General features: G+C 41.6%; 9 protein-coding genes across 18 annotated transcripts; 4 read left to right on the forward strand and 5 right to left on the reverse strand.

Annotated features, from left to right (window-relative positions):
• Positions 1-11,066: 11,066 nt before the first annotated feature.
• On the forward strand, positions 11,067-15,621 carry LOC120794406 (heparan sulfate glucosamine 3-O-sulfotransferase 2-like). Its single transcript, XM_040135470.1, has 2 exons — positions 11,067-11,569; positions 14,274-15,621. The coding sequence occupies exons 1-2, from the start codon at positions 11,067-11,069 to the stop codon at positions 14,890-14,892; spliced, it is 1,122 nt and encodes a 373-aa protein (XP_039991404.1). The 3' UTR covers positions 14,893-15,621.
• Positions 15,622-29,369: 13,748 nt separating this feature from the next.
• LOC120794384 (ubiquitin carboxyl-terminal hydrolase 31-like) lies at positions 29,370-41,613 on the reverse strand. The gene is made up of 16 exons (XM_040135420.1): positions 41,080-41,613; positions 37,239-37,376; positions 36,886-36,974; positions 35,523-35,615; positions 35,127-35,262; positions 34,606-34,756; positions 34,196-34,376; positions 33,997-34,108; positions 33,785-33,879; positions 33,097-33,174; positions 32,797-32,926; positions 32,141-32,260; positions 31,755-31,980; positions 31,475-31,633; positions 31,222-31,374; positions 29,370-31,130 (listed from the first exon to the last, which is right to left on the reverse strand). Exons 1-16 carry the CDS (start codon positions 41,611-41,613, stop codon positions 29,587-29,589), a joined length of 3,939 nt encoding a protein of 1,312 aa, XP_039991354.1. The 3' UTR covers positions 29,370-29,586.
• A 2,217-nt stretch (positions 41,614-43,830) lies between these two features.
• Positions 43,831-50,976, reverse strand: cog7 (component of oligomeric golgi complex 7). 2 transcript variants are annotated; one of them, XM_040136165.1, is made up of 17 exons: positions 50,333-50,976; positions 49,184-49,332; positions 48,786-48,902; positions 48,198-48,366; positions 47,992-48,074; positions 47,724-47,846; positions 47,384-47,582; positions 47,158-47,285; positions 46,906-47,060; positions 46,649-46,765; positions 46,404-46,469; positions 46,072-46,258; positions 45,828-45,962; positions 45,588-45,671; positions 45,332-45,446; positions 44,932-45,075; positions 43,831-44,753 (listed from the first exon to the last, which is right to left on the reverse strand). In XM_040136165.1, the coding sequence occupies exons 1-17, from the start codon at positions 50,496-50,498 to the stop codon at positions 44,587-44,589; spliced, it is 2,304 nt and encodes a 767-aa protein (XP_039992099.1). In that variant the 5' UTR covers positions 50,499-50,976; the 3' UTR covers positions 43,831-44,586. The 2 variants fall into 2 exon arrangements, with proteins under 2 accessions (XP_039992099.1, XP_039992098.1); XM_040136164.1 differs by having other exon boundaries at positions 43,832-44,753; positions 45,822-45,962; positions 50,333-50,975.
• Positions 50,977-51,597: 621 nt separating this feature from the next.
• Positions 51,598-52,491, forward strand: LOC120794722 (myeloid-associated differentiation marker-like protein 2). Its single transcript, XM_040135977.1, has one exon. The coding sequence runs from the start codon at positions 51,598-51,600 to the stop codon at positions 52,489-52,491; it is 894 nt and encodes a 297-aa protein (XP_039991911.1).
• Positions 52,492-53,948: 1,457 nt separating this feature from the next.
• Positions 53,949-54,914, forward strand: LOC120794693 (myeloid-associated differentiation marker-like protein 2). Its single transcript, XM_040135947.1, has one exon. It carries the CDS (start codon positions 54,099-54,101, stop codon positions 54,912-54,914), a length of 816 nt encoding a protein of 271 aa, XP_039991881.1. The 5' UTR covers positions 53,949-54,098.
• Positions 54,915-55,238: 324 nt separating this feature from the next.
• mss51 (MSS51 mitochondrial translational activator) lies at positions 55,239-59,084 on the reverse strand. 2 transcript variants are annotated; one of them, XM_040134391.1, is made up of 6 exons: positions 58,664-59,083; positions 58,005-58,154; positions 57,740-57,864; positions 57,013-57,576; positions 56,713-56,806; positions 55,239-55,923 (listed from the first exon to the last, which is right to left on the reverse strand). In XM_040134391.1, the coding sequence occupies exons 1-6, from the start codon at positions 58,678-58,680 to the stop codon at positions 55,719-55,721; spliced, it is 1,155 nt and encodes a 384-aa protein (XP_039990325.1). In that variant the 5' UTR covers positions 58,681-59,083; the 3' UTR covers positions 55,239-55,718. The 2 variants fall into 2 exon arrangements, with proteins under 2 accessions (XP_039990325.1, XP_039990326.1); XM_040134392.1 differs by having other exon boundaries at positions 55,754-55,895; positions 58,664-59,084.
• An 884-nt stretch (positions 59,085-59,968) lies between these two features.
• LOC120794410 (putative protein MSS51 homolog, mitochondrial) lies at positions 59,969-68,957 on the reverse strand. 3 transcript variants are annotated; one of them, XM_040135478.1, is made up of 8 exons: positions 68,689-68,957; positions 66,496-66,673; positions 66,148-66,297; positions 64,344-64,468; positions 63,510-64,073; positions 60,858-60,951; positions 60,373-60,566; positions 59,969-60,197 (listed from the first exon to the last, which is right to left on the reverse strand). In XM_040135478.1, the coding sequence occupies exons 2-8, from the start codon at positions 66,651-66,653 to the stop codon at positions 60,181-60,183; spliced, it is 1,302 nt and encodes a 433-aa protein (XP_039991412.1). In that variant the 5' UTR covers positions 66,654-66,673; positions 68,689-68,957; the 3' UTR covers positions 59,969-60,180. The 3 variants fall into 3 exon arrangements, with proteins under 3 accessions (XP_039991412.1, XP_039991414.1, XP_039991413.1); XM_040135480.1 differs by having other exon boundaries at positions 60,316-60,566; XM_040135479.1 differs by lacking the exon at positions 68,689-68,957 and adding an exon at positions 66,801-66,849.
• Positions 68,958-69,611: 654 nt separating this feature from the next.
• On the reverse strand, positions 69,612-108,475 carry capn15 (calpain 15). Of its 5 annotated transcripts, XM_040135022.1 has the most exons (13): positions 108,365-108,475; positions 103,569-103,815; positions 91,073-92,738; positions 85,196-85,404; positions 83,032-83,215; positions 81,834-82,057; positions 80,938-81,063; positions 79,232-79,384; positions 76,960-77,121; positions 76,604-76,839; positions 76,272-76,441; positions 74,386-74,564; positions 69,612-73,038 (listed from the first exon to the last, which is right to left on the reverse strand). In XM_040135022.1, exons 2-13 carry the CDS (start codon positions 103,745-103,747, stop codon positions 72,861-72,863), a joined length of 3,666 nt encoding a protein of 1,221 aa, XP_039990956.1. In that variant the 5' UTR covers positions 103,748-103,815; positions 108,365-108,475; the 3' UTR covers positions 69,612-72,860. The 5 variants fall into 5 exon arrangements, with proteins under 5 accessions (XP_039990956.1, XP_039990958.1, XP_039990957.1 ...); XM_040135024.1 differs by lacking the exon at positions 103,569-103,815; XM_040135023.1 differs by lacking the exon at positions 103,569-103,815 and having other exon boundaries at positions 108,122-108,475.
• Positions 108,476-110,698: 2,223 nt separating this feature from the next.
• Positions 110,699-237,846, forward strand: LOC120794796 (ankyrin repeat and fibronectin type-III domain-containing protein 1). Of its 2 annotated transcripts, none has more exons than XM_040136141.1 (24): positions 110,699-111,065; positions 115,842-115,937; positions 137,433-137,614; positions 141,131-141,369; positions 188,773-188,813; positions 204,097-204,219; positions 216,889-217,108; positions 217,402-217,609; positions 221,093-221,290; positions 222,103-222,216; positions 222,451-222,548; positions 223,735-223,825; positions 227,274-227,381; positions 229,803-229,902; positions 230,225-230,357; positions 230,591-230,710; positions 230,924-231,139; positions 232,230-232,396; positions 232,621-232,771; positions 233,687-233,855; positions 234,029-234,195; positions 234,439-234,646; positions 234,823-235,556; positions 235,652-237,846. In XM_040136141.1, the coding sequence occupies exons 2-24, from the start codon at positions 115,921-115,923 to the stop codon at positions 235,958-235,960; spliced, it is 4,113 nt and encodes a 1,370-aa protein (XP_039992075.1). In that variant the 5' UTR covers positions 110,699-111,065; positions 115,842-115,920; the 3' UTR covers positions 235,961-237,846. The 2 variants fall into 2 exon arrangements, with proteins under 2 accessions (XP_039992075.1, XP_039992076.1); XM_040136142.1 differs by lacking the exon at positions 110,699-111,065 and adding an exon at positions 111,304-111,418.
• Positions 237,847-254,207: the final 16,361 nt, after the last annotated feature.

Raw genomic sequence — 254,207 nt, forward strand, 5'->3', positions numbered from 1 at the left:
ACATCCAATATACACGTACCTTGATGATTCGGCGGCTGCGGCGTTAGGTCGATGTTTTCTCTCCTCTCGTCCCTTCTCCCGGTCGTCAGTTTTCCAACCTCGCAATCTGTCTCTCCTTTTTCTCTTCCCTAAATTGATTCGCTTGTTTCCGCGGCTGTGAGCTGGCTCTTGTTCTTGTAGGCTAGATCCGCAGCGCCAACGCAACGCGGGGGGCTACAGTGATGGCAGGTTAAAGATGAACAGAATCCACACACACATACACAGACACAGACACGCGCGCGCGCGCGCGGGAGGGGGGGGGGGGGGGTAACAGAGATCAGATTAAGGGTCGTTGGAGAAAATGATGTTAGTATTATCACATTTAGGAACGAGCTCTGGGACGAGTGCATCCATGCGCCTTATCATCACTGGAGAGGAACGCAGGCAGCAAACGCGACGGCGCCCGCTGGACAGAGCATTTTGCGTCCAGCATCAGCGACTCTCTACGCACTTTCCGTATGTTTCAGTCTGAATCCCACTAAGGCAGCATTAGAAGAATAGATGGAGGACCAAGGACCCAGGGATGTACCTGCGTTCTTTAGATATTATAATGCGTTAAACTCTACACCAGAGCAGGCTGTTACTTAAATAAGATATTTTCTGTGGTTTTTAGTCTTCAGTTGTTGTTGTTTGTTTTCATTTCTCATATCACTGGTGCACCGTAAGCTCTTGACATGTAATGAGTATGTGGTCACATACATATTTATTCACATGACTCAGCAGCACTCCATGATCAGCAGAATAAATCGAGTCAGTGTGTTACTCCTGATAAAGTGAGATTTTTATCCATTATGGTCATTGTTCACTGATTATCACCATGTAATGGGCACCAGTGAATCACAAGCCACCAAACATCTGCAGAAAGATTTTGGGTCCATTGAGTCTTAAAGAATTTTGTAAGCCTTCTAATGTCCAATTTCATAATGAATGCTCAGTGCTTGCTCATGCATTTTGGTAATGGCCAGCTACATTTAAATCTAGCAAACTAATGAGGTCTGTTTTCTGCAGACTTTGCATATGAGTATTTATTTATTTTTTCCCCATAGCAGTTCTCAGTGGTGAACTCAAAGCTGTACGAAAGGAAGCCACCACTTTAACTTGCTGTCAGCATTCAGATAGCAAACACTCTGCAACCCTGTGAGGTTTGCACATTATAATACTCGGACCTCTGAATACTTGAGAACCCTGCTGATGTGAATATGAAGTATTCAGAGAGCAGGTTTCCAGAGTTTAGTGGGCTGCTGCATGTTTTTAATTAAAGAATGGAAAAGAACGTCAGCGAGTTATTAGCCAATAAAGAAAGCTTTAGTCAGTAAAGAGATGCCAATCTTTCTCCCTGCGTGGCCTGTCCATATCGACCTTTCTCGTGTGTGTCCACACATGTCAAGTGCTTCAGCTCCTCTATATCATCATTATCCCCCTCAGAAGGCGGGTAGCATTTATTTTAGTTCAAAGTTTGTGCAGAAGAAGAGAATCACCCCCTGTAGCTGTGGATCCACTACCAAGACTAGTTTGTGGGTAAAAATAAATCTCTGTACGTCTTTGCTCTGTCTCAGCTCACACTAAAGGTCAAAGGACAGAGAAGGCCAGTTATGCTTCAGAAAGACCCCCAAGATATATGCTCTCTCCCCCCCTCTCCGTCTCTCTCCTTCCTTCCCTTCCTCACCCTCTCCCTTGCTCCTCCCCTCCCTCTCTGTGAATGCCGTAGTGAGCATTGTTCACCACCACTAGCTTTTGCTGAAAGCCGCACAGCAATGAGGTCTCTGTGCCTTTTGCCTCTCTCTTCCTCTCCCCTCCCCCTCCTCTGTCTCTCTCTCTCTCTCTCTCTCTCTCTCTCTCTCCCACACATCTACCTCTCTCTTTCCCTCTCTTTCTCCCTCTATCTCTCTCCCTCTATTAAATTTCCAGTCACACAGTGGTGCAGAGGAGATTCCTCCTTTCCCTCTTTCTCCCTCTTCCCTCATTCCCTCTCACTCATGCTGAAACCTTAGCCCACATCCAGTCTCTCGCTCGACCCTGGCTGCCTTTCAGTGCTTTTCTGCCACTCTCGTCTCCTCTCTCTGTACATCTTTTTGCCTTCCAACCCCCGCGCCATTTAAAGTGATTCCACGCCACCCATGCCAAACCAACCCTGTGCCTCTGCTCTTCTTCCTTCCCCCTCTCTCCACTCTATGTCCTCACTGTGTCATTGCACATTGAATCTGATATTCCCCTTATGCATGTATGGTGCACTTGTGTGTGCGCGTGTGTCTTCCTGTGCAGGCACCCTTTAGCATATGTGTGTGTGTGGGAGCGATGGAGGGGAGGGAGGGAGAGGGACATGCATTTGTGCACAGTAAATGAACAAACACTCATCGCTGTATTGCTTGTATCATCAGTACAGAAAGGCTCTCGGAGTAGAAATACAGTTGAGAGAGCAAATCCCACTATCTAGAGGATGAGTGAATGGCATTTCCAATACAACCCAAACCCCATAAACTCTTAATGCTGTGTTAGGAGCCACAGGGGAGGAGAAGGGGAGGGCGATGAGGATTTGGCAGCAACATGCTAGTGCCAAGACATATGTGGCATGCTGATAGCAGCAGAGAGGTGCAGCTCACACTCTGAAGAAGCTTTGGAGGGGTACTGATACACATCCATCACTTCCATTGTTTTGAGATACTGGCTACAGGCCTCACCACTCTGGAAGTGGGTACTTTACTCCCAGTTCCAAGCAAAGACTAAGAATGTGAATAATTCTTATAACAGCAGCCCTGATGTGAGATTTGGGTGAAGAGCATTAGGGATCTACTCAATGGTTCCAAGTGTCCAATTGGGATTGTGAACAAAGTGATATTTTTGGTGGTTACTTTTAGGAATGTAACTGAAAAAGTTGGACTGGTGCTCATTGCCATCTGTGCAAGAGAATAAAAGAGATACAAGAGAGAGTTTCTAGTTATTCATGGTGACATCCCTGCGTGTATGTGCGAGTGCACATGTTAGAGAGACAGCAAGGGAGAGAAAATCGAGAGAAAAATCCTAGTGTCACAGTATCTTAGCAACTGCCTCTATCTCCTTGGAGACAAGAACTGACATCACTTCCTGTCTGTGAGAACTCACTTTTGGTTTGTACACAGTGTGTTTGTGCATTCGAGTGCGAGGCCATGTATGTGTGTGTCTGTTTGTTTGTGTGCTGGCGTGTGTCCATGCTCATATGCAGATGTGAGCCTGCAGTATGTGCACCGATTCAGATGGGATGTATTCTAGTGTTTCAGTCGGGAAGCGATCAAGAATGTCACTCAATTGGAAGTCAACAAAAAGAGGGAAAAAAAAAGTCATTTTCTGTGATAAAAAATATACTGGCACGGATTTCTACTTAAAAAGGCTTAAATGTTTGTTCTTGAACTATTATTTGGAAATTAGGATTTTAAATGAAGCGGTGAAATTGCAACATCAAGACAAAAGCTAATAGGATTTTCATTTCCGTTTTTTTTTTTTCTTCTAAACAATTTGAAAGCTATTTTCTTATAGCTTAAAGTTAAGCCCATAAACATAGTTTATACCATGTATTGGAGTTAGTATTGCTGTAGACATAGTGTTACCAGTTTGCAGTGTTTGTATGTTTTATTTTCCATTTGTACTTTCACAGCCAGGAGTCTGTGTCTGCACCATCAAGTTCGTCAGTATCCGGAGAGTCTTCCGTCCATGTAGGCCTACCAAGCAGCCTGTGTGTCTTAGCTAATGCAGAGTAAACGTCATCTTCAACTGCCATCTTGTGAGCAAAGCAGTGAAGTGCAATCAGAAATAAATTCTCTCTCACCGTTACGTTACTGTCATGTTGTATTAAATACAACACCTTTTTAGCTTAAATAACCATCAGATATTTCAAACGATAGTAATGTTACTATGTTCATTCTCTACAGAGGTTGTAAGGAAAATTCAACGTAGACTGTCCTTTATTTCAAATGGGAAGTGAAATCATATCACCAGCACCTTTTGACTGCTCAAGCCTTAGGAGAAAGGTTTGAACTTGCCAACGGGAATAAGATATAAAATCATATTTTAAGGAAGAATAATATTCTTTAAGTGACAATGAATACTCTCAAGACACAGGCTAACTGTTTTCCCCAGTTTACAATCTTTGTGCTAAACTAAGGTAACGGGCTGCTGGTGGCAGCTTCTAATTCAGCATGAAGATATGAGAGTGTAATCAATCTTCTCATCTAACTCTCGGCAAGAAAGTGTGTACTTCCCATAGACTATTTAATAAGGCGACAAGAGACTTGATGTTGTTAAAAAAAACTTTAAAAAAGCCTTATCCTGAAACCTGAGTAAGTTGAATGTCCTTTCGTCAAGTGTGCTACTATAACACGACAGCCTCCGAGCATTTCCCTCCAAAGTATTCCCTGGCATTGTTTCACATAGAAACTGACTACAAAGTATTTGAAGGTAATGATTTTTTTTTTTTTTTTTTTTGCAGATGCACTGAGAAGAAACTACCAAAAACACAGTGAGATTGATGACACCATTAAAATGTGTCTAATCTTGTGTTTGCCAACCACAGACACAGACAAGACTCTAACCTCAACTTTATACCCTGCAGAAAAAGAAAATTCTTTCATTATTGGTCATTATCAAAGACCAGCTTTAAGAGCAACAAAATCTTTCACAGGAAGGACGGCTCTACAGGGATTACAGTGAATGTACGGCCGAGATCAAAGATAACTGAATGTTAACTCCATACAGTCAGAGGCTTGATGTCAAAGAAAGTATATTCCAGTGACCACTCATCTAACGAGATATATCAGGACATCTTAGAACTGTGAATGTAAGATGCTGAAGATGCTAAATAGCACAGAATACACTGGCCAAGAAAGATTGTGACATACAGTACAGACCCTTGAAAAAATATGGGTCAGTGCATGAAAGAATACAGAGCTTCTCCTTTCTACACTATGATTATTATTCCAAGCTCATATATTTCAACACAGTCAGCAACACAAAGAGTCAGACCATCATTCAGATCAGCATACGATTTACAAGATGTCTCAGGGGAATCAGTGTCCAACATTGCCATGTTGATGCTTCAGCGGAATTTGAACACTTCAGCAAAGCGTTCTTATTCAAACACACAACTTCTTCATTAAAATGCCCTGAATCAAATGGAAGAGCTGAAGTAAAGTTACAGCAGCAAAGTCACTGCTGCAAAAACCAAAGGCAGACATCAGCTATTGCCCTGCAGAACTTATTTTACAGTCCAAACTGTATAAATGCTGGCATACAGAATACATACAGTACATTGGGGACATAAGTGACTTGATGTACTATCTGTACATATTGCTCTAAGGTGGTCATTTTCTGGATAAATAATAATATAATATGCACTATGTTAGGATCATGTACAAGTGCAGAAGAAATTTCAGTCATGCTAGCGATGTGGCTTTAGGGAAGGCAATGTGGGTCTGAGGATGAGGAGCAGAGGATGAATCTGTCTGACTTCATTGATCTCCTGACTGTTCATCTAATGTGACCATGAGGTTCACATTTGTGGTTTTGATTGAAATGTCAGATCTATTTGGTACAGATATTCACGTTCCCCTCAGAATGAATTTTTTATAACTAATCCAATTAGCCCCATTATCGGGTAACATTTTTAATTTGTCCAGTACTTTGGTTTAATACAAATTACCTGCAAAACTAATGAGAGTCCTATCAGCTTCTGCTGTACTTTGTGTTTAGTGCTAATTATTTAATGTTGGCATGCTAACATGCTACACAAAATGGTAAATATTACACCTGCTAAACATCAGCATTTGACATAGCCATGATGTTAGCATTTAGATCACAGCATCATTGTGCCTAAGTCTAGCCTCACAGAGCTGCTAACTTTCATCTTGTTACCACTTCTCTCTTGAAAGCATTTTACATGCATTGATAGCAGCTTTTTCTGCCAATCGCCACATTTGCAGAACATGGGCATTGTGAGCCACACACAGCCCCAAGCATGTAATGAGGAAGTGTCAGAGGAATGATAACGAGATCAATGTAACTGCAGGGGATTAGACTCTGCTGCAACACCTCTGTTCTCTTGGCTTCCTAGGGGCCATATTGCCAAAAAAAAAAAAAGATGATGATTATAGAATGTCTTCAGCAAGAAGGCGTTTATGCAAAGCAAACCTCTAGCCAAGAAATGAGCCCAGATCACAAAGACGAAAGTAGGTGTATATGCTAGGTTCTCTTTATTCTCTTCAGTCCAAACTGAAGGCCTCTGGGGAATCCCTCTTGATTTTTCATAGCTTTAAATGTTGATATCCCTAATCATTTAATTTGATTTAGTTGTTTGATTGCCTCCTATACTTTTTCTATTTTTTAAAAAGTTTTTTTTAAGACCCAGCTGCAAAATAGAAATGAAAAAAAATGTCAAACTGTATAATTAATCTATTATGCATAAAAGGATAGTAAATAAATATAGGGGGATGGGGGTGTTGGGTAGATCATTCCCGAGCAAAAAGATCAGGACAATGTAAAATGAATAAATGTATCATATTTTGTTGTCATAGTGCTCCATTGCTGGTGCAAATAAATTCATACTCCTGCTGTTCTTTTAACATAATCAAATGATAATTTTTGTTTTCATGTACATAAAAAACACAGGTGAGAGTGGGTCAAGTGATCCATGAACTTTAACTGAAATGCCACATTATATTCTCTGTAGGTAGGTTTGTATACTTTTGTACAGCTGCTGTGGGTGTACACATAATTACATTGTGTCTTTCTAATGGCTTTTGAATTGAAGTAAAACAACTGTGACAAATAAAACAAACCCCACAAATATCCCTTTCACATATGACAAAACTGTTGTCCGATTGCTTACTATAATCAATCAAATATTTTGTTCAGAGTAAATTAAAAAAATAATTCTGTAATAATAATGATATTTCTGTGTTGAAATCAGGGATACTCCCATTTTTTCCTCACTAACCAGAATTTGACAGAAACTATAGACACCTGTGTGCCTCACTGCCTCCAGTTCTTATCCTCCATTAACGAGACTAAACACTCTTCATTTCAACCTTAAGACTAAGGGCAAGCTTAAATAAGCATAATGTTATATGGATCAAGGTGATCAAGTTTCATATAATATACCAAGATAATACCACACCATATAATAACAAGCGTAACTTGTGTGATTACCTCTTTACGGACTGTCCTGTATGCATTTTTATTGCGAGGACAAACAAAAAGTCAAAAGTATGATGCATTGCCACCAGACTGACCTTCCTTAATCTCTGGTACAGACAGACAACACAGATCATAGTTCACAAAATGATTGAGTTTGCAGTTATTATCATTATTTTTACACATACAGCAGTGGTGTCCTTCAGATCCCCTAACAATGACAGGGTAAAGCCAATGTTAACTCACAAGGGTTAACTTTTATTGTCCACATCACCTGCACCTTTTCCAATAACCAATAATAAAAGGTTTTCAAAAGGTTTGGAATAATTAGACGCTTTTTTCTTTCGACGCACTGAAACCATTTATTAAAGACTTCAGTTGTTGCTTTGCAGCATTCAGCATATAGTTAAAGATTTACAAGAGACATGGCATTTAAAATTTAGAGTCAACTTACTGGTAATAGTGGAATTGTTCCACCTGAAATTTACAGGAAATACAGTGTTTAAGTCGTGAAATCTTTCGGTTTCACTTGAATATATTAGGGGGGACATAAGGTGGTGCAGCGTCGTAATATGATCAACAGAGGTCAGTATTGCGACATTATTGGATCATCAAAAGATCTACACAGTGGAAACTAAAAGTAGCTTTCCAAATCTATATACTATTCAGAAACCAAAGATCTAGGATATGTCAGATTTTCGTAGGTTGTTTTTTTTTTATACAAATATCCGCCAGGTGGCTGTGACATTCGTCTCACTTTAGTGGCCTACACAAAAAAAGAAAGGGAATCTGAAGTCACAGACTACATAGTTAAAGCTACAATGGTTGTCCGAGGAATCTGCTCAGGGTTATGCTGTATGTTAGAATAATTACGACCAAACTCCAATTACAGCAGCTCTTTGCCTCTGAGATTCTTAGAGGAGCTACAAAGTCAGTCTTCTTTCCAGTTAACAGTTTCCTGTTGCATGTCTTGTCATACTGTTAGCATCTGGACTGAGGGTCTGCTGGATTATCGGAGGCCCAGAGGCTGCATTTATATCCTAACGCTGTGTCAACTGACTGACTTTAACTGACACACTGACTAAAACAAACACTGCGATTGCATGTTTGTCACCGGACGAAACAGTCCTGTATGTGTGCTGTTTCACAAAGGGGCGTGAAGTGAACCCGTGGGACTGATTCCTCATCCATTTGTAATGTGAAAGCGTCTGGATCATCGGTATCTGCGCCCAGTGTCAGATCAGAGTCAGGACAGGCTGACAGCCCCCCCCCCACCCAGGTATCACCTACCTCTGACAAATGAGCAGTGCTGCTGATGGAGTACTCAATGGGCAAATTAGGGCCAAAAGACAAACAACAATATAAAGAAAAACACATTGTGTATTGCCAAACACATTATTTATTTATTTTTATTTGTTTCCCCTGAAAGTTAGATCACGATACAAGAAAAATCTGTTCATCTTGTATAATTTGCCTACTTTTAACTTTTCTCCTAGGGTATCCTTGCAGATAATCTTTTTTTTCTGTATAAAATGAGAAAAAAATGTTGTGGAATTAAATTGTTCCACATTGCTCTTCTGTTATAGTTTAAGTCAGTCTAAAAATGTAACCCCCTGCTCCCTCTATAATAAACAAAACCAAGACATATGATCTCTGAATTAAACTAAGGGTAAACGGATTTGGTATCCTTGATTGTGGCACTGCAAAAACAAAGCCACACACTCAGCAGAGACGATTATAACATTTAATCACCGAGCCCTATCGCCAAGTTTTGCAGGCTTCTTGCCCCAAGGTTTGATTTACCCGCCCTCTTCCTGAGGAAAAATCTCATTCACTAGACGAATTGCTAAGCGGGCCTCACCGACCAGCCCCTATAAATCATTCTTTAATCAGAAGCCTCTGAGATTGGGCGCAGACACCCACGGGAGCAACACTGTGACACCTCAACTCCTCCCCGTGCGTCTCTGCAGTCCTGGGAGTTTTTATCCTCTTCTGTTTCCACCTCGGGCTTGTCTGCATTTATATCAGTCATCAGGAAACTATGAGGGATGACCCACCAGACACACTCTGCTCACACCGGCACCAGAACACTTCCTCCGCGAAGAGGAGAGGGGTGCCAGCGACGAGATTACTGCTTTGAGGCTGCAAGAGAATACACACTCTCAGGGCTGGAATACCAGCCGCGCAAAGTGGGCAACTGCTCTGGGGCCTCAGAACTCCTGGGCCTCTAAAAGCTCCAGCCTTACAGAGAGTAAGATGGCCATGCTGTGGTCTCCAGAATGGGAAAGGGGGAAAATAGTTACTATATCACTAATAAAGGAAGATGACTGGCAACTCTGGTCAGACTGTCCAAACTCTAGACAGTCAGCACAGACAGTTACGTAACCGGGAAAGATGTGCTCCTGAAACAAAGCCTTGCTCAAGGGAAGTTCATCCATTTTTTGGGTCACTGACATGAACATGTCAGTGGAGATACTTGTATTAGATAATAAAGTCTATTATCACCAGCCGATCTGGTTGTGTTTGAGGATCGAGAGCAGTTCCTCTCTCAAGTCATAGGAGGGGACCATATGGAAATAGTAGTTAGTTACACTATTATGAAACAGAACTACATATAAATCAATTACTCAAATTAAAAGTTCTATCTTAGAGCTCAAGTCGACATGTCTAAATGCTTTTTTTATTTTGCCAATATTCACATTTGAGAATTTTTTTGTTGTTGCCATTTTTCTTAAAACAAAAAACAAAAAACTAATTAAGCAATTAATCAGTTATCAAAATAGTTATTTTTCTGTCTGCTAGTGGAGTATTAACATTGTACAACCTGAGTAATGTCCCGAGGAGCAAAGTTTACTCTTGAACTCCTTGAAAAAAGCAGCCGAGAAACCAAGCTGATCTTCAACAGCAGGAGCCGTTGAGCAGCTGATTCAAGTAAAACTCAGCTGGCAGCTAGTTGACGCCAGGTCACTTAAACAGAAAGGAGGCAACTAGTCCTGACTTGTGCAACAGGAGGAAAACAGCTCTGACACTGAATAACCCCGGGGCTGCAATGCTGCTGGCTAGGGTCATTGTAGTATTAAATTATGGATGCTGATGGATGCCTTCACTCGTATTTGCCGTGTGCTGCTGGTGTAAATGTGTCTGAACCCACCTTTAGGTGAACTGTCAGTCCTGTTTCACTCATGTGAACGTATTCAAATGCTTTACCGGACCTGGTCTGGCTGGGATAATCCTGACGTATGGGGGGGGCGTTCAACCTGGAGGGGTGCGTTCAAAATAGTCTATAGGCTAAGCTTCCGTGTTTACTACGCAGCAGCCGTATGGTGTGCCGAAGAGGAAACCCGCATAATGAGAAGTGAGTAAAGTCGGACGAGTGAGAGGAGAGAGCCGGATACTTTTTTTTTTTGAAATGCAAAGATGCTCCGACGTCTGCGTGTTGAAACATTTTTCTGTCGCTCAGCCCGCTTGGAGCTGACAGTCCGCGGAAGTTGCCACCGAGCGCCCCCCCCCATCCCATCCCCTCCTCACCCCACCCCACCCCCCACCCCCCGCTCCTCACTCGTGCGTGACGACCATGGAGACGTCCAGGAGTTTTGCAGGAGGATGTCGTTGCCGAACTCGGTGCGCAGCGACGGATGCCTTCTCAGCGAATGAACTGGGGAGACGGGGCACGGATGGATTGTGCTAATATGCCCAGTGATCGAGTGATGGAAGTGTTGACCACCAACTGACTGAAGTTTTCGATCTTTTTCTTTTTTCTTTTTTTTTTTCTTTCCCTCTTTGGAGCCACTTAAGCGACCAAAAGAACCAGAAAGGACGGATCGCAGAAATCCCTTAGAAAACCATGCACTGTTCATATCCATGGAGAGATGGCATGCGTGCTCCTCTTCAGTCGACTTTTCCCCCTCTCACACCGGCTCACAAGGACATCCATTTGCTTATTATCCCTTTTCCTTTCATATTTGTGCTACTGTGCACTATTCCCTGCCGATGCCATCATGCCAAAGTCAGGTGAGCCGACGCCGGGCTGTCAGCGCGTCCTGAGCGATGGAGCCAAAAGGCGCCTCCAGAAATCCCTCTCCTGCGTTCTGCCGTTGGAGGCGAGGCCGAGCAGCGTTGAGGCATCCCGGCCGAAAGCCGACCAAAGACCCTCTTCGACTCTCCACACCGTCAGGAACGACACGCCCAGCCCCCCGATGGGTAATTTAAAGTTTGGGAACAAAAAGTTACCCAACGCCATCATAGTTGGTGTGAAAAAGGGAGGGACGAGAGCTGTTCTGGAGTTCATCAGAATCCACCCTGATGTGCGCGCGGCTGGCACCGAGACACACTTCTTCGACAGGAACTATGACAGAGGCCTGGAGTGGTACAGGTAAGGGGGTAACTCACCTGCACAGGTGCGTGCCATCTGCTGTGCAATGCTACGTAATTTAATCCGTAAACAGAACCTGCCAGTGACTCCACGATTACGGTTTACGCACGGTTTGTGGCGAGAAATCAGAGATTGAGACTGCCGGCGTGGTAAATTGTAAGTGTCTAAATTGTGGACACTTACGGTGAATTATAGTGACTGTTCGTCGAATCTGTTAGTGGTTTCAGTAATTGTTTGTCTAGATTGGTTAAAGTGTAGCCTTTTCACTTGTCCGGGGGCCCTCAAGGACTCTTGGGAGTCTCTGGACATTTAGGGTCAGCTGCGCCTGCATTGATTCTAACATGCATGTATCTGCTTGCAGCTGAATAGTGAGGATATACAAAGTGTGCTGTCTTAGTACATTACATAACTGTTCTGCTTTGTAATCTACAAGATGACAATATTTGGCCAATATAAGTGTCTGATTTAATCTCAAATTTCCACAATTGGAATTTAAAGGGAATTCAGGTAAACCCCGGCTGATCATATGTACTTTTTTCCCTTTCTTTATTTTAAAGAATGTTCTCTCTGTAAGTCTGTCTACTCTTGGGGGTGTTACCTAATGACATAATATTTAAAATTCTAAAAAAAAGTGGGATAAAAATACTATTATTTACCCTAAAGCTGAGACAAATGGAGGCCTCCTGCCAGTTGGGGTAGATCCTTCTGAGAATTAAGATCACTCGTCATGTAAAATCAGCTTCTTACGGTCAAAAATGTGGCCTTGCTACAGTCCTCCTCCCTCTGCCGGGTGCCTCTCTGTGTACAGTGCACTCCGTTTTGGGGTGGGTAAACATGCTCGGTGGGTTTTCCGCAGTCTCTTGACTCATTTCAAGTCCTTATTGCCAGAGACTTTGGAGGCCTGCGCTCTGTTTACACCGTCAGAACAGTGGCCCTCTTTTTCTCTAGGTGTACTGTAGCAATTCATCAGATGTCCATAAAAACCAACCTCTGCAGGCAAACAGCGTAAACTGCGGCGTGCAGGCCTGCTGTAGCTGCCAGGCCTCTGAGCTATTGTCTTGTTTGTTTGTGACAGTTCTACTAATATCTCAAAAATGAATATTAAAAAATGTTAAATGAAGCATCTTTAACAAAGTGTATCCCCGTCAAATTTCTTTGGCTGAAAGATCATCAAGTGTCTATCTATATGTCCCATACACTAAGTATCCATATCATTTTTTAAACTCCTTATTTACATATTTAAAGCAGACATGTGTTATAGTTTAATCAGGAAGTATTGTGCACATATGCCCCACAAACAGACAATCATGCACAACACACTCACACAGAGACAGACTTCCAAATATATTTCATGGTAATGGCTGGCTTTCATGCACCCTCCAGGAGGTATGTGAATCAGTAGTATTGTAAAATAATTGTAGATTGAAAGTATTTCCACTAATTGGCACTCTTCAGGATGGTTGGAGGCTGAAGCCCTTTTATCTCAGAGATGTGTCTTAGAGACGTGAACCCTCGCCCTTTACCGTAATTTGACTGGCAGCTGTCAAAGCTGTCGAGTAAAGGTCAAATGACAAGTCACTGACTTTTGAGGAGTGCTTTCGAAATAAACAGTCACTTTTCTGAAACTCTCCGGATTATTGTGTGGAATAGTCATAGTCTCTTTCCCAATATGTATGTATCAAGGGGGCTGATGTTTTTGTTTCATGCAATATCTAAACAAAAGAATAAAGACAACAGAGAGGTGATCAAGAGCCCTGAAGTTAACTTGCAGAGCGCGGGTGCATCAGATGGTGACTGGACTGGCGAGAACAAATGAGAGGAAATGCAATAATGAGACGACAAGTCTGAGCAGCAGCAAAGGCTACATTGCAGAGCCAGGTGGGCCGGGGATGGCCACGACTGCGGAAAACGAATAAACATCGTTATTTCACAGATTGTTTTGGGCGCAACAAAATTTTTCAAGAATGTAGGCTTAAGTGTAAATTAATCCGAACCCTCTTGAACGGGCTGTGTCCGTTTTAAGGAAATTGTAATGGGCATTTTTATGAGTTTTCTGATGTTATGTAGACCAAATGATAAATTGATTAATCGAGAAAATAATCGACTATTTAATCAATTGTGAAAAATAATCTTTAGTTACAGCCCTGTCTACAGGCTCTTTTTAAAGTCTGACCTTGGTCTTTGATGGTTTCCAATTAAACTTGAAACTTTTACTTTTTAAAGGCATATCTGTTCAAATAATTTCTCTCAAAGATCACAATGGCCTAGTTGGAAGACCCAGATCTAAGCTAACAGAGTCACTCCGCTATATGTGCTCTGTTTGCATTCATAGTGATTTATTGCTCTTGAACCATGCAGGGTTGATGCGCAGGAGAGCTGTCTGCAAGACAAGTCTCCAGTGACAACAGACTACTGTGACTTTGCTTCAGTGCTCTTATTAGCATTTACATTGAGAAACTGGGTTCACAGCCAAACTGCAGCTTCTCAGTTAGTGGGGTTTTATGCCTTTGCAATTCACTAGTGAAATCTTGCCCTAAATAGACATCTAATATGCACTTTTTCCCTTTTGACAGCTTGAATGCGAGGAAATTATGTCCCCTGTTTCTGAGTCTTTTAGCTTAAAAACGCTTAAAGGGTTGTTATGGTAAATGAGAAACTTTTATGTTACTGGAACTTTCACTTTGTGTTTTCGTCTTTCATTCAGAGGTTTAATGCCAAGGACTCTCGAAGGCCAAATCACAATGGAGAAGACACCAAGCTACTTTGTGACAAAAGAAACACCGCACCGGATCTCTGCCATGTCCCAAAATACCAAACTCATTGTGGTGGTGCGAGACCCCGTCACTCGTGCAATATCAGATTACACTCAGACTTTATCCAAAACTCCCGACCTGCCGAGCTTCCAGGAGCTGGCCTTCAGAAACCAGTGCCTGGGCGTTGTGGACACGTCTTGGAACGCCATTCGGATCGGCCTGTACGCTCTGCACCTTGAGAACTGGCTCCGCTACTTCCCTCTGGCTCAGATCCACTTTGTGAGCGGAGAGCGTCTTATCACAGACCCAGCAGGGGAGCTGGCTCGGGTGCAAGACTTTCTGGGGTTAAAGCGCATTGTCACAGATAAACACTTCTATTTCAACCGCACCAAGGGGTTCCCTTGCCTTAAGAAGCCGGAGAGCAGCAGCTTGCCCCGCTGCCTGGGCAAGTCCAAAGGCAGAACTCATGCGCAGATAGACAGAGATGCTATTGAGCAATTGCGAGACTTCTATAGACCTTACAATGTCAAGTTTTATGAAATGGTGGGTCATGATTTTAAGTGGGAGTAAAGGTTTGAGACATATTTTTAAGTAGTATAAGAAAGATTTATGTATTCCACGAATGTTCTTGCAGAAGTGGTTTGCCTACAGTAATATTTCATGGTTAAGGCGGATCGCTAACTATCAGCAGTCTCCAATTTGTCTGAAAAAAAAAGCGAAAAAAAGGAAAAAGCAGTATTATTCTTTGATGTGACACTAATGAAAAGAGCAAAATCCAAGACCACATCGCTTTTGCACTTGTAATGATCAGTTACCGGCTGGCATCAGCATCCTGTTTGTTGCTAGATAGTCCTCATTTCAGTTTCAGGATCACATGATTTATGTTCCTGTTACTATATAATATTGCTGACTGGATTCCCCATTCGCTGACTGGTTTATAAAAAAGAAAAGAAAAAAAGGGAAAATTCCAGGGAATGGGATTAGTTTCTCTTAAAACCTGCTTCACTAATCAAGGCAGGGTTTGAAAGTAAGACCTTGGAAAATGTCAGTGAAGTCTTCAGGGAGAGTAGAATTAAGCTGCAGCACTGTGGTGGTAAATCCAAAATGTAAAGCCATAACACAAGTGTGAACTACCTAATGTTACTAACTGTTGGTCTCATCAGTTTCTATACAGAGTGATTTTTCTTTCATTCTTTCCAGCATGAATCAGATAAGTTCGTGGGCTCTAACATGCAGCACTTCACTTTGTACTTGCAAAATCCCTGTTTATATTTTTGTTACATATTTAATCACTGCTTTAGCCATACACCAATCTTGTCCATGAACATCATTAAATGAAAGGGATGCACAAATACATTTATGAAATCATTGATTCTGTCTCATCTGAAGCCTTGACCTTGATAAATTGTATTTAACAAAAAAGCGTGCTGAATCACTTTTTAAATCCCTTCTTAGTCCCTGCTTTTGCTTGATTAAAACCGCACAGCGAATCAAACAATGGTCCTTAAAACCGAAAACTGACGTCATGATTGAAATTTGAATCTCCGCACTTTTTCACATCTAGTTAGTAAAATTGTGGTTTTCAACTGACCGTTTAGACAGTTTCTACATTTGTTACCCGTGTTGTCACTACATCCTTTAAGGTTCATTGCATTCTGTAAGGTTTGTTGTGTGCCTCGGTTGTAGTAGGGTCGATGAGTGGTTGTAGGTGTAAGGAATTTCAATCACTTTTCAAAGACAAAGCAGGGAACACCTCGTCGTGGCAGGTTATCAAATAGATTCTGGGACTGCATGTCACATGATTGCAGTGAAAAGTTTGGATTTGGCTACACGGTATGAATACTAAAGCCAGACTCTCTGAGCTTCAGCCAGACTGATAAAGCACTGCAAAAACAACAGAAATACACTTTGTGATACACGAACAGGGATATTAGAGTGTATTTTATGAATTGAAGTGTGTATTGAGGGATGACGTTCTCAAATACCATATCACACAATATGACATTACGGGTAAGACTTTAGCTTACACTTTAGATGTTTATTAAATTTAGATGTTGTTATTTAGTGTATGGGCTACCATTACCTACATATAGGTATTGTTATATATGTAGTTAAGTACAAGGGTAGAAGACTATGAGTTAGGAAAAAAAGGGGTAATGTCTTTGTGTTTAAGAGGGGTTTGCAAGCATTTATTGAGTCACTACTATTTACTAAGTGGTAACTGAGTAACTATTTCATAACTATTTCATAATTACTGCATTAAAGTAATATATGGGTGACAAGGCAAGAACAATCAGGAAATGATAGCAGTTTTGAAATATGGAGTACTTATTATTAGTGTAGTGCCTTGATAGTTATAACTATAAAATTATGTGTATGTATGTTTTTTAAATGATAAAATGTGATCTGGTTTTGGATCCATCTGACCATCAAAACTGATATTAGAGAAGTACCACTCACAGCAAAACAAGGGTTTTTTTGTTTTTTGGGGGTGTTTTTTGGTTTTTTTGGGGTTTTTTGAGAAACAAGCGTTAGGGTTAGGATTACAACTGGGGTGATGGACATTAGTTTTTGGTGATGGTCCACTACAATCAGGACAAAGCACTAATATTAACAGTGTTAGTCCAGGGTATGTGGGCTGTAAAATAGAGTGGTCCAGTTTCACCACTTTTTGAGGGTAATTACAGTGTAGTGACAGAATATGTAGGCTGCAATGGGCTGCCCCTACCCTGTACTTATCCAATATGTACTGGGTAATTAAAAGAAACACTAAATATGGAGTATGATGTATATGGAACCTCTATGTTCAAAATATTTACACTGTAACTTGTGAGCTGCAATATAAAGTGTCACGTATATTCTTTGCATATGCAAAATAAAATAGTTGCTCATCACAAACAACTGCAAGCAAGGATTAAATAGACACAAGGACAATCAGACACATGGACAGTGCATAGAGACATCAAAGGTTCCCTGAAGGTCTCCGAAACAGAACACCACAGACTTACTCAGCATTTTCATGTGTATTTTTTCAGTATCACCATTAACAGATGTTGGAACATCGAACTGTGATCTGTTTTCTTAACTAATAACACTCATTAATAATGATTTCACTCCCGGTGAAATGTAGGACACGTTGCTCCTCTCTGTTATCTACATATCTTAGAAGTCTAGTACTTTTATCTGTTTGAATACTACTTCATCTGAAGCTCTCTTGAAATTTGGGCGTAACAGGGTATCCTTTGAACATTTCCTGGTGATTGACATAGCAGTACAGAAAGTTGAGCTCCGGAAGCCTAAAACGGGTTTGTATTTTTACTCTGCTATATGTTCAGCCTCTCAGTCTCCTCATTCTTCCCCTCTTCTGAAAATGGCTGCAGTGTACTTTTAAGAGGGAAAAATCATAGAAGATGCTCCACTCTGTGTGACCCTCTCTCAGCCCAGACGTCTGCCTTTTTTCCCCCTCTTCTACTCACCATATCTCTCCCTGTCCAAACATTCATTAAACTTATATGACCTCTAGGTGGGGGCGTAGGCAGTGTGGCTCCACCACCTCTGATGCCCCGCTTGTCATCACACTTGCCAGCAGCTCATTTCTGTGGCTTACTGAGCGCACACAGGTGAGCGTCTATCCAGTCGTCACTGCGAGCAGCAACTCTCTATATGGTACACATGGGTCCTAATTAGGCCTGGGGCTGGAGAGGAGCAATCCCCTAGAACAAGCATCAGCCAGAGTCTGATTAGACTCTGCGAGTGAACGGCTCTCCAGAGATTGCTTGCAGGTCAAATCTCTCTCTCGCTCGTTCCCACTCTCCCTCCCTCTCTCACATGCACACACCCAGCTTTCCTTTTCAAATATGAATTCCCTCAGGAACCAGCCCATGCAAATCAGGAAATCCTTTGCATTTCGGAGCATTATGACGTGACCTATTTGCACTCAAGCTAATGAGGTGTTTGGTAAGCTTAATGAGTATTTGTTAAAACTAACGTGTGAATGTTGTGTTTATTAATAGTTTTCCTTGTTGTTATGAAACGTTATGACTAAATGATTCCTTTCAAACAATCCCCTATACAAGGTTATGTTTAAAGTGCGGATTATATTTTTAATTAAAGGATTTTCATATATAGTACAATTTATGTTATTTCATCCCTATGGAGCTCCTTGGTAATTATTAAATGCTCAATATACCTGAAGGAGCTGAAGGGATCAGTTGATACTTTAGCGTACTGCTGATAAGCACTAGTTATTGCTGAGACTAATAACAGGACTTCAAGGACAAGAGCAGAGACATATTGTTCTTTTTATCTTTCACACTCCATAGAGAGTTTCAGAAAGAGGCTTACAGCATTCTTGATAGTAATTTTTGAACATTGTGATCTGATATTGATTAATGCTTAAAGCAGCATTTTTTTAAATTTTTTTTTTCACTGGAGGAGGTGAAAATCAAAACAGAAAAGGTCTAGTTTTCTCTAAAGCACCAAAAAGGAACTACATAAAGTCAAGTGCAGCGACTGAGGACAGACTTTAAGGGTTTAAATGTCACAGTGATGCTCTTCGTGCAGATAATGTAGTTCATCTCCTACAGAATCCCTGTTGGTTAATGTAGCTTCAAACATTCACGCTTTTGGATTTTTAATGAGTGTAGAAGTAAGATGGAAGCTGTGGCAAAGGATTATTTCAAAAGGAATTCTCCCCTTAAACACTAATATTGCAGTCATTTTACATACATTTATAGCCTCCTTTTATGATAATGCTATATCAATTATAAATGCAAGCCTATAGGAAAATGGATTTTACATGCATGCAGTAAATTGAAATAGTACACATTCACACAGCCTGCCTCGTCCTTTGCCCGAGATGTTCACATGAGATCGAATGAGGTTCCCTGGTATCCGAGCGAGACAGCAGCTGACACTGCAGAGACAGAGATTCAGCAGTGTACCTCATCCAGTCCAAATGCTTCAGAATAGTTAAACTTCTGCAGCCGACAGGATGTCCCAGTGGTCGAAATAACCAGTGGCTTAGGAGCCAAATTACAATGAAGTGCTGACAACGGTGGCACAGTCTCAAGTACATAATGATACATGTTCTACAACTATTTGCAGACCAATATTAGAACTGCAGTCTGTGAGGGATGACACTTAATAAGCGTGTGCATGTGATGTGCTCTATTAGGTTTATGGAGGCACCCGGGGAAGTGAAAGAGAGGTGAAGTGTAATAGACATAAGTTTCAAGTGAAATGTAATTTTAAATGTAGGCCATATTCTTGGTGCACATACTTTGTCTTTCTTCTTTCTTTTTTTTTTGACAAAATGATTTTAACATTGACGGCCTGTCTTAAAGCAGAAAAAAACATTTGCATCAGATCTTCGCATCTGTTTTACAAATCAACAGCCACCTGCCCGCCCCTTTTTAACTTGTCTCCAGCAGAGAGTGAGAGGAAGATGGCAAAGATGTGAGATTTTGTCGGGCGCATGCCCTTTCAAGGTTTAGATCTGTGATTTTCTGCAAAGTCCTCCAAATTACAAACAGTTGTTCAGTGCCATCTCCTTGTTGTTGTATCTGTTTGTCAGATGAGCAAGAGTCTGTTTTCTGTGGAGCAGCTAAAGTGAGGTAGAAAGCTGATTAGATTGGAGGAGTAGTCAGACCTCAGCATCTCTCTCACCAGGAGATGTGTTCTAATTAGAGTGTGTGCCTCATGTCTCGCTGAGGAGAATAACAAGCCTCCTCCCAAGGCTGCCTCCAGATGAAGCTCACATCCGCAGCAAACCAAAACACATCTGATGTATCAGCAGCCCCTGGACTCCAGACCACACCTGAGTCGGCATGCACTGCATTAGTATGTTGAGGGCGGTTTACATTGTGCGGCAGCGCTGTCTAAGCAGGGAGCCTTGCAAAGCTGCAGCGACAACGAGGGAAGCCAGGTAGAGTGGCTCTGCCTGCAGGTTTTAATGCCCAAACATTTCTTCCAGGTAATGAACACATTTCCAATCATTCGCAAATGGAAAATTGTATCAGTGGGGCAAGCATTTCTATACCGTATTGTTACCACTCAGGCGGGTGTGTTTTTTCAACATATGGAGCAGTCTAAAAGGAGGGGCAAACTGAACCTGGATGACATTGTTGGGGGCTGTGATTATGGGATTCAAGAAACAACGATGATCAAGCATAAGCCTGCTCTAATGTGTGAAGCTATTTTAAATTGTGTAAATGCATTGACACACCGGCTTTTATAAATACAAAATAAGGGTAGGACCAATTGACCAATGGGAAATTGTGAAAGCAGACAGAAGAATCAGATTTGAAAAGGAAGTTCTGTTTAAAATGCTACCCAACTTTGGTGAGAAAGACCAAATATTCTAATTTCAAACAGTTTTGGGGTCTTAAAACAGTTTTATTTATTTGATCTAGATTTAAATTATTCGTATTTTTCTACTCACCAATATATTAAATAAATACACATATTAGAGAAACATTTGATATCAATAGGCCTAAAATTGTTAATCCACTAATATTTTGATCAACAATTTATCTTTAACCAAAATTAATCCAGAAGAAAATTGCCTGTTCATTCAAATATTGAGGGTCATGTACTATTGATTTACCTATTAATTCGATCTCAGTTTCAACTATTATCAAGGCAACACAGTGCTCTCCTTCACTTGAATTAAAATTGTGCTCAATCAGACAAAAAATTCTTTGTTGTTCCCATAAACATCAGTGAACACATGCACACACACACTCACACAGTGGAGGACGGTCCAACCTCCCCATGCGGCTTGTCTCAGATTGGATGTCAGATGCTGGAGACAGCTGCACTCATCACAGCTTTTATGAATACATTACCTTTTATGTTCATCCCAACACTAATTCATCTTCCTCACAAAATCAAACAGGACAGACATTCACTCACCAGTCCTCTAGAAAATTGGAACTTTTCAGAAACGGTGCTGAGTGTCCGACAAATATCTACCGCCAAAATAACTGCAAATCTTTCAGCTGGAATGGTAATTCAAACCTCGTCTTTGACAGATTGTCTGTGCAGATGTGTGTGTGTGTGTATTTGTGCTGTCTGTTTGTGCCCACATGTTTTTTTTTCTTTTTTTTTAGCAGAGATGGCTTATGAAATATCAAAGTGTGTTATTTGCCTCCACGAAACTCCACAACATCAAAGACTTTCCCCCTCTCCCACAAGAACCCAGGAACCTCGAGTTTTTTACTCATGCAGCCTCATCTGTCTTCCATCTCAGCATTGCTCAAAAGGCAAAAGCCTCTAATGATACAAGATACAAGATGGAGAGACTGCTGCCAACAGAACGGGGTGGAAAAAAATGGATCAACAACTAAACAGACATGTTTTGGGTGATGATTGACATCCCTGCATCTTTTTATTATTCCTGTGATGTTCGTCCAGACACACTGATGCCAAAAACTGTGGCCTCACACTTTGGCTGATGCAGCAATCTGGTGATATGCGCCTCTCTGCCTGCCAACCACCTGGCTGGAAGAGGCATAATCAGCCTCTCAGTCAATCATTTCTCCCACAGCCAATGGTGTAGGATGAGTGTCAGAGGAAGCGTGGCGGACATGCACTGGCTGTATGTCCAACTCTGACACTTCACACCTTGCTCTCTAGCATCCTGATGAGTCCTCTGTATTGGCACGTTCTTGGGATTCTGGCTACGCACTACTGTGCATTGTGTAGGAGAAATGAATGTGCAGCGTGTGGGAGGAATGTGGTTGCTGGGTCTCAGACATTTAACAGGTGAAGATTTTAGCAAGTACAGTCCCCTCCAAAACCACTGGAACCGCAAGGCCAATTGCTTTGTTTTTGTTGTACACTGAAGACCTTTGAGTTTAAGATAAAAAGATGAATATGAGGCAAGAGTTCAGAATTTCAGCCTTTATTTCATGGTATTTACATCTGGATGTGTTAAACACTTTAGGACACAGCACCTTTTGTTTGAACCCACCCATTTTTCAAGTGAGCAAAATTATTGGAACATGTGACTGACAGATGTTTATTGTTGCCCAGGAGTTGCCTTTTAGCGTTTTTTACCGTTGCCGAGGAGGTTATGTTTTCACCCCTATCTGTTTCTTTGTTTGTCAGCAGGATTATGCAATAAGTACTGAATTGATTTGCACCAAACTTGGTGGAGGGATGGGGCATGGGCCAGGGAGGAACCCATTAAATTTAGCGGCAGTTCCATTTAAAAGGGAACCCAGATATTTTTTTATCACTTTCCTTTTCAGTGCCAAATAGGGCATAATTCAACAGGTCTGCTCTCTAGTGAATGGCATTCTAGTTTGAACATTTGTTGTTAAAAAGGATAAACCAACATGTAGACCAGAGAGCTTTCTGTGGGAGAAAAGCAAGCCATTTTGAAGCTGAGAAAAGAGGGGAAATCGATCATTGCACAAACATTGGGCATAGCCAATACAATAATTTGGAATGTCTTGACAAAGAAAGAAAAACCCCAAAACAACAGTCGATGACATCACCACCAACCTCCACGGGCCAGGGATGAAGGTATCACAATCAACCGTTCGAAGAATACTTTGAGAGCAGAAATAGAGAGGACATTCCACAGGATGCAAACCCCTCATCAGCAGTAAGAACCAGAAGACCAGACTGGAATTTGCAAAGAAGTACAGAGATGCGCTGAAAAAGTTATGGAACAAAGATTTACTGGACTGATGAGACTAAGATCAACCTCTACCAAAGTGATGGAAAGGCCAAAGATTGGAGAAAGACAGGATGAGCTCATGATCCAAAACATACAAGCTCACCTGTGAAGCACGGTGGAGGTGGTGTCATGGCTGCATCTGGAACAGGCTCAGTTATCTCTATTGATGATGTAACTCATGATGGTAGCAGCAGAATGAATTCAGAAGTCTACAGAATCATTTTGTCTGCCAATTTACAGTGAAATGCATCCAAACTAATCGGGAGGAACTTCACCATGGAGCAAGACAATGACCCAAAATACAATGCCAACACAACAAAGGACTTCATCAGGGGGGAAAAGTGGACGGTTGAAGACTGGCCAAGTCAATCACTAGACCTTTACCCAATTCAGCATTCATTTCACCTCCTGAAGAGGAGACTGAGGGGAGAAACGCCCCGAAACAAACAAGAACTGAAACCATCACGAATGAAGAATGCAACAGTTGGGTCACAGGCTTGATGCAGTTATTGCAGGCAAGGGTTATGCAACCAAACATTAAATGTTATTAACTTTAAGACTATCTGTACCTTTACTTTTACTCACCTAAAAATGGAGCAGTCTCATACAAAAGGTGGTATGTCCTAAGTTGTCTAACACACGTAAATGTAAATACCAGGAAATAAAAGCTGAAATTCTGAACTCTTGTCTGATATTCTTCTTTTGATCTTACACCCAAATGTCTGTATATCCTCTGCCTTCTTAAACAGAAAGAGCGCATAGTTGCCTAAAATGTCAGTAAATTAATTAATCAAAGCACTTTGAGGAAAATTACATGAAATTTAAAACCATATTACAATTAAAGCCATTAGTTGATTCTTGGCAGGAGAATGATGTAGATGATATCCTGTATGATGGTTCTATTGCATAAAAAAATCTTTTGTAATCACAAATGACTCCTGAAAGGTAACACGAGGATTTATCCTGACAGTTCGGGGAAATTGCCTCTGGTCCACTAACAACAGCACAGTCTCCTTGGGTGTTAAAGTTGTTTTCAAGGCACCACTCACTGCTTGGCGTTATGTAATTCAGCCTCGGACGTCCCACATGACACGTTATGTATATTGCATTGACTAAAAAGCAGCTCTCTCTCTCTGACTGCACTCAAAGCTCACTAGATTTTTCATCTCCAATTAAAAGGGAACTAAAGTACTGCATCACTGGACTCAGGAGGAGAGAAATAACTGACATGCTCTCTCCTGAAACAACTGAATAATTGAATTTGTTTGCCAGCCAGCAGGGTAAAAAAAGTCTTGCATGGAGAATACATTTAGTCATATGTAGGTGGTTGCTTTGTGTGATGCTAAAAATTACATGTTAATATGATAAAATGAGTAGGGATGACTGGAAATAACGAGACAAAAAATACAAAAGATTTATAAAATTTGCACAAATTAATAAATTAAATTTAATTAATATTAAATTAAATTTTTATTTCTAAATTGTACAGTACGTTGTATCTTGTAATGTCACTGTTTTCATTGGAAATACGTTTGCCTCCTTAAATTTCCTCAGTGAGTATTTAGCATAACAATAACTGGCAGTAATTTGAAGCTAGTCTATGTAACAGCAGCCCCTATGGCCAATGGCATGTCTACACAGACAGTGCTTCGGCCACGTTTTTCAGTTGTCCATTTCATATACCTCTGACAGAACACACTCCTAGTTTAATCAATGCAGGTGTCTAAACAGGCCGCATAAGGCTGGCTTTTTACTCGCGCCGTATGCCCAAAAATGTGACCTGAAGCATATTTTTACACTTCAAGTCTATTTTCCTGTGTTTTACACACATGAACAGAGTGACTTTGTATTGGCCTCTGAGTGCTTCCAAAAAAAGGGTGACCTATGTCTCAATACTGTACCTGAACACCTCCTGTGTAGACACTGTGTAATAGTAGTCACTGCAGCTATGGCTAAAATGTAGTGGAAAGGATAGAATCCGACTCAGCTATGTCTGTTTTACAGCAAATCTAAAGTTTGCTAACATTAGCTAACATTAGCTAACTGTGGCAGCAAACCCTCTGAATGTAGACTCATTGAACTGAGCAAAGGTGTAAGAGAATGAACATGTTTTTTCTTCTTTGAAAATGTACATAGTCATAGAAAAGGTGAATTTCTATCTTTAAGAAAATTCTTGAATGAAAGTGGTAGAATTACATCATCTCACAATACTGCTTGATTCTGTTGTGCTTCTTCTGAGAAAAGATTAAAAAAATTTTTTTTTTTTTTTTTTTGGCTGTGAATAACACTTCAGAATGCTCTCTGGTCTTTAAATACCAACATATCTGACTTGAGAGTTATTCAACTCAAGGTTTTCTTGTTGTCTGCAAGTCTCACACCTTTCTTGTGTTTTTTATCAGTGTGGACGAGTAATATGTTTATGAAACACTTATGCCTGCTTTCAAATGTCCTAGATTCCTCTGGGTTTTCTACAGTGTGGTGTGTATGGGTAACATATGGGCCTGTTAACACAAAGAATATACTGTAGTATATAACTAATGTCAGTAATGTAGATACTGTATATCAAAAGGTGAAACCAATATCAAAAATATGTTTTGATTATAGTACAATCCAATTCAATAGCCCTGAAACAAGTACTAATATTGTGCAGTTTTGCTGAATTTGTATCATAGTGGTGGTAATTGAACTCAATGGTAATTTTTGATTGAAGTTTGGTCTGTGTTGTATTGTATAACAATATGATGTAAGATATACTGTATTTTAATGTAAAAAAACATTACTTTTACAATGCCACCACAAACATGGGTCTTAAGGGCCTTAATTCTTAAGGCCCTTAAGACTTAAGGCCCCCCCATGTCACCACAGGAGTCAATGCATCGACCCATTCAAACAGCAAGCAGCGAAAAAGTGAAAGCTAATCGTGAAGATCCTGCTTGTCGTCTCCTTCTATCCAGAGACAGAGTTTCTCAAATTGCAGACTTAGCAGCTGCATTAAGGATCGAATTTGGCCCCAGGAGATGCCAAGATTGGATTGATCGATAAGATTAGATTGCCTTTCTACAATGCATCGAACACATTAATGTAGCAAAAGCGAAACATGTAAACTAATTCGGCATGTTAGATGCATTATGTTGAGGAGTCAAGAAGGGTAATGTCACGATTTGTGTGTTAAATCCAGATAAAAGTTGCTGAATTCTCTACTGAGATCAAGCTAATGCTGTTCTCTTGGAGCTGATACAATTGGCATATGATTATTGATTTCAGCACTAGAGAAGCCTGGCTCCCTTACAGAATGTTCTTGTGCTGGGTTGCAGTATGCGAATTTTCTAATTACATTCATACATGCATATTAATTCAACTATCTCGCATTTTTCTTTAGAATACGAGGCAAATGCTCAGTTCTGACAATGCGGAGCCTTCCTGCTGCATGTCAAGAGAAGCATGTTGCAGCCCCATCATACCACAGGCAATTTTTAAAATTTCATCGCTTCTCAGACTGCACATGTGGTGAGAAGTGAGAGGGCGAAAATGTAATTCCCAAAACTGATGACTGTTATACAAAATTACAAGAACAGAAAGACAAAGAGGCAGCATTAACTCTTAATATGCCCAGCCTTAGGCCAAACTAATAAAACCACAATTGAATCAGCTCTAAATAAATGATGGTGCTGTAATTTAATAATATATCATCTCCGTCACTGACACCATTAGATTTGACACTACTATATATCTTAATGATTCCACAAGTTCAAAGTGAAGGGCATTTCTAAGAGACAAATTTACACTGTGTTGCCCTATTTCCCTAACTCATTATTTTTGTGTCTGCTGGGACTTTCTGGCAAACATTGAGCACCACCAAGTGGAGAAAATGAGAAATGTGACGACAAAAAGTAGCTGCACAGAAGCTGTAAATGCAAAACAAATCGCCCAGAGCTACAGACGTCAACCAAATTTTATTTCATGACATAATTTTATTTAGTTCTCGTTTGTCTCGCATTGCTAAATCAATGCCAACACACACTGCTACTCCCCAAAACAAGATGAACACAGTACACGTCAAAAATTACATTGTATCACAGAATATAAATGGAAAAATAAAGAGGTTTACTAGTTCTCATGCATTTGTGAAAATAAATAATTCCTCATGGCATTTCACTATATTTATACATCCCTCTCATCAACACTGCGAGTCCTCACTTATAGTTGATGTGACATACATTAGTCAGTTTATACACTGCATGTGTTGGGTGTAATGCCACAGTAACAACACACTGTAGCCACCAGGCACTGAAGATAATGTTTAGATTTATTCTGCACCATGTCCCAGAAGGCTATATAAAGTAGTTTATGGTCCAGCTGCTTGAGCTAGTGATGTACACTCCTTGAATGTGACTCTTAGACATTCAGTAGATCTATAACTGTGATGTATATAATAATAAGTATCATTTATGAATTTGTGGTTGGTGCGACTCCTGTAAAAAAAATTTGTCAGTCAGTGATGCCTTAAAATCTTACACAGTGAATAGATCAACATACTATGATACGCAGCGTTATAGTCAGATATTATGTCTATTGTTGTATTGTAAGTTTTTTTAGATAGGTTTGAGGTTTGATCATACAAAAAATAAAATCAAAACCACATCAGATTTTAGATAATATATTGCACATCGTTCTTTTTTTGGATCTTCAGACAAAAGAAGAAGAAGACTGAGGTTATAATGGCAGCATCTTGTCTCGAACGGTCCCAGCCTAACCTGTATGTGTATATAGTGAGAACCAAAAACAAGCCTCCCATTAGGTCTTATACAGTGCACTACTAGTTGTTGGTCAGTTAATGTGTCCTTTTAATTTCTCAGCTCTCGGGGCAGAACTTGTAACACTCAAACTATTACAGATGGTAAATGAAAGTCATAACACAAGTTGTAAACTGCAGAAATGTTTTGTTGCCAAAACCATTAAAAAAAAAAAAAAAAAATCCTTTTTAAAACCTGTTTAAAGTTGGAATTGTGAGGGAAAATGTGAGACAAATGAATACAATACAGAAAACATTAATTTGCGAGTGAGTTGATTTACTTTGAGAGGGTGAATGAGCAATACTTATCATTCATACAAAATGTATATTAGTTTTGAAGAAATGTGCAAACAAAGCTTTAATAAAGTATGCCTTAACATGCTCTCCGATGCTGGCATTTGGAAAAATATACAGTTAGAAATATATACACATCCAAGAGTAGCACTTCTACTTACTCAGTGTGGACATTAGCAAGAATCTGCTTGCATAGTTAAGTGCATGCATAAGCAATTTATCATGCAACAACCGTCACATACTTCATGAATGGTGATGTCTTTTTCTCAATCTATGTCAGTGCGTTCATTGTTAATCTTCTTGTTAATGCAAGATAAAGATGTGCACAAGCTGTGATGTCACACATGAAAGACGGAGAATGGGCTGACGGAAACACACCATAATGCTCTATGTACATGTATGGTGTTCAACAAAGGCAAACCCAGCTGTTTTTGAATATGCTGTCTGTGTGCGTAGTGGCTTTTTACATTAACCCTGTGTTCAGCTGAGAGGAATGTTTGGAGACGTCTGGCAGTCTGAAGAGCAGGTACGAGCCCCGCAGGTAAGTGTTGGCATCAGCAGCTGGAGGGCAGAGGTGGTGACGGGTGGGAGGTTGTCTGAGGGGTAACAGGTTATTACCAGTAAATAAAACATAAACATTTAAGAACCATTACAAACCAAGGGCTCCAGACATTAACACCAACAACACATGCTTCATTCCTGCACTACTTTTCGGCCTCTCCATGACAGTCTGATTTTGGCTGAACAAAATTTTTCTTAAAGGCTGTCGCACAATTACTACATAGGGGAGCATATGTAAACAGCAGTTCGGGTTAAATAGACTTAATTGTGTTTTACTTGAAATTACATTTTCAGTGCGTAATAAATATTAAAATTGAATTATAAATTTATCAACACCTGCAGTTATACAATTTAGATTAAATACTTCACTATGATTATCTGAGGCACTGATGTTTGTTGTTGACATATGGCTCTCAATATTGAAGGAGAGCTGTACATAAAGATTTTTTGGAAATAATTCAGTGTTTCACTGCATTAGTGTGTTAAAAATTGCCATCAAACTTACTTTGGTGACTGAGTAGTCCATGTTTGATATATCTCAAAAGTTTCTTTCCACCATTATACTTGCTTTTCATCTTGTGCAAAGTCATTTTATTTTCACCTCCTACTGAGGTGTACTTTTCCCAACTATGCTACAGACAGAACAAGGCAATCATTTCAATACATGTGCAGTCCATGCTTATTTACAACACAGTATAATAATCCTCAAAATCAATGCAATCCATACAAAGTGCTTTGTTAAAATCCATTCCTAAATAACTATTTAACAATGTGGACAGTAAGTGTCCAGAATGGCAGCTGGTATTCAGTAACCACTGAAAAGCTACAGGTGCTTTAAAAGATGTTGGTCAGACACTCAGTCTAGTTTGATGGTTTAAACACCTAAGAGCTGCACTTGAGAGATTGTCACCAGGTCCTTAAAATAACATCACTTGGACCTCTGGCTAGTTTGTGTAGAGTTGATGGGGATTTTCCTGGACTGCATTGTCTTTTTAGTAGGCTCTTTCTTCGCAGAGTCTTTTGCATTGGTGGAGGACTGGGTGGTCGTTTCTGCACCAGAATGCTTGGACTTTGTGGAGGGCAGCAGTGAATGCTTAGCTGCAGTGGATGCCTTAGACGATTCCTTGTCTTTGGCTGTGGTCACATTAGTCTGGGCCTCTGAAGCCACATTCTGAGCTTTCCTGCTCACTCCATGTGAGATTCCTTCTTTAGCTACATCCCCAGCACTATCCTCTGGACTTCCTTTAGATTCTCCCGTCCCGGATTTCCCACCATCAGCCGACTTACGGGTCTCTTTGGGCCTCAAAGCAGTTTTGAAGAAGGACAAACCCTTGTCCTCTGTCTTACTGTTCCTACGAGGTCCCTTTGATGGTGGGGCTGCGCTTGCAGAGGAAACACCCACACTTGAGGATCGGAGACTAGTAATGGAGGAGCTACTGCTTGAGTTCCGGCCCATTGCCCTGTTCTCTGCGGCCCGGCCCGGCCTGCCCTCCAGTTTACTAGCAGCACCTGACCTGGAGGGGGGTCCTCCATGGTTAACCTTTTTCTCTGAAACTGCATTCGTCCGTGAGGATTCACGGCTAGTGCTCCTGTCTACTGCTCTAGTCCGTCCAGAGGCTGAGCTTTTCTCACCTCCACCCCTAGGTGATGTCCTTCTCTGAGGATGTGAGCTTTGTAATCCCGGAGACCCACTCTTCCTCTGTTGGGCAGAGTCTGGACGTAATACCTCGGGGGTTTGAGATGACCCTTTCTTGGAGGGGGTTGCTGTTCTTGAGGAACCAGCCTTGCTAGTTTTAGGAGGTCCATCGCTTTTGTCCTTGGGGTTTGAGGCTGATGCTGCGCTCTTGGTCTGTGTTCGTGACGGTGACTTGTCAATGGCTGAGGATGCAGGAGAGAGAGAGCTGGATGATGTAGAGGAGGTAGCAGGACGCTTTTTGGGACTCCTTTCACTCTCTAACCCAGTCTTTGCTGAAGCCCTTTTGACACCAGCGCTATCTGCAGCCCCATTTCTTTGTTTCAGCTCTTTTGCAGCTGCTCCATGTCGAGGACTAACCTGTTCAGAAGCAGTGACAACATTGTTGTTATCCCCAGCCTGGACGGAGCTCCTCTGCTCTGCCTGTGCCACAGCCTTGGAGTGAACCTGCTCTATTAGCCTCTTACTGCCAGGATTGCTATCCAAAGCTGCAAGGGCCGACTTGCCCCCTGACAGTTTGTCTGGCTTAGGTGACCCAGTGAAGCAGGAGGTTGACAGCTTGTTATCAACCACCTCTCCTATCCTCTCCAGAGTCGGGGAGGAGGAGTGGGATTCAAGGGAGAAGCGTGAGGGAGAGTTGGAACGGAGTTGGAGCTTAGCAGAGTGAGACCAGGATGGTTTAGTGCCATTTTCACTAAGTACCAATGGACTGGCAATGGAAGATCTCGAGGAGAATGTTTGTCTTTGCATGCCTCTCACTGCTGAGCGACTCGAAAAGCCTGCATTGTAGAAAGATACACATTAGTATTAGATTCCCCCTGGAAATATTCTTTTCATGAAATCGCCTGTCTTTGGATGAGTGTCTCTCACCATCATCCTCGCTTCGTTCACCAGCAAACTCAGCGGACTCAGACAGGGAGGCCAGTGAGGTGCGTCTGGAGGATCCAGATGAGGCTTGGCTAGGCGGACGGCTACCCATCAGCCGACTAATCCAGTGCTCACACAAGGAAGAGCTAGTGGATCCTAAAGGCCCAAATAGAAAGTGTCTGAACATCTATGATATATTCCATAGATTACACCCAATATATAGTATGTAGGGGAGCCTAATATCAATAATAATTACCTCCCACAGAGCTGTTGGCAGACCAAGAAGGAATTGTGGCACGTCTTTGATAAAACAAGATGTAGGCAGTCTGCTTGCAGACCTCATCCTCAGATATGGGATGAACATCACTATCATCAAAGCAATACCACTGTCCATCAATGGAGTTCTTACAGTGAGCTACAAGATACAATGCAATAAAATAATATGAATATCTTGTAAAAGCGTTCATAAGAACAAAACCAGTTAATAAAACAACCACAGGGACATCTGTCATTGGTTGTGTATGGTGGTCTGTTACCTGTGTAATGTCCTCCCTGCATGGTTCCATGATGGTTACACACCGCATATAGGTCATAAAGGTAGTCCTCAGGATCACGGCCCATCCCGTAAGGCCGTCTCCATGGTGACCAGTGGGAGGGGAGACTCCAGCTGCTCTGGCTCCTCTTTACCATATGGGGTGCCATGTCCATACCTGTTAGCGGGAACTTTACCATGTTCTGCATCTTCATCCGTCGATCTCCATCCTGAAGGATGCAACACATTTATGGCTTTAAATTTGACAGCAAGTTCTTTTAAAGCAGTTCCGAAACAGTAATATGGAAATACATAATCTCTCACTCCCTTATATTTTTTGTTACTTTTAGGAAACTGAGCATTGTGGCGCCTTCCTTTGCAAGACTGTACCTGTCTAAAGCGTTTCAGGTGAAGTATGAGGATGTCTGGCAGGGTCCACAGACTGAGCTTGATGCTGCCCTGCTGAAGCTGCTTACAGTGTGGACATCGCCATGCATCATCAGGTGCGAGCTGAAATTAATGTGGGAAAAAATCTGTTATTAAAGAGTAAGTTAAAATTGAGTAAGTGTAGCTCATGTTCTCCTGTGTTATTTTATTTTTTTATCTGATGAAATATTTGTATGTTTTTTGTTTAATAAAGGGTATGAATTGATGCATTTTCTTTTCTTTTCGTTTTTTTACATTTCATTAACAATATCCTTTAGTAAAAAAAGTTCAATTGCACTGTCATCTAATGTTTGTAATCTTGTCTCGTCTGCCCACACCAACCCCATCTTGGCATCACCTCTTAGATCAAATGGATAGAAATATAATCTAACAACACGTCTGCCAGTTACCCTTCCCTTTCTCCCTTAAATCATTTGAACAAGCATTTCGAAACGTACGTATTAGGGGGAGACAGGCTGAAATTGTCAATGAATGTTACCATAAGGCAAAGAATAAAACACACACTTAACAAAAAAACCTTCTTCAATCCACATATTTATTTAGTATCAGTGATATCTTCACCCCTAATACAGACTGCATGAAACCATGTCTCAGTCTACCTGTTCCTCTTTGGTGTAGAGTTGAAAGCACTGGGCAAGTGAACACGTCTGAGGCTGCAGGTGCTGCTCCTTTACTTGACGCACACTTTCGGCATCTGGGATGTATTCATCCTCAGTTCTTTTGAACAGACTGCGGGCATAACATGGCACAAGTCACAGAGGCATCACATAGAACTTCAGTCATTACATGCATTTTTGTTAAAATACACTGATCTGAAAGAAGACACAACACATCACATCACACATCTGCCCTGACCTTAATGAAGTGTGTGTGATTGTTTTTTGCAAGATCTCACTTACTAGTCTTTTGTCTCCTTGTCCCATTCAACAACAATTTTGACATGAGGTGGTCCTCCAGGACCACAAGACTTGTATGCCCTGTTAAAAATCAGATTATGACAACCCTGTGTTACACTTCCGATTTTAGACATTTAGCGGATACTCATGCAAAGTTATAACTGTACAGAATAATCGGAAGCTACACTGGAGTAAGTTTCATTAGAGATTCCCACTAGAAGCAACACCTACAAATTGTTTTGAAAGTGTGTTTTAAAATTGCACACTGGATCCTTGATTGCTTTAACAGGCCCTAGAGTCAAAAACCCAACTGACATATAATAAATGGAAATTTAAAGTCTCTACCAATCAAGCACTATATTATGCCAAACTTTAACTCAAATAAGGTTATGGGTTTATTTTTTGTTTGTTTGTTCTTTTTAAATGTGGCAGTTGTGAAGCAAATGTCATTTTTTTCTCATTCCCTTTATTTTTAAGAAATCCATGCAGTAGCAACAGACGTTAGCACCTTCTTAGAAAAAAATCCATAAAAACCAGACAAGCTATCATACATATTTCAACATCAATACCACTGAAGAGTCGGCCTACATTCTGTAGCTCTTCAATCAACTTGAAGTGGATTGAACACACTGCAGGATTTATGTAACTCAAGTGAGGTAACACTTCCCCTTGTGGTGATAAGTGACATTACCTCTCCACAGAGGGATGGCAGAGTGGCTGTTCCTCCTGAGGCAAGAGATATGTGATTCCAACCACTCCCACCACACGCAAAGTGAAGGGCCCTACCTACAGATCATCAAGATTAAGACATGATAAAATATTACACTTTAAAATAATGTTAAAGATTATTAAAATCAAAGGGTCTGTGTGGATAAGTCTGAAGAGCATACTAAGAGTATGTACCTGCACAAAGACTCCAGGGCGCAGAAGATGTCGCATCTTCTCCAGGATCTCTTTCTGAAGTACATCCCATGTCACTGTACGCTCCAAGTACAGAATAAATGGATTGCCAAACCTGCGCGGAAAACAATAGCAGCAAGGTTTTAAAGAATTCTTTGGGATAATGATTGAAATTCTTATATATTCTTGCTCCCTAAAGTACCTGCGTCCTTGCTGTCCAGCACAGGCTCTGTTACACACCAGCAGGACAATCTTCTCGGCCTGCCCACTGTTCTTATTAGGACTCTGAGGTGGTGTAGTGGGCTCTTGTATTTGTGTGGATATCCTGTTATTATCCATGCCATACTTCAAGTTGTTCTGGTTTAGATTTGCATGTGGGCTCCCTGAAATTAACATACAAAATTTAAAGTTACAAACTTTTAAAAAGTGAAAACCATATACTGCTTTGTAAACTGCTTAAAAAAAAAAAAAAAAAAATCAATCCAGCATGCAGGTCAGTGTGTGTAGCAGCTTCTCCAGTATTAATCCATTTCTAATCTAATCTCCACTCCTACTGCCATAATGAGGCAAAAAGCGAAACTAATTTCTGGGAGAATAAACAGGATGTTGTACCGCCTCGCTTGGACCGGATCTGCTCCGGTCTGAACAGCTCAGGTGTCTCAAAGGCAAAGATGGAGTCGCTCTCCTGAATGATCTCAAGGTCGTCGTCGTCATCACAGAAGGAGCGATGAAAGCCATCATAGTACATTTCAGTGAGGACGATCTGAGCGGAGACCGTGGACAATAGCAGGGTGTGGGTTGCATTTGGATTAATTCAACTGATCAGTATTAGTAGCCAGTAAAATCAATTAGGTTTTAATAAAGAGGCCATACATCAGAGAGACGTCAGAGATATATAGTAGATACATACATACATTTATATAGCACAAATGATAAAATGTTGCTAAAATCAACCGGGATAATTTTTGTCTCCCACTGAAAAAACATCAAATACAAACATAACCACCATAATTACTCATGGCTAACTGAAAACACTCCTCCAACCAATTTCCTCAAAGTAGCACACACTATCTTTAATCTTAATTTCAACACATTAATGGCCTTAAAAAGGGAAGTTTCCAATGAGGAAGCACCTGTTGGGCAGGGATTTTGGTCTCTTGGGCCACAGCTTGTCTCAGCCTGGACACAGTGCCAGAGAGAGGCACCGCCACCCCGACTCTCATACAGTGAGAGCACTTTCCTTGGTACACCACTGTCACATACAGTGGCCTGCAACACAGAAAGACTGAAGTTAATTGGCTGTTTCATAACCACGGCTGGACTGATGTTTCAAAGATAGATGGCATCTTCTAATTTTAGCTTTCTGCTGTCGGATCTTTCATGGTGTTTGTCTAAGCTGGGTTTGACACCCTTTTTAGTGCTGGTTCAGACTGTATCTTGTCTCAATTGCATTTTTGGATACAGGGACTTTTTTTTTCTTTTCTGATAGATATTGTCTTACTCAGAAACTAGATGCAGAGCCACCTTACCGTGTGTGAGGTACCGGGATTGGCAGTGAGATGCAGAGGAAAGGATCAAAGGTGTTGCTCTGTTTCTGGCAGTGAGGGCAGGTCAGGGAGGACCTACACAGACATGATGACAATAAAACAATGCTGCTGGAGTACCATTAGTATAGCATTTCCAAAGAATAGTTCAGTGTTTTGGAAAGAACACTTACTCACTTTCTTGTTGTCAGTTAGATGAGAACATTGATACCACTCTCCTATCTGTACATACAGTAAATATAAGCAGAAGATTAGCTTAGTTTAGCAAAAAGACTGGAATGAAGGGGAAAACAGCTAGACTGGCTCTGTCCAGTGGTAAAAAATCTACCAACTTACTTTCTAATGTGAAAACAACACAGCGGGGACTTCATTCTGAAGACTATTTTGAAGTCGCCACTGTTTGTCTGTGAACTTCACAGTGAAAACAAGACTCTGGGAAGTCACTGCTCCCGGCCAATACACTGCACATAACCTCCTGTAAACTTGTCGTTTTTACACTTTGGTTTTGTACAAATTAAACAAACAAGAAACAACATATAAGTGACTTTGAGAGGTGCTGTAAGGCGGATTTTGTTACTTTTGGACAGAGCCAGTCTAGCCGTTTCCCCCTGTTTCCAGTCTTTGTGCTAAGCTAAGCTAATCGGCTGCTGGCTATAGCTTCATATTTATGGTACAGGCATGAGAATGACATCAATCTTCTCACCTAACTCTCAACGAGCAGCAAATTACCCCAAGTGTCAAACGATTCCTTTGAAATGAGTGGAAAATATAAATGAAAAACATAACATCCACTTCTAGTAGTGAGCCGGTCATAATAATCATCTGTATAGTGTTAGGTTTACTGTAAAGAACATGTGTGCATAAAGATGTAATATTATTGGTGCATTATTTTAAACCTTAGTGCTATAGATTACTATAATGGGAAAAGAACAGGGGGTAGACAAAATAACATGTACACCTGATGAAAAAAGACTTGATATCCCTGAAATTTAAACTTTAGTTACTTGTGTTATCACGTGGCCGAAGTTCTGTACTTCAGTCACTCGATAACACTCGATAAGTTTCCTTCTCTGAAGAGGGCTGTGGAATATGATCAAAAGTTCTGGAAAAAAAAGCTAGTAAGTGAACCTTTAGATCATTTATATTAGCAGTATTTCATCACAAAGCTGTGTTTTATGTTTTCAGCATATGGTGTCGTAGTAGATACAGGTCTTGTTGTGGAATTTGTTTTACTAATTATGATTGTTACTCATCGATTTTCAGATAATTAACAATAATGTAAGCTGGTAGTTATTCAGTATTTACATTTGGTATAAACAGATTATGTACCAGCAGTTGAAAATTTCACCTGTATTGTGCCTGAAAAAGCTCCTGTACAAAAGAGCCAGGTGCTGGTAGCGGAGATCCTTCAGGGGCATTTTCTTCTTCTACCGGAGGCTGGAAATATAAGACAGACACTGAACAATTATTTGGCAAACAAGCACAACATAATGCTTGTTAAATAACAGCAGCAGTAGAGTTTATAGTATTGCAACATTCAGTTTATTAAAATATTGATCAGTTGGGTATCACAAAAGGGGCAGCATCTAGTCAAAGCTTGAATAAATGTCCTGAACTTTAGATCATACTGGTCTGTAGCTGAATACGGAGTACCCTATGCTGCAATTACAACATTTATCTGTGTTCTAAGTTGCTGTTTACCTTCTGGGGGGGTCTGCTGTCAGGGTGGACGATATGATTGAGGTCTTCATGAACTCTATCCAGCAACCAAAGGAGGAATTCCTGGGCATCGTGCTGGGAGTTACCCCTGAACTGAAGAGCGCTCTTGGACACCACATTCTGCAGCGGATAACAACGGGTTTTAGTGCACCGCACCAGAAACAGAAGTGGTTTTGCAGTGCAGCGAGTAGGCTACCATTTTTTTTCGACATTGCCTGATCATAAAATATTCAGTGCGTTTGACCAGGATGACGATCAGCACAATCCTAAAGGTCAGCAGAGGTGGTGGTGATGTTCGAGAGGCAGGCGTGGCAAAGCTTTTGAAAACCAGGACACAGGCTGAAAATCGACGGCTTAACCTCACTAACAATTAGCTATTGGAGATGACAACAGTGTGTACTCTACAGAGCCACCCAGGCTGGCAGATATAAAGTCACCTCTGCTCACCAGCTATCAAGTGTCACACAAGGTCAAAGATATGACTGAGCTCTACGTGCCTTCCCGGCCTCTCCCATGGGACAGTCTTCCTCATTTTGAAGGCATTACCAAGGCAGCCTCAGCATTTTGGGCTGTCTTTAAGTAAAGGTCTGTTTATGAAACTACTGTAGATCTCAAGCTTGTCTTAGCAGACTCCTTCGATTATGGGACGATCAGAGGGCGAAAACTATTTAGAGATCTAGACACTGAGTGAAATTGCAGACCGAATATTATTGATGCACTGTTTTAAATCTCAGTATCTCTTTGAAACAGCACACCTTGACAAAAACTGTGTCCTACGAATTTTCATGTTGTATATTCCTCTTTCTTTGTATATTCCTCTTTCTGGTGAATAAAGGAAAATTGATGATGCTCCAGAAAAATGCAACAGTACAAACATTTAGTGTTTATGAACTCAGTTACAAGTAATGTAATGGAGAATACATGTTAAAAGAAAGAATGGGATCAGATGAGAAACCTATTACATTTTATACTATTGTTGAAAAATAAATGTTTATTTCTTCCTAACACCATCAACTATGTTATTACACATTTACTATTGTCAATATGTCAAGTATATTTAACACCGTTATTTGCAATAAATTCAAATTCATTTTGAAGTGTTTACTGGTTTGTCACATTTTCCTTGCCAGTAAATAAACTATAAATAAGAAGAGACTTAAGTCTTCTTATGTTATAAGTTAACATGGTAGCATATTAATGGGGTTATTTTGTCTAGGGAGTGATTACCAGGTGATTGGCAGCAAGCAGATCCAAATATCTACACTGATATGCCAACATGGGTTATTTTGTTTAGGCAGCTTTCAAGTCTCTGGGATTGTTAAGTACCCATGTAAATGTAAATGTTTTATAATTGATACACTTCAGCGTGTAAAACATTAAAAAATTGAATTTTGTCTCAACAGACAGGGTAATGTCACTCATTAACGTAAAGGACATTTATCATTACTACCATGAAATCACCTGACAGAGAAAAATAACATTTGGCTAGCATGGATCTTTTTAGATATTAGAAGGAGATGATTAAGAAGTTTTTAACTTTTCTACCTTATCCCATCCCAAAAATCTTACACAGCAACAGTTTTCCGAAGAAACTGATTATTATATTCCTCCCAAATCTGTGATCACAAGAATGATTTTATGAATGGGTACCACAAGGCATAGACGCTTTTAACCCATTCCACCATTATTTTTGTCTTCATAGTCTACAGTTGTGCTGATCAAAACCATCGACTGCATTTTGACGTAAAGCAGGTTAAAAGATCATTATCATAAAACAGTACACTAATTAATAAAAGTCTATTTGATTGAAGTTCATCATTTAAAGTCTGGAAAATAAAGAATGGAGTTCAGTTACCTTGTGTTGTTTACAGACTACCATCATGTTCAATTTGTTTTACCATCAATTACATCATGAAATTAAGTATCACTTTTCACAAATGATGAATTTCTCTCCTAGTCATCTGTGAGAGAGTTTGTGTTGACCGTGCTCTTAGGCAGTTTGGATGGTGTACAACAACATAATCCTCAAAGCAATTTCTTTGGAAAGAAAATGGATTCTGAATCACAGCGGATAATTCCCCCGTGTTTCCGATTACGGAAGTCTTCCTAATGATCTTTAAGTGCTCTCAGTTTAGGCTCAGATTGTGGTCTGAGGCAAGAGGCACAACACTGTCACATGTGCATGCTGAGCTGTACTGCAGGCAAACCACAAGAATAGCATGCTTCGCTAAAGTCCAATTAGCAGCATTTAAGGTTGTGGTGTATAAGTTGGACAGCAAAAACTCATTTTTGCCAACCCTTTTAGCCGACAATTTTGGGAATACTTTCAAACCATCCCGATATTTGATTTTTTTGAGATATTAGAGAGAAAGTCAGTAAAATATCTATTGTATGCCTTCTCAAACATAATAGGAACTATGCTATTGATGAACAACAGTTTGGTTATAGTTTATTCAAATTAGATACTAAACTTAATAAACATTCTTTATTGAAGCACTTGATAGTCCGCAGCTGGACTTTATTTCCCTACCCAGTTAAACATATTCAAGGCCTCTCACTCTGAAGAGAATAATCTATATCCAATCAGACAGTTTGTGCTCTGGCTGGCAACCAAGGTAGAAAAAAATGGACAGAAATAGTAACACTGTCAAGAATAAGCAAAGTGTTGTATGGCCCTGTTCAATTTAGCTCCTCTCCGTTATGCATTTTGAACTTCTGAAAGAAGAAAATAGAAACAAACCTTTGTGATTGTGACACGCAAACTTTTCAATGCTGGGATACTGTTGTAAGAGGCGAAATGATGAAAAAGCAGATGAGACTGAAGCAAAAGCTGATGATTGTGGGACAGACAATCAAGCAGTTCAAAAAAAAAAAAAAAACAGATGAATTTTATTACAGCTTGGCTCTAGGACTCAACACTCAGCTGACCAGCTCAAAGAGCTTTTTAGAAAAAGGAGTTTTAGTCTAAGGTCACTGACTTTGCCTCTTCCATTTGGATTCATTCTCCTATAAAAAGGCTAATTATCAGCAAAAATACTACCTAAACTGTAATCACAACTGTGAGCTGTGCTGTGACTCTTTCAGAAAAACTGAAGCTTGACAAAAGACAAAAATGACCTTATTCTCTCCAAATGCAGACTTAAAAATTATTTTTTTGAATTAGAGAACAGACTACTCTAATGCCATACGAATGATACTGCTCCACAGGCTTGTTGACGAGCAAACCGGTCATTTAATTCTGCAGTCATTCTGACAAATGAAGGAATATCAGGAATGTCATCAAATTCATATTTTAGACTGACCACTAGGGCCAATGCATCTACATTTGATGTTGTCAGTACTGTCAGAAGAAAATACTTTTTTTTTTTTAATTTTCCACAAATTATTGCAAGAAATAGCTGGCTTAGATGCTACTGGCCCCACCTGTCGTGTATTATCCTTAACTGTTGAAAACAAAAGACACGACCTGGGGCTGAAGTGCTACTGAGTATCCAGTGATGTCATTTGTAACAATGCTAACTCTGGTGACTTCTACTACTCTTCTGCTGAGGATTGGGCTGCCAGCGGAAAAGAGGCACCTGAAGATCTGGATCTTGATGGTAACTACACACTTGACCCAAACCGATAAATGGGAGAAGATGAAGACTCCTCAAACTTTCGGTTTGTTACAACTTTCAGCAAAAACAAAAAAAACAACAGGTATTAGAATGATCTGTAAACTTGATTCTAGTAGAAAAGCAGATACAGTGATGATTAATGGTGCTTTTGAACCTGTGTTATCAGACATATAAAGACCAACAGCTGGGACCTCTACCCGGCCTACCTTGAAGTCTCTGCTGTGCTGAGGTGTGTACTCAAAGGTCCACAGCGCCCGGACCAGGCCGGACAGCTGCTCTGTCACCTCCCCTGTCTCATGCTGCTGGCCGCCCTTCTTCTGCACCAGCACCCCGTTAGACTTGGCCTTTTCGTTGCCGCCGGTCGTCTCCCCGCCTTTGAACTGCTCCAGAGCCAGGTACTCGGCGAAGAGCTCCGTGTTGCTCAGGCACTGCAAGATAGCGTTCATGAAGCAGGTGTTGCCGTGGTTCTTGAGTCCGGCGACGCCCGGCACCTTGTCCCCGAAGGGGAACCCCCCGCAGTCGCTGTCGTCCGACGGGACTGACCCTGCGGTGGTGGTCGGGATCAAGGCTGCGTCGTCCTTCTCGTCCTCGGCGGCCTGCTCGTCGGTGCCGAAGTGAGACAGAGTCGACAGAGTCCGGAGAACTCTGTTCATAAAGCTCCCCACGGAGCGGACCGAGCTCCTCCGGAACAGCTTTTTGCTGAAGGATTTCTTCTCCTTGTTACTGACAACTTTCGACATGGTCAGTGCGATGGCCCCCCCCCTCGCGTTTTTACGCCTTAAATCCAGAGAGGGCCCCCTGTTCACAGCATGGCCTCGTCCCCACACAATGACAGCTCCTTCACTTTTCGGTGTTTGACGCGGGGCCTGGGCATATTTCACAGAAACCTGAAGGCCCGGCCGCTCTGGGGGATCATATCACATGGAGACAGCAGAGTAGGATCAGATCGGCCCACTTGCAACACTGCGTCGGATTGCGTAAACAGCCTCCATGGAGAGCCCCACTATCGGGGCGCTTTACGTGAATGCCTGGGGTAGTCCCGCACCCGCCAGCGGCCACCATCTCTAGCGGGCGGCCCGGTGAAATAACCCAGCCCGCGTCATTGTTCGGAGAGAAAAACGAGGCGTCGGGGTTGCGGTGTCAGCGGACACAGTGTCCGTCGGACCTAAACATCGAATCGAGCTTTCACAATTAGGCAGAGAGGGACGAGCGGGACTCCTCATCACTTATTAAAGAAACCGCAGCTCCACCCTTTCGGAGGTATTCCTTCACCTCAGGTCACCAAATCCACGGCGATGCTGAAAAGCCGAAGGGTCGGCGGACGTCTTCCCTAGATCGCCTCCTCCACAGTCGGCGCGCTCGCAGGAGCCCCGCCAAGCCGAGGAACTCCCCGGCCGGAGCGGCACAGCCCGCCTCTCCCTCGCGCTTGGCTGCCGCGGAGCATCTCTTCGAGAGGCCAAAGTGAAAGGTGCCCGTTGTCGGTGCCCCCGTCCGAAAGTTTCTGATTAGTTGTCGTAGTCTCCGTGCGCCTTAATCCACCACCACCCCCCCCCTCCGGATGGGATTCACGGCGAGGCCGCTTTTCCCGTCTCCATCATCATCTGTAGGCACCGATACTGCAGGCAGGGCGGTGACGGCTGACGTCAGGGCCAAACACTGGTCCATGTCGGAGGAGATCGGGTACAGCGGCATGTGATGCTGGACGAGGCTCCATCCCAGTCTCTGGACCACAGCAGGGACACTAATGAGCGCCAGTTGGTTAGCGATGGCGATGTAGTCTCACATCGTTTACAGGAGGAAAAATAAAAAATAAAAATGGGGAGCTCGGGCCAACGAGTCCCTGTAATATGAAGCTCTACCATTAGTCCAAGTATTAGAAGAGGCTACAACAGCCTTTAGGTTTATTATACAATTCTTCTAGAGTAAAAGTGTATAAGTATTAGCAATAGAAGTTACTTAAAGTGCCAAATGTAAAAGTATTTGCTATGCAGAATTTTATATATTTTATGTATATGTATATTTAAATATACATAAACATATATATACATACATATATACATATGTAAGGAGCATAGTTGGGGAGGAGCTATTTTTAAGTATTTTATATACTGTTGGGGAGGGTCATCTGTAACAGTGCCATTAGTCATTTTATAAAATGATCATAGTTTTTGTGTGTTAAATCTCCAAATGACAGCTATAGAAACTACAAATTGCGCTCAGTAGAGTGCAGACCTCCGCCAAGGAAAATGTCAAACAACATACACCAGACTTCAGAGAAAAAAAAGTGTAATTCATAGTAAATGATCGAGATCTGCCCCAAAAGTTGATGGGTTCTTCCCCGGCCCATGCCCCATCCCTCCACCAAGTTCGCTGCAGATCGGTTCAGTAGTTTTTGCACAATCCTGCTGACTGACAAACAATCAAACAAAGTACAATCCCCATATTTATTTGTAATTTGTATTGTGTATTCTCTTTTCTATTTTTAATTATTTTTGATGATTGAAAGATTGTCTATAAAGATCACAATGTAGTGAAAAACTGTCCATCACAGCTTCCCGTCCAAACCCCAAAAATATTCAATTTATCATATCATGTCATATAAAACTGAGAATCACAGCACGTTTTTACATTTGAGAGGGTGGAACCTGAGAATCTATAGCATTTTTGCTTAGTAAATTACTTTAACAATTATCCAAATTCCACCAATCAATTAATCAACGATAATCAACGATGTGGCGTGGTGCCATGGTGCCATTCCTCTGTCACACGTCTTACCTGTGTGTTACAGTAAAGTCTCCAATTTCTGCAAGTTTTCCCTTGACAGCTGACTGTAACAGACATTCCAATTGTCATGGCCTGAGTGTGCAAATACATTCAACACCAATTAAGAATGGTAAAACGAGACGCTTTAAGAAATTGGACACACAATCTGCATTTTCGCAAACTGCAAAAAAAAGGTCATACATTTATTAATCTAGATCAGTTACATCACCATCTAATTCAGCCACTCCCCCATTCGATCTAGTAAATAAAGAGTTTTGTCAAATAACACAATAGGCTACATCATAGTTTTGATGTAAATGTTTTATGTACAGCCTTTTAAGATACTGCATGGAAAAATAAGGAACAATGTCCACATGGAGATTATCAATATTGTTTAGCCGACCCCCACTACAATGAGAGAGAGAAACCACCTCTATCTTTACCTTTTAAATTAAGCTCAGTTAACATAAAACAATACAGCTCATATCAGAGATAGTACCTTAATATATTTTTTTATTATGGATGAATTATATTAGTATGACAAGTAATTAACAACAAATATATCAGTCATATAGATTTGAAATGCTCTCACAAATGCCCTGATGTACATTTTGTTACTGCCTCAGATGCTTCGGCAACTTATAAATGCAGAGACTAAAGATGTAGAGTCAAGACACTTTCACCTTTTGGCTTGACTTGAAGGCATTATCACCGGTGAGACATCACTTAAAGTCACACTTAGTTCAAAAGTAATCGGTATAAAAAAAGTCTGCGCCACCCTGATTTCAATGTCTTAACATTCCCATAAATCCCATAAATATCTGTATAGGACTATAAACCTAAAATGTTGCAGCCCCAATCAATCCAGGAATAGATAGAACATCAGAGAGTCCCCAGTGCCGCTCTGAGAGCCACTGTACCTACAGAGTCCTTCTCCATCCCCCTTACAGTTAGTAGTCGATGCACCGGAGGGCAGCGATGGTGGAGGCCAGTCGACGAGGCAGCAGTTTGGCAGTCTGTCTGTAGTTTTCTGGCTTGGCCCTCAGCAGGGCGACGATGTGCTGCAGGCTGCGTGAGGGTTGCAGGCCCAGAGCATCCATCACATTGCTCAGATAGTCTGTGGATGCCAATCATGCCGAATGATTTGACAAACATTCATTTACCCGGAAGCCACCATTTCATTGCTTTTTTCCCTGTGACTATCGATAACAATGTAAATAAATATCACTGTTTTGCTCAGCCATTATAAGGCATTGCTAACTACATGTGTCCATCGAGTATTATGGTTACTGTACCAATATCTGTTGCCAGCTGTTTCGTGGAATGCGCGCTCAGTTGGGGGATGAGCAGGATGACATCACAGTAGGTCTGCATGGTTGCCCGAGCAATGGAGCCCAGCCAGTAGTCTGCTGTATTGTCCAGCTCGGGAAGGTCATCACCTGAAACAGACGGAAGGTGACGTTTCAAAAGTGCATCAGGTCACAAGGTGTAAAGGGAACAAGACTTAGTGGAAAAATGAAGAGATGATAAAGTGCAGAGGCTTAGGGCTTCAGAGCTGTAGAGGAAGGGTTAGTGGAAAGAAAATAAGCAAAAAAGCCAGAAAATTGAGGGAAAAGGGGGGAAAATAGAGAAGAAAAAACAAGTATCATGTGGAGAGATAGATTGAGGAAAGAATCGGGACTGATGGTCGGTAACCTTGCTCTGGAGGGAAAGGCAGCTTCCCAGCATGTAAGGCCATTTCTAGTGCCGGGTCCTCCTGTGTCACAAATGGCTCCAGGTGGAGTGGCAGAGACATCAGGTACTGCCCTATCTGGAAGGGGAAAAACATAAAATAATATTGTTGGATACATCTGGTATTGCTCTGCACTGAGCAATGTAACTGTATCAATTATGATTAAGGAGTTATTTCCATTAAAAGTCAGGGATTATATTTAGATCAAACCTAACTAACATTTGTAATGTATTCTTGTGGCGACAGGCTAAACGTAGGCAGGTCCTCAGTGTAGCTCTCTCCAAAACCAGGTGCCTCTTGACTCTGATCACAAACAAGGAGCACATATCAAAGAGTATGAGGTGAGATTAAAATAGATAGGCAGACAATTCAGAAGCTCTCAGCCCTCATGCACTCAAATCATATCTATCAGTATTTCAAATCAAATAATCTAGAAACTTGACACTTAATCACCTCCACCTTGGAGACGAGGTAGAGCTGGTGTTTGATCTGCAGGAAGACAGAGTCAAAGGCCAGCTGGTTGGCCTGCTGGTTGAGTCTGGTCAGAGCTGCTCTGGGCTCAGCTAACAGGCTGGAGTTACCTGTGCCCTTCTCCTGCAGGACAAAGGGGAAAGAAATGCATTAAAAACAGCTGCGGAGGGTCTCCGATAAAAGAGTCAGTTCTCTTTAGAAGAAATCAATAGACTTAATACTACTCTGGCACCTTTAATGAGTACAGGACTTCCATCAGGCTGTTATACTCGCCCATGTTGCCCCTCTGGAGGTAGTTATATTCTTGCCAGGGGTTCTTGGTGGTGCTCTTCCTCTCTGTGGAGCTGGCCTCCTGGATGCCTGCCAGGCTCCGGGGGCTGTATGACTCTGACAAGTACTTACCTGCTGTACCCAGGATCCTATAGGAGGCATTGATTGATTACAAAAAAATGCATCAGTTTCTTAAACTCTGGCGACGTGCCTCACTTGTACTGCGCACGCAACAGTTTAAGGTAAGAGGGCACATGTGGAACATGAAATATGACGTATAAGAGTTTCTCTTACTTGTTTGACAGATGCTGCTCAAATGCTCCACATTGTCTAAGTAACTCTCCACAAGTGGCAATAATCCTGTAAAACACAGCAAAAAAAAAAACACTAAAGCATGGGCAACATCTTGCATACTGTGATGTTCAAACTAGAACAGGGTGAGGACACTTCCGAAAAGGGAAGGGTTTCAAATAACAAAAAGTCAAAATTGTTATTCAAATCACTTATTATTCTGATCTCAAACGTAAAAGAGAATTAACCGGACTGAGTTCTGGAAGGCTGTCCAGTCCTCCTGGAAAACAGATGAACTTGGTGTATCCTCCAGTTTACACTTCTTCCTGATTGACTGCAGTGTTGTGGAGAAGTCCGACACATACCTGAAAAAACCCAAAGTTTTAAAACTGGCAACATATATCAATTAAATTAAGTTACATACATGCTAAAAATTAGGTAAATTATTTCTACCAATAAAGCAAAAGGGGTTAATACAATGTATGTGAGTGTAAAGGGTCTTTACTTGGTAAAAAGGGCTTTGAGAGCTTTAAGGAGGCCAGACACAGCCAGTCCGTCAGTCAGTTTGACACAGCGTTCCACAGCAGCACTGGCCAGACCAAACAACTTGCCGACAGAGTGGCTCAACTCTTCTACACAATCAATTACCTCCCCGTGTTCCTAAAGAAAGGAAAATGGGAAGGGAATCAGACAAAAACGACAGTTGTGGCAAGGTTTGATAAATCTAATGTTATCTCGTGTGTGTGGGGTGTGTTACCAAAGGTACTGCACTGATCTGGATGAGGAGGTGCGCTTCCTCCAGATCTCCATATTGTAATTGATAAGATTTATAGGGGTCATACAGCGCACAGACCAGCTCGTTCACCTTCAGCAGGTTATTCTCACCTGGAGAAAAAAAAACAGACATAAGCACCTGTAGAACACATCTACAATAAATACAGTTTCTTTATTTTGGCTTTATCATTTCTTGGCATTATACAGACCCAGGTGTGGCAGCATGGCGGCCTCCAGGCCGTGTCCAAAGGTGGACGTCGTTTGATGGAGTTCCAGCAGGGTGTCAAGATGCTCCTCTTGGGCTGCGCGCTCCATGGCTGTGCTCAGGCACACAGCGATGGATGGCACCATGGCCCCCAGAGTCTGGATCAGCAACACTGTCACCACCTCATATGGGTTCTTGAACACCTGCAGGGGGTTAATAGCTTAAGTAAAGTTTGGTATTGCACTCTGACTGATTACTGCACGGTCATTTCAATATAGCATTAATGGAACTTGTCACTGAAGTACAACCAATCAAGGGTCTATCGGTACCCTAGAGTTTCTGACCTGGCTGCTCCACTGGAGCTGAGCGTGCCACGTGGAGATCAAGGTGTCGTAGAATTCAGACAGCTGCTGATTCAGACTGAGCTCACTCTGAGAGAGATCCTGCCACATGCTCACCAACTGGCCCTGAAGCGGCCGAAACAAACATTCATTCACATACGGACATTAGTGCATGCCTCCACCCAACAGGTAAAAAATATGAGAATACGATTTTGTGATGGCTTACTTATTAATTAATATTCGAGGTCAGGGAGAGGCCTGTCACACCTACCTTGTGACATTTGTAGTAGTAGGCAAGAAGCTGTGGCATTCTATCTATCTCTGTGAAGACCTTAACAAACAGCTTGGCCTGGTCTGCAGAGATAAAACATGTAAACATAAGTATACTTAGTCTACACTGACAGTGAATTACAGTGAACAAAGAAATGGAAGTTGGAGTAAATTTAAGAGACAAAAGCACTTCTCATATCTATTTACCCATAGACATGGAAGTAAAGGTCGCTACTATTTGTGGGCTGGCCAGGGCCTCCAGTCTGTTTTTCAGAGCCTCCAGGTGCACACACTTTTCAGAGTAGTCTGGTGTGTCCACCAGCATGGCCAGGCTGTTCTGCATGCTAGTCAGCTTGGAGGAGATCACTGCAAGGTCCTGGAAAAATAAAGGAGCATATTAAAAGATCAATGTCCACAATATAATATCTGATGTTTTATACTGTACAAGTTACTCGTGAGAAATTAAATATTTCGATGCCTTTTTCTGACGTTAACAGAATCTGTTCATATCATCTTCCATGAAATAAGGCTTGAAATTGTGAGGGGCCAATTTAAAGGATTTGGCTGTGTTATACACTTCGGAGGGTTTGACTCCTTCTCTTACAGTAAAATAAATATATAACTTGTTATGCTAATCGTTTTGATGAAATAAAAAGGAATTCCATCCCATGATTTTCATTATAGGAACACTTATATGGACATGGATCAGGGTGAGTAGCTACCATAAACAAAGGTTAAGCAAGCTCTACAAAAACATAACAAATGAAGTGCTGTGGCAATTTCTTTCAATTATACCTGTGTTTTGAAGGTCTCCTCAATGTCTGCACTCAGCGTGCTCCATTTGTCTGCCTCCTGTAGAGCCTCAGCTGCCAGCTGCATGCGGCTCTTCACCTGATCTATCTCCACCAGGACCTGGTGAATAGGATTCACACAAAACACAAATCATGCCTAAAAAACGTAATCAGAGCACCATGGACATTCTTTGCTACTGTCAGGCTTTGACTATAATGCTGCTTATTATCAAAGAAATAATTTCAATAATATCAACCTCATCACATCAACACTTTAAGAGGTCAATGTAAATATGTATCTTTGTTTTACATGCAATATGTTACTTATTAGCCATGAATATACTTCAAGTATGCAAAGGCTATTTATGTAATAATGTCATAGCAACAAAAATGCTCACACACCTGCATTGACTGCACAGTGTCCTGCTCAAACTTCTTGATGTCCTCTTTGACCAGGACCATTTGCTCTTTGAGGAAGGAAGCCTCCTGTTTCACAGCCTCCACATCTCGCAGCACTCTGGGCATATTTTGGAGGGCCTGATTACTGCTCTCTAAAAACAGTAATACAGGAGTCTTTCAGTTTTTGAAGGACATAACAAGAAAATTATAACTTTTAGAAAATGATATCATAGCCGGTGCCATTTTTCAGAGGAAGAAACTGAATGCAGTTCTCTTTGGCATTTGTTGTAGCAAGAATAAATTCTAACCAACTTACTTCTGCAAAATCTAATTTTTTTATTCTCATCATGTTTCAAGCAAAGTCTGCACATTGACAGTTTCTCACACATTAGTCGCTATACATTTACATATTAGTTGTCAGTTTATTAAGTACACGTCGCTAAAACTAATGCAGTCTAATACAGCGGTCCTGCATTAAATCCTACCTTCATGCAAGTTATAATGTTATGTTTTTGCTGAAACTAAGGTGAGGCGTTGATTCAACTGATTCTATTATTTTGTCCACCCCTTTCATATCTACGAGGGTAGGCTAAGTAACAGAAACACCTCTTTCTATAATGCAATACAATTCAAAAGCACCACAAACAACATCCTCTAAAATGATCATAAAGTTGCATCAACACCTCTCTAAAACGGCGTCAACAATAACTTAACATTATAAAACTTCATAAGGGTAGGATTTAATGCAGGACTGTTAACACTGCATTCATTTCAGGCAGGTGTACCTAATAAACTGGCAACTGAGTATGTGTAAAGGATTCACATAAACAATGTTGCTCTTGAATGATCCCTGCTTACAAATTGAAACACTGTAAGACCTAAATTGCTGTCTCCGTTGATCTTGTTAGTTAAGTCAGCGATGATAGGTAACTCTGTAGATATACTGCAACGCCCTATTGTGAGGACTGCATGCAGCAGTGTCCAAATGAACAAACCTAAGCAGAAAGGACAACTATGACATACGATCAGCTTGTAGCTTGTGTTGCTGTTGAGTTATATATGAACTGAGTGGGGAAAGTAAAACGCTGGCACTTTGAGGCACAAGAGCAGGTTATGATGGCAGGAGGCAGTAGTTTACTTAAATTTACTGACCCTCAATAGCATTGTTGACCTCCTGGATGAACAGTTGCAGTTTCATGACCAGTGTGGCTGCGTGTGTGTCCGCTTTCCCCGGCGCGTCCTTCTGCACCACCTTGAAGGCGCCGTTCACCCAGTCTTTCACATCGAAGTCATCGTCCAGGAATTTAGAGAAATCCATCTGTCCTCCTCACTCCTTCACCAGTGCAAAAAAGCTGGGCAGTGTTCAGTCGAATTCTGCTGCTGCAGTCTGTGTCATCGACCCATTGCTAACGTTAGGTTAGCTAATTTTTCCCAAACAATGGCTTCGACACGAATATAAAATAAATAGCCCAGGAAAATGAAATTATCATTACAACTAAATATAGTTCCAACAAGGCGACGGCTTCCTCCAGAGTTATTTTTAAATGTCTACGGCTTTAAAAGGAGAAAAGAACAGACATATTCTTCTATGTTTAATGCTGATAGTGCTACGAACACTTGACAACAACTTCCTCTTTGTGCTTTTTATTTACCTTCCCCAGAAACAAGCGCCAGCACAACATACTGAACTGCTAAATACAATCTTGTCAACAGAATTAAGAAAATGTCGTTATCAAAATGGGACAATTTGTGTGTTTTAAATGCAGATATAATCACATCTGCCGAGAAAATGGGAGATGAACACATACAACGGTTGGCTTGACGCAGTGTCACAAATAAGTATATCCGTGCAGGAACCTGCGGTTATGTTTATTTATTTATTTAGTAATGAATTAATTTTCTAGCCTTGTTTGCCCTGAACTTTGCCCTTCCGTCCAGCTTGTGTAATTCCCCAAACATCTGCCCATTAAATGTTTTAGATTACTAAGGTTATGTTACATCAATGATGTAGGCCAGTAGCATGACTGTATGCACTCCGCTTCCCTCTTGAGGCTAACAATCATAAAAACCAGTCTGGGTACACTGCTAAAAGTGAAGTTGCAGACTGCTTTTATGTATGGTGACTGATATGATTACCTCTCTGTAATAGTTTCCCTGTTCAAATGATAGTTTTACCCAGTGTAGCAATAAGTACGATAAAGCATTTCAGTTATTTCATATCAGCTGCAGCAGACATTTATCTCTAGACTCAGTCCGTTCCATGACTATTATGCAAACCAGAAGGGCAACAAAGGACTAAAAGGAAAGTGGAGTTGGAAGGTAGTTAAGCCACCTCACACACATCTCATTCGGTCTCTTGCAGCTACCTCAGAGGACATACATTATACGAATTCAACCACTCTTCAGCTGGTTCAGAGATGGGAATAATCGACAATGCTAAGGACACAATGTCCAAGGCTATTTTTAGCCCTTCTACCCTTTTATCCGGACGAGGCGCACTACACATGGCTCAGATCATTCTGTCTGTGGTCACCTTTGTCCTGGCAAGCTTCAGAGGTGGGAGCAGCCATACCTACTGGAACTACGCCATGTTCACCTGGGCCCTCTGCCCCATTATGACCCTCATTATCACCATCGTTGAGATGTTTAAGCTTGATCTCCTACTCGGAACTTGCATGGACTGGCCTGACTTCACCACAGGCATGGCCATGTCCTCAACACTCATGACCATCTCTGTCGCTATTACCTATGCCAACTTCTATGCCTGCCTGAAATGTCTGTACAGGTTGATAGTGAGTATATCTGCATTCTTGTGTGGCTTTGTCTACACACTTGAAGTGGTGAAGGACAAAATCCTGGACAAAAAGAAGGGGAGCTACCTGGCTGCTCTGCCTGGATTCTTCAAGGTTTTGGAGGCCTTCGTGAGTTGCATCATTTTTATATCACTGACTGGTTACAGAGACAAGCCGGTTCTGATCTTGTGCATTATAGCATATGCCATTCCTTTCCCTATCCTCCCTGTAATCATAGCCACCAACATCCTCAAGAAACTGAAGACATGTTTGCCTTTTAACTTGGACAGGTTTGTGTTTATATTCCTGGTGGTGTCTGTTGTGCTTTATATTTTTGCTGCAATCATGTGGCCCATTTTTACATTCAGAAACAACCCTCGTCCCAGTGACTGTCCACCCAGCTTCTGTATCTGGGCCATTCAGTTTATGGTTGCATTCATGACCTATGTGAATCTCATTCTTTTTACATTGGACCTCATTTTTACCTTGCTTGGTATCTGTGGTTTTAAACGCACATAAAAGTAGTGGCGACTTTCCAATCATCATTTTAAAACCTCCAAACTTTGATTACACCTTCAAATAACTGCATGTACTTTACGTCAATTTGATCAAATTTTTTTTTTTTTAACTGAAAACTGTATGCTCAACATATCTTCCCACAGCATTGAAACAAAACAGTCTGTATGGGAGTTAAGCTTTTTCTACTCTGAATAACACTTTTAAAGCCTGTTCCCATGTTGATGAACAATACCATTTCCGATCTGAGGTCACATGATCACATTTTACACATTTGGGTAAACATAATAGGTTGTACAAAATCTCTAATGGGGCAGAATGGAGCTTTAAATATCAATTTCTGATCACAGTCAAAATGACGTACCTAAAAGATCTGATCTACATTTTTTCATGCCTCACTGTAATTTGGGGAAAAAAAACTGACCAACACACAAGAGCAGAATGAACACATGATCACATTATACAACTCACATGATGTTCTCAATGCAGAAAACGGTGCATTTGTCAGACAGACTCACAATCAGACTGAACACGGAGCAGAAAACATTTTTGAGCAGTGAGGTTTCTGGTTACAGTCCTATATATGGATTATCTGCATATCATGTTTGCATGAGAAATGAGTACAATTTTGTTGAAACCAAGAATTTTTATTATTAATCTGTTAAGTTCTGCATTGTCCACTTTATTGTGTTCAATCTATGATGTGCAATTAAACTTAAAATTACACACCAGCTCCATGCATAATTTTCCATTCTCCATATTTATCCTCCCAAATGTGTTGTTCTGTATTTAGAGTATATTCGGAATATAAACTGTCTATGGCACTGTTGTTGAATATCATGTTAAAGTTGTAACTTGCATTATGTCTGTTTGAAAGTGAGATTTTACATGAATGAACCACAGTTTCCTGTGAAGTGCCAGCCACAGACACAGGTAAAGGCCAGAAAACCAAAAGTTTTTTGTGTGCAGTGGGAATAAAGACGCTGTAAAGTGACGCTCTCATATTTGTGTCCTGATTTTTTCACTATCAATTGAAAAGGTTTAAAATTATAGAAAAAATATGTACGTGAGAGAGATGGTGTGTATGCGTCTGTTTACAGTATATTACTGTTCGGAGCAAGTCACAAAGAATTTTCCATTCAATTCACAGTTGAGATTGAAGATTGAATTCATTTATTTTCAGACATATAGAAAACAAACATAACAGTGAGAAAAGAAAGAAAATTTGCAGTATAATAATATTATAATTCATATTATTATTAATATTATTATAATAAATCTTAGTAACTGATGATGGATTTTGATAAATATTTACTACTAAATAAATAACTCTAGTTAAAAGCAGTTGTTTTACTAAAGAGACGTTCACAGAAAAACCCCTTTAGAGTGCTGGACCAAGAAATTTGAATAAATGGAAATGCGTGAATGATGCTGGCCTGTCGTATAACGTATGGTCCCATTTCAGTGTAAGAACAGAGCAGTGGTAGCAACAAGGAATGAAGTATTCAAAGTTACTGAAGAAGTAGCAACTAGCACAGTTCAACTTGAGTACAGGCGCAAGAGGATTCTACTTTTTGGTTTCAAGATCTGGAAGTCTTAAACTAAGCATCATGTGTGGCTCACTCGTAGGCTGTCAGGGCATTTTACGCCTCCTGGAAATAATCTTCAGCGCTTTATCTTTCGTCATCGTGATCTTCAGAGGCAGGATGGTGAGTCCATGGGGCGTGTGGTGTGAGTTTGTCTGGGTTTTCTGCATCACTGTGCCCCTGGTCCTGACTGTGATGGAGGCCAGAATGTTGCACATCCTGCTGGCTGCCCTCCTCCCCAACTGGGCTGACCTGACCTGCGGGCTGACCATCCTGTGTGCTGTGATGATCAGCTCTGCCACACTGATCTTTGCAGCTGTTTTCGTCTGCCTCTCCTGCATCGTCAACATCTTGTGTTTCATCTTCTCCCTGGTCGCCGCTGTTGTCTTCCTGATTGATGCCGTAATGCAAAAAAAGACTTTTCCAAGCGGCTACCTATCCAGCCTGAGGGGAGTTCTCCGCACAACAGAGGCTTTTATCGCCTTTGTAAATGGTGAATGGGCCTTTCGTCCTTTTGGGATGATATGCTGCATCATCGTGTTTGCTGTTTGCCTCCTGGTCACTGTGGTCATCATAGCTCTCCATCTTCTCAAACTACTGCAGTGTCTCCTCACATTTGGGTTCAGTATGATGGAGTTTGTGTTCAACATCGCCGCAGTGCTGTTGTACCTGCTTGCTGTCATTCTTTGGCCTGTCTTCGGTTACAGACGCTACAATTACAATCCTTACATCTGTTTTCACAAGTGTTCCTATGCAGACGTTAACACTGTTACCATTGGAGCCGTTGTCAACCTTGTCCTTTACATTGTAGACCTGGTTTTATCCTTCAAATCTCGCTAGAAGTGTACACATGATCATGTATTTACACATTAAGATGAAAACACTGATTCGCTTGCGTTGAATGGAAATTTTTAATGGGCAGCAGCTATGTATGTGTAATGTATGTTGTGTAATAAATGATGCAAAGTAATAATTAATTTACAGCCCAAAATCAAGTGAAATATTTGTTAGTTTTTTAATCTTTAGAAAATAACATAAAATCCTGCATTGTTGTATACAAGTGTTCAAATGAGAAGGTGACAATATGATATGATGTGTTATATTGTTAATTGCAACTAAGTTGTGTACTTAATTCTCACAAGTTATGAAAAGATAAATGTAAACTCATGAAACATGCCTTTTTATTCTTGGGTGAAATGACATCTTTAAAATAAATAAAAGAAAAGATCTGATTTAACCAGATTGGACAATACAGCCCTATATTTAATAATTTGATTTTTTTTATTGTAGACATATTATCCGTAGACATTTGACTGTTTCTACAGTTTTATTGCCTCTCTGCAAACAAAACAATAGTTCAGAGACAGTATAGAAAAATCTTAAAACTGTGGCAGTTGCTTGCCATGAAACTGAGATAGTGAATGTAAATGTCAGATCCAATACTTACAGCTGTTAAAGTAAAATTCTACTAACTTTATAATAATAATAATACAGATGTATTTACATGTTGTTTTTTAACTATTTTTGGAAAAAAATATTTTAAGAAAATACAGGCATAAAAAAAACAATGCTTCATAGTCCAAAAAAAACGGAGCTCCAGATGTGACAGGCAACAGCATGTGTGCGCCGCAGCACTTAGCTCCTTCAGGCCTCTTCTGGTTCCTCAAACTCCGCAGTCTCAAGTAGACCCTGAAAACAGAAGTAGTGGGAGTTGCAGAAGACAGGAGGCTTGTTGGGACATGAGCCCACCACTTCCGGTTTCAGCGAAGAGAAGGGGTTGGCTCCGCTTCCCTTCATGTCCATCTCCAGCTCCAGCAGGATCTGCAGGGAGTAGGTCATCTCAGTCTCACTGTGGGTAGCGGACAAGGAGCATCAGTAGCTATGACACATATGCAATAATGGATGTCATTTTTAATGGATGCATTCACCCTTGATGAAACGTTAAAAGTGGAGGTACCACATTCATCAGACACTCAGTATATGTGCATACTTTCAAGCCCTTGTGTAACATACACTACAGTAATGCAAATAATATGTATCACTGTCAATGTGCCAATTTGCATGCCATTCACTGTTAATTCAAATGACGGGTCTGCAGGTTAAGAAGGCAGGGCAGTTTAAAAATGCAATCCATTACATATTATTGATATATTACATATTATGTGAATATCTGAGGTATTTCAAGTTACTTAAACTTACAAATTAAAAAAAAAAAAAAAAGTATCATTGTATTGTAATTTGTAATCTGCAACCTGTTTACATTTTTTTTCATATACATATACACACATACACATCTACACACACACACACACACACACAGATATATATACACACACACATATATACACACACAGACATATACACACACACACAGACATATACACACACACACACAGACATATACATACACACACACACAGACATATACATACACACACACACACACACATATACACACACACATATATACATACACACATATATATATATATATATATATATATATATATATATATATATATATATATATATGTGTGTGTGTGTGTGTGTGTGTGTGTGTGTGTGTGTGTGAGAGAGAGAGTTATGTAGTTCTGTTACAAGGAATTTAACTGTGTGACTACTAGTCTGTAACACTCACTTGAGAGCAGTGAAAAGGGAAGGAATCTCATAATCCCTGAGGAGCAGAAGTGTCGGAAGCCAACCCTGGTCCAGGTCCTGAGCTGCATCAAACCCTTGACATCAAAGATGACAATGAGTCAATGAAAGCTCAGTATGAATATAAATCCTACTGAGGCTTTTCAGTATATAAGTCGATAAATGCTTATGTTCTCAGTAAAATCAGCTTGGACTCAGTTTGTTGACACAAAAAATGTTATATTTCATGGCATAACACTGAGTTTGATATTATATCTTTGCATAATGGGGAAAAGGTCCACACCAGGATGAAATCCAACCACCAGGTCTGGCTTGGCTGCTTCCTCTTTCTCCACCAGCTCCTCCCAGAACTGGTGGTAGAGCCCCTTGTAGGCACTGATGTAGACCCTCTGCTTGGGACCAAATGCCCTGAGAGGAGGCCTCATGATGGGGCCGTCCACCACTTCTGGTCCCACCATGACAATCTCGATTCCCTGGTGTCCGGGGAACATGTTGTTCAGCTCATCGTAGTCTGTCAGTCTGGCTGCCAGTGTCTCACTGTGGCCTGCTCCCACCAAGTGAATGGTGAAGGGTTTGGAATAGGGGTTAAGGCCAAACAGCCTCATCCCCCAGGCAACGGTCAGCGGCCTGGAGAAGAACTCACTACAGACCCTCCACAGCGACTGCTTCAGGTCTTCGTCGTCAGGCCGAGGCCTGCCAGCATCGGTCCACAAGTCTTTCATGGTTGCTCCGTTTAAAATGGGATCGAGGCGAGCTGTGAGATCTCCCTGCATCGCAAGCCAGTCATCCCAAACTTTGACCTCTGACTGGGGCTTTGACCATTTTCCTGTGGCGAATGGAAGCTCTCCTGATGATGAAAAAAAAAAACCATCTAAAATGAGCTTAGTAGTTTAATAGAAGTACATGAGTTTTGGTAACTATCCTTTCTTACACATTCCTTCATTCCTCTCTTCAGAAGAATTCACCTGACTTTTTCTCACTGTCTTTTACTGTTTGTGTGGGCGTCTCACCTTTGAACACAAGCCACTCCACAACTCTGTCGATGGCAACTAGACGCAGCTGTGAGCAGAGCTTCTTGTGTTTGGGCCAGTCCTCCTTCTGACAATCCTTACAGCAGTAGTAAACATTTAGACATCTGTGCAAAGAGAGGAAAAAAAGGAAGATCTACCGTCGGTAGCATTCCTAACTTTTCTGAGGAAATATCTTGGAGGCATAGGCTTACTGGATGGAATATCATTCATATATATATATAGGTATATATATATTTTTTTTCACCTAGCACAACGCTTCAGGCTCTTTGGGTTTGAAAGTTGATGTGGTCGCTTTTCGCAATGCGCACAGATTTCAAAAGATTCCTCCATCTTCTCAAACATCACTTTTTGAGACCGGAAGGCCATGGGTTTACCCTTGGTCTCCGGAACAACTCTAGAAGAAGAAATTAAAAACAGAGGAGAATAACATGCAGAGCTGACCGGTAACAGATTAGTAACTTCAAAAACATTAACAATAATAAACGTCCAAAGTATCCAACTTGTTAAAATATGTTTGGACTGTGTTCTCACCAATAGACTCTTGAGGCCTACAGTCTTCCATTTTTAGACTGGGACATTTGCTACAGTTGTGAGGAGGGGAGTGGAGGGGACGAAGGGGCAGATTTGTAGCGAGTTTACAAATGAAAAAAAAAAAAAAAAAATGCTGCAGAACAGCAACAGCAAGGAACAGTAGGGAGCAAACGAAAGAGGCCGTGGTTGGCATGCTGGTATCTCCAAATGCCATTCAAATGTCAGGCTGTCACTATGAAAGAGCACCGGGCGGCTCTGTTTGACTGTTACGGCGTCACAAGCGTGTACATGTAAATGTAAATGTAGAAATGTCCTCCGACGTTAAAGCGCGGGGCAAAGGAGCTGCCAGCCGGGTGGGAAAAACCTGCTTACCTCTCAGTTTCCGTCATTTCGCGAGTGTCACACAGGCTCCCCTGTCCCTTCCTCCGCTGCTCCTCGGGTTATCTGAGCAGCCTGTCCGGGGGGGGGGGAGGGGGGGGCGCCGCGGCACGACCTCGCACCTGTGCTCTCCCTTCCAGAAAACTCTTGACAACTCCAGACCGTTCCTGCCTTCACAGGAGCTGGACCCACACGAGCCATTGCAAAAACTACATTCATACCTATATATAGACATATATCTGTGAATGTGTATTGTTTTTTTTTAGGGCAAGAAAACACCCATAAGCCCGTGCATTGTTGTAGGATACTATTTCTTTTAATTTAAAAATATCGGTTCAGTTAATTTAATTTTAAGGAAACCCACCAGGACATAGCCCGCGACCGCTAATGTTCCCGAGCCCCGCTAATGCAACAACACCTATGTTTCCTGTGCGGTTTTTTTTTTTCTACCACTTTCATCCACTAGAGGTCGGTGTCGCACTGTAAAGGCTGTTTCACCAGAGCTCCCAAGAGAATTCCCCTGCGTATGAATGAAAACAAGGGACGGGGATGTAATGTTTATGTTTAGCACAGTAGTATCAGTGTCGTGATTGAGCATTATTAATTATTTTCACACATTAATCCACCAAGAAACGGGGCTTTTTTTTTCTCCACCTTTCTTCCTTGCTACAGATCACCCTTTGCAAAGCGGGATTCTTATACTGTACACGAACACCCCATTTCTACAACCCCCATTACATACCCCCTATATTCATTTAGAAATGATTTTTCAAGTGGGAAGATCATTGTGATAAGGCAATAATCTGCAGAAGTGACATGAGTAAATCACTCTAACATACAGTATTCCCTAACTGTTCTCATTTGCTTTATTGTTTGACTACAGGTAAATTGTAGGAAAACTGAGCCATTTCTCTTTTTGGCTGGAAGCTGGAATCTAAGGACTTTAGCTACTCAGAGAGATGGCATGCAAACTTTTGCTTGAAATGTTTGCAGAAATTAGGTCTAAGAGTAATTTTTCTAGTCCTGAAGTGGCATTTTTATAGCTGTTACAGAGGCAAGAACCCTATGATTTATCCATGCCTTGTAATACAACGCTCTCCCATAAAAGAGGCCTGGAATTAGTGACGCATATAATGTTCAGTTTTGTTAAGGTGGTGTCATATCAGACGATTACCTATCTCTTGGCAATATTTAATCCTGTAACTCATGCTGTGTTTTACAATATAATATGATATGTAATCCAACCTAAATAAAACTGAAAACAGCCGTCAAACAGATGCTGTTTGCCTTTTTGGCCTTTTTATTGTTAAGAGACAGAGGAAAGGTATAGTTGCCCATGCAGAGTCTCTACTCAGCAAGTAAAGGAGTATTATATTGTCTATTAGAGAAGACAATTCAATGATGATCAGACGACTGTTTGAAGCATCAACACATGTTGAACTGAGCCACGAATGAAGGCAGGTTAGGATAACGTTCACCATCATTACATCCACTGCTGACACACCACATACTCATAGCCCAGCAACAGCTACAAATGAGAAACAGAATCACAAAAACGAAGAAAGAAAATAAACAATGGTTTAGTTCAAGTTAGGTTCTGTGACAACACATCATTTCTTTAAGTGTAATTTTAGATCATGTGTTACATTAGTATGTAGCTATTGTGCAATTTTTCTTTATGGTGGCCTCTTAATTGTCTGGACCTGGCTCCTGAAAGTCTTCTCGTGGCAGCAGTCCCTGGAAACAGATGTAGTGAGAGTTGCAGTAGGCTGGGGTTTTGTTGGGGCAGGCCTGGACCTGCTCTGGTTTCTGTGAGGTGAATGGATTGGGTCCACTGTCCCTAATGTGCACCTCCAACTCCAGCAGGATCTGCAGTGAGTACTTGAGCTCCATCTCACTGTGGGGACAAAGAGACGGTGAAGGAATCAATTAATCAAGTAAGTTTAGTTTCATGCTCCTCATGAGAGATGAGTGAGAGATTAAACACCTCTTCACAGACTTCATTTTCACATCCACAAACATGAGGTTCTCATCTTTGTGATGAGAACCTCATCACAAAAAGTTACAAATATTCACTACTGCTCAAAGGTCAAGACATTTTATTATGTCTGTTATAAAATGTGAAACAGGTATTTATTTTATTTTTATTTTATTTTATTTTTTTTTGAGATACAATAATGTGACTAACCTGTACATGGTGAAGAGGGAAGGGATGTTATAGTCTCTGAGCAGCAAAAGGGTAGGCAGCCAACCTTCTACCAGACCCTGGTTAGCGTGGAACCCTGGGTAAAAAAACAAACAAACAAACACATAAAAAGGCAAAACAACTCACCATCAGCTTTTGATGTAAATCCTGTTAAATCGTAATTGGTGCATTGAAGCATGTGGCCACACCTTGTTCCATCAGAAGACACTGAGACTAAAAAGCACTCGAGTCGTCTGTTTTTTGTCACAACCCCTCTCATGCAGACTGATGGAGGGAAAGACAGGTTTTTTTTTCCCTCTGTGAGGTGAAGATCGAATGGATTATACTTGATTAGTCTCCAGCTGGCCTTGTCTTTCTCTTGTTAGCTAGAATACATTTCCTTCTGGACGTGTCATTTACAGTGTTTTGCATTCTGGCTAATTTTCATGCAATATGACAAAGTTAATCTTGCTCCCAACAGGTTGACCTCGTTTAAAAAAAAATTAAAAAAAAACTTGACTTCATTTGCTCCAACTCACATACACAGAGACAATCCAGTGCAGCAGTCTGGCTATATTTAAGCTGGGTTGAGTACATAATCCTGCAGCACATTAACTGACAGATTTCACTTTCCCATGACTGTGGTTTATAATATCAGTAGTATGTTTTTTTTTTCTGAGCAGCAGGGTAGTGTGGTGAATAGCTCGCGCTTCGACCAGATGACCGAGGTTCAAGCCACCATGGCAGCAAACACTGTAAATCCATCCGGTTTACGTGTCCCTCGGCTGAGACAAAACCGGGAGAGCAGCAAACAGAGAATTTCACTACGCTGATCAATAAAGTCTCGCACTATTAGTCTGTCCAAGAGTAAGATGTAACCACAGATTAAAATTTAATCAGCTTTCAGAAAAAGTATGCAAATGAGAAATATGAAAGCAAGCCATGAATTTATTAAAGCTTCAGCTGTTGTGCAATGTGCATACTGGGGTGTATACTGGATATGTCTTTGTTGGAGGGGCTATGAACATGCCACAGAGGCTAGAGAATTGTTAGGCCCGTGATACTGGCACACAGATGGTATCAGGTTATCCACAGCCTGCCACATCTTTCCAGGGAACTCAAACTGCAGAAAGAGAGGATTTTGATTTGAATAATGGATGCTATGATACGAACATCCCCGAGGTTACACTTCTCATCACGGTAAAACATTTAACAGGGAGTAAGTGTTTATGCGTTTAGACTTTCAGGAGATAAGGTGGCAAAGAGATGTTTCAGTGTGACTGTTAATGACTGAAATAATTGCTTTGCACCAATGGAACTTTGGGTTATATGGTAGATAAAGTTGTTGTTATTGATAGTAGAATGACTTTGTTCCCCGGTCTGAAAAAATACATTTTAGAAATATGAAGATCCGGTTTAGTTCATGAATAACAAAAAGCTGTCTGGATGATGTGTTTGTGTTTTTGAGGCTCCTGTTTTCAGTGGGTCTATTTCTGTGTGGATGACATTATTTTAGCCCACATCCATCCCCTATGTGAGAGCTGACAGCTGACTTCATCCTTGCTCTCCTATTCTCTATGGTCAAGCCTCCCTGTTTCCTCTGTTTATCTGTTTTTCACTGCTCTTCTTGTAGCCTTCCCGCTTCTCATTCTCTTTTTGTTTCTGACTTTCACACACACACACACACACACACACACACACACACACCTTCCTTTTTATTAATTCTGTCATGCTGCCTGCTCCCCTATCAGTGTTATAATGCAGTGCTCTGCCAGGCACTCACGCAGTTTACTTGCAGGATGATTGATTCATGTATATATAGCTCCAGTGGAGCCTGCAGTGATTGCAGTGACAACTGAGCCAGGGGTTATGGGTGCAGTTGGGTTGGGGCTTTACTGCTGCTTTGCAGGTTAAAGGGTCAGAGAACTGATTCAGTGCAAGAGCTTAGGAGGTGTAGGGTTTTATTGCCACTTTAATGAGGTAGTTGTCTGTGACGACGGACAATTGGATAGAAAGTTGATGCCATACATTTTTTTTTTTCAAGTGGGGAAAAAGTTGTAGTTGCCTTTGATTTGTTTGCCAAATGTATTAACTATATCCATAATTCAGAGAGAAAGGTTTTATTAGGTCAGAATATTGTATGTCCTCCGACTGAAAACAGGACAGGGAAGGAGAGGTTGGTTTAAATCAGTGATTTTGAACATGACTATGGCATGCAGTGTGCGCCTGAGTGAATCTGAGGGGCTGGACTGACACTCCCCTTTCAAAAGGACAGCTTACCGACATTATGCTGAGTCCAGCAATCAGAAGCCAAACTCTTTCCCAGCTGCTCCCATTAATTACCCAAATCCCCAATAAAAGCCTGGCACTGATGAATAGGCCAGTTCTAGTGAATTATATATCTCCTACTTGCTCTGTTCTCTGAAAGAGTTTATTGTCAGACAGGCACGACGGGAGAGAAGTCACTGGTTCTCTGAGACAGCTGACCACTTAAACTGAGCTGTTTCTATTTTTAGCTGCAGTGATGATTATGTTCATTGTTGGTTGATTTAAAAGCAATTTGGGATGAAAGACTCCTTTCAACCAGACCTATGTCAAAATTTTAGCGTTTGTACAATCATGTCTCCAGGATGGCATGATGTTGTATGTACATACCAGGATGAAATCCGACCAGCAGATCTGGCTTGGCTGCTTCCTCTCTCTCCACCAGCTCCTCCCAGAACTGGTGGTAGAGCCCCTTGTAGGCACTGATGTAGACCCTCTGCTTGGGACCAGATGCCCTGAGAGGAGGCCTCATGATGGGGCCGTCCACCACTTCTGGTCCCACCATGACTATCTCTATGCCCTGGTGTCCAGGGAACATGTTGTTCAGCTCATCATAATCAGTTAGTCTAGCGCCCATGGTCTCATTGTGGGATGCCCCTGCTAGGTGAATAGTGAGGGGTTTAGTGTATGGATCAAGGCCAAAGCGCTGAATGGCCGTCCCAACTGTGAGAACTCGAGAGAGGAACTCGCTCTGAATCCGCCATAAAGACTGTCGCAGGTCAGCGTCATCTGGCCGTGCCCTGCTGGCATTTTTCCAAAGGTTTGCCATGTTGGTACCAGACAAAATACTGTCCAGACGTGGCGTGAGGTCCCCCTGCATAGGGAGCCAGTCGTCCCAGTTCCTCACCTCAGCGGCTGACTTGGACCACTTCTCAGTGGGGAATGGGAGGTCACCTGTGTGGGTGGTAGAGCATTTATGATACTGAAGACATAGATAAATGTGATAACTTCGTTTGAAAAGCAAAGGCTGAGGAACTTTAATTAAATTCAAAATCACACCAGTATTGCACTGCGACTTTCTGTCATTTTTTGACTCTCGGGCATTTAATTTCTGCAGCTCAGCTTTAAAATATACCATCTCATTAATGCAACTTCTCTGTTCTGGGAACTCAAATGGCTATTAAGGCATTTCAATTTAAACAGCATCCCCTTTTCATTTCTCACCAGTGAACACCAGCCACTCCACTAGTCTGTCAATGGCCACCAGACGCAGCAGCTTGCAGACCTTTTTATGCTGAGGCCAGTCTTTTCTCTGACAGTCCTTGGTGCAGTAGTACACATTCAAGCACCTGTGAGGGGGGGCGACACAGGAGATGGAAAGAAACTATGAAAGGCATGGAAGATTAACAAGAGGGACTACTTTAATCGGCAAAGTTGTATAGTGTCCAATTCATATCCCCAAACTATAACTTATTTTGCACTTGAATTAGTTTTTTTTAGTGATAATTAGCATTTTAACATGCTACACTAAGATGTTGAGCATGGTAAACATTATACCTGCTAAAAATCAACATGCTAGCAATGTCGTGAGCCTATTATCATCTTCATGTTAGCGTTTAGGTCAAAGTACTGCTGTACCCGAGTATAATCCTAGGTAAAATCCTCTGGGGTTACATTACTTGTAACATATATCACGATAGATTCTTTATTATTAGAATGCTTTGTTTGTGCCAGGATGTAAATAGCATCTTACATTAATCCAGAAGCCATCTTTATATTTGACTTCTCGTACGGTGGTAAACTCATGACACTGAAGAGGAATTCTGTCCTTCTTTAGATGACAGCTGGCGAAAACATCCGTGACTGGCATAAGTTGGAATTTATTACTGATTATACGAACTCTTTGTATGAACTGTATGTGGGCTTTTGTGTTGTCGCACCGTTTAGGTGGTGATGTAATGTGTCAGATTCAAGGTCTGACAGCCAGGGCCAGTTGGTGCAGTGGGAGACTATATTACTTTGCATTGCAATCATTTGCAAGCCTTAGAGGCACCCACATTTACATAAAATCATTTATCAGCCAACCTGTTCTTGCGTGAAGGCCACTAGGGCGTACTAATTCTCCAAAAGAGGCATACAAGTGGACAAATGAATCAAAACAAGGTGAGAAAACAGAGTTGGCTGTGAAAGGTAAAATATGCAACACTTTAGCAGAGATACCTAAGCGTTAATAGTAAGAAATAGAGCAAAATTAATCAGAATGAGAATTAAGAATGTAATGGAAGTCACAAGTGGGGACTGTTGGACTATTGCTTTAATTCTCAGATGTCAGAGGTCTGGAGAGTTTTACTTGTATCAGCAATTCTGTTTTTTGTCTGCTGCTACTGGTGACTTTTCTGAGAGAGCAGTAGCAGCTGGGAATTTCAGAGGAATGCACATACATGACAGCGTGTGTGAGTGTGTGTGAACCAGAGAGAGAGAGAGCAATAGAAAAGCAGAGAGCCAGAACAAAAATGAGGCACAAAAACAAAGAGGCACTTGTGAATATGCAGCATAATGTCCCACTCCTTACTCTCAATTAACTCGTTTGAAATGCACTTTGTTGTGTTGTGACATTATAAACGACATTAAACTTCTCTTAATAAGCTATAGAGTTGCAGAGAGATGAATCACAGTCAGGGGACTTAGCTATATTTGCTACTGGCCATTTTCCACCTCTGGAGAGCTGTCCACACCTTGGTGGCCTATCATTCTGCCGATGATGGCAACGGCAATGGCAACGGGTAATACTTCACACATGACAGCTATTGGGCAACAGTGTCAGAACAATGTCCTTACAGGATGATGATTGAGCTGAAAAGAGAACGGTGTAGGTTTCAGTCGCCTAAAATATTCTGATTGTCAACACTGATTAATGTTAATGAGTGGTAATGCTGGAATAGTGTAGTTCATGCACCACATACCGCCTATTAAAGTGTACACATCGATGATCACAAGTATCACCCTTCAGTTGTGGCTTTGCACTCACTTTACACAACGTTTCAGGGTCTGTCCCTCGCTGAGATGCTCTGGGAGTTTGTTGCAGCCGGTGCAGAACTTAAAGGTCTCCTCCATCTTCTGGAACATCTCCTTGTAGTTGCAGAAGGAGATTCCTTTAGCCTTTCCCTCGATGGCAGCCCTTGTTAGTGAACGTTGTGAGAGTTTGGGACAAATGAAGTCGTGAAGTGCAACTATATGAAAAAGTAACCAGTCGTTTATATCATGTATGGCATATTAACGAATCACAGTCTTGGTGTTATGAAAATGCAACAAGAAACTTGGCTGAGTAATGAGTACATCATCAGTTTTATGAATGGCTGTTAATATCAGTTTTTACCTGTACTCTCCATAGTCCTTCATGTTGAGCTTGTTGAGAATCACCCTAGAGAGCCCAGGCACGCTGCAGTCCAGAGAGTAAAAGCCAGACTGGTCGGAAAAGACGCTATCAGTCCCTGGAGTGTAGGACTGATGGAGTGCTGGGGTCTGAAACGCCATGTTGTGGCCTTCGCTTTTCACTAGCAGAAGAATTATGCATGAAAAAAAAACAGAACATTTAATTTACTTTTATATTGTATTGAACATATATCAATTGTTTTGGCCTGTTTCAGAGGGTGAACAGGCATTTAAACAGTAACTTAACACCTTTTTGAAAATCTTGTTTTCGTTGACTCCCGTGGTTTCAACTTGTCACCTCGCTGCAGTGATACGCAGGTGTACTCCAGGACATCATGAGAGCACTACTGGTTTTCGTTTACTGGTGCAGCAAAACATGCCTCTGACTACACCCATTAGTGGTGCTGGATGTGGTCAGAGCTTTACAAAACTGCCAATTTTGAACCTAGCTCAGCTTTTACCGTGCCGTAACTCGATGTCATCTACTAGTGCCCTGCGCTGGCAATTGCTGGAATATATCACTCAAACTGGACCCGTTACCTGGAACAAAACGCCCCGCACCAGTTGAACCCCCTTTGAAGTTCTAAAACATCAAATCAATTCGTTTACAAGTCTTTGTGTGCTCACTGACGGATACAAAGCAGAGTCAGTGGGTTGTGAGGGACAGGGAACTCCCACAAGGTCAGACTGACAAATGAGAAAAAACAGAGCTGGAATATAGACTTTAGTGAGAGGACATACAGCACAGAGACACAGAGGTATTTGTACCATGCACCCTGACAACCAAGTAACACAAAGCACTCTGCTTTTGGATGACTCCAGACAAGGTCTTGAAATGCTACTCTTGATAATGCATCACGGCTGCCTGGACCCACAAAAGCTATTTCATAACCGATGATAGCATTTTAAGAAACACACAGTTATAGACAAGTACACAAAGTAAGGCTCTCCAGATTGTCAAGAATGACTTTTTCAAGGATATGAGATTTGTACCAGGTAGCAGTGAAATGGGCTATACATAAACAGAGACAGTATAGATTCCTTCCTATCATACATTGTGTTAATCTCAAGGCAGACATAGGTATCTTTTTCAACATAGATACAAAGGTGTAAAGTAGACCAGGCTTGCCTTTGTGCTTCAAAACACACCATCTTGCACACAGATGCACTCTAGCCTGATGCCCTGATGACAGAAACGGTCACGACAAGAGGATCACCCAAATCTCAGACAAGCAGAGGCTGTATTAGGCATGTTCCTCGACCTGCGTCACAAGTGCCTCTGGCCTTGACAGAAAAACCTCCATCTCTGCAACTCTTGCCTCCCCATACTTGCATGTCATATGATTTATTTACTTGGCTTGACACGAGCGAAAATAAGAGGGGAAAGAAATGTGATCATCTGGTGGTGGAGGCACACATCTCTCTGTACCTCACATGCCTCTTTCAGCGTTCCTGTCGATTTTCCTGGAAACTAACATCCAAGAGTTAGTTGTTTAGAATCATGTATGGTAGCAAGTATGCTACATATAATCTAATTTCTGTTTGGTTTCGATCAAGTGCATATAATTTTATTCCCTGTTTATTGTGATTAAAAATATTTACCTGTCTCTAAAGGGCAGCAGTACTTAACCTGGCCCTTCAAAATACAGCAAACTGCATTCAACTCCATGAAGCTTGTAGCAATAAAATGCTATAACTCTAGACTGGCACAATAAATACTTTACGTTATCACGCTGAGACACTCTTTTGTACTCTCAACGCTCCTCATTCCAGTTTTACATGAAAAAAACAACTTTTCGTGTACTTTGAGGAACTCTGTGTTGCTAGGGAATGATTTAGCCTTATCATGTCTGCAGACAGAAATGAATGGCCTATATCTAATTAGTTCCTTCCTATCTACAGAGCACCAGGGAGGCCTGGGGTTGGAAATGAACAGATTTCCCACAAGGGGGCTGGTTTTTGCTTTTCTCTCCTCACATATCTGTCCATGGTAGTTTTTAGCATGCAAAGTCCCTCCACTGACTATCCGGCCTCAGCATTATCATTACATTTTCACCCTGCCTTGCCATGAACCACTGACCACGAAGACTCGGGTATGTCACTACACCAAGACATGGACATATTTTAGAAGATGTACCTGCAGTTCCAGACGAAGAGAGTGGCTTCTAGATGATTCTGAGTTTTCTTGGTTCTGGGTACAGGATAGAAGGAACTGATTAACAGCTCCTTATTGCTGTATGTGAACACCTCGTGGAGCCTTCACGGTGTCTCTGCTGGGGTCTTGAAAACTTACCCCCAGAGAGCCAAAATAGGAGAGGGGTGGGCTGAGGACTATGGAGTGCTCCTGGCATCTGAGGTTAGGGGGGGACTAGGGAGAGGGAGCTGGATGCATTGGGGAGGGGATTTGCCTTTGAGGAAGGTGGGGGACAAAGAAGAGAGGAGTGGAAAACAGGTCAGAAGTACATTTTTAGAAAAAGATGGGTGGGGTGGAAGGCAGTGAAGGCAAAAGGTGGGGGAGGTTTGGGAGAGGAGGTGGAGACTCAAACAGGGAGTGGACACATACACACAAACATAAGGATAAAATACCCAAGACTGATATATTCCTCAAAAATATTCAGCAAAAACACACTGTGCTGGGATGAGGAAATCCAGAGATGAGAAGACGCACATCACAAGCCAGGAAATGAAGATCAAAGAGGAATCAGTGGTGACAAACACATCAGAAAGTGAATTTCTAGAATCAATAAAAGTGCAGTAAACAAGTGTATATGTAAATGAAAAACATTTTTGATATGTAAATACATTATCCTCTTATCAGACGTTTTTTCTCCTTAAATATCTGCAGCTTGAAAGTTTTGACTTCCTCTTATTATTCATCAAGTGCAACAGACTGAACAGAAAAAAAAAAAAAAATCAAAACTAATTTCTGTTTTGACAGTTCTGCCTTCTTGTCAGGTCATTTCTGTGAGTAACAAACTAAGACAGCCTCTTTGTGAGTGTGTAGTAGATGGACATTTAAATGTAGAAAACATGATGTTTGTAATAATGACGAATGTTGCCTTTTACTTTAAAAAAATTTATTTGGTCCATCGGAACCTGAGATTGAAAATTAAACATATGTATGTTTGTACACATATACTCATATCCCTCCCCCAGAAAAGATCAATAAAATATATCTCACATTCATCACAGATCCATTTTTTCAGCATAACATTTTTTTGTTTCTATCATAATTTCATTTTTTTTTTTACAAGTTTAAAAGGGTCAGTTGAATTTTTTTTTCCCCCCATTTTTTATCTTTTGTGTCGTTTGTGTTTGCAGTCTGTACAATTTACAGGGAGGAAACCAGACAAAGGAGAAGAGATAAAAGGCGTTGTGTAGTCTGCTCTGTCAAGGACCAGTTTTTTCCCTTGCTGCAGCCTCTTCAGCAGCAGAGGGTGCCCCTGAAGCACAAGAGTCCCCACCACAACTTAACAGATGAGGAGTGGATTCATAGGACACAAGCAAGAGCCAAAATGACAATGATGACAAAAACAAGTATATAAAAGAAAAATCAATCTCATGTCAATGTAAAGTGATCCAGCAGTGACACTGAATTTTGAGGTGCCTTGTCTTTGCAGGTGTTTCAGTGCAGGTTCATTTCTTGTCAAGCTAATCCCTCTGGGCTCAAACTAAAGCCTTAAATGATCACATTCCTATATCTGTCAGTCATCAACTCAGTAATCCACAATATTCATTAGACATCAGGCCTGCAAACCACTTATACAAATAAATTAGACACTATATTCACAGCTGCTTGGCTGCGATGACGCACACAGGCACACATACTCATAGGGCAAACATATCTGAAAGTGGTCATTACACTTTAATGTTTCTTTGGAAAACGTATTTACAGTTACTTCAGCTTCAGTTTTCTTCAAAGAAACATTACACTGCTGTGGTAGTTTTCTTACAAATTGTCCTGGAGATGGCATGAAGCACAGCCTACCGGCGCTGGTCAACGTGGTTGTGCAGAGACTGCAAGCACCGGGACACAGTGCTGTCAATGATCATCAATGCTGACGACACCAACAAAAAGGACGACACTCATGAGATGATGCATGTTTCAGCACTTGTTTCACTCAAGGTCACTGAGTCCTGAGGTGAATCATCTCATGGAGGAACTTCAATATTCCGACTCAAAATCTTCTTGACATAAAAAATACTTTTTTTCTACCAAACAATCATTCATTGTATGAGTCCTCCCAGGGATTTTGCTTATCAGCTTTCAAGTTTTTCCACTACATAATAGTTAGACATCAACTTTGACTTGGAAAAAAGGTCTCCCACTTCAACCTGTTACTATAGTACCGCATTAGTCTACCCCTCTCCAGTAAAACATCTATGTTGCCATGGTGAGGACTAAAGATCCTTGGTGAAAGAGAAGTAATGGCTTTGACAGTGGAGAAAGCGGAAAGAACAAGTGGGTGGGGCCCTAAAAGAGGACCTGTGTGAAACAGCTGTGGGCAACCCATCCTTTGAAACAAAGCAGCCGAAACTCGGAGAGAGCTAAACTTATTTTCTGTGTCACAACATGTCTCAGGGGTCCCTTTTCTCTCTCGTTACGTGTGCACGAAAGTCTGACAAAATGGTAATTTGTTATTACACGAGGACTATGTGCTATGTCGCTAATGTGCTGTCAGCGTATCCTTGTGGGAGGATGGACCAGATGGTTGCGCTGCACCCATGCAAACAAAAGTGGTCCCTGACCTCCCAGAGTAAACTCGGCAGCTCCTCTTAAGAGCTCTCCTATGGCAAAGTTACTGTTCAAACAGCCACTAGCTCCTGTAGTACTCCCTAAGTACACTACAATGTAAATTGACATACTGGCAAACTGCTCAAGTGTGAGAAATAGACCAATACTCACCGACCTTCTGTACCAAAAAGGATCTGACACAAAATTTGGGGTATCACAATCCAAGAGTGCAAGATGCAGCATCAATTTACTCTGTATATAATGTCTAGTGCGTTCAGACATAAACTGACTGCTGAACTGGATGAGAAAAGGCAGCATGCCTGAGGAGTAAACTACAAAGCTGGTCATGTGATGTCTAACCTCCAGGGTTTAGGCCCCAAACTGAAAGAGTGAAAATGAATTAAAGAAAGAAAGACAGAGAACAAAAAAAAAAAAAAAGAGGTACAGTGGTTGTTACTCTCTAGGGGAAAAAGCCAACATTGTATGTTGGTCTATCAAAACGTTATTGAGTGGGAATTCTATTATGTGCCAGTACTTGACAAGATGAAACCTCCCAATCACAACAATGCCTTCCACACCACAGCCTGGCAAGTAAGTGTTTACGAACAACAGAGATACAGAAAGATGCTATTCCAGCTACACCTGTCACTGAATCATCTTGAGGTTTTGCTTGACTCCGGCTTACTATACAAATCATGAGTTTGGTCCTGAGCTAGAGAGCGCTAGACAGCACTGCGGCGGTGATGGAGTGGAGACACACAGTACTGTATGAATGATGGCTTCTTCTATGACTTCAAAAATACAAATGTGGACAAGACAGCAACAAGGGTCATATATAAAATAAGTAAGACTGATACTGACAAGTGTATTGCCTCAAATAAAAAAAACATGTATGAGTAGGAGTAAAACTAGAAGTTGGGTTTGGCTCATTGAGTACTGTATTGAGGGCTGGGTGAGATAAACCTCCCCTGAAGTGTCCCACTTTGTTAGCTGTCTTTGTGCATGACATGGAGGGTCGAAGGAAATGTCCGATCGTTGCAGGTGATTGGCTCATAAGTTGTGGGCCGGCAAATGGCTCAGTAGTTACAGCACTCCACCCTGGCTTTTGGTGAAGCTCACTGAAAGCAGGGTCGTCTCCAAGCATATGAAGCTGAGGGCTGACATCTGTTCCACATACAGCGCTTGTACAAAAAACCTCCAGAATTTAAATGGTCTGAACTGGATCCTGTTTGGCGCCTGGGTGAATAATCGTTTTGTGACTACGTCTTGGTAACTCCACGTGGCCTGCTTCCCTCAGTTCATCCTGACATGGCACATCCACTTGACGAGGGACAGAGTGCTCGAGGGCCGGATGAAAACTTCAGCATTTATGGAACATCAGGAGGAGACCACATAAATGCTGCCTATTCATGCTATACATTCAGGTGTGTGTTCATCCAAGAAGACTCAAACAAAAATCTTTCTCTATGTTTTAGGGCTGCACACACCACTTGCCCACCATGACCTGGTTTTCCAGTGGTCTGACAGTTTATTGGATTAGAGTCTTTGTAAGTGCGGGATAAAGTGGGCGGTGGTCATAGTGGCCTGGGCCGGTGCAGGCCATCAATGTCCGGGGTGAGCTGCGGGCTGTGGGTAGCTTTAGTGGGGGTCCAGTCTCCCAGAGAGGCCTGGGCTGCCTTGCGGTGAGCCAGGCGGTGTGTGATTGAGAAACCGGCGTTCCCTTCAAGCTGTGAAAGCACAACCAGCACCTGCCTGCAGAGGGAGACAGAGAACATTGCAAAAATACTTTGAGCTGCTGAGAGACACCTCCAGTTATGAGCCTCTCTAGCTCCAGTCAAGGCAAATCAAGGACATGTTGTGCACGCTGAATACAAATACCACAGTCTTCAGTCGTGAACGGTTTATGATGCAGTGAAGTAAGGGAGTGTATAAAAATTATTGGGGTGAGGAGGGTGGGCTGAATCTTATATTTCATTTAATAAAAAAACCAAAGCATTCCCCAGCATTATTAATTAATTAATTAATCAATTATTAATTCTTTTTAATCTTCTCGTATCTTTAAAAAAAATCTTTTAATGTAACTACTTTATTAAAACAGTATTTTTTAAAACAATAAATCTTTCAAAGGAAGACTGAAATAAACCATAAATCTTGGATGAGACAAGGTTAAAAGACCCTCCACTGCTCTCCCCAAAAATAATTTTTCTGGTCCCTTCTAATAATTTTCATACAGTCCCTAAATGCACCACTGATCTGGGAATTAGTTGCTCAGAAAAGTTAAAGCTAGCATTGGAGGAAGACAAGTTGATAATGACACATGGTGCAAAACAAAAATTTGCTTTTTTCGACTGATATCTGACTACACTCCAGTGATAATTACCTCTTGTCCTGAATATGATTACCTAGCTGCTAAATGCTTTCGCATCTATACATGCTTTATACAGTGTATGATAATGAGTAAGAAAATTGGAAAATAAGACTGTGAAATTGCACTACTGAGTGTTTTTATCAAGTGAACCGACAATCTTGTGTAGATGAGCGAAAACGACATTAAAAGGCATGGTTCATGCTTGGTGACTTTTTAGTTTCCTATTATGCGGGACATAACTTTGAGGTGATACGGTTGTAAATTTCCATCAATGTGCACAGTAATGTGTCTGTATGACTGAAACATTCCTACATTAGATGTCCTAACAACTTACAATCAGAGAAACCTAACGATGTGTGAACAGCTTCAACGTGCTCGATTGTGCATCTACCTATTATATTTTTCGAGCCTTTAAAGGGAAGCGTAAAATTGGGATCAACAGAAAACAAAAGCTGCTACAACTGTGCTGAGAGCAGCCTAAGTTAGCTTATTAAGAAATACAGAGTGCTAATCCTCTGGGATCTTCGTGTTTATGTAAGTGTGTATGTGTGTACAGATATAATTGTCTAAATTGGTGGATGTTTGCTGCACCTGATCCCAGAGCAATTAATCTCTTCTTTTATTATCTATTTAGGTTATTCCTACCCAGGTAAAATATAGTGTGATAAAAAAAAGGCCTTTCAGAGTTGTGTGTATGTGAGGAAAAGAGAGAACAGGGTACAAATGTGTACCTGTGCAAAGGCGGTACGCTGTCAATGGTCTTGAGGCTGCCGCGTGTGGACACCACATTGAAACTGTCAGTGCAGTCACAGGAGACGTGGAGGTAGTATTTGGGGTGGCGGTTCTCAACCACCACGATGAGCCCTGCCCAGCCGTGGGTCAGGTAGTAGCATGTCATGCCTTCCCGGCCCTGAGAAGAAAAGAAAGCTTACAATGTCCGTACAGCACACATTTGTGTCATGTTTACAAGACCTACAGGCCAAAACCAATACACTAAATGTACGGGACTGTTATGTGAAAGAAAGGACAGTTCAGTTAGGACACTCAGCTTCCCCCAAGGGCCCCCAGCATAGCCTAAGAAACACAATACTAAATGCTTATACACGCAGAGAGTGAGGAGGGTTAAAGGAGTTAAAGTGGCGGAAAGCAGGTAGCGGTGTAGTAGCAAGGATGCAGTAGTCAGCGAAGGTCTATGCAGATTAAATGAGTGCTTAATTTTTATGTGGACCATGTAGTGTTACAGATGGTCATACTTGGTTGGATGTTTATGGAACGTGCAACCATAAAACACTTGGGCAAGGCTCCCTGAAGTGAAGCAAAAACAAAACAAAAAAGGATTTGACTTCTGCGTTATGCAGGAACTCAACAATCGGCAAGAGTTGTAACATTAAAATGGTTAAAGTCGGCTTGTGTTCCCTACCAGCTTGAAACTCTTTGGGCCATAATGTGCTGCTCTCCCTCCAGTCTGGGGACAATCTGGGGTTTGTACTCTATATAAAATGCTCATTAAACCACATATACAGTATGCCCCAGACTGGTGTGGGTGAAGAGAGTGATATTTCTTCCAATAGCATAACGTGCAAAAAAAAAAAAAAAAAAAAAAAAAGTTTTTTTCCCCTCATACAAAATACTTCATGGCTGCACAACACTCTGGTCTATTGAGGCTACTATCCACCAGATTTCTGCCAGTATGAGTCTTAAATGACAAAAAAAGTGCAAAAAAAAAAAAAAAAAAGAAACATTGGTCTTTGATGGACTGACACCAGTATGTTTCAGATGGCTGGAAAATATTCACTACAGTGTAGCTGCACTGAAAAGGTACATCAACATGCTTTTAAGATTGCATTTTGCATTCACAATAATAACTCTCTCTGATAAGTTAATACAAGTGCAGCTATACAGCTTAATCTGCTGTCTCTTCACCGTAGTAACACCATTCACAAATCCCGCTGTTACTAAAAAAAAAAATCTGTCAGCAGTATGTATGTGGCTCATAATCCAAAGCTCTTTTTTCATGAGTCAGAACTGGTAAAATTATTTATTAATATCCAAAAAAAAAAAAAAAAAAGTCTTTAACCATATTGTTAAACACAAGAGTTGTAGTGGCTGCCATGCACTCCAGAGTGCCTGGCCCACCAACCGTGAGTGTTGAATTCCTGGAGAGCTGAAGAGCTGAATGATTTAACAAAGATCTCAAGTGTTTAAAAAGCTCTGTCATCCTCTAAAATACCAGCCAATGTGACAGCACTTTTAGGAAAGCGATGTTCAGGAGAGCCAGAATAATTTGTTTCCTTGGGTGTGAGCAACTACGTATGTATGTGTGTGTGTGTGTGTGTGTGTGGGTTAGATAATGTGCACGCATTTGCATTTCCAAAAGCAGAATAAGATTTGGGACTCTGGCTTACAGTGTTGCAAGCATTCTCTGGCTTCACAAGCATATATATTATATTCAAAGATGAACAGTGTTTGTGTGAGTTTAGGTGTGAGAGTGCTAGATGGGAGGACAGGGACAGTCAAAGCTGGGGAGTGAGGATTCAGTAACAGATATTTAACAGATCTGTGGGTTGTTTTATTGCAACTTTGCTTGTTGTTTTGTTTTGAAATGAATGTGTCTCACCTCATGTCTTTCCCCTTTGTTTTCCGTAAGGAGGATGATGGAGTCGGCCAGCGTGGTGGCGGTCGCCTCCACCTGCTCCACCATCACCTGACGGGAGCTATAGATGGCGAGGATGTAGCCGGGGAAGTCCTGGCATGGCCGCCGTGCTGCTCCACTGGTAGGGCTGGAGACTTTGGCAAGGAGACAGTAATGTGCTTCAGACAAAAACAAACAAATACTGTACACTGAACGTCAACTGAAAACTTCTGTTCATTTTGAGTAAATATTCATTTTAAAAAAACCAAAAAAACAAAAGCAAATGTGTTGCTTGCTGATTGCATCTGTACACCTACTAGGTGTGGCTGGACCTCCCGTCCCACTGACATTCATCTGCCAGTGGTTGAAGGCGCAACAGACAACAGCATACTCCCCCGGCTCGAGCATCACATCACAGCCAACAAACTTCTTCACCGCGCGCTTGCTGTGGGCCAACAGGCGACCCAGGGTCAGCTTGTTGCCGCTGCCAAAGGAGGCGCGAAACACCATGATGCACAGGTCCAGCAGGTGGCTGTCGGCTGTGTCTGAACGTCTGGGGAGGGAGAGAGGGGATGAATGGGTTAGAGCAAAGGCAGGAGGGGAGGGAACAAGAAACAGAAGGGCAGAAAAGGAGGCGCAGGGGAGGAATAAGAGCTATGTCTGGTGACTGTACCTGCTTCCCTCCTGGAAGAGAGCAAACTCCAGTGCCGTCCTCTCCAGTACAGTGAGGGCTGTGACAGTGACCGGCCCGCTGGCCTTGCTGGGGAAGCAGCCCTGTAGCCTCACCTCCTGCCAGTCCGAGTGGATCTTACAGATGTCCACCGAGTCAAAGTACCTGTGGGAGGAGAAGACAATAGGGGAAGAGCCTTCTTTAGTCCATATACATTGTTGCATCAACAAAAAAGTCTGCTTGTTTCCAGATGTGTATAAGGACTGTTCTTCTGAGCCACCAACAACTTGACCGTCTGCTCTCCTCCTGTCATGAGCTAAGTCTATTAGTATGCATCCCAAACAACTCGTTACCATAAGCATGGCTTCTATGGGTGCATTTACCTCGCCAACATATCAGACCTCCTCCTTCAAAGATGGAGCCCCCGAGAGACATTCTGTTTCTCACTTTCAGTCTGCTTTTCATTGTTTCATCACTTCCTAACCTTACTCTGACAACTGCCTCACATCTTGCTTTTGTCTTCTTGACAATCAAGAAGTAGAGAGAGGAAGAAGGGGAAGGTGTGTTGAAGTTTTACAGTAGGTTTTGATAACTAGAGACAAATATGTCTGTTTCTTAATGTTTTGTACTTGTGTTTGGTGTAATAATCTTTTTGAAATGTTATTAATAATCAGCATCTGTCCTATTTGTCCACTTGATGCATATGAGTCAAAATAGGGGTCTTGTAAACTGTCCAACAAGATGACAACTCTTTCTTTTTCCACACCGAAACAAGCTTGGGCAGTTGCAGGCAATAGGTTTGTCATATAGTACAAAACTGACAGATTAATTTACTGTCAGAGAAAACAACAGCCAGAAGAGAGAGGGGATTTTCGTCTAGCCTTAACACATTTTCCAGGTTGCGGCCGTTCAGGAGGAAAGCCAAATTGGTTCTTCTGGACTTATTGGAACTCCTATCTTGTTAGACAGGAGAAACGTTAATAACACAACGACAAACACACATGAATTATCTTTAGGTGAACCTACTGACCAGGTGGACTTCGTGACAATATGCATTGATCAGGTGGTTTACTGACACTAAGAAAAAACATTTTCTAGGCAAGTGCGGTCCTGTCTATGAGTTTACTTTCTGATAGTGTAAAATCAGGTTAGTTACACAAAATATGACCACTTAGTGAAATGTTTTTAGTGACAGTCACACTGATTCTCTTGAAAAGTTATTAGATTTTTTTCTTTGCTTTTGAGTGATTTTAGGGCTTTAATTCAGCTCAGTTTTCTCTTTTCCATTTCGTCACATTATGGTTGCTTCAGTGCTGCTTTAGAACAGTCCAGGGCACAAACTCCCTGTTATTTTTCAGATTATTTTCAGTTAATTTTTCAGTCAAACTGTTAAAGGCAAACAGTGTTTACTGACCTGTACAAGGTCTCTAGCCAATGAAATTAACATTTGATGAAAGGGAAAGGTACATATGAAAAAACACACTATGAGCCATGAAAAATGTAAGACCTTGCCTGCCAAAACCCTGGCAACCAAAGCCACCAGAAAAAAAATAACAAATACAATTTCATAATAACACCATGGTGTGGGAAACAGTGTATGTTGTGCTTGTCAACAAACACAATGTACTGAAAACATCAAAAAACGCTGTCATTCAGTTTGGTGTCAATACCAGATGGTCAGTAAAATCCACAGAGGCATGGCATTACATTACTAAGCCATCCATCACACATTATGTGTGTCCGTCATGACACAATTACAGGACATTTTTAGATTCATTTCACCTGCGCTCAGTTAACAAAAGCTTTAACATTTGCTATTCTAAACAGCTGGTGTTGGGTAGATCTCTCCTGTGATAAGCATACATTTCTTACAGTGGTGTGTCTGGAATAAACAAAAGAAGTGGGTAAGTGTAGCAATCGCAGCCACAGCCACCATGGCTCAAATTTAATAAGCAGGAAAACATTCTGAGTCCATCATACCAGCAGGCTCAGATATCGACTGTGAAGTCGCCTCTGCAAAAACACCAGAGCAATGATAAATTATGTTGACAAAATATCTGGGTTACCACTTTAAGATATTGTGACACAATTGTGGTTTCATTGGTCTATGGTGAAAATAGGCTGAAAAGTTTAATTCATCTCCTTCTGGACAGTCTATAATGAAACTCGTTTAGACCGACTGTTTCCTGAGGTAGACAAAATAAATAAATAAATAAATAAAAAAATTCACTGGTCTCACTAGTTCACACTCTTCTTGTGTAAAGTTGGCTCTTACTTTATGAAGTCGGTGTACTCCATCCAGAAGACCCCCTCACTGCTGCCATGAGCCATCAGCTCATGACGCAGGTGCTGTGGCCAGTCGGTCCACTCGTCTGACCAGCTGCCGTTCCACGAGAAGCGACCCCACGGGTTACGCAGCCGCAACAACCTGAAGCACGGGCAAAGAGTGACAGGTAAGGAGGAAGATAATAGGCAGGGAGAGCCAAATACAGGATCAAGTTACAGTGAAAACAGCTTTCAGTCAACACCCATCTCTGCAGACTCATATTGCTCCTCTTATGGATGATTGCCTACTTTTTAAACAACCCATTTTATTTTATTGCCTCTTCCCTACAGTGAAAAACTTAGGAGGTTTGATGGAAAACCATGTTGGAGTTCCCACTTTCCAAAAAAAGTGCAGGTGAATCGCTGTTTCCAAACTGCTTTTCATCTCCTCGGGCTCCTTGCAGGAGGACTCCAACTCAATTTCGATCAAGCGCTGTGGCCCAATCTTCCACTCCAATTGCTTCATGGCAGTAAATTAAAGTGGCTGTGTGTGGCTCTTGAGCAAATTACATCTGGGATTTACGGCTACTCTCAACTTCCTCTCGTGGGTAGGACAGAAGAACCCTCCATTGTGTGGACTCACAATGCTACCCTGATCAAAGTGATCAAACGGAACTGATGTGCACCTGTTCTCTACGGGCATCAAGCCCCCTGCCCCAATTACCTGTGAATCATGCAAGAAATACATTGACAAAGAATGCATCTGTTCAATCAGTTCTAAACTTAAGATACCTTTTCATCAATATCTGTAACATATAACATGTTACTTAAAATTTGAGGCAGGACTTGTATAAGAATATGCTTTTTTACATGAGTGAACAAAATCTTTAAGTCACAGTTTCTTTCCATGAAATACATCTGCATGCCAATGCCAGTGCAACCTACTGTATGATTCATTGGTTTTGACTATCAAATCTATGTAGGTCATGAATGGGAGATTTAGCTAAAGGAATAAGATGAATTAGAAAACAAGTTTCAGCCGTGGGACACTACAGTATACTGTATGTATTTTGTAAGTAGAATAGCACTTACAGAGTGGTTGAACCGCTGGTTCCAGAAGTGTTTTTCTCCATTCTGTATTCTCATTTCATTTTTTTTCTTTAGATGATATCCTCTATGTTATGATATCTGCATAGGTTGATGTTATGGCCACTGATTTTAAGAATTTAAACATTGTTTCTGAGAAATCATATGACTCAGAAATCATATAGCAAATCACTTTTGTTATAAAGAAAAAGCTGGCCAGGGACATGAATCAGAGCTGGAACGAATAAAAAAAACATTTCACTGTTATCATAGATGCTGAATTCATCCAGACTTCACCCAGAATTAAAAAGTGAACTGATTTCAGCAAACTACTGTATTATTACTGTATAGATTCTCCGAGTTTGGAACTCTGTACTAAAAGCTGAACCCAGTGTTTTGTTAAAGTGAATGAGCTGGATACTTCAAGGTCACATGTAGGCAGTTTGCCAACAAAGTGCAGACAGTAATTTCTTTAAATTTTATGTTTCCCTTCAAAGTAAGATTAGATGTAAGGAGGGAGATAAAGCAGGTACAGAGAAAAACATCAAGAGATGAGGCAAGGGATTAACATAGAGCAAAGTAACTAGAGGAACTCACAGATAGACAAAAAGACAAGCAGTCCATCCATACCTGTAACCCTGGACATCTCGCACGTCCAAGATGGAATATGCATGTCGAGGCCGCAGACCCAAAGACTCATAGACAAGATCGTCTACCTTCATGTTGCCTCCTCCACAAGATGCACCCATCAGAAACCTAACAGACAAAGATAACACACAGTGAAAGACAAGGGGTTCACTACAATGGCAAACATAATGTTGCAGCCATGCAGCATATTGTTGGAAGACTTAATGGAATGGGGGCAACTAAAGGGCTTTGAAAACTATTTTCAACTTTTGTTTTACACAGTTAATTATGTTAATAATTTCTTTACTTATTTAATCTTCATCTACAAACAAACATGAGCTTAAAACAAACATCAGTTATTTGTCTTTATGTCTAATATATTCCTGTTGATTTGTAATTGCTGCTCCTCTTTGCTAATGAACCTTGTCCTTGTTTAGTAAAGTATTTGTTGTCGTGATATGTTGACTGTTCCCCTTTGATATATGAAATACTGCAGGTTTTCTGACAGATGGACCTGTAGTTTGGCCACTGAGGATTTGGCCCCCTTAGAGCTCTGCTTTTTGTCTCATATGGCTTTGATAGCTCACATATCAAAGTGCTGATTACCAGACCTCTTTTATAACTGACATATGCCTCAAATTGGCATTCATCACCTTTGCAGCTTTGTAGCACCTTAGTGTTTGTAGTTGTGATTATTGTGAATATTGATCCAGTCTTTTTCAAAATGTTTCTGTTTATTGTTTCATCTATTAGCTGTGCAGTAAGAGAATATACCAATATATTGTAAATGATATGTACTGTATGTATGTATTTTGTTGTTTAAAAGAGCACAGTGGAGCGTGATAATGTTCCTTATGCCCTAAACCCACCATAAAATTCCCCTCCACTCCCTCTCTTACCCGGCCTCCTTGGAGCTGAGCATCTTGGCCCAGATGAGGTCTGTATCGATTGGTTCCTCCCGGGGGTTGGTGGAGCTAACCTGGAGCATGAGGGAGTCACAGGGAGCCCCCGTCAGTGTGGCCAGGCCCTCGATCGCGCGCCCTGCCTGCAGGGCAAAGTAGGAGCCATGGAGTTTGGCCAGGGCCTTCTCAATCAGCGCCACCCATAGCTGCTTCCTCTGGGCCTGAAAAGATGGGAAAGAGAAAGAGGAAAAGTTTATCCATGTGTCAGTCAGAGTATGGTTCACTGAAAGAGGTACATTTGTAACAGAATGTTGTGTTTCCTGTGAGGCTTGTTTTAAGGTGTTGGCTCTCAACCAGTCGAATGTGACTCAAATACTCAAAAGGTTTCTGAGCATGATAATCTCAAGATGACCTCTCATATTATTCTTTCTTATAATCACCATCCACGTTAAAGTTCTTTGACTGTTTTGTTGAAGCATTTCTTACTTGTTCAGTCATGATGGTGAAGGAATTAACTTTGACTGCCTACCGAATGTCTCTTCTTTTCTGTTTTTTCATCCTTGGGTTCTTTTAGAATCTAAGATTGGTGGTACCCAGGTAGTCCCAACATGATTTCGTAGATAAGGCGTGATGTTTAACAGTATGTCTCTCCAGCATGTCTGTGTGCCTGGCCTTGTTTCCCTGTGCTTTATTTGTTGCATAATGCAGTACTTAATTTTTCCTGTAACTGACTGTTGATTAATTAGACCTCCAGGTACATTCCTCCTCTGTGGGCTCCTCTGAGACGTGCTTGTGATAAAAACCTAGATAATAAATTAGCTTGAACTCATATTAAGAAGTTAATATTATATTGTTATAAGGCTGCAGCAATGAATGAGGTGAACGCGGCTTCCTGAGGCACTGCTTACAGATACATCAAAGAGATTGTCTTCAGTCAAACATCCACTTCATGTTTAGTTACCTTGAAGGGTCACAATGGTGTCTTAATAAAAAAAATTAAATACTACATGTCTGTAGGTATCAGTATGTTTCTCTGGTCCCCTGTGTGTATTCAAAATCTATACTCTCCAACCTCTATGAACTTGAAGAGGACAAGCATTACACAAGATGAGTTGCAGTGTCCATGCAACTCAGACATCAATAGCGTATCCCTCCTAACAGGATTCCCCACACCCCTCATCCCCCTGTTTCTGACCTGGGAGAAGAGCAGGTAGCCATAATCATCGCAGGGCAGCATGTCGTCCACCAGCACCGTCGTCCATGTCCCGTCTTTACACAACCGAACCTGGTAGGCACCCTCTGGGCAGATGGTCCTGGTGATCATCACCCTCTCCACCAGCTCTGGACGCTCGGCAAGCACTGCCAGAGCACTCAGAAACCTGGAGAGAGATAAAACTCAATGAACTGGGAAATAAAATGTAGGAGCAAGATGGACAGATAGGTGAATGAGAGGATGGGACTGAAACAAAGTGCAAAAGCAATGTGAATTAAGCAGTGAAATGAATGGAGAAGGAAAGACATAAATGATCAGCTGATTGTGACGGACAGGTGGATGGCTGAATGGACGCCCAGTCTCGTCAAAAAGACAGGCAGGGATAAGGAATGTCGACTGACATAAGCAGCCTCTAAATTTGGAAATAAATCATCCTTTCCCACAAGGTACTTTGAGCAGTTAAGGAATATTTTTTTTTTTTTTAAAACATAATTTGTCCTCATTGAAAAATCAATCACATTTGATGAGTCAAGCTTCTGTGCCTTCTGGTTACCTCCCGATCACTGTTAACTCAGCCTGCAGCAAAGACAAACTGGCTTGCCTAGTTAGCTTGCAAGACAAATTAGTTATTCAAAATTCCAGATTCATCATAAAATGCTAATTGCTAAAAACATGGCTGGGGACGAAAAGATTCAACTTAAAAAGGAATATATTTGAAAGTGAACATTCGTCTGAAAATGTAGAAAGAGTTAATAAAATACTGATGAAATGGCTAAAAATAGCTGAGGTTTGGGGACAATGAGCTATTTGTCTTTGTATGCTGCTGACTCACCCCTAATTTTGCACATACACTATTTTGCCCCCCTTATTAACAATACAGCTAAAATTTACAGAAGTGACAAGCTACCTTTGCCACTGGTAATGCTGTCACCATATCTGAAGATGAAAGGATTATCCCTTTCAATCCATCCGTCAATGTATGTTGGCACAGCAGCCATTTAAAGACTGAAACTCTTTTGTGTGGGGTTGGAAATGCTTATTATTAAAGCCACGTTCCATCTGTTCAAGTGGCAGCTGAGCAAGGCTGATCAGCCCGTTCTGCCGCTGATGAAAAAACAATCAGTTACAAAGAATCAAATGGAAATCCATTTAGCCTTATCATAATGTGACTAATGTTGACTCTTATTGCAGCCGTACTCAAGGACAAGGGTGACTGGCATGACTGTCTGCTGCTGTCTGCTGCTGTCTTTGGTTGGCTGGTGGGAGCTGGGAGGTTTATTAGGACAAGTGTGTGTGTATGTTATAGAAAGGGAATGAGAACGAGAGCTATTCCACCTAAGATGAAGCTTTTGGGTTATATCCTCTCACGAGTGAGAGGATTTAGCTCTGGGGAGGGTTATTTTTGATAAACTGTGTGCTGGTGATGAAGTGAAAAGTTGTATTGGGACAACTATGTGAGTGAGTGTTCTTTGTGTAGGAAGATGGTGGATGGCAACACACACACTCACACACACACACACACACACACACACGCACACACACACGCACACACGCACGCACACACGCACACACGCACGCACGCACGCACACACGCACACACGCACACACACACACACACACACACACACACACACACACACAGAAAAAGTGCAGGGAGATGAAGCATGTGTCCAGACCCACATTCCCGTGAATAATCTCCTTGTCAGGTGTATCTGTACATCTGTCCAAGTCCACCATGCTCTCTCTGTCATTTTTTTTTTTTTCTCTGCCTCCCAATTTTTCACTTTCTCTTTCTTTACTTATTGTTTCACTGCCTCTCTGTCACTGTCTCCAGCTCTCTCTCTCTTTCTCTCTCTTCTAGCTTCAGGCTGCAGTGGTCATCTAAAGCAGACTCAGACAAAAACCATGTCTGTTTATTCCTCTGATCTTTCACAGAGACCGAATGGAATGAATAATTTCCTTTTACTTTGGGGATTTTCTGCTATTCTTCTTTGTCCTGGGTCAAAGCATTAATCAGGGCACATTTCCTTATATTTTCTGCCTTTTCAAAGACTTTTTGGAAATGAGTGGTCTGTCTTTAGATCATTCTAGTTATCTAGGCTGATTAGTGTCCTGTTGGTCCTTGTGTTCGGTTCTGACGGCTCACCAGCAGTTTCCCAGTAGGCCTTGTAGGATGTCAGAGGGCCGGGGCGTGCGGAAGACGGACCACTTGACGCCTCGGTCTTTGAAGTTGCTGCAGTTGATCTCATGGGGGCGCAGCCACTTTTTGATACGCTGCTGGACGCTGTCGCCCTCTGGGAAGCCCACGGAGCGAGGTCCCGGGGGGAAACTGTCATCCACAAAGTTCACAGCGTTCTGAACAGGGACAAAAGGGAGACAGGGTGGAGGGTGGAGAGCAAAAGTGATAGGGAGACAAAGGAGTGAGACTACTCCAACTGTTCAAATACTTTCACCATGACTTCCATTTAAAATAGAGGAAAGAAAATCAAGAAAAACATTATTGTTAGAACAAAATGTCTTATCAAAAACCCCGAAAATCAATGCCCAAAAGGAATTGGTGAGAGCACTTAAAAATAAAGAATTTGAAAAGAGTTAATGCAGGCTTGAAGGAGATTTGAGCTTTGAGAACTAACTGTTCTCAACTCAACTAACTGTAATCTCTACCCTGCATTTCTGACGTGACATTTTGCAGGTGGATGAGGATTAATACAGGACTCTACAGGCCACGACATGAGCCCTGGATTCTGGGCTGAACAAGGATAAACCAGTGCCTCCTAAATTTATTCATGTGGCAGCAGGAATTACTTGCAATGTTAGTGATGAATTACACGTGCACAGCAGATGACCAAATGTGGTGCCATGTATCAGCCAGGATACAGGACACATATGCAAATTACTTTCAAACATTTGCAGCACTTCACTTTCTGACATATTCCCTGCAGAGCACCAAGCATTCAAATTGGCACACTGGATTTTAAGACTTTAAAATGTAGCTGCCTCTTTACTGTACACAGGACCTGGACTACATGGATACATTAACAGATCAGGACATCCAATCTGACACACTATCTGCCAATCTAAAACTCTCCTGTACAAACCTGAGAGGGTAAACAGCCACACACACACAACCCTATCTGGTTTCCTATTTGTGGTGTCAGAAGTGGGCTTGTCCAGTCGTGTTGCGAGGCAGGCAGGGAATGTAATGTGGGCACCCAAGTGGTGGCTCACATCGAAGCCAATTGATTAGTCGCCATCCCCCACAATCCAATTCTGTAGCCTGGATGCAGCAATAGCTACCGAACAGAATCACTTCAATGCTGCCTCACCGCCCCAACCATCCGAGGTCTCCATGTAGCTTACCGATTGTGTAGCTCACTGGCTTATGTTTGACCCTTGTGCTGGCTTTTATTGTATGGGTTTAGGAGCCGATGTGGATTAACCAGAGGTGAAGAGGGAAGCTGTGGCCCTGGACACCTACAGAGACTAAACTTCAAACTAATGTCACTCAAAGAGCACAATCTGTACATAAACAGAACTAGAGAGTTATGAGAGACTCTAGACTGGGATCAGTAACCAAGGGTTAAAGAGTCAACCTCATTAATTCCAAATTACCCCTGCCAGAGCTCAACTCCGGGCTACTGGCTGTAACTTCTCTCTTATGAGGCAGGTGTTCATACAGAAGAGGTATGTTAATAATAATAATAATTAAAAAAAAAAAAAAAAAAAGGATTCCTATTTTTTTACACTGTCAAGCTGAAATCCTTATTTGGGAAGCTAAAAAGATAACTTAAAACTCTCTTAGTTCTAATGGATACATAGAGTTAGCTACATTTAAAAGTAATGATCCCGGATACTTGCCACCAAGCATTCAAGCATCTGTGGACATTATTTTATTGGCTTAATCTGGTGTGTCAGGTGTGGACATGATTATACCTAAAATCAGTCATAAATGTGATTGCATAGTTCATTCAGTTTGCTAAGATGGGCATCTATTTTAGTCCATACATATTATTAATGCAATGCTACATTTGGCAGGTAGAAGCTTATTTTCACACTCTCATCTGCAGGTTAAACGGAACTTCAGTTGATGAATAAACCAAGAGGGACTGATGATGTTAGTACATGTACCGCGTACTAACCCGAAATTCTGCCGTGTGCTTCAACATATTTTTAATCCATCCTTTCACATTCAGAGGATACTGTCGTTGTGCCCACCTCTTATATCATGGACATAATTGAGCGAACTGTCCGAGTTATTTAAAACAGTTGATAATCAGCAGGATGGTCTGCTGCAGGTGACCCATAAGGCAAAGACTATGCTATACATCCTGCAATTAGCCTATTTATATCTGGAGCGCACAGGTGTTGTACGAGCATAATGTTTTTGCAGGGACATGATAGGTGATGAGAATCTATGGAGCTTATTCAACCTAAATGCATTCATTTTCTGAGCAGTCCCTCACAAACAAGCAGATACCCCGTAGAGATAAAATATACTAATGATATTAATAATAATGTCAAAGAATATGAATCATAGCATGTAAAATTGGATAAGCATTGAAGTAACATAAAAATAAGATGTAAAATTAGTGTCAAGATACAAAATATTACATTTTTGGATTGTGTAAGGAGTATGAATAACAGGCACATATACAAAACATTTCCTTGTTATTCAGGTTGCGGTGTTGTGGCCTCTACCAGTGTAAGTCTAGGTGACTGTCTTCATCGGGTGAACCTGGTGCTGCCGTCTCTGATTCTATCACTGGGCACATGCCAGCATGTAAATCCAAGACTGCAATCAGCCAATTCAGTGCAAGAAAAACTGCTGCTTTCCTGCCATCTCCCAGACTACACAGCCATACCAGGTCTTTTTTTTAGGATAGTAAGCTTGTTGCTATACATCTACATGTTACAGACAACGTATTGATCTCTGAAAAATGTGGTGACAAGGATCTGTAGAGCTTGATTTCACAGTGCTACACTTATTAAATCCAAAAAAAAACAGCCCAGTACAGCCTGGCACGTACAGGACTGTGTGCAGGCAGTCACAACTAACAATCTAACACGTAAACCAAAACCCCAGATAAAATCCTAAGTGTGGCAAAAATTCAAGCAACAAGTAGCACAGAGAGTGGTGCTGAGAGGAAAAAGAAAACAAATCAAAGTCAATCTGTTGCCATGTAGCATAATTTTGTTTCCCCCTCAGAGGGTGACATGGAGAGGGAACAGAGGAACCAGTTCCGGCCATGCTGGGTTTTGCAGTTCACAAGCGGCGCTGATGGCTCTTAGTACCATTTACTCATTTGGCACAGTGAGTAAGAGGACACGCTCTGGGGCACTGGCATCAAGCACACACCCCTCAGTCTCAAAACCAATCAAGGAGAGTAGAAAAGCAAAGAGGCAAGAGAAACAAACTGCACTCAGGGGAAGAGAGAATAATATTTCTTACAGTATAACTGCAGCTTCACTTTTGGTCTTTATTGATTGCTGCAATCTGGACAAACTCTCCAGTAACTTAAACAGTAAATTTCATCAGCAAAACCATCTGCTGTAATCCAACAAGTCTGGAAATAAAAACCTGAACTAAACAAATAAAACCTGCGGTCTGAGACTTTCACTGTGTTTGTGTGAATGGTGTGCTCCACACATCTTGTAACAGGATAAACCAATAGCTTTTATCATTATTATATTTTCACCACTTGTGTTTTGGTGCTTGCCAAGTGTTGATGCCTTGATAGAGATGGATTAGAAAGACTAGTGTCTCTTGCTTACCAATTGTACCCCCCTTTATCTCTCTGACCCCTAAAACTTAGCTGCATCGGTGGATGCTGTTAGTGATTACATTCACTACAGGGAAGCAGATCATTTCTGCTCTGCTCTGCTGCTAAAAATAGACCAGCCCTGTGTTCACCTTAGCACGTACACATACATACACACACACACACACACACACACACACGCAGCCAGCCACACATTAACTGCTACACTAGAGAATTGAGTGCAGTCATGTAGAAAGGGTGGGATGGGGGTTGTAGGGGTGCGGTGGGTGGCAAGGGGAAATCATATTTTGAGATATTAGCAGAGAGGAAGAAAAAAAACAGGATGAGCATTTGGCGATAGATGTGGTGGAAGGGGATGGAATAAAAAGGAGATGAAGAGGGCACAGTACTTTGAAAAGTGCAGTGGGGCAGAGCTATAGAGAGGGAGGCCTAAAATATTTGTAGAAGAAAAGTAAAGATGATAAAAGAAAGAGTAGCTTAAATGTTGATCTTAAATTAAGAAAGAGGAGGAGAAGGTGGGGATGAGGGATCTTCGATATCCTTCCTTCCCACTGAGCCAACTTCCCTCCCACGCTCGCAGCAGCGAGCCCTGTGACTTTCAAAGAAGACATTAATATTGCATTTTAAAGCCAACTCATGCTATTGTAAACATGGCATGATAGGTGCCACGGCGGTGTAGTAAGTGGGCATGCATCAGACACCCACATAAATTCAGAAAATATAGGCCTGCTCCAAAAATATATCTCTCTCAATAGTTCTGGATTCTGCAATGCCCATATTTTTCTGAGGTTTAACTAGTACAATCAGCTTTGTCTCATTAGCATAGGTTTTAGTCTTAACAAATGGTCTCAAATGAACCCTTGTAACAGCCCTGAGTAGCATATCCATGACAACATAATACAGGCTTATAAGAGGTTCATTGCACAGACAAAGTGAGCATGAAGTAGTGTGATACAAAGAAAGGTTGTCACATCTTCAATATAGTTGCTAGGGAAGACACTTTGAATCAGACCAATCAGGGCTCAATAACATAACTGAGCTTTCTTCATCTTTCAACATTAAATGCCGTGGCGCTGGAACAGGTAAAATGCATCATTATTTTAGGTTGTTATGACAACAGACAAGCCTGTAATTACAAAACCATAATTAGGTTTTTCTCTATTAAGTTTTTCTAGTTATGCGATTTAATGAAAATGTTCTGTTTCAAGGTATATATTGACATAAAAAAGGAGTGAACAACAGCTCTGTTTTAATAACTTGGCAAATTGAAGCAGTTAAGTTCACTTAAAAGGGAAATTACATTCAGAGTGATCAAAAATGTTTTTATCACTCAAAGGCATGTTTGCTATTATACAGTAAAATGCACTGCAATAAATAGTCTAATATATTCCTACATAAGAACTCTAAGTTGTGGTTGGAGTCAACTGAGGACAGGAAACAGAGAGTCTAACTCAAACTTAGCTGTCAAAAACAAAAAACATCCCAACAGAGTCTATTTAGAACAAAGAATAAAACTGGACTCATTAGAGTCTCCCAAAACAAGAGTTGAAGAGAAATTCAGAACTTTATGAAGTTGGTGGTGGTGAAGTTTTGATTTCTCTGTGACTGAGGGCAGGTTGTAGCTGGGATATAAAAATGAGACACTCTGTATCTGCAGCTCATTTAGGTGGCCATGATTCACCCGCTGGTCTTTTAAAACCCAGCTAACAAAGCAAGTGCTATCAGAGGCTATGACAAAGCCTATTAGCATTTCTCTGAAATTAGAGAGATTGAGGGAGTGGGAACAATGCCATAGCCTAACGACAAGAGAAATTACAATGAAGGAACTGGGCTCTGCAAGGCAATGTGCAGCCTGTGACACATTACAAATTGAAATAAGCAGACTTCAATTTCTCAAAGAAGTCAAGGAATACTCAACAAAATGAAAAGATAATGGTGAAACATGAAGAACTCATAGTTGCAGGACATAAACGACTATGGAATAAAACTTGCTACTTGGGCAAGGATTTATTTTTTCACCCTTTAAAGATAATTGATATTCAGTACAACAGAAAAACCTACCAGCAGCAAGGTCTTAGGAAGTGATAGAAATCCAAGTAATATAACACATCTCCACATAGGTAGTCCCAAACCTTTACAATTAACTAATGGAATGCAGCACTGTGTCACTAACTTTTGAGCCATATGTCATGAAAGCGCGATGTTTTCTTTCGCTTCCCAGCTACAACTCATTTTTCCCTTACCTCTCTGCAGAAGCTGACAATGTTCTCCCAAAGCTCCTTGGCCTCACCCTCATCATTTCGTCGACGGGCCTCTACATGCATGCTCTCCCTCCTCTTCAGAGGCTTCACCACTTTGCGAAGGGTGAGGTACTGCTGGGGCGTGTGGCACGCTGCACAGTTCTTGGCCTTGATGTCATTGAGCAGTGTACATGCTGGGCAGCTCCACTGTCCTACCTTCTCTTGAAGGCTCGATGTGGTGGAGGAAGAGGAATTGGAAGAAGTAATAGCAGTGGAGGAGGAAGGGAAGCCCCGGGTCTGTTTCCGTGTTTTATAACCCGAGGAGGATGAAGAAGAGGAAGGTGGACAGGAGCATGATGCATTACCAGACCCCGACGGGAGCCCACAATGTGTACAACAGCGGGTCACGGGCACCTGCTGCTCCTGAAAGCCATGCAGCTTGGAAGAGCCACAGGCTGAGCACTTAGATGCACCTGTGGGGTTGCGAAGGGTGCACTTGGAGCAGGCCCAGGTGCTAAAGTCTGGGCTGGAGGGGCTGGCCGGGGTGAATCGTACCGTTTCACAGCCTACAAGATCAATGAGATCCGCACCGACCCGCGATGATCGGCAGGCCTCGCACTTAGATGAGCTACCTGGGTTGGGCAATGAGCAGCTAGGGCACTTCCAGGTAGGGGTAGCTGAAGAAGCAACAGGGTGGTGGGGGGTCAGTGGGTGGTTCTGAGGGTCTTCTTCCTCCAAGATACTGAGGCGCTTGCTGGGGTATGAAGGTTCCTGGGGTTGGGCATGTTTGGGCTTGGCCGGCCGCTGTGGGCCTGGCTGGGGTGGCACACTGGCCGTTGAAGGTGAAGTGGGACTGGGAGTGTTGGTGCCTGCGTTTGGTGGGCGCCCTGGAGGGGGCACCTCTCTCCTGCTGCGGGGCACAGGGTTGTTCTGGAGGGAAGAGAAAGAAGTAAAAGGGGAGGAGAGAGACTGTGAGGAGACATGGGGGGGTTCTTGAGGATCACAGGGAGGGGCTGGGGGAGAGTCATCTGTTAGGTCTATGAGTAATGGGGCAGCCCCTGCTGTGTGAACAGGAAATCCCAGCACAGGTGTGCGCACCTCAGGCACCACAAGTGCCTCAGGGGGGATTTTAGGCAAAGACAGTTTCCTAGGCCCACCACACGCTGAGCACGACAGAGCTACAGGTGTGTTGTGGAGTGTGCAGCGAGGGCAAGCCCAGCCCGAGTGCTGCCCCTCAAGGCTGCCCACCTCTCCGTTGCTCTCAGACCGTCGTAGCACTTCCTCCTTAGCTGGATGCTGTCCATGGAGCTCAAGCAGAACTGTGGGGGTGAGGGTGGGTGTTGCAGGCTCAGCTGGAGCAGACGGGAGGCCGTTGGCAGTGGCGGCTATGGTGGTGGTAGGGGGTGTGTGAGTGGCAGGGGATGGTCCAAAGCCGCAGACAGAACAGGCTGCAGATCCCTGGGGATTGTTGAGGGTACAGCGCGGGCAGGCCCAGCGGTGCTCCTCAGTGCTGCTCAGCCTCAGGATCTGGTTAAGGTCAGGTTTCTGGCGCGGTGCCTCACAAATAGAACAGCGAGGTGCTGCACCGGCATTTAAGAAGGTGCAGCGTCCACATGACCACTCACTGCCTTGCACTGCTGCTGCCATGGAGCCAGGAGAGTGAGAGTGGCTGGAAAAAAGTAAACAATGAGTCAAAACTAATTAAACAATCAAACCAGTCAGTAATATATTCTGCCATATAACTGTAATTGATTAGCAATAATACATGCATATTAAGTATGCCACTGCTCAATCATTTAAGCTATTTCAATCAGTACTATTCTGAGCACAGTCTGAATTAAGTGTCTGTGGAGTACAGTAGGAGGAAAGGAAAAGACGTAAGAATGATGTGAGAAATAAGAAATTATGAAGAAGCCATAGAGTGAATACATGCTTCCAGTCAACGAATAGTGATTATTTTACAGAAGAGACGGCAGCAAAGTATCTCTGAGACTGCAAGTGGAGGAGAGACAGGCAGAATTAGAAAAGAAAAATAGAGTGTGAGAGGGAAAGATTAGCCAGTGCAAGGGAAAAATCAAATCTCCCTCCTGGGGGCACTGAGGGCAGTAAATCCATACACAATGGCCACATGATCAGAGCCAGGAAGACAGCACACAGAGAGAATGAGCCAGAGGAGAGGAGAGGAGAGGAGGCTGCTATTGCCTCAGAATACTAAGGCAAGAGATCCTTAAGTCCTCCTGACTGACACTTATTAGACTTGAAAAAACACACAGGATCTCTTCCACTTCACATTAGCACCTCTCTCCCCTTTTACTCAGTGAATGTTAATGCAGGGTAGACAGGGGCAATTTAAGGTCATGTCAATCCCATGCCCAAGTGAATTTCCAAATGAATTTTAAATGGGTTGGTCTATTAATTCTGGCAGCAGTTAAGACTTTGGCTTATTTTAATGACAAGTCATTCATTCTACTGGATATAAGGCAATTCAGAAAAAACTACCATGAACACCTTTAACAGGACTTAAAAAGCGTAAACAATGCAGAGGGAAATGCAATGAGAGGAGAACAAGTCAATTTTAAGATTTGATTCAGAAGCAGAGAGGGCATTTCATATATCTAGTCAGGCTCCTACACATAATAACCTAAAACAGTCTGTTGTTTTAAATTGACTTGTATGTACAGTTCATTCTATGTGCCTGCAGTTCAGTCAATCTGATTTATAGTGGGTATATTAGGGCCTTATTGGGGGAGGCAGCACAGTTGGATTCCCCCAGAGCACAAGGGGGGGGGGGGTTGAAGAGGTGTGGCCCAGAGGGGCTGATGTGACTGCGCTTTGGACTGGCCCATAAAAATGTCACTGTCACTCAAGCTTTTCATGTGTGAACACCAACACAGAGAAGGCAATGTGGAAAATGTAGGGTAGCGGAGGCTAAGGTGCTAAGAGCTAGGATACTACGATGTTCTTTACACTGATCCCAGTGGCAAAGATGCTGCCCACAGAATGACCACAGAGCATGTGGATCTGGCCACATTTATCCATCTTTATTATATTTTGGTTGGAGATATATGCTGATATCTGAAGCTGCTTTGACAAAGGCTTTTATGGGGAAGCCGTGGTTTCTCGCTATTTGTAAAATATCTATACTCCCTATGGAAACAGACCAATTTTTCTATGAAAAACAGTATCTGATAATTCCTTTTTTGTTTCCGTATTGGAGCAAGGGAAAAAAACAAAAACAAAACAACCTCACAGTCCAAGTGACATTTTTATGCCGCTGATGAAGTCTAGAAGAGTCTTGTAAGGGTGACTCCTTTCGTCACCTCTGCTCCCTAAGGTAAGGAGAATGACAGAGGGGAGGGATATTAATGTGTCTCTTTGGTTGTCTTTGTGTTTGTGGGTCCTTACAGCTGGGAGTGCATGCTTGTGTGTATGCAGGCATGTAGCTATATTTATTTGTAGATATAGCAACATAGTTCCTTGGTTTACTGTCTAACTACATTTGTGCCTCAGTTTGTGAGTGTCCTCGGCCTCAGGGCAGCAGAAGTATGGAAGTAGAAGTCTGGTGCTTTATGTCAGGAGCCATTAGCACAGCATTCATTCTCCTGGGCCGAAGTCAGCACACCAACATAAACAAGGGCCCCTAGAATGAGGAGGAAACTCAACCCTCCAATGATAATAGTGAGTAAAACTAGGAAAACACCATTTTTGTGAAGACACACAAACACTGAGAGATCAGTACTCAGCTCTTTGTTTTGCTCTCATCCCACAGTAATATCCTCAGTGCACTCCGGGTAGCTATGAAATATTGTTAAGTGTTCTTAACCTTAAAAATGAACATATACGGAGTTTCAATGCAGTATCAGTCACAGAGTAAGAATGTAAAAAAGCATCAAAGCCGTTTGCTGTGTCGTCAGATTACAACACATACCCCTCCCCCTCAGCAGTTCAGTTAAATGTGGTTGAATTAGGTGGCAGCCCCATGCTAGGATTGTTGGCACATGTTCATACTTTGCTTAGCTCTCAAAAATGCCCGCAAACAGCAATGACGACAACGACTACGACAACAACCAGTGTCAACACCTCACGTATGTTGACAGATTCTTCCCTGTGGTCGTTTTCAGAACCGTCAGTCCTCTTTTATCTCCAGCGATAGAGGAAAGTCATGGTGTCAGCCGCACTGACACTTTGTCAAAGCAATTGATCTGGTTCTCGCTGGAGCATAGAGATTGCAAATTCATTATGTTTCTGTTTGCAGCAGCCATTGTAAGAGCTTTTCATCGAAATGGTCAGCCTCTCAAGGAATTTTTAATATCTAGCTTAAGTATCTCATTATTATCTGTTGTAAGCTTTACACCTATCAAATGAAGGTAACACATGATGAACAACTACAAGCACATTCCTGGCCCTCAGTTAAGCAGATGTATTGTGAATGCATCATGAGTACACACACACACACACACACACACACACACACACACACACACACACACACACACACACACACACACACACACACACACACACACACACACACCTTTGTATGTCCAGTACATGCCTACAGCAGAAGACGAACCACTATAGCCTGTGATCCCTGAACCCTACTTAAAAGGATGCTTTCCATGTACATGGTCCACTCATTCACAGAAGTGCACACAAACCCACATAAACACACACATACACGCATGCACACTCCTTTGTCCTTGGCCCTGTGTTTAGTGGAGCTGTTCTAAAACTGCCCACTTCAGCTTCTCTCTTCCTCAGTGTCGCAGACCTGGGCTGGAAGCCAATAGCTTACAGTGGAGAGAGAGAGAGAGAGAGAGCGAGAGAGAGAGAGAGAGAGAGAGAGAGAGAGAGAGAGAGAGAGAGAGAGAGAGAGAGAGAGCTAACCTTTAGAAAACCCATCTTTTTGAAATGATGTCCTCAATGCAGCTTGCTGCTCATGAAGTACCTGCTCCTAGTCTAAATTCACTTAAGTAAGAGTATCAGTGACCCCTGGCCAATTTTTCAATGCTTCACTGGGCGTAAAACAATCATAGAACATCTTCAGCAGACTATTACAAAGAGCTTGAGCTTTAAAACGCTCCGTGAAAACGAGCAAACCGGTAACATCATGGTAAGGGGAAAAAGTTAAATTAACTGCTACAACCGAGATGTCTTCAAGGAAAAAAAGGGTACCTTGAGAAGCATCCCAAGTAAAAAGGTAAAAATGTAGACAATCCTGGACGTAAGATGGGTCAATAAAGCTGTAAGAAATGCTATGGCTGGGGTACATCTACAAAAGCACTGCTGATAGTGTGTAGGCCACCTATGGCTGGCTACTTGGATACACTCCACATACTGAACTCTGTTGCGAGATCAAGTGAGCTGAGTCTCGCCAGCTTCTCCCTGCCTCGCTGTGAGACATTTGGCCTTTGTGCGACAGTCATTAGCAGTGCCTCTCCAAGGCTGGCCCTGAGCCCAGGGCCTGAGGGGAAGGTGTGGTACCCTCCTTGGCCATTGGGGGCATAGAGTCTCTGCTTTATTCGTTCAACACAAAAACAAGTATCACCACGACACTGGATGTTATCATCGTTGACAATCCTTTTCCTAGATGATTAAACATGGCAATATGGTTAAACTGTTTCAGCAATCACATTCAACTAATAAATAAATAACACCAGGAGTTCTTAGGACAAAAATGTCATACTATGAATTAAGATCAACAATTCAAACACTTAACTGGCTGTCTAATGAATGAATCCTGGCATTGGACTAAGGTAAAACATAAAAAGGAGTCAGTCAGCACTTCAGAGATGTAATATAACAGATGGCCTGTCAGTCAGCGTACAGCAAGTGTCACACAGGGTTTCCATGACAGTTTATCTTGTGACTAGCTGTGCATTAAATATCTGCAAAACACAAGGGTTCTCAGAGCCATGACTGTAAACACTAGTAACCACACAGAAGGCTTTGATCCCAACATACTTTTTATCCTATACTCTTGTTGCCCATTACACTGATGATAACAATTAAAGTAAGAATACATTTCTTATCATGTGTATGCACATGCTACATGTATCTGCGAACAACATAACGAGTCAACTTCATCGTATGAGACCCTACTTGGCAGACAAAAAACAGGATCCCAACTGTAACTAGGTGCTGGTACACATTCGTTTGGAGTGTGTAGCTTGTACAGAAAGCCACATACAGTACATGCCAAGACAATTTAGCTGCAAGCTAAACCCCAGGGCAACCACAAGGTGTGTACTTGTATGATTAAAAGTATTTTCCTAGTAAATTAAACTTAGCTAAATGGCTCAACAGTCGCTGGATGTCGTGAAGTGAACTTGCCCTAATGGGGGTTGCTCTTGATTAATAAATCTACCCAGTCCATACAGTGCTGGCTTAATCTTGTCAGTAGACTTCACGTGTCTCTGTGAAAGGGAATTGTAACTCATGCTTATACTTCTGCACAACCTACTAACAGCAGAGAAATACCGTAAACAAAATATGCTTGTAATAAATTTGAGAACTATGACCAATAGCAAAACAGATTTATACAACAAAAGAGAAAATTAAAATTCCAAACCTTAGGTAATTACTGCATAACATTTAAAAGACTATCTCGAAGGGCAAAAAAAAAAAAAACAGTGCTGAAACAACTGGCTAATAAATAAATACTTACATACTCAAACTTTCTTATAATCAACATTCAGCTTTTTTAATTTGGAAATACATAAAATATGGCCACAGCTTCACAACTTCAAGTTTCAGATCATTAGTAACTGAATATTTGGGGTTTCTGGTATGCAAGCTTAAGCAATTTTAAACACACTTACATGGGGGAAATTAGGACTAATGAATAATCAATACTGCAAATAAACAGGGCCACTATTTTGCATTCATGCTAAAGCTGCAAAACACATATTTTCATTCAGTAATCCTTGCTATCCTCAGTGTCACATTTACAATATTTTGTAATGAACTTAAATTTATTAGTAGATTAATGTTTACATAAGGTATTAGGCCTATATTACAGTATAATTGCTTTTAACATTTGGAATAGTTTCGCCATTTTTCTTCTTTTATTGTTTCCTCTTAAGATCTCAGTCTCGTGTTATACTGTATCTCTTGGTCAGCCTTTTTTTTTTTTTTTTTTTTAATTTCAACTACTTATAACTTCAAAACTAAATTCCCCACAGGAATGAACAGTTACATCTATATCTCATATTACACTTACTTATTACTACACTTGATCTGTTGATAATGCATTTAATTTGTTATTTGTTACAAACCTCATTGCTTTTATTGTAAACTAATGACCCAGCAGGATCCTGAATTTCCTGAGACACAGCTTTCCACCATCAGTCATCTGGGATTACTAATAGGCCATGTGAGGCTGTAAAGCTCTAGCTAGCCTTACTGTGTTGAACTCACTTAGTGAGACAGACTCCAGATGTAGCCCAGCTCCACACACAAACACACTCAAATAAAGTGAGTCACTCTTTTGATAAATATTTGCAGGCGCAGTTTTGTGTGAACACAGGGAGAGAACTGGAGATGTAGATCTGGAGCTTATAAAATGTTTGTTAGAAAGATGTCATGGCTGTTGTGCACTGGACAGTGAACCTGTTTAATAGCTGCAACCCCATAAGTGACAGAGATGCAGGGAGGGATTTTCATAACTACCAGCTGCAAGGGCATTCCCCAGGGTTTCCAGAGTGCTAGCATTACTGCTTTTGCTTTTTGTTGTCTTCTACTTCTTCCATGCAAACATCACTGGCAGACAGACTGATGATGCCAGTGGAGTTGTGATTTTTGTATAACATTGCAGAGCTTGTTATTAAAAATGAGACTTATCAGAGGCTAATATGCCCTTGGATCAGACGAGCTGTATAAAAGGATAATGAATGTTGAAACATTCTGCTGCATCTGAACACACCCAGAAAACCCCGGTGATAGGGATTAGATCAGCACTTTCACACATTCTTTACCACACTAGAGAATACCAACTGAGAATTTATTTTGTTAGTAATGTAAGCGGTTTGTCTGCAGCAGCTTTACAGGCAAAAAGTTTTGTTCATCACTTCATTATGGGATTTTTCTTGCCTGCGAGATCAGAGCAACTTTTTCACTTAAAAAGTAATTCTCCCCTAGCAAACATTCCTCCCAGTCTTTCAGAGGAGCTGATGAGTCAGGGTCAGATTCACTGTAAAAGTCTTGTTCCTACGTGCCAACTAATATGCCATGGTATGATGAATATGACTCATTAATCAACTGATAGGTTTCCAGAACTCATTCATTACAACAAACATTATGAAGCTGAGCCACTGACTTATACTTATCTGAGACAAGTATCTAGGGCCCAAATTTTAGCAGCAGATAAAGAGTTTCTATTCACTAATACACCCTGACACTTGGTGATGTGGTACAAAAGATTGGTGACAGTAAAGCCTTAGTTACAAGGGACAACACAACATTGGGGAAGTTCCGATGAAGTAACATTCAGCAGGACACTTTTTAAATGAGATGAGAGACTTCTTGAGACAGAACATGAAGACAGAATACGTTTGTAAAATGTTATAGTGCTGAGGTTGGCACAAAGACTACTACCTGAGCAAATTAGACAAAAGGTCTTGAAAAAGTGCCATTAGGCCGAAACACTCCTCAAATAAGCATTGCTGAGGCTATACACTAAGAGCAATTTTAAAAACTGAATGAATATTCCCCTCTTATGAAAATGGAAGCTTACAAGAAGGGTGTGATGCTGTAGAACAAAGGGTGGCATTTTGTAAATATAATGTATCAGGGTAACGCCTTGCATGAATCTGGTTATGCTTTGATTATGCTTTTTATGATGTAAAGTTCCATACAGTCCATTACTGTTGTATTTCTGTTGTTGTTGTTTTTATGCAAGCCTGACCCTGATGATCACACACCTTATGATCAAGGCCTCATAACCCAGAACTATTATCAAAATAAGAGGTGAAAGAACAATAATTTCTCCTGGATAAGAGACAGCAGATACTAAAAATGAAAATATTGGTCAAGAGAGGGGAAGGGAAACACAAAGAATACCAGTAGCTTCTGACCTCTAGCTATGCCCTCAGTGAATATTGCACGACCTGTGCTCATTTTTGACGAGTGCATCAATCAGCAGTGGTGACAGCTTCAGACATTTGAATCTTTAAACAGAGGACACTGACTGGGTTTCAACAGACATCAGTAGCATGGAGCAAAGTGAGAACAAGCAGGAGGCTGGCAAGAAGCTCCAGAATCAGGGAGGAAGAAGAGGAAGAGATGGCAGGGGCTGGTGCTGCTGCTGCTGCTGTGCTAATCTCAAGTTCCTGCAGGCACCCAAACCTGGAGGGAGTACTGCTGACACAGCGCTGCAGTCAGCCAGAGGGGAACTTAAAAAACAGGCAGTACAAAGTAGAGTCTCACTTTCTGTTACCAAGATGCAAATTTAACCCTTAAAGGCAAAACAGTAAAACAAACTTGCCTTGAGGTTGATCTAGATCAATGCTTCTATCTGATGTCACTCAACACTGACACGAGTAATTAGCAGGTTATACAGTATTCTTCCAGAGGTGCAGTTTGCCACCACAGGTCTCTTTCTGTGTATGAGACTGCCAGGTTACCATGTGTGGTCTTATCTAGGGCCCAATTAAATTAGGTTACTGAACATATGCTACACATTTCCATGGCAACAAGAGTGGGGGAATCTGGAATCATGTCAGTTGCAGAGCCAATAGGCTATTTTTTTCTTGCCGCATCAGTCCTCTTTTTTCCAAAGAAAGCCACACTGTGAGACAAAGCTTGCATGCTAAATCCATTCTGGAAGCTCGGGGACTGTCCTGGCACGGCCCTGTCTTCTTCAGAAAGGCTACAGCAAGTGAGGACGCGCTGAAATAATTCAGACATAAACACAGCCAGTTCAACTGGTCAAAACCAAGTGGACCCATTTTAATCCAATTAAAGGGAGGAGAGCTGGAATAAACGCCATGATCCATCATGCTGGGACAGTAGAGACACTGGGAATGACTCTGGAGAGAGCAGACGCTGACTTTAATGGCTCAGGACTCCGAAGGCCATGTATAACGTAACACACTAACAGTATGGCTCTGGGATAAAATGAAGCACATTAAACAATAACAGCATTGGGATAAACATGTGGTTTGCTGCAATTTGTTAAAATAGAGAAAAGATTGCGATTTCTCAAGTTATGAAACATTGCGGCTCACACAACTACACATCTGTTGCAGATCTTTGTCTACTGAGTGGGATCTTTAGCCTTACTGAAGCTTCACAGTTGAGGTACTGATTCAGTGCATACAAACACTTCCCAATGTCAATGGGTCACTGTTGGATGAAAACAAATTGAAAGTGCCCAAGGATGAGTGTTCATGTGGTCTCCAAGCTAAGAAAAACAAGGGAAAGAAAAGGTTTTATAGGACATTATATTAGAGAATAAACTGTATAAGAATGGCTGAAGTTAAGCTGGGCTCATAGTATTCTGTTGTTTCTATATTTCATGCTCTGTCACAGCTCAGCAAAGCTTGCCTAACGTTGTTAGGCTCACACAGCAGTGTGTCTATGTGCATAAGACTGTGAGTGAGTGTATGTATGAGAGAGAGGGAGTGGGGGTAGATAAGAGGGCATGTTCCAAGTGCTGCTGCATAGTCTTTCTAAAGCATCTATTGTCTGAATGTGTGTGTATGTGTTGCTCTCTGCCTTGCAGCAATAGAAAGAAATGGTGTGTACTGTGTATTTGTGCATTTCTGCATGCGCTTATGTGCTCAGCTGACTGACGGTGTAGCCTGATCGGTGATGAAGGCAGAGGCTTGTTGCTACAGAGATGCACGAACGCAATGGAAGTTTGTTGAATAAAAAACAATATTACTATGTGATGCAAAACTACACTGACAGTATGAGTTGCACACGAGTTTCATTTATGCACGGAGACTGATGGACCAGACCTGTCTATATTTTAAAACTCTTACAAAAGTAAGCAGTGTAAACCATGACAGCCTTAACTGTTAAATGTAGAGCAACTGAAAGGAAAACAATGACAGCGGCGGGCGGGAATCAAGAAAGATGAAAGCCCAACTGGAGACTGATGTTGAATAAATAATGACGTCCATTGTGGGGAAATGTGATCGGGCTCTCTGAAAATCAATAACTAACAACTGGACCACGATGCCCTGAATGACTCAGCAACAACTTCAATACACTACAAGCAGTCAATATCAACTCCCTGTTCTCGGTCCGGGAGACATGACCCAAAAAGCTGAAGGAAAACTATAAACATTCCTTAACAAGTTTCTGTGAGGGTGGTTGAGAAGATTATCTTTTAGGAAAAAAATTCAGTCAAAACTGATGGATGAGCTGCACATTCAAACTGAGCTTCTTACAAACTGCTGATTGGCCTTTCACTATATTGACAGTGATTCAGAAAGCAATGACTGGAACAATGGCTTATTGCAGCACGGTCTTTCTTGTAGATACAGTAACTGAATACATCTTTTTCATGCAGTCAATACTGAAAAACACAGAATATATGAAAAGCATGTCTCTTCCACAAATAGTTTGCCGTGCTAGACATAAAACTTGCTCAGTTAACCAGCTGCTGCTATCTTGAAAATAAGTTTGTTCTTGGAGAAGCTCTTAATAGGTCTTATAGTCTGAAAAAGCCCATTAATTTCAGACAATCAAACCGAGGAGCCTCTATTCACAGTTAAGGTTTCTGTGGTTGGACAACAGATGTGAGTGTTGCCTGAATAAGAAACATCATAGTGCAGCCACACTTACCAAGTCTAAGAGAATGTATCCACTCTGTTTTTAATACTTTTCTAAATTAACACAAGTGAGTCAAAGCTTGTCTTGAAGCCTGATAAAAAGCATGACGGCAAATTTCATCTCCTAATTACCCTTGGGCTGCTTTTCATTGGGCTCACAGAGGTCGGGTCAATCTATCTGTACAGGCAATCCACTCTGCACTGACTAAATTGTAGCACATACTGTGCAGCTGTGCTTGGAGGAACCAAAAGGGTGGGATTTTGCTTTACAAATCCGGCTTAGCGAGATTTTGGGTGCATCATGGAAAAACATAAAAATGTAGGCTTTGATTAGATAAGCTTTGATGAAACAGTAGATTGGATCCATAGCTCTGATGTTATTGAATCGTCTGTGAGCATTTCTAAAAGTCTGTGAAAAAGAAAGTAGTATGTTTCTCAAATAAACAAAACTGATGAATTGTGTCATTTTACAACACAAAGTGCAGATCACCCAAATACCAAAGCCAAAGACAACATCAGCACAAGAGCATAAAAAAATGCCAGTTAGTACACTTACACTCACAGATTTAAATGACAGCAGTCCTGGGTAATACAACCCCACTGCTCATTCCTCATGCGACTTCCCCAACAACCAGCCAAGCCAGGCCAGTCCTGCCCCCCAGTGCACTCAACTTAGAGATGTGTGGGCACGCAGCTGGTTAGACAGTGCTGGCTCTTACCTGCGCTCTCGATGAGGCAGCGGGTGCTGCTGCTGACGTGTGATGAAGGTCGTGCCCCACACCGGGCTGCTGTGGCTGTTCCTGAGCCAGCCCACAGGGGGTGACGATGGGTACGGGGCGCTACGGAAGCCATGGTCCGACTCAGTCTCTGCAGCGAGAGACGAGGCTGAGCTCCCCATCGCCACAGCGATAGGAAATTAGTCCCTGAATGCACTCTGACAGAGAGATCTGTTTGTTTTGTTTGTCCCTAGAGCACAAATGTTAACAAGGGATCCACAGTTGTATTCACTGAGACACACTGATTGGGAAGGTACTAAAGGGGTTGTTTGGACTATACTTGCAAGCCTTATCATGGGTTTCTATTTGCAGTAAACTTCCTGTTAACAAGTTTCCCCCCACAAAAGAACTCTGAGGGCATTAGAGTAAAAACAAATAAAAAACACAGCAACAGGGAATCGAAGATAAGGGTACTCAAAATATGAGTGTAACTTGCAGGTGGCTGAGTATGGGGATCAGTGTGGATTTCCTACAGCGCATGGGGGAAGAAGTTGTCAATTCAAATAGTAATTAAATGTGTGGAGCGCTGATTCCAATTCAGCAGTTGCTCTCAGAGAGGAGAAAATACAAATTTCTCACGACAAAGGATCAGGATTCTGTCTCTTGTAGACTTTAAGCTTGTAGCACTCTGCACCATGTCTCCCACAGTGCCACTCATAATTCCTCCGGCGTTCCCTCTGACACATCTCCCCAGTCTGTGCAGTCTCATGCTTGGTTCCTTTTTCCTTTGCACATGCTCAGAAGCTCAGCAAAAGCAGGGAAAGGTATGTGCAGACGTAAATGTGTTCACTGTCTTTCAGCATCTCAGCAGCCATTCAGTACACCAACTAAAACTAAAACTTAAGGTTCAAGAAGTGGAGGGGGGCCCACCCAGGGTATCACAATAACATCAAAGTCCATAAAGACAGCCAATACTGATCAATAGCAGCACAGAACTTGCTGGAATAAAAGTCACACAAAATATATTCAGAGTTATTTACAATGTGGGCAATTGAGAAAATCAATGTACCGCATTTCCTCAGAAGGGTGTTGGCAAACCTACAAGAATGCTTATATCCAGGTCTCATCTTTCAGACATCCAGTCTGACTAACAGCTGCTGTGGAGGTTTACCAGTAAAACACCCTTGCTGCATTTCTCCCACTGGATAAAACCTCATGTTTGAAACCCTTGGGGAGGGCTTTTTTTCAGAGATGAGGCCTTTTCTGGTAATTGCAGAATTTTGGAATTCAAAATTTAAAAAAAAAAATAATAAAAAAAAAGGGAAAAAAAAAAGAATTTAAGGTCTTTGTGGGTAGAGATTGAAGAGGAATTGTTTTTTAAACTTCAACTGTTGCCACAGCATGAAAATGTTTACAGCTCAGCTTCAAGTCCTGTGTTATATCCGACAAAATACCCGACTGGGATTGTCCGTTTCAGGCTGCAGTGCTCTGCCAATGCAAGGACGGGAGATGATCCCAGTTTCCGCTGTTTGAGACAGCTAGCTTAATTTCTGTCTGATCCCACCGCCGAGGACACCCAGTCTAGTCCATCAACGTGCGCTTGGATTTATGCGGACTTGCCAGCCTGTCATAGCAAGTCTCTACAGGCGAAACAGCTGAAGGAAACAAGTATCATGACAGCGAATCGGTCAGAGAGGAGAAACCGCATCTGCATGCATGTTGACGAGTATCGATAGCTTGTAAACGCCTGAGGTTAAAGTTACAGCTATATTCCGTGGTTAGTTATAGCTTTGAATTACATTTCGTATTAGCTGATTATCATGGCACCAACGCAGGGATCACATGACCTTAAATCTATAGTTTTGGCTTTCCGGGTTCAGTGAATGTTACATGCTCATTAATCACTGACAACGAGCGCGCATATGGGCTTTTAATTTAGCCTATTAAACAGCACTGAAAGCATTAGAAAAAGGTGGTATGTGTCCGTTTCCGCACAGCGGTACAGAGGCCGGGGAGAGTACCGTGCAGAAGGCGACACACAGGTTTGGGAAACGTGGAAATAGCCGAGGTGGTCTCATCCAGGAAGGAGCACTCAATCGCAATTTTCACCATTTTCCGCCTGCGTTCGTCTCATATTTCCAGCGTTGTGGCTGTAGATGTTGAGCCTTGTTTTTTTTTTTTATATTAGGAGACATCATCGCACCAGTCCCGTTGTCGCCTTGGATGTTAGACGGCTCGTAGTCTGAAACTGCCCCATCCCAGAATGCCTGTCTTTACTGGCTCCATTTGGGTCTTTGATGCTCCCAGTATGTGTCCTTATTCTCCCATTTTCCCGCTGTACATATTTCCCCGGGCTTTAGTTCTCCCTCGCTGACAGCCTGCGCGCAGCGGACTGGGATGCAATCTCCTCCTAACAGCGGATTACTGGAGTGTCAGCAGAGCGCAGGCGCACTGGCCTGCCGAGCAGAAAAGAGCTGGAAGGCTGCGTTCAAGAGATTTAAATAAACCTCAATAGAGTCCGAGCCACACAGGTCTCACTCATTAATGTGAGTAGTATCCCGGGGTAATAATAGTGATGGATGTCAGAAAGAGGCCGGACATGATGAGGCACGTTCATTCCGTGAAAACATTTGGCAACAGAAACGGTTCCTATGTCACACTCTTGTAACTGTCTAACAGCCGAAATATGTTTTTCTATTGGTTCATTGAGAAAGAAGGCTAACCCATTACGGGCACTGCCAGAGGAGGAGGTAGTGAAGGGTTAAGTAGAAGACAGTGGTGACTGAACACTCATCATTGCTCAACTGTCCCTGCACATTACTGAGATAAGCCCTCAAACTTTGCTTCCCCTCTCTCCTCCACTTTGTATCGCTTTGCATGACCTCATTCCTGATCTCTTATTCTGTTTCTGAATTCACAGTGTTCACCAATAAAGCAGTGCATAAAGCACGGGCCTAAGACCCATACCATATACTGTATTTTTCTCTGAATCCTTTGTTTCACAGAAAGCACTGGGTGAACTATTAAACCATGAAGTACCAATGCAGGTCAAGCATGCCGACTCTGTGCCCAGTCATTTGTCAAGAAGTCTGCTTAACCAGGTTAACAGTGGCTGCCAGGGAGTGTTATAATGCACACAGTGTTGACACTGGAACTGGTTTGTCTGGTAAGCTCGACTTCCACTTCAATTCACGAAAACAGTACAGTCTACAATATGTAACACAGTTACTGCCAATGCAGACGTACCTCCAACCCCAGTACCAGAGCGCATGGCTGGAGGTGTCAAGAATGTGTGCGTCGTACTGAAAGCTAGACACTAACAGGTTACTTTTATTAGTTATAAAACTTCATTCACTGACCAAAAGCCAGTGTAGGTTGTGCTGACACATTGGTGTGTTTCGATTTGGCCAAACCATTTTGGATATCCTAAGAAGGCATACTCACGACTACAAAGCAGGACATAAATGCAGAAATAACTGAATTACTGAAGCAGCTTACACAGATTGTAGCTACGAGAGAACAAATACTAAACTAAATACTAAACTATGTGTAACCATAAATTAAAATAAAATAAAAACAAAACAACCCCCTAAAAAAAACTGAACATAAAACCAGGCCAGAAGCCCGAGGACTGCAACCCTTTGTTAAGGCTGCACCTGTCCAATTGCCACCTGTCCGTATGCAAGTCAGCACCCTGGGATACAGCAGCTGACACAGTCAGTGCCAGGGAGAAAAGGATAGAAGGAGGGAGAGAGAGCGATTAGATTTCACTTCTATTCTCCAGGGACACAGATGGGGAACAAGGGAAAGGGAGGATGTGAGCCGATTTCACGGTACATTGTAGGTTGTCATTTTCTGCACCACCCAAAGTGTCCTTACTGTCACATTCTTTTTTCTTCTTCCTTTCACTCCAGAGGGAACGCTTACAGCAGAACACAAATGATTAAACCACCCTATACAAGTTCACTCTCAACCACACAGCCTCACATAAATATTATTAGTCTAGTGTTTGTTCCGATGTCGATTCTACAGCCAAACCTGCAACTGGATAAACTGAGTTCAGGTCTCAGGGCACGTATCATCCAACAAGCTTAAGTGTCAATGAGCAAGTCAGTGTGCTTCGATGGTATCTCTAGACGCAAATGTATCTACCTGACCTTGCACTCTGACCTGCCCGACTCCCCTGAACACACAAGCAGAAGAAAAATGTCCACGTTGTTATTGTATTACCCTGTTCTGTGCAGTGAGGCACATAAGGCGGAAATATATTGAACTCCACGGCAGTTATGTGCAACGACTGTTAAATATACGAGACGCTGTCATTTAATCTATTTGTGGACACACTGTAAGCCCGTGAGCCCTGACACGAACACTAACATTACCCATATAGCGTTGCCAGATGAAAACTCTGAACAATCCCATTGAGTCAGCGGGAGCCGAAGACGCTGGGGTCCTTGTAAACAAAGACACTCTTATTCACTCATTTGGTCGACATTAACGACGCTACCCGACAGCTGTGTATTCCGTAAAGAGACTCGCAAATCGGTCATTCTCACCTCAAGTCGGCTGAAGGGGAATTATTCCTGTTTTTCTGTCGTCTGTGCGTTAACTTTTCACAGCCATCGAGACGATAAGTTCTTCCCGGGTTGTACCTTAGCTACCGTAACCCTTCCAGGCTTTAGCTTCGCGCTCCTCGCCGCGGCTGCATGTTTCCGACATTTGTGACAAACATGTACAGGCGCGGTTGATTTTCACTCCGCCGGGTATTAACGAAACTGATGCGAACCGTGTAGGTTTACCTCAAACAGCCCAGGAAGGAAGGGGAATCTCCAAGGAGCAAACAGAGAACAGACGTACGCCAAATGCGTGCCGAGCAGTTGCCCGCCGCGTGCGAGCGCAAGTAAACGTACGTAAAGTCCGTTCAAGAATGAAAGGGTAAAAAACTACACTTCCCATGCTCAACACGGACATTTTCAACTAGGATATCTGGGTACGAATGTCGTCACCACTGACAAACATAAATAACCGAAAACTATAAACTCTATGCCTCAGTAAAATTGATTTATATTGAAATGTGTGATCTCGTCTTTACCCTTCCTTATGTTGGTATATATTTCACTAATACCAATGTTATGACTAGATTTAAATCTCGAGTTTCAAATCGCAGGGAATCCCCATTCTACCGAGAGGCCAGTGTCAAATAATGGCTCTCTAGAGCCATCTAGTGGCACCAAAATGTGGGGCCGGGTCTAAATGCAATAAAGCAGATCATTTCACGTCTCCAAAACGTCCGTGTCCCCTACAAGCCTCATTATATATGTTTCTAAAAAAAAGAAAAAGAAAAAAAGACAGTTATCTAAAGCATCCAACAATGGTGATATCAGTGGATGTTCTTTATTCACCAGCCTCTGGTTTGCGTCAGCCACACTGGTTTTAGACTGCGGATGGAAACAGAAATCACATTGGCTTACCGTAGGAGGCATGTGCCTTATCACTTTGGTCACAGGGATCATATGCAAAGAGAAATTATGCAAGTAGGAGTCCTGACATCCAATAAAAAGTAGCATATTGGGCTCTACAAATTAGTCCCTCTGACAACCTATAAAATGCTTGTACTATGACTTCTGTTGCTACCAGTATAATATTATCATTGGTAGTCATGCATATTGCAAGTATGTTCTATATGGATTTCTGTATCAATGTTTTGTTCATTACATTATCTGTTTTTTGTTCAAGCGGAGCAGCTGTAACACACTTTCTGACACATATATCATATCATATCATACATCACATTTGCTGCTGTTGCAGCCACAATTACCATCCAAGTGTTAATGATGCAAAAATAGTACTTGGGTACAATTTTCTTCGATGTATTGTTTTATGTGTGATTGCTTTGAAGCGCTAGAACTGCAGCCTAAAATTAAAGGGACCTAAAGGAAAATTAGGTTTGACTTATTGTAGTATATTACTACTATGGCCACTAAACCACTAATGATGGGATACTACTGCCACTATTACTACTACTACTTACTTTTGCTGGCCTGCAGCTTTATCACCACAGACCTGCTCATCTGCTCTCAGCAGACATTACAATCCCTCAGACGATTTTCTGCTTTAAAGTTCTTGCAGAATGGCAATAGAGGAAAATAACGTTCTATCATACTAGGCTCGGTTATTTTTATACTCTAGCAACCATAATTGCAGACCATACGCTATCGTTCACGTCCCCATGTATGCTTATAAGTCATATCAGATGTCTTTTGACTGAAAGGTTATCACCTGTCATCATGATATTGGAAATCAAAAGTTAAAATATGCCCCTAATATTCTAAGGGACCTTTTTTTGTGCCAAACAGTGAGTTTATTGTGACTAAGTGTCCTTAATAAAAGGCTCTAGCTTCAGTAGTAGGCCTACCTGAATATTGCTGTATAGATTATATTTTTATATTTGGGTTCATATAATATTGCTATAAAACTTTTTTTTTTTTCTCTAAAAGGGCATTCATTATTTCCATTCAACCTAAATAATTTGGTCATTTGAACCAAACCTTCCAGTAAAATATAAACCGTGACTAGGCTTAATTAGCCCACAATTCACTCATAAAACATTATCGCTGAGAACTTTCCTTTTGTGTGAGTTCACACCTCTGACTTCTCCAACAATAGACCTATAAGAAAGCTTTCCACAGAATTTAATTTTTGAGATTTTAATTTCACCCTCTGTTGTTTTGTTTACCACGCTCGGTTGTGTGCTGTTACTTTAAAACAACGGGTGAGATTTAAATTGCAATGGGATAGAAGAATAGCATGTGAAACATTCAGTGAGTCTGGATTATCTCTGTTAATGCCGGTGTCACCCGGGTTGTTTGAACCAGGGAAGTTCAAAGGATTAGCCCAATATCAATCGGGTCTGTAAACTTCAATAACGAGATAGCTGGGCGAAGTCTAAAAACCCGTTAATTTCTAATCAAGATAATTGTCCCGTGTGCAATCAGTCACCAGAATTGACCTGGACTGTGTTTGTACCCCTGTAGAAAATAAAATGAAGAGAGATCGCAATAAGCGAATTTAACACCGGCACCCGGCGTGTGTGTGGTGGAGTGATTCCATGCGAATCACAAAAAAAAAAAATGGGATCCCAAATCCTTGGGAAAGAAGACAGGCTGCCATGAGTTAAGAGACACGAGCTATACACATCTCGGATTATAGTCCTTTATCTCCAGGAGTGAGTGAGGCGGAGCAAAGCATCCCATGGCAGAAGCAGGCAGAGGAGTATGAGAATGAGTCTGGGCGGAGAAAAGTTACCGCTGGAAGTTGTCTCACATGGTGCGCGGTGCTAGTGCTCGCGGCGCCCACGATACATGCTTCGAAAATGTTAGTACCGCTGAAAGAAACTTAATCTTTTTGAGCAGTGCGACTAAAGTGAAGTAGTGGCGGTAGCTAATCCCGACACGGCCCAGGAATACTTGAAAAGGGAACGAGGATTTCTTTGTTAAGAAGGTATGAGTATGAATGCATCTTTGTACACTCCTGTTTTTTTTTTGTCTCCATTAGACACTTGTGCACTGGCCAGAGCGAAAGGGGATAATTTCAGGCACGACTTGACTTCAGTGTGTTTTTTTGGACAAACCTCTCAGAAACCGCTGAAAGTAGCTTGCTAGCTCACTTCAGACAACTTTTGGTAGACGTATTGTTTTCAAAGGCCAGTGTCGGTGCGTACACACTGTTGTCATGACAATGCTAGGGAAACCCAGCGCGAGGCACGTTGGGAGGCACAAAAGACACCAGCGTCAGTGTTCAGCTTTGCTTTTTCTAAGACTTTCCCAGAACGAAAACTCCAATAAAAGTTCACAGTAAGTGTAAAACAAAGCCACAAGGAGGGTCACGCTGCTTTCTTTTACTCGTCTGCATGAAAGTATCAAAGAAAGACAGGCAACTTTACAAACATTTAGACATCGGTATCCTGTGTCAGTGGAAAGAGGAGCACTTTGGGAGGTGAATGGGTCAGAAGGATATGTGAAAACTGCTGGGATGAGGTGTGTCCTGTGTTTATGTCAGACAAATTGTGACCCTGCTAGTCAGGAAAGGGATGCTTTTAGTCGCTCTTTGCTGTTTTATGGCCAACACACATGTGGAAACGACTGGCTTCCACAATAGAGAGTGAGCAACACAATTGTCTTAGGGGAAAAGGAAAAAGATGTGTGAGTGGGCGAGTGGGGTGCAAGGCTTGCAGGAGGGGAAAAAATGTGTGTCATTGTATGTTTCATAGGGCTTGTGTGCCTATGGTTGTGTAGATGGTAGGAAGGTGGGGTCAGGGTCACTTTACATGGTCATGGACTCGTGCGCGGACAGGGGGGGGGCACGTGGTTGGTGGTAACGTCACTACTACAGATGTGACCACAAGGATATAGTAGGCTACACACATCCAGAAAGAGCAAATCAGTCAGCTTCAAGCATGAATGAGGCTAATGACAAGCAGGATGAATTGTCGCCTGTGATGACTCGTGATTATACTTGTTTACAATCTTTTCCAAAGGAAGTTGTCATAACTCCAGGTGCTAAAAGATGACAGTCTGATGGACCAGTGCCACACTTGTCATTAGGTGCAATGCCAGCAACATATCCTCACATCAGCATCCATTGTTGCCGCTCATAAAACACTGGGTGGCCCAAACACTATAAATCCTGAGAGCTTCCTATTTAAATATTGTAAACTATAATATAAATCTAATTATCTTCAATTTTTCTAGTTATATATTGCACAAATTACCCAAAGAACTTTAAAGCATAGTCACTCCAATCAGTGGAGGTTGCTGTTGAGTAAACAATAAATAATTTTTCACTATGAAATAGGGCTTGATTAATCGATTAATTGTTTCGTCTATTAAATGTCACAAAATACTGAAAATTGCCATCACAATTTCCTAAAGCCCAAGGTGACGTCCGACTGTCAGTCCAAACATATTCAATTTACTGTCACTAGAGACAAAGAAAAGCAGCAATTCCTCATAATTTAGAAGCCGGAATGAGGGATTGTTGGTCATTTTTAATTTGAATCGAATAATTGTTTCAGCTGTGCTTTGAAAGGTCTTTGCATGGTTGTGTAGCCTTTAGAGGAAGAACTCATAGGGTCCCACATTTAACACTGTCACCATGTGCTGTCCATAATAATGATGGTGTAGTAAGGCAGAAAATTACTCACTATGTGCTACTATATAAAACACAAGCATCAATATACGATGTAACTGAAGACCACGACTTCAGTACCGTCTGTTTCACAGAATTGTTATAAACCAGTTAGATGAGGAAAATGTCTAACAAAGTGAATGGAATCTTAGCCTTTTTAACAGATGTAAATTACTGTAGCGTATGTGTGTGTGCCAATCTGAAGTGACAAAAGGATGAAATGCTAGAGAGCAGAACAGTTTTAGTTAAAATGTTGATAAGAATATATTTGGGATAGTAATCTTTAAACTCAAAGCGGAAGAAAACTTAAAATAGCGAATTAATGCAGAATCTGTTTAAATAAAATCTACAATACATACAGTATGTTTAATAACAGTTGCTATACATTGGAGTCACACACAATCATATGAAATATGTATTTAAAGATAATGTATGGCAACATATTGCTGCATTGATCATTTGTCCTGCCAAAGATCTATGTCAGCCCTGCCTCTCTTTGTGTGTGTCGGGGCATGCAGCCTCATCTCCCGAGTCTGGCTTGCCCCCGCAGGGCCTGGGAGCACACTGACAAAGACACATAAACACACACACACCCATTCACACACTTCTGCAGATGGGGCAACATGAACAAGCCTACATGAAAGATACATCTGTTTCTTATGCATGTTTGATGGGACAGGCAGGCAGCGGCTGGCCACTGCCCCAAGTTAGGGCACAGGTTAGTATGCATGACTAGATGGAACCAAAGCCGTGAATGTGGATGACTATGGAGAGAGAAAGAAGGTATATACTAAAATGAGGAAGGTGTTTGATACTTCTTGTCTGTTTTCATAATTTGATTTTAAATGACAGTTAGATGACCTTTTGGTATGGGAGCAGCACAAAAACCATGTTTCGTGACCAATGACCAAAATGAAGCCACTGCTCAGGTTAAGTGAAGGGAGATGTGGGTAGAACTGCAGCATATCATAAAACTTAGAAACTAGTAATTTCATAACTCTTTCCTCTATTATGCAGTTGTTTTTAGTCCCTGCCGTTTGATGTATTGTTGGCTTTTCAACTGTGAGCAGCTGGTAAAAGTCCCTTTGTTTGGTTGTCAGCCTGTCGCCCAAACTTTTCTATTATGGTATGCAGTTACAAAAACGATATCAGCTGGTTTGCCAGACAAGGATTACAGTACCAGTGTGTAGGATTCTAGCGGTGTGGTTGCAGATTTAAACCAACTGAATACCCCTCCCCTCACCCTTCCCCTTTCCAAGCGTTTAGGAGAACCTACGCTGGCCTTCAGGCAACATAAAAATGCGAAAGGCCCTCTCTAGAGCCAGTGTTTGCTTTGTCCATTCTGGGCAACCGTAGAAACATGGCGGTGCAACACGGCTGGCTCCATGGACGAGGACCCACTCCCTATGTATATTTGAAGGGCTTATTCTAAGTGAAATGAAAACACAACTATTCTTAGTTTCAGGTGATTATACACTAATGAAAACATAATTATGAATATTATATTACCACCTAAATCCTACAGACTGGTCCTTTAAGCCCATTCCAAAGACATTAAGGAAATCACTCAATGGATGTCTCCAATTATATTTGTCAATATTTTGAAGGCTTAAAGGAGCTTTCCAGATCATATCAGTCTGAGTTTAACTCAGTTGTTTGCCATATCAGATACCATGCTTTCAAACTGAGTCAAATGAGCCAAAACAATTTTTTCTTTATAGATTAATAAAGTACAATTATTTAATGAAGTACTTCATCTTTAATGCCTTGAAAATTGCTTATTTTTGTCTTATGCCCAAAATAATTACATTTTCAGTGATATGAAATAGAGAAAAGTAAGCAATCTTCAAATTTCAGAGGGTCAGAGTAGAAAAGTAACCAGTTTTAAAAGATTTCCCGCAGTTACTAAAATAATAGTTTCAACACAAGTCGTGTATGTCTTTTAATTCTGGTGAAAACAAAGCAAAATAGTTTCTAGGCTTCATTAACATAATCCAAATCCCCTTCTCCTTAATACAGCACAGAACACATCAAGGTAAATGTAGGAGCATGTAGACGTAAGGTAAATTAGTTTGCATTTTTTGACCTAAGAGCACAATGCAGCACAATTTCAACACCCGCAGTCTTTGCTTTGCCAGGGTATTCTATCAAATCAGTGAAAGCATTGATTGGCTGTTTTTTCAGTTTTCACTGTAGCAGATAATGGCACAGGGAGACACGCACATCCCAAATTTCACTGAAGTTCACCTTCCAAAGCATTCAGCACTTTGGATCAAGGGAGCGTCCCCTCTCTTCAACTCAACAGTATGTTTCTCTTCTCGCCAGATGTTCTGCTTAATTAACGTGCAGGCTTGGGGCGAGAAAGGTATCACCGCCCATACATGGTTTAGCCAGGTGCAGCAGCTCTGCATAATCACCTCACATTAACATGAATAATTTTAATTAGATACATGGTGTGTTTCCTAGAATGAGAAATAGGTCAGTGTTATTGGTATACAGAAAGCTTTGTTGCAGGTGATTAAGAAAGTATATATATATATCTATATCTCTATATATATATATATATATATATATATATATATATATATATATATATAGATTTAAAAAGTCTATCAAGACTGACCACGTTTATTTCCCTCAGCACCTATTCAAATTCTTTAGATGTCTAAGTAGCGGGACGGGATACTGGATAGTAAATGTGAATATATAGTATACAGGAATGTCTGAGATGGCAGAGAAACGAAGGCTAGCTCTGTTTTCATCCTGAATCCCACAGTATGAGGACAACTTTGATACTCAACACCTCAAGATCTGAGGGGCCTACAAAAGCCCTTAAAGAGACAGAGAGAGGGTGACAGATACAAAGGACAGACGAAAGAAGAGAGATTATGGTCTTAGTGATTGTACGCCCTGTATGTTCTCAGAGACACCAATGAAAGATGTGGTTTTAAAAGAAGTCATGATTGCGATGAATGAGTGAAAGACAGCATAACCTATCTGCTTATTCATCATTTCCCTCTCTTTACATAGTTTTAGTATAGGTATATGCTAACCATTACAAGTCTAACACATATTTGTGCATGTTCCCAGGTAAAAGCCAGGTGTCACACTGTAAGAAGAGGAGTAACAACACAAACCTGGGGAGCAACTGGGGCCCCAGGGTGCTGGAATGGAGCAACTCATAGAGTAAGAGAGATTCTGTCCTTATTTGTCTCATTTGACAGTTGGGTTTACACACTTATTTAACATGTTTTATTGTGTTTACCAAATGAACTTCCTGTCTCTATTTTGGGGCTTCCTGGAGTTGCTGTTTCCCAGGCTTCAGCTGCAAGCATGGCAATGGGACTGGAGAAGCATTTTAGCCATGTATACTAGCAGATTGTCAATATGAGATGCTGAAACACTGCAGGTCTTTGTACCCAGTAGTTTCAGCTATACTGTATATTGAAATCCAAAGCCATTAGTTTTTGAAAAGCCAGTTTGAAGACAAAATCTTTTAAAACACTCTGCTTTAACAGCACTGGCTTCGAGGTTTGGAATTCAGAGTTTGCATGAGCTGAGTTGGGGACATTTAAAATGGAGCATGAAGATCCTGCTGTGTGGCTGTTTGAAATAAAACACCTTGACAGAAATGAAAACAAGACTTGTCACACTGTTCTTTATGGACAACTCTTTTGGCAACAGATGATGACTTAACAGATGCTCTCTGTTTCTCTGACTTGTCTCTCATTATTTTAGTCGGACAGGTTGATGAGGTGCTTGAAGGTTTATGGCCAAACATGTCTGGACATTTTGAAAGCCTGTTAGTTTCTATTTTTAGCAAAACAGGACTTATCGTCATCCAGTATGCAAAAGGTTGCAAACTGATAACTTTGCTTTCTGTATGAAATCAACCTATCTAACCCCACATACCTCCAGTCCTCCTTTGTGAAAGAACTTTTGAGCTCAACAGTGCTGGGCTGGACTGATTCATTCTGACATATGTCTATCTATTCATCTTCTACTCAGCGTTTATTATGTGTTGTTAAGCTCCTTCAGAACCTGCTTTGCTTCTTTCATTACAGAGTAGGTTCCTTTGCAAATCCATCCCTCCCCCTCTTTGTAAGTGCTGCTGTGGCTGGGCAGAGTGTGATAACAGCCATGGGAGTTTTATCTTCTTGGCTCTATTGCATGTCTTCTTCCCTTCTTCTCAACACATTCTGCAGATAGCAGGGACAAGTTTGACATTGTCTTTCTGGGGTGTGTGCACGTACAGCAAGTGCCGTGTGTGTGTGTGTGTGTGCGTGTGTGCTTGTGTGTGCGTGTGTGTGTGTGTGTGCGTGTCTGTGTGTGTGTTTGTGACTGTGCATGCGGGTATGTGTGTGTGAATCACACACTCCTTGTCATTTCATTATACCTATTTCTCGCCGGCACAAGTAGATGAAGCCTGTATAATTTATACCTGTGACTGAGCCTAGGAAGGGATGCGTGCCTACATGCTTTTCCTCCTGCTCTCTACACCCAAACCTGTCAAGAGAAACCATTAATTTACAGTATATCAGTGCCGGCCCCCCTCATTTCTCATATTGACTGTGACACATCATTGATTTCTGAATCAACCTCCTCATTATCCTACACCCCCTGGCTCCTAAGCCAATGTGACTAGCTGTCTCTTAAGGATGATGTTACGCCACTGACCTGCCGCTGCACTGTGCCCAACAGTGGACTGACAGAGAAGGGTTCCTCACTTGCGAAACTCCGCTCTGCTCTGTGGCCTGTGACTAACTGGTGAGTCATTGCAACAGGGAAAGGGGTTATAAATGCACCCCCATGCAAGGGCACACACACATGTACTTGTGCTTGTACTTGAACATGTTGTTGTTAGGCAAACACTGGTGGAGTCACAGTGTAATCATGTTCATCATGGTGTTTGTGTGTTTATGACGTTAAAAAAGTGGTGTGTGTGTTTGTGTGTTTTTGATATCTTTGTACATCCACAGACACCATATGTCTTCCATTCCTTTATCTCTTTCTGTCAGTACAAACACACACACACACACACACACACACACACACACACACACACACACACACACACACACACACACACACACACACACACACACACACACACCATTATTTGTGATAAAACAGTTGTAATAGAGTTTGTCGTTTCCAGACGAAGAGCAAAAAGCAGAACTATAATTGTTTGACACTTGCTGCATTCAAATTACTGTTCTATTGACTCAGCCCTGATAAGATAAGGCTAAAAATAATTATGAAGGCAATTCTGACTTTTGTGGTAGAGTAAGTAGAGGTATTCAGCCACTAGAGGGCGACACAACCTTTAGTGTCTAACATGAAGAGTTGAGTTCACAATGATTAATATTAGTTTTACAAATAAATTTGATGTTGATTATCATAGCAGCATCATTTTTAACTCTTACTGTAAATTGATGTTTTTCAAGGATGGATGTTTGTTGATTGATGTTTTTAGTTCAAAAATTAACTTAAAATTGTAGCAACAAAGTGATTGCAACAGTATTCCATATTTCAGTATTCCTATTTTCACTATTGATTTATCTGGTAGGCATTTTTTTTCCTAATGAACTGATTAATTGTTGAGTCTATAACAATGCCCTTCACAAGTTTTGAGAGCCCAATGTGATAACAATTAATAAAATGGTTTGTCCAGTCATGTGTTTTACATGACATTCAATTTACAATAATAAAAAGCAGAAAAATTCAGAAAAGCCTCACATTTGAGATGGTGGAACTGGTGAAGTCATTTTTGCTTAAAATGACTTAAAATAAAAAAAAACCTCAAAACTGTTTAGGTGTAATTTTCAGTTGACTAATCAGTTCATCATCAAAACTTGTCCTTTTGGCAATAAAGTCATCTACAGTTGCCCTCTCGGTGTCAAATGTTATTAAATTAGCTTGATAATGTCCATATTTTCAATAGCCTATAGTAGATGATTTATTGTCCTCAAAGAAACATAAAAGTGTCAACATCATCATCATGCTGTCAGGGACTCAAGCAGTGCTGGATTTTATGTGGAGGATGGAGCTGCTGTGTGATCTTGGTTGGGGGCATTCTTCACTGGATACTAGTGGCAGTTAAAATTTCAATGTGATGAGTCTTATGCCTTTTTCTAGAAACCGACATGAAGCCCATTTTACAGCTTAATCCAAGCTTTTAATGTGGCCTTTTTGGGCAAGACAGAAAGGAGATGGCTGTAGTGCAGCAGTGTTCAGAGGCTGTTATTAGCTCGTTAATTCCCTCTTTATCTCAGCTCACGTCACTATCATTTGTCTGGAACAACTGGCCAGAGCAAATTTACCAGTTCTTTTTTCTAGGGATTGAATTACTAGTGCTGAGGTTAAGCTGGCTGCAATCTGATCAGGGGTTCTGACTGCCTATGAAGAAATCAGTGTCGAGAAACTGAGGTCTAAGCTATTTGAAGGGATAATGACCACAGTCTATTAGGCGGCTTCACACAGTAAATCAGCTTTTCAAGGAAAACAGAGGCAGAGGGCTGATATTAGAAAGCTGTCACCTGGAAATCAGGTTCATTAAAACCCCAAGTAACTTAAAGTAGAGTAAGTAAACAAAAATATTGTAGAGCAGTAGAGTAGAGATGTTTCTCTTTTAACCTTCACTCTGATGAGCTGAGTAAATACTATCTGTACATTTAGCTTTATAACAATGCCTTCTCACTTTTTACCTAGGGTAAATTATAACCAAACTACAAACATAAAACTTTACACCACGAGACACCCCTCCTGCAAAATACACAGACGCAGTGGGAGATGAAGACACGTAATTTACAAAGCTGTCTGAAGGAACACTTAATCTTGTCAAGCCACAGGTTCAGGATTTGTTTGGTCTGATGGCAGTGATATCAGACCAGTTGGCTTGTTTTTGGTGTAGCTGGACTGTTTATTTGCTCTGTGTCACATCTGGGTCCTTAAGGTGCCTCTTTATGCTACACTCATCACAATGCATTCATGCTGAGTGGAAGGATGCTGCACGCATTCGGGTTCAGATGACAGATTATTGCTGCCTCACAGGGAATGGGTGTGTGTTTTTGTGCTCTTTCTTGTGTGTGTATTTGTATGTGTATGTGAATGATTGTGTCAATAGCACAGCTGGAAGGTCTCATGTCTGTGTCTGCAGATAGATATGATCTTATGATCTTATTTTCCAGTTATCTCTTTCTTGTTATTATATCTTTAGGTGTGTTTGGAGCTAGCGTAAGCTGAAGCTTTGTTATAAAACACGATTCAGTCATCCAAAAAAGATCCTAATTGTGTTGTGGTGTTGCGATCCCCACTAGAAGAGCACTCATCGCAGTTCAAGTATAAGTGAACTTCCGCATAATGAATCATGGAGAGTGGTTGGCTGGACATCAGTCATTAGCAAAAAAGACACAATGGTCGGCTTCCATCATAACAGGAAGTGTGTGGGTGTTTGTGTGTGAGGATATCACGGGAGTAAAGTAAAATTATCTTCTGAGCTGTTTATGTGAGAGAAATACAAAGAAAGCGGTGAACATATATAGATGCTGTGTGAGTGTCAGTCAGTTGATTAAAAGGGAGAGAGAGGAATAAAATAAGAAAGAGAGAGTGCATTTTTGGGAAGAAATAGTTGCCCTCTAGTGGTACTGATTCTGTCTCAGAATTGTATTTTCCGTAATGTATTTTATAAAAATCATATGTCAGGGTCCATTGCAATAGTGATTTGGGTTGCATTAGTGCAGTAATGGACAAAGTGGTAGCCAGCACTCCTTAGTGCCGAAGCTGCAGATACAGCTGCTTTACCACACATGCTTGATGATTGGCATGATTTTCATCATCATTGCAAGTCTATTTCATTGCATAGTGAAAATAATTAAATCCTGTGAATGCCTGGAAGCTGGAAAAACACAAAAAGACACTACAGCATGCTTTGAATATATGTCATTTATAGTAAATGGTTAAATCTTCAAAAGACTGACACAGTCCTTGAATGTAGCCCTGATACAGTTCTCCCACTTGCTGTCAGATACTGACTCTGAATTGAATCCAGTGGAAGTTCAAAGAGTGAGAGAGCCGTGAGAACTGTTGTAGATTTAATGTGCTGCTCAAGGGCACTTATACACACACGATACTCAGGGACACGGTGGCTTAAACCCAGAAAAGGACGGCCTGTTCTGCTCACTACACCAACTTGCTGCCATAACGCCTGTGTGTGTATGTGTAAGCTACACCCTAACACCTCAGTGAATACCCCCAAGAAGAATTGATTAGCTCTCTAATCATGGGGGATTAAGCTGGAAAACGACCACAGGAACTTTCTAGAAGAGGGGTGGGAAGACTGGAAAGACAATAAGATCCTTGGGAATATATTTACACTAACCAGCCCCTCAAGTTTATAATGTATGTGTATAAATTGCACATTTAAATGCATATATTTGCTTGTGTTTACATAGAGCTCTAATTAACAAAACATCGGGCTTATCATTTTAAAATGTAGACCCTGCTTATAGACCCACTTCTTTCAGTTCCAGCAGCTTCACCTCACACTCCCTCTTACCTTTCTCAATTCTGTGATTGCCTTTTAATTGGACATGAGTATGGTTTTAACATCAAGAAAATGTTTGAACTTGCTTTGTGTAAGTGATGACGCATCAGCAATTTTAGAGGTCAAAAGTTACGGGAGGTAAGGGGGTTAAAGAGAAGTTCAAAGTCAGCAGTCAACACTTACATTGCTTCATCTCCTATTCAGACGAGCCCTCAGGACTGGCAGGTCTCTAAACTGCGGTATGTTGGACTAGCATTATGCAGACAGGAAGAGGCGGGGTGATTTTACAGAGTTAGGGAGGACGAGATGGATAGACAGCTAGGAAAGGAGGGAGTCACGAAGGCAGAAAGGAAGAGAGAAAAAGAGGCACCTGGTTCCAAGTCCTCTGGGCAGAAAATGTCCATTTTACTCTCTGAAGATGATTAATTTAGAGGAAAATGGCATACCACTTCAGTGTGTATATACAGTATGTGTTACTGCTTACTTGTGTGTGACTGTATGTATAGACCAGTGCTCATTTAGTCCTTTTAAAGAGCAGAGCTCTATATATAAAACCACAAAATAAATAGACTGTTGTAAGTACACAAAATACCGCACATAATAAGAGAAGACAACAACCTAGACACATGCACCTTGAAGTGCCAAAGTTTACTGCTCAAGAGTTGAATAGCCTTAGGGAGTATACTTTTACTGAACCATTCCATTAGCTATACTACTTATCTTTCTGAGGGGTCACAGGGGGGTTGAAGCTAATCCCAGTAGACACTGGGCAAGAGGCGGGGTACACCCTGGACTGGCTGCCAGTCTGTTGCAGTGCTGACACACAGAGAATAACAACCAGTCACGCTCACGTTCACACCTACGTGCAGCTTAGAGTTGCCATTTAACCCGAATGTCTCTGGACTGTGGGAGGAAGCCAGAGTACCTGGAGGAAAGCCACACAGGCACGGGGAGAACGTGCAAACTACACACAGAAAAGGCCCCGGCTGGCAGGTTTGAACCCAGAATCTTTTTGCTTCGAGGCGACAGTGCAAACCTCCTTTGAACCTCTTGCATTTAAAACAAAGGAGTCTATAGCTCCCCCCTGAGGGCATTTTCTCAAAGATGGAAGATGCTGGCTGAGAATCATCCATTCCATTATTCTGACCCTTTTGGTGAGGTCGAAATTTATAAATTGAAGAACGAGATGGGAGGAAGATGCCAGTAATTTTAGATGATACTGAATTCAACTTTTTAACTTTCTCAACTGTTTTCTTGCAATTAGTATGCATGTGTCAGTGCCCACACTTTTAACTAAAAAGCTTTCCTATGAACGGGCTTCCACATGGATTGGGGTTGAAAGTTGAAAACTGAACGTTTTATATGTCATTTTAACAATCTCTCATTTGATTGCACTAATAAACTACCATTTGTTAAAAAGACATATAAAACAACCAACCTGATGTTTTATATGTTTTAGGCCAGTTACTACAAGTTGCATACTTCTAGCCATTTCCCAAGGCATGCTGCTTTATATTTTCCTACCTTCCAGGCATCCATTGATTAAATAAAATGATTTAATGGCATATTAAAATCAACTTTCAAAACATTTCACTTGTCTTTGACTTTGAATCAACGTAAGGGAAAAATACATGAGTACATGGCAAACCAAATGTCTTTAAAACGTCCGTGTAGAATGAAACTTGACAGAAAACCTTTTTTACTCAGTGCTGGCTCATGGGCAAACACAATTTTTGGCATTGTTTCTGTATAATACAGTTGTTGTGAGGCTAAAACTCCATTAGCTATCCTAAAGAGTGATTCCTTCTGTCTGATGAACAAAAAAATGTATGTGTACGTATGCACACATACACCTGTATACAGTGTAAATGAGAAACTGTATGACTGAGACAGACAAAGATTTTGTACCCCTGAAGTTTCCCCTTTGCTTATACATAATACTGTATGTCAGTAGGGGATATCTATCATGCCGTACACAGCTGTTTGTTCCTCTTTGATCACTCCTTGAGCTGGATACAGAACGTACAAGGCAGACGCGCACACACACGCACGCACACACACAAGCATGGACACATGTCAGTAATTCTTAAAAAATTTCTGTGAACATGAATTGAAAGATATTAAATTGCCAAGCCCGGCAGTATGTGTGTAGGAATATGTATAGGATGGATGATCCACTGCCAAAAAGCTGGATAAGCTTGCAGGAAATGTTTTTGATCATGTACTATGGTAATCCATAGACTCTATGATTTTCATTTCAGTTTGAAGGTACACAGAAGAATACAAACCAAGTCAAAATGTCTACTGTGAAAAATGATGTGTATGTATGTGCAATGTATATGTGTGGTCTCTGACCACAGCACTTGCTGCCTAAGCTGGCGCATACACCACGAGCAAGTTAACTGTTACTAAGCTAATCTTCCACCGTGAAGTCAAGATGTGAAGGAGTGGTCTTCTTCTTGGCTTTGCATAATCATAAAATGACAGAGGCGGCACTTTGATTATGTAATGACATTTTGAGAAACTGGAGATTATTAGAATTACATAATATAAATCAAACAGAATATATAATTTCTGTTAGGGGTTTTATACAGGACAACAAGACCTTTTGGAGTCAGCTTACCATCAGTGATGATCAGAGGAAACATTTTTCAAAGAGGTTTTTAGAAAAACTGTTTTCTAAATCATTCCTTGATTTGGTGTGCTTCTTTTTGTCATCACACAACTCACTTGGAAGTGTCATGCTTGTAGTGACAATTATCATTGTAAGTAAAATTGCAATTTTGGTCTTGCATCCAAAAGGTTGCATCTCAGAAAAAGTTTGAGAACCTTTGGTGAAACGGCTGTAACAGGTTATTTTACTCCCAGGTACAGTTAGCTGGAGTTGGAAGCTGCAGAGCCAAGCTGCTATATTGTAACCGTTTTAGATTACTGTACATACTGCATGCACTATATGCAACTATAAAGTGGGTCCTAGTGCAATTTTTTCTAGAATTTTAATCAAAGAGGTACTGATGGTAATAGACAAAAAGACAAAAAGGTGGAGAGAGCAAAGAAGCCAAGCTGAGCTAAATGAAGATATGAGTAGAGATGAGAAATAAAAGAAAGGAGAAAGGAGAGTTTAAAGAGGTGATGACTTGGTAACAGGCAGAAAGAGAAGCAGGAGCGTCACAGCCTAAACACACTCACATCTTCAGAGAGATTATCCCGAGGCTGCTTTGCAGCACCCTTGCCTGATGACTCAAAGACGGTAGTAGTGCTCATCCTCAGTGTGTGGTTCGTCTTTCTGTAGAGGGTGCTTATCGTCTCATGAGGATATCAAAGTTTCTTTTCTTTCTTTTTTTTAACTGCACCAGCAGCTCCTGCTCTGTGAAACTTGTATCCGTTGGGTAAAAAGAAACAGCTGGTGACTGGTGACATGTGTAACAATGGAGGCACATGGCAGTTTGCCAGACTCAGCAGAGGGGTCAGCCGCAGAAGGGTTTTGCACAAATTGGGAATACGCAATGAGTAAACTGTGAACAAAGCCAAAAAAAAAAAAAAAACTAACTTATATAACTTGTCATAGCTTGTCAGTGAAAATCAAATTGCTGTGGCAACACTCATGTGTCCTAAAACCTGAATGAAATGACCTACCTCACACAATGTTTTGTGACAGATAATTTCATAAATACTGTAATAAATAATTATAAATCAGGATTGATTTAAACAACATTTGCAATTTAAAGTCTATAGTGACTCTCCATTATCCACAGATGACCTCATCCCCATTTGTAGCTCAGTGGAAAAATCCTTCTCAAGCCAAGTTTTGTGTTCCCAAATGGATCTTGCCAAAGTGAGGATGTTTTTGTGTTTGAAAATGAAAATAGTCCTAGTAAAACAGCAATATATGATTTATTCATCAGCCAAAACCAATTTAGAGCCAAATGCAGACTAAAGGCAAAAAGAAACCCGAGCTGTCAATAGTTTGAGCTCAGCTCTTCCTCACTGTGGTAGTGAATTCCCCTCAGAGGCTTGGTTTTCGCTCCGTTGCTGCCGTATCCTTTTTTTTGTCAAGATTCTTTCTTTTTAACTGTCTCCCTCAATCCTCTGAATTCCAGCTCTATCTCTCTCCCGCTTTTTCTTTGTTTCTTTATCTCTATTTAAAACACACCCTAATTTATCAGCGAAAGTTATATTTTTCCCCAGAAATTGTGTAAAATATTTTTAACACGAGGATTACAACGTTGATTAAAAAAAAACATTAAAAAAAAGTTTCACAATAAGATTTATAGGAACCATAAAGTAGTAGTTGAACTCAGTATTATATATAAACATACGCTGATTGTGTCCTGGGCATATGGATAAAGAACAGAAACACTCATAAATTACAGTTATCTCAAGAATCCACCTTATGTTCCCCATATGGTTTAAGAAAAGGAAAATAGAGGTGCTTTTCAGTTGATACAGATACCGAATTGTTCTGAAATGAATCTACAGCTACAATAAATGTGCACAAATTTGTTTTGATAACACAGAGTGTTAATGTGCAGCAGCTCAGCACGTACATTCATAATACTGATGAGTCTGTTTTGCAAATGTGTATGCACCTACAACTGCAGATTTATTAAAAAATAATTTTCTAGCGTCAGCAAGGATGAGGAATGCAGAGGCTTTAAGAGTCATTAATATTACACTGTTCATCTAATCTTTCCGTCTCTGTTTCTTTGCTGTCTTTCTGCCCCTGCTCTCTCTACCCAGGGACTTGGACTCAAGTACTACAATGCCCACTGGCCAATATAGTCAGACCATGCTGCTTCTCAGATCAATTTGCAGTCGGGGGAGGGGTAGTGCAAATCACGACAGAGGTGGAGGGAATGAAGAGAATTTTGATCAAGAAGGAGGCAGACGGGAGAGGACGATCAATCAGCTGAACCTCTTTAGCACAGGAAGCTGCAAAGCTCACACAGCCCACACCTTTCACACAACATTAACTGCAGCCTGGGATCACAGTGCACACACAGATACACACAAAAACACACACACTGGCGCATAGACATATGGTCTGTGAATTGTGAAAATCTGTACCAGTGTTACTCAGTCAAATTCCTTTACATGCATTGCTTCAAATTCCATTGTGCAATTATTCTAATGCAACTTAATGCAAGAACTAGAATATTTTTTGCCTTGGCTATGTAATCGCAGCTTGATTAATAGTGGGGATGTTTAGATTTTCCATTTTTTTTCTGGTCAGCTCAGTACTTGATCATTACTGGAGTGTTCTGTGGTGGAATGTAAATAGGCAGCTACCATTAACTGTAATCATAGAGATCACGCTTTAGAGCAAGGGTGTGCCATTTGTCACGTATATTCAGTGGTTTGGTCACATCTGTTTCTTCTCCAGATGTGTTCCTTTTGGTTTTAAATGAAGCGCATTTTGGGTACTTCCTTGTTGAAACTGCCAAGACCTTAGCTGCCTTTCACACAAAGTGCTCTGCTTTGCACACCTTATGACCTTTATCTGTTAGTGTCAGAGACACACTGCTGCGCTTGGATGGACATATTTTCCCAATGCGTAATGCCAAATTTCCAATCTAAGTTAATTTGGTCACCTTTATTTTTAGGTGTTATCCCCATTTTTTACTCGAGTATCTGCCACTCCAACCTTAAAATCTTTGCTTTAGACACATCTCTCCATCACTATTTCTTTTTTTCATGTTAATTTTTTTATTTAGTTAATTCGTTGAATCAGGTATTCTTGCTTTTATTATTATTGTGTTTATTTCTGACTTAATCATTTTACTTTATTTTGGTTAACATTGGTCTCAGCACTCTTAAAACCCATCCCCCATTGATCTATATCTCCCATGATACCTTCCAGTGTTCTAACACACATTATTTCTTACAAATTAATGGTGATTAGAGCTGCAGCAGTTAGTTGATTAATTGATTGATTGATTAGTCAATCACCAGCAAATTAATCTGTCTCTATTTTTATAATTGTTTAAGTATTTAAGTCATTTTTCAAGCACAAATGTTTGTGGATCTCACCTTCTCATATGGAAGATTTTGATCCTTTTTCTTGTGTTACATTATAGGAAATTGAATATCTTTGGGTCTTGGCTGTTGGTTGCACAAAACAAGATATGTGAAGAAATTCTTCACTGTTTTCTGATGTTTTATACACCAAACAATTTATTGAGAAAATAATATGCAGATTAATCGATAATCAAAGTAAATTCTTCGCAGTAATTTTGGCTTTACTAATCTTGATCTACTCCATGGGACGTTGATAAAGTAGATGAGAGGTGACCAGTTCTACATGATCATTTTTATACAAGCAGCAGTGTCCCATATTAGTCCCAAAACAAATACGGCACATGGTGATTCTTTCATCAAAACTGTCTTTTATTGTCACTAAATATAAAAATGGCAACAGTAAGGTGAAAACGGTAGCGGGAGGTTATATTTTCTCTTGAAGTGTGAGTCCTGGCTGCTTTAGAAAGCCTGTTGCAACTGTGATGGCATAAATGCAGTATACTAACGTTTCACTCTGAGCTTTGAAGTGTGCCCTCTCAAGTCAGGATAATATACATGTCAGATAATTTACCGTAGAAGCTAGCCCCTTGTTGTTTGAATAGAGGAAAAAGTAGAGAAGGAGAGGAAAGGGAGAAAGAGTGGATGAGAAATATGCGAAGGGGATGCATGAGGAAGGAAATGGGTAAAAGGAAAGAGAAGCAGACAGCTAGAGGGGGTGGAGAGATAAATGGAGGATGCAACCAAGAGATTTTGACAGTAAAAGCAGAAAGATAGAGAAAGGAGATGAGTAGAAGAGGACATGGCCATCTATTTTGAAATGGATAAAAAAAATACAGTGAGAACAAGACAGTGAATAGACAGAGAAATGCAGTCATACACACACATATATTTATCCTCACACCCACTCACTAATGAGCTCTTTACAAACAGCCCTCCCTTTATACTTCCTTTCCTTCCTTCATCCTTCCGTCCTTTCCCCCGTTCTCCTGCTACCCCCGTCCACCCATCACCCTTTTTATTTTGAGTGGAGTTCCTTCAGAAAAATGCACGGGGCCACCAGCCGACCATTCTGCCCAAACCTCTCTGCTTGCTTTTCATTATTGATGAAATTAGGATTAAGGAGAAAGCTATCCTTGTACACAAACACACACAGAAACACACACTCACAAGTAAACAAACAGACAAACAAGCAGCAGAAAGTTATCATCGTGGAGCAGGTGCATTTCAGGCTGTGTGTGTGTGTGTGTGTGTGTGTGTGTGTGTGTGTGTGTGTGTTTCTCTCTCTCTCTCTCTCTCTCTCTCTCTCTCTCTCTCTCTCTCTCTCTCTCACAGGTAGGAGAGGAGGTAGGAGAACAAGACAGAGTAATACATGACAGAGTGATACACACATGCAAAGCCCAAACATTGCCACCTGCTTTCCAGCTTTGATCGAATGTTGTGTATGTGCTCACCAAGAGTCGAATGGTCGTGTGAAAGAATTCATGCATGGGGAAGAGAGAGAGACCGAGCGAGTAAGCGACACAGACAATATGTGCTAAAAAAACAGAGAGAGACACAGAGAAAGAAAGAGGGGGGTGGGCTTATGTACAAGCATCATAGCAGCTCATTTTCTCCCACCAGCTCTCCTTTCTCTAGCACACAAGACCGACCGACGCTGAGCCACCACCTCCCTCCCTCTCTGTCTCTCATTTTCTCCTTCCCTCTCTCCCTCTCTCTCTCTCTACTCCTTCTTGTTGGCTCTCCACTGGGGGGGCACTGCTCCTGCTGTGTCGATTGGTAGGCAGTTACAAACGTTACTATTTTGAGAGAGTCAGTGTATGTGCTCTGCGCGCTGTAGGAAACGATCGAAGAGGGGGAGAGAGGCAGAGAAAGGCAGACCGGGGTTTGGCTCGTTCGACTGCACATTAAGTGCTGTGCACAACAGGATGAGGGTGCACTGGGAGACTCGGACCTGCGGCTGACGCCGAGCCGTGACACTGAATCCAGGTAGAAGCAGAGGAAGGCAGACAGTAAGTCAGGAGGTCGTGTGGCAAGGAGCTTAGCAGAACAGAACCAGAAACATCTTTTTACGGATCGAACGGAAAGAAGGCAAAAGGAAAGAGAGAGTCCGAGGTGAACAGAGAGAGGAAAGATGGCGAGTTTTGGGAAACTCACAGACTACTTTAATCGCCGTAAGTCCCGAGAGGAGCTGCGGGTGGGCAGGAACTCACGGCGCAGTGGGAGTTACTGCTGCACTGTGGCAGAGGCCAGGTAACCTGTGTAAATGTCTGTGTGTGTGTCTCTGTCTATGCACAGGTATGCCAGGCTATATGGGTGCATGGCACACTATGCATTTGTCTCCATGGCTGTAAACACACGTGTCATGTCCCTGTGTGTTTCTCTTTTTGCAACAAAATGAACACGTTTACATGCTGTGTCTTGAGAAGATTATGGTGTCATTCCTCATTGCACACCACACTCTGTGTTTGTCTCAGTGTTTTTGTCATAATTTAGAGGTTTAATAAAATTTACTCACTAAATATATTTGATGTGAATACAATCTGTATATGAGGAAAAAAAAAGAACACAGTATTTCAGTCTGAAGAAGAACACAGGCTTAAATAAGTTAATACTGTTTTAGAAAAACTCAAGCTGTCAGTGTATTTATGTGTGTCTGCACACAAACTGCATGTCAGGCATACGGGTGTTTGTATAAATGTGCATGAGTATGCATGTAAGCATGTGTCTGAATGCATGTGTGAGCAAGTGATTGTGTTACATAAGTATGGAGGTGCAGTGGATGTGTGCTTTCAGGCATGGTGCTGGCTACTATGGATTCCTCTCACTGACAGACAGTTGACTACAGAGGCTTTTCTATAGATAGAAATAGAGAAGATAAAGTCGATACGCTGCATATAGAGGACGAGGAGAGACAGAAAGAGGGAGAAAGAGCTTTTCTGTCTCTACCTAGTGCTCCCATTGCCTCACGTTCACACTGGGAGCTTCCCAGTGACACTCACAACTTTCTACTGTTGATTATTGAGTGGCTCCAGCAGAGAATTTAGTGGGTTTAGAATTTAGTGCCTTGCTCAAGGGCAAATTAACAATAGGTATTGAAGACGGGGAGTGTTGATCACTCAGGTTTTATGCTCAGGTTTTATGTACCAGAACATTTGGAGATTTGAACCAGTAATCTGTGTGTGTCTCTGTGTGTGTGTGTGGCAACATGTTTAATGATCTTTATCTGCCTGTCGCCTCCTATACTGAACCCACATTTCTAAATCACAGTCCTTGCTGACAGAACATTACACGTGTGTAATTGTGATTTTGATATTTTATCTAAACATGAAGGACATACAATAATATAACAATGCCTAACACTCATTGCTAAAATGGATTTTGAAATTGTACTTCCACTGCAACACTGTTTATACCCAGTTAATTTGGTGTCACTCAGAAGCTGTTCACACTCTGCAAACTTCATTTGTGTGACTTTGTTAAGTTCTGAAAACCTTCAGCTTTGTATCACAGCATGCCAATTAGCATCTGAAATTCAGAAAGTGGATGCAATTTGCTTTTTTTGCTGTTAAAGTAGGACCCCCAGGAAAAAAACAAGAAACTTTGGAACTAATTTGAGAGTCCTGTGTTTCTCGTTTCACTCACCAGTTCTTACTACAAGTCCCAGTGTATAATGCACCTTCAAAAATCCTAATCTTAAAGAGAATCCCAAAACTGTTTCAACTGCTTGTGAGCCGACATTGAACTATGAAACCAGGATGAAAAATAAATGTCAAATGCCAGTGTAAAAAAATACCACCACTCTAGACTTTGAAGTAATGTCCGTCAAATCTCATATCATTCACTCGCAGCACAAGTGTTAACGTGGGTGGACATCTGGTACAAAAAAAAAGCTCTCAGATTCCCTGCTATTACAAATCCAGCATCTCTCTCATCCCCACAGTCTCTTTGTCTCTGTCTCTCCCACTCACTGTCTCTTTCTCATGAGCCACCCCCTTCCTACGCCCCTTCCATCTCTTCCCATATTCTCTCTGACTTTCAGTCTTTCTTGCTTGGGCTCTCTTTCATTGTTCTCTTTCCCTCTCTATTCCTCCTCTTTCTGTCATGCCTGTTTTCTCTGTAGAAACTCTTGACATCCACCATGGAGGAGCCAGAGGAATTTAGGGGTATCAGAGTTGCAACAAGTCTGTTTGTAGATGTTGGACCAGCATAGCTGAGCTCTGTCACTTTTGTCTGCAGTTGAATAGCGGCAGGAAGAAAAGTTAAGAGTCATTAGCTTAGAGATTTACATTTTATTGAGGTGCATATATGCCTTTGTGAGTTATATACAGAGAAAGAGAGTGACTATAGCAGGGATTGTTATCAGTCAAATGAATGGAAATCAGGTTCATGGCCTTAGTGATCACATCTCTCCAACTCTCCAGTAATGTGTAGCAAGTACTCATGTCACCTGCCACCTTCTACTTTTAATTAATGACCTTGCCTCTAAATTTAGATTTTCCAAGAGCTCACACTGTACACCAACCCTGTCTCCACTGGCCTTAAAGACATTCGATTTCCCCCTCTGCCAGAATTCATTGAGATATTTGTAACCTTTTTAATTAGAATTTGAGCCCATATTGATCTTCATAGTTATCTTTCTTCCAATAAAACAACACAATTCCACCTTAAATGCTTTTGAATGTTAGATGGTACCTCAGCCTGGAATTGCCATTATTTTTTCACACTTTTGGGAAGTTGTTGTGTTAACTATTTTTTCATATCTTTGCTTTCTTTTGTTTTGCGGGGGAGGAAAGAGGATTCTAATATTAATGTATTTTATCCCTTTATTTCCACTGGTCAAACATACAGATTCATGGTTTATATACTTTATATGTAAATTTCCTCCCAAAGGAGAAATACTGGAGTTTCAGCTGTTTGTTTGTTTGTGTGTGTGTCTGTGTGTGTGTGTGTGTGTGTGTATATATGTGGAGGGTAGACAACAACTGTGCCCTATCTGGGATACAACCCTAATGAATAGTGACAAGTCGGGGTCAGTCCTTAATGAATGGTGACTGATGATGAATCATTCTGTAATGTCTGTTAATGTCCATCATTCTGTAACGGAGTGGGATAAGTCTGCAAATCCACAATGACTGAACTTTGCTCCTGCTCATCACCTAAGTTACTCAAAGCAGTTTCATTCAATCTATTCAGTCTAGTGACTCCTCAACCAGTGTCCACTGAAAGATAAAGACAGAGGTTAGTCTAGCCATAACCTTTTGCTGCGTAGGGTCAGTCCTGCTACTCACAACCTCCTGAGCATTGCCCAAGTCTTCTCTCCAAAACACATAGCGATAGAAGCTAGGATACAAGTTTCTGAATATCCAGGAGCCCCTTAGTCAAGAAGGTGATGTCTCAAAAAGGGTAGAGTATAAAGAAAAGATAATATAAGAGGATAGGCTACATGAAATGGATGGAAATGAAAGGAAGTGCTAAGAAATGATCTGGAAGAAAGACAAAAGAAGTGAAAAGAGGCAGATGGGAACAGAGGCGGAAAGGAGAAAAAGAAGATACAACACCTCAGCCCCAAAACCCACATCCACATTCAAACACAGTGAGAATGCATTAATACAGAATAAGAATTTTAATGAACGGCTCAATACCAAGCAGTAAGTTTGGCTTATGAATGAGTAACCATGAGCTATTTAACTGACTTCAGAAGAACTGAAATCATTAGTTCATTACATTAATAAATGGAACATTCATTAGTGCCGATGTACCAGCAGGAGAATGTTTTAAGACTGAATTTAGAAAAAGATAAAAAAGATATATAGAACTCATTAGTCTGAATTGTTTGAGTCTGTGTTAAATCTTAAAAAAGTTTTATCATTGAACTGAAATCTTCGGGCTCTTGTACCAGTGGTAGTTTCATTAAAACTCCTCGGGTATGTGCTTGAAAAGGAATATGAGGATGTGCATGAGCTATTCTTTGTGTGTGTGTCTATGTGTGTATGTGTGTGAGTGTGTGTGTGTGTGTGTGTGTGTGTGTGTCAGAATTCGATTCAGCACCATGGATAGTTCTCACTGCACTAGCTGCATACACCAACAGTGCCGTTCATCATCATCCAGCTTTTATCAACTACTGGAAACAGACTCCCATTTAGTCAGGCCTTAATGTTGATGTGACAACTTATACAACAGCTTGAGTCAATTCAGATGAGCTTGAGATGAACTGTTAGTTCATCTCCTCATTGTTTTTTTTCATTTTTTTTTCATGTAATTTGTAATCATTGTAGACGAGGGTCTCCCTCAGTGATTCTCTCAAAAAAGGATGATGAAGATGGTGAAAGTTGATGGTAAAAACTCACCATTCATGACTCTACTCAACTGCTCTGAAAGAGATTTTAGTGTCAGGGTTGGGAAAATACTTCAGCAGTCGCAGTTTCACACTGCATAGCTGAGAAGTGTCAGGGGGTTGCATGTGCTACTTTTAGCATTAAAATAGGCCACTAATACAAAAATGCTGTACATCTGTTTCGCTAAAATCTGTTCTTGAGGAAGTGGAAGAAAAGCGTGTTTTAGCCTGCAGCAAGGGGGAACAGAAGCTGTTGGAAAGTCTTCTGAGCCCCCTTCATTGTCGATCCAGCACAGAAATAAATTGGGGGAAGAAATCACAACACCAGAGGATGACTGCTCAATAGCATGTGTAGAACATGTTTATGGTTCATTGGCATGCGGGCTATCTCAAATACAACTCTATTCTGTTGTGGCGTGTATTTTCACACACAGTTTCCCACAACATTAACATCCCACCATCATCCTACAATTCTTTGCTATCTCTCCTTTCCCTACTCTTAATACCCCATTGTCTGTCATTCTTATTTAAAAAAAAAAAGCGTATTAATTTAGTGTCATATTTTATTTTCTCACACATAACACTGTGGCAGACACATACTCTAACAAAGATAGGGAAATGTTTCCCTTGACTGCAGCGCCAGAGATAATACATTTGGCAACAGGAAACATGTTGTACACTTGATGCTTACAAGTTAGGAGCAAAAAAAGCATCTCCTCTGCTCTCTTCTCCTCTCCTTTCCTCTCCTCTCCTCTCCTCTCCTCTCCTTTCCTTTCCTCTCCTCTCCTCTCCTTTCCTCTCCTCCTGTTTTTGTAGACAGAGTCGCTTAGCAACAGGTTTGTAGGATGAGTGAGGCCCAAATTGTAAGAGTGGCCTGGGCCGGCTGTTCAGCCAAACCATTGTGTTTGTGCACATGTGTCTGTGTGAGGTTGTATGTATGCACTTGTGTTTACTATAGGTCCCTGAGTTATTTCATCTAATGCCAACTGTAAGGAGTGTGTGTATGCATGTGTGTGTGCTTCAGGCAAATGCTTTTTCATGCAAGTCGGTGTGGATTGGAGAGGAATGAGAGACCTGCCTGTTTCAGTTACCATCAAAGTGTGTATGTGTGTGTGTATGTGCCATGTCTGCATATACTGTATATAGTCACTAACACAAAAAGCATTATTTATCATCAACCATGCCTGTTCCTCCATGTCTCTTGTTTGAATCACATGCAGGGATTCTCTGATCCCGGGTCAGATATTCACAACTCCAACACCGACCTCCTCTATCAGGGGAGTAGTTTACTATCTGACAGCGGGCAGATGTCAGTACTTTACTTCTCGAGCTTGCGGATGTGCTGACTTGGAACCTGCTGTCAGTTTACCTTATAGCTCCCAGTGATAAATAGCCCCAAGCCTGCAGAGACATCCTGATCCGGGCGTTCCGGGGAGATAGCGGAGACCTGGAGTATTTCACTTAAGCACAGGCACATTTAAGGTTCTACTCAAGAGCACTTGCAAAAACTGGCATAAGCTACTCGAAGGCATCTATTCTCTATGTAATGAATATACAAGTGAATGATGCTGCAGTAACTGATTCTTTCATTAATTAATCAATGATTAATAATCTACCATTGAAAAGGATTTAATGGATTTAATTGATTAGATATGATCCCATACTTAGATTGAGGGCTGTATAATTGGCTGGCTTATATATTTGATGAAATATGCTCATTGGGTGATACATGAAGTTGTATTCCTACAGTTGCCAGTGTTATGGCAACTTTGGCCACATATGAAAAATTTCTGTGCAATCCTGGTTTTGGTTTGCATTTCAGCAAAAATTAGATGTAATGTCTCTAAAAGTCAACTTTAATGGAATATGCTTCACTTTTGTTGTTGAGTTTGATGGGAAGACTGCTGCCATTCTCATATCTGTCTGTTAAATATGAAGTTACAACCAGGAGATATTAAGCTTAGCTTATCTTAAAGACTGGAAACAGGGGAAAACTAGAGTCTTGTCGTCACCGTGAGGTTGCCAGGCAACAAGAGGAGAAGACACCTGGAAGTCACCGCTCCCAGTTAAGAAATAATCCAGCATATAACTCCCCGTAAAACAACTCGTTGTTGCTTTTACATTTCTGTTTTTGTATGGGTTAAACGCACAAGCCATAAGGTGGGAATTAGTGAGCTTCAGATGTGCTGGTAGGCATTTTGTTACCTTTGGACTGAGCCACACTAGCTGTTTCCCCATTTCCAGTCTTTATGGTAAGATAACTGTCTCCTGACTCCAGCTTCCTATTCAGTGAACAGATATGAGTGTGATATTGATCTCCTCAGCTAATTCTCTGCAAAAAAAAAAAAGCTAATAAGTGTATTTTCCAAAAAAAGTCAAACTACTTCTTTAAAATTGAAGCAAAACATCTATGGTTTTGGAAAATCAAGATGCGAATTGGGTTGATGTATGCTCGTATAATGACACCCTCCTTTCACTATATGAAATTGGGGGGAACTCAGCTTACATGTCCTCAACTGATTTCCAGCTGGGGATCATGTGTTCTGCACCCAAACTTGTCCCGCAAGAGTCTGGAGGTCAGGTGTCTTACACTTCTGCCCGGCTGACTGATGTCTGAAATGCTGGCCACGTTTCATTGAATTTGATCACATTTTGTTGCAGTGACTCAGTGTTGTTGTTTTTTTTTTTTTTTTCCAGTTCTTATCTCGGTTCCATTATACATGACACATAAAAGAATTTAGGGATGATTTTATGTATTATTAATCACATCTCTTATGTAATGTTATGTAATATTTGTAGTATAGGAATTTAACAGTATTTTGTGTCAGCTACTTGCCTAAAAACTGGGGCTGTGAAGGGTACTGCAGTGTGGTATGGTGAAAATGGTGAAAAAATGATGAAAAAGTCCATCTGCGTATTTGAAAATACACTGACATGCCAAAGCCACCACAAAACAGACAAAAAAGTATAAGTAAAATAAGATAGCTATTTAACATGTGCATCACGTCCCATCATAAATATTTGAAGATTATTTGACTGTGTGGGTTCACCAATATGCTATTAAGCCGATCTTGTGATTGTGCTCATTGATTGGTCTCCTATTGAAGAGTGTGTGGCATCAACTGCCATAAAAGAAAGCAATTTATTCTGGGTTGTGTTCCAAATGGTCTTTAGCTTTATTATGCTGAGGTGGAAGTAATTTCACTATTGATCGATACAGCTGCTCTCTTGTTGCTCATTAACAGTAGGTTTTGTGTGCACCACAGTTTGTCCAAGTGTGTGTGTGTATGGGTTGGTGTTTGTGCATGTGCTGGTATTGTATTGCACAGTGATAGCTTAACATAACAGGTATTGTTTTATCTTGAAGATAATCAGTCACTACTGGCATAAACACTGGGTTCAATTTCAAAATCCAACTTAATCCAGTTGATATTTTCATAGGGGTTTTAAATAAAGCGATAAGCTAAGGTGCTCTGTTTAAATTCACCTCAATTACAAATAAAAAGGCTCCTGACATGTGAAAAATGTAAATGTGCAGGTAGCATTTCTGTTTAAAGGGGCCTTCCAACTATTTAGTATTACACTTCTTTCCAGTTTGGGGACTCACAAGAGACAGATTAAATAAAAATGAGAAAATGAGAGATATCTTGTTGTATAAGTCAAGCTCCAAAAATATTGTATCCAACATTGGCCATTATACAAACTATAATAATAATATAATCACTATAATAATCACTGGAAACAAAATTCTCCATGTAATTGACTATTAATGCCGTTCAACCAGGTCACTGGAAAGGAAGCTGCAGAGACCCCTACTGGCTAAATCCCGCACCCTCCCCAGCATCCCCCAGTCACCAACGGTCTCCAGGGTCCACCACTCTGATCTCATTGGTGGGAGTCCTCCTTGCAGGAAGAACCCGCCCACTGCGACCAGCCACCCGAAGGCCTGCACTCTGCCACCTGCAGGTAAAGCTGACAACAAAACAGCCACAGTATTTTTCAGTTGTCAGTGCTTGGGGAATGGGTTTTTACCAAAAAAAAGCACTGGGCGACTTTGTAGAATCGACTGCATCTGTGTGATTCTTTGATCTCATTTGTTTGTTAATTTTTTAATTTGTTCAAATGTAATCTCTAACAAATGACATATCTGAATAAATTCTCCCAAAATCTCCCAAATGCACCCCAATACACAATTATGGTGTTGCCCCTCAAAACATTCCTCTTACTCCTGAAATGGCTGTTTCTGTCTGGCTGATTCAGCTTTAGCAGCAGATTCTCAATCATTTACCAACAATCACTTTTGTACAATCACTTGTAGTATTCCTGTAGCCAGACAAAATATATGTCTTGCTCTTACCAGCGCTGTTGGACTTACTTGGCTTCTTGGAGACAATCTGATGTTTTCTCAGACTGTTAAGCCCATAATGTGTGTGCCTCTTGATCTCACTATTATTGAGCCAAATGGGCGGCTGTCAGGGAGGTGCCCTTTCCTGGTGATAAAAGAGAGTAAAGGCCACTAGAGCGTAAACTAAAGTCTTCGGAGATATGTCAAACATGTCACATTTCCTTTTCCTTACAAACTTCCACAAAATTTTTGCTTCTTGATATTTCTCCTTCTTGATTGAGAGCACGTGGCAGCTAGCTGTCTCAGCAGGAGCGTGTGCAAGAAAGTTACAGTATATCCTCTCTCTCTCTCTTTTCTCCTCCCCCCTTTGCATATAAATCAACCATTCCCTCACCTGAGAGGGAAAACTGTCATGGAGAATCCTGAAGCTGTAACCTGCTGACAGAGACAACTTTCATCTTAACCAACGGATGCAGTGTTATTTAAGGATGAAAACATTTATGGGTTGTGTTGATTTTATGTGAAAGGAAACTCTACAGTAGGCCTTAGTGTAACACTTTGATTTATACAGAACCAAAGGAGCTTTTCTATTAAAAACTCTGGGTTCCCAGATGTCCAAAACATAAGGCATTAAGACAGAGAAATCACTTAATAAATAAAATTCCATTGAATTAATAAACAAACAAATTAAATTACCAATAAAAACAAAAAAAATTGGACCAATAATTTGTCAGATATATCAAAATATTTTTTAAGTATATGAAACCTCTGCCTGAGACTCCACAGCTGTCAGCAAGCCAGCAGCCATCACATCAGAGCTTGCAGCTGTAGAGTCAGAGCAGGATGTGCCTCAGGTTAGACACCCTTTCGCCCATCTCCTCATTCACATGCACTGACAGACACACACACTGTCAACAGTTGTGTGTCACTCCTGATCGATGTCGTTCAAGTCAACTTGAACAAAGCTTCCTCACCACCACCGGGTAGATGAGAACTGGCACATTTCAAGTGTTTGATTGAGGGGAAATGCTTTGTTACATCTTTATTCACAATGTTCAATACAAGAGAAGCTTTCATAGCAGGCATACACACCCTCCGTCTTCCGCATTCTGTGTAGCTTCTGTGAGAAAAAAGAAGGTGTAACTCTAAAAATGGAGAAAAAGAAACGGAAAACATCAGAGAAAAGCAACTTATTAAAATAAGGCAGAGTCTTACTCTTAAACTAAACCAAAGTCTCACTGGATTCAAAGAGAGATAGCAGCAGCACAGGAGGTAGCAACTTCGATATCAACTCCAACAAGCACAAAATGTTCACAATATAATTAAACAATACAGTCAAACTCCGCATTAAAACACTGATATTTGGGTTTGTTGGGTTGTGTTTGCAAACAGTTTTTGACATTTCTTATTCCCCTAAATGCTGAGTGCCAAAACTACAAGGGCAACTGAACCTTTTGTTTAAATTCAGTTAATATCAAGCACCTAGTAGGCTCCCTTCCTTGATTAACACTCATCATCACAGCAGCTTACGGCGAATAAAGGTGAAAAAAGGAAACAAGAAAGAAGAATTAGACCACTCTGTGCAAGAGCACTCACTGCTCTATTTCAGTCAGTCTTTACTGTTACGTCTAATGATCCCAGACTTAAGAGAGTTGTCTTTGATTGGTTTATTTTGCCCAAGTGCTTCCATTTTATGTCCGGACTTAACCTATCTGTTTCCGATTCTCTGTCTCTGTGTCTGTCTCTGCCTGTTTTCCGTTGCCCTACTGCTGCTCTGTTGCAAATATCAAATTGGGAGAGTCTTCAGTCATGTGGCCCCTTGTTGCTTAGCAACCACTGTCATCGTCCATGATGCTGGCTCTCTGTGTCTCTCTCCATCTTTATCTCTCCAGTAGTGCTGAGACAACTTTTTTTTTTTTTTTTTTAATTCAAGTTATTTGAGTTATTTGCTACACTTCCTTCCCAGATTTAAGCTATGTCCCATATTAGCATACTCCAGTGCTCGCACTGAGAGTTGTTCCCCAATCACTATGTTGCAGTGTCATTTGGCTCAGCTTTTGAAGCCAGATGTGTTTTGGCTGCTGCTCAGGCAGTGGAACTGATACTGTAATATTTCACACTCTGAAGGTCATTTATAAGCTCACACAAAAGCAGTTACTGCCGAAAGACCTGCTGTCAAAATCTTTTAACAAGGGAGGCCACTATTTAGGCTTAATATAAACTTAGTAAGAAACTTAGTGGACTTGGTGGGTAAGGCTCCAAAATCTTTTGCTGGCTTTAGACCTTGTTTGAAACTAAAACGACAACATCCTTTTGTATTTGACGCTCTAAATTCACGCCGTGTGTGTGTGTGTGTTTGTTTGTGTTTGTGTTTGTGTTTGTGTTTGTGTATATATGATTGTATGTATTTGAATCCTATATGAGCATACTTCAAAATTTTATGGTCTAAAAAAGGCACTGATTGAGCCTTTAATCTGGCCTCTTTTACTGTGACTGACTTGACAAATTTCACTTGCCGTCATCGACAGAGTTGCTGTAGCTTACCCAACATGCATCAGATTCTGTAAGTAACTGAAAGACGATTGATTTTTTTTTTTTATGGGTGCTGTTAGTAAGGCGTCGGACGCTGACAAGACGTCTGACAAACATCAAATGCAGAGCAAAATTGGCTGTGATTAGTCCAGCGGAGATACTTTCTCACAGCCCACATCCATCTCTCTTGTGTGACTGTGAAAGCTCAGCCATCGTGTCAGAGCTGAAGAAAAATGTCACCTTTGTTCCTTCCTCTTCATTTTACGAGGCCCATTATTTTCTATCCAGCGTATGGAATCATAATCCAGTTGTTAAAGAGGCAGGCTGAGAATAATGTTTGGGTGTAAAATATTTCACCTTAAACAGAAATTTAATTACATCCAGGAAATATTTTATGGAAGCAATCAGTGGATGACAGTCCAGAACTTGTGGAGTGACTTGGCAATAACTGCGTTGTAGAAACAAATATTCATCATCTGTCCAGTCTGTCTTGCTCTCATATGTCTCCTGTCTCCAACTCTTATCTTTCCTTTTTTTTGTCTTTTCTTTTTTCTTGACTGCACCCTATCCAGTCATTTGTTCTTTTTGTTCCTCTAATCTTCAAGGGGAACTGTGGCGTTTGGAGGATGACATGGAGGGTGAAGATGAGCCTGAGCATGGTGGGTGCACCGAGGTCCGCCCTCGCTCCCATTCGCCCTTTTCCCACTTCCGGGCGCGAGCTGCCTATCTCCGCAAGAGTGTCTCAGCAGATGACCACCTGGACATGGGCTTGGACTTTGGCTCGGGGACTGCGGTCGAGGGCAAACAGACATGTGGCAGTAAGGGCAAGCTGAAGAGAAAATTTGTAAGTTGCAGCCCACATTTCCTGGTTTTTGATGAAGTATGAGTTTGTCTAAAAGGAAATTAGTAATCCTTGGATGTGCATAGACACACATTACCACACAATTGCACAATTTCACTCTTGGCTGTGGCTTAGACATGGGTGTTGGGTGGAATGAAGCTGATACCTTAGAGTTTGATAAAGTACATATGGCCATTTGGCTCAAGTTTTCTTACTCACTGTGAGAACGTGCCATCAAACAGAACAGAACAGCGGTTCTCAAATCAAGACAGCAAAACTTTCATATGTCTGTCACTCTGTCTCTCGCAATCTCTCATACCTCCCTTTATCTTTAAAGGACCAGTGTGTAGGATTTAGTGGCATCAAGCGATTAGGCTGCAGATTACAGCCAACTGAATACCCCTCCCCTCACCCTTCCCTTTCCAAGCGTGCAGGCCAACCTACAGTGGCCTTCAGGTGACGTAAAAATGCAAAAGGCCCTCTCTAGAGCCAGTGATTGGTTTGTCCGCTCTGATCTACTGTAGAAACATGGCGATGCAACATGGCTGGGTCCATTGACCTGCTCCCTATGTAGATATGAAGGGCTCATTCTAAGCTAACGAAAACACAATTCAGGTGATTATACATTAGTGAAACGATAATTATGAATTATATTATATTATATTATATTCCATTTCTACCAATGGATCCCCCTAAATCCTTAAAGGTATATTTCAGATTTTGTTTTGATAGCTTGTCAGACAAAAATTAAGAGCAGCAAACATTTTTACCACAATGCAGCTGACAAGAAAGGTTACAAAGTTACAGAATACAATATCTTTTAGTGTATTAGCAAAGTTTGATTTTTCTCTCACACCTCTTAAGAACTGAGGCTATCCATGATACATGGAAAATGTTGAAATAAGACAAAGGACAGTGGGAAGCAAAGCGTGGTTGATAAAGGGGAAAGGCACAGATAAAAATATGAGGCTTAGGGGGGGGGGGGGGGGTGCTGCAGCATTTACAAAATGGAAATTACACTTTGGAATATGAATACAGCAAATCAAATTATCAAAATCTTCATTCTGCCTATTTTACTGTAATTTACTGCATATACTGTGTGTAGTACATTGGCTTGCAACTGCATCTAAATTTTGTGTGTTAATGGTGGTCCAGTTACAGTCTGAATTTATTTTTCCATTTTGAGTTTATTTGACCCCATTAGTGAAGCTGAGCCAGTTGTAAAAATCAATTTTAAGTAGAGGCTACATGTGTTTGTGTCTGTGTGTGTGTTTGAGAGAGAACAATAGATAGTGGGAGGTAGAGAAAGTACTAGAAAGAGATTTGTCCTAATGTACATTAAATAAATATTATTAATATCACTGAAACAAAGGACTTAATTACAAAGGACTACTATCACTCCAGTTATAAAGTTTCAATAATTAAAATTCCACCAATCGAGCTGTCAACTCTAGCTGATGGATAGTTTCTGTCTTCTAAAACTGCTGGGCTTTGACCTTTTTCTCCATTTCTTATTTGTGACTGTTAATTTATATTGAAATCTATCTTTTCATTTGAATTAGTTTGGATATTTTGTTAGAATTTCAATAGGCTCAGTGTGGGTTTCATTGGATATTTTGGGTGCAGTGATGCCGGACATGGGCAGCAGGCCTGATGAATACACATTAAAGATTGAAGACCTCTGTATTGTCACTTGGTCACTGGATCAGGTAACTTGAGACCTCATTACCAGCCTGAGCTTTGTAATTGGTTCTCCAGTGTCACAGGTGCAACAGGACACCATCATACTGTAGGAGGGGACAGTCTGGTGGGAAAACTTAAGGTGGATGTTAAGGTTTTTTTCTATCCTATATTGCTGGATGTAGATGGATGCTGTCTAAAATGTGTCCAGAAAACCGATATTACAGTGATGACTTTGCCGACTGCTAAGCAAAGTGAAAGACTGACAATTTCTTAGATAATTTTTGAGATCTAATCTTCAAGCAGAAGTAGTTTATGAAAACTTTCCAGACTTCAAACAAGGAATTAAGGACTTTTTATTAATCCTCATGTTGTCCTTGACAAATCTTGTGGGCCCATGAACCAGACATCGCTAGTCGGAGTTGGAGCACTTTGTGGATACGATCAGAGAACAAAGTCAGACCTGCAGAACCATCACTGAACTGAAAAGAAAAAGGAAAGGAGTTAATTTTACAAACTTTTATCACAAAGTTTCAGCATCTTGACTTGAAATGGGAACAGCACTGGATCTGATGACCTGCCGTGTGTGTTTTGGGGTGAGATCTCATGCAATCTTATCTGGCAATAGCACACAGCATTAGAGGCAGTATTAGAAATGCCTTATCAAATCATTATTCCTGTGCTGTGATGTCAAAATTTAGCATCACATCTGAAGGTTTACATTCTTATGCAATATAATGCATTGGTGGATGCTTTTTTTTCAGCCTTTCTGTGCAGCGCCACAGGGTGTGCAATTCTGCCAGCCAAATGGAAAACAGACAGAAATGAAAACATATTAACAGACTATGTGAGAGACTGGTTATATAAGGCAGTGGTGTTAAGTTTGAACTCTTTTTCTCCCCTTAACACCACCCCACATCTATTTCTTTTACTTTATAGCCACCTGCAAAAGATTAGTATCATTTTCTAAACTTGGGAGAAAGTGAAAGAATGTTTTCTTTTTCCCAGTAGGGGTGTAATTTTTTATGTTTTCAAGATAATTTATGCACCTGTCTTCTCTCTGTCTCTCTGTCTCAATATGTCTATTCCCCTTTTCTTTTGTCTGTACAAAAGGCCAGGCAGCAGTGTTGGGATGCTGGTTATGGTTGCAAGGAGCATACATTGTTGCCCATCCCTTACACACTCTTTGGAGCAGCACTTGCTTCATGAAAATTACAGTGACAGAAACAACTGCAGCTTAGCCCGTTGGCTCAAACAGACAGCAGCTGTGCTGCAATGTTAGGGCATCACAGTGTTTGTGACACAGCAGAGCAACAATGCCTCAGTATCGGGACAATGATGCAGCAACACATACCGAGTTACACAGAAGAATTATACTATATCTCACAAAGACACAAATGGAGGTGGAATTGTCAGTTAATTATACAATGCTCCGGATTGTGCGTAGACCTGTATGAATTTACATATGAGTGAGAGACTATAATCTTGGTAAAGAAAGGGCAAACAGAGAGATAAAGTGTGTAGTTGCTTTTATGTGTAGTAAGTAAAAGGAGAAAGGCATATGGTGGGGGTGAGAGGAGGGGGAGAAAAAGTATAACCCCATGTTTGTAAGGCTGCCAAACTGTGCATTATGGTGAAAGTTAATTATCTCCAGCAACTTTCCCTCTTACCTATCAGACTCAGAGTGCTGCATATCTCGTGTGTTCAAGGTCATACCTCTCTATTTCAGCAGTACACAACAATAAAGATGTTTTACTTTTACATCTTAGGTTAAAACAGCCATCAATTCCCTGTGTACTTCTCACAAGAGAGCTTGTGACTTTGCAAGTGCTTTATTATCCTTTCTTAAATCTTTGCCCAGCTGATTGAGACTGTATACTTACATTTTCAACTTGTCAGTGCTTGGCAAGAAGCAATGTGGGCTTAGGTGTCTTGCTCAGTGGCACATAAACAGCAGTTCTCACTTCATCTGTTCATACTTGAATTTTCAAATATGCAGACCAAAGATAAACAAATAATCTTGCTATACAGCATTAATAGCAGCTCTAGTTAATGCCACTGCTGTATCTAGCTGGAAACAAGAGAATTAATAACTTGAATGATAATAAATTATACTGCTAAATTTATTGTTTTCATCACGCATAATTTAATCTGTTGATATAATGCAGTTTAATCGCATTGGATTTATTTTATATGTGCTTGCAAGTGTGAGTAACTAAGTGAAAACCTCTGTAAATATGTATCTGTGTGTGTGTTTTATTTATGTATGTGTGTGTCTGAGTGTTCGTAACAGCAGCAAGCTAAGGGGCTGAGTAACCACATAATCAAAGTACAGACCGTATCATTTCTGTTGATTGAGTGGCTGTAACTACATAATGCTTTGTTCGTGCTTATTTGCAGCACTTCAGTCTGACACCCTCTGCTTGCAAGATGACTCACAAATTTCGCTATTAAATGAAATAAGGGGAGTCAGTATTCCTTCAAATTATTCATACACCAGGAAATGCAAATAACTATTTGTCACAATTTCTTGTTTCATCGGAAACCCGCAGGATACACCACAAGACAAATTTCTAACAGATCATGCACATAGACACATACTGACACACAGGCAGGCCTCTTGATACAATACCGGCATGAAACTCAGTGGTACCCGGTCGTCCGATGAGGCGAATGATATTCAACTTGTTGCATTGGTCAAAAGGCTCAGGGTTGTCTGGATTGGTTTAAGAGATATGTCACTGCTCCCTGTGGTTAAGCTCTGTCTCTGTTTGGAGTCATTAATGCTGTCAGGAAACAAGCACAGTGTGTTCTCACACATAATCATTCATAAACACGCATGAACGATAGCTAGAGAACATCTTACGTGCATAATACAGATATTTGATAGTGAAATGGCATTGGCGAGGTTTTCATAGTGACCTTAGAAGTGAAACAGCACTGTCCGTTCTGATCTTACCACCTGATCTGTTTGTAAATTTGCCTTTCCAACACAAAGCATTCACCTGAGTTGGGGACTATGGGGACCTATTCAAAGATTTCCATCAAGAGCACTAAGGCTTCTACAAAGCATTTGCACCTTCAATGATTCTTAAGTCCAAAAATACAGAATCTATTGTGTCCTTGTGAAGAAAAAATCCTGGGGTTGTCTTGGGAATTAGAGAGCAAAAGAGAAACATCTTTAGAGTTTGAAATGGGCTCTGTGCTTGACAGCTAAGTTGTTTATTTCCTATCTGTTTGCACCAGTTTTGTGCTATAGACTTGAGCTCTTTTTGGCTGCAATGTGTTGTTTTCACAATGAATCATGGGGCTTTCCATTTGTTTTCATTGGGTAACTCACCATCTGATACGTCCTTAGATGGCATGGAAACCTCATGGATAGAAAAAAGGGTCACATTGGATGATTTTCTTATCCTTAAAGGCACTGACAATACCTAAAAAGACAGACTCAGACAAAATAGTTGTGTGAAGCATTAATTATTGCAAAACTGAAGTTAGGTAGCTAACCTCAAGCTGATGAAAGGCATATGAGTTTTGAAAATAAAGTCAATTATGTACAATTTAGAGAAAGATACACCTGCATGATGCGATTTTTGTTACATAATGGGCAGAAAGCAGATTAAAACAAAAAATAAAACAGAAGCCTAAACTAATTGCAACAATCCTTACAGAGTCTGCACTCACACAGAACAGAACCAGAAACTAAACAAAAATGGATATCTCATTGGCATCCATTTTCCCACTGTCCACAGAATTTAAGCCCAATATTTACTTTGTTTTAGATCTGCTTTGGTCCACCAACCACCTGCAAAATTGGTTCTCTGTCAACTGCCAGATATTCTCCTCTCTATAACAGCCTCCCATTTATGTTGGTTTTCCTCTATTAGGTTTCTGGGCTGATAGTGTGAAGATAGAGTTTTATCTGGTAGTATGACTTAGTCCAGGACCATACTGGCCAGTGCCTTGAGTTAAAAGTGGCTTAGAGCTGGACAACCTTGCAGACTGGGGCGTTTATTCTCTTTTGGACTGGCTGTACTCGCAACCATTTCAGATTACAAGAAGTAATTGATATTAATATCGATTCAATATTAATATGAAAACAATTACATGACTGCGCCTTAACAACAGGTCTGCTTGTGCTTTAACAAAAGGTGAAGAGCCCATTCTGAAATGAGAATGTAGCTGAAATTAGATAAGCATAAATATATTCCACCCTTTAGGTGCTGAAGTCTTTTTTATGTCTTCAATTGATAATGCAGCTGTCAGTGTACCAAAGTACTGTATATGGCATTTACTTAAAAACTGCAATCATATCATGGATATTCAGCTCTGTTAAATATTCTTATAGAGAGTAGTGTGTACTTGTGCTGGTGCTGTGATGCTGTTGGATAACAGCAGGGAAGTGCAGTGGCGGGCCTCAATGTGTGCAGCCACTTAATTCTCTGATTATTGTCATAAAAAGGTGAAGTGGCTGTTGGTAGGAACATGACAGTATAATACCCGCTAAGGGTCCGGGGTGGGGGTGTCCTGCTCTGTACTATCATGAAAATATCATTGTTTTTCTACATCATACTCAATTCAATTCAATTCAATTCAATTCAGTTTTATTTATTTAGCGCCAAATCATAGCAGAGGTTATCTCAGGGCACTTTTCATATAGAGCAGATCAAAACCATACTCTTTATAGTTGTATTTACAGAGACCCAACATTCCCCCATGAGCAAGCACTTGGCGACAGCGGCAAGGAAAAACTCCCTTTTAACAGGTAGAAACCTTGAACAGAACCCGGCTCATGGTGGGCGGCCGTCTGCCTTGATTGGCTGGGTTGAGAGAGAAAGAGGAGGGGGGGCAGGAGGGAGGAAAGAGAACATAGAACAGTACAGGTACAACGTAAGGATGTATAACTAATAATAAAACTAAATAATAATAATAGGGTTGAATAATAATACTAATAAAACTAAATATAATAATAATATCGATAATCATAATAATTGAAGCAGTGGGTGTTGAGCAGGATCATGGGGAGTAGGTGGTTTGCAGTCACAGATCCAGGCTCTGCAACACAAGGGACAGAAATACCTGCAGAAAGCGACAGGAGGAGAGAGGAGGCAGATGAGAGATGAGAAAGCACAAAACTATGGGAGAGAGAAGTCAAGTTGCTGTGTAAGATTAAGAACCAGGCTTCCTCAGACACCCAACAAAATACACACTTGAACACATCTACTGAAAGGCCAGGGATGACTGATAGTGAACGGCGCAGCAGCAGTTTGAGAGCTCCACTATTCCCTCTAGCTGCCTAACTTCCAGTGGCCTCAATTGAAACAGGATACAGAAGTGCAGCCTCAAGGCCTTGGCAGCATTAGCATAGTAATTACTGGGGTAATTAGCCTGATGATGTGGCCCACATAGAGTCAGGGGAAGGCATGGTGATGGGAACTCCTCCAAACTGTTTTTTTCTTCCCGTGATATCATCCTTACTGTCTTTATTTATGTCTTCCCCCCTTTTTAACTGTTTCTCTGTCATTACAGCAACTTTCTCATCCTCCATAATGGGAATTGGAACAACGACTGTTTATGCAGTCAATTGCCCTGTGGTCACTTGGCTAATCACTCCCAATTTGTTTGATTACCTCATTAGATTCCATAGTACATGTGCCAAGGTACCTCAGAAAAGTTTCAGTGGACTAGGTATGTCTATATCCCTGCTGATTTGCCACATTGGTGATTTGCTCACCAATAGCAGCAGCAACAGATCTCACTTAGATGGATATTTCCTCTTTGAAAAGATTTAAATTGTAATAATGGTAGATACAACCAACACTGACTGAGGTTCTACAGTGTAACCAAATTAGTTTCATGTGTTTCCTTGTAAAACAGGCATTTTGCTAATATTTACCAGTCCCTATATCCTTTTTTTCTAGCATTGTGGAAGGCTGATTTAGTTCACAAATCTAAACTCAGCTACCTAAGTTCAAGAGATGAACTCAGCTTAACTGTGAAAATGCTCATTTGCATTTTCCTTACTCTTCTCAACTGAATCTAAGAAGTTATTCAACACACAAATAAGTTTAACTTAAATCCCAAATTACGAATATGAAAACTCAACCAGCTGTAAGGACTGCAAGGAGGACTGAAAACAATGTGCTCAATCAGTATTGACACCAAAGTGCCTGGTGAAAAAGTAAGAGCCAAACGGAAAACTCAGTTACTTTATTTACTTTATTTATCTCCTTTTAGTACTGCCACTCATTTAATTTCTGTCCTTTAATACAAAACTAGATAATAGTCTCTGCTGTATGCTTTATACTTTGCAGCTGCCTATCGCTACCAGCTTTGCCCATTCTCATACTGACCACATGGTGGCAGCATAATGCCACACAATAGAACTCCTGCCCTGCTATCCCTCCCTTTGCTCATGGCAGTGCTTCCTTCTGTGTGTGTGTGTGTGTGTGTGTGTGTGTGTGTGTGTGTGTGTGTGTGTGTGTGTGTGTGTGTGTGTGTGTGTGTGTGTGTGTGTGTGTGTGTGGCTGAGCTGTTACCTGGGTGGTGCTTGAGGTTTCTCTATGGTGACTCACTCATCCTGAGATGACTAACACACAGACACCACAGTGGACAGTCATAACTGCCATCGGAGCCAAGGTTTGGCTGTGGATGGCCTACTAATATTCATTATCTGTGGAGACTTTTATTGGAATGCACAGCAGCAGGCAAAAAACAGGAGAGAGAAGCCAGACCCTTGGCTGCTTTGTGAAAATAAAACAGTGGTGTTTTTGTTTGCTCAGCATTCCTATGCTGAACACCGGTTTGACAATCAAGGCTGTGAACTGGTGGCTCAGCAGGCTAAGACTCATAAAGTACTGAAATCACAGCTTTGAGTCTGGTTCATAAGCTTTTGTGCATGGCCGCCTCTCTCACGCTCCCTCTTTTCTGTCGCTCTCTGTTGTACAACAGATGTAAGGTAGATGAGTACTGCTGTAAAAATGATTAGTGTTAATAACCAAACAAAGACAACCACTAAAGTGATCTCAGCACATCATTTTTCATTACTGCATCGGTGGCTAAAGTGAATTTAGGACACCAAAGGCAGTGGTGAAAGTTAGTTGTAGTTCACATTCAAAGTTAGGTTCAGAAAAGTGCACCACTCTAATGGTCTGGCTTGGAAAGCGCATTGATGGTTAGGTTGGTTACAGCTGGCTTTTTTTTTTTTTTTTTTTACACACTCATACGCACTTACTCGAATACCCATACACACAACTCACATCATCACACATAATTCATCACCATTTTCAACCATCCTCTCCCTCTCTTTCCATCTATCCCTCTATCCCTGTTCCTCTCTCCTTGTGTTTTCTGAGAGACTGAAGCTCTGGTTTAATGGATGTGAGTTTGGTCAAAGAGGAGAACCACACTCTGGTTATTTTACATAGAAATAGGGAGAAAAATACCACTCATTTAAATGCGCTTGTTCAGTTAGACCTCTCTTTGACACACGTGCACGCACACACGCTCACCCAAAACAGACCAAGAATGGCATGGGAATGTTTTCTGCAGCCACTTTGGTTGCCGAGGGTAACCAGTGAAATGGTCTTCATTTACTATGTAGATTCAGAACTGCTCCTCTCCTGATCTGTCTCTCTTTCCAGCTCTCCATCACCCACTCTCTTACCCCTCCCTTTCCCTCTCTTTCTCCACTCTGCGCGTCTTTTCTCCCTGCAGTCGGGGCTAGGGTTTGGTTTTTACTGACACGGGAGCTCTTGCAGAGGATTACTGCGGAGTCAGTAGTTTACTAATGATGATGTATAATAATCTCCTGTCTTTTCTTTCTCTTCCTTTTGCTATTTGTCTTTCTCGCATCTGCCCACTTCTACTCTCCACGTTGACTGTTTCGAATAAGAAATCAGACTTCTCAACCACAGGACATATTTGGGGCAGTGGAATTACATGCTGTACTTACTAGCTTTGAATTACCTCGCTCTATTTACCCTGGCTTTGCCTTCTTACAGGCTGTACAAGCTTGACCACTTTCTTCTGCGGAAAAGCACACTGAAACTTACATGTACCGACTTGGCCATCCAGGATTTGCCTAGTTTTTGCCTGATCCTCATCTTCCAATAGCAAGCCAATTTCCGTGACTGCAGGGCATTTGCCGCAGTATTACAGCAGCAGTGCCGTGACTATACTTGAAGCTGTGTGACCTAGACGTCAGATGATGAACTCGATGATGTGGATCTCCACGCCTCAGGCTTTACCGTCATCGCTGAGTAACCCCAGCTGACTCTCCAGTTGTAGTCAGGTCGTGATGACCTGGATGCAGGGACTGACGTACTCTCACACCTTACCTCACCACTTTTTTGAGCACCATGGGGAGCTTCCCAGGAGAGGCAAAGTTCCTCTTCTGTTTTAAACTACAAAGGAGGATTCCTCCTTAAAATTCCCAGTAGCTTCCTTAAAATGTAGGAAATCCATTTTCCTCGCTATATTATAGCACCACATACTATAAATACTTTGCATAGGTTTCTTCCAACACTTGAATGCTTACTAAGTAAAATATTGAAATCCAAGACATCATACACCATGAGTTTATTGCTGCACTTTGACATCAAATGAAAATGTTCTAGTACTGTGCAATATTTTATATGTATTTCCCCCTAATTCAGCTTGACATTTAAGTATTTTCTAAAACCCTGAACATTAGTCTGTAGCTGTGCTTCCTGGACAGTAAAACATAATTCAAGAGATTTTGCAAACTTCCACCCAAGTTGTTTTTTATTTGAACAAAACAAGAGTAGTGCTACACGCAGGCCTTTTCCTCACTGCCTTTTCCATCCAGAGTGAGAGCAGAAGTTGCGTTGTTTGTGTCCAATGTGTGCTCTAGCTATAGCTATAAGCTATATGGAACACGCAGCCTCTCAGCAGCTGTTGTTCTGTTATAGTGACGGGGCTCTAGGCAAGCCCTTTTCCAAACAGCGGCTCATACATTGGCTATGTGAGGGCATTTCACATGCCTATGAGCCCCCCCACCCAGTTGCCATTTGAGCACACCCCACGCAACTTTGGAGGCTCTGTTCAGTAAAGCATTGCAAACAGGAGATACCTGTTTGAAGTTGCCTGGTCTTCGCCCCGCCCGTTGATCTATTGCTACTCTTTGAATATTTCTGGATCATTCTGAGAATAATGCCCATTTCTTTCATTTCCCATTTCTTTGCATATTCCTTCCCACACAATGTATGTTCTTCCTTGCCCTACATATTTCCTCTCACCTCTGTCAAACCTCCTCAGACGCAAAATTACACTCCTTCACCTTTTCTTTGCAGTCCGCCCTTCCATCCTCCCTACCCTCTCACTCTCCAGTCTCCCACCTCTATCTCCATGGTTTTTCTTTGAGTTTTGATATATGCCCCTTATTTTTCAAGCCTTTGCTCCACTTTGTGTTTTTTATGCCAAGTGATTAGAGAATGATTGTTTATTTGTATATTTCTATATTTTTTTCATATAAATCCTCCATGTTTTCTTTAATTTTTTCATCTTTGTTTCCATTCTTCATGTTTTGAGAATGTTTATATTGTATTATATTATATGTATGTATCCTCTACGAGCTCTTGTATGTTCTTTAAGTGTATTAAAAAAAAAAAAACTATTTCCGTGGACTCCTCTTTCTCTCCTTGCCCCCCTCTGCTGACCTGCCCTCAATCGCTCCGCTGCAGTTGCACCTACAGGATCCAACCAGCTGTCAAACAGATCCCTGCCTGTTGAGGTTAACCTTAAGTGGGCCTGAGCCGGGGCCAGAGCCCGGATTTTGAGTGGTTCTCAGGGTCTAGGGCCCTTGGGCACAAAAGGAGGGCCAAAAGCATTTCTTTGAGAGCACCAAATCTCCTGTCTCCTCTTCTCCCTTTCCCTGGGCCTCCCTTCCTCCATCCCTGCCTCCCTATCTCCCTCCATCCCTCCTTCTACTCCCCTCTACCCCCTCCAGACTCTCTGTCTGCGCTGACACTGCCTTTAATAAGGGGGAGTGGGGTGCACTGTTTATTTGTGTGGTGCGAGGTTAAAAACTTCCCCCTTAATTGACATTCCGGTAACACTTTCCAATAATGGGGCGAGCAATTTCCTTGAAATTGATGTGTGTCCACCGCAAGGAAAAACACTGCTTCTAGCTTTCACTCACCCATGGATGACCTACACTTGCGCTGCGTCTTTGTCTGTGTGTGCGTGCTTGTGTCAGCGTGAGAAATTGCATGAATGGTCTTTCGTTGGCAGTAGCAGTGTGTTTTTTGTGTGTAAGAAGGCAAGCATGCATCATACTCATACTCTGCTGCTAATATGTGTTTGTTAGTGTGTTTATTAATATGAATGTGTGCATATTTTGTCTGTGTATTAATTTACATTAAATGTATGCATAGATGCATGTACGATAATGTGTATCTGGGCTTGCTATGTGCATGTGTACTTGTCTGTAATTATCTTGTTTTCGGAGCTTCTCTTAGCCTAGTTATTGCTTGTATGCCCTTTATTTCTGTACACTGTTTGGTGGCCATAATTAAATAATTCAAATATTTTCATTTTCATTTATCCCAAACACCAATGAGTGACAGTTGCACCACTCAAAATGCTAAAACAAATCCACCGTAGGAAGCTTATTTTGCCCTCTGCTCTGTGAGAAAGTATGCAAACACAAACATCTCCCTATGCTGTAGACTGCATCCTTGGCCTAAATGGTGACCACTGGATAGGACTTGTGGTGTAATGACGGTTGGTGTTAAATGTGTGTGTGTGTGTGTGTGTGTGTGTGTGTGTTAGGGGGAGAGAGAGAGAGACAGAGAGAGAGTCAGTGTGTGTGAATAACTAGATGGGTAAATGTGATAAATGTGTACGTATGAATGTGTGTGTGTCAACGTGTGAGCGTGTGTCTGTGTCTGTGTGTGGCTGCAGGCAGACGCTGGCTGGTTCCTGGCCTTGTCATTCTGTCTCCCACACACTCTCTGATGTGGTTTGAGGCTGTGGCTTTCACTATGGAGGGGGATAGCCACCGCACACACTCACACTGTTCTCACATGTCTGTGGAAACACACATTGCGCGTTGGTATGCAGTCACATTCTCAGAAATGCAGGCGCACATACTGAACTAATGCACACATACGCGGACACACACACACACACACACACACACACACACACACACACACACACACACACACACACACACACACACACACACACACACACAGGCAAATATCCATACTGTAGAAAAACCACAGTCTCTCATGTGCTTGTATACACAAACCACAGAGGTTCTCTTTTTCTCTGTTTCTCTCTCTCTCTCACTCAAACACACTGTCACCCTGTCTTATACACACACACACACACACACACACACACACACACACACACACACACACACACACACACACACATTGATAGTGAGCCTTAGCAGATTCTGTGTTACTGACCCCTCCTGGTTGAATTGGGCATGTGGGGCAAGAAATGTATATTTATACTAATCTCTGATAAATATCTCCTCTAATGAGATGAGCCCAAATCCGCTACCAGTGAAATATAGTGTGTATCATGAAAAGTGACAGGATAGTTGGAGGATGAGGAGAAGAAGGAGGAGGAGGAGGGATGGAGTTATAGTATAAAAAGATCAGCTTGTTTGTTTTTTAAGGCTTTAGTACAAACGGACAGTACAGTATCTCTGTCAGTATTTCACACTTAAACTCGTCATCCCTCCATCCATTCATCCACCAATTGATCAAACCCCTATCCATCCTTTCTGCTTCTATATTACCACCTGCCCAAATATTGGGCTTTAAACTCACTCAAGACCTCTGTCTGTCTGTGTATATCATTGTTTAGGTTTGCATATATGTAAGTATGTACTTGCACGTCAGTAGTTTTTAGTGTGTCCCTCCACTGTCTCTCAATTCAGCTTTCTTTGCTGTAATCACATGTTGATTGTAGACTGCATACACTGTGAGGTGGCGTGCAGTCATTACACTTTCTAAGGTGATTTGGCGTTGTCAGGTTTGACCTGTTTAACGTGGATGTTTATTATTTACTGGCACTTGTCTTTATTGAGGGTAACATCTGTGTCATTCTCATGTCCATATCACAATACCATTTCCACCAGCTGGTTGTGAAACAAAATACTGATTTAGTTTCTGAGGGGGGAGTAGCCTGTTTATCATTGCATTCTTCGTTTCACCCTTCACCTTCCCTCAGGAAGGTGAGTGTTGCTTATCAATAACGGCCACAGCCAATCCCAAAGTAGTTTGTATCTCTTAGAGGGCTCTTGAGGGGCCCTGCTGTCCCTCATTTTCTGCAAGCCTGTCTCTTTAAGGTGGTGTTTGTTTATGCCGAGACTCAGCTCAGTGAGACCTGTGCAGGCTCAGTGCTGGGCTCCTTTCATAGGGGCTCCATTTTGTTCTTAATAAAATGGCACTCAGTGGCCGGGGGACTGGCAGGCACCCAGCTCCCTGGGAAACCAAAGAATGCCGGCCTTCATTTAGCGACAAACAGCTACTGCCTGAGGAGGCTAGTTCTCCACTCTGCTCCTCAATACTACTGCTGCTGAGGTCTCTGTGTGTGTGTGTGTGTGTGTGTGTGTGTGTGTGTGTGTGTGTGTGTGTGTGTGTGTGTGTGTGTGTGTGTGTGTGTGTGTGTGTGTGTGTGTTTGTCACTGTGGAATGGGGCCACGGTAGAAGGAGTCAGGTATGGCGGCTCCTCACATAGCTTGTCTCTTGTTGACGTTTGCTTGCACCATTCTGTCTTTTCAACTCGCTGTCTCTCTGTCTGCGTCTCTGTCTTGGCTACGCACTTGAAAACATGCAGCACCACTTCTCCTCATCCCCTGCCTCTCTCGCCCTCGCTCTCTCCATCACTCGGTGTGAATGGTGGGAACAGAGCAGCCATTAAGATGCATATTTAGAAGGGTTTACCCCTCCTTCTCCTCCCATCTCCCATACACTCTCATAACACACACATACACATACTGTAGGTCACTGAGAGTGCCTGTCACCAGGGATGCACGCATCATTACGCACACACACACACACACACACACACACACCACGCACCACGCACCACACACCACACACCACACACACACACACACACACACACACACACACACACACACACACCACACACACACACACACACACACACACCACACACCACACACCACACACACACACACACATTCACACATTCACACATTCACACAAACTGAGGCAGACTTGTTGGAAAGCTACTTGTTATTGGCTGTCCGAGCTCAGACAGGACTTTTCCCTGTCCCACTATCCACTTCACCTCCTCATTGGTCCTTTCTTCATTTTTTTTTAACCTGTATTTTAACAGTATTTGTGTTGACAGGACAAGGGACACCCATAATTTTATCACATGCCAGTAGGGATACATGTAACTCAGGTAGAAATGTGTGTGCTACAGACAGGGAACAGGCCTACCTGAGCCCTATTATTAACATCACAAGGGTAAGCAGATACCAGACAAAAATCTGTTTGCTGCAAAACAGTAACAAAACACTGAGTGATTGATATAGCAAATTATGTGGGATAGGAAAAGGATAATAAAACAAGGACGAGAAATGAGAGAAAGACGGACAAACACAATGATAGGTGCATTTGACAGATCTGAACTGGGTGAAATCAGAAAAGGATCAGACTGACATGTAATGAGAACAGAATAAAGAAAGTCAGAAACATCAGTGAGAGTGGGGTGGGGATGATGAAAGAAGACATAATAGACAAATGCGAACCCGAAGAGTACGAGCAAAATGATGGCAGGAAAATGCTGAGAGGAAACAGAGGATGAGGGAGAATAGGAGAAGGGGGGGGGGGGACGAAGGAGGAGGCGAGGGGAGAACTATGTTTTGTGTGTCGTCTCCTTCTAATGCGACGCATATGAGAGGTCTCGGAAACAATGAGTCACCCCAGAATGGGACTGTCGCCACTATCTGGCCCAAGCAGGCTGTCTGTGCAAGATGATTATGTTGGCGCTTGTCATTTAGCCACTGACTTTTCCCCTGCGATAGGGTGAATTTCTATGATTTCCCTCCCTCTGCTGCCATTTGGAGGGCATGGCTCTGGTGCGGTGAACACAACAAATCAATGTTTGGCAGCATAAGTCAATGCAAGATTGTTGCTTGTGAAAGTGTATTTTCCTTATATAAAACATTATATATTTTATACAAGAAATTATATATGTTTATATATATAGATATATAGAGATAGATAGATATGTGTATATATATTAGATAGATAGATATGTGTGTGTATACATCTATGTATATATATATACACATACACATAGATATATGTATATATATATATGTATATATACATACATACATACACGCATATATATGTATATGTGTATATATGTATGCGTGTATGTATTTATGTATGTATATGTATATATGCGTGTATGTGTATATGTGTATGTGTGTGTATATATGTGTGTGTATATGTATGTATGTATATATGTGTATATGTATCTGTATATATGTATGTGTATGTATGTGTGTATGTGTATGTATGTGTATATGTATGTGTATGTGTGTATGTGTATGTATGTGTATATGTATCTGTATATATGTATGTGTGTATGTGTATGTATGTGTGTATATGTATGTATGTATGTATGCATGTATGCATGTATGCATGTGTGTATATGTATGTATGTGTATATGTATATACGTATATATGTATATATATATGTGTGTATGTGTGTATATATATATATATGTGTGTATGTGTGTATATATATATATGTGTGTATGTGTGTATATATATATATGTGTGTATGTGTGTATATATATATATATATACATATGTGTGTATATATATTTATACATATGTGTGTATATATATTTATATATACATATGTGTGTATATATATATATATACATATGTGTATATGTATATATATATATACATATGTGTATATACGTATATACGTGTATATATAGATAGATAGATAGATAGATGTACACAAGCACACTGATCCCTCTAATCACTGGGTAAGCTGCATTGTTCTTTGCCATCGCCATAGTAGAGATACTCCAACCATGACCTCATTACATTGGATGCTGACAGAAATTGCCACCAGTCTCTCTGTGTGTGTGTGTGTGTGTGTGTTTAGCTGTAAGTTTGGAAAGCTGGAGAGCACTGCAGTGACAGTCACTGATGTATAGATGGGCAGGTGGGAGTTGGACAAAGAGGGAGGATGCTTGTTAACCCATTGTATGGAGTTGTCCATCTCCTTCAGCTGCTGCACTCTTTCATTATAAAGCATTTCACAACAAAGCCTCTCACTCTCCCTTAATGTCACTCACACACACACACACACACACACACACACACACACACACACACACACACACACTAATGCACACAGTCAAGTTTTCACTCCCCTTCCCTCACTTTAGTAGTGTTATCATCCTTCAGACTGGTTGACTGACTGATTGACAGAGAAAGCCCTTGTTACTGCCTTTTTTAAATATTTAAAACAGGAACATATTGTTCCAGCATCATAAAATAATCACTTACTGTTAACCCTGTGTGCCTTCTTGTTAGCTGCAGCAAGCTGTCATTGTGTTGATTGATTGGCAGGCCTAGCTGCTTGTACAGTGGGTTATGTGGGGAACAAAGCAATCAAGAGCAAGTTGCAGTGCACTGGCGGTGGCCTTTTCCGTGAGGCCAATTACAGGGGAGATTTCCCCGCAGATTGCTGTAGCTCCGTCTGTGTCTGGGGCTGTGCTTTGGTTTGATCCCATGAAATTAGCCTGAAACAATAGGGCCAAGTCCTCCAATCTGCCTCTATCTGCAATCTGTCAATTCTCTATGTCCCTCAAGATCTTTTTCTTTCCACCATCTCTTTCTCTCTCTACTTTTTTGTCTTATACGTTTTCTGTCTTTCTTAATTTCCTATTCATCATCTCCTTATCTCATCTGCCAAGTCCTCTCCGTATCTCTCTCTCTATCTGAGTGTGTGTATCCCCCCAGACACACACACTCACACCCGTTCTTGGAAAACTATTTGTATTGAAGTTCATTGGGTGAAAGCCCCCTTAAAAAACAAACAAACAAACAAACAAACAAAAATACAATGAGATTTGTCCTCAGATGACAGTGATAAAAAATTACAGTCATTATGGAATATTATTATGGATTACACTCAAGCTATTTCAAGAGGCACAAGGCACAAGACATACCAAACAGTTCACTTAGTGGACTGCCGAGACTTACAGAGGTACTCCTGCGATTTAGTGTTGGACTTCCATAAGGTCAGGAGACTCACAAGAGACAGATAGAAAAAGAGTGGTCAAAATCATAACAACAGAAGCCAAGATATCTGGATCTGGATGTATGAGTAAAGCTGGATCCTACATTTCCCATAATACAAATGAATTGCGTCTATTGGAGCCTGCATGGCCCCCAAACACCCACTTCCTTAAAAGCCCACAACATGAGGTTATAATACAGGCTTTGTGTCAAAACTGATGAGTCTTAAGCCCAGCCCGAGATCATCCTAATCACATTATCAAGGTTATTTTTTATTAAAACTTTGGGAAGTGTAACAGAAGATGTTATACAGCTGTTATGATGAGTAAACAGAACTTTGTGTATCAAATCGGTCAAGTGCCCGTTTAATTTAAATATCTATTGTGAGAAGTAGACAGGTAGCACGTGTATAGGTGCACATGCACAGCACCTGCTGCCAGCTGTTTTCTCTTTAATTTCACCTCCCTGTTCTTCCGCTCTGTCCCTTTTCCCTGTCTCACTCCTCCTAGAGTATGTAATGTTTCAAACATTAGAATTTTACCACTTTTGCACCATCATTTAACTTTTCAGTCACCTTTAACTGACTAGAATTTTCTTTCTTTCTTTCTTACTTTTCCCTTTTATGGAAAATTACTCTGTAGGGTTGCTAGGCAATAGCTCATTCAGTGTGCAGGAAACATGCAGGTCAAGAGCCCAGATGGATGAGTGGAGTAAACAATAAAAAGACAACAGGATGGAGAGGAGGTGAGTGGAAGAGAGTAAGGAGAGGTTAGGAGAAAACACCGGGCAAGAAAGAGAAGGGCACAGGGATGAGGGAAGATATGGAGAGGATGAAGTGAGGAGAAAAGAGGGATTTTGATTGTGAAATGAAAGATGGGATTGGATTAATCAGGGTGGTCCATGTGAGCGATCATGTGAGACATGAGAGAATAAAACTACAGAACAGATTTGAGGTGTTGTCAAACTTTGGATAAAGGTGGCTCCTTTTGAGAGGAAACTCTGTTCTTTGTTGGTTTTGTTGGGTGCTACAGAATGTGCAAAACTTCTACCGTTTGCACCTCTTGTAGACTATTCCCAAATTCTCTAAACAATGGAAAATTTTGGAAAATCAGTTGAATTGCCTGAGCCCTCAACATCCTTTGATGACTGACTTGGTGGTAAACCATTGAGCCTTGGACAAAATAAACAAGAATATTTTTAGCTCAAATGTTCAAAGAGGGTTTATTTGGTTCCATGAACAATCTTTTTGGTGGCATCTGTGGGCAGGGACATACAGAAGAGATTTAGGAGAATGACATGAAAATGATGGCAATTTGTGTTGGTAGAGAAAATACAGTGGAGGTTCAGAGATGCTACTTTCAAATATTGTGTTTTTAGCCGGTATTTTCAAATAAATAATGGGGTAAAAAATTGGAAAAGGGAAGTAAAATTCATCCTTTGGTGTTAAAGTTCACCACTCTGTGTGTTATTGCCTGAAACAAGAGGTTGTTTTTTTTTAGGTTGCGTGCTGAAAAGGTTGAGAAACACTCATCTAGATGATGGATTGGCTGGTAAACGCTTTCCCCCCTGATGACTTGTGAGTTGTTGAATTCCTCTGGTTTATTGCAGATTTCAGCAGAGATGCCAAGCCTTTAAAGCTGCACTAATGACCTAACACACACATACATGTGTTTGCTGGACACACCTGTATTTACTTATGTGTGCTTACACTTTCTCTTTTCTCTAAATCCATACCCACACATGTCCTCATTATATTTTCTTCACACCAGTGCACAACCTACCAAATCAAAAGTAATTCCCCATCAAAGCAGTTCCTTTATATAAGCACCTTAAAACTCCGATACTCTCTCCATCCCCTCGGTTTTTCCGCTATCTCTTTTTTTGCCAAGGGCTTATATAAAAGATCAGACAGATAGCAGATACCTCCATCCATTAGGGCTCTCCAGTCACTCAACAGCAGTATTGTGATAGAGGAGAGCAGGCAAGGGGACACACTTGTCGCTCAGTGGCAGCCTAAAGGAGCACCGCTTCCATCTTGACAGATGTCTCTCCTCTAACGTCCCCCAAGAGAGGCATACCTGTCCCCTTGGTGACTGATGCACAGAGAGAGAGAAAGAGAGAGAGAGAGAGAGATCCCCACATGTCTCTCTCTGTGCATCACGCCCCTTGGTGACTGATGCACAGAGAGAGACATGTGGGGATCTCCTGAAAGGCTGCACCATAAATTCAAGATGCTCATATACTTTGTAAGTGTATCCCTCAGTTTTTGTGCATATGTTCCTGTGTTAAAGCACTGTGTGTATCCATGACTTGGAGTGGAATCAGTTCTGTTGACTTTGGTCCCTGAGAAACATTCATGGTTCATTTATTGTTCCATCACAAAATACTGTAATACCAAATAATCTGGTTGTAATCATTGGGCGACACAGGGGATGAAATTTCAGTGTTTTTCCTTAAACAAAAAATGACATAGTAGCTGCACTGTACAAAGTTTTCATTTTTGTGTGTAATGTTGACTTTTCTGTTGAAAATCTTTGTCGGAAATGTATCAGTACCTCTGTACACAATAAGGGTATTACTGAGGTATGTCATTGTTTCCTGCAGTGTTTATATAGTAGAGGCACCCCACCTTTCCTGAAATAAAGAGCATCTCAGAAGAAATTACTCGGTTTTTATTTATTATGATATTGGGTTTAGTAAGCTTCTGGAAAAAGAAGCAGTGTAGCAGTGGCGCTACATCCCAGAGCAAAAGCCACTAAAGGTCACACAGAAATCTGAAGAGTTCATCTGGTTTTTAGTGATGCATGTGGTAGACATTAATGATTGTACCCCAAGGATTGGAGTACTGTAACAAGTCCTTGGCCTTGTTACAGTTCAGATTCTGATATAGATCTTGTTCATGGTCACTTGTGGAATAGCCAGACATTTACAGGGGAATGCTATGTGTCAATTTTACCAGTGTAACTAACAGATATGTTCTCCTTTCTAAAATTCAAAAACACACTCATTTTCTGTCCACCATGCATTTTGGTACTTCATATTTAGTTTTGAAGAATCTATTCTGGTTACTATTGTCATTTTACTGCACTGACCGAGGACAAAAATTGTATGAAAAATCCCTATTTCTCGGTGACATTTGTGAGGGAGGACAGAGACAGTAAGGGAGGTGAATTTTAAAATGCACCTCACTGCTTCCTGCCACAAGTCAAAAGCACCCAAGTGATATTTCTCGTAGCAATTTAATGACAATACAACAGGATGCAACATCAATCCGGAAAAAAAGAATAGGAGAGGATTCTTTTGCCCCTTGTGCTCTAATTTGCTGGCTGACTGCAGAAAGACAACACTGTCTCTTTAATGTGGGGGGGCGGTCAAAGGTCACTGTATTGCATTTGTAAGGTCAGCGGTTGAGGTCACACTCAGCTCTGGGCCTTCCTGCTGCAGACAGCTGGGTCATGCCACCTACATAGAGTCCAATTATCCCTGCCAGCTAATAACTGCTCAGTTCGTTCCATAGCACAGCACAGCACAGCACACACACAGACACACACACGCACACACACACACGCAGACACACCATACTGTGCAAAGTCTTTAGGACACACTGAAACCCCAAAGGAAAAGACAGACAACAAAACAAATTTCAGAACAATTCAAAGCAGAACAATACACTTCAGAACTATTTTTGACAGCACAAAAAGTGGTACAAAGTAGAAGCTTGTATTGAACAGTTTTACAGCAGTACGTTTGGATAGTGCAATTGATTGTTATACTGTTATATATTGTACTGTATATATATATATATATATATATATATATATAGTTGTACTGTCATTACACTATATATTGTTATAATCAATTTAGTAATCAGTTATCACCACTGGAAATGGGCAATGTCTCCTCTACTTACATTCGTACAAAATTACACTCGTGGATTAGGAAGTGTTTCATTTTGACTGTCCATAACACATATTATGGAGTGTCAAATTAGGTTAGAAGCTCTATTGTTCAAATGATCAGGACATGAACTTGTCTTACACCCTATGCTATTGTTTTGTCTATTTGTGTAGGTTATAGTACGCAGCATAGAAGCATTCGTGCCGTGAGGGTGGGTAGCCCTGACCACTATTTTACACAACTTATTAATTTGCTTTATTCAACTTTGGATGTGCTTTGCTGTCTCAAAAGTTTTGCACCTTTTCTGATATATGACCCCTACTAGCTACCCCATAGCTACCAGGAGCCACAGGCTACATCTGCTGGGAAGAACCTTCAATTTTGCTTCATCTCTAGAAATGACAGTTTCCTCTCACTTTGTAAACCTCCCCTTGGAAACAATAGTGAGAAGACAGGGCAGTTTTTCCTGTGCATTAGCAAAAGTTAGTTGAATGGCAGTGACTCTCATATGGATCACTGAGTCACCTACAGTGTTCCCAGAAATAACCATAGCAGAGTCAGATCTCATCCAGTCCAGGGTAACTCCATTTCTTACAGAGATCAGTGGGATCAGGCCAGTTTGACCACAGCCCACTGCCACCAAAATGTCAGAATGAGCTTCCTGGAGTTCCTTCAGAGGCCAAAAGGCCCTTATGTCATTTCAAAACACACCTTCCTGATCGATATATCACTACTATTGAATTGTTCAGCAGGAGGAAAAGCCTTGTATCGTTATTGATCCACTGCACTTGAGAACCCAAACCCTCTGTCTGGCTTAGTATGGAATATAATGTATTTAGTGGTATGAAGGCTCATGTCAAACCACTTAGATACCAAGCATACGTCTTTTACAGGGCATCCATACATTAGAAAGAAATTGCTGAATTTTAGACAGCGCAATCTATCGAATAGCCTCCCCACTCAGACAAAGGCGTAGGCAGTACTGTGAAAGCCACATGTAAGAAAAAAATACACAATGCAAGAGAGACAGAGAAGGCCAGAGAGAGGAGATATTTTGAGGTGTATCCTGGCTGTCTGGCTCTGGCTAATGCCCTCTTCAGTGAGGTGGAATGGCACATAAGCTCCCATTAATACAGGAATGAGTTGAATTTAGCTCCGTCTGCCTGCATGGCTGCGCCTGGCCAGCCCCTCTGGCTTTCCATGAAGTGTGGGGTGCAACACTTACTGAAAAGCTCTGCGCTGCGCTCCGGCATGCCACACCCTCCTGACACCCCCAGCGCTCTCCTTTGTTCTCTAACTATAGCTGCAGCCGTGCCAAGGCCCCCCGACTTAAATATTCCACTATAAAACAAGTGATAATGAACATGAAAAGCACCCAGTGCTGGTAGTTGACTGAGCTGCTAAGCACATACAGCCCTATGCATACACACATACGCAACCAGAGTTACATGTATGTGCACACAAAAAGATACATTAAAGGTAAACACACCCACTCGTGTAACACAGGTGTAGAATCTAAAAGGAAAGTGTGGAGAGAGGGGATGAGAGGTGTAGAGACCTGGGAGTGGAAAATTATTGATCCGTTTTAAGGGTCCTATAAATCCACCAGCTGATGTGGGTATAAATGGGGGCAAGGTCTTTCCTACCTGGCAACCCATCTCACCATCACAACAGGGATATTTATACTGTCCATCCCACCATAAGACCTTGACAAACCCTTCACATGTCAGGAACTACCAGGAACCACTACTTTCATAATGAGCGTTATGGTCTAAGTTCTTGGTGCTTTGTTAGTTAATGTGGAAGCATGTTTGTTGGTAAAATTAATGTGCTGATTTATGAATGTTACTATTATTGTCTGTGTGCTTAAGTGTGAGTATGGCTATTGATGAGTGGTGGGGCCTTTTACAGTAAACTGTATGTAACTGACTGTGGAGCGTCTGTACAGAGGGAGGCTCCATGTAAAGGTTGCCTGTCTCTGGAGCTCCCCAGAGTGCCCAGGCAGCCAGGCACCTTTGACCAGGACCAGGCCCCCTCAGGCCTTCGCACACACAGTGCACACACACACACACACACACACACACACACACACACACACACACACACACACACACACACACACACACACACACCTCTCTGTGTGCCCCCCACTCTCCCTTGGGTGAGATGAGCCCACCAAGGCCCCTCCTGGAGCTGTTCCCCCAGCAGCCCTGGATCTCCACCTCTTTTACCAACCGCTCCACACAGACGTGGCCAAAAGCCAGGGGACGCCACTGTTGGGATCAGGGTTTGAGGGTGGTGGAAGATATGTGTGTATGCATGTGTGTGTAAGTGTGCACGTGCCTGTATACGTGCATGTGTGGGTGTGTTTTTGCGTGTGTATATGCCTAGAAGGGGGGTCTATCCCCAGACACAAGTTGCTCAGTTTTTTGGAAAATCTCTGGCCCACCCAAGAGGAAAGAGTAGGAGGAGGAGGTGGTGGGGGGGAGGGGACCGAGGCCTTGGGGGAACAAAGCCTTATTTCAAACTTGCCGAAAACAGGGGTCTTTATGCTGTGATGCTGGGGCCCCCTCCTATGTAGGGAGATGTTATCGCAAAGATGCAATATCCACCTCGGCATAGGGCTGGGGGGGGGGTGGTGGCTGCATAGGCCTCCAGTGTTACACTAAGTACCCTGGGGCACTGACCTCACTAATGAAGTCTCCCTTGGCTGCTGCTACCCACTACTGTACCCTCCTTTGTCTTTCACACGGGGATCTCTCACTCTATTTGTCTGTCTGCCTTTCTGTCAGCCTGCCTGGCTGGCTGCTAAACAGTTGTGTGTGTGTGACTGTTGGTCATATTTTGTCTATATAGCCTATTGTTAGTCTGTTTTGTCCTTGCATGGTGATGTTTGTTTTGTCTGCCATCTTGAATTGCTCCATGATCTTTCTCTTTGAGTTTGAATGTCTGTCTTTCTTTGCCATCCGTCTATCTGCATGGCTGTCTCCATAGCTTGCTTTGAAGTGTCTCTCTGATTTACTGTCTGGCTGTCTCTTATATTCCTTTGGACTTTGAAGCTTTTAGTTATCTAACCATCGAAGCCTCCTCTTTAAGCTCACTGTGAATTTTATATGTGGCTTTGAGTTGCATTTAAAGATGTTACACCAAGCTCTTCAGGGAATCCAAAAGTGGGAAAAGGGAAATATGATTTCGCAAGATGGGGATCGGGAGAAAAGCACAATTAAAGTGGACGCCCCACATTCCTGTGTGGAGCCAGTGGCCTGGGGATAGGATTTGCTCAGTTTTCCTGACAGCTTGGAAATCCCACCACTCCACGGCTTGATCCTCGTCTCAGTTTGCATCTTCTGTCCCAACCCAAAACTTAAAGAGGGAAAATTATATTCATTTAAAGGAGAGACAGAAGTGAGCTGTTTTGGACTTGGACGCTGTAAGACTAAATGACAACTTAATTTCACTGTAACATTGATAATTGTGATATTTTCATACAAAGTCTTTGTTTAACATACACCAGGGAATCATATGAGGGACTGATGGTTAGCAGTTCTTTGTAATAACTATTTCTAAAGCTGAGCAATCCTATTGTAAATGTATTAATGGTAAAATACCAACCCTACCAAAACACTATTTTGAATTAGCTGGGTCCTTTATCCTTGTGAACTTTATACAGTCATCATATAGGACTGATACTGCAGCCTCCTGTTGATGCTGCTAAGCTGTCACTGTTCTCTGAATCCACCAATCAGTCAAGGGGTGTGGCACCCCTTCTTTGAGGCACCGAGCAAAGAGAGCAGGTCTCTCTGCAATTCCACAATGCCCAACCCCTAAAGAGCCAAAGTGGAAAGTTTGCTTTAGCACCCACTGGGTTAGAAGATGAAAGAGCTTTGGGATGACATGGGTCTATGGTTTGGGGACGAAGGGGAGCACTGAGCACGGGGGGGCTTATATCTCTTTATCCCGTCTGGCGTGCTGTGGCTATGCTCGACCCACATCAGCTGTCCACTTTTCTCTTGCTGCCAGTCACCGTGCAGTCCAAAGCTGGCCTGTCTGCTGATGGATTACCTGGGCGAATTAGTGTACCCCCTCATCCCCTTTTGTTCTGAATATACAGCTCCCCCTACCCTGCCTAAAAACCCTCACCTGAGCACCCCTGCATGGCCCTGGGGTGCAGTTATAAAAAGATGAAGGGCTCTGGAGCTTGGGTGGGGTGGGGCTGGACTAGGGCATTGGCAGGGGTTTGTGGGGGACTGCTGTAGTGGTGTTTATGGGGGCTAGCCAGGATTAGTTGGCGGCTGGTGGTTATTGATTCAATTTGAGATGCTTTTTTATCTGCAAGCCGCCTGAGGCCAGCGCACATGCTAGTTTCCTCCAATGGGCCCTAATCCCTGCTGGTTATAAAAGGAATATGCCTTTGGTGGCGGAGGAGATGCTCTGAATGCCTGCGCTGCAGCAGAGGAGGCATCTGTCATGTGTGTGTTTGGTCGAGCCGGCACTGGGATCAGGGGGGCTCGGCATGTTGGCTGCAGGTTTTAGCTGGTGCTGAGAGCTAGAGTAGAGAGTGAGTTGGCGTACTTTTGGTATGCATTCACAATTTGCACTGCTGGTGGTATCCATGTCCCCAGCATTAACATGCATGCATGTTGTAAGTTTAACTTGCAGTTCAGGAGACCCATGAGACACATTTTTACCTCAGCCTTACACATGTGTGTTTCAGGGACATTATTAAATTGTGATTAAAATGCAAAAGTGAACTGGGACTGTAATGACCGTATGCATTAAAAGAGTATAATAATTCCATAAAATGTCCTAGACTTCTCAATCTAATTGTAGAAGGACAAAACTCATATTTTGTACATTTTACCAAAGTGGGTGAATGAGTAAAAAGAAAGAAAATGGGTGACATGTACCAGAGGAGAGTGAGGGATAGAGACCAGAGGTTAAAGCAAAGACCAGCAGAGACAGATGATGAAAGAGTGATTCAGCTCTTTTTCTCCTCCCCTCCCTCACTTGTGTGTTTATTCTGAGATTGTCATTTGTCATTGGTGGAGGGCCTTTCTTCCTCTCCTGTGACAGCCAGCTCCAAATCATGCGCAGACAGATGGAGGGGCCAGCAACTCAAATAGAGATGGGATGGAGGGGAGAACCAAGGCCAGCATCCCATGTTTGATGTCTCTCCCCTGGGCCTCATTCACTCTGTCACCTCCCTGGATGGTGCTGACAGATGGAACTTCGAGACACTAAACCACTGGGGACAGTGACACAGAAGTATGAAACAGAAGGAGGGATGAGTGTGAAAGATGAATGGCTTGATGAATGGAAGTTGATGTATGAAACAATTTTAAAGGCAACAGAATCTCACTATTCCCACCTTTCTTTGTGCATGATGCATGACTCGGGTTTCATGTACCTCAGTGAGTATTGTGTTAATCGATAACACATTTTCACTTATAGAAGTAACCGTCAAGAAAGAATGTCACTGAACTTGTTTCCCTGTCTTTTCTTTGGCTTTGTTCAACAGGTACCACAGTATTATTGGTACTCCGCTGGCCATCAAATGGGAATCATTTACATTTAAAACTTATCTAAACTAGTTAAGACCGAGGTAAATAGCAAATGTAATAGAAGGCCATGAGGACTTTAAGAAAAGAGCTTTAATAAAAGGATACAGAATCAGTGGTCTAACCAGTTCTGCCGTGCCTCATTATCATTGACTACCAATTCCTGGTGCAGTTCTGATCACTTGAAATATGTTAGTGTACAGCATATAATGTATAATATGCCATTTGTGTAAGTAGTAATGTAGTGGCTCCAGTAGTCGAAATGGGAGTTAATGCATGCTGCAGTGACTCTTGTTACTATTATTAAGAGTGGATAATCCTACAGGTAACCACTAGAGGCTGACAAACTGCTGTGACCAGCCACAGTTTGCCACAGCTAGTGAGTACTGTATGTTGCAGTGCCACACAAATTAAAAGCAAACAATAAAATAATGCGCACACATTAATATTCAGTATCCATTCTCATTCATGCAAACCACTTACCAGGTACAAGCAGGATGTAGAGCAAAACGTGAGATTTTTTTATTTCCACTCTGAAACAATTTTAGGCTTGACTGGCAGTCTTATTTGTCTGACTCCTATACTCTTTAGCAAGACAAAATACATTCACAGATACACGTTAATAACTGTATATCTCTACAATCTTGAGGAGGACCTCAGTGACTGAATTTTTTTTTCTTCATTTTTCATACTCTACAGAACAATTAACAGGATTTCCTGGCTTCGTAAAAAGGGATAATGTAAGGTGATTGCATTCATCAAATTAACCTCAAATAAATCAAATCAACCTACTTATCCATGGTAGCTCTCAGAAGCCAGAACTGAACTCTGTTCAGTTTTTACCTTCCATTCATGTCTGTGCTGCCAAAGAAGTGCCAGCATCATGCCAGTATGAATGGATAATTGTTGTTGTGTCTATCTCTTGCCCAATACGGAATTTGAGAAGCTGGATGCAGTACAGGGGACAGTGGCAGTGCCAACTATTTGAGGCTTTCACCTGCCACCCTGCCCATGAGCCAAGCAGGAGACCTGGATGTTAGGGGCCTGAGGTACTGGGGCCAGCTGTCCGGAACACACTTCAGTTAAGCCATTCTCATTTCCATCTACCTAGTTGCAAGGAACTTGTTTTTGGTTCCCTCTTTGGCTTAGATGTCAAGCCCACAAGGAATCAAACACGGAGAATCGACCGTGATGTGTGAAGTTTTCTGCTTTTTAGTAAACATGTTTATATACCCAAGATGTTTTTTTTTACAGATGCACAATTAAGATAAGAATTGTACATGCAATCTCAATTTGCCATTTGAGCATACATTGTTGTTGCCCAATATATAGGGTGTCCAAACAGAACCAAACAAAGTCCCTGAGTTCCTATATCTACCAGTCTTCCTTGTCACTACCACCCAGCAACCCAAATTCTGCTTGCTTTGTTGACTATGACCTTAAAATGACCATCCCTATATTTCTCATATTTTAAGCCATGTTTGATCAACTTCATTTGTATTTTTATTTGTCTGTTTTACTTTCCTATCCATGTTGAAATGCACATATTTGCCTATCATCACTGTCCACAGATTATAAAACTGTTAAGAGTGGACATCTTTCAATTGCTCCTATAAAGAGAAAGTAGAGTCTTTACCTGTTATGTCCTGTACAGCGTATCAACTGGATGAAATGGTGGGGGATGTATTCCACAATGAAAGAAAGATTGTGCCCTGATCCATTTGGTGGAAATCAGGATGCCTGGCAGCTGTGTTCATGTCAGGGCCAAGGGGCAGGTCAAGTTTAGCTTCCCTGGCCTTTGCAGCCTGGAGCTCATTTAGCCCCCCTGTATTATGTACTGTATTTGTCTGGCCTTTCTGATTGCCGCTGCAAGCCCTGTGGAATGTAGAGCACTTATGCACAGTTGTCTCATTCCAGAAACTGCATTTGATGGGGACATGTAGGGCTGTGTGTGTGTTTATGTGTCACATCCACTGTGACAGGAGCATTGAGTTCAACTGTTCTGTACACTTACCAATTGAAGTCTACAAGTAGCAATTCGTATTTGTACTATACAGTATAGTACGTATCTCTCTCTCTTGCTTTTTGACCTAGCAGCATAATCTCAAATCTTCTTAGTAAGTGGGTTTTCAATGTGTGCATAACAAACATTGAGGAAAAGCTGAAAATTCTGAAAAATCTAGAAATATGACAAGAGAGTTTTTACACTTAGGTTGAGGTTGAAAGTTGATGTATCGATAAAAGCAAAATGGGACAAAGTGCGATGAAGACAGGCTTAGCAAATGCATCATGACGTACATGAAGCATATGACTTAAACATCCACGGAAGTTTCCGCTCCACTGAAGAGACTAAAAATAGCAGCAGATGAAAACATCAGATCTGTGTGGAGGGATAAGCAAACTGCAACGTTCCTCAAATACATGAAACGCATTAATACACAAAACAAACATAAATGCCATAATTCTATCATGTTTTCTTCTTTGCTTTTTACTTGTTTGACTGGCCCTCTTGTAATTATTTCAGATCATTACAGCCTTCTTCTTTTGTAATGGTTTAATGGCACCCAACTGGAAAATTAGCACCACCAGGTGTTCATCTAGATGAACCAACTCCTAATATTTGCACAATGGTAGTGGATGGAAACACGCATTAATTCAGATTTTTCTTTTCAATATTCAGTTAAAACTTGCACCACAATTTGATGGAAACCTAGCTGGTGTCTACCTCTGCTTATCCCCTTCCACTGTCTCTCATCATTCAAGGTTTTTGTTCCCTTTTCCCATGTCTCCCTTACTCTTTCTCTGTCTTTCCATTATGCCAGGCCTGTTTAAACCACGACCTGTTTTCCTAGTCATATTCAGCTAGACCCTTGTCTAGCCTATAAACATTCCTTGTTTTGGAAGTCATGGACCAGACATGAATAAGTGAAAGCGCTTGCATCCCATGTAATGGGAAAAACTCCCAGCCATTACAGTCATTCTGATGCACTTCTTACATTTGCTCCAAACCTTAAGATCAGAGCTTATAAACAGTAAAGTCAGTTATTTGCAATAAATCATCATTTCACTATCATACAAAAAATACATGTGAATTTGCTCACATACCCCCAAAGCAAGCAATAAAACAGACTCAGTCAAAACAGCTGCATGTGGGATCAAAGAGATTAAGTTGTTGGGATGTATATTGAATGAACTTTATTAATTCACTCTGCAAGAGGTGATTGTTGTGGTAGTGGGTAAAGCAGGTATCGATGGCAAGAGTGAAAAAAAGAGAAACCGAATGACGAATTTATTACATTTCCTCTTTACCCCGACCTTTACGCATGTACCCCACTCCCTCACCCAGGCAGTATGCAGTAAGTAGTACTCTAGTGATGATGCAAGAGCAGGCTTGGATGCCCCTTTACCTCCTCCCCTCTTCTATCCTCCCTTTCCTTGTCTCACTCTTTCCTCTCTCAAAAACCACCCCCCTTTAAATCCCTCCTCCTGAACTGACATGGCACCCACAAGGCCGGGGACCAGGCTGGGGATTCTGAGGTGGCGCCCAGACTCGGATTATTTACAAGAGCTGCAGCGCTTCAGAGACTGTGGTATTTCTTCTTTCAAATGCCTGGAAAGGCATGTTATGGGGAACACAGAATCTCTTAGGCCAGTTACTCTCTCTGACTCTTTCTCTTTCTTCTTTCTGTTGCTCTCTGTCTGTTTTTTGCAATGTAGGAACACTTGTCACACTGACACAGTCTGAGTCACTTATGCAGTGTCACATTGATGTAATCACGAAGAACACTCATACCCTTTTTAGTTAAACAAACACCAAAAACTTAACAGTTTTTGTTTTGAGATTAAGATGGAGCATAAGGAATAAGAGCAATAAAATGCATTCTTGTCTGAAACCTCAATCTAGGCCACCGCTGAGTCACCCCCATTGACCACCAGATACCAGTGCTTTCAAAGCTTCTGGTATCACTTCTCTAGCCTTTTGTGACAAAGCAAAAATGTTCTCTAGACTCTGTGACAGCTATCAGGCAAGAAGACACCGGAGCCAGCTTCTGCAGGGGACGGTAAGCGTGGTAGGGTAGGTGCAGCTTGGGGAAATTGCATGGATGCGATCTGGCATTGATGCCATGTTCCACATGCCCAGAATAGCCAGCCGTTCACGGATATCTCAGTACGCACAAACACTGTAAATAAGAGGCCTGCAGGTGGCAAAAAAGGTCATGAAGGGAATGGGGTGGGGGGACAGCGGGTTAGGGAGGGAGCGGGTCCTTGGGATTTGAGGCTAACTGTGGGGCGGGGGTGTTTTCTGGGGATTGTGAGGCAGTGTAGAGTCAACAGGGGTCAGGTTTGCTTTCTTGGGTATCAGCATCCGGACACTGACGCCAAAACAGCACAAACTGGAGAAACGATTAGTTGAAGGGGGGGGGCTCCAGTGTGGGTCACGCTCTTTCGCGGCTACGTTAGACCTCTGGAGACATGAAGACATTGCAAAAAGGGAAAGGAAGAGGGGCTGGAGAATGAGACAGCAAAGAGGAAGGAGAAAGGCTTGGCGTCAGTTGGGGGTTAGGGAGGGGAATGTTATGACACGGAAATCCTAGCCTGTTGGTCATGCTGGCCTCTGTGGGGCTTTGAGCAGCAGGAAGGCCTAAGGGTCCACCCTGGCTGCCTGCTACCTGACGCTGGTTGGAGCCAGGATACAAGGAATGAACCTGTCAAGGACTCCTGCTTGTAAACAAACCAAAAACCGTGGGAAAGATGAGGTGTGAAGCAGAGGATGCTGCTGTCTCCATGCCCTGTCTCTCTCTCCCTCTAGCTCTTGCTCATCAACCCCCAACTTTTTCCTCTTGTGTCAGCGAGAAATCAAATACCACCCCCTTCCTTCACTGATGTCCTGAACTCGTGAACTCTGAAAACCCTGTGCCGTTTTATTTGTTTGCCATGCCGAGTTGAGTCAGAGGCTGGAACTCAAGTCTTCATGTCTGAAAGAGGCCCTCAGAAAGATTCTTCAATTCTAGAGCTCATTAACCACATCATTAACAGCCCATTAACAAACATCCAATTGTTGGCTGCCATTCCTCATGATACGTGTTATGGATATTAATAACTAATATAATTTCTGTAATTCCAACGTTTCACCTTTTGCACTACAGTTTTAGATGTTTTCTTCCCTGCTGGGGATAAATATAGATTCTGTCCTCAATTCAGCATGTTTGAGTTTGAGAATTCCAGCTGGTTTGCTCTTTTAATAATAAGCCAGTGTACCAGAATAGGCAATATTGTGGGTTTTTATGGCAACCACAGGCTTTGCACATGACAGACAGAGAAACATGGCCATCAGCAGCCAGTGAGGCAGGCAGGCAGGTGGACATTTTTAACCTTGACATTTTTGGAGAGACTATTACAAGCTCGTCCATGACTTTGCATCACCAACCCGGCCATGAAATCCTCTTTAAATGTTCTTTCCAGTTTTGGATACATGTCTTTTTTCCTCCTCTTCATCCTCCTCTTCCCGACAGGTCTCAGAAACACAGCCTGTCATTTTTAATAAACGCTTGAAACTAAGCACAGGTTTTTGTCCTGGAGGATCTAGAAATGACTAAGCAATGGCTGGTTGCAAAGACTCTCTGGAGAGGCCCTAGGGTGAGGGAATGGAGCTGGAAGGAGGAGCTGGCCCCCGAGACGCCTGCAAGCCGTCGGGATACACACTGGCCTGGCCACAAAAATGAGCCTCTGGCCTGTGTTGGCTGCCCCTCTGGCTTTACACAAATACACTCTCACTGACACACACAAACACCAGTGGAAAAGTGTAACTGGAGGTGGCTGAGGAGCATGTAGAGAGGAAGAAAGATGATGGGAGAATTTGGGAATAGAGGGCCGAAGTGGAGGGTTGGGGTGTTGTAAATTCATTCATATTTCTCCCCCTCCCTGTACGAGCAAGCCAAACCTCACTGGGTGAATCAGTGTTCCTCGTAAACAAGCCACAAGCACACAATGGCGCCTCCAATTCTAGCGAGTCACAGAGAGAAATGGGTGCAATGAGAAAATGAAAGAGAAGACAAGAGTGACAGAAAGAACACATGCCAACCTCCATACTGACATGTCGATTAGGGGAACACAGTCGGCAAAACATGCAACAAAACAATAAGAAATAAAAAAGCATTTAATTAAAGAAGTTTTCCAGTTTAATTTGAAGAACCTGGTACAAATTCTCCAGCAGGATAGTAAGTGGTGGTAAATTATGGCTATGGATATAATGTTGGTGCGGGTGACTCTCCTCTTAACCAACAGTCACCTTCAATCTCAGATATTCTTTAGTGTTTTGCAAATATTTATTATTTCCAGAAAATCACTTTTCCAGCAATTGCATTTTTTATTTGCAGCCCATTCTTTAATGGGATGTCCAGTCATTTTGAAGCTTTACAATGCACTGCAATGGTACTGACTTTGCTGTGGTCTGAAACACTTTCTCATATGTGACAGGAGTCACATGTCACATATGCTCATGAGAATCCAATTAAGCAACATAAACATACAATTAAATTTTATGTACAATGTCATTGTGTTGTGTATTTCAACATTTATTATGTATTTCACGAGCCAAACATTATGCACCCTTCTTACCATCATACTTTAGTCGTCAAGCTCTACCTTGATTGCACACAAACGCAACAGGACCCTCTTAGGACTAATGTATTCAGATTACAGGCAATTATGGCTTATTACTATTTTGTGGGGGAAGCGGGGCTAATTTGCAGTATTTGTTCAGTGAATGTCTAATAGCGGGAAGGGGAGGGAGCCTTGTGCTTCCTGCTGTATGAGCTGTGATACTGCAGAAGAACTGTAGCGTAGCACAAATATTAACGACTCATTTCCCCCTCACCTGGAAGACAAAAGTGGAGCTAATCCAGATACATCAGTGCTAATAGCCCAAATAAATCACTTGTAAGCTCACTTTGTGGCTTGTTGTCTTTTTGAGGAACAGATATGGAAAATCAAGCCATGGTCTGGTACTCATGAAAGGAACATAATTTTCTTATGTTTGAACTTCTTTTAAACTATCTCTTTGTTGTTAAAAAAGTATAAACTCTGATTAAACATCTAAGTTTTTGCTCAGAGTGGTAATGGTTTACAGGAAGGTTCAGTTCTTGACATGTCAACAAACACCACATCATCAACTTTTGTGTCACATTCCTTTGGCACAACTTCTATGTTCCTTTGCTACAATTACCCACACATGCTCAAATAGACCCTTTTTCTCCACCCTTTTGCTTCTAATTCTTTTTGTGTTCGTGCAGTGATTCTGTAAGTAATCATAGTGCTGTCTTTTTAGTGGTGAGTGGTGGGGCTAAAGAAGGTCAATATTTAGATTTTAAACTGCCATGGCTGTGTGCTATTTACACAAGAAATGTTGTCATCTTAGATATTCAGATTTGGGAAATCTTTGCACCAATCAAATGTTAAATGTCTGGCTGCAGGGACTAGCTTTATTGCTTGCCCAGCTTAGTGTAAGCAAGCCAAAAGCAATGTCACTCTGGTCCAATTTGCTGAAAAACAAAAACAGCCTAAGTTTAAGTGTTAATTGGCTTTTGGAAAGTTAGGTACCAAGAGGTTTTGAGACAGATTTCTTCCACTGAGAAGAGCTTAGTCATTTCCTTTAATATTGAGAAGCTTTATCGGGAAGCAAGAGGCCATGCTGCTTTTGTGGAACAGTTTTGGTGCAGATTCTAAATGAACACTGCAAAATTCTGGCAGGATGGGCCAGCAAACTTCCCCTTTTATGTCTACGTCAGTAACGCTAATTTACCGACTTACCAAAAAACTGCCAAATGAGTGTCACTTGCTGGCTAATACACCATGCTGTCAAACTCAGCATCCTTCCAGTGAAACCCTTTGCCACACCAAATGTGAAGCATGAAAGGGTTTCTCTGTAGCGCTGTTCCTTTCCTCTGGACTCTCCATTTCTGTTGCTGTGTGATGGAGTCTGTGGCAATATATTTAGGTGTACGGTTTGGGACAGGAAGAGGGGAAGCGCTGAGGTTATATGATTGCTTCATTATGGTCATATATATGGCCATATATTTATATATACTTTGTTATGTATGTCATTACATGTACACTAGTGAGTGTTTGTTTGTTTGCGTGTATGTGCTTGTGTGTGTGTGACTGAGTAAAGAGGGCTCAGTGTTTGGACCACCCTGTGAGCTGGGCTGAGTGACAGCATGGGCCTCAAGACTCTTGCAGTGCACACACTCACACAGACATACACATACTCAAGCGCGTACAGTGCTCAAACACACACGTCAGCGAGCTCATTTTTCAACATGTTTTCTACTCTATTAATGTCTCATGACCAAATACATAACATGCTCCAAAGCAAACATGCTGTATTAAAATGGAATAAATCACTTTGGGATCAGGAGAGAACACACACTCTCTGGTACAACACTGTACCACCCAGTAGTATCACAGTGAATACACCAATGTACCTGCTGTTTTAACCCTACCCCTCTACCCTATATTTCTCAACACCTGATTTGAATAGAAAAAAACAGGTCAAACATTATTAGGGAGCTTTAAGAATAATATTTTCTCTCCCTCTGCAAATTTGACAGATGAAGTAAATTTTCTGGCAACATAAAGCTAAACTGAAATGAATTGTTACTTATTTTCAGTCCGTATTGACTGAAATTTCCCATCAGTCACAAGTTGTTTCTCTTTATTACGGTGTTTCACCGTGTAATGAATGGAGGCATGAGTCCAGCTATCCACCACAATGAAGTGCTATCCATGCCAACAGTGTATGTTTAGGCCTCCGGTCAGAAATTCAAAACAGGTCAGGCTGTGATGATGACATTCTTATTAAAGGCTCATTTTTGTTCTTAACATTTATTATTAGTAGTTGAACTAGTGTCTGTGGCCTGACAGCCTTCTGTCATGTAGAACATGCACACTCTCAATTGGTGGTTTTGGTATTCTCATAAAGAGATTGTACAGACAGACATTTATTTCATGGAACCTTATACAAGTGGTATGCCATGGCTGAATGTAGGGCTGAACAGTTAATCGAAATATTATTGAAATCGCAATATGGCCAAGTGCAATATCCAATATCCATTTTACCTTTTGATAAAGGTAAAATGGCTCACATCATACCATTATAAATGGAGCATTGTGGTGCTACAGAGATACTCCGACTGTTTGGTACAGACCCCAGCAAAAATCACATCATCATAATTTTTATATTTTTTGAAATGAAATGCAAGAATTCCCACTAAAATCTTGACTCATATCATAATCCCAATATCTGTCAAAAATAATCGCAATATGATTTTTTTGGCATATTGTTCAGCCAAAGTGCCAAGTGCTGGATCGAAATTTGATGTCAAATCCTAATTCTTACGATGGTAGCTGTCAGTTTATCAAACAGCTGTAAATAATTCCCTTTAATTTAAAAAGGCAACATAATCTATTGTATAACATTTCCCATAATCTAGTTTTGCTAAATTATTGTATGTTGGCATGCATACCTAGAAAAAACTCAAACTAAATGTTATATCTGATGCAACCAGCTGAAATCGAAGCAGAGTCCGAGTTGCATCTTCAAGAAAAGCCTGAGTAGATTTCTACGAACCTTTTGTTGCAGTCATGTGGTCACTTCAGGGCACCGTTCTCGCCAGTGCCTTATCCTGTGGAGAGGAAAAAAGGTTGAAAACGTTGATACACTTATTGGAGTAGTTAACAGTCTCTGGATCCATAACCGTGACAGTGACATCACTGAATAATCACGAGCTGTTATACGCAGATAGTTATCTGGTAGTTATCAAGAGAAAGAAGTTCAAACAGAGCATTTTCAAATTCATCTGTCAAATAATCTCTTCCCCTAAAAGTCTGATTCCAGTACAGTTTCAAAGTTTTGTTTGACCTTTTAACCTCTCTTCTATGACGTCTTCTGCTGTTAGATGATAACTGTACTGATACTGAGTCTCAGTCTCAATGCTATTTAATAATATGATTGCAAGTGGAAGTCTTAAGAAAAAAGACTGTTGAGTGGTAACTAATCTAGCAACTGATAAATCAGCCATCTCAAATGAGAGGCTGGCGTTGGTAAATGAGAAGCTGATGTGAGCTTTCTCTTAATACACTCATACAGTAGGTCCCATGCTATCCCTCTTGATCAGCAAACACATAAAAGCCAGTATAGGAAAAAAAAATGCCTCAGCTTGACCAACACTGTCATAATTCATACTTTTGGCACATTAAGCTGGGTTAGGGTCACAGTAGTGAAGCGTTTTAAATATGTGTATTTTAGTCACATGCACTGCAACTGGCATGTGTCTGGTGTTAAACAGTTTGGACAGTACGTACTATAGACACACAACAGTTTAAATGAATATTGCTGTCCCTCTCATCAATACACTTAAGTAATTAAATTAAAAAGAGATTTAAATATGTATTATGGTATTTTGATAGATGTGTGACTCAATCTGAAAAGAGATTTGCAAAGTGCAGCAGAGTGGGCTGCTGTTTGCAGTAGCAGAAAGGGAAGGGAGGAGGGACATTGGCCTGCTGGTTGGCTGGCGGACTGACAAGGGACATCAAAGAGGACGAAGCCAGCGCTGAGCCGAGCTCTCTTCAATGATTAAAAGCAGGGGCCACAGTAACGTCTGGATGGGCCATTTAAAACTAATGAGGGAAAATAAATAGAGCCATGGCCATTGGCATGTGTAGGTGGAGTGAATGTGTGTGTGTGTGTGTGTGTGTGTGTGTGTGTGTGTGTGTGTGTGTGTGTGTGTGTGTGTGTGTGTGTGTGTGTGTGTGTGTGTGTGTGTGTGTGTGTGTGTGTGTGTGTGTGTGTGTGTGTGTGAATATATATATATATATATGTGTGTGTGTGTGTGTGTGTGTGTGTGTGTGTGTGTGTGTGTGTGTGTGTGTGTGTGTGTGTGTATGTTTCCATCTATATCTGTGTGTATGTCAGTCGTCAGTGAGCAGCAAACAACATGTATGTGCAAGTTACTGTAGTGTGTTGAAGACTGCGTTGAACATATAGGCATACAGTTACATTATGAATTATATGAATTGTGTGACATTCAGCACAGTAAAGTTTACACTGGAATAATCTAGAATTTGACAAAAAACGTGTCAAGATCAGCCTCCTCACTGATGTGTCATTGCCTGTAGATCTATTCTTAACCCCTGACTCTATCTGTAGAGTCGGATGCTGATAATTACTGTCGAAATATTTTACATCAAAATTGACGCATCCTGTGTGGCTGTGAGCGACTGCTTATAGTATTGTGTGTTGTGCAGTACACTCTGAAGGATGTGGGCAGAAGGCATTTGATTTTTATGAATGAGTCATGTTAGTCTGGATCATTTGTCCCTTCCTCATGCTGTACTGACACGTATAGGATAGGAACATGTGCACAGAGTGCGGCAGATGACGGTAAGTGGAAGTGAAGTGCTGACATGGGCACATCAATTTACAGAGAATACGTGGGAATGACGACAAAACCACGTGTTCTGATTCATACAAGGTGAAGGTTGTTGCTATTGGTGTCTATAAGTAAATTGTGTACGTCATGAGTGATATCAGTACTGGATGCATTGCAGGCCTTTATTAGTCATCATAATTGCCTTCATGTACTTTTCAATAATGTAGCTAAAATTCACGAAACAAAAAGGGTATTCTTATTTTTTTCAGTTTCTTTCCCAATCTACCATTTTTTCACTATTCTGCTTCTGTTTCTTTTCTACATTTCTCAGTTTCTTATACAATAATTTATTTTTGCCTTTCGTCTTATTCTCTAATTTGTAGTTCTCTTCTTTCTTGTCTTCTTTTTCCCTTGTTGTCATCATCTTTTCCATGTTCAAAGCACATCTTAAGCAAAGGCACAGACTGCAGAGCTCCTACAACAAGCCATAGTTTGCTTTGTTGATAATCCAAGTGCTTGGCTGGATGATAGTACAAAAAGCCAACCCATCTTAACGGATTCCAGGCCCCTTTCACAATGTGACTTTTTTATTATTACAAGTTGCATTTAGCGTCAGAGTTGAGTTATTTCTCAATCCAGTGCTCTTCCAAGATCTAATGGGCAATTATCTGTGGAGGAGAAGTTAATGGGTGTCCCATTTCACAAAGTCCCCAGTTATTTATGTCAATGAGCGCCATTGTGTGGAAACGTGGCAGACCCGTGCTAACCGCTCGACTTGTTTAGATTTTCTCTATGGAATCCCACACCCATTGTAAGCCAGCGCTAACCACAAGACCAATGTGTGTGTGTGCATGCATCTGTACATCAATGTGTGTTTTATACGTGTGTTGAGTCCAGTCTAGGATGTACAATACCAGTGTGTGTGTGTGTGTGTGTATAGACCAATGTAACGTACATAAATCCAGAGACATGATGAAAGAATATACTGACAGACAAATACGCACACATATATTGGCCACCCCTGTACACACAAACCCATATAAACAGACATCCCACCTCCCACATACACCACACACACACTTACCACAGACACTTACACAAGCACGGCCGTAGACCTACCACCACATACTCAGACAACCCCCTACACACACGCACACAGTCACACGCACATAGCAAGAGAAGACACCCACAGGCCCCCCCAATACACACACACACACACACACACACACACACACACACACACACACACACACACACACACACACACACACACACTCCGACTCACACAAAGAACCAGAGACCTACCACCAACATCAACAACCACAGGCTCAGGCTTGGTGACATCATGGCTTGGATGACAGCACGTCTTCCAGCCCCATTAGTCTGATTGTAGGTGGCTCCGCCGCAGTGATTTATGGGTAAATATCCATAGTCTCTCTCTGCTGTGTTGATTTATGAGACATGTTTTGGTCCCTTTGGTCCCCAGACCACAAGACTGGGAGGGGGGAGTCCTGTACAAATAATGACATTGTAAAACTGGAGACATTTAGACAGAGGGATAGAAGACCCGCCCTGTCACTCTCTCATCACCCAGTGCTGTTGACATGTTTTGATTGTTCAGTGAAACCAGGAAGCACAGCACATGTTTTTGTGTTGCCAACTAAAACTATATCTTTCGGTCATCTTGTAGTTTGCTCTCTTTGCGTACACCTGCACATGTGTATCTGTCAAGCTAGCTGTCTCCCTCTGCATATGTCCTCCTGTTAGCTATCCAGTCTTTGATGTGACGGAATCTTTCTGTCAGTTGCCCTCGTCCGTTGTCATCTGTTCTCTTCCCCCCTTTTTTCTGTGCCTCAGAAGTGTCTGGGTTTTTAAGAGCTCTATTAATTCCGTCTAACACCAGAGTGGAAAATGGATTAAAGAAAGAAAGAAAGAAAGAAATAAGAAATAAAGAGAGGACAAAAGAAGGACCACACTGTTCACATCCTATGTAAGCTCCACATCATCCTTGCATTTATTGAGCATATTAATGTTTGTAAAGTAAATTATTTGAAACCTTTGGCTTCTGAAACACTTGTATAAACCCAGAAACACGTTTTGGGGATTCTCAGAAAGTTTTTCTCCAACAGTGATTTTTTTTTTTTTTTTTTTTCTGGGTATAATAATACAAAAAGTACTGTACTGTACATGAATACATAATTTCAACTTATTTGGCTTCTTTTTACCACCTTTCCCTTCCTTCTCCCATTATACTTAAGCTTATTTCTTTTTGCATTGTTTCCTTTCTCTTTTTACCTTCCCCCTTTTTTTCACCTTCTTTTTCTCTATGCCAACCCAGATGTATGGATCCCCAGTCGACTGCTACGAGCTGTTGTTCATAATTGGGTTGTGCTTCGTTACCATAGCATGCAGAACGTTGCCCTTAGTCCAAAAAAATCTGGCAATCGATTAAGCAGTAAAAATGCACTGACAGACTGGCATGCTGTTACTGCTGCAACAACAGCAAAATATTTTGTATAGCAAGTCAGTCAAATATCTAACACTTCTCTATTAGAATAAGTTACTGTAAATTTCAGTATATTCACTAGTAACACCACAATTTAGGTGTAACACTAGTTTAATGACTATAACTTCATCTAAATAGTTGTAATTATCATTATAAGTAGTATTATTATTACATTGTTGTTATTGGGAGGCTTGCCTAGTGTGTATCCTGAAGCCAGCTGTCACACTCTTATCCCAGTGTCCCAGGAGACTGTATAGGAAAGATACACTGAAAGGCCACCAGGAATCCATTAAGAGCCCTTCAAGGAAGTTGCTAAATATGTGTGTGGATGCAAGGTGCATGTATGTGAATGAGTGGTGTGTGTGGGTGTGCATTTGCATGTATTGGGCTGTGTGTGTAATTGCGTGTGAGATATAATTAGAAAAGTTTCTCCTGACTGACAGGTGTTGGGACGACCTGCTGCGGCCCCTCAGTGGTGCATGCTGGGTGCTTGCATTTCCTCTAGTCTCAGCCCCAGAAATTGGCATGTGGATTTTATTGTTGAGGAAAGCAAGGGCGGGTGGAGGGATGGATGGACATAAAAAGGAATGTGAGGATAAAAAAAAAGAAAGCATGACAGTATATCCTCTGTATCCTTTCAGAGCAATGCCAGCATGCTTGACATTTCCATCAGCTATGAGTAATGTTCCCTATACCAGTCTGTGCTCAGGCTGCACAGTACTCACTGGACAATGAGGTGGCAGAGATTTGTGTGTGCCCACAGCCAGACACTGAAAACACGCACTGAGTCATAATACACCATACCAACAGCAAACACACACATACTGTCTCTCATACATACACATATACACAAAGAAAACGTAGCCACAGCAGTTACCCAAAGTCACAATAAAGGTCACCAGCCACTAAGCACAATGTAGATTTTAATTACCAAACAGACTTATATAAACGTCCACCAGAGCTAAAAGTCTGAGTGTGTGTGCTGCTACTGTAAAAGCAAGCATGATATGCTTACTGGTCGTAACCAATGCTCTCCACGTGTGCTGTCTGGATGCTGGTTTTCATTCATTGCTAGTTTTCAATACTCCTTTTAAACTGATACTCAGCCTGTGGGTCAAGAGCTCGTCACTAAGTGTCCAGCGGTCAGTATAGGCCATGCACCTTGAGGTCATTGCCTGACACCAGGCACTTGGTAAAAACATTTTACAGCATGCATTTGTTGTGATCCAAGAGTCATGGTCAAAATTTTCTACTGCTGATCTGAAAAGCTGAACTGAATAAATTAAAGGAATGAACTAAATTCATTACAATTTATTCTATTCCTTATAATTACTTTTTTTGTCATTTGCAGCTTTCGTGTTTTTCCAGTTTCATTTCAGTGTAGAAGATATCATAATTAAATGTGAACTTTGTTATAACTTATAATATTGCTGACACATGAAACCCATGAAAGATGTGTTCTGTAATAGAAAAGACCAGCATGAAAAAAAAACCTGTGGAAAATTTTTATGAAGACAAAAAAAAAATACATAGTATACATAGCTTTTTTGTGCTTTACTGTGGTACCTCAGGCTACCATGTAAGTTACTCTTTCAGTTTGCGTGACCTAGAATAGATTTTTTATATTAAAAGAAAAATGACTGACGCTCAAATCAAATGAATAATGAAAATGTTACAAAACAGACACAGTCCCATGTGACTGAGCTTCATGTGAGAATTACTAATTCATGATGTAAAGGCAAAAGGGGCTGTCAGATTCTGTTCTAGGATGTAGAAATGTTACTCATGGTGCAGTGGGGTTAATCTTTTCTGTTGTGGGAAAAGACAATTATGTTTATATCTAATATAACTTTGACAAATCTTTTACGTGTTGAAATGACTGAACTCATCCACCCTCGCGGTGTCTCTTGGTCAGCAGTACAGTTTAGAAGAATTCTTTTAGGTCTTGAGACAAGCATCACTATATATTAAAAAAATGACATATCAGAATCTTGTTTTTATATATCGCTTTTTATCATTAATCACTGTTTGCTGATGACTAACTGCTATTCTTGCCTATAGAAATCACACATTGCACCAAATTTTGTTCTTGCTTACTTTATATAAGTGCCATGTAAAACGCTCATCATTTTTGGCAACTCTAACAGTGGTGTGATATTCCATTCAAATAAATCGGATAGTAAATAGATAACATAATACACGCAAAATAGCTAATTTGAGCAGTTCATTAGCTTTAGACAATTACGTATATGAAAGACAATAATTAGCACCAGTGAGCTGTGGCATAATGCACAAATAGCTAATTAGCTAATTGTTTTTTTACTGCTGACTCTAGATCTGGGTTGTCTTTCTAAACATAATTGGAAAATAATGTTGTAGTCTCAGTTTTTCTACATTTACTGAGCATAAAACCAAGACCAACCCAAACAAACAATCATGGCAGGCAGACTAAGTGACAGGGCTTTGAGGAAATATGTGTGTACAGAGATGTTCTAATTGCTTGTACATTTAAAGTATTTATGTCAAATCCTCCAATGGTGCTGTTGTTCCATTTTAAGAGCTCCAAGTTGCATAGGGTGGCCCCAGAGTAACAACAAGGAATTGCACCTACTATGTGAAGTAACCCTCTCTCCATCCGTCCATGTCTCTCATCTGCACAACTTCTTCTTCCCCTCCTGTTACCCTTCCCCCTCCTCCCCGCCAATCATTTTCTTCGGGCTATTGCGTCTATAGTGAGCATACCCCCCCTTATTCTCTCGCCCCCCCCCCCCGTCCTCCACTTCTCACTGTGTGCAGAATTGGAGAAGCTTATCGCCTAGCAACCACAATTAAAGTACAACAAGTCAGTGGCGGTAGCAGCCACCATCGGAGCAAGCTTTGCAAACCTTCGTGTGACCAACAGCTTTAGACAGAAAGAGAGGAAAATAGAGAGAGTTAAATAGGGAGGGAGGGAAACAAGTTGGACAGGTGAAGAGCAATTACAGCTGTCGCAGCAACACCACAGTGAAGACTTTGGGCTTAAGAAACAAAAGAAAGAAAGAAGACGAGAAGAGTGGAGTAACGTTCTCCGACTGGGTTCACTGGGTTATACTACATAGGTATGTGTGTGTGTTGGAATTGATGGAGGCAAACTGAAGGTATTTAGCACATATGATTGTTTTTGTGTGTGTATTACTGCTTGTGTATTTTTGGTTGCTCGTGAGCCAGAATTTGAAGAAACACATGTTGAGCGGATTATGCTTTTGAGGGATTTGGCAAGAATATAACATATTGTCACTGTAATTTCACAGCTATGAGGGAATGCTCAAAGTTTTTTTTTACCTGCTGTGAAGGTATGAATTCACACACCTGTTCACACACACACACACACACACACACACACACACACACACACACACACACACACACACACACACACACACACGCTTAAGCCGTTGGGTCAAACTGAAATCTTATGAATGAGTTAAGGACTGACTAAATGATTGATTATTATGCATTTATTATTATTAGACCCATATAATCCCTTCCATGTGGTCACTCTTTTTCAATGATTTTTGAATTTTTGTGAATGATTTGCACCACATATCCCTACTCATGAATACTTACAACACCACATTTTTAAGCTGCTGTCATCTACTGTACAGCTGACAGAAATATGTCCTACCCTTGGCATGTAAAGCCAGCTAATTGCCTCCCATGCGTTCCCCACTATCATTAAGATAGTTGAGTATGATGTTAAGAAAAACTCTGTTAGTTGTCAGGTGTGATGTTTCCTGCTTCCATTATCTATGGAAACGTGCTTTTTTTGTCTCAGGGGGATTTGAGGACTGCGTAGTGCCACAGAAATGAAAAAAAGTACATGAAGAGGGAAAGTTTTTGCATGAGCAGCAAAGTTACACACAAGCCATTACTCCTGATTTGAATTTTCCTGCTATTCTAGTATGATTGTTAGTGATGCTTTCTGTGAGCATAGGTGGATAGAGGTGAGAGAGTTCAGATAACAAGTTATACAAATACTGTGAGCCAAGTCTGTGAGAGGCTGGTGAACATACGAGCAAAATATCACCAATTAAAGATCAGATGCAGGTAAACTGATTTTTTTGATGATGAAAATCACTTGGAAACAGAGGCTATAATTGCTCAAAAATCAGCCTACTGATTCATGCTTGCATGCGGTCATTAGTTCAGTCTAAGAGATGGCTCTAAAATAGTTATAATACACCATACCAGCACCCCCACCACAGACCTATCTTTCAAATGAAGGACACCCACCTGTGCTCCTCCCTCTTGGCAGAGTGGCTGAGGGACACGGTGGAGGAGCTGGGAGGTGAAGGGCAGTCGCTCTGTATGCCATATCCTGTCCCCACTAGGAGGGTGACACTGATATGCAAACATATAAACAGAGTGAAGTCAATCACAGGTAAAAATGTCACTTCACTGCACACATAAAAGCACACACACACATACACACATGCATGCACACACTAATGCTCAGTTCTCTCTGATGTTCAGTTTGAGATTCAAAGGGAGGGAACACTTTTTCCTCACTTCTTTATAAGCATGCACTCATACTTGTCCTTTACCACTCAAACATTTTGAACGAAAGTCATAGAAAAGAAGCTCAGGCCAAAGTCAGTGAACAGCAGTGTGGCTTAACTGTTCTGATAAAATTATATGATATTCCATAATGTAGAGTAATGGTTAGGCGCATGCTGCCTGCACCCAAGCACCCGATAACATTGCTTAAATGTGAAGGAAACTGGACATTGAAAAATAATGATGCATTTTTCTGAGCTTCACAGAAGATGCAAAAAAATGCAGAAGCCTGATGAAGCCTTAAAATTTTTTTTTGGTGTATTTGCGTAACGACTTCATCAGCAATGGTTTCAGAAGCCTGAATTTGCTTCCTTGGCGACGATGAAAATGTAAAACAGCAACAGAATTTCACTGGGCCAGTTATGGGCTTGTATTTATCTGTATGAGTATGTGTTGGGTGTCTGAGTGTCTTATGTGCACACTTCCATCTGTCTCAGCATGTGTCACCTCTGAGAGCTATACACCTCCAGAAGATGTGGCCAGCAGGGGGGAACTACGTGTGTGTCTGCTCCTGTGTGTATAGGTTCGTTTTTGTGTCGGCGTGTGTGTTGTGTGTTGTGCATGTGTGCCTGTGCCGGAGGGATGCATTCAAACGTCCCCTGTTGAGCAGAACTGGCAGGAGGTATTATTTTTGCACTTGAGTTTCTGAACTCAGCTGACTTCAACATCATGGAAATGGCCTTTAAACTTGTCTCAATTTTTCATTCCTAAACATACAGTGCATTCACGTGCGCACAGGCACCACATTTTGATAAATGCAAGTGAATAAAGTCAACCCACTGGACAACTGTTTGTAATTGTATCTAGGGAGCTAATTATCTTTCACTGGAGACAAAGTCATTACCTGTTTAAGTGGCTCTTACAGGGTGACATTTATCATTTGATTGTTGCTGTCTTCAAAGCAGATGTCTAGATTAGTGGCTGAATCGAGACATACATTAACTGTAGGTCACCTCGACTGTGATAAACCAAACTCAATAAGGGAGAAAGCCAGATATCTCTATCTTTGTGTTTGTGTAACTGGATTGTTTTTCAGGTTAATCAACTTGTTGATGCTTTGATTGTGCAGAAGTTTAACTAAATGTTATTTTTGTCAGAGGCTTACACATAATTTTCTGCCTGCAATATACTATTATTATCCTAATTACTGTATGTTTTTTCCTTAATTCAACCCTCAGTTGTTTTTCAAATATGCAGTGCTTGCTAGTCTTAAGGAGGGACATTTTTCAGTAGCTGGATCAAGCCATCTGAGCCTTTGAGATAGCCAAGCCTACATGAATGTAACAAAATACAAGGGGAATTGTTTCATATATGTACATTTATACTGTATATGCCCTCTGCCCCACCCCAAGGTTTTACAGCAAGCTGGGGATTGTTGCATGAAAGCATGAATTGACTATCTTAGATTGTAATGTCTGTTTTTCTTCTCTTATGTACAGAGTCTGGGCTCTGCTGACCGGAAGGAGAATCAGCACAAGAAGTAAGTCCGACCTTTTCACCTAACGTATATCCTTTTATTCATCCTTGGTTTCATCTCTTTTGTCTACTTGATTTCCCCTCCTAATTTTGGTTTAGGAAAAGAGATCAAAGACATGGACATATTTGAAAATCAATGGCTTCTAGAGATTTCATGTAATGCCACCCATGGTAGTTACCACCGTGGTCCCTTGCTGCGGTGGCAACAACAACTAAACTCCTCGTTGCTTTGTGTTTATACTGGTTGTCGGTCTGTCTTATTGTTACAGCATATTGCAAGTTTCCTAATTCTAATCTTGATTTATGTAAGACAAGTACAGTATGTTGCCATGGAAATAGAACCCATCAATTGGCTTACTGACCTCATTAGTATAACTGATGATGTCTACCGTATCATTGTGGTTCAAGAAGAACATTAGGCAGCTCAGTGGTTTTTTCAAGGTAACCCAAGTTCCTAAAGAATTTGACCTGATTCATCTGTGTTTAGACGCCAGTGAATTCCAATGTGTGTGTGCATGTGTTTTGAAAAGCAAGTTAAGTCTGTCTAAGCCTGACCCATAATCCATTCCATAACAGTAATACTTCTCAGTCATTCCAGTTTTTCAGCATGGCACTGTGTGCATTGATCAGAACAGGAATCTGCTTTCATTTGCCACATGGAACAAAAGCACTCCCAGACTTTGTTCTATGGAAAATCAGTTCTGTGAAATCATGAGAGAAATGTGGGTCCTCAGTGGAAGTAAAAAGGAGAGGTTTTTTTTTTTTTTTTTTTTGGTGTGTGTAACTGAGTGCCTCTTCAAAGTGATAGCTTGACCACGACACTTGCTGTGGATTTGTGAGTCATACCCAAGACCTTCCTGCCATGAGACAGTACTGTGCCTTCAGCAAATTACACTGCCAGATGAAGAGTGCTAAGTCAACAAATCAGCAAGAAAGGATCAGGTCTTCATTTCAGATCGACCTTTATTCCTCAGTTCTATATTTTATCATTATTTAGTGAGAGACCTCTCTTTTTTCTGATCTGCTACCTTTAAATGTGCCTATTACTGCTATTAGCGGTTAATGTGAAGTCAACACAGACTCTATATGAACAATGCCTCTTTTGCATTTCTGATACCACTGTGTGAAAAATATAGTAACTAACCTAACATTTGAGCTGCACTGCATATCACTGTGAAGTTACAATGGACACATAGTGAAAGACAAGTTGGGCAGGAAGTTAAATCAAACAAAAATAGCTGTATACTTTAGTTGCCCAGCAACTAAAGTCATGGACACCCATACTTATCTTCATACTTATCTCATCTTCTTGAGTGTAATCTTGATTTTTGCATTCAAGCTGTCTCAAACAGCCAGGTACTCTTGAAACTATTGATTGTTTTACTTTGTACAAGCTGTCTCAAATGTGATCATATTTTTACTTGAGTAAAATACAGCTTTCAGCTGTGCATTTGAACTGTCTGTGCTCACATGGTTTCATAGCAACAGGCCTTTTCCCAACAAAACATGGAGGCTTGTATGAGTGTATATACACTACAGGCGTGAGATTTATGTGTGTGTTTTTGTTGTCTTAAAAACACACGGCTGCATTTTACTTGGATCTTTAACAAACAACTAATGGTGAAACATAATCACCCTGGATCAAAGAAGAGTTCACTTGTAGACTGAAAATGTTTCCCAATTGTGAAAATCACAATGGTCGGCCATTGTCTGTCTGTGTCTAAGTGTACTGTATGTTGTGTGTTTGAGGCTGAACTCTCTTTTGTCCATAAGTCACTAGTAGTGGGACATGTGAGGCATCATATATTTAATGTATACTTTTTTGTCATATCTGATGAGTCTGATGTACCAGGTGTGCTGGCACAATGAGTACTCCGTGTGCCATAATGGGAGACATTGGTTGCCAGGAGACAAGCAGCTGTATTGAAAAACCGGTAGAGCCATCATGGGATGTCAAGTAAAGACAGACGGCCAAAGACTGAGGGAAAGAGGAGAATGTTTAGGATACTCTGCCACAATTTGATTCATGGCAGCAGAAACATGTGACTGAGCAAAAGTGAACATATACAGCAGGATAAATAGTAAGCAGGATGCGCAGACACACACACACACACACACACACACACACACACACACACACACACACATGTACATGTTTTTCATCTCAAAATTATCATTAACCTGGGGAACAAACAACATCATGCGTGTGTGTGTGTGTGTGCGTGCGTGTGTGTGCGTGTCATGACTTCTGTTCTGCTTTTTTGAAGGTATATCCTATCTTTATTATGTCAAATACATTTAGTTATACTTAGCCTCAAAATGTCAACAGAATGATTTTATACAGTAAAGATTCACGCATTTCCTGCATCCCAATGCAGATGAAATGTTAGGCATTGCTCATTTGTGCCCCTGTCAGACTATTTCCCTCATAGTGATTTGCTCCATTTCTTAGTAACAGAGGAATATTTCTGAACTCTGGCTAAATGTTCCATTTTTTTCTCACTTGGACCTCTGCAACTTTTTTCTTACATGCCTAAGCAGGTAAGTGATTCTCAATGCCTCTGCAAGGCTTACCGTATTACTAGGTGTACTAAAAGGACTCACATTATATCTATTTTTTGATCTTTATGCCTACCAAACTCAGAGGCACAGAGAGAAAAAAAGCAACCAGTTTAAACACAAGGATGCATGGATGAATGTAATTGTTTGTTGAAATTATTTACTGGTCAATCAATTACTTGGGCTCATTTTTTACTGTTCATGTCTAAATGCATTTTCATCAAGACATTAAAGAGATTTTATAGAGCTTTTACTTTTAATTGATTTTTTTCCACTCTCTTGCTGTTGTTGTTGGTGAATTTATTACATCACAGTTTTCATTATTTAAATTAACATTCAAATTAACCTCAGCTTCTTAGTTGTACATTGCTCCAGTTTAAAACAAGCTTTAAAACCGAAGCACACTTCACTTTGGAAGTTATGGCTCCTAGACTCTCCCTCTCTCTTTGGAATTAATATCTTACACCGGGGACACCTTTTAAAAAGCAGTTCTAAACCCGTAAGTTAGACTTACCTTTAGATAGTTACATAATTATGTCAGCGGTTTTGCACGTGTTTCATATCACGTGATCATCTAATTAGCACTTTGAAAGCTTGTACTGTAATAAAAGGAAACTTTACTTTCTTAGATTTCTCGCATCTTTCTGACCTTTTTTTCCCTACCTTTACTGGGTGTAGACAGTGCAGGAAGGAAGGAATAATGGAAGGATGGGGCACTGGTGGTGTCTTTTAGTAACATGGGATGCTTTGCTTTTTTCATGGAGCAAGGGATTTAGCTACGGATGTTTGGGAAGAGAGAACTTGATTAGACTAATTTATTCACGGGAGCAGACCATGTAATTATTCTCATATGGAGGTGACGTGTGTGCGTGTGTGTGTGTGTGTGTGTGTGTGTGTGAGAAAGATGGAATGACTTAAGGTGAGTAAGAGGGGATATTTGTTGACCAACTATTTGCCTGACTTAAAGTTTTTCTTAGATAATAAAACCATGTTCTTGTTTGGTGTCATTTCTCAGGTACTCTGCGGTAAAATACCTGCCAACCCACATAGGCATATGGAAAATGTTTTATACATTATATATTATACTATCCATAGTGTGAATGTAAAGGGTTTTTTCTTAAGTGAACTTGCACACACTTTCAGATAGATGAAAAATAACCTTACTTTTTTTGATCAAACACAGTGTCTTATGTCTCAGATCAGAGGACAGGAGACGTGAGCAAAAAAGGAGGGAATCAGTCATTTATAGTATAAATGTCTTTAACTCACAGGCTAATGCTACAAGGATGCACACATGCTACAGAACATTGACATGTAAAAACTGTCCTCTGTATACTAATGAAAATTCTTTGAAACTTGGGTGAGATGTCAGATATATTCAATAAAGAAAATGTAATTTAAATCACTCTTTGTTTGTCATTGAATTTAGCAAGCCTTTCCCTCCTGTCTTTCTGTCCCTGCTCTTTGCCTCAGTTGGAAATGAGCGGGGAAAAAGGAAAATGACAAACAGAGAGAAAAGAGAGTGCACAGATACAGAGAGAAGACCCACCGCATTACTCTATCTCATCCCCAGAGGTACAATCCAAGGCAAATTCTAGCAGAAAGATAATAAGTACTGAGGGTTCCTGCTGTCTGACCGATGTGAAACACATTCCTTCATCTTTCCAGTCTTTTTTTCTTTTCACCTCATTTTTTTCCAGGGTTCTGAAATCCCAGTGTAAATACATATTGAGGAGTATTTACAATAGTGGTAATGGTGGTAGGAGAGGGAGCTAACTCAGCGGGCCGGAGGAGACTGCCGCTGGCTCACTATCTGAGTGTGTGACTGTTTGTACAGTTGATCTAGTGTGTATGTGTGCACGCATGTTCTCAACAGCAAAGTGTGTGTTTGTACCCATACTGTTGATCCAGTGTGTGTTTCACTAGCCTACATAAAGAATGTATACTTGTGTGTGAATGTTAGCAGCATTTATCCCTCTATCTGTGTGTGTGTGTGTGTGTGTGTGTGTGTGTGTGTGTGTGTGTGTGTGTGTGTGTGTGTGTGTGTGTGTGTGTGTGTGTGTGTGTGTGTGTGTGTGCGCGTTCGTGTTTGTGCGTTCGTGTGTGCGCGCTTATTTGATGTGGCTTGGCTGCAGAGATGTTGGGTTGTTTGAGAACTTCCCAAGAACAGGCTGCCAGGCCAAAGAACTGAGCGGGCAGAGACAGCCATTGTTTTGGTAAGGCATCCTGGCCATATTTGTGTGTGTGTGTGTGTGTGTGTGTGTGTGTGTGTGTGTGTGTGTGTGTGTGTGTGTGTGTGTGTGTGTGTGTGTGTGTGTGTGTGTGTGTGAGAGAGAGAGAGATGCAAAGGGAGAAAGAGAGCTTAATTCGGAGTACTTGAACACTGCCATTCTCTGCAGCATAGCCTTTTCCATTCTGTCTTGAAATGCAAAAACATGCACGCTCACACTCGCACACGTATAAGAACATAACATACAAACACTTCATCTTCACAACCTTATGAGCTGAGGGAGTTCTCTGGGAAAATGTCTTTTAATTATGTTGCACAACAAGTTGAATCCTTTACCAAACCTCTCCCTCCAGTTTGAAACCACACATCAGTTTTTGCAAAAACATCTCAACACTTTGGAGTTTGCTGGTTTACGACAGTACAAATATAATTTCAGGATTAAATTGATTTTGGTACAAACAAGCCAACTCAGCATTTCAACCACGATCACCATCCTAAGGTCACACATACATATTTTGGTTTTAATTTTACTGTTTTTCATCAATTCCACAGCATTACTGTTTCCAGCATTACAACATTTTTTTAAGTACTCCTTTAAACGACGTTAAAACCTCCACAATAACATTGAATCGAATTCATATTTTCCAAACATAAATGCGTATTCATCAAAGTGAGTGGTGTGCAACATGCAAGCTGCAGCTTGCAACATGAGTTAATTCTGACACATTTAACAAATCAAAAGAAACATCAAACTTAGGACCCATGCATGGCTCTGAAAAAAGACTGTAGGACTTAAAAAATCATGAGAGAAAATTTATTTGCAAGTTAGGAGTGACCTGAAAAAGGCACAATATGTGATCTGCGTATAAGCAGTGCTTTCAAATCACGTGAAGATAGCCTAAAGTCGAGAGGACTGGTTAGAGGATGCATGTTGACTCATTCAGATTGACCCCCAGAGCAGGTTCAACCCACCTCATTTATGCGGTGTGAAAGGGGTATTTGGTTGTATGGATGTTGATGTGAATGTGTCTTTCCCAGCTTCTACGCCCAACAGCAACTACTTAACCTTAACGCTTTCCCAAACCTAAACCTAATCCTAGTAATGTCAACCGTGAATCCAAGCTTTAACCATAAATTAGCTTTTTAATTGGTGACTGGAAAAATTCTCACTTTGGGGTATTTTCTTCAACTTCCTATCCTTAAGTTAGAGCTTTGGTTCTCATAAGTATAGAAAAGCAAGTAACACGCACACATCTCTCTCCCTCCTTGAGGTTCCCTTCTCCTTTCCAGCATAAATAATCCCCTCAGTCTGCTGGCTCAACCCTGATTGGAATCTCGACGCCGTGCTCAATTGTGGGTTGATGGGGGAAAGTGGGGTGCCCTGTGCGTGTGTGTGTCTGTTTAAAGCTGTTTCAAGGCCATAAACATAATACCAGAGGGGTGTCCACCTCAGTCTAGAACTAAGGCTGGCGCACAGATCCACAACCATGGACTCACATAAACTATTCAGACTCATTCACTTAAATGATAAGGCTTAACTTATATTTACTACAAGATACACAGAGGCATATGCAGCATGGCATATCATCATCATCACCTTTTTTCTTCCATTCACCATTTAGCCAGCCAAACAGTGAGGCTTGAACCCTTACAGGCCAGCAATAATGCTGCAGTCCTGAGTATACCAGTACGGGGGGTTGAGATCCAGTCTCCACAAGGTTTTATCAGCTTTTCTGTGTCCTAAAGGAGGCCAGCTGGAGTCTTATCTGGAGTTTTATGTGGAGATTCTGTGGTGAATTATAAGATTCTGTGCAGAATTATTAGTGGGTTACAATGTCATGTGATATGATGTGGCCTGGCGACTGGTGACTGTTAGTGTAGATTTCTGACAGCTGAAGGTTCAGGTTTACTCTGATAAATCCAGGTTTGCGCACATAAACCCAGGTTTACTCAGATAAATCCACTTTTTACTCAGATAAATCCAGCTCCCTAGACACCCGAACATCATACTGTCACTGTATGTCTTTCCTGGATTGTGGCCTAGTAATAAATCACTGAGTCAATGCCTCTGCTCGTCTTGGATTTGGGAAGTGACTGACATTATAGTATGTGTGCCGTTACACTGTAGGTGTCTTGTGCTGGTACTATATTGTACACACTGTTGTATGTTCAGTTGGGTGTTACCACATTTCCCCAATGTGATAGCTATTAAATTACCCCAGATCAGTTTCCTCCAAATCACATTCACATTATTATCTCATCCCACCTAACTGAAAGCGAGTGTGGTCTGTGGTACCGCTTGCTTTGCCCCTCCTCTCCTAGTGCAATGGTACTCCAGCTACAGACTCTTAATAGTTTGCTGGCTCCCAAGCATTTGTCAGTTCAATTCAAGATTAATTTAACTGCAAATCCATCATTGGTATATCTCAGTGTGTTGAGTCAGCCTTATGCTAAACATCAAAGGAGGGGGACACAGAGGGAATGGTATCAAACCCAACACCACAGGAAGCCAGCCAAAGTGAAAAAGGCATCAAATTCCTCCCTCATTTTTGTCTCCCTGACAAATTCTGTATGTGCCGACTCCGTGGAAAACACGAGTGAGAGAGAGCAAAGTAATAAAAGGGAGACATTTGAAAAAAAGAAGATGAAATGGTGAGTGTGACTCAGGGACCTGCAAATAAAGAGATTGAGGGAAAGGAGCAGAGAAGGAAATATCTTCATTTATTTTAGTGGGTGGATGGGCATCATATGAAAATATGTGTGCAGGGTGATAACAGAGTCCCTCCCGCTGGCATGTAGCATTATGATTAGATCATTAGCATTTGACGTTGAGGCAGTTATTGTTAAGATTTATTTGTAAAGACAATGAGCTGGCTCTTAAATGCCTCCCCTCTCCTTTGGACCCATGTGGGTGCTAGAAGAATGATCCTTCTAATCAACATATTTGTTCTGTGTTGACTTGCTCTTAGTCATGCGCTGTATAGTTTTGATGCGTTATTTCAGACAATTGTATGGTAATAAAAAGCAAACCAAATTCATTAGATTGCAGAGTGCATGAGGTATTGTGCAACACACTGCTGTGATATAGCTTCTCATTTATTGACCCCCACTGCTACCAACGATTAAACATTACACTTCAAGCAAACCAGATAATGTAATCGGATCACATCTGAAGGAAAAGCTTGTTAGCTTGAAGAAATATCAGTATGTTTTATTAGTGAGACACCAGTCCAAGTGAAATAAAAGCGGCCTCCATCATGTAGAGAGACGTACACACAGACATGGGTTTGGATGGAGATGGTGAGTGGAAAACAAGGCTTTCTTTGAGCAGATTTTAATTAGCAATGTTCATAGCTTGGCTGCGTTCTTTTATGATTGGACCACTGAAAGCCTTTTTGTTTGCCTAATGAAACACATTGAGGGGTATGTTCCTGAATTAAACTGTGTTTTTCTATGTGTGTGTGTGTGTGCACACACTTGCCAGAATATGTGCTTGCATCCATCGTATTTGCAAGTATCTGTGATATGGGTGGGTGCTCACATTCTTTTCGGTGTATTAGAGTTCCACTGGCAGGGATAAGAAGCCATAGCAGGAGAGAGAGATGAAAGAAATCATAGGACTTTGTTTTCTCTCCTTTTCAAAATAGTTGTTTTAGGTAGGCAGCCATTACCCATAATTGCTGAAACAAGGTCAGGTATTTGTCTGTCCTGCTTATGATTTACTATGGTGTCTGTCTCTTAGTAATCTGAAATAAGATCTCTGGTTAAGGGCGACTCAACCTCAGACAGACCACATAGATTGTGTAATGCATAGCATTCTGCTGGTTGCAGTGGGATTCCTTTTATGAACACGTTTCATATAAATCCCTCTGTATGTGCCGAGAAGCTATTCAGAGCATGCTTTTCATATTATTTCCCATTAATCAAATTTACGAATATAATGTATGTTATCCTCCAGAGGGGAGGAATGCAAAACATAGTATTAAACAATAATGTTGTGCATTCATTACAAGAAAATGTAAAGCTTCAAATAACAAGGTTACTCATTAGTTTAGGATTCATATTATGGTAATACAAAACTATTAATGATGTAATACTAAAAGGATATTTGTATCACTCATTCTACAAAGAAATTACTTGAATAACATTGAAAGTACTTTGCCATAACAATTAACTGAATAATTTAAACCTTGGGGAATGGGGCTTGTTAAAATTAATTCATAATTTATAAATATTTATAATTTAGTAGTAACTGTATTAAAACTGATAAATATTGTTTACACTGTAAATAAGCTTCTCCCTTTAGTTCACTGTGAAACGTCTCTGAGCTGCAGTGGTTTTGCTAGAATTCCACCCAGTCTTAACTCTGCTCTCAAATGGCAGTGGGTTACCGAGGCTATGAGCGGGGTCAAAGTGCACAGTCGATAGCTTTGTGTACTGCAAGTGAGGATAATAAGTTGTTTAGCAGAACTTCTGCACATTAATACCACTGAACAGTTAATTGCTGCCATGGCAACAGAACAGAGAGGGAAAGTGACATTAGGTGAAATATTTGCAAGAAACTGATCCTTCGCAATGACAGTGTGAACGTGTGTGAGGGCTTCAAATGTGTAAGTGAGCGTAGGTCAACATTTTCACCGTATCACAACACAAGCCATTCAGTGCTGACAAAAGCACTCTTGTGCTGCAGGATTGGGGAAAGTTACTAATGCTGGCAAGATCATAATCTAAGTCACATTGGAGTGAGGCAGTGGTGGGCTTTCACATTGGAGGGATATATTAGGAACAGTTATTGTATCTAGTAGTCACTCGGACTATAAAAGGGAAAACAAGGGATTTTATGATTTTAAAAAAAACTAAATATAATAATGAAAAAGGTAGAGACTGAACTTTTATGTCTAATTAACAAATATACTATGCAGTTTTGTTTCTTTCCAAGTGGTTAACATCATTATAATTATCTTTACTTGTAGGCCATATTTCAAGAGTCTAAAGCCACACTAGCAGTTCTCTGAAAGTGTACTTGGGCACAGCAGTGCTATGACCTAAATGCAAATGTAAACATGCTAACATGCTAACAATGATGGGGGAATTTATGGCAATCAATCCAATACTTGTTGAGACATTTCACTCAAAACCCCAAACAGGAGGAGTCAATGTATCACTAAAGTCATTAGAACACAGCATCTGAGAACCATGAACCAAAATTTTATGCCAATCCATCAGATGTTTAGATATTTCCTTGAATAAGTGAGAATCACCAGTCATTAAGATTAAACTTCTGGGCACCATGGATATCTGTACTAAATTTCATGGCAATCAATCCAATAGACATTTTACCAAAAATAAAAATGTCAGCATAAATGTGGCGCTACAGGATAAGTAAAGGGATCACGAAAGCTGGTTGGCTTCTTCATCTCAGGAGCACAAATTACTTGACTGCCATACATACAAGACCAGCATTCCCATCTCTAGAGCTAAGCTGTTAAGCACTTCAAGATAAAGGCTTAAAGGTAGAGTTAGAAGTGAGATGGTACAGTCTGTCCATACATTAATTCAAGGTTGTTTACATTGTATTTCTGTAACTATCAATTTTATACATCAGAGACAAATAGAAAAAAAAGATGGAAAATATAGCTCCCACAGTAGGGCAGCTGTCCATTGTCCACACATGCCGTGCAGCTTCGCTCAGCAAGTAATCTGAATCCCTTCTGCATATGGTCTGAAATGGCGTAATAGCCTTTGTCTGTGTTCATTGAATGTAGGTCAAAGCGGCTGAGGTGTGAGATGAAAACTGACAAGACACTGACATATACAGGTGTGCCTACATTGGCCGTGTAAGCCTATAGGATTTTTTTTCGAAGAGTGCAGGACATCTTAGCAGTTTCTTAAGCACCAGTTTGCTTGTTTGTATAGGTTAAAAGGATCATTGATTGTGCCTATAGGAACACAAAGCCTCAAGTACATACTTTACTTGATGCACTCTCCTCCAAAACCAGTTCTATAAGGAAAAACAATCAACTAAATGTCTGATTTCTTAAACTGTAATCAACACCAGGAAAATAAAGGAGAAAATATGATTCTGATGATAGGATAATCGACTGGGATATCCTGAGTGGGCCTCCAAGGGGACTGCGTCATCATAGTGTGCCTGCTGTGATGATGTTATCAGGGACAGCTGCATGGGGTGGAGCCAGGGTTGAGTCAAGAGGCAGCCTGTTGCCAGAAGATCCCCTCCACAGAGACCCACCTGCTTCGCATGTCCAGTTTTCCTCTAAACCCCTCAAAGGGATTCCCTGAGTCCTCTTCTATGTCCACTGGCCCCCATGTCTTTGAAGTCATGATCCTATGTGTTTTCATGGCATTGAAGTCATTATCCTATGGTCATGTCATGTCACGTGTTTGATCCAAAAGTTTGTTTGAAGTTTTACAGGGAACTCTTAATGTAAGTATTGGTCACAGGCCAAACATATTAGATCTATATTTAAAAAAAGCAATTATTAACAACTGACGATGATGAACAATCACCCCTGTAGGCAATTTATGAATTGCAATTTCTCAGACTAGTGAAGTCTACAGTTTATGTAAAGAGACTTCAGCATCAATGGTTGGCAGTGGCTGGTGGTACTAATTTAATTAAAAGCCCTTGAAGAAGAAGAAGCCCATCCTAGCTTAATACCATCAATTAGGGGTTACTCTGCCATCTGACTAAAATCCCACACCCCATTTGATGATTCATACAGGAAAATATGCCTCTTTGTCTTCGAGGTCAACCAACTTTTTGGAGAAGCTGGCACATGGTCAGGAAACAGTAGCTGAGGGTGTAGGAGTGGGAACGAAGGCAGTAGGGTTGGGGGTTTTTCTACTAGATAAGACATAGCATTAGGTCATTTTGAATAAGAACCCATGTATTTTCATCTCCTCTTCTGGAAACGATTTTATAGTGAAACAGCTGGTGTTAAGAGGAATCTGTTGTAGAGCATGAGAGAATATTTTCAGGGGTTCATTTTAATCAGAAGATAGAAAAGCTTTTCTTAGAAATATTTATTGTAAAGTATGACCATATAGGATTAGGATTAGGATTATCCTTTATTGTCTCCCTTAGGGGACATTCTGAAAAACACAGGCATTGCAGAAGCCCACAGCCTCTCCACATATACATGTACAGTTAAACTACAGTTAAGATTCAACATTCAACATTTAACATTCAATAATATTGCACATCCCCCCCCAATAAAAGACCTAATGTTAGATATCGCACAAATGGCCAAATACACGTCACGATTCCATAATGGATAATAAATTCAATGGCTGCCCTATAGAAGAACAACATTATGCTTTCATCCACTCCATGGACCCTGAGTCTTCGCAAAAAATGCAGATGCTGACTGATTTGTAAACAAACATACTCCACACGATGGGCTCATTGCAACTGAGAATCTAAGTGACTACCTAAGTACTTGTATGTTGTTACCTGCTCAGCTCTCTCTCGACTGATTAAAACTGGGCAGTATTTACCTACAAACCTGGGATCAAATATCCGTTCTTTGTTTTTTTTAACATTTAACATCAGGTTGTGCCCCTCACACCACTGCACCGTCTCGTCTGTTTCTGATTTATATATGGCAATATCTGATGTCAGTAAACCGAGTATGGCTTTATCATCAAAAAACTTGATAATGTAGTTGTTTGTGTAATAGTTCCTGCAGTCATTTTTATACAACGTGAAAAGAAGGGGAGAGCTTACACAGCCTTGAGGGACTACAATACATATCACCTGTAAGTCAGAGAAAGTTGAGTTAACTTTCACCTGCTGCTGTCTTTCTATGAGAAATTAATGGCACCATCTGATTATATAGGGGTTCACCTTCATCTGTTTTTGCTTGTTTAATGGGGTCTGGGTTGGTATGGTATTACATGCTGAACTAAAGTCTATAAACATGAGTCTAGCGTAAGCTATAGAATTTTCAAGGTACTTTTAAACTAAGTGAGTTGTAGTGCTTGGAGTGTCATCAGTGCCTCTACCATCATTATAAGCATATCGTTATGGGGTCTGAGAGATTTTGTGCCTCACTTCGTAGGTTCCCTGCCATAATGCATTCAAATGATTTCATCACTATTGATGTCAGTGGTCGAGGTGTAGAATTATTACATTCCTGTGGGCAAGGTTTTTTGGACCAGGAATAATGACAGCTTTTTTACATATTGTAGGAATGGTACATGTATCAACTGAGCGTAGGAATAGAGGGCTCCAGGCAGGGGTCAACTCATCAGCAAATATTTTAAGAAGAGGGGCCGAAATACCATCTGGCCAACTGGCCTTCCTAATGCGCAACTTTTTAAAAATCTCAGCTACAGCACTTGGATCAACTACTATTCTGTCCTGTGTTGGATCAAATGTCACTGTAATTGACAGGTTTCTATGTTGATCAATGCAGTCACTCAAAAACGTTTATAGAAATTGTTGAGGTTGTTTGCTCTTTCCATATCATTCAGTACATGCATTTCCCTCTTGCCAGTGTTCAGGTTGGTCAATTGTATAGTGTAGGTTTATTTGTAGTGCATGATGTAGATGCATTGATGTCGTGTCCACAAATATTCTGTAAAGCTTTATGCAATATTAAAATGTTCTCTATATTTGTCACTTTTTTGTCTTTGTTTTTTAAGTTGGTGTTCAGAGAATGTTGAATTGTTATGCCTGTCATGAATGCGGATTCTGTGGTTTTTGAGAAATGGATGAAATAAAATGTTCGCAATGAATCAGTCTCATTTTGTTTATATATCAATTTTAAAAAGATGAGCGGATGTCCCGACCAAGGTAGCAGAATGCCCAGTTGTCATGGATCTGTAACTTTTAAAAGGGTTTTACTTTAACTTCCAAGGTCACAACAGTCTTTTATTCACCCCAATAGGAACATTTACAAGTCTATGATGCAATAAAGGTCTTGATCCAATTTAATCTTTTTGAGTAATCATTCTCTCAGATCAGATCAGTCTCTTATAGAAGCATTAGACCCGACAGGACACTCTCAGTAAAGCAGTCTCCGTGACAAGAATGTATGAATTACTCATACAAGGTCCTGAATGATGTGACATGACGCCAGTTTGGCAATTGAATTTGGTGCAACTGGCCACATCACGACACTGTCATTCATCCATGTCACTGTTCAGAATTCAAAGTAATGGCATAAACTATTGTGTACGATTTCATTAGTCCTGTTTTATCAAAGCCTTATGTGAACCGTGTTGTCCTGCAGCATGCCACATAAACTAACGACAGTGATAGCAGATATAAGCTTTTCATTTGAATGGCAGTGTGCACCCCAATAGTCTGTGCTACCCTCAATCCAATCATCCCTGCAGTTTGTCTCCAACAGAGCTCACCATGGAGACTAAAACACTTTTTGGCTCAAGTTGAGAGGAGATCTATGTATGTGTGTGAGTATGTATGAGTCATTATTAGAGATGTTTTATCATTTCATAATTAAAGTGAAACAGCATGTGCTTGAGATTAGATGAGCAAAGAATCCTGCACATTACTTGGGCATCATTTTATGTAATCCTCTGTAATAAAAAAAAAAAAGTCAAAAGTCTTAATGGCAAGACCAGTAGGAAATTCCTTCAATTATACATTTTAATTTTTGTACGGTGCTTCGACTTACCTTAAAGTTATCCACAGATTTTTATCCAGTTTGACTACAGTTATATAAACCTTTGCTTAATAAGTCTTACATTCACATCACATACACTTCTATGCCCCTGCAATGTTCCTCTGTGTGCCTGGCTCTTTGATAGAGAATATTATTACATTTTGATTAGTCCCCACTGTTACCACAGCAATATTGCAATACTGAGTCTCATCAACTGTGTCCTGGGCTGGAGTGGAAGAAATATTACATTTCCTGTTTTTAATTTTGAAAGAAAAGTTGAACTGGGACATTGGCAGCCCAGTAGAGGAGATTAAAATGTGTGTGACTTCACATGTTTTTTTTTTCTGTGAAAAAGATTTGGAGAAAATTAGGCAGGAAGTATGCGGCTTTCCCTCAAACCTAATGTTTCCTCTGGGAACTGCAGCATTGTTACACTGTTTATCAACTTCATGGGCTACATTTCCACTGAGTAGCGTGATTTCTGCAAAACTGAGTTTAGTTTTATGCGTAAGAGAACCTATTTTACTAAGATATTTGTGTTTTCCAGCAATTTTTAACCTTGGATGAACATTTTTACTTTTTAGCATAGAGAATTTCTACAGAAGTACTGCAGAGAATAAACCAACTGTATGCCAGTCCTTCTGTATGTTTTCTTATTAACAATTATTTATACTGAGCACTGAGAACCTGCCAAGACATCCAGTGGATGTTAACTGGACGTTAACTTCTCCTGAACTCAAGAATATTACGTGATAAGGGAATATGGTGCAAGCAGTGGGCAAGGCTCCAAGTGTAAACCAGTCAGTAGATTTATATTCTTGTCCATTTCTTCTTTTTCTGTCCCACAGGTTAGAGTCAGGAATCTCAAAATTTACCCATCGTCTATCCCTCAAAGAGCGTCCAGCGAAAACAGAGAAGACTTCCTCGGATAGACCTCCATCCTACAGGCGACGATCTCTTAGTGTGGACTGGTAAGACCGAAGATTTTCTCTTTGTCTCTCTGCTCAAGTCTGCTAGTCTTTCATGACCCCTGAAAATAGTGTACTTGGCCTTCATTACTTCTTCACAAAAATTATCACAAATGACAGGAAGCAGTGGCAGTACTAAGAACTCAGATCCACTTCCATGGCTCTTAGGATCTTAGATTGTGAAGATTATGAGCTGACATAAGACTTCATGAATTGGTATCAGGAGCAGAATTTTGAATAGGATAATTTTTCAGTAATCGCAATTGAAATCCAAAATGTAACACCTAACAAGAGAGAGACAACTGCAACTGAGCCTTGCTATGATGTGTCTGTGTACAGCGTCAAGGCTGAGCTCGATGAGGAATGGGGGCTGGTGTTTGGGGCGGGGGCAGAGAGTGGGTGGAGTGGTGATAGGGTCCTGCTCTGTCTCTGCGTCTGGGTTTCGTTGAAGAGCGCCAAGCAGCTCCAGTGGCGCCGGCTCATCTTGCTCTTGTAAAGCTCCAGTCCTCAGGCAGCCGATGAAAGGAGTTTGAAAGCTTTCCATCACGAGGCTGCCTTCCCGTCCCCACCCATGGGAATCCTTCCCAGTCTCCCCTCTTGTTGCCTGGCCTCCACTCGTTTATCTACCCATCCATCCTGCCGTCTGTCCATCTGGCAACCCCCCTGAGTTTCCTGCTATGTCTTCTTGGCTCTTCCCTTAAACTTCTCTCACTATTGGGAAAATAGCCCCGGGTTAAAGCGGATCTTACACTTCCTTTGCACTTAATTTTGTCAAGTAAAAATGTCCAAACAGTCACGGGTCTAAACAGTTTCCAGGTTTCTAATTGTAGCGCGGGGACTACAGTAGCTATTCAGTAGGGTAACTTTGTGGTTTGGGGAGTTACAGGTGTGGGAATCTCTGAGGTCCAATCGAATCATGCTAGGGCCTGGTGTGAGGTCTTACGAGGTCTTTTGTCGGCCTTATGAGACCGACTGTGTGGTCTCGGACTGACGTTGCGATGTGTGGTCCGCCAACAGAAATGTGGTGTTAAGTGTATTGGAGTGTTGGAGTGTATGTGCAGTGTGAGGTCCTTTACTTTAACAGCTCCATGTTTTTCTCCCATGTTGCTGGAGAGGGGACCTGGCCTTTAAAGTTCAGGCCCTGATTGATGTGGTCTGGTTTTAATGAAACGCAGTGGGTAGATTGGACATGCTCATTTACAAGAGGGATGGGGGGGGGGGCTCAGTTACAGCTGGATTCTGACTTTCTCCAGGGCGAGCCACCGTTACAGGAGTGTGACTGGCCTTTTGTGACATAATAAACAAGGGACCCCAGGAGGAGAGATTCAGGGTTGAGGGCTGAGTCATGCTACTGGGAGGTGAAACAAGGTCGGTCCAGCTCCTGACAAGACTAGCACAGCTCCTCTGGAATGCACAGTCATCAACACGCCCAAAGGGAAACACGTGTGCCAGTAACATCTCTTGAAAGAATCCCATGAACCGGTTGCATTTTTGGAATTGCTCGAATTTATCACTACTTATTGTTTTGCTCACTGTTTATGAGAATTTTGCAGAAGTAACTGAGCTATATTTTTCTTTGTACTGTTCTTGTCAAATACAGTGTTGGAATGGGATTTTTAAAGAGCCGTTAGGCCTGGGTTTGTATGCTGGTAAAAAATTAGAGATTTTAAATTTTGATCAATTTTATATTGACTGTGAGGCATTTTGTACTGTATGTAGTGTATACTGAGAAATTATAGATCAGAAAGATCTACGGTAGGCCGCTTTTGTCTAAGAACTGTTGGGTGCTTTACTGAATTTTCTGTGTCCTGAGAGAGCGGCAGTAAAATAGTTAAAGAAAGTAAGGGACTGTGTTTGTCTGTAATGAAAGTGAAATGTAGAAATGTAGGGTTATGCATTAAGAAATGCATTTAAATATGCATTTTGTTCTTTGAATCAAAACTATTAACAGTAAAGTGAGACAAGGATTTTATATAAAATACCAAGCTAGAAACCTACCAGCAACCCTCCGCAGTAAAGCAGTCTCAGGTGGCTTAAGACTTTACTATCTATTTAGTGGACCATTGCCGTTTATGTCGATTCAAGTCAGATACCCAAACAAACTGTGACTATTAAGGGAATTCTGAGCCAAGGCAGCCCCATATACAAGCCTGAAACAGGAGCTGTTTTGTAGCTTTATCAAAGTCTGTGAGAGCTGGCAGGGCCTTGGGAAAATGCGATAATAAAAGATAATGGCAGTGTTATTGTTATTGGTAATCATAGTAAATGGGCTCTAGGGGTAGGGGTGGAGAAAAGCGGAGAAGGAGGGGGAGAGAGAGGGTTTGAGGGAGTGTTAAAGGGGAAATAAAAGGGTATTTGCTACGACATTTAAGACTGCTGAAAAAATATTGACACATATTATCAAAGAAAACTTTAGTGTTAACTTTTATATCATTAACACATTATAATTAATGTTTACCCAAGCACGTAAGTGATTTGCTTGGGTAAACAGCCTGCCATTTGTTTGGGTAAACAAACAGCAGGATGGATGGGTAACCATGGTGGCCCTGTGAGATTCAGAATGAAAATCAGTTTTTACTTCTAGCTCTCTAAATCCATTTTTAAACCTGTCTGTTTTACCTCAGTCTCCTGCTGATACCATATGTCACCAAGCATTCTGAGAAAATACTGTGAGCTCAATAATACACTCACCCTAACATACACTAGATCTGTTTCCCACTGGCACATATATTTGCGGCCTTGTTTCCTGTTCATGACTTGGAAACAGGAGACATCCAGTGTGTCTGAGAGTCAATACTGAGGCTATAAAGGGACACTGGTTCTATTCCAACATACAGCCAGTAAATAAGTCTTTATTTCCATATCCTCTCATGGTGACAGAGAGGCCGTTCCAGCCCTTTGCCAAAACCCCTTAGTACAATAGAGAGGCAGCCATGTATGTCCGCCAAGCAGTATTTATTTCCCATAACAGTTCTTTAAGTACTTAAACATCAACGTTTAACGTAGCATCCTGCACTCAAACCACATCCACTTCATAAATAAATGTTGAAATTTGAAAGAATGCAGTTGGTACCGCACCAGTAAGTGTGATTGTGATGTGTGTGGCTATTCTGTCTACATGCGAAGGTTTAAATCCTCTCCATCCCCTGAGGGCCCCTCTGCTCTCTCTGGTGCCACCCTGTCTTCAGGGATAACTCGAAGCTGACAGCTCTCTTAGGATGACGTCTTAACTTCAATGTCATGAAAGAAACCAGCTTCTTCTTCCCATAGTCAATATATTAACACACACACACACAGAGTGGCAGAAACTCATATCTGCATGCCCTGATATTCATGCTCACACACATACATGAGCAGACACAAATTGTAATAGTTAGCACTGTGTTCAGTTGAGTGTGTAAGAGGGAATGGGGGTTACCAATTGCTAATCCTTATGAACCGTGCACAAATTGAATAAAAAAGAACACAGAGAAATCACCAAAGTCTTAGTGGAAAAAGAAGGGCAATGCTCAAAGGGCCCGGGTGTAAAGTGGTTTTGGATAGTGTGCCACTCGCCTCATTTGGTTCTAATTTGATTTAATATTCCCCACTCTTTCTTTTTCATTCTCTCTTTAGATTTTTCTCCTTTCTTCTGTGGCTGAGAGCGGTCAGTTCAAACAAGTTGGACAAATGAGGAGGTTATAGATGCTTCTAATTTTACTCTTTAGAAATTCTGATCAGAACATACTGTTAAACGTCACTAAAAAAACAGGACTGATTCGTGCCTTTGCTGGAATGTCTGACACTTAATTTCTGCTTTGTAGCGGCATTAAAGGGGACATTGTTCTTAAAAATGTATTAGACTCTAAAACTAATGCTATACGAACAGTAGTAGTAGTAGTGCAGTAGTGTAGTGTAGTGTAGTGTAGTTCAAGATAATATACAAAGTCAATGCAATATAGAGCTAGAAAAAAAATGTCGTATTATTTTCTTTTTGTAATGTCTCACTGAAAATATACAACCTTGTTTTTGTTGCCTTATTATTATCTAACATTACTTGTTGGGTTGCCATAGCTGTTCAGAGCCCTTACCCCTTATTTTCTACTATTTTTAATGCTTTTAGCTTTTAAACCAACATGGACAGTGAATACGTCCTGAAAGTGCTCAGAAAAAATGTACATTTGAACATCCACAATTCCAGCAAACTGGCTAAACTCCATCAGCTGATGAAGGTCATGTAATATGATCGAAAGCTCCAGAACAGCTGCAGTACTAAATGGACCTTGTGGCAAGTTTTCTCTGCTTTTTTAAAATCCTCCAGCACAAACAACCTAAAAAAGTTTGTGGTCTTTCATGACACTTCTAGACCAGAGTTCAGTTGTTATTGAAAAACACTTGAGGATACAGGAAACATTTTCCTCAGAACAAAACAGATTATTCACAAAGTTTCAGGTGTTCTGTTAAGTTTGTACTTCAACTGTTTTTTGGCCTGCAATATTAATTTCTTAGGCTGAGCTGCTGGCGAGATTAGAGACTATAGATTCCAGTCCACATGAGGGAGCAAAATTTCTGCTTACCTCTTTGCTTTTGGATAGGCCCTGGGCTATTCTGTCTAAGACACACATACACACACACAAACACACATATACACACACTCACTTTAACCCACGCACATGCATGTACTCACACAGAGTAGCACACTACACATACCTACACATACATGAAAAAACAAATGCACACACATTTGCATTTGTACTAATGAGCATGCAAAGCCTCAGACATGCATACACCCACACTCACAAATGCATGCACTTAAATACTTCTGTATGTACACACACTCACACACACTGTGTTCTTGACTCTGGATGCTGTGGGCTGCACTAAGGGAGATTTATGAGGCTGGCTCCCTCTTGTCCTGTGTGTCTCCGACTTGATACTCTGGTTTCCACTCGAAACCTCAACTCAGCACACAGACACAGAGAGACAGGGGGTGGGGATGGGGTGCAGCGAGAGGGAGGGAGGGAAGTGGACTGAAAGAGAGAAGTGGGTGGGGGGGTGTCAGAGAGACTGAAATAGGTGAGGAGGAAGGAGAGAAGAGGAGGGTTGGAGGAGGAGAAAGTGAGAATGATTGAGACCGAAGTAGATGAAAAGTCAGATTGAAAAGATGATGAGAGAGACAGCTAAAGAGGGTGGGGAACAGCTCTGAAAACTGAACTGCAATTTTGGAAAGAGGGAGCAGAGGGAGAAGTTACGAAATAAAGAATATGGGAGAAAAGAGCTGTGCAGTTAATGTGGTGTGTCAGTGTGTGTTTGTTTCTGTTTGTGCGTGTGTGTGCAGAGACAGACAGCCAGTAGGTCAGAGGGTTAGCTTGGCTCCATGTGTTGCTTATAAGCTGATAAAAGACAACCGAGGCTGGGGGACCTATACCTCTCTGCCTACTTTCTGTGAGTGTTTGAGGGTTGTATTCAGGGTCAGAGGCAGAAAGAAAATCTGCCGGGGACCCAAGAGGCTTGTGGTTTGAAACTAGTCTTGGAAAATGGTTTACAGATTGAGATAGGAAGCTCAGGTACTGCAGACGTCCACACCCACGTCAGTGTACACTGGAATGGAACAGAGGCACTATGAGAGCCAGTAAAAAACTTTACTTACTAGTAAGTAAAGTTCTTTGCACTTTCTTTCTCTTATGTTTTATTTTCCCCACTTCTAACTCTGACGCTGACTGACAGAGGTTGCCCCATTTACCTCACCCAGTCGGATTTTGCCACATCTCCAGAGCTGGACCTAAAGAATGTCCAGCTTAGGATCCAATGAGTTCGTTAGGACACCCAATCCAGGTCTCCATCCAGATCTTCATCTGAAGACTCAATGTTCTTTACATGTTCACAACTACAATTGTTTTGACTCCATCTGTGAATGTTCCTCATCAGGTTCATGGCCTGACAAGCTGGTTAGTCCCACATTTTCCATCTTTTAAAGGAAAAACACACATCCATTTACACATTCAGTCAGTTCCATATATACGTGTGTGAGAGTGTGCATGTTGTCATTTTTACAAATGATCTATCACAGTCAGGACAGACCCCCCCCCCCAGCCAACAACCTCCCTCCATCCCTATCCCAGATAAACATGGCGCCCGGTCGGCGTGTGACTGAGAGAATGGGCCAACTGGTGGCTTCAGTGGCCAGGGGTCGCCCCCACCTTTCTCTTCTCACTGACTGGGTGGGTGGCATATGGCGGCCAAGACAGGGACCCCTTTAGTGTGACACACACACACACACACACACATTGAGAGACACACAGAAGGCCTGGAGCCACCCAGGCTGGGCCCACGATCGCCGTGGGAGACATGGTGTCACCAAGCCCCTGACAGAGGAGGGGTTGTATTTATGTTTGTGTGTGTGATCCTACCTTGGAAGCACCCCCCCCTCCTGAGAACGTCGGCCGCTTCTCACCACCACACCCACCCCCTCATCAAAATTAGAGAGATTTACCTCTGCGTGCACACACAACACATGGATACACACAGAGCCAACAGGTGGCAGGCCTTGCTCGGCACAGCAGGCCCACTTCAAAGGTTAAACATACAGCGGACCGCCCACTCTTTCACTGCCATTCTCCCAAGGGAGAGAGAGGGAGAAAGTGAGAAGAAGAGGACAAGATAAAAGGAGAGACAGGAAAAAAAGATGTGTAAATAGGAGAGAGATAAAGGGCAGTGTGAGTGTGTTCATGTCGGAGCATGCAGTATGGTATGGTATATACCTGGTGTCCACAGTTTGTTCCAGCTCCCCAATTATGCACACAGCTCACACTTCAAAGTGAGTCATGAATGAGTTAAAAGCATAAGTAAAAGCAGAATGCCTACAAGGGCTTTCCAGTTCAGTTACTTTTTGACTAACTGTGACTTCCAACAGATGTGTACAAACCAACTTGGGTACCAGTGACCTTAGCGTATCACAGTCAACCAAGTTTCTGGGATTTCGCTGCACACACAGATGACAGAGATGTCACAAGAGAATCAAATCACTACTGTATCTGCATATCACAGTTGTATCACCTCAGAGCAACAGTGACATGCAGAGAACCATCTCAGCACACCCAGCTTATCAAAAAGAGGAAGTTGAGGCTACAGTGAACAGTGGATAACCCAAACTGGATGACTCAGCAGTGGAACAATATCGTCTAGATGGTGTAAATCTGTAGCTTGTTATCGAAAGAACATCATTTTAATACCACAATCCATGTTAATTATCTTGCCGATCAGGTACATTGCTTTGCTAGTCTGACACTTTTCAAATGCACATCTGGTAGGATACTTCACATGCATTTCACTATGTAGACACTTTAGGAATAAAGTGAAAGGGGATGTGTTTAGCAAATGTGTACCACTGAAACAATAACACGCATATGCACACACCTGATACATCCATCAATGAAATATTATCCATAAAATATGACCCTGAAGAGTCTTAAGAGTCTTTCTGTCATTGTCTTGTTGGCTATAAAATCATGTGAAATCTTAACACAGTGCTGCACATGTGCATGCCTTTGTATGCGTTTTAGCATGTGAGCATGAGTGTGTATGTCTGCATTTGTTGTGTTGCCATGTCAACTACTGTGAGTGAGGGACTGCAGGTCACAGTGTTGGCGTGGCCTCATGTTGCCTATAAGCTGATAAGAGCCAAACAGAGGGTACAGCTATATAAATTCTAGTAATACTGCCCCCCTCGTCCCTCCATCCTCTCTCTCTCTCTCTCTCTCTTTCTCTCTCCCTCCCTCTCCCTCTGTGCGTCCAGCAGCCTGCCTGCTTCCAGCCTGTCTGGTGCCAAGACTCAGATTTCAGAATTTCCTTCTACAAGCCACATTTAGAGCAGCCAGCGTACTCTGTGTGTGTGTGTGTGTGTGTGTGTGTGTGTGTGTGTGTGTGTGTGTGTGTGTGTGTGTGTGTGTGTGTGTGTGTGTGTGTGTGTGTGTGTGTGTGTGTGTGTGTGTGTGTGTGTGTGTGTGTGTGTGGGAGTGAGTGAGTGAGTGAGTTTGTGCAACTTTCTCCTCTCACTGTCTGCCTCTCTGACCCCCACTGCTGTGTTTTCAGTGAGCACTGTCCTTCTGGTGCCACTCTTTTCGCCTCTTCTGCATCTCTCTCTCTCTGTCCATCTACCTACCTCTTCTTTGTTTAGTTTGTGGGACTTGACCTATGCACACAACCGATGCAATATATGTCAACTCAGTATGAATGTGAATTGTGCCCATGTGTACTAAACACGATTAGACACACACTAACATGCAGAAGAGATTTATGTGTTCTCGTGGCGGTAGCCTAGCCCTGGTGAGGGGGGGTGGGGACACAAATATGGCTTTGTAGTTGTCCGTATATAGTTTCATTGTGTGCCTTTGTCACTTCAATGTAATTGTATTGCTGCAATACACATATGCACACCATACACACACACACACATTAACACATGCCTGTAGATACCACACCATGCAACAAAATGTTTAGCTTTGTGACTTTGTGCCTGTGTGTGCTGTTAAGGAAATTTTCCATTGTTTATAATTTAGATTAACGTTATCTATATTTATAGAAGCAGAAAGCACTGGCCAATAACATTTTTTCTGCTTACGTTCAAGATCCCATTTGTCTTACCCATTCCTACATCACCCAGAAGGGATGAACAAATAACCGCAGTAAAATAGAAATTTCAACTATGCAATCTCAGTTTTGCCTGACAACAGTTCTGCTGTATTTGGATTCGCAGTGAGATCCATTGCTCTTAATTTTTCAGTGAGTTGCATCAACAAATGTCAGGAATATGTTGCACCACATGACAGGCAGTGGAGGCAGACACAAAAACAAATTGTGTGTGAGAGAGAGAGGCAAAAACATAAAAAGAAAAGAGAAAAGGAAAACGGGGGAAGAGCAACAAATATGTCAGGAAAATGAGTCAGAATCAAAGAAACCCTGCTGGTGGTGATGGTGAGAAAGAGGCAAAAAAATGCATCTAATACCAATTCCAACAAAATTGAACCACCAGAACAGTACAGGTGTCCAATACCCTTGTGATTTTATTGCTAGCCCATCAAGATGCTCAAATTTGCATTTGGGAATGTAGTACTATTGAAATTTGAGTCAGATATGTGTGTTTCCATGGGTGTGTGTGTGGTTACTCCTGCACAACAGGTTGGATGGATTCATTTTTTCTTACAGTTCTGACCATTTACTGTATATGTTACAACATAAACTGGGATTCGTCAGACCAAGCAACATTTTCCACTCTGCTGCCGCTTTACAGATTTGCTTTGAAGTGTCTCTGAGATGTTCGTCTGCCCACCACTGTTATGTGCATACTTGTGGCTACTTTTTAGCTTGCACAAAAGCCCCAGAAACGTAGCAATTTCTGCAATGCTGGAACTAACAATTATTTATCATTTTCTTAAATCACGGGTCGTTCCCATCTTGACTTTTAGCCAAACCGTAAGTAAATGTCTAGACTCTCTCTGCATATTTTATATGTAGTCTTTGTTTACATGTGACTCACTGTCTGGAGGACTAAACTGTTTGTGTAAACAGGCTGATATAACTAATAAAGCAGATGCTATGTGAATGCGTTTTTGCAACTTGGGGGTGTTCATTGTTTAAGGGGCTGATCCAGTCTCGCTGTAGCAGGCTGGGTGTATTTGATGTGGGATTGATCAGGGGCCAAACATGGAGCCTGACGTTTGGTAGAGACTTTGTTTTCCCAGAACTGCCTCCTGCTTCCCAAAACTGATAGAACTGAAGGAAATTGCGTGACATAGACTCTGTCTGTGTTTGTGTAAGTTCATATGAGTTCAGGTGTGGTTATTTGTGTGTGTTATCAGTTTGAGCTTTTGCATCTCTGTTTTTTTATTTGTTTTATTGGAGCAGCAGCAATCTTGGTCTAAAACCAGTGTCCTTAAGGTGGTGAAGATGTTGCTTAGATAAAAAGCATGTCTGGTATGTGCTACTTCTTTAAGAGAAAGGATGTAAATATGCCTTCTCTGAAGTTTGGTTAAGTTTATCTTTTTAGCCGAGCTGTGCACAGCCAGCACATGCTCCTGTTCAATCACCACCGAGGCCATTGATTTGATGAGGGAACAAAAGCATGCAGTCATCATAATAGTCATCAGTTAACAGTAAGAATAAACTAGTGGCTGAAAAGCTGTGTTGAAAACCTTGCACTAATTTCTTATGATCATATATTCTCTTTCTTAGATACTTACTTGTTACGGTAGCATTTTATATAGCCTAAGTTTATTATTTATCTTTCTGTAGGGTAGGGGGCATGTCATTGAGGAATGACATCCCAGTCTCACGTGTAGGATGCAGCATCTCTTTGAAATCACATACACACCACACCACATTACACACTCCCTAATGTCGTCAGAGAGTGATGGGGCACCATCCTGCCGACAGAAAAAAGTCGTCTGTTCCATCTCAGGCAAATAACAATAAGCCTGGGGCTGGATTCCAGTGGGCTTTCTCTTTGAAATGGGATACCAGCGCACGCATTACAAATATATCTCTTGTTTTATCTTCCGGGCCAGGCCCATGGAAAAATTATTCCAAATACCTGCCGCGCTTTATCTGGAACCCTGGAATAGGTTAGGCCCAGCCGGGAACACGAGGATGTCTAAAATAAGGCCTCTATTACGGGATAGAGTGGAGATGGATGGGACGGAGCGGGAAGGGACAGGGATCGGGGGGTATTTTAGGTGTATCGGCCCTGTGAAAAGGGCTTGTTGCGGGGGCTTGGAGCTGCTTTAAAGTCTACAATGTAGGCCGCTGTCAGCTGTTGTACAAACTGCATGTGTTGGGGGAGGGTTTGTGTGTGTGTGTGTGTGTGTGTGTGTGTGTGTGTGTGTGTGTGTGTGTGTGTGTGTGTGTGTGTGTGTGTGTGTGTGTGTGTGTGTAAAAGCATGCTCGTGCGGGCGCTCACGTCCATAGCAGAGCAGGAGTATAAATAACATGTTTCCTACAGGTGACATCTGTAGGAAACATTTTTCCTACAGATGTCACCTTGACAAATCTGTTCTTGGCCTGTGTGATACGTCTTGGCATATGGCATGATGGCCCAAACTAACTCAGCCTTTATTTACTTTCCTCCATCTGTGGGTCGTGACACTACAATAACTGTATCTATTTCAGAGAGATTTTTTTGTTTATAGCAATACTGCAATAAAACAGGGATTCAGAGTTTAATCAAGGCAAGAAGAGCGGTGTTACAGAGAGAGAAGAAGAGAAATAAGGAGATAAAGGGAAAGAGTGAAAGGGCAGGAGCAAGGAAAATGAGAGAAGAAAAACAGAGAGGTGAGGAGATGACAAAAAAAGACACCAGTTCATAAGATGTTAGGAGGGGAGGGAAGAACATAAGGAGAGAAAGGTGTTGAAAGTGCGCCCTTTAGGAATTCATTTATCTCTCTGCCTCTGTTTGGTGGGACCCGTCACGGAGTCTATCACCATCGCCTGTAGAGTCCTGCTGACATTTCCTTCAGCAGTTGAGTGTGTGTGAACACCACGTACCAGACTCACCCTAGAAACTCACCATCATCTACATAGTTCCCATGGCAGAATGGAGAGGGGCAACATAGTCATCATACCAGTGATGCCAAGATGCCGGTGGTAAGAGAAGCTGATCTTCTGAAACTCATAAAAAAACAGATGATGTTACAGAACAGCACTGGCAAACTGGCCACCAGGCTCATTACCAGTGCAAGATGACTCATATGGCACCTGTGTGTGAGAACTGATAATGCCAACATGGAGTCCATCTGGCAGATCAGTGTAATTTATCACCATGCCATAGATCAGTGGTTCTCAGCCAGGAGTTTGGATCTGCCTCCCAGGGGGTTGAAGATAATTTTTTGGGGTTGTGGTATTAATGGGATTAAATAAACAATTTTTTAACTATGTAAATGTATTATTCCTTTGACAACCATGTTTTGGATTTCCTTTTTTTTTTTCCAGATAATCTTAGAAAAACTAAAAAAGCAAGATAAACCTTAGATTACCTGTTCACCATTCATTGTACACAGTGTGTGAGAGGGGGTCATGAGTGGAAATTGCTTTGCTCAAAGGGGTTACAATCCAAAAATCTTGACAGGCACTGCCATACATACTGTTACATCAACACTAGGCATTAAATGTGTTTCAACAATTGATATGTGGAGCTGATATATAGTACTCTGTGAGTCATGTAAAACTCTGATGCCTTGGCACTTAAAACAGTATTGCCACATTCAGCCCTATGAATTTCTGGTGCTGTTTTCCAGAGCCAGAATCTAAACTTGTTTGTTGAACAGCCTGTCATGAAACTACTTTCCTCAGACCTTATTGTGTTTTCCAACTTCTTCCATGAATGGATTAAAATTGAAATCCAGACTAAAATTCATTTTAACCAGAAGTTAGAGGTACAGGTGTAGGTTAACCAAGCTGTTGTTCTTCTTTGCCTTTAAAAATAAGTTTCTGAATGTAAGTGTGCAGAGCCCTCTTCTGTTCTCAGTTTATTTTTGATACTCTTGTACTTAAGAATTTGGTCGTGAGCCGTGTGATCTTTTCTAAAGACGTAAACTCTTATAATGGACAAGGAGTGATCACATCGTCCATGTGTTGTATGAAATGTCATATTCCACTCCTTTCTCTCCCCTCCTGTCTCTTGCCCACCTGTCTCTCCTCCAGGGCTGACTCTGCCAAAATGACCCAGCCAATGAGGGGGGACCAGGCACACCAGCCGGCCCCAGCCCGCAAGTCAGCCAGCCTGTCCTCGCCAAGCGCGGCTCGCCGCCTGTACCGCAACTTGTCTGGAAAGTTCCGTGTGGGCACCAACCCCCCTGCCTTGGAGGACAGTGTGGTGTCAGGACGGGGCGGAGACAAGGAGAAACTGCGCAAAACCACCATAGTAAGTCAGAGAGACAGAGATGGAAAAAATAATAAGCCCAGGAACATTGTAGTCTAAAAATAGCAAGGGAAAACATATAGACTTGGATACTAAGAGAACCTCAGGTAGTAACATCAAACACCCACCCATCTTAGTTTTGTGGAGAAAGACAGAAAATTTGTAGAGAGAAGCATTGTGGCTGTGTGTAGGGGGGAAGTTTCACATGACTACAGTGAACAATATTCACTGATGAAAGCTTTCCAATCCTGTAGTATTCTGTTTTTAATTCTCTGTGAAATGTCTTTGTGTCACAGTTTCAGAGTAATGAAGCTTTGTTTGAGGCAGTGGAACACCAGGAGCTGGACTTGGTACAGCTGCTTCTCTCCCAGTACAGTCTGGAGGAGCTGGACCTCAATACCCCAAACAGCGAGGGCCTCCTGCCCCTCGATATCGCCATCATGACCAACAACGTGCCCATGGCCAAGCTGCTACTGCGAGCCGGTGCCAAGGAGAGTCCCCACTGTAAGTATAAGATCACAACATACCCGTTACAGTTTCAACGTGAAAGTTGCCTCTGATTTCGCAATTAAGCAGAGAGTGGATACGCACACGGCATTATTACGCTTGCCACAATGGAAGTAACAAGTAGTTTTGTTTTTTTCTTCTTTCATTTTTTTATTATATCATAGCACAAACAACTACTTGCTGAAGTGTGTTCATTTTCTGTGATTGATTAACACAATGGAATAAAATCTGAAACATATTTTAAAGGGAGGTCACACAAAGATCCCAAAGTTCATATAAGCCTGTTATTACAGTCCACACAATTGTGGAGAGATAATCATTACATAAAACTGAGAGAAGTAACTCTATTCATCTTTTTTTCTGTAGAAATTATCCAAAATCTCTTCTGGGGTCACATAATCTCTTTACTAAAAACAGCAATGCTTCTCTCATGTATTCAGTCTCTTGTATTTAATTGTATTTTTCCTTGTAAATTTTGAGAGGCCAGGCCTTTACTTTTTTTAATATAACTTTGGCGTGCCTGAAGGTGAGTCACACCATAGCAAATGCTACCATGGCGTTCAGCAGGAAGCTTTTTCATTTACCTGATCTGTAAGCCAAACAAATCTTGTGTGATATGTGGGAAAAAGTCAAAATTAGTTGTCTTCTGCCAATCACAGCTTGTACCCTTCACAAGCAAATGAGTGTGAGACCCAAAATGACATCGATCACTTACTGACAGATCTTTAATAATTTTTCCCTTTGTAGATTTCAGTCTATAGCATAGCTCAGAACTGATACCAGAAAGAGTTTGTTTGGGCCTCAACAGCCACTCAGTGAGAAAATACAACTCGTCGTTGTGGAAGCTAAAGCTGCTGCCACAACAACATTGGCTGAAACCCAAGCTACTGCAGGTGTTGCCCAAAAACAACAACGCACACATAACTCATAACCTAATCTCTTACCATGCACACCAGAAATGCAGTCATCCACGCACTATTGACAAACTCACACATTTCTTTGGTTTCTGCTGGCAGCAAAAATATATTAAAGCCGACGAAGGGGTGGTAATCATGATGCAATGTTAGTCATCTTCGTAAGCACTTTTTCACTGTCTGTGATCTGGGGAGCCTTCGCTCCCTTCTTCTGTTAATGATTAGAACTCGCCAGTAAGGCTCCTAGGCTGTTTGTGTTTGTACTTGTGCGTGCACACACACACACACACACACACACACACACACACACACACACACACACACACACACACACACACACACACATATACACACTTCTCCAGAGCTAAGCCAGACGTCTTATAAAGGTATCATTAAATTGAAAACACTTGAATGGAAAGTGGTGTTTACTGAAGTTTGCTCTTTGATTGTGTTCTCTCTCCAGAACCCAAATAGCTCATGAGAGTGTGAGTCCTGTGTGTGTATGTGTATGTGTATGTGTATGTGTGTGTGTGTGTGTGTGTGTGTGTGTGTGTGTGTGTGTGTGTGTGTGTGTGTGTGTGTGTGTGTGTGTCTGTGTGCGTGTGTGCGTGTGTGTGTGTGTGTGTGTGTGCGTGCGCAAAAGACTGCAACAGAGGAAAATGTAGTAAGGAAAGTTAAGGCTTGCCTTCTGTTTTTATAAGCATGTACTAATCAAACTCCATCTGAGGAGAATTGACATCAAAGACGCTGCAGACTTTTCCTTAAGCTTTGAATGCAATTGATTTTGATTCTCATTGATATTGCCGTGCTTGACTTCAAAATGTGTGGTTACCAGAGAGACAAGGGCAGACAAAGACAATCAAACAAATCTCTAAAGCAACTTCAAATTCAAGTTATAAATCCCGTGACAGCTCTCAATAGGACAAAGCCACTTTAATGTGCTGTTGAGGATCCCAGCCTTGATGTGAAATAAGGACAAATCAAGACACACATACACACTTGTGACAGCATCTGGACCAGTTTCTAGGCCTGGAAGGGCTGGAAATGTAAATCAAAATGGACCTTCAGCAGTTATCCATCCAAGAATCCCTAGTAATAATCCTAACTTAAACCCTAACCTTAAAACTCAACCCCGACCCTCGCTTTACCTCTTCTAAAAGTAACAAACAGCCTTCAAGTCTTCACACGAGTGGCTGAAGAGAACAACACAACTGACACCCAAAGAATACACTCAGATTCAAAGAGAAGCTTACAGCCACTGAGGAGACACCAAGAGAGCCGCAGAATTAAACACCCAGATGGACATTTTGACACGGAGCTTTAAACTTACTGTCAACAGTGGAATCTAACGCTCAACAGTGGAATCTACAATGAACAAACACAGACCACACAGACTAAACACAGACACACACCAGTCCCAAACACTCCAAGAATGACCAGCCACCAAAGAAGAAGTACAGTATGCTACTGTCCTTTGTGACCTTAACAGCTTTACATTACCTGTCCTGTAGTTTTATTTAGAGGGATCTGTCTGCATTTGCAGTTGCTATGATTGAACCCTTTGATCTTTGTGTTATGCCACCAGCGGCCACTATTGCTAACCACTCAGCCATGATTAGAATATTTTCCTTGGGTTTTGCATCTCATCTCCTATAGTGGTGTGTTTTTTGCTTAAGTAAACATCATTGTTCACATTGTTTTAGCAACACCCTACCCCCTTTGAGAAAAACATCCCTCTGATGGAGGCAGTGTGAGGCTGTGGTACACAATATAAATAGATCAGTTATACAAATTTTTCCAGAGGTTTCAGAGAAAAATAGTTTTACAATGGCAGTTTAAAATGATGCTTATGCATGTTCCCACCATTTTGTATTCCCTTATAACCGCATATGAAGAATATTCCTCCTTCTCTCACTCCTCTCACTTTCATTGCCCCATTTTCTGTGTCATTTGCTAGGTGACGTCATCTCTAAAGAGGGACTGCTTAGTTACATTAGATGAAGTTTATTGAGGAATCTGCCACTGCATTTTTGGCAAACAAAGACATTAAAAAGATTGGTCTGCAAAAGCAATTTGCAACATTGCAGGCAATTCCTTGCAATATCAGTATAGCCATGTGCATTGTTGAAGGTCTTGATGAAAGTAGAACCAACACACTATTGACTTCGCTGATTAAGCTTTTAAATTATATCGTGATGAACACATTTTATGTTTTACTAGATTTAATAGTCATAATGAAAAAGGTATAACTTGTACAGGAGAGTTCTTTGAATTAACAACTTTCACTATCGTTGGTTCACATTCACAGTATTTTCCATTTACTCTTTGAATTTTGGCGGGGAAAACAGCCCAGTCACATTTATAGTTCAGCATTGCTTAGATTTGACCCTATTTACCAACTGTTTTTATGTGTGAATATAAACGCATTTTTCTGGATGTCAGAATTGTTTCAAAATGATGGAGTCACTGTAACATATGCCTAAGGGTAATGAAAGTCTTCTTTTGATACAGTATGGATGCGTTGACTTCTCTCCCTCTCTCACTGTCTCTCCCATGTGTTTCTTAGTTATGAGTCTGGAGGGCCGAGCAGTGCATTTGGCCACCTTGGTGCAGGAGGCTGAGCAGCGGGTGTCAGAGCTTCAGGCCCAGGTGCGGAGCGAGGGTCCCTGTGAGCGGGACGGATCGGACCGGGAAAGGCAGCTAAAAGCCTGGGAGTGGCGGCTCCGGCTCTTCCGACGCATGCAAACGGGCTTCGAGCATGCTAGTAAGGCTTCAGGGCAACTTTGATGTTACAGAGACTGTTTCCACATGCTGGACACTTGAGGGCAATTTGCTGCTCAGATCATTGTAGCAGTCCACCAATCATCTTCGGTTTTCATTTTTTGCACCCTTTTTCTCTACTGGTATTCTGTCTGGGCTAAGTGAAATGCTTCTACGCTGGGATGCCTAGCAGACAACTCTGTGTTCGTTTGTTTTTTTGTGTGTGTGCGTGCGTGCGCAAACATAATGCGCTTGTATTCCTGATTTAATTTTTTATAGGCATTTCATTAAACACACACACAAAAGCAGGGTAGACAGAGACCCCATGAAAGCAGACACACTCCCACGCACACAATCCTCCTCCTCCACCCAAACCAATCTGCACTTGGATGCAAAAAAGAACTCTCCCCACTTTAAAATTCCACATACTCATTTAATTTGATAGGTACGTGTGTGAACGCAGATGGAAATTATACATATGTTAAAATGATGTTTATGGAACTATAGTCACAATCACAGTCAAAGACATCCTCGCTTCTTCTCAGTCTTGATTGAACTGACATTAATTTGTGAAAATGGCAAATTACAGATTTGGCGTTGTTATCAGTTCCATCCATTAATGACTGTAAATTGCTTCAATTTCACATGCATTCACTACTTGACACTTTCGAAACTTTTTTAAACTTTTTAAACTCCAAGTCTGAAATTGAAACCACTTCATTTTAACGGTTCTAATATGTGATTATAGCTTCTCAGTCTGCTTGTGTTTAATCTACTTATTCACTTGGCCATCTTTCTGTCTGTCTGCCTCCTCAGACCCTCCAGACGCTCCCAGTGTAGTTCGCCTGTCTGTCAGCAGCAGCACCAGTCTAAGGGTGGACTTCCAGGAACCTCTCTGTGTCAACTCTGCTGTGGTTACCAAGTACAAAGGTCAGCCACTGTGCCTGCCCCATTGCTTCATTTAGAACACACCACTCAGTATCACAATATGTAAAGCTCTGGTGCTAAATGAGATAAACTTTTTAAAGTCTTTAAAAAATATTGCAAGTCTCTTTGAGCATTGTTCAGTACTAATATATATATTTTTTAATCTTAAGGTGCATATAAGACAAGTTTTTAAAAAATGTTTTTGTTGCGGTTGTACGTGTTTGTTTGTATTTGCAGTGAGCTGGAGCGTTGCTCCATCCTTCAGTCCTTTGCTGGGTGAGATGGTGGTGGAGGACACCACCCTGCTACAGTACAACATCACTGGACTCACTTCTGTAAGTTGTGCCAGATCTTCTGTCTTCACCATATTACTGGCAGTCTGAAATGCTGAATCAGTATGATCAATCAATCAGTATTAATCAGGAAGAGTCATTTTGTTTCACATATGTATACAGTATAAATCCCTTAAATGTGTTGCTGTCAAGAGGTAATACCAGAATCTGCTCAGCTGACTAATTTTGAAGGTTTCCTGGATAGAACACCTATCTATGTGTATTTATCCACCCCTGCACATAAAACCATTGTCTAGTAAAGTAGACTTATTTCCTCTGTACCCACCTTAGTCTCTAAGAACTACCAAATATAAAAGACACGATCGTGATTTATATGGTAGTTTACGGGTGACAAAACAACACAAAGATACACTAAACTCTTGCTTCTGCAGCTGTTGGTGCTGACTGATAAAAAATTTAGAAGCTATTTTCCAACATGGACGCCGCTGATATTATTTACACGCAAGCTTTAGGTGTTTGCTAGGGCAACATTTGAAGGCATTTCCCTAGTGACTCTTCTTTATTACATACATCAAATCCCACACACTAGTTGTAGTCACCATCAATCCCAAACGATGGGGGTGAAAGACTAATGGCCCTGCTCAAAACACAATTGGAGGACACCATTTATTTGTTTTTTGAAAGTCTTAGCTGCTGACCATTCATAAGCAGCAGTTGCAAAACAGCCTCCAAAATGATAAAAAGAGCAGCTTGGTTGCCTGCCACCTGATTTATGTTTGGCATTTTTAAGCGGGCATGTAGACAAATGGACACTCCACTGGTTGTTTGTTATTGTGTGGGAGAAAGCCCTTCCCCCCCTTTAAGACCCCTGCTGCCAGCCAAAACTCACTCCTGTCACATGACGGGGTCAAGGCAAGGTCAGGAAGTGTCGGCGGCTGGTTTGATTGATCTGGCTGAGAAAGGAGAGACACAGGCCTGCTGTCTGCACACTGGGCACGGAGACAGACAGGGCTTCTTGATAGACCCTTCACCCTGCGCACACATAGACACACACACTCTAATATGAAGACAAACGGACCTAGCAAGAGACAAAAAGATGCACTTAACGCACATAGATACTGTATATGGTTTTATAACTATACGTACATTTACATATGCTCTTTCCTTTTTGGTTGTAGCTGTGTGCAACCATATTTTGCCTTAACTGTCATGTGTCCTGTCCTTCCAGGGGACCTTTTACTATGTCCAGGTGTCAGCCTACAACATGAAGGGCTGGGGGCCTCCACTAGTTTCCACCCCTACCTGTGCTGCACCTTCCAGTAAGTCTCCATTGTGTTTACGCATATCTATATGTTCTATATGTATGTGTGCCTAAATTTTACAAAAAGCAAAACATAAAACTTCCAGTTAGCAACAACTCCAAACAAGTGCCCCTGAAGGGTTTTGGCTGGCCTCACTAAATTAACACCCCTGCAAAATAGTTTTCACACAGGACATAGCTGCAAAATGTGTGTGTGTGTGTGTGAGTGTGTGTGTTGTGTGTGTCCTGCATGAATGGTACAGTCTCTCAAAGCTTTCCCACACATAAAGGGGCTTGGACAGTGCATCATTTCACATCCGCAATTAATTTGGTTATTCCAACGTCATTCCAATGTTGCTTTGACAATATTAGGGGGTGACAGCTGGGCCCTGCTCTGCCAGCAAGCTGGGTGGGTTTTGGGACCCCCACTGCGGACGTCAGTGAGTGTAACCATAGCCTCAGGATGGTGTTTGGGGCTTGCTGGCAGAAGAAGCTACCCGGGTTCAGCCAAGAAGTTAACCGTGAAGTCATGTGCAACAACAGCTGAGGTGTTGACTCACCACAGCAGCTCTTTCTCCCTTCCGTCTCTATCTATCTATCCATCTATCTATCTATCTATCTATCTATCTATCTATCTATCTATCTATCTACCTATCTACCTATCTATCTATCTATCTACCTATCTACAAGCGACAGACTGGGGACTTTAAGATGTTTTTCTTTTTTCTACCTGTAGTTTTTATGTTTGGCCAAATACTATAAGATTGCATTTGTTGGTTTGTAATTAAATTAATTAATTTTATGTGAAATAATAAATTAATTTATGATTTATGAAATCATTCTCATGATTGTCATTTGTGTGCAGTTTGTAAAGTCTGTGCAGTTGGTACACACCTACTGTAAGAGAGTGAACATAGGTACTGTGATTGTGGGCGTGTTGGCACACTCATGGCACATCTGGGGAACACATGGACATGTTTGTCCTCATCAGCACACCGTGTTTTTCAGCAAGTGTGTGTGTGCGTGTGTGTCTTCATTTTAAGAAACTGGGCTTTCCCTCTCTTTTTTTTCTACTGTCCAACTCCATCGCTCCCTCCCACCTTCCTCCCTCTCTCCGAGCTAATTTCGATGTTGCGTGTTTGTGTTTTCCATTTGGGCCTACCACTGGAAATATTTGCATGTCTGTGCTGTAGCGCGCGGCGCAGTCCCAACAGTGGGGGCCTTATACCGGCCCATGGACGCCCATTAAAGGGCCCGCTTGTCCTGTCGGGACAGGCACCTTTCCGGGAATAGAGCTCACCGTGTTTCAGCCCCACGCGCCCTCCGGGGGGCTCTAAGAGAGGGAGTTGGGGTGGGGGCAATGGGGGTGGGTGGGTGGCGGCTGATGGTGGGGGCTGGGGGGGTGTTATCGCTGACACATCCTCCAGTGAGCAAGTAAGGATGCCGGCTTGCTAACACAGAAGGCAGAATGCTTTGAAGGATCGTTTTCTGCAGAGTGGTCCTCCGTGAGACGGAAAGGGAGTGTGTTGTGTGTTTGAGAATGTTTCAGTGTTTTTATGATGGATTGTTTGTAAGTGTGTTTGTGTGATTGGGAAAGAGGAAGACAAGAAAAAGCAAAGTAAGAAAAACACAAAGAGACACAAACACGAATAGAAGGAGTCAGAGATGGAAGTTGCATTACAGTAATTGTACATTCAGAGTCTCTTGCTTTTGGAGGCAGTAGAACGATGTGTGGTGTGTTACTTTCCTTACTCTCTGTCACTGGGCCAGCCACACTGTGTTTGTGTGCCGGAGTACATGTGTACATTTGTGTGTGTATGCGTGTGTGTATTGACATCTCGGCCCAAATATGTCCACGGCAGCCAGTTGCAGTGGTGCTCAGTGGGTCTGTCTTTCAGCCAACCACAGCTTTCTCACACTGGGGTGTGTGCTGTTTCCTATAGTACACACACTAGACCTGTTTGAGAAACAGTCTGTCTCACACACCTCACACTCCTACTATTGGAAGCCTCAGGAACAGTGACAGCCCAAGAATTTTTGGGGTCCCAAGCAGAATTTGATTAACCCCCTCCCAATCCCCAGACTGGCCTCAGTCCCACTGATGTATGTGTCAACACAATATAGTCATACAAAATTGAGAGTGTTAAATTAGCCAAGTATAATCTAAATGACTGTTATTTTTACCACAATTAAAATCACCAAAAGAAAGAAAATATATTGACATGTATTTTGAGTATTTCATAACTTGGTGGTCTCTGGGAGCTTGTTGCTGAGTAGTGTGATTCTGATGCATGCTTCACATGAACAAGTTTTCCGTTAAAGTTCAAACAAGTAAGGGTTTATTTTAATCTTAGCAAAGTTATTGCTCCATTGTCCATAGATCCAGGTTCACCAATTTCAAATAAACCAAATGATGGTGATGTATTCAAACATTCCACTGTGATCCCAATCCTACCCAAAAACTCTATTCTTCCCCCAGTAGCAACTTGTCCGTAATAAAAATCTTAAAAACCTTGCACACAAAAAAACAAGGAAAGGACTGGCAGTAGTCAACGTTGGCTGATGTTTCTCTGTTCATATAAACAGAATACACGTCTAGACTGAACTACAGTCAAATAAAGAATGTTGTTCTGGTTCCACAGAGGAAAATGTATAGAACAAAGTAGTAAATCTCTCTTTGTTCCGGTTCAGTTAGAACTACCATTCGGGACCATTAGAATTTTTATGATAGATACTGAAAACACTATACCTGATATACCTAAATACCTAATCTCCAGGATCAGCTGTACAACAGGCAGTCCTATATGTCTGCTCATCTTTGCAAACACGTGTAAAAAAAAAATTCTTTAAGCATGTACCATATTACATTGAGTAAACTGAGTGAAGCTCTATGAGACTTTACTTAGGCACAGCAGTGAGCTAAATGATAATGACAGCATGCTAACATGCTCATGACAATGTCAACATGCTGGTATAGCAGGTATAATGTTGATCGAGTTCACCATCTTAGTTTAGCATGGTATTATTCTAACATTTGCTAATTAGCACTACGCACATTGCACAGCTGAGGCTGACGGGAATTTCATCAGTTTTGCAAAGATCTAACTATTAGACAAGTTCAAATTTTTACCTGAGGATGGTGCTGCACGAATAGTAAAGGGATAAACAGTGTTATTACTGTTCAAGATAAGGGGAACATGAACCTGTGTACAAATTTCATGACAATCCATTCGATAGTTGCCAAGACATTTCACTAAAACATTTCACTAAAATGTCAGCCTCATGGTGGTGCAAGATTTCAGTGGTGGTCTGATGTCACTAGCATGGCAAAAAGTTAGTCTTGCAACTAGGGCATAACAGTACAGACACATTTTGTCTGGAGATGCTATATTTGCCCCATGAATTGATTAATACTGAATATGGCATGGTCACGTTTCTGATATTTTCTTCCTTACCTATGTCTGCAGGTTGGAGGGACATCGATGGCCGCGCTCCACGGCAAAGAGGCCAGAAGGAGGCACTAGACCAGCTACTCGGACAGATAAAAGAAGCTCACCGCCACTGTGTCTGCCATGGTATCAACGACTTTCTGATAAATTTGATGAGCATGTTTACCTACAAGACTGTACAGTAATATGATAGCATTAGTGGTTTGCGTGACAGTTTGTTGACCCCCAGTGAAACCGAAACCCCCAAACCTGATATTGATTGTGACTTGATGTACTCATTGAACTACTGTAAATATGAGCATATGTTGTATCTACTATATTATGTGTTTTAAACTACCATTAGGTTTAACTATGGAATTACATGCAATAAATTCTTAGATAGAATAACAACTTGAGACTACATGCCTACAAATACACTTGACCCTAACCTTAAGATCAGTACTGGTATCAGGTGAAGTAAAGTTGAAGCTAAAGTGAAATGTACCCTGGACTGTGGTATTAGCTTCTGGCATTAACCTGAGCTTCTGTCGTTTTCACTGCCCCTGTCACATTTAAACAAACACATCTGCATTTTTAGCCACCGTCTAGTTCATGTTTCAGAAATATTCTTGGTGTAAACAAACACTAACCTGAGAAATGGACGGTTCAACTTGCAGGTGTAACACATCTCACCAATTGCTGTGTTTCATCTCACCTTGACAGACACTTTACAGTCTCAGGCACGACAAGTGCTTTGGGGGCCGTACACCCTAAGACAGCATGCCACCTCAAAAATAATACCCTCCCCTCTGTCTCAACAACCCCCACCCCCCACCATCACCACCACCTTATGCGTCTTTCCATGACTCAGCCCTTCCTCTGTTGAAAACTTCTCTCTTCGTGACAAAGTGCAGATCAACTTCTCTCACACTCAAGCTGTTTATATCTCCAAACACTGCTGGCTGTAAGTTGGTCCCATAAGTGTCAAAACCTGTCCACACTGACTCTTTTACATGATGGCAAACTGCATTTAACATTGAGCAAGCTGTCTCTCTTTTTCTCTCACACCCACATGCCCAAACACACTCACCCACTTACTATTGTCCACTGTGACCAGACCATATTTGCAATAGGGCAAGATGCAGTATAATAGTTAGTATTGAGTGGCTCTTGGTTCTTCAGACGGCGACTGATTGAGCTTGAGAGTTCAGGCACGGTAGCCAAGGTGGCGTGTCCCGGGGTCATGTTTGTTATTCCTGTAAGAGACGAGTCTTGGGCTGGAGTCAGGAGAGGGCATAAATTAACACTGACTACTGCTACCTCCCCCCTCCACCCCCCCACAAACCGCCAGTCGTCCTGTCTACTGTCCATACATATACACACAGAGAGATAGACAGGCACACACATAGATACACATATACATGAACAGACACAAATATTCATGTACATGCTCACTTTCAACTCTGTCCTCCCACATGACCATGTGCGCACCCCCATCGCTTATAGCCCATGCCACCTTCTCCCTCTTGTCCAAACACTATTAATTAAACTTTGAAAGAGGCCTTGAGTAACACAGGCACCCCAGCAGTTGGCCCTACTTGTCTGTCTTACTCAGTGTCAAACAGGGACTGAGGCCATGAGGTCTGGAGCTGAACAGACTCGCAAGTGGAGAGAAATTGTGGAAGGTGAGAGGGGTCGAGGGGTGCTGTTTTTTCTCGTTACTCCGCCTCGACTCTTCCACCTGAAGAGAAAATTAGTTCTTTTCGGGTCCTGAATGGGGGGATTTATTGACTTTAAGTGGCCTGGGGCTGGAGTAAGATCACCTGGGAGGGGAGGAGAGGGGAGGGAATCTGTGAAGGGTTTGGGACTCAAGGTTTCTAATGAGTTGGGAGGTGCGTTATCTCACCAACAGGCGCCCACACAAACACACACATACATATATACACACACCTCCCTCTCTCGACTCCAACCCCCTCCAGGCCCACTAAAAATAAACATGTCCCCACAGACTTAACTGACCTCCCTGTCAGTGAGTGGCAAAGGGTTAAGACACATACAGACACACACACACAAATTACTACAGCTCCTTGGCTCCACTCACATGGCTGTAGCTCAAGACATGCCATGCTCCAGCAGCTATAGTATGTGCAGGTAAACACACACACATACATATACACACAGTTAGTGTTCCTCTGGGACTTGAGAACTAGTGGTTCCCTCAAGGCCCATAGTCTGCTGTTGGCAGCTAGCATGACTGTCAAATGGTGCCGTGCCACTGAAGCGCATGAAATGTCGAAAAACATTCCCCTCCAACCATGTTGTTCGACGTGTCAAGTTTGTTGTTAATTAAGTAACGGCCTGTTACTGGAAGAGATATTTGTAGAGTTTGTCAGCTCAGAGGTACTCATTGGTGTCAGCAAGAAAATCGGACAACAGTTTGTCATAAGTGCTCTGATTTTCAGCATCAAGAGCATCAGCATACTCATTCAAAAGAAGTAATCTGACTCAGTTATTCTGTAGCTATGGAATTAACTAAATCCTTTCTCTCTCTCTGTCTTGTCCACATAGAACAGTGCAAAGCCCCACCACAAGGCAGGAAGCACTCGGTATCCAAAAGTCTGCGCCACCTCTTCCAACCCACCAGCAAATTTGTTAAAAACTTGAAAAGGTAAATAATCTTTATGTCTACCATTCATCCGTGAATGTTAGACCTTAATAGGAATGGAACTGTAAATACTCGTACAAGGCAAGATCAGTGCGTCAGTTTATTTTTTCATTGAGGATTCATTTTGTACACAACATATGATTTTCATTACTGAATATCGAAGATACAATGGCTTTGTGTCATGAGTGTGTCATGATTTCCTTGCCAGCAATCATCGCATTTTTAATAATGTGTTTGTATTTTATTTACCCCCTTTGGTGCTATAGTAAAGGCCTCCGTAGTGTTTCTACTAAAACAGACGTACTTTTCCTTTGTTACTTTCCAGAGGTCTCTATCTGACATCCATACTCTACAGAGATGACAATGTGTTGGTGACTCCAGAGGACCAGATTCCTATTGTTGAGGTTGAAGATTCTTACTCCAGTTCACTCATGCAGGACTTCCTCTGGTTTACCAAGGTAGATAGACTGACTCAGAAAAAGAAACATACACCAGCAAAATGTGCTAGATTTCTCAAACAATTGACCCACTGCAAACCCATTAATACAATCATTGCATAACTAATAAAATCTATGAAAAAAGTCTCAAGGTAATGAACTAGTAGACATGGATTATTTATTCAATAAGATTATGCTAATAAATGTGTAGTAATTGTGTGATTTTGTTTGTGTGCTTTCCGTCCCTGCACCAGGTATCCTATCTGTGGGAGGAGATTCCCTGGCTGCAGCAGTGTCTCAATCCCTCCCAGTTGTCCTGTTCCTGTACTCTGCAGACACGCCTCAAGATGCTGCAGGCTGTGTCCCATCTACAGGTAGTACAATGCTTAGTAGGCTCACCTTCAGTCTCACAAACTATTTGTCACGGAAATTGTGAAATTTTGGCAGTTGTGGTAACTACAACCTCATGATCTCGTGGTCTGAGAAATTTTAGTGAATATATACCCTCATTCTATGCTTTTGTGCCTCTGCAATAAACAGAAAGAAGTAGTAGTACAGTACAGTTATTATCTAATGTCTCTTCTCAGGGAATGCTGGGAACCCAGGATCTTGGTCAGGTGTATCTTGAGCCAATCAAAGACAAGCATGGTAACGCCTTGCTGGTGCTCCTAAAGGATATGAATGCCTGTCCCAACCTGGATGGGGTACGCTGGACGCAGCTTTGTAAACTCCAGCTCCAACGTAAGTCCATCTCATCCCCTGAAGAGCCCACGGCCTTGGACATGCTCCTCATCACTCTCCATGTGAGTCCCACAGGAAGAGAAATTCGGTTTTGGTAAACTGGTTATTTTTGCTTTTGTTTTGGAGACAGGCTGCTTCCACAGCAGTTAGGAATGGTAGGAGGGTATGTCAACAGTGGTTGTGGTTTTTATCAGGCTCATTCTTTGCATTTTTTGTTACCCAGAGATTTACCAAGATGAAACGGTGTAGTGTAAATCACTTTGTCAACAACAAAATGCCCCAATTCATTCGAAAACATTTATTTATTGAAATTGCTGTAATGTTTTTAAACCCTCATTCACAGAAAAACCAGTAAATATGAGGCTCCATGGCTAAAACAATAGGACTGTAAATTGAAATGTGCTTCCAATTACGAGTGCTGCCTGTGTAGACACTCGTTATTTAGACAAACATTAATCATTATGACTCTCCACTTCCAGTTGTCACCTTCTTTGTAAGGACACATATTGAATTAATTTGCCACAAATCTTGATTCCCTGCCAACCCATCATGAATGTTAATCATCTCAAAGTCACTTTACTTCCAAGCTGTTCAGATAGGCACTGGTATTTTGATGTGAATTTCAGCGTGGCGTACATGATGTTGATAATCTAGCTAAATGTTGTTATTTTGTGTTTTGTAACTAACTCTGTGTGGATGTTTTGTGTCACAACGGCCACAATCTGGAACCAAACCACAAGCTGATTTTGTCTATATAGCCCGATAAACTTGATACCATTGTTGCAATGCTGTTTTGTCTCCAGTGTAAGTTGGTTTGTCCTTGTGGTTCCAAAACAATGGTGGAGACTCCCTTTGGCAAAAACCACAATTCACTGAAATATTTGTTTTGTGGCCAGTTATGAACAAATTGTATGATGAAATACATAAAAATTTGCTGATGGGCTATTTTGCAGTGCTGACATCCACTTTAAACATGTTGGAACAACTTTAGACTTAAGTCTCTCAATGACTAACAATAGGAAAACATAATTTAAATGAGTGTGAGGATGCTTATAGAGGCAAAATTAAAATCAGTATCGCCACACAATCAACACCAGTCAACACTACTAGATCGGCCTCTTACCTAGTTTTCTGTTCACCTGCTGTTCTCAGGAGAAGCTGGCGTATCACAGACGGAGCAGGAAGCTGTTGTCTCCAGGCTTATACCTGGGCTACTTGAAGCTATGTACATCAGTGGAGCAGATTAGAGCGCTGGTGCCTCAGAAACTCCCAAACGTCCTCTGTCACACAAAAATTCGGGACAACAGCAACGTGTCCAGGTGGGGACCAATGACCAATTAATGTGGCTCAGTGTACTTGGGATGCTCACGTGGTGAAGTGGCTTGAAAATGTCTGAGTTTCGGGCAAAACACAGTGTTTTGCATTTTGAAAGTCAGGAATTTTAACCAGAAACCTGACTAAACTGGCAAAACAATGGAAGTTGGAGTTATGAACCTTTGTTGTATTCCTGTGAGTGTGTGTTTTACATATGTTTTGGTTTTAGGGAGGAGTGGCAATGGCTGCAGGCCCTCAGCACTCTTGAGGAGTCGTTGGAAATGGACCATGATGTACAGAGTGCTCCACATCGCCTCCTACAGGACCTACGGAGTGCCATCAAGGACCTGATGGCCCACATCAATGTCCCTGGCAATCAGGTCAGAGTTAAGCCAGAGTCAAATTGAAAAAAAAATCAAACTGTGAATTCATAAATAAGTGCAATACGATTTTAAAGTCAGAATGCAATTTTTTGTTTTTGTGTGCTGTAATTTTGACTGATACAATGGAACCAGTGGAAACAAGCCAAGTTCCAGAGGCAGGCATTAGCAAAAGCTCGAGGCAATGAAAATGATTCCAAAGGATATTCAGCCAGTTCTGGGTAGACCACTAATTCTACATGATTTCTGTAAAAGAACAAAGTTTGAATTCCAGCACAATAGCAATCATTGTCCATATGGCTCTAACCTTTTACCACCCACTGTTTTACCCATGGGACACTGCTACTATGTACTATGAAAAGTGACATCAATATAAACAAGAATATATGCAGTATGTTAATATATGTATCGACAGATAGGACTATTATCAGGATGTAGACCTGAAATATCTTGTTTCCAGACAGAACGGATGTTAAAAAAGCTTTGAAACAACAAATAATGTTTCAGCGCTAAGGTACTTTTACCCTTGACTTGTTCCACAATGTATTAGTGTTTTGCAATAACCTCTAATTATAGCAAACCATGCAGCTGCCATATTCCTTACTTCTCATTCCACTATTGGAATTTCAAGATACTTAAACGAGTGAAAAGTGACTTCATGGTGGCCTAGAAGTCTAATATCCATACGCTGTAACTGTGACATCTGCAGTTTGAGTGCAAGCAGAGACTCAATCTTTATTAAAATCTATCAACTAAAGGCAGACATGGTTTAAAAATGTAATCTTACGGAATGAAAATTGCCCATCAAGCTAAAGATTAAGATCTCAATCTACACAATGTCAATATTTTGCCTCTGCTTTAAGGGTAGTCAGACTTACACAGTCCCACTAAGATCACGTGTCTCCGTGTGTCTAGGCACAGGACTTCCGTATCTACAGCCAGGAAGTTTTGGAGTTTGGGGAGAAAGTGTCCTTCTTGCTCCTCCTGCCGCCTTCAGATGAAGTGTGCACAGCCCCCGGTCAGAACAACCCATACTCCCCCCGATCTGGCTTCCTCACCCTGCCCCTGCAGATCTTTGAACTGGGTCAGTATACAAAATTTTAAGCAGAAACAAGGACATTATGTGATAGGTTCTGTGCATTATTTAAAATATTTGACACCAACTGCTTTTACTACATCTATATGTTTCTTTAGTTACTGGAACCGCGTTTTACTTTTTTTTTTTTTTTTTCTCATTGAATTCCCTTTCTCCCACAGTCCATTTTAATGCTTATTGCCCCAGTTTCATCGGCCAGTACTGCAGGGTGTCAGCTTTGCTGGAGCTGGAGTCACTCATGTCCCAGCAGGCACTAAGGGAGGCCTTCTCTGAGGCCGAGCTCCTTGCTGCTAAGAAGAAACACCAGCAGGTCCAAGAACACATGCAGGTAGGACCAGTCAGCCTGTAAGGACAAGTGAAGGGTAATAAAACATGCTCATCTGAAGTCTAGCTTTGTGTAGGGATTATGGACTGTAGGAAAAGTATTTTTGTTCTGTTTTTAAAACATCCAATCTCAGTCACTTGTTTCCAGGAAGCTGGAGCCAGATGAGTCTGACAAAGGATTTTTGTTGTGGTTTACTGTAGTCTGCTACTGAGATTCACTATTATGATCTCACTGACTGTACAACAGCAAATGGAGGAAGTGTGGCGGGATGCGAGGTGGATTATGGACGCCTTGCAGTATGCTCGCTACAAGCAGCCAACAGGAGGCATCTCCATAAGCTGGGTAATTGACTTCTCCAAGGAAGTGATGCCTGAGAAGCCTCCCTCCACCTCTTCTCAGCCAGACTTCATGCCCTCCCCCACGCCTTCACCCGAACCCTGCCGCAAGCACTCAGGTCAGACCAGAATCAACTTATACAACACAAACATGCTAGATACTGCAGTTATATGATACTGTTATACATTTAAGATTTCATATGCAACTTAGAAAAATGACAAGATTCTGATATTGTAATATAATTTTGCTCAATTTGCCTATTTATCAACAAGTAATTTTTCTCGCATCCTGCAGATTTTGCTGGACTCTCAGACGAGGAGGGCTCCTCTGAGGTCTTCCTCACCACAGACAGTGACTATGACTCCAGTCGGGCCCAGAGCCCCCGTGAGCTGGACCTGCTGCCCCCCTCACCTCTCTCGTCCTCCGCACCCCTAGAGCCTCGTGGCTTCCTGCGCAATGATGGAAGCAGCTCAGGAGGAGGGGTGTGTCTCGGCGGGGGCGGACGTGGAGGAGGCGCACTAAGAGATTCCACACCAGACGTCCTCCAAGCCTCAGAGCCACAGCACGGGAGGGAAGGTGAGCGGTGCGGAGTAGGGGGAGGAGTTCGGTGTGGAGGAGAAAGGAGGAGGGGGGCCCCAGAGCTGTTTGACAGTGACTTCATCCTGCCCAGTAGGCAGATCGAGCTGTTGCACATCACAGAGAAGAGACAGGCCTTCTGTGTTAGAACCAGCAGCCTGGAGTTTCCTTCCACCACCTCAGCCAACCACCAGCCTTACTCCTACCACGCTACATGCCCTTCACCCTCCACCTCACCACAGCAAAGGTGGCACAGGCCCTCGTCAGTGGACCGCTGTTGCTCTGCTGAGCGCTGCTTACCACAGCTTCCGCCAGCGCGTACGTTATCGGAGGACAGCGGCACCCAGAGACTCTCCTCACCATCACCTAATGCCCTCAGGAAAGGCTGTCATGCCACAATCAGAGTGTACCCACAGTATCGCACAGGCCTGCCGAGGGAGACCAGTGTTAAGGTATTGATATGTTTTGACATGGTAAAGTAACTTTGTTATTGTGTTTGTAACATGCCAGCAAAAGCTGAATGGTTTCTTCTCCTCCTGTGCTTCAGCTTTGTGTAACTCCAGGCACGTCAGCAAAGGAGATGGTCCAACTGGTGGTGCAGGAGATGAACATTGTGTCTCGACGCATGCTCGGTAGCAGCGGAGGGAGTGGTGAACAGGAGCAGTGTGTGTACTATAGTCCTGAGCAGCTGAAGCACTTCGGTCTTGTGCTGGTGGTGGATAACAGAGAAAAGTGGCTTCAGGATGACTTCTGTCCCCTGGAGCTCCAAAACCCCTGGCTGAGAGGCAAACTGTGCGTTCGCATTAAGGAGTATTCACCTCTAGCACTCAAACACAGCAGGGCCACCACAGTGTGATACTCACAGGAGAGAGAGCGAGTGAGAGAGAAAACCTGTTAAGAGTTCATGCCATGTGCAGATTCTCTTTTGATGAATGCGTATTGAAGTTAAGGAACTGTTTCGCTTGTACAAACTGTCCACAGACAGCAGTGTAAATTTTACACTATTTCCTCACTCAATGTGGTGTAACCGTCCACAACTGCAGCTATAACATGTTGTCTTATTTTCTGCTGTGTTCTTGTTATCTGAAATGCTCCTCTGAGAATCCGTTTCCATGAAATGTGTTCTCCTGTACATAAGACTTTTTTTTTTTTAACATCAGAGACCCTCATATGGATGCCAAATGAACATTAACTAAATGGAACAAAGAGAAAATAGTTTTTTGTACTGTCAGAAATCATTGGGAAAAAGATTGTGATGCTGAGCAAGATTAATGGAGCGCCGCTTTGACTTCTGGTATGATTGACACCAGCGCATCGTGCCGTGCAGGTTGCCAAACTGACGTAGGCGGCATCTTCGCCTCCCCAGCCACACAGGGGCACGGCTTTTCCTATGAACTCTCTCACTGTGTCATTCCCAGAGAGCTGTCAGCTGCAGCCGCCCGGCCCCATGTTCCCAGGATGTGGGCTCTGGACCCGGCCCAGAGGGCAGGAAGGAAGGGAGAAGTACAGAGGGGGGCTGGCATCTCCGCTTGGGGACGCAATCGGCCCAACGATTTGGCCCGTCAGCCTGTCACTCAACTGCTCTTGGCCACTGCACTGTCTTGTAGTGAGGCAGCCAAGCAAGGGAGAGAGAGCTTAACAGAAAATGAGAAAGAGAGAGAGGGCAATGAGGAGGGTGGAAGTTGCATCTTTTAGAGCCTGGCACTGGCTCTCTGGTGCTCTTTTCATCCGTTTTGCAGCAACAAATCCTCTGTATAATAGACTCAGTCATAGTGTAGCTAACTAATATGATCATTTCATCTCGTGAAGTAACACAAAATAAAAACCAGCTAATTTGGATTTTCAAAACAGAGAAAAAACAAGCAATACTTGACTCTTTTTGTTTGTCTAATTAATGGAAAAGCATGTAAACCTTCCAGAATTATGCTGAGTACATCTGAAGTACTGTAGTCATGCTGTGCTAATAGTTAACCAGTTCAGTGTTTTGTTGTGTTTGGTTCAGTGGTATTCCCAGATGCACCAGAAAATGGTGCCCGTCAGTCTAGAGCAGGGTCTCCCAAAGGGATTCTAGTGTGAAAGGGATGACTCAAGTTGTTAAGAGGCCAGACGTTTGTAAGCAAAGCCACACACTATATATTCCAAACTGTCTCCCAAACTGCTTCAATATTAGGACTTAACCACAAGAAAATACTTTAGCCCCAGTGACACGTGGAAGACTCTTGACAAAGCACCATGACCCCCACCACTGCGAGGTGGGGGTCATGTGACAAATGGAGACAGCTGTCAGTTGGCTAGCTTTTGCTCGGCTTGCTAGCTTGTTTACTTGTATTGTATAAGTGGGTAAACAGTGAAGAAGTGCATAACACAACTGGGTGGAAAAAGAAACGAAAAACTCTCTACACAAAGGGACATTTTCAAAATATAATCTCATAAAACAACCAGTGGTTGAAGAAGTTTTCATTCACTTAATCTGTAACAGTGTATCGTAATACATAAGCTGATCATGATTTGTGTGAAACATATTGATCTGAAAAGTAACTAGTAACTGTAGCTTTGGGAAAAAATGTAGTGGAGTAAAAAGTATAATACTTCCCCCTGAAATGTAGTGGAGTTGAAGTATGAAGTAGCTTTATATGGAAATACTCAAATAAAGTAAAAGTACCTTAAAAACTACATTCACTACAGTACTTGAGTAAATGTAGTTAGTTACCTTCCACCACTGAGAATAACATCATCAAACCCACAGTCAGTGTGATCAGTCTTTTGTGTGACCCTCATTTTGCAAGACGTAGCAGTCCATAGAGTTTCCTGTGACACTTTCTGTCTCTAATAAGTTGATTAATTACCAAAACTCTGATGCAGGTACTGTACGTTTCACATTAATTCTACCTACACAATACATCAGGCCTCTTAACAATCAAAACCATCCTTTTTAGCTAATTTTTGGGAACCTGTGCCAAGTTTTGCTTTCCCTTTTCATACTGCAGTATAGGGTCTTTGAAACCTCATAACATTACATTTTTGAACCTCGTGCATTGTTTACATTGATTTCCACCTCTCACACTTACAGAAACTTCAGGCTGTCGTGTTTTATTTATTTTTTTCTATCGGTTCTCTGTAAGCATATGATTAATACTTTTTTCCTGCTGTAAAAAGTCAGCCAAGCTCAGCAACACCATACCATTATTATAAGCTGCAGCATTTCCAAATGTAGCACCAGAAAGGTCCAAAAGAGGAGAGTTTGATGAGTGAAGTCAGTGGGCCTGGCCTCAGTTACTGTAGCATTCCAGGTTTACAGCATGATGTCGAACCTGAGACCGTGGGGGGGGGGGTTTAAAAACAGTGTCTCTCAAAGTGTTTACAGAGTTTAGTTTCCTTACACCTTTTAAGATGTGTATACGTGTAACTACTGTATAAAGATGTCTTAAGAAAAACTGATGTTATAAGTTGTAATCGGTTTTACTGATGGCTTGAACTTGTGTTAGAGCTTAGATGTCTTCTTTATTCACATTGTCAAAAGCGGTTTTTACGAGGGCCAACTGCAAAAAACAAATCACACAACCAGAAACCGAAGCATGTACATAGACAAGCAAGACCAGGGGATGAATGTACTGTATCTGCCCGAAAAGTGAAAGTAAGTGAATGTGGGGCTGGCATCACCACAGAGGTCAAAGGTTGGTAAAATTATAGGCAGGATTCTGTCTCTGGATTATTCAGAAGGGGAAGAAGGGGGTTTAAATTCCCTTTCCAGTCAAAAAATAAAGCCCCATGTTTACAAGGAGCTGTTGGCAGATCCATCAGGCCAGTCATGAAGGAGACATCACGTCACTTTTTTAAAATCTATTTTTATTGAACAATAAATGAATATTACAAAATAAAAGCCTTGGTTGTTTATGTGGGTTTTCTTCTCTCTTAACAGATTGCTGCACATGAGTGAGGGAAGTTTCTAACCTTCATGTGTGTCCCACTGAGCAATAACAACATCTTTTATGTAAATTTGACCTTTTTACACTTCCCGTTTGAGATATAGACCACTTATAGTACTTTATGCATTAACTGCATTACATTGTCTTAGTTCAAGAGCTTAAAATGCCACGAAGATCCATGATGTATTTTGGCGCACCCCATCAGCCATAAGGAGCCAGCAAGCTTATATTTCAAGTGTGTGCAGATCGGATTCTCTTTTGGGCTTATTCTTTTAGTTTGGAGTTTCATCCACACGTATGATACACTCCCTAAGGCCGTTCATTCATCTGATATGAATGGTGAGTAAAGGACAAATAGAGGGCACTCGTTCCTACACATGCTATACTGCAAGGACCTCATCAGTGTTTGCCACTCAGCCGATGAAACTGAACAGAGCTCTGACCAGAGTCTCACAGTATAACTGATGGGCATGGCCACATGAAGCTCACCAGGGATGAACAATGATGCTACTAAGGCCTATGGTGAGGGAGTGTTTGTACTGTAGTTTGTTTTTTATTTGCAACAGGTTTGAATGGCGTTTAAGGTTAGCATTAGTTAAATACTTGAAATAAAGACATCCCCTCCACCGGTTTTACGCTCTCAGTGCAATACTGTAAAGATGAGATATGCAAGTCTGTAGAGTCACACTTAGACTGAAAAAAGAAAACAAAGACAAATTGAGATGTCCTTTTTTTAAACAATTAGAAAACATATTTTCAATACCAGGAACATAGACCAGAAACAGTTTTATTGTACATGAACCTTGGAAAATACAACTATACACACTATACTGCTCAGCTCCTCCATCAGTAAAATTATGTGATTTGTTTTTTAATCAGATCTTATCAGCTGTATATATTAATTTAAAGATGTTCCTGATTTTAGGGCAATTTATTTTTAGGTTTATGATTAAGGCTAATAGGAACGGTGAACTTATATAAAAAGTTGAAAAAGTAATGAGTGCAATACACATTGTAATTTTCTGAATGGTCTGCTTTAATGCATCTCAGAAAATATTTTTAAATGTCTCAACTACTAAATTAACAGTTGGACTGTTTAACTCTGAAATCAAAAGTTAAAATGGAGCACTTGAATATAAATAAAATATTCAACATACTTACATACATATCTGTTTACACACTTATTTACTGTTGAAGGCTTGATTGTGCGAAGAAATATTTGATATTTGATAAGAAAAATCTAAGAAAGAAAAATAAGAGTAAAACTTTACGTGCAGTAAATGAAGACTGTCAGTGTGTAGCAGAGTATGCATCCTTGCATATGCATAGATAATCCTTTATGTTGCACTGCTCTGTTATTGTACAGTGTGTTGAAATGTTTAGTTGAATCCCGATCCCAGGGTTGAATTCTGGCTGGCCAGGTTGCTTTCAGCAGGCTCATATCACAGCGCTCCCTTGCTAGTGCCATGTGTTTTTTCAACCCTTGAGCAAATAAAATGCTGCATGCTTCCCTGTCAACAGATCCTACAAAACACTAATGTGCAAATGGACACACCAGCACACACTGGTGCATACAAGGCGGGACACACTCAGGAATCGTGATATATAGATGTGCAAATGGACGTGTATACCATGTAGAGTATTTACACTTTTGTACTATATCATGAAAGATCCACACACACTTTCCCAAGCAGCTTATCACACACAAATCAGGCCATAATGCATCCTTGCCAACACACTATGCCTTTAAGAGCAGACCTTTACCATTTATTGACAGTAACTTAAGAATTGTACTGGAATTCTAACACCTCCTAATTTTAAACCTTCTGACTCCAGGAGCACCTGAGCTAAATATAACCCCTGGCATATATCTGAATACTTATAAAGAAAACATTCCGAAAACAAGCTGAATAGTGGCTATTCATGCTCATAAAAGAGATTCAAAGTGGAGTATGCTGAGCTCAGGCGCAGCAACTCGTGACTCATCAAAATATCTGCAGCCAAGCAGCGGCAAATTGAAGTTGCATATCTGGGTGCATCATTTGATAGGTGATTTCATTGGCTTTTCAGAGGCTGTTAAGCTTCCGTGCTGGAGCTGGAAGAGTCCAAACCGTTAATTGCATGTGAGCCAATGCTCCAGCTTGTGAGTGGCTAAAGCGATACAACCGCAGGACAGCAACCAATGCATCTTGAAAGTGAGCAGGCTTCAGGCCCTGATCTGCTCCGTCTCAGAGTGCCCCACCTCCATGCTCTTCGACTTGACCCTCCCTGAGGTCGTTGAGGATTGGGGCCAGAGGCTTGGTCCACACCTTGGCCAGATAACCTTACACACACACACACACACACACACACACACACACACACACACACACACACACACACACACACACACACACAAATACACAACTATTTAGCTCACTTTACATGAATCAGAAGCACTTACCCAACATGTACACCTTTCTTATCTGGATGTTTGCCTGAGCATGTGACTCTGGACTCAGACATGTACTCATTCAACCAAACGTGTTCAACACAGACAAAACACTCCTTTCGTATGCTTTAAATTTAAATAGGTTCCCACTACATAAGTCAGTTAAAATGCTGTGACTGATGCCACAGTGGCATCCCTCTTTCTCCTCCTGCAGGGACAGATCACCTGTTCTGCCCCCTCCCCTGCCCCAGCCCCTCACATCCACCGCCAACCCCTGCCCCACCCTGCCTACCCCCAGCCGCCTTCAGCCTGGCACTTACTGGCGGATTAGCTGCGGCATATATGTACGTGTATGCTGGCATGTGTGCGTTTCTGTATGTGTGTGTGCGGTGGGTGGGAAAAGTGAAGCCTGCCACTGCTACATCACTAATTTCTCTCTCTCTTTCTCTCTCTCATGCTCTCACCCTCTCTCTCTCTCTCCCTCCCTCCCCAGGGCCCATAAACCTTTAAAGCACCTATAAAACACTTGGCAAGGCCTTTTTGAAGTTTTTATGAAGATCTGGCTTTATTGTTCCCAAGAGATGAGCCCCGCTCCGCTGGCGCCTCAGAGCTTTCTGGAAGTGCCAGTGAATTCTGGGGGGGGGGGGGGCTGTGCCGGGTGGTAGCAGAGGAGGGAGTCCCAGGGAAGGACAGGCTGGGAATGGGGGTGGGCACTTTGAAGCCTGTTTTTTTATGCCCCCCTGTGCATATGTGTGTAGTGCGTGGTGCATATGTATGTGTATTGGTATGTGTGTGTGTGTGTGTGTGTGTGTGTGTGTGTGTGTGTGTGTGTGTGTGTGTGTGTGTGTGTGTGTGTGTGTGTGTGTGTGTGTGCAGATGCAATGTGAACAGAAACAGTGACAACCTTATCTGTGGGTGTTGAGTTTACATCCTTGTCTAAGGTTTTAGATTTAAGACACATCAGATCAAATACATGATAAGAAAGGTCTAAAAAAAAAGCATGTGAGCTCAAACACAAGCATGCATGTGTTTCAGCATATGTGTTTCTGCGTATGCCTGTGTATGCGTTCGCAAACTGGGGCCAGCAGGTTGTGTCCTTGTTGTTTGAAGTGGGGCTCTGTTATTCTCATAGAGCTAAATGAATGGAGCCGTACCCCCCTCCATCTGTCTGATCCAGCGGCACCGGCCCTCCTTTCCCAAATCCCAGCTCTGATGCCCGACGCACCAGCCCCCTCAAAGGAACAGTTGGCAAACGGACGGCCCATTAAACAGGCAAGGGCGACAAGCCCTCACCTCTGAGCAATACTTGTAAGAGCAGAGAGAGAGTGAGTGACAGAGATGGGGGGGTTAAAGTAATTAAAAGAATTTAGATTGTATGTGTGTACATTATAGCTCTGAAATGCAAAAACCCAGTGCTTTTTAACCCTTAAATGTGTATGTGTGAGTGCAGTTTTCTGTGTGTGTGTGTGTGTGTGTGTGTGTGTGTGTGTGTGTGTGTGTGTGTGTGTTTGTGTGTGTGGCAGTTACAACTCAGTGGCTATGACATTAGCCATGCTGGTGGCTTTGACTGTGCCTTTGCCCTCCACAACCCTCATTGTCACAAAGGTGTCTATTCTCACCTTCTAATCAAGGCACTGGCAGGTATCTTCTTCTCTTAAAAGTCCTCAGTCGTCTGGTCCTCGTTGGTAATCCAGTTTCATTGCATGTTTGGGTAGAAAGTAGTAAATGGAAGGATTTGATTACATCACTTGTTTATGTATCAATCATTAAATGTGGTTTAATTAAATCTAGCCAAATAGCTCCTGAAAACCGAGGAGATAATTGATCATGATTCAATGAAGTGTCCATTCCTGATGATTTGAAAATGTTCTTTTAAGTAACAACATTTGTACAGATAAATCAGACACATCTGATCATTAACTACCTAACCTTAAAATGAATTCACGTCTTGACATTACACTTCTCCTGTTGGAGGTCAAAGAGAAACCAATTTACCTAGCATCCTTGTGGAGTCTAAGTGCAGCCGCCGATGCTTCCCGTGTCAGCCATTTGTCGTCGTCTGCACTGTTATGAACCACACTGATTTCTTTGAAAGTGTTCCAAACTTCCCTCGCCCACCCTGTGTTTGAATGCTGGGGAAAACAACAGTTTGGGTCTGCACTGAAAGCTGTTTGCATGCAGAGGAGCCAGAGGGTTGGTCCACAGACATCCAACGCCAATGACAAAAAAAAATTCCAAAGAGCAGACAAAGATGAGAGAAGGAAGGGGCAGTAAAGGACCAGCTGAGGGTATTCTGTGTTCACTTTCAGTATTCTGTGACTGGCAAACATTTATTTTCTTTCAACAGACATTTAGGATTAAATTCATGTTAGTCACTTACATAAAAGGGTCTCAAAAGGAAGGAAAGAGGGAAGAGAAAAACAACAGCTTGGCTTGATGTGTGTGTGTGTGTGTGTATGTGTGTGTGTGTGTGTGTATACATATGAGTGGGGATTTAGAGGATTCAGGTACCTCAGAATAAAAGGTTTGGAAATGCGAAAAAAAAGTCGAACTACTAGTTTGAGTCAGATGGCAGATCCATAAAACATGGGGAAATATGAAAAAGGACAAATCTTGCGTTTCAGCTGAATGCTGTGACTGATGTGATTGTACCCTACACACACACACACACACACACACACACACACACACATTCACATGTACATCCATATTAACCTCAGCTCCAGCCCCCTTTGTGCAAAGGATGATGTCATGCCTTCTGAAAACATGTGGGGGGCAGCGTCGGGGGGTTTTGGGGGGGATTCCTTTGGTCCTTTCAAGTTTGCAGGAGGAGCCTTGGGCCACGGCAGGGTAGACAGTTCGAGGGCAGGAGGCTCAACGCTGCCACCCCCCCTCCATCCCACCCCACCCCAGCAAGCAGTCACATTAGGCACGCTCCGGCCACGCCATCAAAGGCCTGGCTCACAGCACACACACACACACACACACACACACACACACACACACACACTTGCATCTGCGCACACAAAAGTATGCATGCACACAATTGTTTCCCGACTGCATGTACAGACCCACAGACACTCACTCTGACACAAGTCAAACGAGCATGTTCACACTCAGATGAAACAAATGTGTGCCTAAAAATAACAACACACATGCACACACACACAAAGGACATACACACAAACTCACATACCAACAGATCAAACATGCACACACTTCAATCATGCCCACCCCCACCCCACCCCCCCGGCTGTGTTATTGTTTTGAAAATATGATTGCGGTGACGGATGGGGTGGGGAGAGGAGAGGGCTCTGGCAGGGGCGAGTGGCAGGGCCCCTCTTTTGTCCCCGACCAGTGTGAGTCTGTGTCCATAACTATAGAAACTGGGGCCACACTGGGAAGGCATGCTTTCATCTCCACCACAGGCTCACCGCTGGCAATAAGGGGTCAAATAAATCCCCCTGGATGCATTGGAGGGGTGGGGGTGGGTGTGTTTGGGGGTGAGGGGGGGGTTGCTGGCACACATAAGGGCACACATACACTGAACATGTTTACCTGAGCTATTTCATATTCAAACTTAAATGGATACATGGATCTTCCACCACGAGACACACTTCAACTTCTTTCAGTCTTCAGCTTATCATTGTCTGTGAGTTGTTTGTCTCCTGTGTTATTTTGTATGAATTTTCTTGTTTAGATTTGTGTTTTGTGCTGCAATGTATGTATTACATTGTGGAGTTGTGGAGTGGCATCTCCAATTACCTTAGGCTATAAGTTCTGAGGTATGTGGCATAGGTTCATGCTGTATACTTGTCTCCACACAAAAAAATAATTTAAAAAAAATCAAATTTCAGCTACAACTTTGAATCACTTCAGTTTCCCTCAGTGCTTCTGCTTCAACTGCCACTACAACTTCCTTCAGTGCTGGGCTGCAACTACTGATTATTTTCATTATTGATTAATCTGCTGATTAGTTTCTCGATTAATCAGTTAATTGTTTGGTCTGTCCAGTTGTTTGATCATTTCCAAAATTAGTTGCAATTTCCCAGAATCCAAGGTTACATCTTCAGATGATTTGTTTTGTCCAACCAACTCAGTGCAAAACCCAAAGATATTCAGTAAACTGTCCTATGAGAAAAGCATCAAATTATCGCATGTGAGAAGCTGAAACCTCTTGATTATCAAAATAGTTGCCAATCAATTTTCTGTTCATTGACGAACCGATGAATTGCCGAATTATTGCAGCACTTTTTCATTACTTCAGATTCAGCTACAATTTTGGAATGGAAGCACTTCAACTTCTTTCAGTGCTTCTGTTTCAACCACCACATCAGCTTTGTTCAGTGCTTCAACTATACCTACAACTTTGACTTTTTATGTGTGGGTTTTTTTCAGCTATTGCGGATATATGTATGTTGCAGACAAATACATTTCAAAAGCGCCAAAGAATCAACATTTTAAGACATTAAAGCTGTTTCAAATGTTCCCACTGCATTTTCTCAGCAACACATTTTGATTCATCTTCCAAAAGAATAGAATCCCTTACTACAAAAATTTCACAAGTGTCTTGATATTGCTCGAATCTCAAGTATTAGTACTTTCATCTAATTTTTGTACAAAGTCTGACATGAAAGAGATCCTCATGTCATCACAGCAGAGATGGGTTAGGTCACTTTGGGTAAACACGCCCTGAGCGTGCAGCACATATAACACAGGATCATGATGTTGATCATGAGGAGTCACAGTGTCTTGACACATTCCAGACTTGCTGAGTGCACACACACTTAAACGCGCACACTGTATACACAAACAAATACGTGCAAAATTGTACAGACACACCCTTTGACACATGCACACTTTCAGTGCTGTTAGCAACATGCTCACACATGCAAATAAATAAGCATTCCCTCAAATACATAGGGAACAGTGTTCTGCAGAATGGGAATTTGACTGAAAGCTATTTCCTCAAAAGATCTTTGTGATTCACACACACCAGATTGTTTGATGAACCTGCGCTCATACTCCTCCATTGTTCTTCTCTGATGTTATATCACACGTCCATCTCGGCTTCATCATCAAGGCCCTGGGCCCTGCCCTGCTGAGAGCAAAACCCTTACAGATTAATACCAGACACACTCATTATAATGCTGTGTGTGTGTGTGTGTGTGTGTGTGTGTGTGTGTGTGTGTGTGTGTGTGTGTGTGTGTGTGTGTGTGTGTGTGCACCCAGAGCCCAGCATGAAGATGTACAAGCTAGATAACTGGATCAACTGACCAAATATTAGAGAAACAGACATGTAAATAGCGACTGGAGCCGACCGGATCACAGGTTTCTCTGTCTGTCTCACACACACATACTGTATATACAAAATGTTCATATAGTGATATATTGGCTCAGTAAAAGCTCATGTTGACACAGTAATGGGAACGATTTTAAACAAATATCAGGAGGATATGTCTATCCCAGTTTCGCACAACAATGCAGGAAGCAGCTACTCTACCTCTAAATTTAGCTTGATGCAAACCGTTGCATAAACATCTACTAACATAAACATTTATCAGTACACACACTATTCAATATGTTTAATGATACATGCATAGGGAAAACTTCACTGGACATGTTAGGCACAAAGCGAGCAGCCAGCTGTCCTGTTAGCACCTGTGTGTGAGCGGTGCGGTGGGGTGGGGTGTCTGGTGGAGCCAGAGCCAGTCAGAGAGTCACCAGGCCTGAGGAGAGGAGAGGAGAGGAGAGAGCGAAGGTCAGCACCACCACATGCCACAGACAGACTGACGATACTTCTACTGGGCTCCACGCCGGGGACCTGGCTGTAATTACACCACACACACACACACACACACACAAATACACACTCACATTCACACGCACACACATATTCATGCACGCACTGTTACCAGATGGACTGAGAAAGGTGCCCGGCTCCCGAATTCTGCCTCTCTCTTTCTGTCTGTCTATTTCATTACAGTTTTATATCCACAATGACATCCTCAATCGCACACCTACAGCCTCAGAACTACATTTACAATCAGTTTGCTTGTAGAAGTAACCTCTGTTTTAGGTTACTTCTAAACAGAGGAGTAACCTAAAACAGAGACCTGTGATACATTAATTGCACTTCAGATAAATGTAAAAATAGCGCAGATTATATACAAAATGACCAAAAGTATGTGGTAACACAAAAAATTACACCCATATGTGATTGTTGAACTTCTCTTTTCAAAACCATGGGCGTTAATATCCTGATATAATAGGTTCAGCTTTTGGAAAGGATTCCCAAAAATTGTGAACCTGACTGCTGATTTTCTCCCGCTCAGCCCAACTAGAACACTGATATTGGGCAAATCTGCAAAACCCTAGATTACGTTCAATGTTTTTTTATGTCCTATGCCAATGTTTTTAAGTCTTTGCTTACCACAATATCTGCACATAAAAACTATGGCATGGTTAAGCTTAGGAAAAGATCGTGGTTATTGAAAAAAAATGATGGTTAAGGTATGGATAAGTTTAGGCAACTAAAACACTTGGTTAAGGCTGAGGAACAATCTTGGTTACGGCAAATGTTGTTTGAAGGTCTGTCACACCACGAGCTTACCCACCACTCTGACCTTCAAACCTTTACTTTCTGTGTTTGCAACATAAAGGCATATTACTTCATGTATTGACAGTGAACACTGAACACTGGCACTTTGCGCAAATTGTGAGGTGTGAAACCTTTCAATATTAACACAGTTCCCTGGAATACTTGGCTGATTCAGCCAGATTCAGAGTGCTCTCACACAAACATGGATTTCCCAATTTTCTTTGTGAATGGACACTTGTAGTCTGAGCTCTCAACTGGCCAAATCCAAGGTTAAATAAGGTCAACAAGGTTATTGGCACAAACCACAATTGTGATCCTGTTTGGCTCTCAGACTGACACCAGCACAGATCTCGGGTATCAATAGCTCCTTGTTGATCTACTTGGCGAGGCAGTTTGCTGTCTCTCTCTCTGTCTCTCTCTCTTTCTCTCTCTCTTGCTCTCCCCATGGGCCTTCTGACTTGTGAAAGTTATTGGAGTGTAAATGCGTTTAACAGCCTCTGTCTACAGCTCCACGTAAGGAGAGTGCTATCTGTTGTCTGCTCCCTGCTTCATAGGTATCTATGCCAGTACCTTACGGTTTCGTATCCATTCAGAAAACACTCCGTCGACCTGTTGGAACTGATTACTTAAATTATCATCAATTAATCTCTCTAACTGAATAGAGGATTGCAACAGACTTGTGAGAGGAGAAGGGGATGCTTAAAGGATGCCTTGTTGTTGTTTTTTTCTACGCATTTATACACCCATTTTTGTACCAGTCACAATTTTAGCACTATAATCATTGCAGAAATTGGGTTTTGGGCCTAAATTTGACATAATTTTACAGGGTTCATTATGCAATAATCTTGTTTGCTCTTCTAGAACCCAGTCAGTCATTTTAATAGTGTTGTCTGTAGCTGCTTCCAAGCTAACTTTTATTTCAGCAGGCAGTCAATTAAGAAGAGATTCTTATTTACAATGACAGGTGGGTGGGAATGGGTGTTCCCTGTTCCCACTGAGTTCCTAGTTAAAAAACCACCTTAATCCTTGATTGAGACATAAGCAGTTTGAGCTTGAGGTCTAAGGGAGCGTTATTGTTCTGCTGTTCTTTAACCACAGCACTACTTCAATTTCTCATGACTTTGTCACTTCATTAACTCTCTTTCAGTTTTCGTATGTACCCCGGGACACCCCCAAGCCCAGTTCCATTTCCCTGTGGTGACAGAGAAAGGCAGACGCTCCTGTTTACTCATGGCTCCAGGGGCTTGTGGCTCCCGATTAGCAAACCAGTGTGAGTCAACATCTGGTACATCCCTTGGACAAACTATCTCTCTCAGCGCACACTCAGCCTGTTGTCAGACCCCCGTCCCTTTTCGTCCGTTTCCCAAGCAGACAGGCACCCCCTGGGTGGCAGTGCGCGCTTGCACATTGGCGAGACATTTCCCAAAGCTTTCCCAGTCCTCCTGGCATCTCGGCAGGCTGTCACCTTCTTACCCTCCTGTGTGTTCCACAAACATACCAGAGGGCCAAAGGGCAGCAGGGGCCAGCGCTGCCCGTTTGTCGACATGCTTGATTGGGGTTGGGGGCGGCAGGACTCATTCAGGTCGCGACACTGATGCGGTCCATCGTGTCTGTGCAACCTGCGGTGATTATATGACTGCATTCCATCCAGGACACAGGAGTTTAACAGGCAGCCAGGTTTAAACAGGGCAACCTCAATCTGAATCCTGTCACAGACCAATGAAGACACCATCGTAGAATTTCCCTCCCTTTGTTTTTGTTACGCAGTGCCAGTCTATGAAAGTATCTTGGCTCTAGACTCAACAGAACACACATGCTGAGGAGAGTGTCAGGCAAGGGAACATCTGTTGTGGTCAGTGGCTGCGGGCAAACTGTTTCATTTCGACAAGATGGCCTGTGGCAACACAATGGCTTGGTGGTTGGGAGAAAGACCGAATTGCCAGTACTTGTGGTCAGGGTTTACCTAAGTTGGACAGAGCTTCTGAAAGACATGTGGTCACATTTTACATCAAATTACTCTTTAGTTAGTGATATAAAAAAGAGTAATGACATTGTCTTGACACGGCTGTCTTTCAAAATGTGATCTTTTCAATGTGTAATGTGGAGTTTGAAATAACCTATTCATTTCAAATTATCCATTGTAGTTGCTTTTCCATTTGCCATGTTTTGTAAACCAAGGGCACAGAGAGTTACTTCATGACAACAAGCATGCAGAGTGTGATCAATAGAGCATGCCAGCAATGATTTCACTGATGAGAAAGTAGATTAAAATTACAGATTGAATCTTGAGGATTCGTGAGTAGTGAAAACGCATGACCTAACTGTGCAAATAAACTGGGATATACTGTGTGTTCCACTATCACAGCTCTCATATCTCAGACATGGCATCCATTCAAACAACGCTTGACATCTTAAACCGGCCAAGTCTGATCAGAGGAATGTGGAGCACTGGTCCGCGTGGCTGTCTGAAAACGTTTGTGTGTTTGTGTTTTAGTGTGTAAAGCACAGGCCTTTAGGTCTTAACATTGCTGGCATCCTTTTTCTTTTCCACTTTCTTTCACTATCTCTCTCTGTTTCTTGCTCTCTCTGCCTCTCTTGGCTGATGTGCCACCGTGGAGAAGGCAACAGTGACCCTATTGTGAACGGTGGGAATTGGGCAGCAGGCCAATGATGTCATCCTGCCATAGGGAAGACCAAGGGGAACGCCCTCCTGGCGTTCGGAATGCACTATTTTTTCCTGTTGTTTTCCGGAAGGCGGTGATCAATTTAATTCTACCCTCATCACTCCCTGCTGCAGGGGGGAGAGAGGAAGGAGGGAGAGAGGGCATAAAGAGGAGGAGATGCAGAGAATAAAATAAGGATCGGGCACTCTCTCGCTTTACCAAAATGGGTTGCAACAAATAAAACGAAAGGAGACGAAAAGAGGCAGAGCATGGGAAGGTCCGAACTGTTGAGATCCTTTTTTTTATTTTAACTTTCTAAGATGTGAAAAGGGTAATCACCCTGGAATGCCATGAGGTCACACCAACCTCCCCAATTAAAAGTTGTCGGGCATCATTACAGAAGAATAGTACTGATTCATGAAGAAAGAAGGGGCATGGCTTACGGAAACTCACAGTCCCTAACTCCAAGTAACCCCACTGGCCCAAAACATTGATTCTAAGTAGACACACATGTTCACTCTTTTTACACTGACCGAATGTAACGAGAGCGCTGTCATCTTTCAAAGAAGTACTTTTGTACTTCTACTGACGTACTTTTCAAAACGACTGTAACTTTTACTTGATAATATTTAAATGATAATTCCAGTTTATTACAGCTGGGCTCTTATTTTTAGGCATGCTAAAATGTCTCCCTGTCAGTCCACCGGTCAGTCAGTCCACCACTTTGGTCAAGACTGAAACATCTCAACATCGACTGAATAGATTGCCATGAAATTTTATATAGATATTTAAGGGTCCCCAAACAATGATTCCCATTCTGGTGATCCCCTAACTTTTTCTCTAGCACCAGTTAGTCCAAGATTTCACTTAAACCGTGAAATATCTTAACATATACCAGATGGATTGGCACAAAAATCTGTGCCGACATTCATGCTTCCCAGATGATTTACCCTGATGACTTTGGTGATTCCCTGACTTTCCCACTATTAGGTTCAGATTTGTGGTTTTGAGTGAAATATCTCTACAACAATTGTGCAGATTGCCATTTTATTTGGTGCTGACATTCATGTCCCACTCAGGATTAATTGTAAGTACTTTGTACTTTGTGTTTAGCAAATGTTAGTATGCTAACAAAGTGAACTAAGGTGGTGAACATGGTAAACATTATATCTGCTAAACATCAGCATGACTGTAAGCATGTTAGCATGCTGATGTTATTATTCAGCTAAAAGCAAGTACAGTTTCACAGAACTGCCAGCATGGCTGTAGACTCTTAGTCTTGTTATAGTATTGGCCATCATTTCCATTAGTTACCAGGTGTGGTAGGCCAAAGTTGAACCAGGAAGACGGTCCGTAAACTCTGGAGAATTTGGGTAATAACTGCTCTTCCATTATCTTTAAAATAAGTTTGACTAACCTAGAGGTTGGTTTAATACTAACATGATAGTGTGACTTCTAGTTTTTCTGGCCCTTCTAGATTTCTTTTAGCAATGTCACTGCAATCCGAGCTCTCAGCTATTACATGTTGAGCACAGTATTATTACCTGTAGGAATAGCTGTCAAAACTACAAAACTAAGGTTTTAAGTTCTAATAAGTAAGAACAATCCTTTGAGTCAAGTAACAACACTTCTACTTCAGAAGTTTTATTTTATGAATCTTTCAACCACGGGTCTTTGCATAAGTTTGATTATACATGATCAAATAAAGAGGCAAATTCAAGTATTACACAACTCCAGTAATGAGTGACTTAACATATACAAAATCTAAAGCAAAATATTTATATTCACTGAGGGTGTGCGTCTGCAACAGTACTGTTTTTTGGCTTCACTTGAATTCATCAGCCCCTGAGTTCAAAGTGGGCCCCGCCATCACATCACAAAGCCACTGAGCCGTCTACGATATGATCACCATTAATCACAGTTTGTGATCGAGCATCAAGCAGCATTCTCTCCATCACAACTGGAATGCAGTAGTAGAAACAAAGGATGCAGGGCCATACTCAGATTGATTTCAGATTTCACATCACTGTAGTGATTCTTTCAATAAGGACAAGCCATACACTTAGTGCCGTTTGCCTTTCTTCTCCTTGTCATCAGAGGAAAGGGGGGAAAATATCACTTTGATACTGTTCACTGGGTATTTTGCAAAAAGTAACTTTATTATGAATTTTAGGGGAGAGAAAAAAATGTAGAGGGGGCTTCAAAAGTAGTGTTAACGGGAGACAGATTTTTGACATGTTTCCCGAGCCATCTGCTTTGGGTTAAGGCTCGGAGACAGAGTCGAATATGGGGGAGAGAGAAGACGGGAGTAAGACTGGAGAAGATGGCGAGGGCAGCAGGGAATAGAGGGAATTTAATATTGACAGGCAATGGTGGAAAGCTATTTATTTGCTTTGCAATTTTTTCTGTTTTGAATTGTTGTGGCATGAAGTGTATGTGTATGCAAGACAAGAGACATCTATCTTGCCAGTGCAAAGATATAATAAGTTGGTCTTGTTCATACAGCTATTACAACAAAAATATTTAAGTGGGCTATCATGCTGGATTTTACAATAGAAACAAACATGTTGTGATTCCAATCTTGGGGTTTTTGGAAATATTTGGTTGAAATACTTCAAAATATTTCTGCAGGTTTAACAATTCAAAAAAACCCTGTAAAGGCTCTGGTTGGTTCTGAAATCTGTCACCCTGCCAAAGATCCAACAGAGAGTGTTCTGCTTGAAATGCCACAACAGAAAACTAATTAGGAGACGTGATCCAGGCATATCTGTTGATTTGAGGAGAGGAAGGCCTGGGGATTTCAGAGTTGCACTATCTCTGCCGCTCCAGACTGTTTCCAAATGGCCACAGCACCTTGCCAAACTCTTTAACTTTCCTTATCTTCTGACTATAGCTCATTTAATTGTGCAAGAAAATGATATGAAATGCAAAAAACAATGTTGATTTTGTTGTTCCAGCTCTGCTTGGTGATGTTTTTTGTCTTGGTCTCTGAATCCCTCCTGTTTACTCCCCTCTCTCCTCTCCAAGCTGCCTGTCTCCATCCACCCCCCCTGTGCCATTCTACCAGTCCCCGGTGGGCACAGTCAGCCAGTCTGGCCAGGCCTGCCCCTTGCTGTGCCCCTGCGCTGGATAAGCTCCTACCTGGACCTTGGGTAGAGGCCTTTGTATAGAGCCGTGGGGGAGTAAGTATGTGTATGTGTTTGTGTATGTGTTACGTGTGGATGTGTATGTGTGTATAGCATTCACAGCAGAAAAGGGAGAAGGGGGTCCTATCTGTGCCTAAGGGCTGCCCCCCAATGCACCCTCACCATGCGCCCTATTCAGACCTAAGGGAGCGTGAACAATCACTGCAAAACCAAAGAGCTAAGTCCCCTTGTTATACAAGCCCAGTTTTCAGCACCACCCCACCTCTCTCCTCCATGGTGCATCCCACCCCCATCCCAGCACCCCAGCCCCACTCGCCAGAGGTTGACGGGCTTCGT

Source organism: Xiphias gladius, chromosome 9 (genome assembly GCF_016859285.1).
Source record: "Xiphias gladius isolate SHS-SW01 ecotype Sanya breed wild chromosome 9, ASM1685928v1, whole genome shotgun sequence".
In the NCBI taxonomy this organism is placed as follows: Eukaryota; Metazoa; Chordata; class Actinopteri; order Istiophoriformes; family Xiphiidae; genus Xiphias; species Xiphias gladius.

Bases quoted from the DNA above. Each gene is read 5' to 3' on its own strand.
- LOC120794406 (XM_040135470.1), top strand. From the start codon at position 11,067: ATGGCATGCGTGCTCCTCTTCAGTCGACTTTTCCCCCTCTCACACCGG. The intron at 11,570-14,273 runs GTAAGGGGGTAA...TCTTTCATTCAG, and splicing joins AGAGGCCTGGAGTGGTACAG to AGGTTTAATGCCAAGGACTC.
- LOC120794384 (XM_040135420.1), bottom strand. From the start codon at position 41,613: ATGTCGAAAGTTGTCAGTAACAAGGAGAAGAAATCCTTCAGCAAAAAG. The intron at 31,634-31,754 runs GTAACAGACCAC...TGTATCTTGTAG, and splicing joins GCAGGGAGGACATTACACAG to CTCACTGTAAGAACTCCATT. The intron at 31,375-31,474 runs GTAATTATTATT...TTGGGCCTTTAG, and splicing joins TGCCAACAGCTCTGTGGGAG to GATCCACTAGCTCTTCCTTG.
- cog7 (XM_040136164.1), bottom strand. From the start codon at position 50,498: ATGGATTTCTCTAAATTCCTGGACGATGACTTCGATGTGAAAGACTGG. The intron at 47,847-47,991 runs GTAGGTGTGACA...CGGCCGCTTCAG, and splicing joins ACTACTACAAATGTCACAAG to GGCCAGTTGGTGAGCATGTG. The intron at 45,447-45,587 runs GTTAGTTAGGTT...TTCCCCTTCCAG, and splicing joins CACAAGAATACATTACAAAT to ATAGGGCAGTACCTGATGTC.
- LOC120794722 (XM_040135977.1), top strand. From the start codon at position 51,598: ATGGGAATAATCGACAATGCTAAGGACACAATGTCCAAGGCTATTTTT.
- LOC120794693 (XM_040135947.1), top strand. From the start codon at position 54,099: ATGTGTGGCTCACTCGTAGGCTGTCAGGGCATTTTACGCCTCCTGGAA.
- mss51 (XM_040134391.1), bottom strand. The intron at 57,577-57,739 runs GTGAGACGCCCA...TTTCATCATCAG, and splicing joins GGAGTGGCTTGTGTTCAAAG to GAGAGCTTCCATTCGCCACA. The intron at 56,807-57,012 runs GTGTGGACCTTT...TTTGATGTCAAG, and splicing joins GGTGGTTGGATTTCATCCTG to GGTTTGATGCAGCTCAGGAC.
- LOC120794410 (XM_040135478.1), bottom strand. From the start codon at position 66,653: ATGGCGTTTCAGACCCCAGCACTCCATCAGTCCTACACTCCAGGGACT. The intron at 66,298-66,495 runs GTAAAAACTGAT...TTCACTAACAAG, and splicing joins AAGGACTATGGAGAGTACAG to GGCTGCCATCGAGGGAAAGG. The intron at 60,952-63,509 runs GTATGTACATAC...TTTTTTACCCAG, and splicing joins GCTGGTCGGATTTCATCCTG to GGTTCCACGCTAACCAGGGT.
- capn15 (XM_040135022.1), bottom strand. From the start codon at position 103,747: ATGGGGAGCTCAGCCTCGTCTCTCGCTGCAGAGACTGAGTCGGACCAT. The intron at 76,840-76,959 runs GTACAGTCACCA...CTCCCTCCCCAG, and splicing joins CTCTTCCAGGAGGGAAGCAG to ACGTTCAGACACAGCCGACA. The intron at 76,442-76,603 runs GTAGGTGTACAG...TCCTTGCCAAAG, and splicing joins GGGAGGTCCAGCCACACCTA to TCTCCAGCCCTACCAGTGGA.
- LOC120794796 (XM_040136141.1), top strand. The intron at 188,814-204,096 runs GTAAGTCCGACC...TCTGTCCCACAG, and splicing joins AAGGAGAATCAGCACAAGAA to GTTAGAGTCAGGAATCTCAA. The intron at 223,826-227,273 runs GTAAGTCTCCAT...CTATGTCTGCAG, and splicing joins TACCTGTGCTGCACCTTCCA to GTTGGAGGGACATCGATGGC.